Source organism: Xyrauchen texanus, chromosome 29 (assembly GCF_025860055.1).
Source record: "Xyrauchen texanus isolate HMW12.3.18 chromosome 29, RBS_HiC_50CHRs, whole genome shotgun sequence".
NCBI classification, from domain to species: Eukaryota; Metazoa; Chordata; class Actinopteri; order Cypriniformes; family Catostomidae; genus Xyrauchen; species Xyrauchen texanus.
Genome location: NC_068304.1, coordinates 7,419,008 through 7,707,365, shown reverse-complemented (window position 1 = coordinate 7,707,365; position 288,358 = coordinate 7,419,008). Strand labels below are relative to the sequence as shown.

General features: G+C 40.2%; 1 protein-coding gene and 1 long non-coding RNA gene across 6 annotated transcripts; both read right to left on the bottom strand.

The window, feature by feature from the left end:
- Positions 1-54,566: 54,566 nt before the first annotated feature.
- Positions 54,567-81,640, bottom strand: LOC127622844 (semaphorin-6D-like). Of its 5 annotated transcripts, none has more exons than XM_052096948.1 (19): positions 80,954-81,640; positions 71,579-71,747; positions 71,221-71,332; positions 71,063-71,123; positions 68,513-68,575; positions 68,322-68,423; positions 68,063-68,153; positions 67,746-67,865; positions 66,987-67,075; positions 64,471-64,688; positions 63,705-63,836; positions 63,340-63,495; positions 62,349-62,522; positions 61,841-61,981; positions 61,387-61,464; positions 61,171-61,229; positions 60,273-60,329; positions 59,610-59,780; positions 54,567-58,644 (listed from the first exon to the last, which is right to left on the bottom strand). In XM_052096948.1, exons 2-19 carry the CDS (start codon positions 71,712-71,714, stop codon positions 57,353-57,355), a joined length of 3,252 nt encoding a protein of 1,083 aa, XP_051952908.1. In that variant the 5' UTR covers positions 71,715-71,747; positions 80,954-81,640; the 3' UTR covers positions 54,567-57,352. The 5 variants fall into 5 exon arrangements, with proteins under 5 accessions (XP_051952908.1, XP_051952911.1, XP_051952909.1 ...); XM_052096951.1 differs by having other exon boundaries at positions 59,622-59,780; XM_052096949.1 differs by lacking the exon at positions 80,954-81,640 and adding an exon at positions 73,149-73,221.
- A 33,547-nt stretch (positions 81,641-115,187) lies between these two features.
- Positions 115,188-224,776, bottom strand: LOC127622866 (uncharacterized). The gene is made up of 3 exons (XR_007968017.1): positions 224,641-224,776; positions 177,538-177,591; positions 115,188-115,327 (listed from the first exon to the last, which is right to left on the bottom strand). It is a non-coding gene; the product is annotated as an uncharacterized LOC127622866 (long non-coding RNA).
- Between the last annotated feature and the right edge of the window lie 63,582 nt (positions 224,777-288,358).

The following is a 288,358-nucleotide window of genomic DNA, read 5'->3' as shown; positions in this document are numbered from 1 at the left end:
CTTTGATGATTAACGTCCCGAGTCATGGTCGACGAGCCAGCGTCCCGCATCATGGTCCACGAGCCAGCGTCCCACGTCGTGGTCCACGAGCCAGCGTCCCACGTCGTGGTCCACGAGCCAGCGTCCCACGTCATGGTCCACGAGCCAGAGTCCCGCTTCATGGTCGACGAGCCAGCGTCCCAGCCTGTCACGGCCAACAGCAACACCTGCCATGGACGATGAGCCTCGTCCGTCCCAGATCCTGCGCTGCCAACTTTGGCCTCCCGGAGGAGGAGGAGGAGAAAGGCCATGTATACGACCAAGGAGGTCGTTTCCAAATCTCTGCCATGTATACGACCACGGAGGTCGTTTCCATGTCTCTGCCCATGTATACGACCAAGGAGGTCGTTTCCAAGTCTCTGCCATGTATACGACCACGGAGGTCGTTTCCAAGTCTCTGCCCATGTATATGACCACGGAGGTTGTTTCCAAGTCTCTGCCCATGTATACAATCACGGAGGTCAATTCCAAGTCTCTGTCTATGCCCACGACCACAGAGGTCGCTCCCAAGACTCTGTTCACGTTCACAACCACTGAGGTCCTTTCCCAGTCATCTAGGACACTTAGTTTCAAGCCTCCCACAGCTCCGCCTTCCACGACTTGGCACCACGTCATGGCCGCCAAGCCCGAGATCCACGTCATTGCCGCCAAGCCCAAGATCCACGTCATTGCCCCCAAGCACGAGATCCACATCATGGCCACCAAGCCTGGCTGGAGTCACTCAGCACACTCTGGTTTCGAACTTGTGAATCCAGGGGTGGTAGTCAGCGTCAATACTTGCTGAGCTACCCAGGCCCCTAGAGCCACTAAAATTCTAAAATTGATATAATCATTTATAATGTAGAATAAATGTTTAAATCCATATTTTCTGACCAGTGGTATCTCACATAGGAATAGAAGTCTGTCTCCGTGATCTTTATGAAAGTACCTTCTCAGTTCAAGTAATTACAATTGACTGTGATTTGTCCATGCTGACCAGCAGTGACAACAGTACACTAACTGGTACTATGTGACAATGTCGTCTATAACGGTCTGTATAACAATTTACACCTGAATATTGATACTGACAAACTGTAACTGACATTGACTTAAATATACACAGTGAAGATCCTCATCCTGGATTACCCCAACACTGCACATTTAGCATTCATGAGGTATTAAAGACCTTCGTGTGTTCATCAGACAGTCAAGAAAAGTATGCAGTGTCGGGGGATCCTAGCAAGGTAAGCATGGCATTTTAATTTAGATTTAAAAAGACAAGTACATTTCATAATAAGGAAAGTGGGACAATTTCAGATGCATTGGTCAGAGGAGGGAACCCTTGAATGCAACATTGGCTTAATATTAGTTGTAAAATTCTTAACTGATTCACTTATGCTGTGCCATTCCTCCTCTGTAACATGAATATATGTAAATGTAATGTAAAAAGTGGTTTCCCCTATACCAGCAAATGGAGGTGAGAGTGTTTAATTCACAAATAATGCAAGATAAGGGCCACACCAACCCACATGCGTCTGTCTCCATCTGTATATGCATTACACTCATGGCAGGTCCTAATCATGTTATGTTCCAGCTTTTACTGGTCAGACTTATCTTTGGGTGCCTTCGCACTGCGACTCAACTATAAGCTTCAAGTTTGGATACTGGACACTGACAAACTCTTTGAATTCGGCAAGAACCCATTGCAGCATCTCAGGAAGGTTAGTGTTATGTCTTCATGTAGACAAGAAACACAAAAAGGATATTCCTTCAGGAATCTTTAATAAAATGCTCGGAACCAACAGGACAACTAAACATGCACATGTGCAGGCAGCATTCTCTCTCTCTTCTGTTCTCTTCACAACATAACTACCTGAGTGCCATCTAGTGGTATATTAATGTAAGAATATCACATTAAGTTCAGTCCCTGCTTTAATTTTCTTTACCAGGGTCTGACTGTAAATAGTTTTTTAAATAGTTCATTTTATAGTATTTCTTACTCCAATACTACAAAATCAATGTGAATGAAAATCAGGTTCCCATTGTGAAAACTCACCCCACTTGTTGTCAGAGGTGAGTAGTAACATGCTACATTTACTCCGTTACCTTTACTTGAGGTACTTTTTCTCTTACTCAAGTGAATTTCTAATGACATTTTTGTACTTTTACTTTGTTACAATAGGCAGTGTTCCTGTCATTATATTACTGGGTTTAATTTTAGTTAATGCTTAATTTATTGAGAGATTATTGAATGTTTAATGCTCTGACACAGACTGTCACTCAAGACGAGTCCATCACTGCTGCATCATCATGCTCTTCTAACTAACTTCTAACTCTGCACAGTAAAATAAATAATAGTTTTGTCATGTGGTGTAATAATTCAATAGATTTTCATTTTATTTTATGTACTTGTTATAATGTAAATTGTTGTGAATTAGCACCATGTTTGTTATTAAGTTGATGGTGTATTTATTATTTTTGTGATTTAACATTTCTATTGTTTAGCCCGTCATGTTCACTTGCTGTGTTAGATGTCCAATCAGTGCTCTGGCTCAAGGGTCACAAGAGTAAGAGGGAGAAGAGCGTGTGATCATCTGGTGTCGGAATGTTTCACAAATATAGCATGAAAAATGCTGTAGTGTGTTACAGTGGTGTCTGTAGTTAGTGTGTTGTCAAATTGAGAACTGAAACGGATCCAACATTGACGGAGACTGAATAGGGTCTAGCTTGCTCAGTTGGACTGTGTGTTCATCTAACGAGTCATCAGTACGAAGATTTGTGGTAGTTACAAAAGATCTACTCAGATGATATTTGCCTTGGGACCCAACATCGGACATTTGACGAGGTCGAGAATGTGCTGAACAAGGACATGGACTTGATGGCGGACTTCCTCAGTAGGTGTCGGCTCCAACCCAGTGCAACCAAATGGTATCCAGTGTCTTCCACCTCCACAATGCACAAGACAAACGGGAATTCAATATCTACCTCAAGGGCCAGTGGATCAAACATAAATCCGACGTACCTCGGTGTTACCATGTACTGATAATTAACATATCATTATCATCTGAAGAAGACAACAGCCAAAGTCAGCTCTCGGAATAATCTACTCACCAAACTGGCTGACACTCAAGACCACTGCACTTGCTCTGTGTTACTCAACAGCAGAGTACTGTGCTCCGGTCTGGTCCAGATCATACCACACCAAGCTAGTTAACATTCAGTTAAACACATCTATATGCACAATCACTGGAAACCTACCTCCTTCTCCACTATCGTGGCTGCCAGTTCTCAGCAACATATCACCACCACATCTCCGACAACAGGAGGCCACTGCCAAGCTGCTGACTAAATTCCAAGTGAATGACAAATTGCCACTCAACACGGACATCTCACTGCATCCAGCAGCCTGCCTGCCATCGAGAAACCTGTCTGGTTGAACCCGCCACCAGAGGATATGTCTAACTCAGCATGGAGTGATGAGTGGGCACCAACTGATGTTGTGAACCACGCCCTCGTAGCTGAGCCATCTGTCTGTCCTCCTGGCTTCGACCTTCCTCAACGACACTGGTCAATGCTGTACAGATTCTGGACGGGACAAGGTCGATGTGTTTTCAACCTTGTTCGGTGGGGTCAAGCCACCAACCCATACTGCAGCTGTGGGAAACCAGAAACCATGCAACACATTGTCAATGAGTGTCCGCTAACTCATTTTAACGGTGGACTCGAGGCTCTACACCTGGCTGAACAAGATGCTTTTCTATGACTGGCACACAATGAAAAAGCTAAGAAGAAGAAGAACTCAGGGCGCTCCCTTATATGGCTGTAAATGGAAAGGGTTAAAAGTGCTACACCTTCATTTATAGATCTGCCACGCTGCTGCTGCTGTGGGAAAAGTACAGAGAAAATACACACACATACAGAGTTTGCATGTGGACATGCTGCTGCACAATTAGACAAAATGCAAGACGTGCTGCATTGAGGATGTATGACATGCTGCTGCACAAATAGACATTACAAACTATCTCCCAACAAAGCAGGAAAGCTGCAGAAAATGCATAAAACAAAAACAAAACACAACCCCCAACCCAGCAGATCTATCGCCAAGACTTGTGTACTGCTGCTGCTCCAAAGAGTGTGTGCTAGCTTGGCGTAACGCAAATGAACTAAATCTCTATGTGTTTCTGCATTGCAGAATGGCTTAAAAGGCTAGTGACCTAATTTATAATGTGTACCTGAGCCAGGAAAGCCCAGAGCTTATTTAACTAGTGACTTGTGGACTTGGGTGGATTTATTCAATCTAATGACTCAAGATAGCAATGTGTAAGCCTTGCCTTGTTGAAGACACACTTCTATGTCATGGCCAAAAGCAGACTTACAGTACAAACTGAAGAAAAGCCCCAGCAAACCACTTGAGCAAATAGCATTTTTGGAGAAAAACACTTGCAGTGCACTGCAGAGAACCCTGCATATCTGCAAAACTGAGCCATTTAAAAGTTAGACAAAGGGTGGTTTCATTAGTTTTAAACTAACCAAACTCAGTTCAGTTAAACAGAACCAGAGTGGGAACCAGCTGCAAATGGCCTCAGTGCTTTTGGTGTTCACAATGTAAGTGGACTTAAAAGAGGAACCAGTTTATTTTTTGGTCCTCTTTGCATTGATGTGGGTCTCAAACCCTTTGTTGTTTTCACCACAACTCCGTAAGAACAGAGACCCCATGGGATAATTCTATCTCAAGTAAAATGTGCCCACCCGCATGTCTCTACGACATTCTGGTACAGAGATACTAGTGTTTAAATTTGATTGCTAGGGTGACCTCATCTGGTTGCTAGGAATTTACCAGGGTGACTGGTAAATTCTCAAAAGGCTCCTTGCTAGCCTCAAATGAGCCAACCAGGAAGTCTCTATGATGTGCAGTGATATGTGTTTTGTTGCTCAGTTTCGAGGGTGAGCTCATTTGGTTGCCAGGCAGTTGCCAGGGTCATACACAAAAGGCTCCTTGCTAGTCTGAGTCAAATGAGCAATTATGAAATTTGGCTAACAATAAATTAGCATACATATAATTGTGATTATGATGATAAATTGTCAATTTTCTTAAGGTGATGAGTGCTTAGTACACATTAACTTTAAGAAGTTATTTAATAATATTTAACTTGTAATCATACAATGAAATAAGTCTATATGATTCTCTTTATGGCTTTAAAAACTTAAAATATTGCACAGGGATAGAATAACATGAAAAATCATATTTTAAATGTTAAAATATTTCCATATTCTTAAAATAAGTGTTTCTTTTTGGTGATAAAAACATCTGCCAAATGCATAAATGTAAAATGCAATGTCTCGATTCAGTTCCATTTGCAGTTTGGAGATTCCACCAGCAGGTGGTAATTAAAAGACCCTGAAAATATAATGGAACATCAAATGATGTGCCAGACAATCACAGTTGTGGATGTTTTATGAATCAAAACTATCTAAAGCAGTGGTGTGTGGTGAACTTTTGAAATAAGCAGGGAGAATACCATCTCAGAGTTCGTTTTCATATGTGTAACATATTTTCCATTAATAACGTGAATAATTACTATTACAATTTGAAAACAAAATAAAAAATGTAACCTACTTAAAAGTGTTCTCATCAAAACAACCTCCACGTGCAGCAATGACAGCTTTGCAGATCCTTGGTATTCCAGCTGTCAGTTTGTCCAGTTACTCAGGTGACATTTCACCCCACACTTCCTGTAGCACTTGCATAGATGTGTCTGTCTTGTCGGGCACTTCTCATGCACCTTACAGTCTAGCTGATCCCACAAAAGCTCAATGGGGTTAAGATCTATAACACTCCTTTCCAATTATCTGCTGTCCAATGTCTGTGTTTCTTTGTCCACTTTAACCTTTTCTTTTTGTTTTTCTGTTTCAAAAGTGTCTTTGTCTTTGCAATTCTTCCCATAAGTCCTGCACATCTGTGTCTTCTCTTTACTGTTGTACATGAAACTGGTGTTGAGCGGGTAGAATTCAATGAAGCTGTCAGCTGAGGACATGTGAGGCGTCTATTTCTCAAACTAGAGACTCTGATGTACTTATCCTCTTGTTTAGTTGTACATCTGGCCTTCCACATCTCTTTCTGTCCTTGTTAGAGCCAGTTGTCTTTTGTCTTTGAAGACTGTAATGTACACATTTGTATAAAATCTTTTTACAATATACAATACAATGATAAATAGCACCTGTAGTAAGTTAAGCATCCCACTGGGAACCTACCACAAAATGTCATTTTGATAAATTATATAGATTTTTTTCCCCTGTGTAATACTATATACATATTATTAGTAAGTAATTAGAAAAAACATATAATTTATATAAATTTTTGTGAATAAAAAAATTAATACTGTATATGTATAATTATTAGACATATTGGGAAAAAATTATATGTAGTAAGTCATGCATTCCACTAGGAACCTACTACAAACTTTCAAATTTGAAAATGTAATTTTGGTGAACTTAAGTGATTGTTTTCTGAAATAACTGAACACATGCGGCTAAATACAGTGTACAGTATAAGCTAGCCAACACACGGGCAGCCTACTACAACTTTAGATTAAGAATGTGATAATGCTTTTATAAAATTGTTTTAAATAAACATTTTCATGTTAGAACCTGCAAGTCAATAAAATTTACATTTGGACCCCTTCAACATTTTAGCACAGTTTGTGTTACGTTTTAAACGGTCCCTAATGAGTAGGTGAATGTCCAAGGAATATCAACCTTGAAATTAACTTTACACCACTGCTCAAGTGGGTGTTCAACTTAATAAAGACGTTCTTTTTCGCTGGCAAATCATATGATGCATTTGTAACAATAGGATGCATTTACAATATTTCACTAGGTTGTGGGTAAATCTATTGAAAACACAACAACATTATCTCAACATGATTGTCTATGATTGGAAAATATTTGCCATGTTTTACCTATAATCTCCTCCGTGCTGGTCAATCATAGCTTTGAAAAAAGTAGACCCCTTTCGTCATTAATAATTCTCTGTCAAGAAAGCTGCACAAAGTTCTGATTTCTCTGTCATCAAATCCAAGTGAAACAGACATTTCCCACCCTGTCCTCCCTGAGAATTGCACCAGTGCTTGATCCACAATCTATATTAAATCTATACACCTTCAGAAGTGATGTGATATGTGTGGGTGAGAAACAGATCAATATTTATGTAAATAAAATATAATTTTTACTATAAATTATCCTCTCTGCCCAGTAGGTGGCGACACAAGAAGAATATGAAAGTAAATATTGATAGTAAAAATTGGCATAAATATTGACCTGTTTCTCACCCACACCTACCTTATCACTTTAGAATATATGGATTTAACCACTGGAGTTATGGATTACATTTGTGCTGCCTTTATCTCCTTTTTGGAGCTTTAAAATTTTGGCCACCATTCACTTGCATTGTATGGACCTACAGAGCTGAAATATTCTTCTAAAAATCTTTGTGTTCAGCAGAGGAAAGAAATTCATACACATCTGGTATGGCATGAGGGAAAGTAAATGATAAGATGGGTGAACTATTCCTTTAATGATGGACAATCTGACCTTTTCATGACATCAAGCCACTGAACTATGAAAACAAAAAAATACACTGCAATTCTCATATACAGTCAACAGATGGAAGTGTTGACCCACTAATAAAAAACTGTCCAAGCCCAGCATCACCCTTCTGTCCCATTTCCAATCCTAGTCTCATCCGGTATTGTGCATCAAATTAACCTTTTTTATTTTTATCTATATCTGATATCTGTATCATTTTAAGTGAGGATTACATTGCTATATAGTTATCATGTTGTGAAACCTTGTTACACTAAGGCTAATGTAAAAGGAATGCAAAGTCTATCACTGGATGACCTCCAGTAATTGCTTGTAATCTGATTCATATATGATTTTAAGTGCATTCTGTTCATTCTATACACTGCATATCAGGATATCCTGTAGGATTTAACAGTCAGCTCTTTGAAGCTTTGTGTGTATGTGTGAGAGATTCAAGTGTGCAGCGGAGCTGAAAAAGCACTGTGTGGTTTATGAGAGTGAGGGGCCTTCTAAGGGAATACAGGAATAGAGTGTCTCAGATTTCATCCTCTCCTTCCTTCACTGCCACACACTCCCCCCTCAAAACACTTCAGTGTGTGTGTGTGTGTGTGTGTGTGTGTGTGTGTGTGTGTGAATTCAGATTTTTTTTGTTTAATCTAAAGGCATTACTACATTATCCCCATACTTCCTTTGTAATTATTTATCCTCCTGAGACCTGAAAGTGTCTGCCGTGTGCATTTTCCATTTCCATTTTGTATTTGTAACTAATAGCACCTAACAAACAAGCAAAAAAATAGATTTTTTTAAACATTCTAGAGCAAATCGTTTTTGTAAAAATGAATATCCTTAAATGATGGACACCAGGAATATGTTGTGAAATGTTAAATAATACCAAGCTACAGAAAGTCAGATTTTTTATTTTATTCTTCAAATTGTTTATGATGTTTCCAGGTTTGTTGGTTATTCATGTTTTGAGACATTACAGACATGACAGCTGATTTTAAGCTGCTTTGGAACAATGTGTATTGGTAAAAGCACAAATAAAAAACTATACAATTCAAGCTTGATTTGACTTTTATGTTACAATATTTTTTCTCCTTACGCAACAACATCTCAATGTTCTCTCTTTGCACTGTCAAACAAGTAATAGCCAGTAATGACATTTCACAAATCAGAAATGATCATAATTAATTCTGATAAAACTAATGGCCAGCATCATCTAATCATGTTAAAATAAAATGATACATTATTAGTTCTGAATCTTTGTACTGATTACCATGTCTGCCAACAATACTCAAACATCATCTGCATCCTGAAACAAAACTTTTGATTGGATGTTAGGAGTGTATGACTTGGCAGGAAAGATATAGGATGCTCCTTTGCTCCAGTGTGCCATCTGTCTGCACTGGTGTCAGGACAGTTCAAAATGCACCTTATTTTCATCCTAACTCCACATGAAGCCTCTGAAAGCAACTATTTTTGTCTCAATGTAAAAATGCCAAAGGTGGGGGACTCGAGTTACATGACTTGACTCGAGTCTGACTCCAGTTGCAAATTTAAGGGCATGTGAGTTGCTTGACCAAATGAAGAACATTTCTTGACTTGGCTTTGACTTCAGAACCAGCGACTCGACAATGACTTGAATGTTTTTTATTATTATTATTTTCAATAACTTATTATAAACAGTAATGAAATATGTTTAAAAAATATTGCGACAATGTAAGCCCGCCCGCACCACTGATCTGCATCTGTGCAGTTAACGCTGCCCTCACAACGTGCCAAAATGACAGATGCTAGCCAGTTCCCAAAATAATCTCCTTTGGATATAAAGATTTAGAATTGGACCATGTGAATAAAAAAGTATGAAAATATGCAAAGCAAAAATATCCGATACAACCACTACAACCTCGAATTTCATCAGACATTTCATAAACCACAAGGAAAGTTAAGTAAATCAGTTCATTATCCAGAAAGATTCATATGTAAAATTACTGTTCAAATGTGTCAGGGTTTTCAGTAAATTAAAATGATTCACAATTAATCTCATGTTTCGTAGCGTGACAAGTTTGAAATGACCTGATATTGCCTCTAAATGTGTGTGTGCCTTTTCTAAACCTTCTCAACAATCAACAATATACCATAACCATTTGTTGGCAATTTAAAAACTTAACAGGCAGATTTGCAGTCACAACACTTTATTTAAAAAGTGACAAGTAGTATTAAATATACAGAATGACTCGTGAAGAAAACCAAGTGCTCTCATAGTGATTATGACTTCAAAAGACTTTAACTAAAGCCCTTAAATGCAATACCTTTATGACTATTTTATATAAATGTATCTCTGAAAGGAACTGACTGTCTTCAGAAAAGTTTTGATGGCATTTTCTTTTCATCTTACCTCAGTATAATGTCTAATAAAGTATTGTTTATAAGCACAGGGCTGCTTTTTGTACAGACGTTATCAGAGTAACAGCTATATTTCTGCTGCATAAGCGCCCCCTACTGTCAGAGAGCGAATTTGCATTTTCATTCAGCCCGTCTGCAGTTTTTGTTAGATTAATCTGAAAATCTGACACAGCATACACACAGTGTTATAAATTTTAACCAGTTCATTCTAAAAATCTGAACAATTTGGATAATAAGGTATCTAGAAGTATTCACAGTATTTTTAAATTCCCACGATAAAAATACTGTGCATGTTCATTAACGCAATTTACTAATATATATATATATATATATATATATATATATATATACAATAGTTAGTTCTGGTCCTCAAAACTGATTGGATGAGAGACGTTCCATGAGCACTGATGGTCTCACACCATCAGCACTCTGACGCTTCACTGTGTGTGTGTCACTCCGTTTGTGTTCGTGCCATTCTAAATTAAATTGTAAGAGCAGTGCAGATCTGTTAAGAGCTATGGTTTGTCTTTTATTTTTTTTTACATTACATATGTTATCCAGGAGGTGGTGGCAAAAGATAATTTTTGTGTGTAATATGAGCCAGTTAGGTGACGTGAAGTGAATCTTCATCAGCCGTTTACATACAACAGCTCTTCGTGATCACTTACTACACTTACTACTCTAGACTACCTAAGCTAGGAAATAGCTTTAAATAGCTTTAAATGAACAACTTTAGCATTATGGCTCATCACAGCTGATAGTCACAACAGACTGATTAATTACACAATGGTTGCTGTTTAAAATGGCAGAGGACATTGCTGTTTCTATAGTGATGGACTCTTGCACCAGCTACCTCGAAATAGGGAGAAATAGCCCCACTTGGATGCTATTTATCCACTGAGAAAGTTGACCTTCAGAAAGCTGACAGCATCGCTGCTCGAGTGTGGCAACAGTTGATTGCACACACTCCGTGTCTCTCTCTCTCTCTCTCTCTCACACACACACACACACATACATGCACGCCACACACACACACACACACACACACGTTGGTCTACCTATCATTATAAGGACTTTCCATAGACATAATGATTTTTATACTGTACAAACTATAGATTATATCCCCTAAACCTAACACAACCCCTAAACCCAACCCTCACAAAAAACTCTGCATTGTTACATTTTCAATAAAACATCATTTAATATGTTTTTTAAACTATTTAGTTTATGATGACACTAGAAATGTCCTCATAAACCACATTCATAGCATAGTACCCTTGTAATTACCAGTTTGTAACCAAAAAATGTGTCCTCATAAACCACATAAACATGTCCACACACACACAAACATCCATCCTTGTTTATCCAATAACTTGTTAGAAACAGCACAAGCCGTGATACTATTTCTGAAGTGACATTTTTTATCATTTGGTTTGAACCAGCAACATTTTTACAAATATACTTGTTCATTGAACTGTTGTATATAAGCAATATCACACTCGCAATCAGAAAAAGTGCGATATGGCCCTAAATCAGCACTGCTGTGATTACCTTCGGCACTCTGCCTGCTGCCTTGTGTCTGTGATCGAATCACAGCAGTGCTAATGTAGGGCCATATTGCCTAGCTATTTCCTAGCTTTAGTAGTAGTAATACATGCGATCACGAAGAGCTATTGTATGTAAATGGCTGAAGCGGCTTCACTTCATGTCATCTAACTGGCTCATATTATACTTAAAATGTAATATTTTGCTACCACCTCCTGGCTAACATATGTAATGTAAAAAAAGACAAACCATGGCTCTTAACAGATCTGCACTGCTCTTAAACTTTAGTTTAGAACTAGCACAAGCGGAGTGATACACACACAGTGAAGGGTCCGAGTGCTGCTGGTGACTTGACTTGAGACTTGATGGTCTCAAATAGTTTTACCGTTTATCCCATTATGTCAAATTTTCATCACATACTGTTCCACAGGTAGAATGAATGAGACATCAGGTGTTGATCGTCTTTTGAAATAAATGAATAAAGGCAACATCAGAGGTTTGCAGATAAATATGAATGGAGGTTTACATGGAGACATTACAAATTTGCATTTTCACTGTGACACCACGTCAGGGTCACATCCTGAGATGAGGAGACAGGGAGCAGTGACACACTTCAGGTCATATTTTTATTCTCTTTCTTTGGTGTGCAGTGTAAGTCATTTTTGGTGGCTTAAAATAAGCATAAACTTCTTCACAATACTTAATGGATTAAACACTCAATATAAACCGATGCAACACTGCACACCCGTTCTCTCTCCCCCTTCTCTGGCATGCTCCGCTGTTTTAAGGAGTCTCTCCGCTATCACTGTAATGAGAAACAGCTGTTAGACTCTTTATTATTGGCTCTTCAATACAACACACAGCAATTATTGATCCAATTACACTAAAATCTGGTATTGTTATCATTCTAGTTATTTACATTGGTGGTCAATGACAGCAGAACTCTGTAGCAACTTCCAGAAATGCAGGCGCTTTCTTACTTCCGATTGCAAAATAAGCTGGATAATATCTGAAGACTAATTATCATTTTATCCATTATCTCAGTTCTCCCACATTTTCTCAGTTTCTCAGTATTATTGATTATCATCAGTATTAGAAATAATTTAGTAAAAAAAATTATCATTTCCATTCAATTATTCTACTTTTGATTTTACATCATGTGTCTTATATACATTCTTACAGCCATGTGTTAAGTTATTATGCAAGTCTTACAAGTTCTTTGCATTACCTCATGGTAAACTTGGAACTTTCCATAGACACATGTGGGCTCAAATTAACGGGGGAGAGTGGAGTCTGCTTTAGACAAAGGAATCCTATGTTGTTGTTTTTTCCAATGGATGGGCTTAAGTACACCTTGTTTGAGTATGCTCTTCAGAGAAAGACTGCTTTTCAGAGAAAGATGAGAAAGTGGAAGAGAAAGTTGGGAAAGATAACAAAGACCTTCGTATAACATCATTATAATAAGACATTCCATGTTCTCTCCTTTGTCTGATAACTAAACAAACTAATAAATGTACTATTTCTTGGCTAAGTAACTTGTGTTTGGCTCCATGATTTCACAACAGGGAAAAATACATACATTTTATGTATTCATATTGCTTCTGAAGTCATGGATAAAACCACTGGAGTCATATGGATTACTTTTATGCTGCCTTTATGTCCTTTTTGGACCTTCTGAATTCTGGTCACCATTCATTTGCATTGGAACTATATACTAAATTAAAATCTAAGTGGCTGAGTAGTGTTGTTTAATAAGTTTGAGCTGTGGAGATAGTGACTGTACAGTTCCACATGCATATGTGTGACATAAAGAAGCCTTTATTTTTATTTTTTGTCACACATTCTACATTTTGAACATATGCAGTGAAATTCTTTTTTTTTTTTTTTTTTTCAGAGTGCAGGGTCAACCATGAAACAGCGCCCATGGAGCAGATAGGGTCAAGGGCCTTGCTCAGGGGCCCAACAATGGCATCTTGGCTGTGTTGGGGCTTGAAGCCTTGACCTTCTGGTCACTAACCCAGAGCCTCAACTGCTGAACCACCACTGTAGAGATTGTGTGTGTGTGTTTGCATGAGAAAAGGGCTGGAATGAGTGTTCCACCTTAGCAGACAGAGAGAGAGGCAGTAATTACCTCATCACCTGGGGTCGCTGTCCTTTCACACATACACGCACTCAACAGCCCTCCTTCATCCCTCCTTCAGCCCTTCCTCTATTATTCTCAGAGAAGGTAAGAGGTAGCAAAGACCACGGGAGGCCTATTTAAAAAAAAATACCCGCTCTGTAATTACTGTTATGAGAACAAAATTAACTCCCTATCTGCGACTTAAATGTATAAAAAATATTCTTCAAAACACAAAATACTCAGCATAAATTTTTGTAATTATGGGTATTAACTTCAGAATTTAAAGAGATAGTTCATCAAAATGATAATTCTCTCATCATTTACTCACCCTTGTGCTACCTCACACTCTTATGACTTTCTTCTGTGGAACACATATTTGTTGGAACATGATGTCCTTACAATGCAAGATTATGGGGTCCAACCCTTTCAAGTCTAAAAAAGGACATACATGCAGTATAAAGGTAGAGTAGAGAGTAGAGTGATACAGCCAATTAATGGAGGGGGATTATTAGGAGGCCTTGATTAATAAGAGCCAATGGGGTAAATTTGGCCAGGACACAGGGATTACACCTTTACACTTTTCAAGATGTGTCCTGAGTTTCTAAATTACCACAGAGAGTCAGGACCTCAGTTTAACATATCATCTGAAGGACAATACTTTTTTACAGTATAGTGTTCCCACCACTATACTGGGACATTAGGAAAAACATAGACTGCAGGGTGAGCACCCCCTGCTGGCCTCACTAACACCTCTTCCAGGAGCAACCTTAGTTTTCCCCAGGGTGTTTCTCAACCAGGTTCTGACCAGGCTAAACCCTGCTTATCTTCAGTGGGTAACCAGGCAAGAGCTGCATGGCAATATGGATGCTTGCAAGTGATTGTATTGGCCTTGCAGGTTAGGCTGTGGAGATTTTTTATTTTTTTTTGTACACGCTTCACTTCACTACCAGTCAGTTTTGCTTTAAAAATGCATTTATTTAAAAACATTATAAAAATAAAATTAAATAAATTATATTTCACATTATTATTATTATTACATTTTTAAACTAAACAAAAATGTAAATCTTATATAATCACCCAACCCCAATTATAAAAAATGTTGTCCTCTCCAACTTCTTCCACCTGCATTTTATTACAGTGACCTAAAATCATTCTAATCAGATGCACAGATATATGTCTAAACCTGCTGGGTATTACTGCCTGCCGCACCTCCACCAGTGCCTTCAGTTGTCCAGCTACTGGGTCATCAGCCGGGAGCCTATCATGGATGTTTTGCTTGATTAATCCCGGAGCTTCTTCTGGTTGTGGGGCAGCGGTCCCGGATGCCTCCCTGCCACCCCTTGCAGCTGGACACCAGATCCTTTCGATTACCTCTCGTTCTTGTTTCCCATCAAGACATCCTTCCTTCCCCGTCAATACATACCGCAGTACCATTCTACGATCCTTCTACGCACCTCTAGGATCTCTGCTAGCTTTCGCAGAACCCGATCATGCCACCAGGCTGATCTTAATAGAAAACTTAGCCATCTGGGGACTCTAGGTCAGCCCTTCCTAAAACTCTTTTGTTGAACCTTCCCATAATCTCATATACTGTTCCTCTTCCATCCATACTGTTTCTTCTTTCACTACCATCACTTTCTTCTCTTTTTCAGAGGCTGCTGACCACAATTTGGGAGCCACACCCCATCCAAGGCTTGCTCTTCCTGATTGTGTTCTTCCAATAATCTCTTCTTGATTCAGTCAAGAATGAATCCATTCTCGAGCCTGGGCTTTTCAAGCCCTCACTGACTGGTCTGTTGATTCCCTCAGTTCTAAGAACAGCCTGGTCTTCTCCTGCTTGTAACCCAGAGTGACGGACTTTAGTGGCAGTTGTAAGGCATTTCTTACAAACAATACTATGTCTGAAAGACAACACAGCAAGCCCAGCCACTTCCTGATGTAACTGTTGGTCTTGGTGTCCATCCTTACCACTGCCACTGCAGTGATCTCACACATTTGTAGTGGCCACATTAGGCAATGATACAATGTAAATTAGGAACGACAGACCTTGTGTTTGTCTGGAAGATCTTATCCAAGCCCTCTTTCAGCTGCTTCGGAACAACCATGCCATATGTTTGTCTGACAGATCTGCTGTGTATTCTCTCCCTAAACCTTGAATGGTCTGCTCTGCCAACACTGAGATTCTTTCCCCATCCACCTCAAACAATATCTGGTAGCTTCTAATCCCTTTTAGAATCCCCCTATAGACAGGCTCCGTGGATTTGTTGGCTTGATCTTCATCCTGGCCCATTCCAAAGCTCTTCCAGACCTTTTAAGGATCTGTTTGAACATGCAGCAGTCTGAAAAAACAAAAACATCTGGAGAAATATTAATTCAAATTATACAATGAATACTGTAAAAACCTGTAAAAATAAACATAATGATAATAATTGAAAATAAACCATTCTAAGAAAGTTTAATACAAATCTGTTTTTTGTTTGTTTTATGTTTGCTTCACCAGTGATTGTCAGGGACATTATTTAATGATCCCGGTGGTATTTACAAGTTGCAAATGAAGGAACTGATTTAGACTTTGCACTGAAAACAGCAGTGCTACTGAAACATTTTAGCGCAATGACCTATTCCTCAGGAAAATAGCAAACTGCGCTTTGCACCACTTCAGTTAAATACAGTACACCCACAGATAGGGCAAACACTCCCACCAAAAACTGCACTTAGAATTAGCACTTTTATGAAAAATTGGATAAGAAGTAGCACATGGTTGTTGCGGAGCATGTTGCGTTGCGACTAGCGCGCTCAAGAAAATAGAGCTCTTTGTGTTTAATGGAATGAGTGTAATAATTGTATGGTCTAACACACATCATGCAACCTTTAAAAAATCTTTGTTTCCATTCCACAGAAGAAAGAAAGTAATTCAAATTTGAGATGGCACATGGGTGAATAACTTATAAGAGAATTATCATTTATGGGTGCATCCATCCATCCATCCATCGTCAACCGCTTATCCTGTGTACAGGGTCGCGGGGGGCTGGAGCCTATCCCAGCTAACATTGGGCGACATTTATGGGTGCACTAAATAAAATTAGTAATTACCGTTACATTTTATAAGCAATTTCATTTCATTCATTCAGATCTAGTCAGTCTCATTGAGCCAAAATGTTTAGTTAAATTAGGTAAAATCAATGTACTATAGTATATTTAACTGAATTTTATTAGGTTTGTGAAACTCATTTCAATAATGTTTAATTGAACTAATTTTGGTCTTATGTTGGTCTATATAAATTTATTTTATTAATCCTTGGTATATGTCAGGTGAGCAATTGTATGGACAGTGATTCTGTTGCACTGTTTATTTCATAGCAACTGCTTAAAAGCAGTCCTAAAATCAAACATGTGAACATCCTTAACATAAGCCAAAGTGCCAATCTTCACCATGGTAACCCCCAAAACTCCAGCCTAACAGACACTCTTTTTATATATAAATTTAACAGAACATTAAACATCAACAAATATCCTCATATTCTCATCATGCTCATAAATGCATAAAATAATCCAATCCAGTCCACTATAAAGTATGCTGGGGAAAGGAAAGCTAAGCTTCAAAATGTATTCATGTAGTCCCAACCCAGTTTTACAAATTGAATTGGATAGAATGCAATGAAATCAATTTGTGACAATGTGTTATAGAATTATGTTACTTGTAGCATGTATTCTACTTTAGTAGAATACATGCTACTAAATAATTAATTACAAATATTAATATTAAATATTTTTCACCAAAATCATTAAATTATCCCAGATTTTAATGAGATCTGCTTTTGCTTTAGTCAACATGGCATGATAGCTTATAGCATTTGTACTTCTGTAGTAACCATTTGCTTAATTGGAGGTTCATTCAGTGCACATTGTTCACCAAAACTGCCTCCTGAGGCTCAGTTAGAAACATAAACATACTTTGAACAACCCCTTACTGCAGTTAGGGTGACTGAACCTCTAAAAGAGTGTTTTTAGAGGGGACACTCTGTGTTTAGTATTTCTGAGTGTGTGTCCATAGGAGGGTCTTTTGTCTCACAGAGTGTATTTAGCACACACACAGCAGGTCTATCAGCATATGAACGACACCACAGCCGAAGGTTACACATAACAGAATAGAAGTAAGCCACGAAACCACAGTGCACACACGATACACACATCCACATGAATGCATTCATACGTATGGCCACAAATCCAGCCACTCAGACACTTAAAGTGTTTACCTTGGACAACAGCCCGACTCAACAGTGCTGTTATTAGATGCACATTCACCGAATCCTCACATTAATGAGCTGTGACTGGTGCGCACCTCTATTGTGAGTGTGCTTTCAGAAGATGCATGTTAAACACTCACACTAAGTATGCTGTTATTTTCTCTTTCATCACAGACTGCAGTGTTTTGTTAGTGTGCTGTCAATTAAGAAAAGATGATGAGCTAGTGAATTCTCTTTTGTTTAAATGCACATTCAAGAAGAAGGATGAGGAGATTTTACATAAATGTGCTTTTTTATGTTTTTATTTTATATCTCATAATACCTCACTGCACCTAGAAATACTCAGCTTTACCTCGTTATACCTCACAACACTCTACCAAACCTCACCATACCTCACAATGCACCACTACACACTATGCATCACAATTCCTCATTCAGATTGATCTCATTGTGAATTCGGTGACAGCATGTCGAAAGTTCTTTACCTAAAATCAGTTTCTGCTTACCAAAATTTAAATTTAAATTGCTAACGACACCTAATATCCTCCATATCTCCGTACATGCACATACGTCATTATACCTCACAAAATAGCACCATACATAAATATTTCTCACAATATACATCCATACTTCACTTAACCTCACAATATCTCTCAACACCATACCTTACAATACTTTATCATATGTAACAAGACCTCACTATACCTCACAATAACCCACCATACCTCACATTACTTCACCATACCTCACTTTACTTCATACCACACAAAACCTCACATAATTTTACAACACTCAACAGCAGACCTCACAGTACTTTACAATGTGTCACAAAACCTCACTATGCCTCACAATATCTCACTAGACCTCTCAATATACCACCATATCTCACTTTACTTCACGATACCCCACAACACCTCACTTTACCTCACAATATCTCTCAATTCTCAATAACATAACTCACAATGCTTTACCATACATGACAATACCACAATATACCTCACTATACATCACAGCACTCCACCATTCCTCACTATACATTGCAATACCCCACCATACCTCACTTAACCTCACAATACCTCATGCCACCCAACACCATACAACAAAATTACAGTTTTTCTCAATTACTAAAACATTAAACCCTATTGTCTGAACCAAATGCTCAGTTGCCTGAACCCACTGATTGAATCAGTCACTCTTTTGGCAAAACCATAAGCACTTTTCACCTGTTTAGACACAACTTTAGACACAAGCGATGCACCTGTGCTGCATAATGGTGAGCACAGGTGACAAAAGTCAAACACAATTAAAGCACAGGTGTCACCACTTGAGCACAACAACTCAAAATTGATCACACTTTTGGCCAATGATGTGAGGGAACATATTCAGTAAGCCAGTTCAGAGAGCACTGGTTTGTGAGGCCCTACAATGGATAGAAATCTGAGAGGAAGAGTTCGTGTGAGAGGAGATCGAGGTGGTCAGCGAAGACAAAGAACAGTAATATCTGATGAAATCAGAGCTACTGTGATTGACCATGTTCTTGTCCATGGTATGAGCATGAGGGAGGCTGGACAAAGGGTACAACCAAACATCAGTAGATTCACTGTGTCCACCATAATCCGAAGATTTAGAGAAGAGAACAGGTAATTACCTTTTTTTGACATTATAGTATCGTATGTAAATGTTGACCGCAATTACTGTATGACATACTATATACTGTACCACAGTATACTGTAAGTAAATATGTTTCAGTACATCACTGTACCACTGTACTGTAGTATTGTAATGGAGGGTTGGTCTAACTGTTTGTAGGCCTAGTATTCCATGTATATTTTTTGTAACTCCATGTTCTCATTTTGTAGAATTGAAAGACTGCCACATGGGGGTGGGAGGACAGGTATGTTCTCCCCACACCAAGAGACCCTAATTGTTGATATGGTCCATGAGAATAATGCCATTAAACTGAGTGAAATTCAGCAGAAGATCATTGAGGACCATGTATATTTTGAGGGTATCAACAGTGTCAGCCTCTCTACTGTTGATCGTGTCCTCAAGCGCAACAGACTGCGCATGAAACAGCTATACAGAGTGCCCTTTGATCGCAACTCAGACAGAGTCAAAGAGCAAAGATTCCAGTATGTACAGGTTGGCATATATCCAGACACATTCAATGTTGATTACTCTAAGTAGTGATTTACTGAAGTGGCCTAAATCACTTTTTCCGTATCACTTACAAAACTATATCTATTTCTACCGAGGGTTTTTCAACTGGATGCAATGGAAAGACCCCATGAATACATCTACATGGATGAAGCTGGGTTTAATCTCACCAAAAGGAGAAGGAGATGCCGTAATGTGATTGGCCATCGGGCCATTGTTGGTGTTCCTGGGCAGCGTGGTGGCAATGTCACATTATGTGCTGCCATCAGCAATCATGGGGTTGTCCACTATCATGCCAACCTGGGGCCCTACAACACTCACCAGCTCCTCATTTCCCTCAATCACATGCAAGATGCTCTGTTAGGGCAGCAGGATGAGCATCCCATCTATGTTGTTGTTTGGGACAATGTGAGTTTTCACAGAGCCCTCCAGGTTAGAGAGTGGTTCAGTATGAACCAAGGTTTTATCAATCTTTGCCTTCCACCATACTCCCCTTTCCTAAACCCCATTGAGGAATTCTTCTCATGGCGGTGGAAGGTATATGAACACCAACCTTACACCAGGGTAAATCTCCTGCAAGCCATGGGACTTGCCTGTGGTGACATAGGTGTGGAGGCATGCCAAGCCTGGATACGGCATGCCAGGGGTTTTTCCCCCGTTGCCTGGCCAGACAAAATGTGGCCTGTGATGTGGATGAAGTCCTGTGGCCTGACCCAGTACGGAGACATGATGCTGTGGCTGAGTAATGCACTTATTTTTATATTTTTGTACTTTATTTTTACATGGGCTTACTGTACACAAGTGGCAAACGCATACGATTTCTGTTTGTTTTTACAAGTGCTACGTGTAAATGCACAAGATTTTTGTTTTGTCTTTTTGTACAAGTGCTAAATGCACAGGTTTTTTTTGTTTTGCAACATGCATTTAGCCTACAGTGAACAATAAACATTTATTTCTCCAGCTTCATGTCCTGAGCATTGTGTTTTTTCTATTTTTCTACGCAGTGTTTAGTGACTGTTCAGTAGCGTTTTTAATTTTGATTGACACGATTTAACAACATAGTTAAGTTTTGAGCACAGATTGAACTGTTTTGAGGTGAAAGTTTGGTTTTGCAAGAAGAGTCTGAGGGTTTGTGAATGTAGCTTGAAAATTGGGTTTTGTGTTCACAGTTTAGAGAAAAGGAGAGCAGCTTTCAAGAAATGTGTCTTAGCAATCGAGAAAAACTGTAATCAAAACACCATAAATCACAAAACTTCACAATACTTCATGTCACGATACCTTACTACACATTACAATACTCACCACACCTCACAATTCTCCACCATACCTCACAATATTTAACAATACTCAGCACCATACCTCACAACACTTTACCATACATCACAAGCCCTCACAGTACCTCTCAAGACCTCACTTAAATGTCCCTCACAATACAAACACTATTCCACCATTTCATGCAATTCCAGCCCGATCTCACATAAATTTCGGCAAGTATGAGACTTGGTATATACCGAAATTGGTATACGTTGACTGACTTTGAAAACACTGCCCCCAAAGGCTAAAGCAGTATGTTTTTAGAGCATATAAACAAGTGAAGAGTAATGCTTATTTTATTTAATCTACACCCCATCCAAAACCCAAATCTAACCCTAAACATTAGTAGAGATAAAAATCCAGCATCCTTATCATGCTTGTTATTGTTTATGCAAACGTGATTACTTGTTTTAAAGGGGATTGAACTGTGGTCTCCCAACACAACTCACTACCAGTCGTGCCAAGAGGGAAAGTAATTGTTGTTGAGCCTTTCCAAATATGGTAGATAGGGCATGTCAGTGAGTCGGCATACTGATCCTAGGGTACCGGAACTTTTGGAAACAGCATGCCAACTTCCCGTGTGATCATTTTGGCAATTCACATTACTATGGCATAAATTACCACAACAGCAGCACAACATCAAATGGCCATATGCAACATGAATGGAAAATGGCCTGACCTGTGTGTGTGTGTGTGTGTGTGTGTGTGTGTGTGTGTGTGTGTGTGTGTGTGTGTGTGTGTGTGTTTGCTTTGCAGGGTACCAGATCTCCTGCTGGAGCTTTGACCTTCCTCTGCTGACTCTACAGTGGGACTATCAGGGCAGGCAGTAGGTTCTGGAGGCCATGGCCATTGTATGTCTGTGTGTGCACTCTGGTTCTCATAACAATAAGTCCTCGGTAGGCACTGGCCTTACCATAGTTCTGCTGCTGCTTGTCATTGATCTGTAGCCTGTGTTCAGTTAGGTCCAGTTATGGAGAAGTCGACTATGTTGACTCTGTTGTGGCTATAATAGCTAAATGTGGACTTGCTGGCAACATACAGTATATACACTTGTAATCTGTTGTTTCATGCATTTTTAACACTTCTAGAAATTCAAGGTGCAAAATCATTAAAAAAAAAGTGCTTCTGAAACACTTAAAGTACTTCTGACATAAGCATTAGATCATGTTACTTTCCATCTATGACCATGTGAGTAAATGTGTCTCTCACCTTAAGTGTTTTCGATGTCTCATATATATATATATATATATATTAGTCATTAAATGTCCAGTGTCATACTGACAGCTATAGTGTTATGGCTATCAAGATTTATTATATTTTTTAATTAGGGCTGTCAATTGATTCAAATCGAATTATTTCATGGCATGCTGATTAATCATGATTAATCACAATTAAAAAAATATAAATATTTGCCTAGAAAGCCACCCTAATTCAATAGATAATGTGTATGTGTATGTGTATATACAGTAGATCAGAAAGTATTCAGACCTTTTCATTTTTTCACATTTTGTTATGTTGCAGCCTTATGATAAAATGCTATAAATTGTTTATTTTTCACATCAGTCTTCACTCCATACCTCATAATAAAGCAAAACCAGATTTTTTTTGGACATTTCTCTTACCAAGGCCCTTCTCCCCCGATTGCCCAGTTTGGCTGGGCAGCCAGCTTTAGGAAGAGTCCTGGTTGTTCCTAACTTCTTCCATTTAAGAATTATGAAGGCCATTGTGCTCTTGCAAACCTTATTTTTCTGTGCCTCAACACAATCCTGTCTCTGAGCTCTAGAGGCAGTTCCTTTGATCTCATGGCTTGGATTTTGCTCTGATATGCATTTTCAGCTGTGAGACCTTATATAGACAGGTGTATGCCTTACCAGATCATGTCCAATTAGTTGAATTTGCCACAGGTGGACTCCAAACAAAGTGTAGAAAGATCTCAAAGATAATACGGAGAAATGGGATGCACCTGAGCTAAATGCCAAGTGTCACAGCAAAGGGTCTGAATTCTTATGTCAATGTGCTATTTCAGTTTTTATTCTATTTAATAAACTTCTAAAGTTTTTGCTTTGTCATTATTGGGTATGGAGTGTAGACTGATGTGAAAAAATATATATATATAATTTAAAGAATTTTAGCATAAGGATGCAACATTAAATAAATTAAAAACAACTGTATATACACTGTATATATATATATATATATATATATATACATACATACATTAATAACAATTTTATCAATATCTGTTGAATTAGGGTGGCTTTCTAGGCAAATATTTATATGTGTGATTAATTGTGATTAATTTCATTCAAATTAATTGACAGCCCTAATTAAAAATATAAACAATTTTGAAATTCAAATTCATCACAGTGTTTAAAAATTATTAACATAGTAGCCATAACACTTAAACATTATAACTGTCAGTATGACACTGGACATGTTATGACCATATTCAGCCAGTAACTTTCACAAGATAGATGCCAGGATGCTAGAAAAGGACATGATATAACTATCCATAAAATTTGACCAAAGTTCAACCAACTAGAAAAAGTAGTTCCACTTCAAAATGAACAATTTAGACAACTTATCAAATAATAAACATTTTGGCCAACTTTAATTTGGGGTCTTCTATGTACTTTAAAATAAATTGGTTTGTTTTTACAAATGAGTGATGAGTGATGTGCAGTATTTAAGCTCCTATGTTTTTTTATTATAATTATTTCAATCGACCTTCTTTGATTCAAAGGTTTCTGGTTCTATGAAGTTGTGTGCGTGTGTGTTTGTGTCTGTTTGAGACTAAAGGCAGGGCAGCTCATATAAGTTTTTTATGTGCTGAAACAATAGTGTCCTTTGTGTAGAGAGAGAATGGGTTGTATTATACTGCAGTATAAGGTGTTTTATTTGTGTACGCATGTGTGTATTCATGTTTGTGGGTGTGTACAGTATATCGTTTGTGGCTTAGGAAATAGATACATAAATAGATACTTCTTTTCAGGTATATAAAAACTGCATGTACAGCAACACAAAGGCTCGTATCCCACTGTGTGAGGGATTTAACTTGTGACTTGATGGCTGTTGAACCCTCCCTCCCTGAAACCATGGCGACAACAATCAGATGCACCGTTGAGTCTAAGACAGCTGGAAACAACACAAACTCAAACAAATAGACATTTCTTCTTCCCTCTGTCTCTCTTTGTCTTTCTCTCTCTCTCCCTCTCTATCTGTCCCCAATGTATTTCCAGTATGCTGAGCTGAAGGTTACTGAGCTCCTCTGTGATCAAAGCATTGACTATTCAAACCACTGACCCTCTACCCCACTGATAACCAGAGCACCTGAGCACCGAGGGCCCCCTTACATCTCCTGTTGACTCTCAGTCTCCAGTTTCATGTTTCTCTCTCACACTTGCTCATATTATATTCACACATTTGAACAGTGTGAAGGAGTACACATCAAGTGAAGTGAAGGTGTTGCCCCTGCTGTCATAAAACATTATATTCGGCCAAACTTCACTGCAATAGACAGTGTTGAAAAATTTTAAAAGGTGAATTTTGAAGTAATTTCTGTGGCACTAGTGTCATCAAATAGCAATATAAACAAAGACAGCACATTCAAGAAGTTGGTCAGCCTGATCTCACAGTGAAATCAGAAAGAGTAGGTCAAAAAATATATATTTTATAAAGAAAATCGGTATATACAGACCGAAATTTAAAGCACTGACCCCAGTGGCCAAAGTAATATGTGTTGTAGGGCGTATAGACACGTGTGAGCTCCATTTGTGTCCAGGAGAGGTCGCCAAAAAGATAGTTGTGAAGCAAGTTTTTCAGCTTTTTTTATGCACTCTACCACCAAACCCTTACCTAACAATTAGTCGAGAAAAATATGTATGTTAGAGGGGAAAATGCAACCTCTGAATCCTTCTCATCACTGATTATGTGAATGTGATTACTTCTTGGTTTCAAGCCGGTATCCGAACCTGGATCTCTTATGCTGCTGACATGACATGCATCCGGTCAAGCCACAGGGGAAAGAAAGTAAACACACTGAAGCCGAAGCAAACATGTCTGGTAGGAGATGGCACTTGTCAGTGAGTCGGCATACTGTCGCCGATCCTAGGATACCGGATCTTTCGGAAAATAGCATTCCGACTTCTCATGTGATCATGTTGAATTGGTAGTGTATTGGACTGTATACAATGAATTAGAAGAATAGAAATATGGACTTACGTTATTTTTTGCATTAATTGCATCCTTGTTGAATGGCATATTTCTAGTGACATGCTCCTTTAATACACATGGAAAATGTCACTCAGGACATCTCATCCTATTCCTGTTGCTGACGGCATGCTGCACAAGTGTTTGTAGCCTGCTAACCTGCTTAGCATTGCTTATTCTTATTCTAATATGTTCATCATTTTATCCTTTGTCATTTTACCACGTGTTTCAGGTTTTCATTTGTGTGAATTTTACCTGTTGGTGCTGGTGCCAAGCTCAAGTCTGTGTTTGTAGCCTGCTAGCTTTTTAGCATCGCTTATCTATCTGTTTTCAGCTTTTAATCCTGAACATCTGCCATTTTTCAGCACGCATCGCGTTTCCCCGCATTATTCCTTTTTCTATATTTATCATGCGTTTTTCTTTTATTAAACTGCGTGCATTTTACAGCGCACACCTGTTTTCTCCTCTGTGTTACATGGATTATTGCATCGTTTTCAGAGCACCGCTTATCAAGAGCAACCATAACAACAAACAACTGCGAGAGGGATTCACATCGATCTCAAACCCTCACCACTCAGCAACAACAAACAACAACAAGCTAATGTTATGTCTTCCTGCATTGCATGTCACGTGTTTACAATAGCTTCTTTCATCAGCAGTGATGGATTCATATGTGATAAGGAATTAGTAAGGAATTAGTCAGGCTGACAGAGAAGATTAATAATGTTGAGACACCCATTTGAATGATAGTGGAGGTCAGCGAGAAAGAGAAGCCGGTAGAAACTGTTTCGGATGCATGCAGTATAGAGAGCAACACACACTTTGGTTCTGGCTGTAGAGCCCCCACAGCAGGGCATTTGGATGACTTCTCGGCGGCAAACTCGCTCAGCAAAGCGACACCACTCTCCCACTCCTGTTAGGGTTTTCAATCGATTCTCCCCACTCAGAGATGCACCCACTGATAATCATGTTGAAAGAGCCCTTGTTATTGGTGATTCTATTGTAAGGCACATGGAAATGGAGACTCCAGCCTCTATTGTTAAATGCATTACAGGTGCCAGAGCATCTGACATCAGATAAAATTTACAAGTGCTGGCTAATGCTAAATGTAGATTTTCTAAAATTGTTAATTGTCGGCACTAATGATGTCCGGCTTTGCCAGTCAGAAATCACTAGAGATAATGTTAAAGAGGTGTGTGAATTTGCAAAAACAATGTCAGACACTGTAATATGCTCTGGCCCCCTCCCTGCTCATCGTGGTGATGAGGTTTATAGTAGATTGGTGTTGCTGAATGGCTGGATGTCTGAGTGGTGTCTGGAGAATAGAATAGGATTTATAGACAATTATAAGATTTTTTGGGGTAGACCTGACCTGCTAAAGAGAGACGGACTAAATCTCTCCAGGGAAGGTGCCGCTCTCCTCTCTAGTAATTTGGCTCATAGTCTTAATAATTATATTACTGATTTACAGACACAGGTCATGGCTAGTATCGGCAGTGACCGTATCAGCGTTCCAGGTTAGGCTTGGATTGAGGTACTTTTTTTTTCAGTTTCTTTTTTTTTGCACAAGACGATTTTGCTTTAAACATTTTATTCACTTCTTAAAACATGAAAAGCTTTAACTTTAACAATATTTTCAGAGTTTGGGCATGAACTTTATTACCACCTGCTGGTGGAATCTCCATACTGCAAATGCTGGAACTGAGCTTGGATTTCGCACTGAAAATAAAGGTACTTCTGAAACATCTTAGCACAATGATGTATTTCTCAGGAAAGTAGCAAATTGTGCTTTGCACATCCTCACTAACATACAATACACCCATAGTTTGCACACACACACACACACACACACACACACAGATAGCTCAAACACTTACGCTTTGCCCTGACATGAAAACTACACTTAAAATTAGCGCTATCGCAAAAAAGTTGTAGTGCCAAGTCGTTGCGCGTTGTGCTGCACTTACCGCAGTCACGAAAATAGAGCCCTATGTCTAAAATCATCAACTTACTCAGCTTCTGTAATGCCTAGCTTGCAAATGTTTGTTCAACTGATGAAGGTTAATCAGTGTTCACAAACATGTTCAGGTTTACTTTATCTAATTCCTTTGCAATCGGATAATCATTTAATTCATTATAAATATTTACTATTCTCTTTGGATAAGAAGGAAAACAAGCATTGATAATCATTATCTGCACTCTAAAGCATTACAATTAGCATATTCTGAATAACAAACTAACCTACTGACCAAAATGCTCATTAGCATATTTATTTATTTATTTGTGTGTGTGTGTGTGTGTGTGTGTGTGTGTGTGTGTGTGTGTGTGTGTGTGTGTGTGTGTGTGTGTGTCTCTTAGATTCAGGGCTGTAGATGATATGCAGATTAATATTACAGGTTTTCAAACAGCATGTTAAATGTGCTATTATCATGCAGAAACGAAGTTGAGTGCAAATCAGATTTAACACCATCCTTTCCTGCTTATCTTTTTATAAAAAGCATGTCATAGTGTATTAAAGGGATAGTTCACCCAAAAATAAAACTTCTCTCATGATTTACCTACCCGGCTGGCATCCCAGATGTGCATGACTTTTTTCTTCTGCAGAGCAGAAATTGTGATTTTCACAATGCAAGTGAATGGGTGCCAAAATCCACATAAAGGGAGCAGAAAAGTAATCCATATGATTCCAGTGGTTAATTCCATGTGTGCAGACACAATATGGTTGGTGTGGGTGATAAACAGATCAATATTTAAGTCAGTTTTAATCATACATTCTCCTCTCTGCCCAGTAGGGGGTGATATGCATGAAGACTGTGAATCACCAAAATCAGAAGAAGGAGAAAGTGAAGAAAAAAGAACTTACACATTGATCTGTTTCTCACCCACACCTATCATATCACTTTAGAATAAAAGGATTTAAGCACCAGAGTCAACTTTAGTGCTTTTATGTTGCCCTTATGTGGATTTTGGAGCTACAAAATGTAGCCGTATGGACCCACAGATCTGAAATATTCTGCTAATATCTTTGTGTTCTGCTGAAGAAAGAGTCATACACATCTGGGATGGTAGAGATTGAGTTAATAATGAGAGAATGTTCATATTTGGGTGAACTATTCCTTTATCCTAAAAGTCACTTAACAGAGTTTTTTTGAGTTCTTACAATGTGGATTTTCGGAAGTGTGTTTTTTTATTATTTTTATTTTTTATTGCAGAGCTGCATTTTATCTGTAAATGTTGCTTATGTTAATGGAATTCATCACTGCACACACTGGCTAGGCCATGCAGAGACCTGTTAGACAGCTAGATCTCGGTGTCCTGCAGAGACTCTGAGAAAGAGTTTTCATCTCCAGCAGGCTTTTAATAAACCTTAGCCAGACCCCCTGCCCTAAGACACATATTACATACAGTTTAAAGTGCCCCTTCTGCACAGAGGAAATACCAGTCAGGAGAGAAAAAAGCTTGTCATGGGTGCTGATTAAAGAGTGGATACAGACAGACAGACAGACAGACAGTACATATTAGTTGGTCAAATACAACTTGTGACATAGTAGGCTCTTCTGTCACTTAATGACATGTCATTCTAACTACCCAATTGTATGATATGAGTTAAGTGATGTGTGTGGGGAAAAGGTTGACTCTGTGATTGAATTTGATGGCGTGCAGACTTGATCACAAACATGCAGACAGACTTTGATCAGTCTCGTTTGATGGATTATGGGCGAGGTTTCTCTGAACTGAACTGCAGTCAAAAGATGTGTTTTTATTGCTGTGTTTTTTGTGCGTGTTTGGATGGGAGTGGCGTGTTATGACAGGGATCAGGTGCGATCACTTGTGTTGTCTGATTGCTTTCTTGTGGTTGGGTTTTTCCATGTCCCCTCCTCACGACAGCATACACACGCACCAACACACACTCTGCCCTCGGGACAGGCCCAGATGAGTCTGTGCCACAATGACGTATGTCTCTAGAGCTCTTTGAACTATTTGAGTCTCTGTTAGAAGTGAAGAATAAGCAGTTTTACCAGCATACAGACACAAACACACCTCTTCAGCTAACTGCAAACACTGCAACAAATGATTTTCTTGTTTCCTAGTAATAATATCTTTACATCCTTAAAATGAGATACATTTACTTAAGCAAAATTACATTTGATATTAAGCTATTTTTTGTTTTTTTCAGAGAAAATGTTGTTAAAAAATGGCCGGTGAGGTAATAAGTTAATTTAGAGAGAATAAGTTTATTTCCTTATTCTGCTAGATTTCTCTTTAGACAAGTCATACTATCTTTTGTTATGATGGTTCCAAGTAAACAAAACCTAAGTAAGAAAATTACTTTTTTGCAGTGTATTCCACCAGCTCAGCTCTGTGTTAATGGGATTATGTATGTTGTTGAGCAAATAACTAAAAGTTGCAATGCCGCAAACTTGACATTACTCACATGACAGTAGCTCAGCTGTTTTCAGAAGTTGTTTTTCCAGTAACAAGATAGTTTTCCAAAGAGCAGCAGTGAAGTATGATAACATGCTAAATCACTGCCATTTGTTACTGCATTGCATGCCATTGTTTTGGGTATGTCATTGTAATTCATACACAACTTACAGTACAGTAGAACGAGTTAATAATCAAACACGCTTTTCAAGAATTTGTTCTCAGTCTTTTGTATTTTTCGTGGTGAAGTTGGTTCATTTTAGAGACTCGGTTTGTTCTAATGGTTCATTTTAATTAACTTTTTTTTAAAAAGAAACTAAAACGAGTTACTGATGGATAGAGTTCCTCCACAGAATTTTTTTAACTTCTAATATTTTGTTTAATGATGCTGTTGATGTTTTTGATTTATTATAATTTGATTTATTTGTTTTCAACTTTGATTTGTTGTATTTAGTGTAAATGTAAGCGTTCAGGTTTAATGCCTTCACCCTAATTGAGACTCTCATATTTTTTTGTGAGAGATAAATACCGCTTAGATTTCAAAAATAAGTTGCATCATCTTATATGAATGAAAAGATTTTGCTCCCAAAATTAATAAACAAAAAAAAGAGAAGTCCCATGGGAAGTCCTACCCAATGGGGATGAATCCCAACAAACATGGTGACAGGGCCTCTGCCCAAGGAAGACATAGTTTACCAACAGGGAAACATTTCAGAGGAAGATACAGTGAGGAAAATAAGTATTTGAACACCCTGCTATTTTGCAAGTTCTCCCACTTCGAAATCATGGAGGGGTCTGAAATTGTCATCGTAGGTGCATGTCCACTGTGAGAGACATAATCTAAAAAAAAAAATCCAGAAATCACAATGTATGATTTTTTAACTATTTATTTGTATGATACAGCTGCAAATAAGTATTTGAACACCTGAGAAGATCAATGTTAATATTTGGTACAGTAGCCTTTGTTTGCAATTACAGAGGTCAAACGTTTGCACACACTGCAGGAGGGATTTTGGCCCACTCCGCCACACAGATCTTCTCTAGATCAGTCAGGTTTCTGGGCTGTCGCTGAGAAACACGGAGTTTGAGCTCCTCCAAAGATTCTCTATTGGGTTTAGGTCTGGAGACTGGCTAGGCCACGCCAGAACCTTGATATGCTTCTTACAGAGCCACTCCTTGGTTATCCTGGCTGTGTGCTTCGGGTCATTGTCATGTTAGAAGACCCAGCCTCGACCCATCTTCAATGCTCTAACTGAGGGAAGGAGGTTGTTCCCCAAAATCTCGCAATACATGGCCCCGGTCATCCTCTCCTTAATACAGTGCAGTCAGCCCTGTCCCATGTGCAGAAAAACACCCACAAAGCATGATGCTACCACCCACATGCTTCACAGTAGGGATGGTGTTCTTGGGAAGGTACTCATCATTCTTCTTCCTCCAAACACGGTTAGTGGAATTATGACCAAAAGTTATATTTTGGTCTCATCTGACCACATGACTTTCTCCCATGACTCCTCTGGATCATCCAAATGGTCATTGGCAAACTTAAGACGGGCCTTGACATGTGCTGGTTTAAGCAGGGGAAACTTCCGTGCCATGCATGATTTCAAACCATGGCGTCTTAGTGTATTACCAACAGTAACCTTGGAAACGGTGGTCCCAGCTCTTTTCAGGTCATTGACCAGCTCCTCCCGTGTAGTTCTGGGCTGATTTCTCACCTTTCTTAGGATCATTGAGACCCCACAAGGTGAGATCTTGCATGGAGCCCCAGTCCGAGGGAGATTGACAGTCATGTTTAGCTTCTTCCATTTTCTAATGATTGCTCCAACAGTGGACCTTTTTTCACCAAGCTGCTTGGCAATTTCCCGTAGCCCTTTCCAGCCTTGTGGAGGTGTACAATTTTGTCTCTAGTGTCTTTGGACAGCTCTTTGGTCTTGGCCATGTTAGTAGTTGGATTCTTACTGATTGTATGGGGTGGACAGGTGTCTTTATGCAGCTAACGACCTCAAACAGGTGCATCTAATTTAGGATAATAAATGGAGTGGAGGTGGACATTTTAAAGGCAGACTAACAGGTCTTTGAGGGTCAGAATTCTAGCTGATATACAGGTGTTCAAATACTTATTTGCAGCTGTATCATACAAATAAATAGTTAAAAAAATCATACATTGTGATTTCTGGATTTTTTTTTTTAGATTATGTCTCTCACAGTGGACATGCACCTACGGTGACAATTTCAGACCCCTCCATGATTTCCAAGTGGGAGAACTTGCAAAATAGCAGGGTGTTCAAATACTTATTTTCCTCACTGTATATGTCACAAGGGGTTACCTACGGGGAACCAGCACATGCGGAGCACCTACCCCTGTACAGGGCTTAGATAGCACTTAGATGGGCTCTAGTTTCTCCATAAACTCGTCTGCCACAGGGCTAGGAGGAAGTTGTCCAGGGAACACATTTTGTGAACACTACTGGGAGTCAAGAGCACACGTCTTCAGCTCAGTGGAGGTGAAAGGCGCTATATGCAAGCGATACATCTGGCCGACTGTCCCAGAATTACCTGTTCGTTCCTGCTTAGACACGGGACAAAACTGGCTCAATCCGGAGATTGTAGAACCTTGTAAAGGTGTTGGGTGTTGCCCAGCCCACTGCTCTGCAAATGTCTTGTAGAGAGGCGCCATTGTTCAGGGCCCAGGAGGCCACCACACTCCTGGTAGAATGGGCTCATAGCCCTGCAGGAGGCAGCACGTGCTGAGCGTGGTATGCCATAGCTATGACATCAATGATCTACTGGACGATCCTCTGCTTGGAGACAGCGCTTCCTTTCCGCTGTCCGCCAAAGCAGACAAAGAGCTGCTCAGAGGCTTTTAAGCTCTGCGTGCGGTCCAAATAGATGCATAAAGCACGCACCAGACACGGCAACTTAAGGGCTGGGTCTGCCTCCTCCTCAGGGAGCGCTTGCAGGTTCACCACCTGATACCTGAATGGGGTCGTTGGAACCTTTGGCACATAGCCCGGGCGGGGTCTCAGGATCACAGTAGCCTGGACCGAACTCCAGGCACGTTTTGCAGACAGAGAATGCTTGCAGGTCACCTACCCTCTTGATGGGTGCCGTTTGCTTCTTCGGGGGGGCTCGACGCCAGGGCGGGGTAGCAACTTAGGAAATGCTGCTGAGCAAAAGGGAGGTAAGACAGAGGAGAAAGCAAGATAGCATATTTCATTGATACCAATGAGATGCTTCAGTTCAAGGGAAATTCAATTATTCAATAAAAAATCGTGTTGGCCTAACTTTTTCAGCATGTTTAGACAATGTTATGATTTGCCCACCACTTTGCTTGAAGATCTTGCAAATATGATGATTTTATCATTGTTGATGCATGCTCGATTATACACAAGGATTTTTATTTTTGCAAATGCCCACATGTGGGTTCTTTCGAAAAGGCAAAAATCTGTTCCAAAAAAGCTTGTAATGGGATCATACAAAAGTATTTTTTAAAGGATAATTTGCTCTTTAAAAACACCCTAGAGTCCAGCATCATTCAGCCAAAGTGGAGTCTTGTCTGTTTCACATCTACTAAAATGATTAAATGTCCTTTTTATGAAATTAGGTTATACTTTGAGTGCTTTTACTGAGTGTTTTGTCTATTTAAAAATTATTTTCTGTGGAAATAGTCCTTCCATTTAGTTTCCTATAGAAGACTGTGAAGTGTGCTTTAAGGAGCAGCCCAATGATAATGATCTTACCTTTTCACATGAAAAAGAGAAAGAAAATAATTTGTGCGGCACAGGGTAATTACTACTTTCTAATCACTGAGGAAAGACTTTGGACATTTGTCAAGACTGCAGCTGAATAAGACATAGTATACTTCATATGCCATTGCCTGAACCTTAGACTTAGGATAGACCTCACCAAAATTACCGGCCGATTGAACTGCGATCCACCTCACTGATCTCTGCCTGCATCATGTCGGTCTAATGATGGATTACATTCTTGAAATGGAATACATAGACTATCAATTAATTGCCAACAAAACCCTTCATCAGCCAACTAACAAGGACTATTGCATCTATGTGAACTTCTGCAGTTAATCCAGGATGGAGTTCAAAGACATTAGTCATTAATCTTACAGTTCATACAATATCTTTATTTAAACACTGGCCCTTAACAATTTTAAAAACACATTTTAAACTATGAATAGAAGTAATATTGGCATTATATTCATGATGTTAGCCAGAGGGGAACTGGCCCCCAGAGTGAGTCTGGTTTCTCCCAAAGTTATTTTTCTCCATTAACCAACATCTTATGGAGTTTTGTGTTCCTTGCCACAGTCGCCTTCGGCTTGCTCACTCGGGTTATAAATACAATTATTATTTAATTACTTATTTTGAAACAATTTTTATTTAATAAAATAATTTTTTTTTAAATCAAAAAATTTAAAAAAAAATTTTTTTAAATTTATTTAAAAAATAAATTTTTTTAATCAAACTACATAATGTATTTAATCAAACTACATAATGATGACTAAGACATTACAGTTTAATTTTTTTTTTCAGAGCATGATTTTCTGTAAAGCTGCTTTAAAACGATGCGAGTTGTGAAAGGTGTTTTACAATTAAAAATGACTTGACTTGCAGCTAGTTTGGTGGTTTGTGGGACGTTATGCTGTTGGTGGGAAGTGAGTTTTACCCTTCCAGTAGAATATATTATCTCAGTTTTAGTTGTCATGAAAATATTGTCAAATCCAATTTTAAACATCTTCATTTAGGCTTAATTTTCAAAAAGATAAATATTATTTTAGGGTAAAATATGACCTGATCATGTTCTTGACAGGTAAGTTTATAGTAATCTGCTGACCCTGATTAATTCCACTTGAGTTAGAGGGAGCGTGTGCTTGGTTCTCTTCTCCCTGCCTGTGTGTTTTCAAGTCGATATCATATCCCAGAGATCCCAGCTGCCCTGTATAACATTGTGAGTATGTTCAAACATACAGAAGCATCTGAGAGCAGTGAACACTCAGAAACGCGTGAATGCAGAGGATGTGAAAACGCGCTCAGAAGAGAGAGACCAGGGATGAGGGCTGCATATAAATGTGGCTTTCTAGAGCTGGGCCTCTATGGGAATTTGCCACAGCACTGTGTGAGTAATGGAGTGGCCACTGTGTGTCTGTGTGTGTGAGAGAGTGTGTTTTTTAAAGGGTGTGATTCCTCTAGAATGCCTGCTAAAAGCAAATGAAGGCCCACTAAAAGCAAATGAAGGCCCACTTGTGCTAACAAAAACAGGAGAGTGTTGCCTCACAAACAGCCATCTGATGTCTCAAATTAGGCCCATTCAAACCTCCTCATGTATGCATTTTGCTTTTAACCCTTATGTTCTGTTGAGAGTTGCTTCACTTCCTCGTTGTTTTGGGGTCACCATTACCCCAATGATTAAAGTGTGAAAATGATAATTATAATTAGGAAATAAGCCTTTTTTCCTGCTTAAATGTTCCTTTCCATTTATCCTGAGATTATTGAACTGATAAAAGAATAGCAATAAATGTATTATTAACTCTTACATTTACTGAAGTAGGAATGTGCATTTCAGAAAAGAAACTTATTACTGTACAGAAATATTTCTTAATTTACACAAAATAATGAAAAGTATATAGCTGTATATGTTCTATATATGTTATTGAACAAATATAAATATCCCTTTTTCATATAGACCCCAAACAGAACATAAGGTTTAATGGGGATCTTATCCATTGTATATATAAGATATTTGAGGTAGCTACATATATTCTCCAAGATTATTTTAAGATCTATACATTATATTGTGTTGTATTTGGGCTCCTTTTAATCTGGAGCATCTGCTGTTTTTATGTTCTGTTCATTCTGTTTATGTTTCATGAAGTTTTACAAGCGAGAACACGGCAAATGCATACATGTTTATTATAAACTCTGTGATTTCATGACTTTATACATAATATATATGGTCTGTAAGGGAAACAAAATGCTTGTATTCTACTTAAGACCTGTAGGATATGTATGATTGTTTTTTTTACAATATGTTCGACAGTATGGTAAACAGTAAATAATCATATTTCATCAGCAAATTAAAAACGACATGTTAAAAGTAAGTAAAAGAGCGCTGTTCACAAATGAGATGGAGGAACACTGTACAGTACAGTAGCTTGGTTGATTTTGGTTAAGATCTGTTATTTGTTTCTTTACTCACAATGGTGCATTTGTGTGCTTTTCCTGGATGTCTCAACTGATTGGAGAACGTGAGATTACCTCAGATCAATGGCAACTCGAATACATGACACGAGAGAACACTTGAACTCCACCCTCTCCTGAAGCATTGGATTATAGTTAAAAAGTACTTAAATATTGTTCTCCCTCTGTCACTCACTCGAATTTGTGTCGATTGTAGTGACACAAGGGGTCTGAACTTGAGAAAAGGCCAGTGTCAAATTGGCACAAGTCCCGCCCCAGACATACAGGTATAAAGGGGAGCGGGCAAGCATCTGTCAGACAGATTTTTTCTTTGGAGCCGAGCGGTTGTACAACAGCAAAACTGTGTTCACCACTGTTCAACTCACCTCTACTGGCGATAAGCACTGCTGTTGGATCTACGGCGCATTCCAGCAGCAGCAGTTCACGCCCCTGGGCACTTCGACAGTGCTTTCATTGCCTGAAAGAGTGTTTTTCCTCTAAAAGTGTTTGAGTTTCCACTCATAAAAGAGCAATACACAGCAAGTGTTGAACGTCCTTTTCAGGACGCGTCTTTTTCAAGATGCCCTTCCGCCTCTGGGTAGTTCCTGGATGCGGTCAATTTCTCTCCACTTCTGATGGTCATCAAAGCTGCCTCATCTGCCTGGGCTGCAATCACACGCAGGCAGCGTTTTATGAATGCTTCATGTTCTCAGTGTGAGAACATAGCCATGGCATCTTTGTGGTCGCGGCTTTCTTTTCTCACAAGAAAAAGCCACTTCAGCCGCCCCCACGTTGTTCCTTCTTCCCACGGGATTGAGGCTGGCGTTGAAGGTGATTCGGGGATGATGAACTTTACGGCCTCAAGTTGCATCTGTTCTCAAATTGGTGCTCTTCCAGATCGGACAGTGCTTTCATTCCTGAAGGAGAGGTTGGAGGGGAGGCTGTCCTCCTCCACCTTGAAGGTGTATGTTGCTGCTATCGCAGCCCACCACAACGCATTGGACAGCAAGTCCCTTGGTAAGAACGACTTGATTATCAGGTTCCTTAAGAGGTGCCAAAGGTTGAACCCTTCCCGGCCAAGCCTGTTCCCCTCCTGGGATCTCTCAGTGGTCCTCTCATGCCTTCAGAAACCCCCCTTCGAGCTGCTTGATTCAGTCGAGCTCAAAGCCCTCTCCTTGAAGACGGCCCACCTGATCACGCTTGCTTCCATCAAGAGGGTTGGAGGGTCTAAGACCGCGTCCAGGCTACATGCCCAAGGTTCCTACGACCCCCTTCAGGGTTTAGGTTGTGAACCTGCAAGCGAAGCTGCCCCGGGAGGAGGCAGACCCAGCCTCTTCTTTGCTGTGTCCGGTACGTGCTTTGCGTATCCATGTGGACCGCACACAGGGCCCTAGATTCTCTGAGCAGGTCTTTGTCTGCTTTGGTGGACAGCGGAAAGGGAACGCCATCTCCAAACAGAGGTTAGCTCATTGGGTTGTTGATGCTATACCCTAGCCTATCACACCCAGGTATTTTCCGCGGTACGGTCCCTCTGCTGGTAAGACCCGCATCTCCCTTGGGCGCTGTGTCTGTAGCAGCTCCTCCCTTGTCAGGCAGGATCTACCACCGCACCATATCCATGGGTGGCTTGACAACCCCTGTGCATATTAGCCACAAGTTACCTCCCCAGTCTGGGCAGGTTGTGGCCTCCCCAGGGCCTTTTCCCCCTGAAAGAATAGGAATGGGAAATGACGCCTTCCCCGATGCATCTATAGTGTTAAGACAGCTCCAGCCGCTTTTTAACTCTATGACGAGAAACATAGAGAGAGAAAAGGCATGGCTGGCCGGTTGGCTCCCATACAAGTCATGTCGCCTGTTCCCGTATGGGTCCTGGGAACATAAGAGCGGTATATGACAACTTTTTTTGGGGCCGTTGGGGTGGGTTACGTGCAGCCGACCCAGCTGCTTCTAGCACGCAGCAACTTGCTTGCACCTGGCTCGGCAGTCACGTAACACGGGTAGTGCATGGCGTTTTGAAGTGTTGACACAACGTCGAGTGAGTGACAGAAGGGGAATATCATGGTTACTGTTGTAACCTCCGTTCCCCGATGGAAGGAATGAGACGTCATGTTCCCCTTGCCACGTCACTATCTCTACCACTGTAATGCACCGTAACCTTATTCTCGGCTCCTCAGTGAAAACCTGTCTGACAGATGCTCGCCCGCTCCCCTTTATACCCATATGTCCGGGGGTGGGACATGCTAATTCTGTCTGCCAATTTGACATTGGCCTTTTCTCAAGTTCAGAGGTACGCAATGCTCTCAGAAGAGACCCCTTGTGTCACTACAATTGACACGTCTCGTTCCTTCCATCGGGGAACAGTTGTTACAACAGTAACCATGACAATTGTTTTGCACCAAAAGAGAACGTATAGCTTCAAACGACATTAATTTAACAGCTGGAGATATATCTATGACGTTTATGCTGATTGTCTGTGATTTTTGAAGCTTCAAAAGAGAAATCACCATTGACTTGCATTTTAAGGACCTACTGAGCCAATAATTTTTTTCTATTTTCTTCAAATGTGTATAAGTTAAACACACCTGGGATATCATGAGTGTAGCGAATCAGCTCTATATTCTTCCACCATTAGGAAGCGAATCAGCTCTATGAAATATTAATAATCAATCATAACTTGTTATAATCGATTATGAATATTTGGATCAGTTAATCGGGTTAACTTGATGTAGCTACATTAACATTACAACCAAATACTCGGCTCATCCCGTGAACACTCAATTTTGGTTATTAATTAATTAATTAATCGAAATGTACATTTCCGGGGCAAGGGAAATGTCTTTCTTACTAAGTATTAAGAGCAAGTAGTCAAAATCTATGATTAGTGACTTTAGATATGAGCTTGAGACACAGACAACTTTACATGTGACATGAACAAGACTTTATTAACTAGACTAAACATTTAAACTACTCTAACATACATATACATACATTCATACAGTTTACCAAGGGAAAGAGGGCTGAAGCAGAATACAGGAAGGCAAGAAGTTATAGCATTGTTTGAAGTTCAGCAGATCAACAGCCTGAGCAAACCATCATATTAGTTCTGACACGCCCTTTTAGAAAGGGGTTAAGGATACTTAATGTATCAAATAATGAGACTAAGTTTGATACTTGCATGTCCCATTTGAATTAAACTGTCCTGATGCAATTTGTTGAGGCTCCAGTTGATCTTTGATGATGTTGTCTTGATGAGAGAGAGAACCAGTGAGAGTCAGAGGATCTTGGTGAATGGGCAGTCGAGGCCGTAGCCTGGCACACGCTTGGGAGTCCTTGGGGCCTCCTAGTTTGGCATGATTCAGCGAGAGAGTGAGAGAGCACAAGGCTCAGAGAACCAGAAAGGCAGGAAGCCGGAGGAGCATAACAGAGCGAAGAGATAAGAGAGAGAAGCTAAGAAGAGTTGGTAAGATAAGAGGATGAGAGGAAGTGGGCGCAGCAATTTTATACCCTCGGAAACAGGTCCCACCTCTCATTGGCTCGACCAATGAGAAGGGTTTGGGTTCCAGGCGGAATTTGGTTTATTGCTCTTTGTTGTAAAATTGCCCATTGCATGTGCAAGAAAGAAAATAGGAAATATACTTTTAATACTAATATGTTGTTGTTATCGACATATCATGTACACAGTCATTTCGATCTTCAAAATACCAAGTTATAGAGACCAAATATGCCACACATATGATTTTGGTTAACCATAGTATGCAAAGTCTGAAACATTAACCCATTAGTTTGCAAGAAAACATAGATCAAGCACATTTAAGGGAAAATGTGAGATGGCACACTAGATATATGTCAATATTTATCACATGGATATATAGAATATATATATAGGATTAACAGGGTTCATTTCTCTTTCTCAGTAAGAGAATGAAGGGAGGGTCAGCACTTCTCTGAACATTCCTTTGGAGGTCGTAAAGGCCTCCATTACTCTGGGCAGGAGAATGATTCCTTTGTTCCGTCACGGCTCATTTGCATGTTTCTGGCTGGGTTTATGACGGTAAGAGATTTTGGGCTGAATGACTCAAAAGATGGCAAAACATAACGTAATATCATTCTACGAAGATCTTATATTCGAATTTAGCTAGGCCAAATCGTAAGGTTTAATTTGATACCAAGAAAAGTATATTTAGTACACTTAGAAAGGGAATATACACTGAGGCTATTAAATATGAGGCCTCAGAGTTTAAAACACACACGAAACAGTTCTAACGAGTTTGATATACCTCAGAAATACACAACATACAGGGATTACACGTATTTCATTAGCAATATGCAGTTCTGTGTTTAACTGGAAAACACACACACACACACACATTTTTACGCTCAAAGTTTCCCCTTCCTGTCCACATGATAAGCACGTGGTGAGCATGCGGATGTCACATGCGGTTCTCTGTCAATAGTTCATTGTCTCTTTGTCAATACATTTATTGTGCTTGTGGAGGCTGGTTGGCGCTATTTCAGTAATTAGGGGTTTTTAACAGTAAGTTCTTGTTTGTTCGGGAATCTGTTAAGGCACTGATCCTCCGCCATACCTTACAGTCCCCTTTTTCGCCAGGTGGTGTCCCTGTTGGAGACATCATCGGACGACAATCATCACAATGGCGGATGGCAGGTGAATCATGAGGGTTTTGTAGCAGGTGGTTGTTCCACGGTGGGTGATGTAGACAGTAGCCACATCCAGGTCTCTGCAGCAGGTGCAGAGGCAGCAGGTGCCTTGACAGTGTGTCACCTGTCATTATGAAGTCAGTTCGTTTGAGGCAGGTGCTTGTTTGTGGCTGCAGGGAGTGGTTATGGGCATTGTGTAGTGTGGAGAGAGTTTCAGACTGACCTAGTACTGGTAGCAAAAGGGCAGCAGGTGGCCGTTCAGCCCTTGGTTCGGCACCTAGTCACCAGGTGTCTGAAGTCTGCAGTGTTACTCTGCTCTGGCAGCAGTGCTGACTTGAGCTTGCCTGAGTGGTGTTGGGCAAGAGTCAGAGGTTTGTTCTTCCCAGTACTCCTCAGGGGAGTTCTGTTCCAGGAGCTCTTTGCTAGTGCTAGCAGCTCTTGTAACTCAGAAACAGGCGTTTCTAGCTGTCTTTGTGCAGCCTCTGTTTGGCACCTGTTTGAAAGGTGTACAGGAGGATGTTGTTGTAGACTGCTGTGGGACGTCCTGTGGTGTTTGCTGGGTGAGGCCTTGTGTTTGTTAAAGGCCTTCTGTGTCAGGTCACGCAGTTGTTGGATAGGCATTGTGTGGGGCAGGCCATAATGCCTAAATGGTGACTTACCATAGGATGGAGGTTTCGGAGGAAAAGGCTCTTGAAGCTGGTGTCCTCCTCCATCCCAGGTTTGTTGCTGAGCTCGAGTAAGCTCGTCTGAGTCTGTGGTAGTAAACATAGGGAGATTCATGCCGACCCTGTTTGGTGTCTAGGGCAGCGATCAGTCCGTTTTTAGACTCTAAGAATTCCCTTATGATGGCTTGTTTCAGCTGCTGGTAGTTAGACTGGATGTTTTCTGGCTGTCGAGCCAGAAAGCGTCGCAACTCTGGGCTGGATGTGATCCAGATCAGATGAAGTCTATCTTGATGGTTCACACTCATCAAAGACTGCAGGTGAAAGTCAATGTCTCGCAGGTAAGCGTGGACGTCGTGGTCTCCTGCAAGCTCTGGTGTAAATGCAGGGATATGTCTGGCCATTCGGTTGAGGTCTTTGAGTGTCGCTACACGTGTCGTTTCAAGATTCGTCTGAATCAATCCTTTTCCTTCCGCGGCTGCAGAAGCTTTAAGGAAACTGTCTGATGATGTGTTAAGCATAGGGGTTTGTCTCCCCCCTTTGTAAATCTGTGCTTGGCTGGGGGAGGTTTCTCTGCTGATTGCAAGTGGGGAGTGAGATGTCTCTCCTGCTGTGGTTCCTTTTGCAGCAGGTAAGAGTGTCTCAGTTCTCGTTGGACCATGTCAAGTTCATCTTTGGTGTTGTCCAGCTGCTGAGTCAGCACTTTAACTTCAGCTCTGGACACATTCAGTTGACCTTCACAGGCCATGATTCTGGCATCTTTGTCCAAGAGTTCAGAATTTGCTGTTTTTAACAGTGAATCTTTGTGAAAAAGTACCTTTTCCAGGTGCTCTCTAGCTGTCTTTTCCAACTGCTCTTGTTGTTTAGCAGCTGTCAGAGCCGTTTGAAGTCTGTGGATTACCTCCTGTGACTCCCTTCTGCCAGGGTCCTTGTGTCTGTCCTGAGCCTCCATCTCTAGCTGGTCTATGCGGTTTTTAGCATGTGTCAGCTCCGTTTGGGACTCAGTGATCTGGCGTTTGAGGTTGTTTACCTCCTGTTTCAAACCTGTGAGGTTGTGGGCCAGGACGATAACCTCAGTCAGATATTTGTGCTCATACCTCTGGTTTGAGTCGTCTGTCATTAGTTCTTTTCCCTCGTTTTCCAGTTGCTTTTTGTTCTGTTGCTGAAGGTCGTCAGCAGCCATGGATAAAAGGGTGTTCCTCAAAACACCTAGCCAGTCCTTTTGGCCTTCCATCTGGGCAGTTAGGCTGAGCATCTGCAACATTTTGGCACACTTCTGGTGAGAGTAAGGGCAAGAGACTAATGCAAGATCAAACAGAATTTGGAGCTAAAGGCAAAGTGAGACAGCAAGGTGTATAATGTACAGCTAGGTTTTGCTAGGTGTGGTTAACAATTGAAATGTGTTCCTGATTATTACTATCTTAGCTGCAAATAGCAGGATGCTCAGATTTGTGTGAATCTGAGTGGCTTTGCTAAAAGAACGTAAGCCTAGATTTAATAAATGACTTAAGATGTTTCTTTGGGTCAAATTATTTATCAGCACTTACTGATAGCATACAACAGGCTTGATCTTTGAACACATGAAGAGGAGAAAGAAAGAGGAAGAAAAGAGCTTTCCTATTAGATTGTGTCTATTAGTGGTGCTCAAAATTATGCCATAGAAATCGTCTAGATTACTTGTGTAGCTGGCTCATAAAATTTAAGCAACTTGTTGCAAATAAACACAAAATCGAGAAGAAAAGTATGTCTAGTTACTTTTGCAGTTTTATGGTGAAATAAAACCACACTAGACCAAGAGGGTTAAATGGGAAAATTAATAGCTGACTTCTATTATTAGTAAAAATAATAAAAAGACTTGAAGAAGTGATTAAAATAGCAGAATAACCTTGTATTGGGAATAATCAATAGCACTGATGATTAACAATTAGATTTGCTTTGGACATCATTCTATAGTTGGTCACAGCTGTTGCGTGTTCAAGACCACACAATGTGTTTGTCCCTCTATAAAGTTTAGTCAACGTGCCATTGAAAGTTCCCAATAACTATAAAAATTATTCTCTATCTAAACAGTTTACATGTAATTAAGTTTTTAGATTTAATTAACAAAGTAACTGCAAATTTAGCTGAACAGCGTTCAGTAAGGGATGCACCTGAAAGGTGCAGGTGAAGTTAGATGAGAAGAATTAAAGTTAAGGAAAGAGAAAGTGAGAATTCAGAAACCAGAAATGGGGTTAAAGGAAAATGGTTTAGATCACTTCACTCTGCATGCACACAAGCTGTAGATAAAGGCTTCATGTAAATTATGCTAGCAGCTAACTGTTGAAGCTATTAGTTAGCTTAGCCTAAGCTAAGGGGCTGCTAAGTTGGGTTAGCTTAGCCATCTAAGCTGGTTTGTTTACAAAATGGCGTCGGAAGGAAACACGTGCTATCTGGAGTGAGCACTTCCTGTGACAAGTCGTTGTCATGGGAACCAATGCACTTCAGAGTTTCAGTGAGTGAAACACAGGTTTGATCACCAGGAAGCTAAGCCTTTTAGATGCACAGATAAAGTTTAGATGAAGGACATCAATCTAACTATAATTTGTAAGGCCTTTATACTGTGAAAAGGGGAGCATCACCCAAATCTACATTTATATACACTGTACTGAGATTTCTTTCTCAGAAACAGGTTAAGCAATCAATTCTGGTACAGTTTACATGCCGCTGAGCTGAGATTCCTTCATCAAAACAGACTTACACTTTAATACTGAAATTAGGGTTTCTCCGCTAAAATCATATTACTCGTACACTGATACCTTTTGAAAATATGCTTAAATGTGTTAAGACTCTTTCAATTACAGTAGAGATGTCAATTCAAGCCATCACCTTATCCGCATCCAAACAAGCCAGCAACTAGTGAAGCAAATGCCGTTTCGCATGTCGTGTCCTATTCTGACTGGAATTATTCAATGCACACTTTTAAGTTGACAGTGGTTAAAGCTCATAACCTTTGTTTAATCATGCCCGCATTCTCCACCATTATGTAGCGAATCAGCTCTATATTCTTCCACCATTAGGAAGCGAATCAGCTCTATGAAATATTAATAATCAATCATAACTTGTTATAATCGATTATGAATATTTGGATCAGTTAATCGGGTTAACTTGATGTAGCTACATTAACATTACAACCAAATACTCGGCTCATCCCGTGAACACTCAATTTTGGTTATTAATTAATTAATTAATCGAAATGTACATTTCCGGGGCAAGGGAAATGTCTTTCTTACTAAGTATTAAGAGCAAGTAGTCAAAATCTATGATTAGTGACTTTAGATATGAGCTTGAGACACAGACAACTTTACATGTGACATGAACAAGACTTTATTAACTAGACTAAACATTTAAACTACTCTAACATACATATACATACATTCATACAGTTTACCAAGGGAAAGAGGGCTGAAGCAGAATACAGGAAGGCAAGAAGTTATAGCATTGTTTGAAGTTCAGCAGATCAACAGCCTGAGCAAACCATCATATTAGTTCTGACACGCCCTTTTTAGAAAGGGGTTAAGGATACTTAATGTATCAAATAATGAGACTAAGTTTGATACTTGCATGTCCCATTTGAATTAAACTGTCCTGATGCAATTTGTTGAGGCTCCAGTTGATCTTTGATGATGTTGTCTTGATGAGAGAGAGAACCAGTGAGAGTCAGAGGATCTTGGTGAATGGGCAGTCGAGGCCGTAGCCTGGCACACGCTTGGGAGTCCTTGGGGCCTCCTAGTTTGGCATGATTCAGCGAGAGAGTGAGAGAGCACAAGGCTCAGAGAACCAGAAAGGCAGGAAGCCGGAGGAGCATAACAGAGCGAAGAGATAAGAGAGAGAAGCTAAGAAGAGTTGGTAAGATAAGAGGATGAGAGGAAGTGGGCGCAGCAATTTTATACCCTCGGGAAACAGGTCCCACCTCTCATTGGCTCGACCAATGAGAAGGGTTTGGGTTCCAGGCGGGAATTTGGTTTATTGCTCTTTGTTGTAAAATTGCCCATTGCATGTGCAAGAAAGAAAATAGGAAATATACTTTTAATACTAATATGTTGTTGTTATCGACATATCATGTACACAGTCATTTCGATCTTCAAAATACCAAGTTATAGAGACCAAATATGCCACACATATGATTTTGGTTAACCATAGTATGCAAAGTCTGAAACATTAACCCATTAGTTTGCAAGAAAACATAGATCAAGCACATTTAAGGGAAAATGTGAGATGGCACACTAGATATATGTCAATATTTATCACATGGATATATAGAATATATATATAGGATTAACAGGGTTCATTTCTCTTTCTCAGTAAGAGAATGAAGGGAGGGTCAGCACTTCTCTGAACATTCCTTTGGAGGTCGTAAAGGCCTCCATTACTCTGGGCAGGAGAATGATTCCTTTGTTCCGTCCACGGCTCATTTGCATGTTTCTGGCTGGGTTTATGACGGTAAGAGATTTTGGGCTGAATGACTCAAAAGATGGCAAAACATAACGTAATATCATTCTACTGAAGATCTTATATTCGAATTTAGCTAGGCCAAATCGTAAGGTTTAATTTGATACCAAGAAAAGTATATTTAGTACACTTAGAAAGGGAATATACACTGAGGCTATTAAATATGAGGCCTCAGAGTTTAAAACACACACGAAACAGTTCTAACGAGTTTGATATACCTCAGAAATACACAACATACAGGGATTACACGTATTTCATTAGCAATATGCAGTTCTGTGTTTAACTGGAAAACACACACACACACACATTTTTACGTTCAAAGTTTCCCCCTTCCTGTCCACATGATAAGCACGTGGTGAGCATGCGGATGTCACATGCGGTTCTCTGTCAATAGTTCATTGTCTCTTTGTCAATACATTTATTGTGCTTGTGGAGGCTGGTTGGCGCTATTTCAGTAATTAGGGGGGTTTTTAACAGTAAGATCTTGTTTGTTCGGGAATCTGTTAAGGCACTGATCCTCCGCCATACCTTACATGAGTGTTTTCATAAATGAACTCATCTAAAAATATCAAGACACATCTGATTTCTCATTATGTGACCTCAATGAAATGCAACATTGATTGAAACGGGTGTTGATTGGTTTAGGTTTTTTAGTTTGGGGTCATATCAGTAGAACTGCATGTCCAAACACTCCACCCTGGATAAACTCCAGAATGACTGCATTTACCACAGAGGAATGTGGGATCACCAATTGCGTGTATTTACCTGTGCTGTTAGATAGTATTCAGAATCAAGAACCAGTTCTTATTCATAACATTTTTTTATTACAGTTTTTCTCGATTGCTTAAAACACATTTCTTGAAATGATGCCTCCTTTTCTCGAAACTCTAAACCATAACTTCTCACCCAATTCCCCAAACTTCCTATTTTCAGGTCAAAATGAAGCACTCCATTCAAAACCCTTCAATCTCGCTGAAAAACCAAACTTTGCCCTCAGACATGACACACAAGCCCTCAAAAACACACACTAGAACATAGTCTTACACACTGGTAATAAGTTATGTTGTTTGTGGTTATCCCTCTCAAAAAAACTTTTATATGAACAATGACACAAATATATATATTTGCAAATTTTTTTATTCCTTAATTTACTGTACAGTACAATACACCAAACAAAAAAATTCTGCCCCAGCATCCCGTCTTTGGTCTGGGACAGGCCAGAGAATCTCTTCAACATCACAAGCTATATTGGCCCCATCCAGGCAACGGGGGTAAACTCATCTTGCATGCCTGATCCACCCCTGGCACACATCAAATTACAAATGTCTTGACAGGTTTTTTGCATGGTCTGTAGGAGGTGAACATGGATGTGAGGTTCACAAGGACATGGTCAACTAGAGTTGCACAAATTTCATCCGAGACCACTTGTCTCCTTGCCCTTCCTCTTCCTTGTCATAATCGTCGTCCTCCACCTTCTCTCCGGTGTCCTCAACCTCTTCCTTCACGTCTCTCTCTGGATCCATTGTTCCAAAACTGAATGAACTGACTCGGGCACTTTTATCTATCTATTGAAGGTTCTGATTTGTGTGTGATAAATTTTGACTCTTAGTGTTTCCACCTGGGTAATTGTGTGCTAATTGTGCTCAAGCTGTGAGGCAATGAGGAATGAAGGGATTTGTGTGTAGAGTTTTGCAGTGACAGTTCAACAAATCTGACTCATGTGTCAAAATAGGGGAATAGTGTTTATAGTTTAGAAAAATGGGTGTGCTTTTTGATAAATTGCATTATGGTTTTGAAATTTTAGTTCAAAAGCCTGGTTATAGTGTTTAAGCAATCAAGAAAAACTGTAATAACTTAAGCTAGTAGGTTGAAAACATTTAAATGAAAAACAGCTCACATTTAAAGCTTTGAGATCCACACTGTTGCAACACTAAAAATGTTTTGTTCCCCATCATATCCCTGAGCTTTTCTGTGTGTGTTCAAAGTCTTAAATTTGAGGTGAAAATTATGATGAATGTCTAACTCACTGTGCATTTGTGTTCATGTTAAGCAGTGAGAAATGAGTTATGTGTGTCTATGTGTGTTCATCTGGAGTGTTTGGTCAAACCCCATTAACCAGTGCTTGGTCTGCAGGTGCAATGAGAACACCATGAATCAAAGCCTGTAAGCCTGGGGATTGTTTGTGTGTGTGTGTGTGTGTGCAATGGTAGTGCTTAGTGAAATATTCCCCCGCTGGATGGTGTAATTACAGTTCATGCAAACCTCCTTTACACAGAAAAGCTGTGATTTCTCAGTATTCAACCTATCATTTCATTTTCAGTCAGCTATGCACTTTTAAAACTTCTAACAACAGTTCCAAAAATCCAGCACTCTGAAATCAGCTGTGTGGCTGTGCATTAATTGTCAGGGTGGTTGACTTGACATCTAGCAACTGACTAGTCAGCTATCGATCTAATCATCTATTTTAAATTTTTGATTTAAATGACTTGACGAGTGTCGTTTTCATTCAACATGATCTCACGGGAAGTCAACGCGCTGCTACCGAATGTCTCCCATCAGACATTTTTGTATCAGTTCAAGTTTTACTTTTCCTGTGGTGCTACTGATAACATGTTCTGGTCATGTTGAAATCAGGAAGTAGTCATGTTCACATAAACAACGATGGGCGTTATTCAGAGGTTGGGCTTTTCCTCTAAGATTACATTTTTACTCCATTTTTACGCCGGTTAGGTTTATGGTTGGGATTTGGGGTAGAGTTAATATCCATTCTTAATGACTGTTTTTCAGAATTTACAACTAAAACAACACTCTTTTGGTGCCACTCTGTGGAGATTTCACCTGGAAACTGGTCAACAGCACTTACTATCTCTGCCACTAGGGGAAGTAGTTTTAATTTCAGTAAGCACAGACCAATTTCTGCTGAAGAAATTTAGATTTCCTGATGCAGAGTTGACAGATCATTATGTGGATTACATTTAGAGTATTTTAATGGAATATATACATGTAAAAAGCTCTTCGTTCGGGGCAATGGAGGAGTCAGGAGACAGCAAAGCAAGTTCAAGGTCAGGGTTTTTAATTTTCAGGTTTACACACCCACATACAATCGACGGTAACGTCGATACACACTAATTTACATGCACACTTTACAACTAAATGGAAAAGCACTCTCTCTCTCCCCGTCTTTGGACACTCGTCATGCCTTTTATGTCTCCCTCCACTTCACTATAACAAGAGACAGGTGTTAGGGTTAATTATGAACCAGGTGACAAGCCTTACCGCTCTCTCTTCCCGCAGACCGACACATGACCACGTCCCCATGCCACATGCCCCCACCACTGACTCAGGCCGGGGCAACATCCTGCCTGCATACCCCCATTTCTGGAGAGAAAGTCAGCCACAACCATCTGTACCCCCGGTCTGTGGATCACCTTGAATTTAAAGCACTGGAGAGCTAGATACCAACGGGTGATCCACGTGTTAGTATCCTTCATGCAGCGGAGCCACTGCAGATGGGTGTGATCGGAACAGAGGGTGAAGGCCCGCCCCAGCAGGTAGTAGCGGAGTGTCAGAACAGCACACTTAATCGCAAGACACTCCTTCTCGATGGTACTATATTTTGTCTCCCTGAAGGAGAGCTTGCGACTAATTAAAAGCACTGGCCGTTCCTCCCCTCCGACCTCCTGCGTGAGCACCGGGCCCAGCCCCCTGTCAGATGCATCAGTCTGCAAAATAAAGGGGAGAGAGAAATCAGGTGCATGTAAAAGTGTGTGACCCCCACACAGTGCGGATTTTAACATAAGGAAGGCCTGTTGGCACGACTCTGTCCACTGGACCGGATCGGGAGCACCCTTTTTAGTAAGGTCAGTCAGTGGGCTGGTGACATCAGAATAACTAGGCACAAACCTTCGGTAGTAGCCAGCCGGCCCCAAAAACGTCCTTAGCCCCTTTTTGGTCTTGGGCGCTGTGACCCAAGTGGAACCCCAGATACCTAACTTCCACCTGCCAATTTGCACACTTCTTCGGGTTGGCCATGAGTCCCGCCTGTCTCAGCGCTCTCAGGAAAGCCCTCAGATGTTGCATATGTCATCGCCAGTCATTACTGTAAATAATGATGTAATTTAGATATGTGGTGGCATACACCGAGTGCAGTCTGAGGATCTTGTCCGTAAGGCGCTGAAACGTGGTCGGGGCTCCAAACAAACCAAACGGAAGTGTCATAAATTGGTGTAATCCGATCGAGTAACTCCTCAATTCGCAGCATTGGATAAGTGTCAAATTTGGACACCGCGTTCACTTTCTGGTAGTCAACTCAGAAACGGACCGAGCCATCGCTCTTCGGTACCAGAACTACCGAGCTGGCCCAATCGCTGTGCGACTCTTGTATTACGCCCATTTCTGAACAATCTTTTTCTTGTGTTCAGGAAGACGATTGGGGCGGCTACGAACCACCACACCCGGGGTGGTTTCGATATGGTTTTCTATGAGGTTAGTGCGACCGGGCAGGGGAGAAAACACGTGTGCGAATTCCGCTTGCAGTCTGGCAACATCTGTCAGCTGCGACAGTGAGAGGTGGTCTCCGCAAGGGACCGGGGTAAATTAACTTGATTTGGGAAATACCTCCAGCCCAAGCTCTGCCCTCTCTGGAACTGCCGTCGCCAAGGCTACAGGTACCGCCTCCCTCCATGGTTTGAGGAGGTTGAGGTGGTAGGTTTGACGTGACCCTCTCCTATACATTTGCTTAATGTCATAATTGAGACCTCCAACTCGTTGTATTACCTCAAAGGGACCTTGCCACGTGGCGAGTAATTTGGAGCTCGAGGTGGGCAGCAATACAAGCACTTTATCTCCCTGTGCGAATTCCCGTGGTCGAGTGCCCCTGTCGCACAGTCGGCGTTGGCGTTCTTGTGCTTGGAGCATTTCTCCTGTGTTACGTGTCCCAAAGTGTGGAGTTTTGCTCTAAGGTCAAGAACGTATTGAATTCGATTTTTACTATTCGAAGGTCCTTCCTCCCAAGCTTCCTGTATGATGTCAAGAATGCAGTGTCTGGCACCCATACAGTAGCTCAATATGGGAAAAGCCAGTAGAGGCTTGCGGGACCTCTTGTACTGCAAACAACAGGGGTTCGAGCCACTTATCCCAGTTTTTAGCATCTTCATGTACTAACTTACGAATCATGTTTTTTAAAGTCTTAGAAAATCGTTCGACCAGTCCGTCAGTTTGTGGCTGATAAACGCTGGTGCGAATTGACTTAATGCCTAATAATTAATATAGTTTGCGAAGTGTAAGTGACATGAATGTTGTGCCTTGATCAGTGAGGATTTCCTTTGGAATAATTTTGAAGAGTGCCTCCGCAACACTACGTGCTGAGATGTTGCGTAGAGGCACTGCTTGTCGAAGGGGATCTCGATCAACGGTAGCGGGCGCAATGGCGCTTTTGAGGTGGCCGGTGGTTTCGCCAACTGACATTCCCGGCATGCTGCATACCACTTGCAAACGTCCCTGTGAATGCCCAGCCAAAAGAAAGGGGCCATTATACGTTTCAAAGACTTTTCGTGACCCAAATGGCCAGCCATTGGATTATAGTGAGCCACCTGGAGGAGTGTTTCCTGACAGCTCTTCGGTACTAATAGCTGAGTTGTAATCTCTTTGGTTTGAGTGTCCTGCATCACTTGATACAACCGTTCTTTGATAACAGAGTCAGGTCCGGGCTGGTCGACGCATGTGCGCTACGATTACTATGTGATACTAGACTTTCTCTGCAGGAGTTCAGACTCATTTAGTCTTTCAGACTCATTATAAATGCAGGTATCTCCTGACCACACACATGCTCTTGACGTGCACATTCATTGTTGTTGTTTCCACCTTTGTCTCCTGTTGTTCTCCAGCATGCACATCATCTTTTAGCTCTACTTTTTAAAAGCAACAGCTCAACTGTGAGTGCAGGGGCGAAAATTTCATAAAAATGTTGGGGGGGACAATAAACACAACAATTCTCAAGAGCAATTTTTGAAGGGGTTTTTTGTTGTTGCCCCATTTGCATTTATATTATTTTATTCCTTAAACAATTATTTTAAGAATATATCGTTATATTATTAACAATACACATATTTTAATGATATTTTAGGGGGACAACCCTCAGATGGGGGTCCTGACCCCCCTCCCCTACAAGGCTTGCGTACCATGCTGACGACAAATTTTCCATCAGTAGCCATGTACACAAACGCTAGCTTACGGGTAAAAAGTATATTTTGCGCTAAATCAACTAAAGCCTTAAAAGGACACTGCATCTACATACACTTCTGCAAACATTTTGGGATGGAATTCACAGACACATCCTTTTAGTTTAAATATTGGCCACCAACATTTATTACGTTTACTTACAGAAAGCAAGACTTGTATTACACATAAGTACATAACTAATATTGGCATTGTATTCATGTTGTTTAGCCATTGGGGAACAGGTGTCCCCAGTGAGCCTGGTTTTCAAGATTACTTTTCTCCATTAGCTACATCTTATGGAGTTTTGTGATCCTTGCCACATTTGCCTTTGGCTTACTCACTGGGTGCACAAAGACAAAATTTTAAGGTTTGCTTTTTAATCTCATCATAGATTATAACCGCACAATAAGGACTTCAATAGCATAAGCATTTTATTCACGCTGCATGAGTCTGTGTTTGTAGCTTGCTAGCTTGCTTAGCATTGCTTCTTCGCATTAAACGTTTTATCCTTTGCCATTTTACCACATGCTTCCGATTTTTCCCGCTTTTGTACTGTTTCAAATGTGAGTATTTTAATGAGTGTACCTGCTTCTCTATTTTTTCTTTTCTTTTTTCCACTTGTCTACATCTCGCATCTCGACTGTGTGCATTCGTTTTCTCCACCGTGTTTTACATGAATTACTGCATCAATCTAAAAAAAATCTGCTGATTAGGAACCACATCGATCCCAAACCCTCGCCGCTCAAGAACAACCATAACAGCAACAACAACAACAAACAATATCGGAATGGTAAAACCATCTCTAAGATCTTGCATCTATATTTTGTCCCCTTTAAAGCACCACAATCATCAAAGCAACCCTTTTGTAACTAATTCACTGCGTTCAACAATGAATTTCAGACTTCAAATGGCCAGTTGTGAGCAATGTTTCCATTATTATGCATACTGTGCTTTGTGAGGACTTTATAGTTTTGAGTAAGGTTATTTAGCCTATTTATTTGTTGAATATCTGTTATTCAACTTATTGAAGCGCTGCACTTAATATATATATACATGTGCAGTTATAACTGAGTTGGTTTTTGCGTAGTTGAGCTACTATATTCGTCTGTCTTTCCAAGTATAAATGACAATGCGTAATCGAACTTTTGAAAGAAAGACGTCAGCTGAGGAGGCGTTTAATACATGTTGCCTGTCTCTCTGAGTTTAAACAAAATTGCTGAAGCCAATCGTGGTCAAATTAACATTTATACAGTACATTGCTGGACAAAGTGGAGGTACAATATCATTATTTGTGTCTATTTGTCTGACTTTGCCAAAGTTGGACTAGTATGATGTTCATCATAGCGTTTATTTCTTGACATTTTTAAAAAGATGAATTATTGTTGTAGTGTGATTGAAATCCAAATTTGAAAGTGCATGTAAATGCACTGACAGTTTTGGAAATATGTATTCTACTGTGCATTGAGGTGTTTTTATTAATTATTGAATTTAGTTTCAGCATAGAAATAGTGTAGTACAGAAGAGAACTTCACAGCTTCACAGTTTATTATCAAAGAAATGTATGCCTCTCTCCTAAACATAACCATTCAAATTCTGTGGAAAATTCTTAAATATACCATTCTAGACGTGTCGGCCCTAAACTTTCAAAACATCAGCCACTATTGAAATTCTAGAGAAAGCTCTCATGTGCACAATCTCAGATACCTGATGCTATCAGGCTGTGTTTTAGAGCATGTGTGTGTGTGTGGCTGTGTTCTAAGCCAGTGGACCAGATGTTGAGCGCTCAGCTTACAAATGACTTTGGAGGCTTTCCCTGTGAGATGTGGACTGGCTCACTCTCCACCGAGATTTCAAAACAAGGGTCTAAAAATAAAGCATGTCTCTCATCAGTGAAGACAAAAAAAATTAAAAATTCAGCTCACAGGCTCTGAATGCAGAGTGGCCTGTCAGTAAACTCAGAATTCTCCTTCCGGCTTTCAAATATCATTGACTAATTATATGCATTACAGAAAATTTGAATTCAAACTTAGTTTCATGTTTAAATGATTAGTTCACAGAAAAAAATGAAACTTTTGCATTATTTACTCATCCTAATGTCGTTTCAAATCCAAATATTTTTTTCCTTCTTCTATGAAACACAAAATGAGATGTCAGAATGTCCATGCTGCTGTTATTAAATCATAATCTTCCTCTTCACTGGAGATGTCAAATCTCATTAATTCGTGTATTCAATTCAAATATGACTTCTTAGATGATTCACAGCAGGTTTGATGCCAAACACCAAAGGTTCTTTGGTGTCACATGACCAATCACGGCAGAGCGAAAGAAGATCAGACAACAGAAGCTCAGACATTTTGTCTAAAATGTCCTTTTGCATTTAGAGGAAGAAATAAAACATTACTGGGATCAATGGTCATGAGGGCAAGTTAATGATGATGACATTATAATATTTAGGAGTATTAGCCCTTTAGCCAGAGAACAATGTGTTACAAAATAAGATCCGGTAAAAATAAAACAAAATCATATTATCTGTGCAGCAATATTTTAATTCAACTATACATGCCGAGTTAAAAAAGTCAACAAAAATATTCTTAAACAATGAATGTAATTATTTACACTTTCACAGTACAGCTTTACAATATCTACACATTAAAATGTTCTGGGAAAAAAGCTGTATTCCACCTGCCAATGTTTGCACAGTAATAAAAATAAAAGGTAGACCAGTCTGGTTTCTTTGCGCAGAGTATTGACTTAACGGTAAAGGCGTTAAGTCAGATTGCAGATTCATATTGCAATATACAAGGCAGCTCAACACAGGACAATTTGAATCAGAGCACAGGATCAACTCTCTCTCCTTTAATAAAACTGATCTTTACCAGGCGATGACATATCAGTTGTCAATCAGCTGCTCAAATACAATCAGAACATGTAAACAAACATGAAACTTTGGGCTTGAACAGACAAGTTCCATCTTCTCCATATACTGAAATTCCCTCAAGTAATAAAAAACAAACTGCAAATCTCTAATCATAGATTAACCCCTTTAATAACAATTTGACCCCCATGAAATGTTGAGGAATAATGTGAGCTGAAATCCAGCTTGTAGTCATTTTAGAATCATAATACATTCATTACATGGCATCATAGCAAATGATCACTTCCCAAACAAACTTAAGAATAAACGGCAATGCAGAGGAGTAATTATAATAATCTTTGTTTCCATTCATTTTACCTCTGGAACTCACTTCTGTAAATGAACAGCGTTTATCTTGACATATCTTGATCTCCCCATCCAGAGCTGTAACCACCACAGAAATCAGGAGGATGAGCATTTGGGGAGCATTCTTAATTCTCCATTCATAAAATGTTACATTTGCTCTCTCCCAATATTGGATATTTGGTTAAATCCATACAAAAACAATTTGTTTGATAATGTCCAAAACCAAAACAAATGCTTGTGATTTCAATAAGGCACACAAATACACTGATCCAGGTAAACTTGCCTTGAAAATATCCACACTTAAATAGTTGTATACAATAAAGTTATCACTGGCATCACTCTGCAGGACACACTGGTACTGCAGTGATTGCACATTTATTCTTAGTATGGAATTGAGGCCTCTATTCTTTAAGTATGTGGACTATCAGAGTGAAGCGGTCTCTTTAGCCTTGAGCCTTGTGTGTATAACTGAGATTGGGTCGCCACAGAATATGTCTCCACAGACCACCCGTTCTGAGGATGGTTTACAGGGGGGAATGTGCTGTTTGACGTTCTTTTTTTATTTTATATATATGAAACACTTGTATCTTAAACCAGCCTACGGTGGTTTTCTGGATTAAATTGGCCATTTCCATTAGTTAGGCTGGTCTGGTTTTAATGTTTTAGAGGGGTTTTGGGCACTTGCCAGCTGGTTAGGCTGGGACACCAGCTTGGCCATGGTGGGAGACCATCTAAACCAACTGAAAATATGCTTGGCAAGACTTAAACCAGCTAAGACCAGACACAACCAACTTCCAGCTGGTATAAGATGGTCTTTTCAACAGGGTTGCCAAAGACATAAGAAGCAATCTCTATGAAATGGTGTGAACCGCAATATATTTTCAATAATTCAAAGGATAAAACAATTTAGCGAGACTTTTGACTTCACTGACCCAACAGCAATGTTTGGCATGTGGGAAAGGAGAGAGGTTGATCAATAATCTGCCTTATGCCATAGCTATAAGACAACTTTATGAGATAAGATGACTTGCTGTAATTTCCTAGATCTAAGAGTAATCAAATAGAACATTGTATGTTTTACCGAAATACATGATCCTGTGCTGAGCCTGTTGGTTTAAAAGCTTGACTCAGCCTGACACGGCAAATTGCTGCATGGAACATCACACTGGAGTCCATTAAACGTCATTATCATCTACACTTAGCAGCACACATGTTGAGGGCACTTTTCCCTTGTGAGTTTTAAAATCAGTTGTCCAGGTAGGTGCCTTGGACATTTCTTTTGCACACAGAAATTACTTAATTAATATCTGGACTTCTGAATCCAAACACATCTGATGTTAATGCACCTTAAATGGGGTTTAGGTTTATAACAGCAATGACTCTAGCTTGTTCTCAGTTTACAGAACAAACAAGGACAATTAAATGCATACTGGTTAGCCCAGAGACTAATCAAACACAGACACGCAATACATTTATTTTACTCTGTCTTTTAGAGAGATATCCAGGCACAAATATCATATTTCCCAAAGAGTCTGACAGATACAGCCATGTCTCCTGTGTTTCCACACCTCACATTGACTGGGAGAACAGTGCAAGGGGAGCATTCACTCCATGAATGCTGCAGCATCTATGCAGCTTCTTTATGCTGCACATCAGCTGTGACCTTAGGTGACCCTGCCACCTCGAAGATCAAAATGTCACATGTTGCTCAAACTGAGCTTAACAAAGATAATGTCTTTGAGGAATAGCAGAACTACCCGAAGCAGAAGCGCTGGCCTCCGATTATTTTCCTTTCAAAGGAAACAGAGACTGGCACAACATATCTGTTCAGGCCAAATTCTTTTACTCCCAATGTCCGTTCATGGAGTAAAATCCTGCTGAGTATCTCAGTAACTATACTTGTTCACTGCTCTCATTTGTGCAGTTTGTGGCGCAAAGCCGTTGGGTTTGGGGGGCATATCGGGCTTTAATGATGCTGTCCGTTTGATCGAGGTTCGGGGTAAAGATCCTTGACCACTGTAGCTATTCTGCCGGGATATGGAGGGCGTCATAGCCATCGGCACCCCGTGAGAGTCTAGTCTGGTGGGTGGGGAAGGGGTTGGCGGCATGTACCCACCTCTGTTCAAGCTGGGCTGTCGGGACACAATGGCCCCACTGGGTGAATGCAGCCCTTTGGGTGGTGAAGATATAGAGTGTCGCTGAGAAGAGCTACGGTGATACCGCTGTCTCTCCAGAGTTCCCATATGACCTGTAGGAGACGTTGGTGTAGTCGGCACATCCAGTCTCTTCGTTGGGCTATTCCTGGGTAAAGAGGAAGAGGGAGAGTACAAGGAGGCTTCTCGACTTGGGACTTTGGGTGGGACCTCTGTTGGGCTTACAATGGGTTCTAACATGAGGTGCTGGCGGGTCTTGGGCACCTCCACCATAATCCCATTAGGGTTGCTCTCATTCAGGTGCTTCAAGAGGTCGTTAAGTGTGTTCCTGGCATCTACAGTGCGCCGTTGGTCTTTATGGCCCAACTTGAAACCATGTTGATCACTAATGTGGATCTTTTTCACAGCTTGAGGTCCTTCAGGGGTAGTGAAGGTGGCTCTGTTCTCATGCGTGGCATTGGGCAGTACCACAGCACTGGGGATCTGGGGGTTGCTGATGGTGGAATGAGGAGGTGGACTGGAGGGAAGGTATTGAGGGCTTTTGGGTGTCCCATGTTTTCGGGAGCTGCTAAGCTTTCCATGAGCTCTCTCCAATTGGTTCTTTATTGGGTGAAGGCCTTTCTGTTGCAACACGGGTGTGGACTCGGGGGTAGGAAGTGCTGCTAGTTCTGGTGGTTGCCCAATCAGGAGCATTGTCTTGGTGTCTCCAGTGGTTGGGACCTCCCTCCCACTGCTTAGCAGGTTGGTGTAGAGTTTGGGGGAATCCATATTGGGTTGGTACGCTTTGACAGGACTGTCAAACAGACCATTGAGCTTGGAAAAGCTACCTGTGGAATCTGTGCAAGACTGAGCGGCCTCTGCATCTTTTTGGATCTTGTGTGGAGGGCGTTGGAAGGCATCCTTATAGCAGTAGACAACCATGCCTGCAATAAATGCACCCAGCAGGAATGCGGCAAACACACAGGTGATGAGGATGTTCATGTGTACCATCTGGTTAGATTCACCTGCTTGAATTTCCCACACACCTGCAAAACACACAACCCAAAGGAAATGGTAACATGCACTTGCACAGTTGGTCACTCAAGAACTGCCTCTCAAGATGTCCTTTCCCCCAAAGGTACAATTTACAGTGATAAAAAAGCGAACAAGTTATTTGCAGTATTTTACAAGCTTTTTAAAGAAATTGCAATTTCTCTGAAAAACGATGAATAGCTAATTAGCAATAATCTACATTGACCTGCGATTGTATTGGTACAGGAGGAAAATTAGTGGGGGAACATTTTATTGCATATGGTTTGCAGTATTAGGTGAGTTAGCATGTTGTGTTTTACATGAGATTTTCCCAAAGAGAATTACGCCCGCTGTTTTTGGCTAGTAACAAAGGTATGTTTTGTTAGTGTCCGCAGATATTTGAAAGAGCTAGTCGGTTAGTAATGTTGCTCGAGAGGTGCTTAAAAGTGTTGCTTAGTGGCAAGGCCTTTGGAATATGTCCTAAAACCCAAAAGAATGGGCAAAGAAAGACAAAGATGAAAGAAAGGTCAATATCAGAAGATGTCACTAATGCAATTCAGAAAGGTTGAACAAAAGATCTCATAGGAAATTAATTTAACCAAAATATACATAAAATAAAGGTGGAGAACAAATCATAAATCACATAAATGTATGAAAAAGAGTATGGAAAATAAGAAAAATATTTATACGCTGATAGAATCTGAGTATAGCTGCTTGTATCATCTCATTACGATTTATAAACACAAGGCATTGTGCTGACCTGAATGAGGTTTCCAAGCGCACATTCATTTCTCTAGAATTGGTATCTCTTCTTTGCTAATGGAGTGTGACTGCCTGCAGAATTGCATATCATGCAATTCTGTTGAAGAATGGGCTGCTAGCAGAGATGTACACACGCTCTCAGATAATTAGCAGTGCTAATAGCAGCTATTACCCAGATTTTCATGCAGCAGCACTGAGTGCTCAGTCAAGGCCTTACCCTCCAGCACACCTGGGAAAGGCTCAACAGAATGTGATGTGGCTGGATCATCGTGGAGTACAAATGTCCGCGAGCCAAAGAGTTGGGGACTCTGTGTGGGGATGGTTTGGTGTGATTGTATGAGTTCAGTAGTCGCGGACACAGTGACTGACGAGGACGGCAACTCCATGTCTGTAGCGACAAACAAACAGTTAAGAACGGGAGCCCATGATGGGTGCAGAGTAACGATCGGGGTTAGTGCATTTTGATAGGACTGACGCAAGTCAGTTTGAACGATTAATTCAACAAGAAGATTTGGACTCAGATGTTTTGGACCATTACAGGTTGTAACGGGGGAGTACAGAGTCTCAGGTAAGCAAAATTTTATCCCAAGAGGGGGGAAAGGATGAAGACTATCTCTAATAGAATCAGGAGACGACAAAACAGTCAAGGGAGATGATAAAGCGGTAGCAGCATGTTCCATGCGAGAAAGAAAGAATGGATGAAATAATAGGCAAGCTGGTGTAGGAGATCAGGTGCCTTTCCTAATTATTAAAATGATGATGATGGTGTTATGAAGAGCACAGGAACAAAGATAGGTGGCAGCAGTTGAAAAAGGAAGTGAGGGAGATTTGGAGAATGCTGAACTCAAGGAAGGAAATCAGTGCAGTATAGGAAACTAACCAGAGGTTGGGTCGCCATGTGATTTGAAATCTGGCGCTGATGTAGTGGCCAAAAATTCTAAAGGAATTAAAGGAAAAGGAAATCAGCATAAAATAATAAAAAATTATATTTGAAATTATATAAAAATAAAACCTAAAGTTGTGTTTATTAAGATAAAAAATATGTATAAAATAGTGTTTGTTTTCCTCTGGTTAAAGATGTATCAAGGAATTGTTTACCCAAAAATAGAAAATGTTGTATTTGCTCTACAGCATGTTTTTCCAAACTAATACGCTGTTAAACACAATTAAAGACACAAATAATGTTTACACAGATCTTTTTCATATAACAACAGTTCATAGTGACTATGCCTTTCGAGCTCCAAAAACGATAAAAAAAGAAAAGTAGTCCATAAGATTTGTGCTATATTCTGAAGAATTCTTAAGACATACGATTTTGTGTGGAAAAGACAATCACTGACAATCTGAACATATGGCTAGACATCAATTACTGTACATTAAAAGTCTTGAGACTAAATATCACTGACATCAAACCTGCCATATTTGATGGGGTCATGCAGGGTCACTATGAACAGCCATTATATGGGAAAAAGCTGTGTAAAAATTCTATACAGCATATAAATTTAGAAAAACATGGTGAATAAATAATAACTGTTTTGTGTGTGTGTGTGTGTGTGTGTGTGTGTGAGAGAACTATTTATCTTACAGTTGTGTTTCTGCAATGTTCAGACCTACGCAGTATGTATATGCTTGTGTGTTTAATTGTCAAGAGACATGGTATTAGTTTAATGTTTGTGTTATGCATGTTAATTTCTCAGCTGAGAGTGTGAGGGGATTACTGATGTCAGAACTGCTAGCTAATGCTGTTTCTGTAAAGGGGCACATTTCAATGAGCTCACCATGACAATCGCCAAGGTGTGCGGTGTTGCCGTATTCAACATCTTGTTCATAACTGGTTCTACAAAAGAGGAAGAGACAATGTGGTGAATGTAAGTTCATACCTGTTACATATCTACAGTCAACCGGAAACAGCAATCGTAACCGATTTTAGCTATGTAATGGACTTTTCCATGTTAGGGAAAGAATAAATCGGAGTATGTTTGCAAATTACTTACTGGACATCTGCGGGAATGCGCTCGCAGGCTCCCTCCGACATCCACCCACAGTATGGGTCTCTAGAAGCAATGCAAGACCTGCAACAGGAAGCAAAACAACACATTAACATACCAAACAAACCATCAGAAGAGCTGGTGTTCACTTTGAGCATCATTACTGAGAAACAACGGGTTCGTGGACAGAATGACATGGCAAAAAACTTTGTCTTGTTTTCCAATAAAATATCCAAGCACCCTCAAAACAAGCTAAATTAACTTAAGAGGCAAAATTGTGTAAGATAATAAGACTATTTCTAATCTTGTAATAGTCACTCAAAATATGTCTTAAGATCTGATGCAAGTGATCTTCTTTTAGGATGCTTAGAGATTTTACTGGAAAACAATACAAAACACTGATTATGAAAATGATTTGTTGGCATGTAAAGAGTGGTTTGGTATGAAGTTCAGCACTCACTTTTGACATGAACTGTGCCGTTCGCAGCGGCTGAGAGGTATTCTGACCACACAGCTGGAAAATGCCACATAGAGGGTGTGCGTGTCTTTATCCAGGTGGAAGGACAGAATTCGCCGATCATCCTCGTTGCCGGATAAACACCTGGAGGAAGCAGAACAGAGCGAGGGAGGCGGTGAAGAATAGATAATCACATGTTATCAGATCTATCTTTCAGTCAATGCTTTCTTCAGCAGTTCTAAAGAAAGAGGACGAAAAAAGCGCACGCTGCAGGTTAAATAGAGAGAAAGTGAAAGGCTTTCACATTCAACAGATGCAATCTCATCTCAAAGGATCCAAAACTTTCATTCAGGTCGCAAAATCACATCAAATTGTGACTGAATTGTAAGTAAATGGCAAAGATTGCTTCATGAAATGACTCTGATGTCTGCAAATAAGTTTCCAACTATTTAAAGACGTCGAGAATGAGAGTGAAGATCGAAAGTGAGATAATTACGGGATGAGATCATACTTGGCTTGGTTGAAGACATCTATCTCTTCAAGTAAAATGCTGTCATTCAAAGACAGCAGAGACGTCTTTGCCAGAACTTTCAGCACGATGCCAGCCTCGGAGCCGATGAAGACCACTGTGTAATTCTTATGAGGTCCTGCTGTGTTGTCCACTGCAAGTGCTGTTAGTCTGTACCTACAAATAGGAAGAAAAACAGAGAATGGGGCCGCATTTCTGTTACAAAGAGTTTTGTCTACTGAATTACAGCAGCTTAACTTGATCAGATACAGGACAAAACATGTGGAAACCCGACACATCCATCAAGACCAGGAGCAATTAAATTAGGGTGTGCCATTTGTTTCTGGTTTATAATGTAAAACCATCACTAACTCTATCTATCTATTGGAAATGTTATAATCGTTGATCAATGTTTTCTACAATACTTATTAAACAGAATCATCATGTCCATATTGTAACTGTCATTCTGGGACAAAGTCCACATGCCAAATTCATGGAAACTAATAACTGCTACAACAAATTTAGCTGTAAATTGTACATAAATCCATTCTTATATACATTGCCACATTGAACTGAACATAGGGACGCACCAATAATTAAATTATGGGTGATTCTGATAAGCCACTAAATATGTTCATATTATGGCCACTAATCCACTTTCTTTAAATAGATGAACTCACTAAAAACTACAATTGATAGTGCTATATGTTAGAAGTGAATTCCTTTTGAATCCTTAAAGAGAAAGCACTTTTCAAGCATATTTCTATGGATATTGCTTAAAGGGATAGTGATAGATTTAACCCTTTAAAGTAAGTGCTGGAGTACAGCAAAGTATTAACTTATCCTGAATAAGCGGACACAAGCATCTGCAATGAAATATTCAAATATCAGCTGATACCAATAAATAATAATAATATTAAAAATCACTAATATTGATGGTGTATTCAGCTTCTAAATTCTTTAAGAATAATGGCACTTTGCCTGGTGTTCGTACCTGACTCTTGTTTTGGTGAACCACGGTTCATCTCCGACGGAGGGGACAGAGGCGTCCATGAGTGGGTGGGACTTGATGAACTGTAGGGTCTCATCTGGAAACTCAATGGAGTTTTTGTAAGACTCCGCTGAGACGTGTCCCGCACAGCAGCCGGGTCTGAACACACGTACGCACACATACACACACATTCAGTTCCATTTGAGGAGTGGAGGGCAAAAAGCCATGGGCCACATGCCTGTAAATCTATACCAGCCTCCATATGGCCACTGCACACACAGGTTAAATATGCAGCATGTCCAATTATCACTTGTTAATTATTAATCTGAGAATGATTAGCCTGTCATGCTCTAGTGCCATGCACCAACCTGGGCTTGGGCAGCTTCTCCTCGGGAAATGGTGTCCACACGGAATCTGCCGTCTTTTGCTCTTTGAAGCGGCCTCGGAACACTTTCTCAATGTCTGCCATCGAGAAAGCACACACTGCAGATCCTGGAATACTGAATATACCAGAAAAAGCAGAGTTAGCCCCATTCATTGTTTTCACCATGCTAATAGTACATTTTAAAACTGGAAAAGGCTGTTTTGTTGGTCTGTTTGCAGAGTCTTAGAGGAGCTCTGGCACTTTTCGGCTGAACAAGCTGAAGATCATCTCGGCCACACTAGGAGACCAGCTAGACCAGATTGAACTGGTTTAGCCAGCTAGACTAGCTAAAATAGCTTGTCCATATTAGGATTAGATTACGAGTACAAGGTAAAGAGTTTTGGCCACATTGGGAGACTAGCTTAAGACCACCTAGACCATCTTAAAACCAGCTTATTCAGAATACTTGGTCATAATAGGAGACTAGCTAGATCAGATTAAACCAGCTTGGCCTAACTGGGAGACCAACTAATCCACCTTGGCCCCAATTAAAGACGAGTTAGACCAGATTAAACCAGCTTGGCCAGACTGGGAGACCAGCTAGTCCATCTGAACACCAGCTAGACCAGATTTAACTACCTTGGCCAGACTAAGAGACCAGATATGCCACTTTAAACCAGCTAAAACCAATTAGGCTGGTTTGAGATGTTTTTTTCAGCTCAAACCAACTATTCAGAATAGATCTGGGGAAACGGGTTGCAAAACTTTACCTGTTCAACTGGGTGGTGAAAACTCCCACCACAGAAGGCACCCCGTTAATGTTGATGATGTCAGTAATGGCTTGAAGAACGTCAAAGTAGAAAAACGATTCTCCAGGAACAGAGCAGTTCAGGCGCGCCTTAACAAAAGATGTCCAGTGTTTTTCCAGCACCCGCTGGGACCCTCCCATGTCATTTTTACAGATCCGAGCAACTCTGGAGTAAACTGCCTGCAGAGAGAGAAAAATATAGAGAAAACTCAGCGTCACTATCTAAATAATAGATCTCTTCCCCAGCAGTCCAGATGAATCTAAATATACGTAAGATACACTCTTTCTCTCAGATTGAACAAAGCTGCAGTGTGCTAGAGGGCTTGAATTAGTGTACTGTAACCAGTTTAATAATTCACTACTGTAAAACCTTCTCTCAATGCAGGGTTGACTGCAATATTAACTAAAGTTAAATATGTATTAGCCTGATGTTAGGGAAAAAGTCATTATATGGGCCAATTTAAAGCAAATCCCGAGGCAATGGATGATTTGTGCATCTCAAAATAAAAGCCTATGAATACTACATTTACATACAAATCACAGCCACATTTTAGCATATATGAGATCAAATCTGAAAGCCTTAAAGGGGTCATGATATGAGGAATACAATTTTCCTTGATCTTTTTACATGTGAGAGGTCATTGTACTACACAAATATACTTTAAGTTTCAGAACTCAAAACTTCTTCCTCACTGCAAAAAGAGCATTTGTTGAAACCAAGCTGCCAAAACGACTTGTTTTCTACTTCCTCCACATTGTGACATCACACTGTGGTAGATATTTGCATTTGACCGCCTCTACAACAACCACTACTGATCAATGGCCAGTAGCGGTGAGCAGTGAGAAAGCAAGAGGAGAGAGCAGGTCAGTTAAGAGCAGAGAGACAATAATAACAGTAGTCGTTTATGATCAAGTCTTAAAGGAGAAGCAGCACCGGCTTGCTGCGTTAAGTCCAAGGTATACTTCGACTTTGAGGCAAATGCTCAGCATCTTCTTACAGTCAAACGTGAACCTGTCCATGTATACTCCATATTACTGTGTGATACACAGGCGGTTGGCACATGTGCGCTACGACTGCTATGAGATACAGATTTCTCTTCAAGTATTTAGACCCATAAAGTTGTTGTTATATTCCTTCAGACTCAAGTGCTTCAGATAGCACTTTTCTAGGCACACAAAGCGCTTTACATAGTATAGGAAGACTCTCCAAAACCACCATCAGTGTGCAGCATCCACCTAGATGATGCAACATTAGCCATAGAGCGCCAGTACACTCACCACACACCAGCTATTGATGAAGAGTAGAGTACTACAGTGATGTAGCCAATTCTAGGATGGGGATTACTAGGAGGCCATGGTAGATAAGAGCCAATGGAGTAATTTGGCCAGGAGGAGGAATCTCCTGAAGTGCTCAAGCTTACTGGTAGTGAGATTTTCTTCACACGTTCTATAGGAGGATGCTCAGTGTTTGCGTCTGACTGAAGTATACTTTGGGCTTTATGTGCTGAGACATTCACAAAAAGTACATACCGCCATGCTTTTTGGACATGGTCCCATGTTAATAAAAATATTAAATAAAAAGGTTTTCTTTTGACTTTCACCCCCCTTAAAGTACATGAACACTTAATTTTATTTATTAAAAAAATATTCCACAAAAATAAGTTTGTTGGGTTTTAAGCAATTATTAGATATTCAGTCAAAATCAAGACAAAAAGCATTTGGATCCCAGAATGCACAGTGATGTGCTCGGTGGAAACATAAATCCAAGATGGTGGACAAAGCGAGAGAAATTTAGATTATAAATATACTTTCTTATAAATATAATATTTTCATTTACATTAAATTTATGCATTTGGCAGATGCTTTTATCCAAAGCGACTTACAGAGCCCTTGTTACAGGGACAATCCCCCCGGAGGATCCTGGAGTTAAGTGCATTGCTCAAGGACACAATGGTGGTGGCTGTGGGATCGAACCAGCGACCTTCTGATTAACACTTATGTGCTTTAGACCACTATGCCACCAATACTCCCAGAGTATTGGAATACTTATAATCCATTTAATATTGAAAAGTATTGATAAAAAAAACATTTATTTTATCCAAAATGTGTGTGTGCCATGCGTATTTAGGCTCATTACAGGATTGCGTAATTTCTCTTGCGTCACCTGTATTGAAATCAGTTGCGAGTCGAATTTCCCGTGTATGAGGAGCGCTATTTGAATGATGCAGGCATTCCAAATCGGTCTCTTATGAGGCTTCATTTCAGCAAGGATGCTACCATAGAAGACAGCTGCCTATGTAGGAAGGACACTTCCAAACACTTCTTGTGGCCACTGTATATCAGTACCAGGTATTACAGTCTGACACCATCAATGTGCCATGGTACTTCCATAATACGTTTTTGTAAGAAGTGTTTTTGTGATGTTAACTTCCCCTCTCTATTTTGTTGTGTTGTGTTATGCTATGGTGTGAGTCGTACCTTCCCCAGGTTGTTATGTTCTGCTGCAATTTCTCTGAAGAAAAAGTACACGTAATCCCCGTAATCCACAGCGTGGAGGAAATGTGGCTCTGAGAAAGAGAGGAAACGAAAGCATTAGTATCACCAGAGCTGACCCCAAGTTACTTTTTGATGCTTTTTTGTTGGCTGAGTAGAGTGGGCTGACTGTTGACCTAGATTGTGCTACGGGGAGCGGGATTTCACATCAACACCCACCATTTTATACTCTCTCACATCAACCCAGTGCTTCCATAAAACATAACTAGGGGTTATAGTTCAGATGTCTACTGGGTTCAGTGGGTTTAGCAATGCTAGCATGACAGTATATATTATGGACGTAAGAAATTCTGCTATCCTGTTTATGCCGTGATATATCTGTCATGTGATTTAAAGCCTTCGCTCCAATCCTAGCCACAGAGGAGTGCTTCCAGTGTAAATAGGTTTTGGTTGGATATAATGGCTATTTAACTATCCAATGTATGATATTAGTTTTACTGTTTTAAGCCTTCCACATAAAAAAGAATAACATTATGAAATGAGATGTATCCTTAGATGTAACTTTCAATTATAAAAAAAAAGGCATTACTATATGATCAAATATTTTTCGACTGAATTTCCAGCTAAAATGACTAATGATATTAAAGTGATATAAAAATACTCCAACTGTGCTAGAACATTTAGAAGGGATGCTGCCATCCCTACCGCTATGTACGCAAAGCAAATAAGCAAGTGCTGTTGTACCTTTTAACAACTTGGAGTCGTATTTGATGGTGCGGAGTGCAGAGCCGTCCCCCATGCTACGATAGATGACGGCATCGCTGGCCAGGAAGTCTGCCACAGTAGCAGAGTACAGCTTACCATCTATAACACAAATGCAAATATGAACTTAAAACACACTCATGTAACTCATGTAACATGCGTATTTGCATTTCAGCACACGTACACGAACACTAAAGTCCTATTCACACCAAGAACGAAACGAAAAAGCGAAACGAATTGCATACGAAGGGTCCAATCACAACAAGAGCAAAACGAAAAAGCACTCTGAACTCTCATACCTGCAAACAGGGCAACGTTCGTCTGCTTGGCGTCAAACGGGCAACGGGCCAACCCGCTGATTTCTTCCCCATCAAACTCCAGGTTGTCCAACTAAATAAAATACAGTTATAGAGAGAGAAACAAAAGAGACATTGAGTCTTTATCTTTAATGCATTGTAAAACTGCTCCGATTCACATTAACCAGTCACTTATTAAGAGCAAAACAATGGAGACAGACAGAGAGACCAACACGTAGCACTTATAAACAGGGTGACTAACCCTGTAGTAGCGGCACATGGGGTTAAAACCATTTGTTCCACAGATGAACACCAGATCGTCATTTCTCGGAACCAGGACTTTAATGAAGTTATGGCACTCGTCCTGTGAGGAACACGTACAGTGAGATTTATGGATGCTTCAGTACTGTAAACAGTGACAGTAGATTTATGTTGAAAAGGTGATGGACTCACTCTATGTTTTCCCTTCATGGCGCACGTCTCTCTGTCCGCCTGTCCCGACCGCCACGTCAGCTTCTGTGGCATCACAAAATCACTGTTAGACAGTTTCTCTCCCACAAACCCTTAAACATTAACATCAACATTTAGGCACGACTTGATATATTTTCAAGGACGAGTAAAAATCATATGATTAAAAATTCTATTATATTTAAAAACAATATATCTTTTGAGATGTCGTTTGATGTATTTTGAAATATATAAAAAAAAAAATTGCAAAAACATATATATGAAAAATTTATAGCTAATATATAATGTATTAAGAGAAAAAAATATATATATATATATATATATACTGTATATGTACAGTTGAAGTCAGTATTTTACATACACCTTAGTCAAATACATTTAAACTAAGTTTTTCACAATTCCTGACATTTCATCGTAGAAATCATTCCCTGTCTTAGGTCAGTTAGGATCACTACTTTATTATAAGAATGTGAAATGTCCGAATAACAGTAGAGAGAATGATTTATTTCAGCTTTTATTTCTTTCATCACATTCCCAGTGGTTCAGAAGTTTATATACACTTTGTTAATATTTGGTATCATTGCCTTTACATTTTTGACTTGGGTCTAACTTTTTGGGTAGCTTTTCACAAGCTTCTCTCAATAAGTTGCTGAAATGTTGGCCCATTCCTTCAGACAGAACTGGTGTAACTGAGTCAGGTTTGTAGGCTTGATTGCACATGCTTTTTCAGTTCTGCCCACAACTCCTCTATCAGACTGAGGTTAGGGCTTTGTGATGGCCACTACAATACATTGACTTTGTTGTCCTTAAGCCATTTTGCCAGGAGGTACTTTGGGGTCATTGTCCATTTGGAAGACCCATTTGTGACCAAGCTTTAAAAATGTCTGATGTCTTGATATTTTGCTTCAATGTATCCACATAATTTTCCTTCTTCATGATGTCATCTATTTTGTGAAGTGCACCAATCCCTCCAGCAGCAAAGCACCCCCACAACATGATGCTGCAACCCACCCGCTTCATGGTTGGGATGGTGTTCTACGGCTTGCAGGCCTCACTCTTTTTCATCCAAACATAACAATGGTCATTATGTCCAAAAAGTTATATTTTTATTTCATCCAAAAAGTAAGATCTTTGTCCCATGTGCACTTGCAAACTGTAGTCTGTCTTTTTTATGGCGGTTTTGGGTGTAATTTTGGCCCTGGGTGCCGAAATTATGGCTTGACATAACACAAACCTGCATCTCGACCAAATGGGAGATGAAGATTTCCAAGTTTCCAAGTTAGAAGTGCGACATAAAGTGTCATTCCGTTACATGTTCCCCAGTTGAAAGTTGGAAATTTTGACTCTGATTTGAACGGAACGCTTCATGAATAATCACAGCAACAACAATACAGAGCATCGTGGCTTTCACCCAGGAGCGAACATTTGGGGAGACACACAAAGATCCCCCATTTAGCCTCAACAGACTGTAGGGGCAAGTGCTGTTAGCGAGCACCTATGAAGGCTGGAACGGTACACGAGGGGGTGGGTGGTATCTCCTGTTAAGCCGACTTCTATTTGAAAATGTACGGTTCAGACAGTCACTAAAAAAACTGGTGCGAGCTTACTAAGATTACTACGGTAACCTGAAGGAAGAACAGACAGACGCGGGTCGAGCACATTCTTTCAGAGTTTAGCGAATCTTCACATAATGACAAAATATGATGCATTATATTTTGATTATGCAATATTTTGTACATCTTGTAACAGATTATTTTATAGCAGCCTATAATAATGAATAGATGATGGAACGACAAAACACAATGCAGCAGCCAAAGACGTTTATCAGGCATATTATTATATATACAGTTATGTACATGTCATTGCCCCTCAATTAGTCGGAATACTCGAGTAGACAAAATTACCAAATTGCCATCCCTAGTTTATACTTGTGTACTATTGTTTGTACATATGTATGTGGTACCTTCAGGCATTTGTAAACTGCTCCCAAGGATAAGGTCTTGGCTGATATCTTTTGATTTTCCCATGATGTCAAGCAAAGATGCACTTTAAAGTTTAAAGGTGGGTCTTAAAATACTGTAGATCCACAGGTTCCTCTCCAAATGACTCCAATTATCCGACCAGAAGCTAATTGGTTAATTGCCTAAAGGCTTGACATAATTTTCTGGAATTTTCCAAGCTTAAAGGCACAGTTCACTTAGTGTGTAAACTTCTTATTTATTTGTTTATTTTTTGCCATATGAGTGTCCACACTAAAATTGGTAATGCTATTGAAAACTACAAATATCACAGCCAATCAAAATACATATGATATTAAACATAAAGCTATGTTGAGCGATATTTTGGACTAATGAGAATTTGCTGTGGACGGAGCCACCTAGCAACTGTTGCCATGTTTGTGGCTAGTTAGGGCAGAAACACTCATTAACATGAAAGAGATAGGATGTATCGCTTGATGCTTTATTGCATCACACCTGGTTACGACATGTCATTCTACAGAGTGCTTTAGTCATAAAGTGATTTGTGTTAACTCACCCTGTACGGGATAATCTCGTTCCTGTAAGACTCTCTCAGACTCACTAAATAAACCTGGTCCCTGCAAGAGAGAAAAACAGTTTAGACTACACTAACACCTGCACAATTCTCCTAAATCCTACCCTAACCACACTGCACACACTTCAGTGCTGACTTACCTGCCCGCAATGAACAACGTATCATGTATCTGTGTCATGAGCTGAAAGTCCAGTCTGTGCTGAGATTCGTTGCCGGAGGGACGTCCTCTGAACACCGGGTACTGCCGAGCATCTGCAGAACAATCAGATGCACCATTATTCAGTTTTGGTGTCAGCAGAGATCGATGTTGGTATTGATCGCCTATGGCAACTGCATGTTAATTAGTTGAATATGGAATACAAAACATTAAAATGTAACGCTTTACAAGTCATACACTATAGAAAAGTGTTTAGATGTCATAAGATAGCATTGTGTAAGGGACAGGGCGAAAAGTGTTTATGAACTGATAATCAATTGTACATGTCTGCTGGCTCTTACAGTTTGTGTCCACGATGTCCAGCGGGATGTTGTCCTCAGGAAAGCTCACAGCCTCCAGGTGGGTACCTGCCAGCAGCAGCAGTAGCAGCAGGTCAATCGACAGTTCTCTCCACCCCATCGCTGGCACAGAGGACATACACCTCCTGTACTGCACTGATGTAGATGTTACCTGAAACACACACATACGGACATCAACATATATTTCAGGCACTTTTATAACTAATTCCTCGTGCAGGACCTCTGTCGGGAGTTCAGTGTTTATATACAGGTTCACTCTCAACCGATCATTCAGTGTGTGTGTGCATTTGGCAGCCAATACCCATGATTGAAAATCTGTCCCTGACTGGAAGGTCAAAAAACAGACAGAGGGGATAGAGATCGAGCGCTTGTGAATCCAGGAAGGCGGAAACACACATTGAGCTGCTGGCATACCCACCATTATACACTTTCATATGTTTGCACTGTATTCATGGATGCAATCTATGTGTCATTAACTCTTATGAAAAGTTGAGATTGACTTTACTGGTTTTATGCTTGGTGTTCAAGAGGGCCCAGTAATAATAGTAATAATATAATAATAGACATTTGAAAATAACCTCTTATTTTTCTTCAAATTTCCTAAATATATTAATCTGACCATATCAAAACCCAGTTTTCTTATGTCTTTAATGCTTTAACCAATTATAAAGCTAGTATACAAGTAAAGTTATCCATTACAGTAGTGTTTTACTTTTCTGTTTGGGAAAAGTAGGCTAATCTACACGCTGTGTGCTCTTAAACGTTGACAAAATGAACCTTTAGCACATATAAGTATGTTTTTTTGAGCTACTAAAATGGGCTTATCAAAATAAGATATCAAATCAAAACTGAAATAACAATTTTTGATTGTTGGCTTTAAATCCATGTGTGTTAGCTTTAAGGCTAATCTATATGCTAGTGTGCTCCCAAAAGTTTAACAGATATAACCATTAAAAATGTACAGCCTTTCTCTTTTAGGAAAACTGACCTTAAATATTAATGACATCATCTTGTCCACATGGGGGTAAACATATTTTGTCCAATTAAATGCTATATAAATTTTGGATGACCCTCCCCTTAAGGCTAGCTAGTTCTAAAAAACAGTAACAAGAAGCAAATCATGGTTCATGGCAGTGACGTAACATTAAGCCTATTCACTAATTAAAATCAGGTGGGTCAAACCCTTTGATGTGTCCAGCCCCTACTTCCTGTTTCGACAGGAAATATGTCAACAGAGAAAGAAACCTGCGCCCGTCATGCCATTTCATGGGGTCTTTAAATGTGTGTTTGGGTTGAGTAATTGAGTTCGACTGTGTTTGCTGTGCCTGGAAAACAGGAAGTCTGAAAGTATAACAGAGGGAAATATTTTCCAGAGGTCTGCGTGCTATGGTTGGGGCCGTGTCCTGGAGAGACAATCATCTGTGCGTATTAATGAGCTATGTAAAGTCAAATATTTATAAAGATACAAATTATTCATGCCAGCAAAGCCTGAACGGATATAAACAATTTACATGGAGACAACAAACATCTTGGCAGAGAGAGAGAGACAGACCTGAAACACTTCCTGAATGCTTTCTCACCACAGCTTGCACAAATACAGTATTGACATTTATGCAATTAGCGGCTTGGCACACCTGCTCCCACACTGTAAAATGCATATGCTGCATTGATCAGTTCTCAGTTGATTAGTTTAATGGGAAGTGGCTTGAGGAAGTTCTCCAACTGAAATGTCCACAGTCCTGAGACCAAGCGAGATGCTCTGCTGCTGCTTCCATAGACCCCATTATACAATTTGTCTGCAAGGAAACCTGGGCTGTCCTGCTTTACCATGATGTGATCAACAGTGGTGGCTCTTTCTCAAGCAATCTAATGAAAAGAGTGTAGATGAGAGAAGACAAAAGGAGAAAAGAATAAATGAGATGAGAGTAGAGTAGAACAGTCGAGATGAGATGGAGAGACAAGATGAGAATAGAGCAAATGTGAAGAGACAGGAAGAGAAGATATGAGAAAAGAATAGAGGTGACATGACGAGAAGATGAGACAAACAGAGGCAAGAGTAGAACAGATGAGATGGAAAAAGGGGAAGAGAACAGACAACATGAGGAGAGACAAGTTAGATAAGACCAGAAGAGACTAGAATAGAGGAGACAATACGAGGAGATGAGAAAATAAGAATATATCAAACAGGAGAAAAGACATGATAAGACACAAAGAGACAAATTGAGACTACAACATTTGAAACACATCAAGAGAGATGAGATGAGACAAGACAAGAAAGTGATATGGTGAGACTAAATGAGACAAAGGTAAATCAGAAAAGATTAGAAAACAAGAGGAGAGATAAGGTGAGACAAGACCAGAAGGAGAATAATTCGACAAGGAGATAAGAGTAGAAGAGATGAAATGAGAAAAGAGGAGAATGTAAAAGATGAGAAAAGTAAAGTCGAAATGAGATAAGAGAAGTAGAGACAAAATGAGACTAGAATAGACAGGACAAGCAGAGAGACAACATGAGATTAGACGAGGAGAACAGAAAAGACGAGAAGAGATGAGATTAGATAAAACAACAATAGAAGACATGAGAAAACAACAGGCAAGACGGAATAAGATGCTATGAGGAAAGAAGCAGGTGAGGTGAGGCAAGATAAAAAGAGAGACTAGACGAGAAAATAAGACAATGGAACAGATGAGAAAAGAATGAGAGACTAGATGAGATAAGACAAGAAGAGGCAAAATGAGAACAGACAAGACCAGACGAGAGACAACGTGAGATGAGAAAGGGGGAATCGAACAAACGAGGAGAGAAGCCGAGACAAGATGAGATAAGACTAGAACAGAAGAAATGAGACTAAAACAGACAAGACGAGATAAGACACAATGAGAAGGTGAGACAAGATAAAAAGATAGGCTGGATGAGACAAGTAGAGAAGAGTAGAAGAGACGAGATGTAAAAAGAGAATAGACCAGGTGAAAAAGAGGCAAAAAGAGATAATAATAAGACGAGACGACATTGACCACGTATACAAGTACTTAAGAAAATGGTTTATGCCAATGTTTTTGCAGAAAGTGCCATTCTGAAAAGTTGTTTAGCTTATGATGCTTAAGGGATTCATAGAAAGCGGTGTAACACACCTGGGTTTCTTCAAGAGAATGTGCTTAATGTGGTCATGTAAACATTTAAGCAGCGGTGTTACAGTTTTTTAAGGAGTGCACATGTGCATGACATGAACAGACAGGATAATAAATGTCAAAGGATAGAGTTCAGCAACAAGTCGACACAGTGGAAAGAATTAAACATTTCTGGGAGTAAAGTGGGAAAAGCACAAACACAATAAACTTTACGCATTTATAAACACCAATGTAAAATATCGACCATCCTCACATTTGTGTATATGCGCTTGTCCCGGAGTTTGACTTAAGAGGAAAACCCCACTATTGCAGAGCAATTCCGCTGTAGGTTATGATGTAAAGTTAAGGAAACAAGCAACTCTGGAATATCTTAAAATAAAGCGAAGCAATGAGAATAAAATAGCGAAGTCTTGCTCGGATGCCATGTTTGTTATTTACACAAGCGTTGTGGGGAAATTACATTGCTGTGAAGAAAGCTGCTTACTTACCACGCGAAAGTATTCGGCAGTAAAGAGTACGCTGCTTATACAGTGTATTTAAACGGGAAAGCCCCTTTCTTGCAATATGCAACTTTCTGGGGTCCATGTAAACGTAGTCACAATAAGAAGAGAACAGGAGAGGAGAGAATAGGTGACACAAGGTTGTCTATTTCCTTGTGCGCTTGAGATATTAAAAGCTTTTATGTTTGGACACTTCATGGAAGAGAAAGGGTCCAAAATATGCCGATCATAATACACTTCCAAATGAATTTATTTTCAAAAGAGCATCCTTGATCCATGCATGACTGCACACATCAGCAGAATGGCTTTATCGGAGGAGCCGGGAAACACAGTATGGATTAAGCAGTGTGTACAACAGGAGCCCCGGTTTAATACGGCACTGAGAGTCTAATCACAGCTTCACAGAGCCATATCATGTCCTCCGCCTCAATATTATCCAAGAAATAAAGAGGGATATTTCCAACACCCTGGAATAATTTCATTGTCACTGACAGAAATTCCTCTCAAGCTTTATTCATAATTAACAGAAACACCACAGGGAGCTACACACACGCTACAGTACCACAATAATTGCGGCATCCAGAAAAAAAGGCCAGGATTGGGCAACGAGAGCAGAGAGAAACCTAATGCAAAACAGAAACAAAGGACATACAAAGGTCAGCCGTCTTGAATTACTTTTCAATATACGGCGAGCGCAACATGTTTTCTATTGAATGCCTTGGGTTTGGTTTTCCATTCTTGCCCTCCGGTGTATGAGTCCGGACAGGCCCTGCAAGGAGAGAGAGCGGCTAGTCACGCAACATGTTAGTGTTTAGCTGCTCCCAGCTACTCTCATAACAGCCTCGCAATCACGCACTGGCTGATGTTTTTGGCTGCGTTTCCCGGGCTGGAGTTAGAGAGAGGCTGGAATATTGGCAAGCTGCTTGAATTGGCAGGTTGTTCCAGTCAGATTGCCTGCAGGAGCAGATCCACCCTGCACCCACCCGCAAGCACTTGGGAGTCCAGCTGCAGGAAATGTGACAATAAGGGCCAAAAGAAGAAAGCTGATCATGACGTTGAGGGACTTGCTGTGGTTTTAGTTAATGTTAGGAAATAAACACTGCCCGTGGACTTGTTCAATGACGAGATCTGCTCGGTTAGTTTTATGCATCCCGATGCAGGGGAGAATTATGTCACATAACTGTTAGGTTGTACTGTATTTCAATCCGCAAGTTCACTGCAGTTTAACACAAAGCCTGCAGATCTGCCTGAGGCCTGATACCAAGAAAGCGGGTGAATGAGTGAGAGAATAAAAGCTGTAAAATGATAGATGATTTATGATCAGTCCCAAACGGAATCTGTGGACCTTTTCGACATTTTCTGTGTTTAATTTTTTGGGGGATGGACAATTTGTGGAATGTATTTAAACACTTTTTTCAACTAAGTTGAGAGTACTATCTTAGTGGCTGCTGTAAGCACTAATAACTTAGCGAAAGGATTTAATTAATAAATATACAATTGGTAGAAGATGTGTACAATTTTATTAAATCTGCACGTATTCGTATGGGCCTGGTTATGATCTTGAAAATGGCTAAATATTGATTTCTCAACTGTTTGACATGTGGTCTCAACTACCTTAATCGGTGAAAAATTTGTTTGAAATCTTCCAGAAATTTGTCGGAAATCTGTGTGTGCAGATTCTGTATTGGCCTGGTTATGATCTTAAAAATGGACTAATATGGATTTCTCAGCAGTTTTGATATTTGGATGATATTTGGCCATTTTGATCAGCCAATAACTTTGCCAAAGTATAATTGGCTGCTCCATCCACGAAATTGGGCCTAACAACTTGCAAAGTCAAAACGATACTTTTTAAAACATCTCCTTTAACAAATAACAAATACATTCACAAGACACACATATTTAATAGTATTCAAAAAAGTAGACTCCATAGTAACGGCTCTCGACATATTTCATGTCGCACATACAGTAATAACCTGTGGTTCGGTGAGCAAGTGAGTCATCAAAGCCATTTCAGTGAGGAAGTGAATTGATTCAGTCCATGGCTCATGTGAGCGATTCAGTCTTATTCGATCTTTTAAACTGATTCATTCAAAATAACTGCACCAATAGAGTGATTCATTTTGTGAAATAAGCTACACATTTTGCTGTATGTTAATTTTTTCATGCAGTCAGCGATGTCAATGCAACATAATTTTCTGTTGACTCTTTATGGTGAAATGATATATGTATATCAGCCATTATATTGTATCAGTCACCATGCGCTCTCTATATAAGCATTTGCCATTAAAAATATAAATAAATTGGTTAACTACTAATTCCAATTTGTGCGGTTTGAGTCTGAGCAGAGACTAACGCTGAGATTACAACTCTCCCACACCAGAGGATTGAAATCATAAAGTTGTTTACAGCAGGAATACAGCTGAGAAGTCACAACTTGTTGCTCCAAATTACCACCCCACCTGTGCAACTCAACTCCCCGCCCCCACTCTCCCAAATCCCTTTCTTGCAGGTGTGTGTGAAGGGAACAATAGACAGAATCAGGGTCCATGCAGTCCGGAGCACTGCAGAGACCTCCATGCTTTAAAGGTTAAATCAGTTACTCAAGCCTGACCGAGGCTGAACAGAAGACAGAAGCACTGCCATGGGCTTAGTGGGCACAATGTGGCCAGCTGTTGCAACTGGCTTTATTCGTACACCTACAAACACTAACTAAACTAAACTACTGAAGCTGCTTCACAGTGAAGTTTAAGAAGAGGTTGATGTTATCAGGCTCTCTCTGAAAGAAGGTTGACAGGTTCAACAGAGATAAAGAGGAGAAGATGTGAGGGGTGGCGGCACAGACTGTTGCGGTCTGTGTTTATAATATTTCACAGAGATAGTCACCAGATCACTGAATGATGACTTTAAACTCATAATTCAGTGACACATGTCCATGAAACACAAATGAACAAAAACATGCATTAAGAGAAATGCAGGAGTGTTTTAACAGGGTGAGAAGTAACATCATCAGTTTGACGGATTAGAAATTAACTACAGGGGTTACATCACATATAAGAAAGTAACATTTGTGGTTTATTCGTTTACTTGCGATAATATCAATGAATAATGGATTCGTAAAAAAAGGACCCACAAAATTGGGCCAGTGTATAGGTTTGCCATAATTGTAAAACACACAGTTGCTGGGTTTCCATCCAAAACGTTTCGTATTTTAAGCGCATTTCTAAAAATTAGACTTGAGAAAATACGAATTGTTGCACTTTTCCATCCACTCCGTAAAAACATTTATCACGAGGGAGCCGCTTCGTCATGATGGAGCAGCTGTATGACTTCTACCTGCTTTGGGGACAGTTTTATTTGCGAGATTGAAGTATCTCATTTTATTAAATGCATCCACGAGACACCACAGAATAAGTGTAATATTTGATATAACGTTAGCTGAAATAGCTGCAATGCCCACACACCGCCAGTCTCTGCATACCTGGGAGCGACCGCTCTCAAAACTGTTCTGGCGGATTGTGAGGACCCACTTTATCGACCAGCTGTGTGTTAAACACTTCCGAATGACAAGTACTATGTTCAAAGAATTGTGAGCCAAGGTTGGAACTTTCGGTGGGCTAGTCACATCAAGCTATCGCACACTCATAACACATGCATGAATGGTCAAATCACATCATTGTGGGGCCTAGGTAGCTCAGCGAGTATTGGCGCTGACTCCGGGGTGTTGTGAGTGACTCCATCCAGGTCTCCTAAGCAACCATATTGGCCCGGATTCACATGGGGTAACCTCCTTGTGGTCGCGATTAGTGGTTCTCGCTCTCAATGGGGCACGTGTTAAGTTGTGCATGGGTCGCGGAGAGAAGCATGAGCCTCCACATGCTGCGAGTCTCCGCGGTGTCATGCACAACAAGCCACATGATAAGATGTGTGGATTGGCGGTCTCAGACGCGGAGACAACAGAGACTTGTCCACCACCACCCGGATTGAGGTGAGTAACCACGCCACCACGAGGACCTACAAAGTAGTGGGAATTGGGCATCCAAATTGGGAGAAAGGGGGATAAAAAAAAAAAAAAACATTGTTGTCGTCATTTTACTAATAAACTGTTTCCATCATCTTAATGCACATTTTAGCTACTGCAAAACTCTAGAAAATTCACCTCATCGAAGTGCATTACATTGAGAATTTAGAACGTTTATTCGCATATCAAGCCTTTCCATTAAGGATTTCAAATGCGCAATATCAAAATGTGCATAAAAATAGTTGGATGGAAACCCATCTAATGCTTGATGTTTTTAGCTTTGTTATCTTCTGTTTTATGCATTTGCATAACTAAAATGGGGTGTGGGTGTTGTAGTTTTTGGAAGAAGTAAATTTGTCAGCAATACACATACAAGATTATGTATCCATGAACAAAATGTAAAGAGTTGTCAATGTTTCTATAAGTTTTAAAACCTTTGTACTTAACACCAGTTTACACTGTTCATGGATAGTTGATTCATATGGGATTATCATATCAAAGTTTGAGTAGCAAAGCGGGAAAAAAAACTGTTAGCCTACGGAAATGCATTACACATTCAATATGGCGTAAATTTGGGCACAAATATAACACTCGTCGTTCTCCCCTGCTTCTGATGGACTCAATATTCTGACACAAGTAACATTCCTCATTTACAGTACAACGAACAATAAGTGACAGTGCTAAAAAGAGCCAAATGCCTCAAAAGTCTGGGCTATATGTGGGCTGTCAATCAATAACCAACCTCATTCCGCTTTGCTGCATGTGTATGTTTATCACAGCGCGAAAGTCTTTCAACAATTTCTCTCCTTGCGCTTCAGAGCGGAGGGAGGAAAACCGGACCTAAACGCTTTCTTTGTACGGGCCATGCGAATCAATGCATTCACGCTGGATCCGTGGCGAATCTCTTGAGTTGGCAGTAAATGCATAAAGACAACAGAGAGCCGTGAGAGGCGCAGGAGTGTTGGGTCGGTAATGGGCTCTGCTGGGAAATTGATTCTGTTAATGCATGACCGCAGGCTTCAAAACCAACAACACAAACTCCCTCCCTCTCCGGACGGACTCTACAACCCTTTAAATTGTTTAAAACATGAATATAATCATTATTAGGCAACTGATATCTATTAGCAATATTGTTGCACGCATAAAAGACCGTATCAGTTTTAACGACATGCAACTTCTTGCATGGAAGGCAAAGGTTAATTCAATGAATTTATGGCACTAAATCTTTTTACGCCAGTACCTACTTTAATTGCTCACCATTATGGGACAGACAGATGTGCATTATGCCGAATAAATCAAACGAATTGATTTAATCTGTCCCATCTGTCTCGTTTATAACATTAAAATACACAAACTATACTATTGGGATATGGAATAGCCTACGTAAATCAGATTCCAGCTTTGTTTTTGATTATTCTACAGCATTTCCATATAGCCTATTTGTATAAACCTTGTATTTTTAGATTTTTTTTTTAATCTGATACAGACAAAATAAATAAAATACAGGCAATATATAAAACATTGTTTTGCACCTTTTTTGCACATTTAGAAGACGATGTGACAGTTCCACGCTTCTTTTTTTTCTTCTTCATTAATTTCCTACATACTATCAGTCACCTCAATCAAACGGACACCAGTAGTTATGAATTAACAGTGTGACATCACATTTCCATACAAGAGTGATAGAAGGGAAACCAGAAAACATACCTGAAATTTCCCCAAACGAGCATGTAGACTAAGATGCTCTCAGCTCCGCGTTATATTCCAATATAGTGTTTCACGCTATTAAATCCAGTGGAGATTAGACAGCACGTGTGCAGCCCGGTCCATCAACCCAGAAGATCCCCATGTGTTTGTGTTATCCGAACCACGCAAAACAATTCCGGGAGCCAGCGGGACTCGTCCAGCTTGTCCTTGCAGGCTCTGGATGGGCTTTGTGATCTTCAAAAGCGCACCGATCAAATAGCACCAAGACCCTCCTCCCTCTCCTCTACTACTACTACTACCACCATCCCCCAGTCATTCACTTCACCAAGACCAAACCAAATAAAACCAGTAAATAATTAGCTCACGAGTTCTCAGAATGAAGAACTTGCGCGCGACGTACAGTATAAACGCTCAATCCAAATCGGCGTGAACGGGCAACAGGGCGAATAAAAATAGCTCCGTTTCTATTTTTGCGCTGCACCTAGAACACTTCTGATGTTTGGGGAATTTTTTTCTCGTCGATTCTTTATCACTCTGCAATTTGTACAGGCTCGGACACTCCTAACGATGCATTTCCGCCGCAAAAATCATCTCACCTCATCCGAAATTCTCTTTACGCTATTTGACTGTGTGTGAAGCTTAAAGTGTCTCTCGCACTGTCTATCTATGCCGAGCGGGGGAAAACAAACTAATGCACGGCAAAGGGTGTAACTCGACCCATCCGAAGTCTATACATCAGCAGAACCAACCACAGCACAGATCCCTCCCAATCCCACCCCCTCTCCCTAGTAGAAGTGTTTTTTGGCTGCTCTCCCTTGCTCGTCTGTTTTTTTCCCTCTAGCCAGAGCAAGAGTGTGTGTGTGTGTGTGTGTGTGTGTGTGTGTATGTGTGAGCGTGTATTTATCACTTTGTGGGGACCAAATGTCCCCATAAGGATAGTAAAACCCGAAATTTTTGACCTTGTGGGGACATTTTGTCGGTCCCCATGAGGAAAACAGCTTATAAATCATACTAAATTATGTTTTTTGAAAATGTAAAAATGCAGAAAGTTTTCAGTGAGGGTTAGGTTTAGGGGTAGGGTTAGGTTTAGGGGATAGAATATAAAGTTTGTACAGTATAAAAACCATTATGTCTATGGAAAGTCCCCATAAAACATGGAAACACAACATATGTGTGTGTGTGTGTGTGTGTGTGTGTGTGTGTGTGTGTGTGTGTGTGTGTGTGTGTGTGTGTGTGTGTATAGAAATAAACATCCACAATGTATATGAACGCTTCTGCAATGTAAACGCTTTTTACAATGCCATTAAAGCTTGTTGAATCTTGAATCATTTGTGTGTAAGAGAGACGGGGCCCTCACATCTTGGTGACCCTGAAGGCCCAAGTAAGCTGCTTGTTAAATCTTTTCCACAGAACTGTTTTGGGAGGGAGGGCAGAAAACCACACTCCTCGGAACTGGAACTTTAGAAGGAAATCTTGACTTTTTGCTTGAGGTGAAAGAGGAAGAGTGGAAAGACTATATTTTGACACAGTGCACGGCATTCACTTTTTTGTTTTAATTATGGTAGCTGTGAATTGAAAACGTTCACTACGTTGGAAATGGGAAACCAACTTCAGATGTTCTGAATAGGGCACAGTATAAACGGTCTAATGCATGCATTTGAAATAGAATGCATTATGCAATGATAAACATTTCAAATGGTTGGATACATTGTTGTCACATGCACTCATCGCCTTGCATGTTTAATTCAGCAAGTGGTGTCCAGTATCATCTTGGAAATAGAATCAGTTATTTAAGATTTTTTGTCCATGTCTTAACTTTTAACAGTTCATTCACATAAAAGTCAAGAAAAAGACTTAAAAATGTGCAGCTGATATTACTTCCAGTTTATTTGTCACTAGAAATATGCCCTTTTGATATTTACTATTTAATATATAACTTTCACAAAAATAAATAAAACAAATCTATTTATTAATTTCATTTTGACAAAGATTACTCTATTCAGTTTAATGTAAATTTGTTATGAAATTAAAATGTGTAAATCGTATAAATTTGAATAAAATATTTGTGTGGGATACAGTATTCAGTATTGCATGCAGTGTGCTCTGTATACTGCACACTGTGCCCATTGTAGTAGGTCATCTGGGTATTCTATGCATGAAGAAAATGTGCATATTGTTGAAGATTTTTAGCTCTGTAGGTCCACAGAATGCAAGTGAATGGTGGCCAAAACATTTAAGCTCCTAAAAGTAGATAGAGTCAGCATAAATGCAATCCATAAGACTCCAGTTGGATAAACCATGTCTTCTGGAGTGATCCAATAGGTTTTGTGAGAACAGACCAAAAAATAACAAAATTTCCAGCAATCAGCAGTCTCCATGGCCATCGTGATTTCTAGCTCAGTTACACTTAAAGAACCATCTAGTGCTCTGCATAGGCTATGTGTCAAGCACTAGGAAGTGTAATGAAGCTTGAATGGTCTGTTCTCACCCAAAGGCGATTGGATCGCTCCAGAAAACATGGATTTAACAACTGGAGTCGTATGGATTACTTTTTACACAGCCTTTATGTGGTTTTTGGTCACCATTCACTTGCATTGATTAGACCAATTGCTAAAACATTCTTTTAAAAATCTTCATTTGTGTTCTGCAGAAGAAAGAAAGTCATACACATCTGGGATGGCATAAGGGGGAGGAAATAATGAGAGAATTTCCATTTTTGGGTGAACTATTCCTTTAAACTCAGCTTTGATCAAAGGTTTTAAAGTTAATTGTTGCATCTATACCTCTACATAAATGAAAATCTAATATATGGTATGAATATATTTCAAACTTGTTTGTTGATCATTTAAACATTAACATAAGCTGCTGTGCGAATTGGTTACAGATTCACTTTTCGCTGTATTGTGTATGGGTGTGAACATTAGCACGTTGTAACTGATAGTGAAACAAAGAGAACATGGGAGAGCGTTCTAGAGGATTTGGCAGCTGTGTAGCTCTGAGATTCCACAGTCAACAGCATTTAGTCACGTGGTTTTTAGAAGTGCATAAACGTTGCTGTGTAATGCTCAAGAGTGCATCTAAACGTCAATGTTATCTCTGATCTCAGCAGTCGATAACTCCAAGTTCACTGAAATCTGAGCAGATTTAATGATCAGACATTAAATGCACTTATAACTTCATAGAAATGGCACTGAATGCCAACGTATCTGCATGCAGCTGGACATTCTCAGAATATAATTTTTTACCAATGGCTAATAGGTTTAGAATTTGTTCTACTGACCCAGTTGAGTTTGCCATTTATAAACTCATCAGCATCAGGTGATATTACAAGAGTGGAATGGAGAGAACATGTAGATGAAATTGGAAAGTGAAAGAAAATGTTGAAAAACCTATAAAATAGGTGGTGAGCAGTCATTGCAACCAACATTGAAACATTTATGAATGTTTATAACTAAAATCTTTATGTTGTAAAGTCATGTTAAAGACTTGATAGGTGTCAATGACCTCTTCCTCAGGGGTGCACACACCCTCACAATTACATACATGCATAAACACACACTCACACGCATGTGTGACACACACCCCTCTATTAACAACCACAATACTGTTCGTTAACATTTAAATATCCAGCAGGAAGGCCGAACGACTTCTAAACTGCCTGCTACTGCTCTGCCATTGTTAATTGAAGCCAGTGCCCTGGGGCCTCTGATCCTCCTTTTCCACCTAAAGGATGCTAATTCTCAAGCCGGCCCCAACACTCAGCTGGTGCTCGGCCCTGCAAACTGAAAATGGCTCTTCAGAAAACCAGATGGAGTTTACAAGAAAAGAATATTTGAGAACATATTTAAATATCCAAAGAAATGTGTTGATATAGATAGATAGTGGGAGTGGTGGTAGCGTAGTGGGCTAAAGCACTAAACTGTTAATCAGAAGGTTGCTGGTTCGATCCCCACAGCCACCACCATTGTGTCCTTGAGCAAGGCACTTAACTCCAGGTTCCTCCAGGGGGGATTGTCCCTGTAATAAATGCACTGTAAGTCGCTTTGGATAAAAGTGTCTGCCAAATGCATAAATGTAAATATAGATAGATGAACAGTGCTTGAATGTGTGACAGTGACGCTCAAATATGACAGTTTGTTCAATTTTGAAATCGAGCGCAACAGTGCCCAACCACATTTTCAGCCATCTTGCTTCCTGAAGTATTCTTCCACTAATTTTTCCCCCATAGGGATTTCAGAAAATCCTTCATAAAAGAGTGAACCAAACCAGCCAGCTGCGAGGTGAATCACACCATAAAAAAAACTTTTTGAAAATTGGTCAAAAAGACAAAAGGTAGAATACTGTGTCCTTAACATCTTTAGGGAATGAATGTCTAGGTTACGTATGTAACCTCAGTTCCCCGATGGAGGGAACGAGACGTTGTGTCAGAGAACGACACTAGGGGTCTCTCTTGAGCACCGATATTCACCTCTGTACTATGAAAAAAGGCCAATGAGAGTTGGCAGCCAGTATTTGCATGTCCCGCCCCCGGACATACGGGTATTTAAGCGGCGCAAATACGGGAGTTCATTCAGGATTTTTCTGAGGAGCCGGAAATGGTCCGGCCACAACAGGGGCTCGGCTTAGCGACGTGGCAAGGGGGACACAACGTCTCGTTCCCTCCATCGGGGAACTGAGGTTACATACGTAACCTAGACGTTCCCCTTCTGTCGCTCTCTTACGTTGTGTCAGAGAACGACACTAGGGGTCCACTTAAAAGCGCCATGCGCTGAGCCGTGTATGTGATCCGCTGATACAGGAGCGAGCAGGTATTCCTACGTGCAGAACGACCAACTGTATCAGGCCGCACGTACCCTTCCCCAATGCCCCATTTAAGCCATCAGGATTCCTTATCGTTACCCGAGGAGGAACAAGGTGACGACCGCCAACATGGGAACGGGCCAGCCTGGCTGGGCCTCTTTCTCTCTATGTTTCTCGCACAGAGCAACTACGGCCGGGGCCCTTACACGCATTGAGGGAAGGGGGTCTTAGCCCTTGGTAGGGCGGGGAAGACCCTCGTGGAGGCCACACCTACCCGGAGGGGAGGCAAATTTGAGTGGCACATACATCGCATGGCCTATACCTAGGCCTTATGCTGGAACAGTAGTGCGGTGGTAGCACCAGCCTCAGAGAGGGGAGCACACAGCACGGCACCTGAGGTAGCTGTGACTGCCTAAGGGAAACACGGCCAATTCACGTGAGGGGACAGAACCGTGGTTTTACACACAGGGGAGTCCGAGCAGGAGGCCTTACCTGTGGGGCCCCTATACCAGTACAGGGTAGCTAGCGGTACCCGCAGTGGTTTGGGTCGGCGAGTCCCTCCAAGAGAACTGCGACCCGCAAGGGCTAGGGAGGAGCCAACCAGTGTCCCAAGCCTGGGATCTCCTGTGAAGAAGGCGCACTGTTTCCCTGGTTAGGGGAAGGGCGCTGGGTGCAAGCGATCCACCCGGTCAGATCGTCGGCGTGCCACCGAAGTTCTCACGGGCTCGGTACCTGAGAGAACACGGGACCGAAACTGACTCAACCTCGGAGATTGTAGAATCTCGCAAAAGTGTTAGGTGTTGCCCAGCCCGCAGCTCTACAAATGTCTGCTAGGGCAGTGCCCCTAGCCAGTGCCCATGAGGACGCTAACACTCCTGGTGGAGTGGGCTCGGACCCGCAAAGGGGGGCACGGCCTGGGTGTGATAAGCCAGGGAAATGGCATCGACAACCCAGTGGGCGAGTCTCTGCTTGGAGACAGCGTTCCCTTTCTGCTGTCCCCCAAAGCAGACGAAGAGCTGCTCAGAGCGTCTGGTGCTCTGTGTGCGGTCCAGGTAAATACGTAAGGCACATACCGGACATAGCAGTGAGAGGGCTGGGTCTGCCTCCTCCCGGGGCAGCGCTTGCAGGTTCACCACCTGATCCCTGAAGGGTGTGGTAGGAACCTTGGGCACGTAGCCCGGTCGCGGTCTTAGGATCACGAAAGTGTCTGCCGGACCGAACTCCAGGCAGGCGTCGCTAACAGAGAACGCATGCAGGTCCCCAACCCTCTTGATGGAGGTGAGCGCGATCAGCAGGGCAGTCTTGAGAGAGAGGGCCCTGAGTCCAACTGAGTCAAGCGGCTCGAAGGGGGGTCTCCGGAGTCCCATCAGGACGACCGAGAGATCCCAGGAGGGAAATAGGTTAGGCCGGGAGGGAATCATCCTCCGGGCACCTTTTAGGAACCTGATGATTAAGTCGTGCTTGCCAAGAGACTTGCCGTCTACCGTGTCATGGTGGGCCGCGATAGCAGCAACATACCCCTTGAGGGTGGAGGGGGACAGCCTCCTCTCCAGCCTCTCCTGAAGAAACACGAGCACTGACCTAACTGCGACTTCTGCGGGTCTTCGGCTCGGGAAGAACACCAGTTCATGAACAGACGCCACTTCAGGGCGTAAAGATGCCTGGTCGAAGGGGCTCTGGCTTGGTTAATAGTGTCTATGACGGCTAAAGGTAGGCCGGCTAGACCCTCCGCGTCCGGTCCAGGGACCAGGCGTGGAGTTTCCAGAGGTCTGGGCGCGGGTGCCAGAGCGTGCCCGTCCCTGAGAAAGAAGGTCCTTCCTCAGGGAATTCGCCAGGGAGGGGCTGTCATAAGGAGCGTGAGATCCGAAAACCACGTCCGGTTGGGCCAGTAGGGGGCCACCAGAGTGACTTGCTCCTTGTCCTCCCTGACCTTGCATAGCACCTGTGCAAGAAGGCTCACTGGGGAAAAGCGTGCTTGCGCAGCCCCATGGGCCAGCTGTGTGCCAGAGCATCTGTCCCCAGGGGAGCCTCTGTGAGGGCATACCAGAGCGGACAGTGGGAGGTTTCCTGGGAGGCAAACAGGTCTACCTGGGCCTTGCCGAACCTGTCCCAAATCAGCTGGACCGATTGGGGTGGAGCCTCCACTCTCCGCCAGGCAAGGTTTGTCTTGACAGCGCGTCCGCTATCACATTGAGGTTGCCGGGGATGTGAGTGGCGCGCAGCGACTCCAGTCGCTGCTGACTCCAAAGGAGGAGACGACGGGCGAGCTGTGACATGTGGGGGGGGAGCGTACTCTGCCTTGGCGGTTTATGTAAGCCACCACCGTGGTGCTGTCTGTCCTGACCAGGACATGTTTGCCACGAATCATCGGAAGAAATTTCTTCAGGGCAAGACGAACGGCCAGCAGCTCTAGGCAGTTGATGTGCCAGCGCAGCGGGCCTTGGTTCCACCGGCCTGTGGCTGCGCACCCGTTGCACACGGCGCCCCAACCCAATTTGGAGGCGTCGGTTGTAACCAGAACGCGACGGGACACCTGCTGCAAGGGTACCCCTGCCCAAAGAAAGCAGAGGTCTGTCCAGAGTTTGAAGGTTTGGAGGCAGGCAGTGGTAATTTCCACGCCGTGCGTGCCGTGGCGCCATGCTCATCTCGGGACTCGAGTCTGGAGCCAATGCTGAAGTGGTCTCATATGCATCAACCCTAGTGGCGCGACTGCCGCGGAGGATGCCATATGCCCCAGGAGCTGTTGGAAACGTTTCAACGGGACCACGGTGCCTGGCTTGAAGGAAGCGAGGCATTCCAGCACTGACTGAGCTCCAAACCGAGAAAAGAGATGCTCTGGACTGGGGTGAGCTTGCTCTTCTCCCAGTTGACCTGAAGCCCCAAGCGGCGGAGGTGCTCGAGCACCTGGTCTCTGTGTGCGCATAGTAATTCCTGCGAGGGGGCCAGAATGAGCCAATCGTCGAGGTAATTGAGTACGCGTATGCCCGCTCCTCGTAGCGGGGCAAGAGCCGCCTCTGCGACCTTCGTGAAGACGCGAGGGGACAGAGACAGGCCGAAGGGGAGGACCTTGTACTGATACGCCTGGCCGTCGAATGTGAACCGTAGAAAGGGTCGGTGTCGAGGGCGAATTGAGATGTGAAAGTACGCGTCCTTCAGGTCTACCGCTGCGAACCAATCTAGATGCCGAACGCCAGATAGGATTTGTTTCTGGGTGAGCATTTTGAACGGGAGTTTGGACAGGGTCCGATTGAAAACTTGCAGGTCCAAGATCGGTCGTATGCCACCGCCTTTCTTGGGTACAACGAAGTAAGGGCTGTAGAAACCCTTCTTCGTTTCAGTTGGAGGGACAGGCTCTATCGCGTCCTTGATTAGAAGGGAGGCGATTTCCTCGCGCAGGGAGAGGGCATGTTCGGCGTGCACTGCGGAGGAACGAACGCCCAGGAAGGGGGGCGGAGACCTGGCAAACTGAATTGCGTAACCGAGTCGAATGGTCCGGTGCAGCCAGCGTGACGAGCTGGGCAGAGAAAGCCATGCCTCTGCGCTCTGTGCTAGGGGCACCAAGGGGACAAGTATTTTGGACGTACCTGGCGGGGCTTCGCAGCGGTGCGGAACAGGTAACGCAGCGTCGGGAAGCTCTGTGGCGTCCCGAGGCTCTGGTGCTGAGAATAAGCTCAAAGCACTTACCTTGTTCCGCGCACCCGGCAGGGGGCGGGTTCGTGACAGAGGAGGAGGTCTGATGTCGGCGTCCTCTGGACTCGTCTGAACCGGCCGGCCGGGGAACAGTCGTGGGGCTGAGGGCGGAGCACCGCATCCTGGGCGCGGGACTGTTGAGGCCTGAAACAAAAGTGCCGTGAGAACGGCATTTGCGGGCCATGTGACCCAGAGGTAAAGGAAATAGCTCTTTTATTGAGAATTTGGGTACCGCAGCCCCGTCAGGGGTGCGGCAAATGAAAAAACACAAGATTCTCCTCCCGGCCCTCCACCGGGGACGGAGCGGTCTCACCATCTCCGGAGCTAACTTCTCGTCCTCTGGGTCCGCTGTCTCAGGGACGTTTGGGAGCCTTCCGGGTCCTCGACGGGGTCCGTGAGGCAGGGGCGTACGCTTCCTGCGGTTTGCTCGACGCTGGGGCTGAGAGCTGGGCCCAGGTTGGGGCGGAGCAGAAGGTCTTCTGGCCGCAGGAGGACGCCCTCGGCGAGCAGATGGGGCCTGGGCCGTGGCGGCAGGCTTGCGGCACGGCATGATGTGAGAAATGGCCTCCGTCTGCCTCTTCACCAGGGAGAACTGCTGGGCAAAGTCCTCCACGGTGTCGCCGAAGAGGCCGAACTGGGAGACAGGGGCGTTGAGGAAGCGAGTCTTGTCGGCTTCACGCATCTCAACCAAGTCCAGCCATTGCTGACGTTCCTGGACCACCAGAGTGGCCATCGCCTGCCCGAGTGCCCGCTGTGACCTTCGTCGCTCTCAGGGCGAGGTCGGTCGCTGAGCGCAGTTCCTGCAGCGTGTCGGGATCAGGGCCACCCCGTGCATGTTGCGGAGTGCCTTGGCTTGATGGACCTGCAGGAGAGCCATGGCATGCAGGGCGGAAGCGGCGTGTCCGGTAGCGCTGTAGGCCTCGCGGTGAGCGAGGATGTTGCTCTACAGGACCGGGAAGGGAGTACAGGGCGCCCCGCCAGGTGGTAGTGCTTCCGGGCATAGATGGATCGCAACAGCTCTATCCACCTGGGGATCTCCGTGTACCCGTGGCGCGCCCGCCGTCGAGGGTGGCGAGGGCGGATGAGCAGGTGGCACGACGAGTGGAGAGGGGTGCTCTCCACGAAGACGTCAGCTCATCATGCACCTCCGGAAGAAAGGTACTGGGGGCGAGGCTGTGAGCGGCGCCCCACGCCCAAAAACCAATCGTCTAGCCGTGATGGCTGCGGGGAGGATGGAGGGTTCCAATCCAGGCCCACGCTACTGGCTGCCCGGGAAAGCATATCGGACATCTGCGCGTCGGCCTCCTGCTGGGTGTGCAAGCCTGAAGGCGGCAGCCCAGAGGAGCCCTCAGCGTCAGAGCCCATGCCCTCCGATGTCGCGGCGAACTCATCTGCTTCCATCGCCTGAGGGTAGGCAGACTGGCTGTGAGGCGAGTCGCCGCCACCTCGAGCGACTTTCCCAGACACACGAGACAACGCCTGTGGCCGTCGGAAGCGGAGAGTACTCTACCGCATCCAGGAACAACACAGGGGCGGAAGGGCATCTTTAAAAAGACGCGTCCTTAAAAGGACGTTCACGCCGCTGTGTTTTTGCTCTTTTAGAGAAATTACTCTTTTAGAAGGAAATAACTCTTTTATGAAAGAAAGACTCGTGAGAGATCTTTCTTATTTCTGCAACTGTCGATGCGCTCAGGGGCAGGAAGTGCACAGCCGTGCAACCAGGAGAAAGCCGCTGTTGTGCGCCGCAGAATCCAACAGCATGCAGCAGAGGATAGCAGGAACTCGGTGTGTAGTCACGCAGCAAACTGCAAACACGACCATCGGCTCGAAGAAATTTTCTGAATGAACTCCCGTATTTGCGCCGCTTAAATACCCGTATGTCCGGGGCGGACATGCAAATACTGGCTGCCAACTCTCATTGGCCTTTTTTCATAGTACAGAGGTGAATATCGGCGCTCAAGAGAGACCCCTAGTGTCGTTCTCTGACACAACGTAAGAGAGCGACAGAAGGGGAACTACAGTTATCAAACTAAAAATGATGGTTAAATAAAAAACGATTGATTTAAAGTTTTCGATTTTAAGTGTAGAAACACTACATTCACATATTTGCGAAACTGATTCGATTGTGTCTTTCACAGTGCGTCGCCGCAGAGCTCTTTTGCTGCACTTTCTTTTCGCATTTAAACACGATTTCTTAAAAATTAAGTTGAAATAACACAGATGTCTTCAACAGGAGCGTATACAATAACATCGATTAACAACCACCGACCTCACCGTATGTCGATCTTTAAAGGTTTATATGTTGCAAAATTAATTTATGGAATATTTTTACTTCCAAAATCAGATTTTGTGACTTTCAATTGTAAATGTTTTCAATGTAAAAATTATTATTATTATTTTTTGAACATTGCGTCTTGCCTTAAAAGTGTTTGAGTGCCCTGGGGCCTCGTAGAACCATAATGTGTCCTTGGCCGTTTTATGCTGCAGTTTCAGTATGTGTGTGTGTGTGTGTGTGTGTGTGTGATTGACTGCACAGGGGCAGAGGTGAGCACTCCCAGCTTTTTGAGTGTTCTGCGGATGGGTGTGGGGTGAAGGGTCGGCTTGTAGACCACTGCAGCCCATCTTCTCTCACTGTTCAGGCCTGCTTTAGAAGCGGCCGGCCCCCATAGATGGCACAGAGAGACACACACACAGACAGAAAGAGACAGGGCTGTGGACAAATGTAGCTCAGACCTGCAGCATGCCACAGACACGCACTTAATCAGGCAGTGTGTGCGTGTGTGTGTGGGTCTGGAGTCTTTGAATCCGTCTGCTTGACACCCAGACTGCATAACTCGTCCTGTCATAATGTCACGGTCCATATCTGTGCCATAGTGTTTAGATAATTCATTCGGACGGTTTCATATATTCAAGGGAAACATCCATCAGTCTGTAAATTAAATAATCTATATACCGGTAAGTAAAATCAGTGTAATTCTTTGAAAGAAAAGGACACAGCAAAAAAGAAAAGAAAATACAATAAAAAAAAATCATTTTTGTCATGTTCTCCAGTAAACATATTTAAACATAAAATTGACTCTAGATTGAAAACTGTGCATAAACCTAAACATAAACATTCTTGTTTTTACAGTAATCTTAAATGTCACAGTGACCCACGGCATACCTTACGCCATATTTTATCATGGGAAATGCTTTTTTTTTTGTCAGAACCTGTTAGTGAAATCGTGTGCACAGAGGGTGTGTTATTTGTGTTGAAGATTATGATTCAGTGATTTAATGTTGATCGTTCAGAGAGAGTGAGAGGCTTTACCAGGCTCAGACAAGCCCGGCCCCTCCTGCTACTCCAACCAACTGCTCTGGCACGTAACCCTTTAAAACATTTCACACAGCTGAACATAATAAACAAGCCATAATTACACTCCTGCACAGACAACGAGATCTTCTTTTTTTCTCTGGACAGTTATTTCCAAGAGAGTCTGTAGTAAAGCGTAACATCAAAAACAATTATATTATTTAATTTAAGTATACAGTACATGTAAAGTTAGGATGTTTCTTTATTGTCTGGACCATATTTAGAGACTAGAAAATTAAGTGATTACACTAATGTTAATAATAACAGCATGAAGAGATTTAGTAGAAAAATGGGTTGATAAAGACAGACAGACAGACAGACAGACAGATAGACAGATAGATAGATAGACAGACAGACAGACAGACAGACAGACAGTTAGATAGATAGATGGACGGACGGAAGGAGAGTCAGATAGATAGATAGACAGAGAGACAGACAGACAGACAGACAGACAGACGAGGATAGACAGACAGATAGATAGACAGACAGACAGACAGATATATAGACAGACAGACAGACAATCAGACAGACAATGATAGATAGATAGATAGACATAGACAGACAGTCAGACAGACAATGATAGATAGATAGATAGACAGACAGACAGACAGACAGATAGACAGACAGACAGATAGATAGACAGATAGATAGACAATGATAGATAGATAGATAGACAGACAGACAGACAGACAGACAGACAGACGAGGATAGACAGACAGATAGATAGACAGACAGACAGATATATAGACAGACAGACAGACAATCAGACAGACAATGATAGATAGATAGATAGATAGATAGACAGACAGACAGACAGACAGACAGACAGATAGACAGACAGACAGATAGATAGACAGACAGATAGATAGACAGACAGATAGATAGACAAACAGACAGACAGATAGACAGACAGACAGATAGACAGACAGATAGATAGACAGCCAGATAGACAGACAGACAGATAGACAGATAGATAGACAGACAGACAGACAGATAGATAGACAGACAGATAGATAGACAAACAGACAGACAGATAGACAGACAGACAGATAGATAGACAGACAGATAGACAGACAGATAGACAGTCAGATAGATAGATTTACAGTATATCAGACACATTTATTAGACATTTAAAATGAGACTTTACTGTATTATGTTGTAGACAGATACATACTTGCACACATACTATCATCCCAGAGGAGTAATTTTGTAAAGTGAGTAAGGATGTGCAAAACGACATCATTTCAAAATCGACTAGTCGATGGTTTGTCGACTAGTCGGTATATAATAAAGCCCTGAATAATTAAGCAGGAGTCATTTTCACAAGACACAAATCAGAAGCGTTTCTTAATAATAGGCTGTAGACACTAAGCACATAGACTAGATAGACTAGATAGACTCAGATAGACAGATTTATTTAAAAAAAGATTCTTCATTACATAAATTATAATGTATGTGAATATAAATGAAGTAAAAACACTAGAACTAATAATAACACACAAAATGCCCAAAACAGCGTGTGGTCGACATGATAGCATATGAGGGAAAAAACTGAGCACAAAACAAAAAATAAAGCACTAATAATATAGCCGTAACATCAGGAATGGAATAGTACATTTACACAGACGTGAAATAATGTAATGTTATTTAATGAGCCAGAAATGTATCCTACCTCTATTTAATAAATTAATTTCAACGGCTAAACTCTTCTAATTTCAGCTACAGAGTATTTAAACTACACTTAAAAAATCTAAATATAGAACTAAAAATGACAAATCAAATATATCAAAAAGCAACTTTTATTAGAACAATCAAAAAATGCAATTAAAAAAAGGTGTCATACCTTACTCTTGGACAATGGGCCGAACGTCATTGTTTCAAAATACCACGATAAGAAATGAATAGACCAATAAATGAGCAAATCAATAAATCTGTCAATGCATTTAAAATACATACAGAACTAATCAGGGCATCGCATTTTAAACATAGGCCTCACCACGTTTAACCGCTGAGAGATAAAAAAAATATATTTATGAGAGAGAGAACCCCCCACAATTGTAATAGAATTTGTGATTAGAAACTTAAAATTTGTATTTTTTGGTTTACAAATTACTAGTCGTCGACATCACTAATTGACTAGTCAGTTGATTCAGTAGTCATCCTTAAACCTGAGTGTCTCAAAAGGAGTCCTGGTGTTGGTACCAGGATAAATATTAAGACTCTTGACCAATAAAAACAGTGACCATTCTAAAGAATGACAGTGTTGTTATTATGATTAGACATTGATAAAAAGTTTCATGGTTCTAGGTCAGTGAGCTGTAACTGCGGTCAAGCACCTTTTTAGAGAGTCCTGTCCCTGAAGACACGACCCTGCAGAAGAACTCCAAACAAACATGTTTAATGTCAAACATTAAAACCGTTTGTTTCTTTAGTATCTACTATGACTATTTTTGAAATATAATTCCCCTCAGAGCTTGTGTTTACATCCAAACAGGAAACAGCAGACAGGATGTGGTTGAGGTTTAAGTCCATGGCACAAGAACTGGAGATTTTTGTTGACGTTTGCATTATTTATGAATATATCGCATAGACTCGCATAGACATAATCATATTCATAGTCGCCACCGTAGGTGATTTCCAGAAGGATATGTCAGCGTCCGTGCGAACCAATAGATTGAAGAGAGGAAATGACACCTGCTCATTATTTATTGACTCGTTGCCATGAAATTTCTATGCAAAATCATTTAAATTTTTTTTAGAGATTCTGGGATCTCATTTTCCTGGAAAATGTAATATATTCTCTGTCATTCTGTCTGTCTTTTATCTTTAAGGTAAGGTTTTCCCTGCTCACCTCTGCTGCTCTTATCTGGTCTTGATAACTGTTGACTTGTATATTCAGACTTTTGATTTGCGGCATAAAGTTTGGTCCGTATTGCAGCTTGATCTGGCCAAGAACTGCCCATTTAGACAAGAAGAGATCACCTGATTGACGTGTTAAGTGACTAACCACAGTGTGTTTCGTTTTATGTGCCATTATCGGAAATGGATTATACCACAATAATAAACTGCGTAGAAAACATGAATTCAAATAATGGCCACAGCAAGTCCCAACAAGTCTTCTCGGCACCAGTCGATGCAGCTAAAATGAGTTGTTTTGGTGTGTGAGTGAGAAAGTGCATGTGTATGCATCTCATACATATGTAATCTGTAATGTGTGTGCGTGTAGCGTAGCTGAAATAGGCCAGTCTCTTTTATATTTAGGCCTCACATACAGCATCATGTCAGCTTTGCAACAAAGCAATTAAACAAATCCCATAGTAGAAAAGTTTTAAAAGGGTAATTCATTTAAAAATGAAAATGATGTTATCATTTCTGTTACAAATCTCTATTGACATTGTCCTGGTTAACACGTAACAAGAAGTTTAGCACAATGTCCTAGCTGCTCTTTCACATTCAGTGAAGGGTGGATGGTGACCACGGCTGTCAAGCCACAAAAAGTACAAAAAAGCACCACAAAAACATAGAAGTTGTCTAAAAACACGTGCACTCATTTCCAAGTCTTCTGACGGCAAATAATAGCTTTGTCTGAGGAAAAGACTACAATGATTGCAGTTATCCCTACAAAATGTTCCATAGCCACAGCGCTCAAATCTTGCACATATTCAAAACAAGTGTCGCGATTGGTCACAAAACATGCAAAAACCAATGACATTTGACCTTTGACATTTGATCTTTGACATTGAACCTGGCATGACACCTCTTAAGGTGCCAGATTTAAATATGAAATCTGATTTAGGGCCATGAATGAACATAAAATACTGCATAGTTCATATCCTTAAGAATATTTCATGTATGCGTTTTACATATATTGCCATATATCAGATGTCTTCAAATGTGCGTGCGTGACTAAGATTTGAGAGTGCAGACAGAAAGGAAGATTTTTAGCAAAAAAAAAGAAAAGAAAAAGACTACAGTTACTATACAAGAATTGCCCCATAGACCATTAAAAACACGCAAGTACAAAATTATTTTCTGTGGTAATCGACAACATGTCCGATGTTGTTCAAAAAGCTTAAAGGAATATTCCAGGTTCAGTACAAGTTAAGCTTTATCAACAGCATTTGTGGCATAATATTGATTACCAAAAAAATTATTTTGCCCCTCCTTTTCTTTAAACACCCCCATAAATCTGGGTTACATTGAGGCACTTACAATGGAAGTGAATGGGTGCCAATCCGTAAACATTAAAATACTCACTGTTTTAAAAGTTTAGCCACAAGCCGTGAACAATACGCATGTAAACATGATTTTAGTGTGATAAACCAAATTTTACAACTATGTTGCCATGACGATGTTATGTCAACAAACCCTAAAACCCTAAAATGACTATAAACTTCACAGCCAAATAATACATACATTTTAACAGAATTAATGCAAGTGCTTTAGTATAAAGTGTAAAATTAGTATAAAATTGTAAGCTTCACATTTCTACCTTTAAGCCCTCCAAAAATTGGCCCCATTCACCTTCATTGTTAGTGCCTCACTGTAACCTCGAGTTTGGCTTTTTTGTTTTTAAAGAAAAGGAGGTACTAGTTCAAATGATTTGTTTGTGGAAATCAACATTATGCCACAAATACTGTCGATTGAGCTTAACTTGTGTATTGATTCACAGAATTTAAATTTAGGTCTTTTTCTCATACAAAGCTATCATATGGCATCAGAAGACTTGGGATATAGGGCACCAGTCATATGGACTTTATTTATGCTGCTTTTGTGGTGCTTTTTTGTCCTTTTCTTGTCACCATATCTTGTGTTTTTTATGAAAGTCATACCGGTTTGGAACAACATAAGGGTGAGAAAATAATGACAGAATAAACTATACTTTAAGGACTGAAAATTGGATGGAGTGCTGCGGGGGTCTTTCTGATAGACTCATCAGAGTGTGTGTACATCCCCTGCAGGGCTGGGACAGTAACATATGTCTCACATTTGCTGTGTGTGAGCGAGATTAGACCTTTGTTTTAGTGGCCTGTTTGGAAACGATGAGCTATAAAGCCTTATTGGAGAGAATTGCCTCTAAATGACTGAATAAATCTCTGTTAGGCAGAAGTGTGCGGATAGCTCGGACTTCATGTACTATGTAATAGGATTTTAGAAACCAGTTTCCTGCAGGGTCATAAATTACTTTGTGTGCGTATATGTGAGAAAGAGAGAGGCTAGAGCATATTGTAATACAGTCTTCATATTGTTGCTGGTTATGAACATTTTCAGAGGTTAATATTAGGTCTAACACTTCGGGCTTGCTCCGGGCACAATGCAGTGGGCAAATATGTTTTTTTTTTTTTTTTTAATTTTAAGGTAGCAACATCATAATTACTTCATATCTTCTGAAGCCATAAGGAAGTTTTATTATATTAGACGGAAACTAAAGTCACATTCACTGAAAAATCAAGTCTTGAAAGTCTGGCCTTACAGTCATGGTCATGATTTGCTTTTATTAAATGGAAAAAAGCAGCAAATTTCCCGCTAAACATCTCTTTTTGGTTCGCACAGACAGTCATACAGGTTTGGAACAACATGCGGATGAATAAATGGTGACAGAATTAACATTTTTGGGTGAACTATTCCTTTAAGGAAACATTCTCTGAGGTAAATGAGCTCATAATAGTGTCTCTCTGTCTCCTCAATGGCAGCGTCTTGCATGTTAAAGGCGGCACAGCTCGGAGACGTGCTCTTTTGTCTTGACTGCTTTTGTAAATGAGGTAATGTTAGAGTGGGGATTTGTGAGGGGATTTGGGGCGGTCTGGGCGGTGGGATGCCTGTGAGGGCAGAGCTGAAGGGAAGTGATGAATATTAAACTCCCGAATGAATAAAAGGATGAAAATATGAGACAGGAAGATGTTCCAGGGGTCATTTTATCTCCCGCAGCATCGGCATGGGCTCTCATCTCTCTCTTTTCCACACTTATGCTTCCTCACAGAGACAACAAAAGGAGAAAGACATCAAATCTTCTGTTTGCATAGTTTCATTTGCTCAGGAAATGTACAGCTCCTATGAACTCTTGAGTGTTTTGGTACATTGTATACTGCTTTGATACATGTTAAAATACACAGGGAAGTATAGCAATTATATTTAATCACTATATGTGTATACATGAGACATAGTGTGATAAATTTGCTTACTGACATTGTATGTGAAAATTTGTACTCTGTAACTTACGATTTAATGTGTCTACTAACAGTGCCCAAAAGTAAACGTGCATGCATCACAGGAGATTTATGTCAATTTCGTCATTTCTTTTCTGAAAGTCATGAAAATTCCCTCCACATTGAAGTTTCCAGCACATCTCAAAATCAATTATGTTTAATAGAATTCTGTGCTGGAAATTACGCCGATTCAAATTACATTTTTCACGTTTTTTTTTATTTTTATATATATAAATAGCTCTAGCTCCGTCTTGCTGTGGACCTCGTGGTGGTGCGGTTACTCACCTCAATCCGGGTGGTGGTTGACAAGTCTCAGTCGCCTCAATTTCTGAGACCGTCAATCCGCGCATCTTATCACGTGACTCGTTGTGCATGACACCGCGGACACTCACAGCATGTGGAGGCTCATGCTACTCTCCGCCATCCACGCGCAACTCACAGCATGCCCCATTGAGTGCGAGAACCCCTAATTGCGACCACAAGGAGGTTACCCCACGTGACTCTACCCTCCTTAGCAACCGGGCCAATTTGGTTGCTTAGGAAACCTGGCTGGAGTCACTCAGCACTCCCTGGATTTGAACTCGCGACTCCAGGGGTGGTTGTCAACAGCAATACTCGCTGAGCTACCCAGGCCCCCACTACCTTGAACTTTCTTTGTTTTCTTCAAACATCCCATGTCCCAAGCATGCTGACACTTTTCACAACTTGTTTAACAAGTACACTAACTTTTGAACAAAGCTGTAATACACTGAACACCTTAATTAGTTGACTCTACTCTTTTAACTTTTTCTAACTTTTAACAGTTAACTAAATTGAGTAATGGTGTCTCCGAAACTTAACTTGATGTTTATATAGAATGAACTTGACTATTAATGGTAAATAGGTGCAAGAGGACTTAAAGGAATAGTTCACCCCAAAATGAAAATGCTCTCATCATTTACTCTCAGGCCATCTCAGATGTGTATGACTTTCTTTCTTCTGCAGAACACATTTGAAGAAAATGAGAAAAATATCTTATATCTCAGCATGTCCACACAATGCAAGTGGATAGTGATCTGAGTTTTGATTTTTCAATTTTGGGTGAACCAACCCTTTAACCCAGAATTGCTATTTAAAAGTAGTTGTTTCAATGTAATAGTTTTAATTGAATGGTTTCAATTTTCATGTGAACTTCATATAACAGAAAGAAAAAAGGGGTTGAAATCTGTTAGTTTAAATAAACATCAACTGTTGGGACACGTAAATGCCCGAAGTTGAAGAAACACCCAGGTGACAAATGACAAGAACTTCATCTGCCTAAAAAAAGCCCAATGATTTAGACAAATTAACATCTCAAATAATGCACATTTTAAGGAAGAATTGATGTTTATGCTTTAGAAAAATACAAGCTGCAACATTTGTGCCCTTAAACCCTCCTGAATGTCTTGCCCAGTTGGTTTCCATTCATTAGTAGTATTATTTTTAAACTAAGGGACAAATCGAAATACATTTCTGCTTAATGGATACTATTCCATAATTGTGGTCAATAATGCCTGACTTGCATTGAACCCAAAATATTCCTTTACCTGTCTGTGTGTGTGTGTGGGGTGGGGGGGGTTGTGAAAGTGTGTGGTGTTTCTGTTCTCGTGTCTGTGGCATGACTGACTGAAGCAACGGGACAAAGAGAGTCAGATTGTTTTCTGGGAGAGAGACTATAACGTCTGTCTGTGTCTGTGTGTGTGTGTGTGTGTGTGTGTGTGTGTGTGTGTGTGTGTGTGTGTGTGTGTGTGTGTGTGTGTGTGTGTGTTATACAGCTGTAAGCTGATGGGGACACATTCACTACTCTGACCTCATTAGCCCCTGTATGATTAACTTTTAAATTTCAGCTCTACAGACACACACAAATGGCCACACGCACACACACAATGGAATGAAAAGCTGTTTGTAAATCAAGCTTATAATTTGCTGCTATTTTTGGGCTCCGTTCTGAATGTTTGCCAACTTTCATCTGGGTTTTGGATTGAAAGAAAGAGAAAGAAAGAGGCCATGATAATACTTGCGTGTGCTATCATGCTATAGGGTTGCGGAAACGGCTATGGTTACAGCGAGAATGACAGTTATAGATATGTTAGCATTTGCTATTGTGTCGCAATTGACACTTTTTGCCAAAAAGCACCTTTTAGCTACTGGCTCAGATTCTACACCGCTAGGTTATCTATTGTGTGTGTGTGTGTGTGTGTGTGTGTGTGTGTGTGTGCGAGAAAGAGAGACAGGATTATCTAAAGACCAGAGTATACTTTGGTGTACTGGTATACAAAGTATAATTCACTTGACTAGATGCATACACAGTTGGTTGGTGCATGTGCTCTACGACTGCTATGAGATACTGGAGTATTTCCGTTCAAGAGTTTAGACCCATAGAGATGTCTTTATATTCCTTAAGACTCGAGTTACACAATTACAGTATCTTCTGACCTGCTCTCACACAAGCTCTTGACATGCACATCCACGGTTGTTGTTTTTACCTTCATCTCCTGATGTTAAGCAGCGATTACATCTTCATTACATTACATTAGTGCAAATAATTCCAGGCGCATACACATTCTGTGCTTTCAGAGGACACCCGGTTACAAAAATCGGGCTGCCCGCGTTCAGTGCTCAAGCACTCTGCTGAGGACGAAATTTGCCTAATGAATCTTGTACAAACACCTAGCGTTCGAGTCCGACCAATGTATACTTTGGGCTTTTGGATTATTATCCGCCTTTTCCTTTGTCCCATGATGCTTAGCGCGAAATGTGGGTGTCACTTCTGTAATCAAGTAAACACAGCTGTTGTTGCGGCATACGTCCATTCATTCTTTCATTACGGTGTTGGTTTCATTATAACAATCACTATACCAGTGTGTTACTGAATGATAATAAACTGCAAAAAAAGTCACAAAGACAAAGAAAACACGAACAAATCCAGTGTGCTCTTTCTCCCAGACGCAGTTGGAATTTAATCTTCGCACAAACTAAACATCTCACGCAAAATGATCCATTGTTTAAGTGGAGTAGCCTACCTCTGTTAGTTCAGCTTCAGATGTGTGTGTGTGTGTGTGTGTGTGTGTTATCTTGTCACCCTACATGTAAATGTCAGCCAGACACACTGAGAAAGAGCCATGAAGTTCTTGTCCTTGGGTATGTTATCGCTTTTTCAAGTTGTTCAATTATACTGTAATGTCCTTTAAAATCCACACGTAAGTTTAAACTTTGGTGGGCCGTGGGTGATTGACAGGTGAGAGGTGGTGCTTCACATCTGTCCTGGATGCATCAGGACGGCGTTTAAATGAGATGTGGCCACATGCTTTTTGGACTACTTCTATGTGTGTATTTTGTAAACCAATCACAAAACGTTTTGCACCCCATGTACAACTGTATAGTGCACTGACCATTTGTGATTGGATCATCCAAAACATGTCTTAATACCAGCTGTAAACAGGGTCTAAACTGACAACAGCCGGAGTTGGCGAGCGCTATAGAACGGCATCAGGCGGAAGTCGCACCCACATTCCTTTCCCCAGTAAGACCCACTGGAAAAAGGTGGATAAAACTCTTTCAAGTAGGGGAGCAGCTGAAGTTAACAAATTTTGTTTAGTTATACATTGACACTTTGATTTATAAGTACAGTTTAACTGAAGTCAGCATTGATTACACACTCAATGCACACTTTTTTCCTCATTTCTTTGCAGTAGCACTAAAAAAAACCTTCCAATGTTTGTAAGTAAGTGAAAGAGAGAGTGAGAACCTAAAACTCCATTTAAAAAAATCTATAATTCTGGCTAACTAGCTGCAAACTAGCCAAAAATTTGCCGCTAATTAGTTTCACATGCCAATGGGCTTGTGATTCGCCGTAAATGTTTGCTAGAAGTTTGCAGCTCTTCACCGGTAGCGGTGAACCTGCAGCAAACCTTTGGCAACAATGGACAATTTGCCTCAAGTTTTCCACAAAGCTCATTTGCATGTGGAAATAATCATTTGAAAATTTGCCATTAACTCTCGATTTTTGTAAGGCTATCACTAAGCCAATGCATTTATTTATTTCTACCAAAATCATTTGAACGCACATTTTATCGTAATTACAACGTCTGAAGTCATAAGAACGTACTTCCAAGAAGGACTTGAACGTAGTATTACCTTGCGTCTTTACCAAGCTACAACGGTAAATAGCTACCGTTATTACAAACAGTCAGTTATACTCACATTGATGGCACAAAAAGAATGCAATTGGGAGCCGAATACTACAATGTGAAAAGGGTGAATTTAACTCAGATCGGAATTGAACTCAGGTTCAGACCAAGCAATCAAACCAAGTGTAATGGCATAACTCCACCTAACAGCAAGGGCAGTGCGTCTTTCACACGCACACACACTTATGTGTAATCTGAAGGAGCTGCAGGTGCATGTGTTAGTTTGAGAGGTATTTTGTGACTGAATGCACAATATTGAAAGAAGTCTGTGAAAAGTCCTTCAACAAAATTCAACAGATAGACCTCAAATCACAAGGACTGAACAAGGACTGCTGTCTATTAACAGCACAATACCTCTTTGCCTTCTCTTCAAATGAGAATGAGCAATCTGTCTTTCACACAAACCCATGTACATCTTGTTATCATCATAATTTTTGTTTTCCTTTTTTATTAAAGCAATCTCCAGGGAACAGAATATCATAGAGAGTTGGAGGTGAGCTCCTAGTAAGCATTGGGAGCTCTGATTCATTTTAGCTAAACGCATAATTCAAACTATTTGTTACATTTAACTGATTATGTCAAATATTGTTCATCGTTCCAACATTTTTTTTCCCAAGAATATTGTCAAGAACCAAATTTAATGTTGCCAATATTAATAATTGTGTTCCTATTTCACAGTTTTACTCCTAAACAAAGACAGTTTGCGATCTACCAAAGCTTGTTGAATTCAACCTTGTCTAATAGAATGAACGCTGCTATAACTTAATTTTTGCAAACTGACTTTACATGCAGAATTCTACATTTCTTTACAGTTTCCTGGTGAAATGAACACTAGAGGCGCTACAACAACTGTGCGTTTTATTCACTTTCCCACAAACCATGAGTACAATGGCTGATTATGACTTATAACCGCTAGTTTTTCGCACTATTACTCAAACACTACTATGTTATGATCTAAATACTTATACTATAATGCATCATTTGAAAAACTATACATTTTAACGGTTATATTACATACTCATTTACACACTTAGCTGATAAAGGGGTGGACTTTGGACTCTGACACGCAGATGGAGACTAGTTAAGCACACAAGCTGGCACATGAGATGAAAGTATCATAGAAGCAACACAAGATGATGCGGTTTCTATCATCGGTTAGGTTTAGGTGTTTGTTTAGGGAAATTATATCTGTATTTCACCTCTAATTTTTCTTTTGGATCACTAATGTTTAGGTTTAGGTTAGGCTGGTCAATTTGACTCATTAAAACATCCTTCTAACATTCACCTTAAAAACCTTGCCTCATTACGAAACCATTTCACTCGCTTTTAGCGCCCCCACTGGACATTTCACTGTTGAAACTGCAGCCAAAGGTGTAATAAGGCACATCATTTTGTTTTGGAAATATTTTGCCATGGTTACGTAACCTTCATCGGTACACTATCCTAGTGACGGTCCAGAACAATCTAGCAAACAGTGAGCAATGCCATTTCAACCACTTATAACATGCTAGAAACCTCTCTGTAGAATGCTCCACTCTTAAATGTTGTGCTGAGTTTGGCACACCAATCATATTCATATTGTTTTATTCCTATCTTTTTCAATGATTGTTTTATATTACTGTTATTGTGTGCTTCTCTGTTTTTCATGTAGAATTATTTGGCAATATCTTATGATTTCGCCATCTCATACGAATTCTAATGTGTTGTCACGTGACTACTGTATGTTGACGCAAATATAGTATGTATATATGTGACAGTATTTGTCATAAAAGTATGGCACAAATCTGAGTTTATGTTTGGATATGTGAAGTTAACATAATCTATTCAGATTACACAAAGTTTCTGTTTCTAGTAGATCAGATGCATGTGTACTTTATGTATGTATGTGTGTGTGTGGATTATGATCTCTGTACATCACACTCTGTCAGTGCCTAATGCACACTGACACCCACACATCCATACTGATCTCTCTATCAGCGCCAGAGACAAAGAGCATTGTGGGTTTTTCTCGAGACAGTTGAGGCTCTATTGTAGGTTTAAATCGACATTGTTCGGACCCCTGAGAGTTTTTTAACCCCCACACAAAGTGGCCCTCATTAGCATACGAATGGGAGGGTGGCAGGGTCTCTTTATGGACTGTTTGCACAGAGCCCAGCCCCCCGTTTCCTAACACTGGGCTGCTGGCACTCATATGGCTCTGTATGGGAATGTGCCCCACTACCATTCATAAAATCACACAGCGTTTACTCCCTCAGCAGCACAACTGACTCTTTTTCTCTGTGTGTGTAGGAGGAGAAGGTTAAATATGTTTTGTTTCATTAGAGGTCAGAGTGTAACACAAAAGGGCTTCACTTTTGCTATCTGGTTGCTAGGTGAACAGACCCGAGGCTAGAAATAGTTATCTGCTAGGTTAACCTGTAACAACTCCATATTTAGCAAGTTCATACACATGTATATATATATAAAAAAGACTTGGAATATGCTTCTAGTGAAAACACACATCCACACCCCTATTCACACACAGAGCTTCATTGTCCCGCTATAAGGGAGTAGAAATGGGGTTGAAAATCTTACACCATACTGCTATGTTATAGTTCAAAACCTAGTGAGCTGCCACCTAGACCGCATATTCAGGCATTATAGCATACTCCCAACAAAGTCAGTACCAGAACGTACACTGCAATATTATAAGGCCTTCTAAGATACCTCGTTTTGGACAAAATCTAACACACAGATGTTGAGCGGGGGTGTATTAGAGCGGGGGTGTAATTTTGTTGTCCGTTCTGTATAACGCGGCAGCGCATTTTAGCTTAGATCTTTCTAGATTGCAGACGGAGTTGAGAGAAATTACACTGGACATTGTTAGTAGACACACTTTAAAAAAATGTGACGGTGTGTAAAATGTTTTAGCAAATTTAACAAGTGTTTTATCAGAGCTAAATATCCGAAGTTGAAGAAACACCACGCTATATTGCTCTAAATACAGTGACGCATTGATCAATCTAATTGATAATGAACATATTTGAAAAGCATTTAAAAATGCTTATTAGAGTATTGTATCATTAGCTTAGTAACATACTAACACCAAACAAATCAACTGTGAGTTGAGTCTCCATTTGTTTTTGTGTGAGGAGCACTATTTGTGTTTCAAATCAGTCACTTATGAGGTTTAATTTCAGGTATGATGCTGCCCAAGGCTGGACTGGAAATCTGGCATACGGGGCATTTTCCCTGTGGGCTGAAGCACTTTGGTCAAGGATGGACTGGCCATCGTGAGAACCGAGCGGGCTGATGGGTCGGCCACGAAAGGGGCAGAATGGGGCGCGATAAGCTAAAATGAGCCACCGCGTTATACAGAACGGACAACAAAACAGTGCCGTGATATGCAGAAAAGGCCCGCGACCCCTAATACACCCCCGCTCAACATTTTTTGGCTCAACCCCCCCACCCCCCCCTTTTGGACCAGTTATTATGTAAAATCCCAGGCCGATTTCTCTTCCCAGTCCAGCCCTGATGCTGCCTCAGGTGATCCCTATGTAGGCAGTAGAAAACAAGGCACCATCCTAGGTTTTGAAACAGACCTTATGAGTTGAAAAGCATCTTCAATAAAGGTTTTCTTGTATTCCAACAGGAACTATATGATGTCTGATTGTACACAGACTCATAAAGGCATTAGTCATTCAGCAGACTTTCAGTATGACTGTAAAAGTATCTCCTGGAGGGATTACGGGATGCAGTGCCAATAATGAAACCGTTCCAGTAACTTGCCTGTTGAATTACACCCTTTCTAAAATCTGAAAATGTGAAATGTAGATTAGTAACCCAGATCTTTAAGCACTCGTAATTGTCAAGAATCTGATGTCAATAAAACCTCTCAAGTTCTCAAGGTTTATTTAATGAGTGTAGTTTTGGAATTGTATGGTTTTTATTTGCTCGTTTATATTGCTTATGTTGTTTTGTTGCAAATATTTGTTTTGCGTGATGTCATCATTAGGGTTTCCCTTTTGGTCAAGTTGGACCATGTTAACACTATCTCAGTTCCTTTTGTGCATGTGCAACTAAAGTACAGTTTTATTTACAGTTCATTTAATGATTGACCTTGAATCAGTTCTATTGTTCATTTTTTTCAGCTGTGCTGAATGACCAATTAATTTAATTAAAATTGTTGGAATAAAACAATATTTAAATTAAGAGTTAAGACTTTAAGTTTATTCTAAATGAACACCAAGTGAACTTATTTACACACATTTATGAGACACCATTACTCAGTTCAATTGAGGGAAGAAGTTTACTCAATCAACTGAGTATAGATAAATTATAGGGATATGTTCAGCAACAAATCAATGTCTTCCATGTGTTTTGAGTTATTAAACCATCATACCAAATTTGCGTGTCTACTAAGAAACTTAAATATCATAAGCGTTTTCCCTGAAAATGACAACAAAGCATATCTTTTTGTGAACTGCTGTGCATCACCATCAAGAAATACACAAAAAAGATGACTTTGACTAAAAGTAATTACAGGTTTGAATTACCTCCTGATGTCATTAGTTACTTTTACTCTTAATTAATTCAACACCTTTCTATCCTTGTTAAATGAGATTACCGAACTAAACAAGCCGCATGCCTCCTCTCTGTCAATCGGTCATAATAAGACACTGATCCTCTCTCGTTCATGAATTGAATGAGGAAATGGGGTGTATTTGTTCAGTGGCTCAAACCAATTATATGCTCCTTCACAGCTGACACTGCAAAGCTATTGGCTCGTGCTACAGTCAGTCTTTACGGGTGGGAAATGTCACCAAAGCACCTCATGATTCAAACAAGAACAGTGATGGCTGCAGCTGTTTAAAACACGTACATGCTGATTGCAAAGTCACAGATTTTTAGGGGAGCTGAGATTAATTTCAGGGGGGTTGAAGTATATATACTATATATATTATGTGTTATTGTGAGTTATTTATAACATGAATGTGTCTTAAAGTAATTTTAACCACAATTTTACTCATAAAATCATACATAATTACATAATAAGTTCACGATGCAACCTATGGCTCAAATTGTTTTAGGACTACAACCTGAACAGCTCTATAAAGGTACTGTGTGTTTTTTGTTTTACTTCAAATCCACATCTAGAGGAAGAGTGACATTTACATACTGACACAGCATGGTGAAGCTGATTTTGTCAAGTAAAGCCTGTATATACATCAGCTTTAACACTGAACAGATGGAGTCGGCAAATAAAGACTCCACCTTCACCTCCCACCCCAAGCCTGCTGAGGACAGGCCCATACATTCGTCCATCGTCTCCCAGAGAAAAGCTGTCAGCTCCTTGAGGTAAATCATTGTGGGTTATCTGTTATCGTAAAGTTAGAGTGCTCCTGCAGTGCTAGTGTGAGTGCGAGTGTGGTACTCAACAAATGACCTTCAGCTCTATGTCCAGGATCAACACATGGGACATAATTCAGCCTTTAAAGGAATGTCCTGGGTTCAATACAAGTCAATCCATAGCAGAGTAGCTGAGTAACACTATTGGCAGCAGTAATTAAATATGGCAGCTTTATGAAAAGAAGTCCAACCATTATTGTTAAACGAGCCAGTCACCTTTTTCACAGAGTAACCTTTCATTAAGAATACACACAAACAGTGTTTTTAGAGGGATCTATTTAAAAAAATGTATCTAAAAATGTATTATAATTACCATAATAATATTTTATATTAAATTATTTTAGTTTTTTCCCTACCGTCCACGGCAGATTTACTTGTAGATATTTGTCACCAACCGGGCTGGCGCCGGTCAAATTGATACCCTAGACAGAGTTCTGCGATTGTCGAAGGGGGTGGGGTGGTGGGATTAGGGTGCGAAACAGTTATCTGACGTGGTGTGTAACGGGAGTGTAATGGGAGCCAGCTGGAACGTTATAGCTGTGTGGTTTGTGTAAACCTTACTCCTCTGGACTCGAGAGGTGCACTAGCAACTGGCGCTAGGGGCTGTAGCCTTTAGCCTCCTCGTTAGCGCACTTGCCTCCCATGCCGGTTGACGCCGGTTAGAATCCCGCTCGGAGCAGGTCGAGCAAACCGGTTACACAGAGCTGTCGTGAGTGCTATCGGGTCCTTAACATATAACGTGCGGAGGAGGGCAGCCAGTCAATTTTCTGGTGCCCCCCCCCAGGGTATGATAGTGCCCCCCATAGACTTGGTGCCCTATGCAGACTACATGTAGGAAGCCGCGGCCTTAATCACAAACATAATTCCTGTGGGTTTATTTTTCTCAATGTAAAAAGCCATTTCTCTGTATTATTGCATATATAATGCTAAAGTGATAGAATGTACTAGTAGTACAGTCATGACAGGAGTTGAAAATATATTGGATAAAAGTTCCAACTCGTAATAATCCCTACGGCATGGCAAAATCTTAAGATATTGTATGACATTTAAAAAAAAATTAGGATACAAATTTTAGACCGACCAATCAACAAACGAAATTTCAAATCGATTCAGTACAGTCAACAAATATTAGCTAGAGTCTTACCCAACACTTTAGTTTAGGGTTTGGGTTAGGGTTTAAACAGAGACTATTTAGCAGAGATGGGCCACTTCTATTAAAATCAGAAAGATTTTGAGAAATTTTAAAGGCCAACGGTCATCGGATGTAGAAAGGAAGCCCCACCCCACAGTTAAAAGAGCCAATCACCTTTTAGAGACAGACATCACCTGTCAATCAACTCGAGAACGCATATGCACATTAGCTATACAAGCCAGGAAAATTTTGTTTTTAGCGTGATCTGAGGTCGTTTTCATTTATTTCATAAATTTTTCTCAATAGGAGTCAAAGTTGTATGTTTTTGTTCAAGCCAACTCATAATACTTCTTATGATTTCGCCATCTCGTACTATTATTATGACTTGTCATGAGACCATGTTGGGTGCTTCTTCCAGTGTAGATAATTTTATTGATTGCCTGTATGGGAGGGATGTCATTTTGTGACACTGCAGCATGCTGAACATATGTGGTTACTGGAACTGTGACTTTTGCATTAAAAAATAAACTGAGATAATAGACAGATACTTGCATTGAACCCGGAGCATTCTGGCATCTTGTTCACACAAAACGCTCTCTCTCTCTCTTCCTCTCTCTTTATCGCCCAGGCTGGGTTTGAGTCACAGCCAGTCTGGCATTGCTCATATCCTTTTTTAAACCCCCACTGAGAGTTGTTCGGTACACATGTATGGGCAGCCCGGACTGAGCGTCTCTGTCTTCCCTCTCTAGAGTCCAATATAATCCCATCCGCTCCATCCATGGTGTGTTGTCAGGCCTGCTAATAAGGTGAGCGCCGCAGCTCTACAGGGCCGGCAGCAACGTGAATGCAGGTATTAACAAGTGGTTCGACAACGGGTGGATAGTGTTTCTCCATTAGCTTAAAGCCGTCCAGAGCATCTGCTCTGTTTGTTTGGAGAAAAAGGAGCCAGGCAGAGCGCAAGGGCCAAAAAAAGGGGAATTATCCTGCAAACAGAGCAAGGTGAAAAACACATACGCACAGCTGCAGTAGGTTTTCATGCACCATTATGTTTCCGCTTGGCTGTACTAGAGAAGCCCTGACCCTGAGAGGAGGCTTTGTCTGTTAAAAATAAGCAGTGATGGCATTTTGATTCTTACAGGGGCTGTGCGAGAGCACTAACGCCCTACTTAGAGCAACAGTTGAAGAGTTCATGGTTTCTGTTCACCACAAGCAGTTGCATACTTGTTTTAATTTTGGAGTCCACCTTTTATTGTTTGAATATTTCACGGCCTTTACATGAGATTACAGCGCAGTCTGTATTTTAAGTAGGCTGTTGTCTTTATATAACATTCCTTATATAATGTTGAGGTTTAATAGTCTTTTTATATGTGGATGTAAGTGTGGCTGTCTTGTATGTATGTGAGAGCGACGGATTTTGAGCTTCACATTTGGGATCATAGCGTTAGATAATCACTAAGTTGTGGTGCCGGCTTAATGGTTAAGAGCTTGACCTATTCACACTGAGGTTACAAGTTCAATCCTAACAAAAGCTGACCTAGGGACGGGATGTTATGGAGATGGCAATAATGGTCTATTACCATTGTAGTGGTCGCAAACTTTTCAACCAGTTTTCAGGCTAGAGCCTCATGCACATAAGTGTTCAAAAAAAGCTGTGCAAAATGTCTGTCGGTGACTGTTAACAGACCAACCAAATGAACTTCATGCTAAGCTATTGACCTCACCAACATTCTTCATTGCCTCTGGAAATAAAGAATAGTTTGGGACATTGCAGATGCTGTTGGTGGACAGTTTGAGCTTTTGTTTAGCTTGCTAGAAGTTATTGAAGAAGGAGAACTATCTTCTCCGGCAGTCAACACTATAGTAAAATCACAAATGTTTTAATAGTGATTGTTTATTTAAAGGAATAGTTCACTTATATCAGTTTCCTGGTTAAATGAACACAAGAGGGCACAACAACAATGACTTTTATTCACTTTCACGTAAATAACAAACACTCACGTTTCGCTCTGTTCCTCACAAAATGATAACTTATGCCATCTAAACACTTTTACTATAGCGCATGACTTGTAAGGCTTCTTCAAATGTGATCAAATTGCGTGGTAGCTCAACCGGTAGAGCCCGGACTGCAGTTATTCAAAGCTGTTATTACTGTGAGTGATCTTAAGATTTTATCTGTTAGACTATGTATGTGTGAAATGGATGTACTTTGACAGTAGTTATTATATCTCCTCGGTCTTAAAGTGTGTAGGCATGCTTAAGGGAAAATCTGATTAAGAAATGTCCAGGTTACATTTCACCCCAATTCTAATTCTCATTGCTATAATGTGAACAACAACAAAAAACAAAAGAACAAATAAATAAAAAAAAATGTTTAAACTGTAATGTAAAAAGAAAAAATCGAATTTGCATTACTGTAATGTGAAAAACTCTTATTCTATTTACTGCCATGAGAAAAAAAAAAATCTGATTCTAATTTCTGCAATGGGAGAAAAGAAATATCATTTTATTAGTGTTATGGGATGAAATGCTTATCCTTTTACTGAAATGTGAAAAAAATCTCATTCTTATTATTTTAATGTGAAAAACAAAACTAATTTGTGTTACTTTAATGGGATAAAATGTTCATTATTATTACTGTATTTGTGAAAATTAAAATGATAATACTGTTATTGGAAAAATGCTCATTCTCATTTCTGTAATGTGGGGGAAAAAAAATCTAATTTCCATAACTTTAATGGGAAAAATTCAAATTGTATTTAAATAAATAAAATGTGTTTACATAACTGTATTGTGAAAAAAAATCTTAAAAATGAAAGGAACAAGCCAAATGACAGTTTTATTTAAAAATGTATTTTCAAAACATAATTCTTGGGGTGAAATATGACCCTGACCCTCATGGCTATATAGTACGTGCCCATGCACAGTATTACATTACATTCAAATGAATACAGTGTGTGTGTGTGTGTGTGCGCGGCACAGTAAAACCTGAGATCACCTACATTGTAGTGCTCAGCCAGCAGTCCCCACGAGGGAAATGGCTTAGTAAACATACTAAACAATGTTATTTAAAAAAAAAATTTAAATGTAAAAATGAAAAAAGTTTTTGTGAGGGTTAGGTTTAGGGGTATGGTTAGGGTTAGAGGATAGAAATTATCGTTAGTGCTGTATAAAATCCATAAAATGCATGGATGTCAATGGAGAGTCCCCACAATTATATAAAACAAGTGTGCGTGTGTGTGTGTGTGTGTGTGTTACGTAAGATCAGATGGGACAGCTCCGCTCCAGTTTTTAATTGATTCAGTCATTTTTCAAGAAACATTTATCATTGCATTCAGCACAGGCTGACAGGAAATATGATTTCAGTCAAGATGATTATATAATGTTAATGAAAGCCTTACAGGTGGATAGAAAAAAACGCCTGTTATACGACAAGAATATTTTTAAAGCTATTGAATTTAGATACCAAAGGAAGATGAATAGATCTTCTCATCTGTTAAAGCATGAACAACAGGTCTCTTTGATATAAAACGTCTGTCTGGTCTGGTCTGGTCACTCCTATCAGAATAAATATTACTGCAGCCAGATACTTTAGCAAGCAGACATATTGTGCTCTCATCTGGACAAAGAACCATAGGTCCTTTATTCTCTCCCTCTCCCTCTCTCTCTCAATGACAGTTTTATAACAGTATTGCCAAAGCATTACAAAGTTAGTTCTATATAGATTTTAAATAATTAAATAAAAGGTTGTAATAGAACAATAGTTTAAAATAATAGTGAAAAAAATGCTCTTTCTCTCTCTCTCTCTCTCTCTCTCTCTCTCTCTCTCTCTTTGTGGTAAATAAGATCTGGCACCTGTGTCAGTATTGATCATTCAGTCATAATTCAGTTTGAAAGATGAATGATGATTAATGTTGTCTGGAGGCCTGGGGCACACTAGCCACAATATCTAATATATAATAGTACATATTTACAGTGGCTGTTGTATTATTTTTGCTCACACATCTCAGATTTGACATTGGGGACTGAGTATGTGTGTGTGTGTGTGTGTGTGTGTGTGTGTGTGTGTGTGTGTGTGTGTGTGTGACAGTGGCTATATATCATGGGGCAGAGGAAACATTATAAACCTTATGAGTTTGGCTCATGAATATTAATTAGTTGACGTAGCACTAACCGATTTGTCTTTTTATGCGTTAACAAATTCCGTTCCAAACATGTGCTGTTTTTATTTATTTATTTATTGTCCTGATGATAAATGATAAATTATAACACAAATCGATATATCATTATTTTTTTTCATTTTTTTTTTTTCATTCTGCTCCAAAAAGGATCTAAAACACCATAAACGTCTCTATATTCCAAGTTGTCCGAAGCCATACGATAGCTTTGGTTGTTATTCACGGATTTTGCCGTGACGTGTTGGTGTGCCATTTCTGGATATGTACACGATTGCATCTGAGACTTCAAAGCTTCTGCATAGGGGAATCATTATTGAATAACGACTTCATTTTCAGTCTATTCCTTACAAAAAGCAATCATTTGACTTCAGAAGACATGGAATATAGTGCGTAAAATTGTATTGACAACTTTAATGGTGTTTTAATGGGACTTTCTGTCCTTTGTAGATGTCTTTCCATCATTTTAATCCCATTTTAGCTTTTTTGTTTTTAAATGTAAAAAAAATACCATATTATATCTTTTTTAACGATACTATGAAATTGTATTTATAACAATGATACGAGCTGTGAAGAGTAGAATTCCACATTCCTCAAGTGCTACTGTGTTAAAGGTACTATGATAAAGAGGGTTGTGAATAAATACTGAAGGAACTGTCATTTTAAATAAACCTTTTTTTAAAACATATTGATTAGTATCCCAAAAGTGTGGGGGTTGAACTAAGAAACCTCTAAAAGTAGAATGGTTGCTACGCTGTGAGAAATAATGTGTGTTTGAGGCATTAGTCTTTTAAAGAGTGTGTATGTACTGGATGTGTGTTGGTAATTGAGAGCTGTGGTTGTTAATTAGAAAAGTAGAGGACATGCCTCATCTGACCCAGCTGTGCTGTTTCACTGTCAGTCGTTTAGTCGTTTAGCCTGGCCTGGGCGGCACAGCAAGCAGGACACATTACGGGGTGTTAGGGGAGATAGCGAGAGCAGACAGAAGTATAAATCATGCTAGCAGTTAGTATGGGATGAGGTTCTCCTCTTGGGGGGAACTGAGAGAGGAGCAGGGCAGGGGAATCATGAGGTTTGTCCTCACGTCCCAGTAGCTTTCAGGCTAATAAATGGATTAAAGTCTACTTTCAGTGAAAGACAAAAAGGGAATTCTGCTGTTCCAAGAGAAAGAGAGAAAGTGAGAGCTGGCTTGAATGACGATGGTTTGGCTGTGAAAGCAGGCCAGCACTACAGGGAGAAACTGTGTGGGCTCCTGGTGAGTTCTGAAGCGATTGGAGCGCTTAGTGCGTTTGATGAGACGTTAGTGCTGTATTGTGGTGCTTATGAAACAGAATGGAAATGAGATTTATGAATCAGTACTCACCGGAAAGGCAGGCAACACTCTGTTGCACTCTGAAATGCCTCTATTTGTCACTCTGTTGAGTACCTGTAAATGAAAGAACAGACATCACTTTCAGTGTTGCACAATTGTTTCTATTAGCTATTGTAGAGGTTGAGGAACTTTCTGAACAAGAGATTTCATAGTGAATTTTGTAAAAGTTTAACTAGCTTTAAATGAAGATACGCCACTTTTATAGACCTCATAAAAAGGCCTAATGAGCTCACCAAACCTAGTCTCATGATAATGACTTGAATGGCAAAATCGTAAGTAATCATACGAGTTGGCTCATACAAAACCGTACGACGTTTAGTTCAAAAGAGAAACATTTACTAACCAACAAACAATGCTATTACCGTTTTTGCTAAGTTTAACACCAACAGCAAACCTAACCAAAAACTCTAACCCTTTACCCAAACCCTAACCATGATTTTAATAGGAAAATATGCAAAACTTTACCTGAATGTTCCTTTTGTTAATGGTTTATAAATGGGTTAATTATTGTGTAATAAATCATTTACAAATGCATTTTGAATATTTCATATGTAGTTATAACAACATGCATAAAAAGGGTGACTTCATGCAATATCTGCCAAATAATAAGCCATTTTCACATCACATGTCATAAATGCTTAATAACACTCATTCAGCATTAATAGCCTATGAAAATGTACCTTAATGTAAAGTTGACTCATATTCAGCATTTAATTAAACCTTTACTATATGGTATATACTGTGAATGAGCATGACGACCTAAAAGTGTTTTATAGAGGACTTTAGATAACTAGGACTAGGTAAGTTGGGACTGCACTCAGAGAAGCAACATTCTTTTAACATCAACTTGACAAGAAAAGTGACAACACAAGCGTTTCAAAACATTACATTAATGAATAGAAACATAAATCAAACTGTATCAAAATTACATAATCCCTCCTTTTAATGTCACTGTAATATTCAATTTTTTATTTATTGTTAAATACATTATAAATGATTGCATTTTATGATTTTGATTAACATAAATATGAATAATTGCATTTATTAAATATTAATAACATGTTACTGATTTATTTGTATGTTGTATTAACTGTATATCAATTATTTATAATGCAATTTTTAACAAAGGGAACATTAATGTTAAGTGTTACAGGAAAGGAACTTTTGTGCAGGTTAAATCAAAACAAATAAAACATCTTGGTTGAGATGAGGAAAACATGTTATGTCAAAAAACCTAATATTTGTATTGCATAAATAAATAAAAACAGAACGAGCAACCATATTTGTTCACAAATGTTTTATTTCTTGAAAGAAATTGTTGGATAATATAAAAAAATATATATAGCCGTGTATTATATACACTGGCGGCCAAAAGTTTGGAATAATGTACAGATTTAGCTGTTTTGGAAGGAAATTGGTACTTTAATTCACCAAAGTGGCATTTAACTGATCACAAAGTATAGTCACGACATTACTCATGTAAAAACAGCACCATCACTATTTGAAAAAAGTCATTTTTTCAGACCCCATTTCCATCAGCCATCACTCAAACACCTTATCCTTGAGTAATCATGCTAAATTGATTATTTGACACTAGAAAATCACTTGCCATTATATCAAACTCTGCTGAAAGCTATTAGTTTCGTTAAATGAAGCTTAACATTGTCTTTGTGTCTGTTTTTGAGTTGCCACAGTATGCAATAGACTGGCAAGACTTACGGTCAAAATTTGGTAAAAAATGGCAAAAAAGAAACGGCTTTCTCTCATTGTTTTGAGGAATGAAGGCTATACAATGCTTTAAAATTGCCAAACAACTGAAGATTTCACACAAAGGTCTACACAACAGTCTTCAAAGACAAAGGACAACTGTCTCTAACAAGGACAGAAAGAGATGTGGAAGTCCAGATGTACAACTAAACAAGAGGATAAGTACATCTTAAAAAAAAAAAGTCTCTAGTTTGAGAAACAGACACCTCACATGTCCTCAGCTGACAGCTTCATTGAATTCTACCCGCTCAACACCAGTTTCATGTACAACAGTAAAGAGAAGACACAAGGGTGCAGGCCTTATGGGAAGAATTGCAAAGAAAAAGACACTTTTGAAACAGAAAAACCAAAAGAAATGGTTAAAGTGGACAAAGAAACACAGACATTAGACAACAGGATCTTAACCCCATTGAGCTTTTGTTGGATCAGTTAGACTGTAAGATGCGTGAGAAGTGCCCGACAAGACAGCTACATCTATGTCAAGTTCTACAGGAAGCTACAGGAAGTGGGTCTATATATATATATATATATATATGTCCTTGAATCTGACTGGACGAGAGACGTTCCATGAGCACTGACGGTGTGATACCATTAGCACTCGGACGCTTCACTGTGTGTGTATCACTCTGCTTGTGTTCATGCTGTTCTAAACTAAAGTGTAAGTGTAGTGCATCTGTGTTTTTTTTTTTATTACATATGTTAGCCAGCAGGTGGTGGCAAAAGATAATTTTTATGTGTAATATAATATGAGCCAGTTGGGAATCCATTAGTCATTGTTTACATAGAACAGTGCTCCATGATGCTCATATTACTAATATTACCGAAGCTAGGAAATAGCTTTAAACGGCTTTAAATGGACAACTTCAGGAATAAGGCTCATCACCCCTGAGAGACACAACAGACTGATTTATTACTGATTTTATAAATAATGCTTACATTTTATCAGAGTTTCCACATTGGATACACACTGTTTAAAATGGTGGAGGACATCGCTGTTTCTATAGTGAATGACTCCTGCGCACCGGCTACCGCGATATAGAAAGGTATACCCCCGCTTGGACGCTATTTTTCCACTGAGAAAGCTGACCTTCAGAGAGCTGTCATCATCTCTGATTGGGTGTGGCAACAGGTGATCACACACGCTCCATCTCTCTCTCTCTCTCTCTCTCTCGCTCTCTCTCACACACACACACACACACAAACACACACACAGACAAAAACATCCATCCATCCGTCTATCCTTGTTTAGCCATTTGTTTTGAACCAGCAACGGCAGATTCTGATTGGTTGCGTAAAAAAGTAGTTCCAAGCACAAATGCGTTTTTATGTACTTGTTCCTTGAACTGTTGTATATAAGCAATATCACATCCGCAATTGTGCTATATGGTCCTACATCAGCACTGCTGTAACTACCTGCGGACGAATCACAGCAGTGCTGATGTAGGGCCATATCGCACTCTTGCTCGTGTGATATTGCTTATATATATATATATATATATATATATATATATATATATATATATATATTTAAGCAATATATATTGCTAAAGAGTTTTTCTTTTTTTTAGGTGGCCTTAACTACTATGTACTTAACCATTTCATTACATTTGTAGTTACCCTTACCCTAAAACCTAACTCTAACCCCTAATCCTAACCCTACCCTTACTCCTAAACATACCCATACCTCAACCTCAGTAGCAGCAAATGTGCATATTTTGCAGAACAACATGTAGTTACACAGTAAATGCATAGTCTTGTATGCATGTAATGTTAGTACATAGTAGTTAAGGCCACCTAAAATAAAGCATGACCATATATATATATATATATATATATTCAACTTAATAATCTTTTAGTAAAGTTTTATTCATTTCATTTAGTTAAACATTACACATTACACAATTCAAATTGACAGAAATTTGTTAAGAAATTTGAAGGCGTAAATCTTAAAAATATGCCAAAAATATTTTTTGAGTGCAGGAGGCTCACTAAAATGTTATTCCTGTATTTTATCTATTTTAAATTCTGTTAGTTGTATAGGAATACGAATCATACTTTTCATACAGGCTAAGCCATACGATATATACCTATTTGGCCATTTCATACAAAATATTACGAGTTGTCATGAGACTATGCCGGTACACATATCTTTCCTCTATTCACATATTACAGATTACTGAAAGTTGAGGCACACTAGCATACTATAGAGTTTGTCTTCGTTTTCCTCACAGAACCATGAATGTGCTGTTTCTTGGAGGCTGGTGGTATTTTTAATTTATGGGAACTAGATGTTCTCATTCGCATAAACACCCCAGCAAACAAGATTAGTCATCAATATTTTTGGATCCATATTCACGGAAGAGAAAGTCTGTAAATTGAAATGCCTCTATCTGCTAAAAGCTTATTTAGTAAACTTTCAGGATTGCATCATATGCATGGCCTCAAAGCTAAACGGTATGGACTAAAAGCCACAAAACTCCAATGTTTATATCATGGGGCTTTTGCGGGGTCTAAAATTTTTACTTTGAAAAGTAAAACTAGCAATGTATGAAAGACAATGTCCCTCTCCATGCCACACAATCAAGATGCATTTTAGGAAGTCCGTGGGAGAGGTTCGGTATTGTCTCTCCAAGCTTTTGTGTAACTTGTTTAGCAGTACGTCTAGCTTGGAAAGGAGAGGGGGCAGTTGTGCTCCTGACCCTGTCAGACTGATCCTGAGATGGCCGCTCAGGGTCCCTCACCCACTCAAAGCGCTCTTTCAGCCCTGCTATGTGATCGGCCCTGGGGTCATGGGTAGAAAGACAAGCCCTGGGTGCCAAGTTTAGAGGGGAAAAATTTTGTTTTGTGAAGGATCTGAAGGAGCTTTACAACTTCCGAAGGTTTTCCTAACCACCCCAATAACCTCTTCCCATAATTCAGAGTTTTGTATGTTAATGTGTATCAAATGCTGTTGGAATACAATGAGGGGGCCCGGGTTCGGAAACAAGATGAGTATGGGCGGGAAACCGACACAGTGTTTTCAGTCTTAACCTGAATCTAATTCTCTGGTTAGGAGCGTCAGCTTTGATACTTTCACTTGGCTTAAACAGAAGACTTGAACTGACTCAAATGTGCCAAAAAGGAGATTTACCCGAGCTACGGGATATCTCAATCCAAATAAATCCATAGGCATTATCTTTGACCTTGTTGTTTTTCGTTTTTTAAACTCGTAAAATAGGTTTAGAAATAACTAGACAGTCAAAGTCATTTCATCATTCATCAGACATCAGGGATGCTTTGGCCTCAGAAATCCTAATCATTTTGGAATTGTTTATCACAACAAAACCCTTCACCAAAATAGCAGCATATACAGTTGAAGTCAGAAGTTTACATACACTTTGGTTGTAAGTAATAAAAAAAAAATGTTAACCACTCCACAGATTTCATATTAGAAAACTATGGTTTTGGCAAGTCGTTTAGGACATCTACTTTGTGTATGACGAGTCATTTTTTCAACAATTCTTTACAGACAGATTGTTTCAATTTTAATTGACTATATCACAATTACAGTGGGTCTGAAGTTTACATACACTTAAAAGTTAACTGTGCCTTTAAGCAGTTTGGGAAATTCCCAAAAAATTATGTCAAGCCTAATTTAACTTCTAATAGGCTAACTGGAGTCAATAGGAGTTGTACCTGTGGATATACTCTATGTTAAGGTCTACTTTCAAACTCAGTGCCTCTTTGCTTGACATCATGGGAAAATCAAAATAAATCAGCCAAGACCTCAGAAAACAAATTGTGGACTTCCACAAACACCTGAAGGTACCACGTTCATCAGTATAAACAATAGTACACAAGTATAAATACCATGGGACATGAGGAAGTAAAATGATGTGGATATATTGAAGCATTGTCTCAAGACATCAGCCAGGAAGTAAAAGCTTGGCCACAAATGGGTCTTCTAAATGGACAATGACCCCAAGTATACATCCAAAGTTGTAGCAAAATGGCTTAAGGACAAATAGTCAAGGTATTTGAGTGGCTATCACAAAGCCCTGATGTCAATCCGATAGAAAATGTGTGTGCAGAACTGAAAAAGCGTGTGCGAGCAAGGAGGTCTACAAACTTGACTCTTGAACTTGAGTTCAGTCTTGAGGAATGGGCCAAAATTCCAGCAACTTATTGTGAGAAGTTTACCCAAACATTTGACCCTAGATAAACAATTTAAAGGCGATGCTACCAAATACTAACAAAGTTTATGTAAACTTCTGAACCACTGCAAATGTGATGAAATAAATAAATGCTGAAATAAATAATGATCTGTACTATTATTCTGACATTTCACATTCTTAAAATAAAATAGTGATCCTAACTGACTTAAGATGGAATATTTTCTACAATTAAATGTCAGGAATAGTGAAAAACTGAGTTTAAATGTGTTTGTAAACTTCTGACTCAAACTGTAATTTCTCAGAGCTATAACCTTTAGAGATGTAGAATGCACATTGAAAAATGTTCCAATTTCTCCTACGAATGGAACTATTTGTCCGACCAATGGAAGTAGACAGTGTTCTGGAAATCAATTTGACAACATTCATTGTATCTGCAATTACATTTGGTGATGCTTGCTTCGCAGAAATTACAAACTTCACCTTAAAAGTCCCAGTCTGGATCTGGGTCTCGAAGGGTCTGGTCTTGGTCTGGGTCTTATTTCCTGGTCTTCTGCTTTCAATAGTAAAATAATTGTTATTGTATAAGACTGCAGTTCCTGAGTTTAGTTAAGATTTTGAAAACACATTTTAAAATGAATGATTTTTGCTGATAGAAAATATGTACAATCCATCTGCCACTATAGAGACCCACACTCATTTATCCCCCCCATCTCTCTCTCTTTCATTTGTCCATCTGTGTCTTTGGCTGGTACTGTATAATATGAGGGATGACCTGCTGTAAGCACACTGCCACATGAAGGACATCCCAACCTTCTCACATTTGCTGTCTCTCCCGTAAAGTGCCAGATTCTGCTTTTTAATTATTCATTACACAGCAATGCCCTGTGAATGCCACTGTGCTGTGTTCAGGTCAAGATGTGGATGGTTGCCATAGCACAGAGCTGAATTGTTCTAGTTCTAATGTTCACTACCATCTGGCTAGGTTTGGCACAGCAGTAAGTCAGGGAATGTTTTGATTTTTTATCACTATGTTTAGTGTGTGTCCTGGCGTGTCACACCCATATGTCCTTCTGTATTGACTCTAATGGGTGTAGCGCATGCACACAACTGCCTGCAGGCTCAGCCAGCTCTGCTAATATTCCTCTTACACAGGTCTTAGCTTGTTCGCTGAATTGATCGTGGGTGTTTGTGCATCAGCGTCATTTCATTTAAAAAAGTATACAGATGTGCTGGTTGTGATGTCACAAGTGGGGAATGCTTAGCTCATTAATTATTAATTAATGAATTATGCATGAATAATTTAACATCATCTTTTGGTGTATTGGTGTAATTTAACATCATCTATGTGGTGTATTGATCCAGAGAACAGGTCTGTAGTAGAGTGTTTGCTCATTTCAACATCATGAATATATATATATATATATATATATATATATATATATATAGTATATAAATCAAGTAAAGTCAGTATCTGGTGTGGCCACCAGCTGCATTAAGTACTGCAGTGCATCTCCTCCTCATGGACTGCACCAGATTTGCCAGTTCTTGCTGTGAGATGTTACCCTATTCTTCCTCCAAGGCACTTGCAAGTTCCCAAACATTTCTAGGTGAATGCCCTAGCCCTCACCTTCCTATCCAACAGGTCCCAGACGTGCTCAATGGGATTGAGATCCGGGCTCTTCGCTGGCCATGGCAGAACACTGACATTCTTGTCTTGCAGGAAATCATGCACAGAACGAGCAGTATGGCTGGTGTATGTATGGCATTTTTAGACTGGAGGGTCATGTCAGGATGAGCCTGCAGGAAGGGTACCACATGAGGGAGGAGGATGTCTTCTCTGAAATGCACAGCATTGAGATTGCCTGCAATAACAACAAGCTCAGTCAGATGATGCTGTAACCCACCACCCCAGACCATGATGGACCCTCCACATCCAAATCGATCCCACTCCAGAGTACAGGCCTCAGTGTAACGCTCATTCCTTTGACGATAAGCGTGAGTCCGACCATCACCCCTGGTGAGACAAATCTGTGACTTGTAAGTGAAGAGCACTTTTTGCTAGTCCTTTCTGGTCCAACAAAGGAGGGTTTGTGCCTATAGGCGACATTGCTGCCAGTGATATCTGGTAAGGATCTGCCTCAGTCCAGCTTCTCTCAGCCAATTGAGGACAATCTGAGCACTGATGCAGGGATTGTGTGTTCCTGGTGTAAATCAGGCAGTTGTTGTTGCCATCCTGTACCTGTCCAGCAGGTGTGATATTCGGATGAACCGATCCTGTGCAAGTGTTGTTAAACTTGGTCTGCCACAGCGAGGATGATCAGCTGTCCTTCCTGTCTCCCTGTATTGCTGTTTTAGGCATCTCACAGTACAGACATTGCATTTTATTGCCCTGGCCACATCTGCAGTTCTCATGCTTCCATGCAGCATGCCTAAGGCACGTTCACGCAGATGATCAGGGACTCTGGGCATCTTTATTTGGTGTTTTTCAGAGTCAGTAGAAAGGTCTCTTTAGTGTCCTAAGTTTGTATAACTGTGATCTTAAATGCCTATCGTCTGTAAGCTGTTAGTTTCTTAACGACCGTTCCACAGGTGCATGTTCATTAATTGTTTATGGTTCATTGAACAATCATTGAAAACATTGTTATAAACCCTTTACAATAACGATATATATAAACCATGTTAATTGTATCAAAACCATGGTAACAGCCAATAACATGTTTACTAGTATACTATAGTAAAATCATGGTAAAGTTTCATAGGAATTAAGCATTTCACTTAATATTTTATTTCCAAAAGGAAGGCAGCGTCTCTTTAATGATGTGTGGGGCTCAAGTGAATCAGGGAATAATTTTTTAACTAGTTAGTTTACATAAATCGTGCTAAAGAACTGACTCGCTGGAGTTCCCAATGCTAGATATAAGGGAATAGTTGTTTTTTGTCTTAAACAACCGATTCTCTTAAATTATTTGGTATTCCCAGCACTACACGAGAGAGTGTGAAGAGTGTCCATTGCTTCATTTGCAATAGAATGTGACAAATGTCTACTCCCCTGGCAATTAAATATAAACTCAGACATGTTGGTCTAGAAATAAAGTTTGCAGATTCAGATTTAATTCTAATCTGACAAAATATAAATTTTTAATTTAACCAAAATTGCAGTGGCACGTTAAGTAAATGTACTACAGCAGCAGGGACACATTTGTTTGCATTTTGTTATGTGATTTTACTGAAACAGATTGCAAGTGCGGAAAAGCCATAGACGAGTATGATAGTTAACGAATCTGTGAAATATGACAGTTCAGTCCATCTGACTCAAAAGAACGATTGCTTTACAAATCAGCCTGATAAAGTTCTTGAGTTCAATTTATGGACTTAATTTCATTCTGTTCCTCATATAGAGCAATCATTCAGAAGACTATATTGCACAAGTCATATGGACAACTTTTTTGGTGTGTTGTCATTTGGGGTCCTGACTGACACTGTCTCTCTGAACTGATGTATGAGTGGTCTTTATGTAAAAGTTGTGTGAGCGAAGATTCGTCCAATTATCACCAATTATTTTCCACCAAAAAACAACATCATTCAGGTTTGAAACAATATCAGGGTTAGTAAATCAGTAGTTAGTTTTGGGTGAACTATTTCTTGGTGGTGGGAACAAAATTAGCCATGGCAAAAAAGTGTTCCCACTGTAAATGATGCCTCTGTGTGTGTCTTTGCATCTCATCAGTCTCTCCTCTCTTAGGAAAGACAATATTTTAAAGCTTAACGTATCCTATGCTCTCTCTCTCTCTCTCTTTCTGTGAATGTCCTGTCCTATAGCTCTCCATGTTGACTTTGAGACAAGCCATTACTTTTGATAAGCAAATTTGTTCTCTGTGTGCAGAAACAGAGATGTGGTCGAGGTTCCTGTGGGTCGATGGGGGCCGGTGCTGTAGGGCCAGTGCAAACACTAATCTGCTTAATTTTAGCATCTCATCACGAGGTACTGTGTGTGTGTGTGTGTGTGTGTGTGTGTGTGTGTGTGTGTGTGTGTGTGTGTGTGTGTGTGTGTGTGTGTTTTGTATTAACTGTTCAGTGAAGGTCTTTCTGCAGTGCAGCTTTTGAAAAGCAATCTTGAACCATTCACAGACTGCCTGGTCTCAACTGCAAACAAAAATGGCTAAATTCTCCATTTCCAATCTGAAACACAACTTCTGGAAGTCAGGCAGTGTAAGTTTGTATCACAAGTCATGTTTATAAGTCATGCTTACAAGGTGCCAGGCAGCTACAGTACAATGAGTGCTTTTGTGTGTTCGTTTGTTTTTGAGGTTTGTGGGATTAAATATTTGAAAATGACTTTGAAAGAGGATTTATAACTTCTTACTACAGTACATTTCCAAACTAGGAGTAAAATATCATTAGGGTTGCTCTTGTATGGCTCAGGAAACTTAATGGAGTTGTCAGTCATGTTTAAATGAATTATCAACCTTATCAGAATCAGAATGAGCTTTTTGCCAAGTACAGTATGCTTACACACACAAGGAATATGTCATGGTGACAGAAGCTTCCAGTGCAAAGAGAATATATATATATATATATATATATATATATATATATATATATATATATATACACACAGTACAACATATACATACAAACATTTGAAATATACTGTACATATAAACATATACAAAAAAAAAAAAAAAAAAAAATTGCTGTTCTAACCTAATTTAATTATGACACACATTTCCACACGATTGAATGGATTTCTCTGAAATGTATCTGGGCTAATGAAATCAAGAGGAAATTTCATCTTGATCCAATGAAATTGCATTTTTGCCTGAAATTGAGACAGCTATTTACTCCAGTTGATTCAACTAATTTTAACTGCTTCAGTGAGATATAGCATAACATTATTGCTTTAGAGTTAAATGAACTATTTAATTTACTTCAAAACAAATTTTTATTAACACATTTTAAGGCAATACTTTGCCACCCAATTTACATGTGGCAAACTTTGCAAAAAAAAAATACACACACACACACATTATATATATATATATATATATATATAAATTCTATATATATATATGTATGTGTGTGTGTGTGTGTGTGTGTGTGTGTGTGTGTATAAAATAAAATTATAAAATGAAAGACTAAAAATAAACACACACACACACACACGCGTGTGTGTGTGTGTGTGTGTGTTTATTTTTAGTCTTTCATTTTATAATTTTATTTTATAAAATATAAATATAAATTATATATATATATATATATATATATATATATATATATATATATATATATATATTAGGGCTGTCGATTAAATGCGTTAATTCAGTGCGATTAATTTGACAAAAAATAATGCGTTAAAAAAATTAATGCCATTAATCGCAATGCACCCCTGAAACTAATATGGTAGATTCCTGAGAAATGCAAGCTTGTAGTACCACCTGTTTATTCCAGAGGGCAGTAAGTGAAACTTCAGCTGTGTGGCAATGCACAGTTTATATAGTGAAGAAAAACACACGAGCAGCAGAACAACACAAACATGTTGATGGAGTGCAAATACGAACTAAGGGATCTCAAGATGTGTTTAAAGATTGAGTATTAAACTATATTTAACTTGACACAGTGACCTAAACATTTTATGTTTATGATGCGACTCACCCGAGACACTCATAATAAATCTCCAACTGATTGACAAATTCACTTGTGAAATGGATTACTGTGAACTGTGTGTCAATGATTGACTTATGATCAATAATATGGTAGTAAACAATACATTGTATTCTAAAGCCGCTTTTTGTATTGTCTTATCAATGATTAACTGTTCTGCCACAAGAATGTAATGCATTTTAATTATCTGAATATTATTTATTTTTGTATTTATTTATTATATATATCTATATCTATATCTCTATCTCTCTCTCTCTCTCTCTCTCTCTCTCTCTCTCTATATATATATATATATAATTTTTTAATATTTAAAGATATTAAATATGTATCATTATTTCATCATTATATATTGGATTATATTTATATGAGGGGCTTTCTCAGCAAATATTTGTATATGCGATTAATCACGATTAATTAATTGGGACACCATGTAATTAATTTGATTAAAAATTTTAATAGATTGACAGCCCTAATATATATATATATATATATATATATATATATATATATATATATATATATATATAAGAACCTGACCAAAATTATGATCCATGCAATATATAATGATGCAGGTTCTGTGCCAGTCCCCAGTAGGCCATTCATATTTAGTGACTTATTGTAACCTATTCTTTAGGGTTTGTACCTTTTGTGAAAGTCTGTGTCCATCCAGGTTGAAAAACACTTTCTGGATTACCTTAAATGTATATTTGGCTTCTTTTGCACAGCTAAGGTCCAATGAATAAATTAGTCCAAACAACATTGCCGTTACAACGGCTTAACTCCTCAAACAGCTGAGAACTACAACCCCTTCGATCAAGACACAATGTCCACAGGCTCATCCATTGGTTCCTCATCTTCAAAAAACGTATCACAGAAAAGCTAGATTTATAATATGTATGTTGATTTAAAGGGAACAGACATTTCTGGTATAAAAATAAAATAAAATAATAATCCACACATTTGACATCAGAGCACAAAGAAAATTAATACCATGTACAAAAAATAATAAATCCTTATTATGTACCAACCTGGGAAATGGGTTGCATGATGTGTCTTATGGAACTTCACCCTTATTGCAAAACAACTTGACAGAATATTGGTCAAGTATTATAAGAAACTTCACTTCTAGTGAGATTTTTGTCATTCACAAAACTCAGCATTGATCTGGTAAAAAGAGAAAAAGGCAACAGATGTCAACAGTACACTGGGTATTTAAGTTTTGTATTAAGTAAGTAGACTAGACCATAATGACTATTGCATAACTTATAATGTTTTAACAATCTGTACCTTCTAGGTTGTGATGTTCCACATTCAAATCACTGGGAAAAAAAGTATAAATATCACTTACACGGTCAATTTACATTTGATCTCTATGTAATAAGACTGTTTCAATTATTAAGATAATTAAGAATTATTAAGGGTTTTAATTAAAATAAATGATGTGTACCCACCCATAGTACATCACATGAAAGTTTCTAATGTGTAGTTTTAGATATTGTAGTAATTAACTAATTATAATTTTTCTAATACTTCTTAAAAACATTATTCTTAAGCTTTTTAAGAGCATAATACAACTTACCATATGAGAAGTGTACTAAGCAAAGCACGGAACAGCTGTCCTTTATGTTCTCTTGCAACCTGCCAAAACAATCAAAGTAATCATCATGGGATTGTCTGGACATGAAACAGAGACAAAATATTGACCAAAATACTCTGCATTTTTCAACCATTAAAAAGAGACATATTTTGGTGGTTCTCCATGCTATTGCTATGTAATTTTAAATACCTTGACCTTTGCAAGAACCGAATGAAAATAGTGTAATTTAACGCTGCTGACAGGAGGGAAATGCGCAAATGAAAATACATTTGATATGTTAGAGTTCTGTTTTTAATAGTCAACTAGAAGGTGCAGTCACATCCGTAACTACAGTATAACTACACTTAAACCTGCCAGATACACACCCACCATGAGACATGTTAAGTGTTCTTTACCCTCAACAATATTGACCTGCTGAAAACAAACTATCCCAAAATAACTCTTACAAAGGCCGCTAGACACAAATTATTATAGCAGAAATGTTGAAATATATAAATAAAAGCACACATTTACCTCCATTTAATTTGTCATTTTTTATATGCTGCTGACCACGTGACTACTTAAAAAATGTCCATATTAAATGTAAAATAACTGCTTAAAGTTGATCACTATATTAGTCACTATAAAGACAAGGATGGTAAAAGATTTTTGACTCACCAATTCCAGAGTATTCCACCTGCTCTCTTGCTGGGTGAATTCCAATCGATAGTGATCATCTCAATGTCCTTCTCACTATTAGGGACATAGCTCTTGAAATGGGTACTTTGATATGAGCATGGAATTACAGTTTGAATGTACCCTTTAATAAAAGTCTTGTGAATGGGCCCTTTGTGAAAAATTTATTTTCTTACTTTTGTTTTGAATGATGCTTCTAGTGGCGTCCCCTTCCTGAAGTGCCCTTCAAAGGTGCAAAAATGGCGTTTGGATGAACGTCACTGTCTTGGGCGCAAATTGGAAAGGGAGTCCATCGGAGCATGCACAAAAGACATGATTGATTGAAACAACAGTTTCATTGAGTTATTTTAAATTCCTGTTAATTTAGTTCATATTGATTTAAAATAACTATATTCATCTCATAAATTAATTAGTTTTAATTGTTTCACAATACTTAATTTCTTTTTAGCAAACAACAGCCATGTCTCAGCTTTTTGAGTGCATACATGGACAGTGAAATAAGACAACATTTAGACAATATAACAATACATATATAGAGGAAACTACAGTAGGGTGATAATGTTGTTCAAATATGTTATTAAAAGATATACAGTTATGTGCAAGGTGACTTAATGTATTGTGCAGAAGGGGTAGGATATGTCAAATAAATATGAATGGAATATAAATATGAATGACTATCTGAATATACACATGATCGTATTGCCACAATTTGGTGGTTTTGGATACTGGGGGCAGTTTTAACTGTTCATAAGGTGAATGACCTGAGGGAAAAAAATTTTCTTGTGCCTGACTGTTCTGGTGCTTAGTGCTCTGTAGCACCGGCCAGAGGACAAAAGTTCAAAAAGGTAGTGTGCTGGGTGAGTGGAGTCTAAAGTGATTTTTCCATCCCTTTTCCTCACTCTGGAGGTATACAGTTCTTGGAAGGTGTGAGGTGAGAACCAATAAACCATTCAACTGTCCTTTGAAGTCTTCTGATGTCTGACTTGGAAGCTGAACCAAACCAGACAGTTATAGAAGTGCAGAGGACAGTCTCAATGACTGCTGAGTAGAACTTCATGGTTACTGTTGTAACCTCCATACCCCGAGGGAAGGAACGAGACGTTCCCCTTCTGTCACTCACTCGACGTTGTGTCGAATGAAGTGACACAAGGGATCCCATCTAAAAACGGCACGCACTGACCATATTACGTGAACTGTCGAGAGGTGCAAGCAGGCTACTGCGTACTAGAGGCAACTGTGTCGGCTCCAAGTAGCCCTCCCAAATGCCCCAAAAGAGATGTCACATACAGACCTTAGGTTCCCTGCACCCCTGATGAGGTGAACAGGTGCTACATAACTAGCATGGGAGCAAGCCTGCAGCCTTTTCTCTCACTATGTCTCTCACATAGAACCAGGCCCGGGTGGGCCAGTAAGGGGCCATCAGGATGACCTGTTCCTTGTCCTCCTTGATCTTGCACAGCACTGGTGCAAGAAGGCTCGCTGGGGGAAATGCGTACTTGTGCAGCCCCCGGGGCCAGCTGTGTGCCAGCTACAGCGAGAGGAGCTCCTGTCAGGGAGTACCAGAGTGGCCAGTGGGAGTTGTCTTGGGAGGCAAAGAGATCTATCTGTGCCTTACCGAATTGGTCCCATATCAGCTTGACCACCTGGGGGTGGAGCCTCTACTCTCCGCTGGGCGAAACCTGCCGCGACAGCGCGTCCGCCGTCATGTTGCGGTTCCAGGGATGTTGAAAGTGCTGTCGAAGCGCCCAGGGCCGTAGATGGCACAACGTGCTGAGAGAGAGAACAAGCCATAGATCCAACAGCACTGCTTATCACCAGTAGTAGAGGTGAGTGAAACAGTGGTGAACTCAGCTTGCTGTTGCACAACCGTTCGGCTCCGAAGAAAAATTGTAACTGGCACTCGCTGCCCCGCTTCCCTTTATACCCGTATGTCCGGGGCAGGGCATGCAAATTCTGTCTGCCAACTTGACATTGGCCTTTTCTCAGGTTCAGAGGAACGTATGACATCCCAGGAAGACCCCTTGCGTCACTTTATTCGACACAGCGTTGAGTGAGTGACAGAAGGGGAACTAGATCAGCAACACCTGTGGCAGGTTGAACATCCACAGCTTACAAGGAAGTACAACCTCTGCTGGGCCTTTTTTACAATTGAGTCAATGTGGGTCACCCACTTCAGGTCTTGTGAGATGGTAGTGCCCAGAATCCTGAATGACTCCACTGCTGCAACAGTGCTGTTTGGAATGTGAGTGGGGTCAATGCTGGGGTGTTCCTCCTAAAGTCCACAATCATCTCCACTGTTTTGAGCGTATTGAGCTCCAGGTTGTTTTGACACCACGAGTGAGCCAGCCGTTCAACAACCTTCTGTATGCAAACTCATGGTCTTCTGGGATGAGGCAGATGACTCTAGTGTTGTCTGCAAACTTCAGAAGCTTGACAGAGTGTTCCTTGGCAGTCCAGTCTTTTTTGTACAAGGAGAAGAGTAGTGGGGAGAGCACAAATCCCTGTGGGTCACCAGTGCTGGTTGTACATGTGCTGGAAGTAAATTTCCCCAGTCTCACTAACTGCTGTCTATATGTCAGAAAGCTTGTGATCCACTGACAGATAGAGGTGGGAACCTAGAGCTGGGTTAATTATTCCATAGGAGAGCGGGGATGACGGTGTTGAAAGCCGAACTGAATTCCACAAATAGGATCCTTTCATAAGTCCCTGGTCTGTGTAGATGTTGCAGTATGTAATGCAGTCCCATAATGTCTGCATCATCCACAGACCTGTTTGCTCGATAGGCAAACCGCAGGGGATCCAGAAAGTGTGCAGTGATGTCCTTCAGGTGGGCCAACACCAGTCTCTCAAATGACCACAGACATCAGAGCGACAGGTTGGTAGTCATTAAGTCCTGCAATCTTGGGTTTCTTCGGGAAAGGGATAATGGTGGAGCATTTGAAGATGATGTGAACTTCACAGTGCTCCAGTGATAAGTTGAAGATCTGTGTGAAGATGGGGGCCTGCTGGTTAGCACATACTTTTAGACAAGTGGGTGAAACACATTCTGGGCCCTGTGCTTTTCTTGTTTTCTCTTTCCAGAAGACCCGGCACACATCCTCTTCACAGATTTTATGTGCAGGTTGAATAGCAGGAGGGGGGTTGCAGGAGGTGTTGGTTTTTGTGTGAAGTGAAGTCAGAGCGGGTGTGGGGTGTGAGACTGGATTTTTCAAATCTACAGTATAACACATTCAAGTCATCAGCCAGTTGTTGATTCCCTACTGTGTTGGGGAATGGTATCCTGCAGTCTTAAAGTGTTCTCTTAACATTTGTGAGGATAAATAGAAATAGACACAAATAAGATGATTGTTCACATATGGTTAGTGGGCGTTCATGGAGAACACGTCCCTATGTTAAAAATAAATAAATAAATGCAGTACAACAAATGAAACAGAATGCAGGTGTCTTGAGATGTTTTTTTTATAAAGTAAAAGTTCTTTCACACTTGGCACGGCATCTTAAAAACACTGGGCTCATGGCATGGGATGCTGAAAAGCATGATGCATAATAACAGTCAAAGGTGTCTGTTTAGTGCATGCTCACCTAGACAAAAAACTATTCCAAAACTGCTCAGACAGATGCAAAGCCACTTAGAGATTAGGTCTGTCAATTTAACATGTTAATTTAGTGCGATTGATTATACAAAAAATGCATAAAAAAAATGGAACGCATGTAATCATGCCCACTGACATGTACGTAAATTTCAAAATAAAAATACACATTTTCCTACCATATGAGCAATTCACGCTTGAAGTACAGTAGGTCTGTTTTTACGAGCATCATCAATAGGTGGCAGCAGGCCTCAGCAAACCTCACAAGCAGCACAGCTACAGATTGAGAACCGCTCACTCACAAGCATAACATAATACAGGTATTTTGAGATGCAGTTTTTAAAATTTCAACTACATTTAAATTGACACAGCATTGTAAAAATGTGGCTTTTATGATCCTGAATACCAGTGAGACACCCCCAATCCTGTCCGCCTGAGGCACGCACATCTACATAGAGCTACAATTAAAGAATTGTGCAGATGGAACGCAAGAACGCGTCCTGTGAGAACTAGACACATTAAAGAAATCAGTGCAAAACAGATTGCTGTCAACTACAGTCAATAGTTCAATGATATGAGAATAAAAAAATATATTGAGTTCTTAAGCCACTTTTTGTATCGTCTAATTAATAATCTGTCACAATAATGCGATTTATTTCAAACTGAATTTCAATCCATATATTTCATTTTTATAGGCCCTATGTATGTGTTTATAAATATTTTAATTATTATGCATTATTTATATGAATTATCTTTATTGCAGGGCCTTATCAGCAAATAATGATGTATGTGATTAAATGCGACTACTACGATTAATAATCCGCATTCCATGTAATTAATTCTAATAACATTTTGAATTGATTGACAGCCCTAATATGCAGTATATATACTGTTTTATTACAATAGTCTAAAGTCTTGCGAGACTAGTTGAACAGTGCAATGTGAATCTTTCTGTGCCCTCCAGCTGGCTGTTTATCATTGTCTGTTCTCGAAATGGCTAGAAAAGGAGGTGATGGGGAAGAGAAGTGTGTGTGTGTGTGTGTGTGTGTGTGTGTGTGTGTGTGTGTGTGTGTGTAAAGAGAGAGAGAGAGAGAGAGAGAGAGAGAGAACTGGGTTAATTTCTGACTCTTATGTTGCCGCTGTGTTCCCCTGACACCTTTGTGCTAATTTAGGTTATATTAGTGCATTCCATGCTAATGACTTCAGTCTGCACACAGTAGCAGTAAACATTTACTCTCATCCACTGCCCAATGCTGTTATCTCATCCTTGTGTTTGTGTGTAAACACAAAATCTTCTCAATGCTTATTAAAGCTTGCCATAGATTTTTATCAGATGTAATATATAATCTGGTCTGTATTACCAGATATAGATACACACTGACAAACATACATTAAAGACAACAAGAAAATTGACATTATTTACTTTCTTTATGCATTCTTTGAACAATTCAATAATTTATCTGAAATTACTTTTCTGCTGATGTCACTAGTGCTACATTTATGTGTTAGGATGATTGTAATTAAACACTGAGCACACACGAACTGCACCACAATATCATAATTACCATTTGGAAATTCTGGATTACCTTTAAGCCTGAGTTTGGTGTGCATCAATTAAAGAATGTTGAAGAATATGAGGTGATTGGCTTGTGCAAAAACTACATTACCGTACAGCATGATAATGGTTTAATACACAGATAAAGCATCAGTCACAATCCGTGTGTTTGCACAACATTATCTTGCAGAATGTGATAAAAAAGCAATTTTTTGCATCCACTTTTTTCCGACCCCTTTTGCATAAATCTCTAAAACGTACACAACATCATAATAACCTTCCAAACTCACAAGTAGGAGGTTTCCTCCAATTTGGTACCTCAAGGATCCATTTCTACTTGATCTAACCCATAGAAATGACTTTTGCTGGTGTGGAATAATAAATTGTCATTTTCTTTTTAAATTGAATAAAACAAGATCATTTACTAAACGTTATCACATAAAGCACATATTATAGGTTTAACTGACAAAAAACTTTACTGGGCCTGCAATCAAATTATCAACACAAACTCAAACATCTTACATCAAATACTTTCAAGACCAAATAATCTAAACCATACCATCCACATTCATTTTATAGCTTTATTATCTTACTGTATGTCAATAACTGACTTAGCTGTGTTTCATTTTAAAACTGATACTTGAAAGACAACTGAAAACTCCATTAAATCTCATGAGCTGTGACATCTGAGCAATACACCATTTTTTTTTTTGGTTTTCTATGTGTTTCATGTTTGATGAAGTCTTACATATAGGCTGTTTGGAATAAAATATTTAAATATATAGGAAAAAATCCTCTGGCTTTCACATTTGCATGTGTTTCTGAGTGTGTTTGTGGGTTGCGTGTGTCTGCTTGCTTGTTAATGTTTGTAAATCTGTGTGAGAGTTCTTATGTGTGTGTATCTGACTCATCATTGTCGTGCTTTATGCAGTTCAGTGCAGAATCGCATCATTATTCTGGAGAAAGGCACAATGCTCTATTCATTTGGACAAAAACACAGCTCCAGAGTTGCACTCTTAATTTAACACTACTGTGGCTTCTCTCAGAGACAGACATCAGATTACACAGGCACTGCAAATACAACCTCATCAACAGGAAACACGGCGACCTCTGTTATGACACACTATAAAGACACTAGCGCTGTCTGATGGAGCAATAGGTGCTGCAGTTGACTTTATTCACATGGAAATAAGGAGAGTTGTTTTCGGTTAAAATTGTTTGTGTGATGAGTTGTTTAAGGGACAGTTCACCCAAAAATTGAAATTCTTTTCATTTACTCATGTTTTTCCAAATCCATGTGACTTTCTATTATGGAACGCAGAAGCAAATGCTTTAAGATGTTCACGCTTTGCGTACATTTGATGCGATTGGGAATGGAATCTTTCAGGCTCCAAAATATATTTTACAGCTCCGCTGTAGCTTTCATATCTTATTTTCATAAAACTTGTCAAAAAATTTGCAGGTCCTATTTTACTCCAAAATCAAAAGAAAGTATTACTTTATAGTCAGTTGATCATTTATATATCATTGTTCATACATTATTTATGTATTAATTGGCTTCATACAAAAAGTATATTATCTGTTTATATCCACTAAAGCAAACGTGACATTATTGTTTAATCACTTCATTTACAAAATAAGCAGTTTGATATTGGCTTTTCATTTCACAATTAGTCAGGGTTTTATTATGAACTTTATTAAGCATAAAATGCTTTAATAGTAAATGATCATAAGACAGATATAAACACATTAATTAAGAATTAATATATGTCCATTGCATGTGATAATGTATAAATAATTTATTTAACAATTTATAAATAATGAATTATAAATAATGCTTTACAAATACTTTATTCAGTGCAGTTATTATAAATTGCTCCCAGAAATTGTATTTTGCATATAGAAAATGAAGCCTATTATTATGGCCATTGAGGTTTTGTTTTATTTACATTGTGATATATACTGTATTCCCCCTACAAATCTATTTACCACTACCATTTACCATTTACCACTACCATTTACCATTTACCACTACCATTTACCATTTACCATTTGCCACTACCATTTACCATTTACCATTTACCACTACCATTTACCATTTACCACTACCATTTACCATTTACCATTTACCACTACCATTTACCATTTACCATTTACCACTACCATTTACCATTTACCATTTGCCACTACCATTTACCATTTACCATTTACCACTACCATTTACCATTTACCACTACCATTTACCATTTACCATTTACCACTACCATTTACCATTTACCATTTACCATTACCATTTACCACTACCATTTACCATTTACCATTTACCACTACCATTTACCATTTACCATTTACCATTTACCACTACCATTTACCATTTACCATTTACCACTACCATTTACCATTTACCATTTACCATTTACCATTTACCACTACCATTTACCATTTACCATTTACCATTTACCACTACCATTTACCATTTACCATTTACCACTACCATTTACCATTTACCATTTGCCACTACCATTTACCATTTACCATTTACCACTACCATTTACCATTTACCACTACCATTTACCATTTACCATTTACCACTACCATTTACCATTTACCATTTACCATTTACCACTACCATTTACCATTTACCACTACCATTTACCATTTACCATTTACTACTACCATTTACCATTTACCATTTGCCACTACCATTTACCATTTACCACTACCATTTACCATTTACCACTACCATTTACCATTTACCATTTACCACTACCATTTACCATTTACCATTTACCACTACCATTTACCATTTACCATTTACCATTTACCACTACCATTTACCATTTACCACTACCATTTACCATTTACCATTTACCATTTACCACTACCATTTACCATTTACCACTACCATTTACCATTTACCATTTACCATTTACCACTACCATTTACCATTTACCACTACCATTTACCATTTACCATTTGCCACTACCATTTACCATTTACCACTACCATTTACCATTTACCACTACCATTTACCATTTGCCACTACCATTTACCATTTACCATTTACCACTACCATTTACCATTTACCATTTACCATTTACCACTACCATTTACCATTTACCATTTACCATTTACCATTTACCATTTACCATTTACCACTACCATTTACCATTTACCACTACCATTTACCATTTACCATTTGCCACTACCATTTACCATTTACCTACTTACCATTTACCATTTACCATTTACCACTACCATTTACCATTTACCATTTACCATTTACCATTTACCATTTACCACTACCATTTACCATTTACCATTTACCACTACCATTTACCATTTACCATTTACCACTACCATTTACCATTTACCACTACCATTTACCATTTACCATTTACCACTACCATTTACCATTTACCATTTACCATTTACCATTTACCATTTACCACTACCATTTACCATTTACCATTTACCACTACCATTTACCATTTACCATTTACCACTACCATTTACCATTTACCACTACCATTTACCATTTACCATTTACCACTACCATTTACCATTTACCATTTACCATCTACCATTTACCATTTACCATTTACCACTACCATTTACCATTTACCATTTACCACTACCATTTACCATTTACCATTTACCACTACCATTTACCATTTACCACTACCATTTACCATTTACCATTTACCACTACCATTTACCATTTACCATCTACCATTTACCATTTACCATTTACCATTTACCATTTACCATCTACCATTTACCATTTACCACTACCATTTACCATTTACCATTTGCCACTACCATTTACCATTTACCATTTACCACTACCATTTACCATTTACCACTACCATTTACCATTTACCATTTGCCACTACCATTTACCATTTACCATTTACCATTTACCATTTACCATTTACCATTTACCATTTACCACTACCATTTACCATTTACCATTCTACCATTTACCATTTACCATTTACCACTACCATTTACCATTTTACCATTTACCACTACCATTTACCATTTACCATTTACCACTTACCATTTACCATTTACCACTACCATTTACCATTTACCATTTACCACTACCATTTACCATTTACCATTTACCATTTACCATTACCATACCATTTACCATTTACCACTACCATTTACCATTTACCACTACCATTTACCATTTACCATTTACCACTACCATTTACCATTTACCATTTACCACTACCATTTACCATTTACCACTACCATTTACCATTTACCACTACCATTTACCATTTACCATTTACCATTTACCACTACCATTTACCATTTACCATTTGCCACTACCATTTACCATTTACCATTTACCACTACCATTTACCATTTACCACTACCATTTACCATTTACCACTACCATTTACCATTTACCATTTACCATTTACCATTTACCATTTACCATTTACCATTTACCACTACCATTTACCATTTACCACTACCATTTACCATTTACCACTACCATTTACCATTTACCATTTGCCACTACCATTTACCATTTACCATTTACCACTACCATTTACCATTTACCACTACCATTTACCATTTACCATTTGCCACTACCATTTACCATTTACCACTACCATTTACCATTTACCACTACCATTTACCATTTACCATTTGCCATTTACCATTTACCATTTACCACTACCATTTACCATTTACCACTACCATTTACCATTTACCATTTACCACTACCATTTACCATTTACCACTACCATTTACCATTTACCACTACCATTTACCATTTGCCACTACCATTTACCATTTACCATTTACCACTACCATTTACCATTTACCACTACCATTTACCATTTACCATTTACCACTACCATTTACCATTTACCATTTACCACTACCATTTACCATTTACCACTACCATTTACCATTTACCATTTGCCACTACCATTTACCATTTACCATTTACCACTACCATTTACCATTTACCACTACCATTTACCATTTACCACTACCATTTACCATTTACCATTTACCACTACCATTTACCATTTACCATTTGCCACTACCATTTACCATTTACCATTTGCCACTACCATTTACCATTTACCATTTACCACTACCATTTACCATTTACCACTACCATTTACCATTTACCATTTACCATTTGCCACTACCATTTACCATTTGCCACTACCATTTACCATTTACCATTTACCACTACCATTTACCATTTACCACTACCATTTACCATTTACCACTACCATTTACCATTTACCATTTACCACTACCATTTACCATTTACCATTTACCACTACCATTTACCATTTACCACTACCATTTACCATTTACCATTTACCATTTGCCACTACCATTTACCATTTACCATTTGCCACTACCATTTACCATTTACCATTTGCCACTACCATTTACCATTTACCATTTACCACTACCATTTACCATTTACCATTTACCACTACCATTTACCATTTACCATTTACCACTACCATTTACCATTTACCATTTGCCACTACCATTTACCATTTGCCACTACCATTTACCATTTACCATTTACCACTACCATTTACCACTACCATTTACCATTTACCATTTACCACTACCATTTACCATTTACCATTTACCATTTGCCACTACCATTTACCATTTACCATTTGCCACTACCATTTACCATTTACCATTTACCATTTACCACTACCATTTACCATTTACCATTTACCATTTGCCACTACCATTTACCATTTACCATTTGCCACTACCATTTACCATTTACCATTTGCCACTACCATTTACCATTTACCATTTGCCACTACCATTTACCATTTACCAAGGTCATTATTATCTTCTCATTACTGCAATGTGAATAAAATGATACTTAAAATATAAAGTATTTAAACAACTTCATACAAGTTCCTTTCATTTTAATTGATTTAAAATAAAATAATTTTTAGATCTTTTAAATTATTATTTTAATTGATTTCTGTTTATATATTTATTAGGACTGTTATGTTAATGAGAATCATTATTGAAAAACAATTGGGAACAGTAAAGGAAAACATCCAGACACTTTATGGTAATGAGAACTTGGGGATAAATGATGCTTAAGTGTACCGCAACTAATGTCACATTGCCAAAAAATATTAATGATCATTCGTTTTCTTAATTTAAAATATTATTTCACATTTTCTTGTATTGATTTGGGGTTAAATATGACCATGACCATGACAGGTTTTGTGAAAATCACTCCCATTCAGACATGTCCCTGCCATCTGAGTAAGTCAATTTTAATAAATTTGTAATAATATAAAATAATAATAATACAATTATATTAATATTATAATATAAATAATACACATCATTTGAAAATATGTTATCTATCTGAAAGGGCCTTAGAAACACAAGCAGAACAGAGTTCTGACCCTATCGCTTGTACATCTTTTCACATGTAAATTGTCCTATTGAACTGTAAGTGAAAATGTACGTAATTGTTTTTTAAGTTTTATAAGGCCCAATGATGCTGCATGTGCTGTAACTGATTGTGACATGATGGTGTAAACATACGGCAGTGTGAACAAAACCTGAGAACTGTGGCGGAGGGGAAGATTTTCAGCAAATAACTACTTGAAATCAGTCTGTTTCACATACAGAGCTATCACATGACTTTAGAAGACTGGGAATATAATACATGGAGTCATATTGATGGCACTTTTATGGTGCTTTAATGCCATTTCTGGAGTTCAACAATGTCCGTCCATATTATTTTCATTGTTTGGAAAAGAGTTGCGAACATTCTTCCAAACGTCTAATTTTGTGTTCTATAATAGTGAGTCATGTGTTTGAAACAACGCGAGGGTGAGTTAATGATGAAAGAATGTTCTGAAGTATCCATTTACGTTTCCTTCTGATTAAAGCACTTGCTAGTCATCAGCAAATCAAAGCATTGTGGCTTTTTACCCCGCATGCCCTCAGTGCTGCATCAGCACATTTGCAAGTGGGAATCTCAACCCTGAGTGAATCTCATGCGAGCTGTGAGTGTAGGTGGAGCTTTCACTATGTGTTGATCCATGAGGGGCATGTAGTGTGAGGTGAGAGAGAGTGAGGCAGAGATCTCTTATATGACTCAGTAGGAGTTTTGAACAGGCACTTACATGCCATATGTTCACGCAGGAAATCGCCATCTCTGTGAAATACACTTAGCATGCAATGCTCTTCGAATGATGTCATTAAATGCACATTATTTCCATCATAACAGATGCTGCCACTACCGACAGCATATGCTGCATTCATTATGAATTACATATTCAGAATTGATCCCGTTTCCGATCACTCTTGTCCTCCGATTGGCAAAGTCAACACCTTTAGCCAGCTGCTTCCTTTTACAATATGTTAAAAGGAGTTGTTCATTCTTTTTATCAGGTAGATAATAGACCGTTTTTTTACATCACGTCAGCAGGGGTCTCAGTTAGAACAGGATCCATTACATTCAAAGGACGATGGCATCTAGAAATGGTAGGCAGGTGCAGGCACCGCATGATAGGGTAAAACAGAGCTAAATGCACACCTTAATGAAAATATGTTGTTTACTGATTATAAAAGTGATTTGTTTTGCATTCAGTCCAAAGTCAGAAAGCTTTCTTTCTGAATAATGTCTAAAAGCTTGCAAAACATTACAAAATCAAGCTACACAGAGAGGAATTAGTTGTAGCCAAAAAGTTCATTCCTGACATGCAATCAGTTTTCCAATTGCTGGATGCACTCATGTTTTCATCTGCAAGACAGGTACATCAGGTTGCACTTACCATGCCAGTCACTAGCCGCACACGTGAGTGATCTTTCAGTTCATTGAGACGCCTCCACACACCGTTACGCAGTACTATGGGCCAAACTCGTCTGAACAACTTAGCAATTATCTCAATTAAAAAGGAATGTGGTTGACATAATTGATGAAGATGCTGTTCTTAACTGATTTGCAAATCTTCATGCAAGATGTTACTCTCTATTCCCTCAAGGAGATCAAAAACAAGTGTTCTTTTTACTTTACTGGTTCTCACGAAGTACTCGGGCAGAGGTTTTGAGTTTGATATAATATATTAATGAATATAACATAAAACATTATATATAACATTTCTTATTATATATCTATATTGTAAATATATCTATATTTATATTGATATAATAAACATATATTGTAAATAATAACCATATAAATCATCATACTCAACACCCACAGTTATACGTACTGATACTCTGTTTTAAATGACAGAACTGAATTTTCATTGTCTGTACGGTTTATCATTTAATAGCATTTGTTCCTTCATTAATTGAAAAAGATGATTTCAAAATGATTGATTTTTTTTCCCCCTATCATAAGAAACACTTGTTAATATTTAGTTTGGTTGGTAGATTTTGTATTGAACTTGAAGAGACAATAAAATTGTGTAAAGTAGATCACATGTATGACTTATGATTCATTGTTTGAGACCTCGAGTAACTGTTATCCTTAACTGTTATCAAGTAACCTTGATGATTAGTGCCTCACTTATGATGGACATCAGTATTTTCTTAATAAAAGCCTAGACCAGCCTAAACTGGTTTGCTGGTTTTAGCTGGTCTCCCAGATAGACCAGTTGAAAAGTGATCAAAACACCTCTAAACCAGCCAACAGACCAGTCTTGGAGACTAGCTAAAACTAGCTTAACACTGTTTTTTCAGCAGTGTTAAGTTTGCTCAAAAATGTAAATGCTGTCATTATTTACTCACCCTCATGTCATTCTGTATGACTTTCTTCTGTGGACAAACGGAGATATCCATATCGAATTGTATCTAAAAAATGGATTCAATGAAAGAGAAGAGTGACTGAGACTAACATGCATCTCTTCCTAACATTTCCTTTTGTGTTCCATGAAAGAAAGTCACATAGGTTTGGAACATCATGAGGGTGAGAAAATTATGATAGAATTTACATTTTTGTGTGACCTTCCTTTAACAGGCCTTTAGAAATACATTATTATTATTATTATTATTATTATTGGCTAATTAATAATGGTTAAATGTCCTAATACTGATATTCTCTGTTATCAAATATAACTGTATTTACAAGGGGGTTCAGCATTTAGCTGGACTGGAAACTCGTTCACAGTATACCTTTTATGTCTAAAATGGACCATGGGCTCAGCCCCTGATCTTGGCAGACTCTCGTCATGCCCCTGCCTAAGTCCTCTACAAAAACACTTTTCAGGTCTTCATGCTCATTCACAGCATACAGTATTTCATATAACAAGGCCTGCTTACATTAAACCATACAGAACTTTATGTACAGGTTTCATGTTGGCAACTCATTAATACATGCTTTACAGGTATCCAATTCACATACAGGTTCATTTTCATAGGTTACTACATATGTTGAATAAGTGTTATTAAGCATTTATAACATGTAAGGTAAAATTGCTCATTATTTGGTATATGCATGAAAGTCAAAATTGTTATGCATGTTGTTATAACCACATATTAATGATTTTTTATGCATCTGTTAATTAATTATAAGTAAATAAAGTTTGAAGAATAAAGTAAAATAAAGTCTGGTGAACTGCAAAACTGATTTCCCTGCTAAATCAAAGACATCTTAAAGCAGCCTAAATGTAGTTTGCTGGTCTTAGCTGGTCTCCAGCTAGACCATTTAAAACCAGCTATGCCATTTGTATTGGTCTCTCTTTGTAAGCTGGTCTTTTCAGGGACTTGACAGAGAAAAGGACAGAGTGTGTTGATAGACTCACAGTGCAGTGGGAATAGCAGGAGCTAAAGATCAGATCAAATAAAAACAAATGCTAATGTAAATCTGTCAGACGCTTAGATCCATTAGACTTTTAAATCCGTCAGAGGTCAGTGACAGGCTCAGGTGGGAAGCAGTATGTCTGAATAAACACATTTTAGACAGGTTGCACTCCAGCCTGGAGGCCATATGGCTGCGAGTCTATTTACCCACAATCCTTTCCACTGTCAACATGCTTAGTGCTCAGCTCACCTGCTCAACAGCAGGTACTTTATAAGTGTGTCATGCTGGGGGAGGGTCACACATGCTGAGTGTTTGTGTATGTTCCTGAACTGGCCGTGTAATTTTCCTTGATATGGCAGATTTGACTGTTGGATAAACTAGAAATGGGTCAGAATGGTCAACTAGTGAACTATTCTGTTGCTGGACAACTAGATCATTGTGACCCATTTGTGAGGTTGTCTAGTTTGAGAGTTTTCTCATTTTTTTATTAAATGTGTTCATGTTGACTGATCTTAACTGAACGGGAAACAGTTGTCAGCCTCAATGTAGGTGGAGCTCCAGGTTACACCTAATGATGATGCTGACCAATGGCAGTGAGAATGTGTTTAGCAGCTGGTAAAAAGTTTCTAGAAAGTTTGACCTAGCAATTTGTTATGAAAAATAACGAATCAAAGATAAAAACACTTTGTTTTTGGCCAGATTTTGTTTTAAATGACATCACACATGTTCATTTTGTATGAAGGGTGCAGGGGCCTTAAATTTCTTTCTCGTAGGTATTGCGTTTTTTAAATAATCCATTGTAAATCACGGTTGTCACAGCAATACACATGCAAACGAACGTCTTTGGCTATTACATCATGACTGAGGCTGTTTTTTTAGCATCTTGCGCCATGAGTGTTGCTCATAAGACAGACTGTCAAGACTGACTAAACCCAACAAACTTTAGTCAGTATGTTTCAAGCAGGCTTTGGTTCAGTTTTACAAGTATAACTTCTTGTCACTTCAGGTTTCAGATTGTAACTAATGAAAAGATTATTATTATTAGGGCTGTAAATGAGAAAAATGTTAATTAAATTAATTACATGATGTGTATGATGTGAAAAGTCCCCAAATTAAGGTAATTTAGAACATAATAATTGAAATAATTATAAATATAATACATACTATAATTGTGGCACATTTAGAAAATACAAAAAGTGTCTAAGTCTATAGTGTGTTTTATTTCCTTATTACAGATGTGCATATTTTGGGGTGTCTAACTGGTTGTGTGGCGACTCACTAGCTTACAGCACCTGTATTTATAAGCGCTGTTTTTACGACTATGTACCAAGTTAAACGTCATTTTAAACTTTGAAAAACACGTGTTAAGATCTATGTAATCTGTTGTGCTCGGTCCAGCTGCATTTAAACCCCCCCGCGAAAGGTCCAGAATTTAAGTCTTTTTTTTTTTTTTTGTATTCTTTAATATCGTCCTTTACAGGAGTTACATGCGCAGCAACTGACGTTATACACTCAAAAGCAAAATCTGTAAGCGCGAACAAATTAGTTTAACGTTCAACATTCGTTGGACATTCGGGTTCGCAGATGTAAGGGACCGTCTGAAAACTCCACTCACTACGCTAAAACGTAGGAGATGCCCACTCATTCATTCAATTCACGTGCAAGTTAAACATGGAAAAAGAAAACTGTAAAATACATTTTCACATTCAGAATGTTCTTTTAACTTCCCAGAGGACAGACAGACATACTACAGGTGATATTATTACAGTATGATCAATGTAAATACAGTAATCAATTATTTGATTGAAAAAAATCACTAAAATTACCAAAATTATATTTTCTAATTTTAAAGGCTGTAGTTTTTAAACTGTACTTATATAATTGATAATACTGTAATAATCTCACCTTTAGTATGTCTGTCTGTCCTCTGGGAAGGAATTTTTTATGTATAACTTGCACGTGAATTGAATAAATGAGTGGACATCTCCTTTGTTTTAGTGTAGTGAGTGGAGTTTTCAGACGGTCCCTTACATCTGCAAAACCGAATGTCGAACGTCAAACATTACCGCGCTAAATCAGTGAGGCCAACGACATCCAGCGACATCCAGCATAGTGAATATGGGGTGAAAAGAGCAGGAGAGACGGAAGAGAAAGCAGGCAGCAGCGTCGTTGTCGCAGAATATTGAACATATATTCAAAAGACTACCAAACAGGGCACATTGTTATACTTGGTAAGCAATTTACAAAATTGTAAACATTTTCAGTGCATCAAAAAGCATGCTCATTAAGATACCAGCTGACAAGACAATCCAGCACAAATAGTGCATAAAAAGTCCACAAAAATTAAGTATTTGAACCTCATAATTAAATACAAAATGAGGGGAAAAACTGCAAAAAGTTCCACTTTTTGAAAAAAGAAACCCCCCTTCCACAAGGCTGGCTACAGGCCTGAAATATGTAGCTTTGCACTTTCCTACATAAAAACAAAAAAACCCAAGTCTTCCAGTTTGTTCTGGGTAACACTCGTATTTGTGTTTTTGTCTTTATTTGTGTGTGCTTTGTTGATCTCAGCTGTCTGTTTCATGTTTATGTGCAGAGTTGCAGGTGCAGCAGATTTCACCTGACTTACTGACCTCTGACCCCAATGACCTTGTGAATAAGGGCCCCATTCACAATGATGTTATTGTCCAAGTGTAGTTAAATCATTGGACTGTTAACATAATAGCTTGTTCTGCTGAGATTTTATCTCTGTTTCAAAATCATAGTGCACAATCTTGCAGTGTTGTGACAACATAGCAGCATCTTTACTAGAAATAAGTGGCTGTTTTGCAACACTACACCCTGATAGCACTCGTACATCACCCAGACATCTATTCAATGTTTACATCTGGAAGACACATTTTTAGGTTGTTTGCTCACCTGCACTACGTCTATAGGACATTTCCTCTCAGATGTCTTTGAGACGTTTATGATTTGAAATGTTTCAAAATCTTAAGATGTTTAGCAGATTTTAAAGGAATATTCCAGCTTCAATACAAAATAAGCCTATATGTTTTCCTATAAAATTAGCTAAACATTCTCAATACATGACTTATTTACTTGTCAAGCAAAATGGAATAAGATATTTTGTCTTGTTTTAAAAGAAATCTGACAAAATTAAATGAATTTTAGATTTAAACAAGAAAATAAAAAATATGCCAATGGGGTAAGAAATATAAACTTGTTTCCTGCCGATGGCGCCATAGGAGGCTCTAGAGAATTCATCCTCTGAATTAAGTTTATGGTCACACTTTATATTTGGTGTCCTTAACTACTATGTACTAATATTAAATACACACAAGAATATGCATTTACTGTGTAACCACATGTTGTTCTGCAAAATTCCCACATTAGCTGCTACTGAGGTTTAGGTACGGTTATGTTTATTTGTAATTGTTGGGTTAGGGTTAGGGGTTAGAGTTAGGTTTTGGGTTAAGGGTTGGGTTAGGGGTTAGAGTTAGGTTTTGGGGTAAGGGCTGGGTTAGGGGTTAGAGTTAGGTTTTGGGGTAAGGGTTGGGTTAGGGGTTAGAGTTAGGTTTTGGGGTAAGGGTTGGGTTAGGGGTTAGAGTTAGGTTTTGGGGTAAGGGTTGGGTTAGGGGTTAGAGTTAGGTTTTGGGGTAAGGGTTGGGTTAGGGGTTAGAGTTAGGTTTTGGGGTAAGAGCTGGGTTAGGGGTTAGAGTTAGGTTTTGGGGTAAGGGCTGGGTTAGGGGTTAGAGTTAGGTTTTGGGGTAAGGGTTGGGTTAGGGGTTAGAGTTAGGTTTTGGGTTAAGGGTTGGGTTAGGGGTTAGAGTTAGGTTTTGGGGTAAGGGCTGGGTTAGGGGTTAGAGTTAGGTTTTGGGGTAAGGGTTGGGTTAGGGGTTAGAGTTTAAATCTAAAAGTTAGGGGTTAAGCTGCGTACACACTGCCAGAGACTTTGTCGCTGCAAGTCGCCAGTGGCTGGCGGTGAAGTAGCTAGTGGGTGTTCCCACTACTGGTTGCCTAGTAACGTTTATAAATGACATTCACGGATGCCATTCCATTGCTGTTGAAAGCGAATCTCTTTTCTTGCCACTAAAAACAAACATTTTGGAGGGAAAAGACTAAATATAAATGGAATCAGTACATAAAATGCTTTACATCAAAGATGAATGATAAACAAGGTGTGCTGTTTGCCATAGCGGCTGTTTATCTGCGGCAAAAATGCAAATGCCGGTCTGTCTGGGTCCATAAAATACCCGCGATCTCAGATCCACCTTTCCACGCAGTATTTTTCTTAAAAATGTCCTTGTACGTGGGAAGAGACATATCATAGAGCACTGGAAAATTGCTAACAGCAAGAATTAGCCTTTCATCCATCTTTCCGTTACTGCAGGAGCTGAGAGAGAGAGAAAGGATCACGTGAGCTCTCCCGTCTTCTCTCCTATTAGCTGTCGCTTCCGTTAGTCGCTCCAAAGTTGAACTTTTCTCAACTTTGTCGCATCGCTGGACACGCCCACATCTAGCGCCAACGGTCGCGACAGCTCGTGTCGCCGGAAGTCGCTGTGCTCGCATTGAAAATGAATGGTATTGAGTCGCTGTCGCGCGCGATGTCGCTGGCAGTGTGTACGCACCTTTAGAGTTAACAGTGTAACTACAAATGTAATTCAATGCAAGTACTTTAAATGTAATTACAATGCAACAACATGCATGTACATAGTAAGTACATTGTATCAAATGGTTAAGTAAAAAGTAGCTAAGGCCACCTAATATAAAGTGGGTCAAAGTTTATTTTTCTTACCCCATTGTCAAAAAGCATCTTTTCTTGGTTTAAGCAAGCATGTATCTTTCTAGATTCAGTAAGTCAAGTACATAAATCCTGTTTTAATAATGTTTAGATAATTTTACAGGAAAACAAGACAAAAAAACTTGAAAATAATCTTTTGCAGTGTATTCCTTTCGAATTTATCCACCATACTGAAGGAATTTGTTTAACTTAAAATGCTGTCTAGGTTGGCAGCTCACCAGGTTTTGTAACAGAGCTTACGTATATCTTATAACCTTTCATTAAAGTCCACCTGTTCTATTTTTATAACTCTTTATCTAGTTGTGTATGTTATTAAAGGGTGGGTGTGTGTGTGTGTGTGTGTGTGCGTGCGTGCGTGCGTGCGTGCGTGTGTGTGTTAGTGCATGCGTGCGTGCGTGCATGTGTGTGTGCGCCAGAGTTTCCGCTAGAAAAAAATGGTGCCGGTCAGAGGTTTCGTTTTACGGACATTTTGATGATATGCCGGTCAAATATATCGCCTCTTAATTAGTCAAGTTGAGGAAAACTGGAGGCAGTCTATGTAACTTAAAAAATGACATAATCAGGCCGTATAGAATGCAACATATTATTATTAGCTTAACTTTCAAATAGACGAAAAAAAAACATGAACGTCCGATTGGCGTCAATCAACGCTAATTGTTTTTTACTGTGGTTTCACACACATTCACTTTTTGAAACATTGAGGCACGGATGTAACTAATACAAATAAATAAAACATCTCCAGTTAACTAGCAGATCATTCATTTAGTCCGTTATTAAATAAGAGATCTAGCGCTAAAATCTGTTGTTTTTGAAATCAAGCTGAGCCTCGTGTCCGCTGCTATCAGTTGCATGGACGACGCTACGCGCGAAGTTGCGCAATCTTCACTAGGACGCTGCGTTTCAATCTATCGCCGTTGCGGAGACTCTCTATTAATTCGGTGAAATCACAAAATAAAATGCACACAAACGTGTCCCTGCTTGATATAGACTGTAACCATGCACTGATGAAAATAGGCTATTCAGTTTTGATGATAGAGAAAAAAACTGCACGAATGCGCGGATTAGAAGCACTGATCTATCTATAATGAGATGTTCCTGATTCACCATCGTCTGGCCTCTGAAAAAGCTTTTAAAGCTAGTCTGCCTGGGCCTGGCCATATTTGAAACGCCTCACTCAATCGCTCGTTGTTTAGGTCTATATTGCAGCCGTTTTAGGCGCGCGCTTTATTTGAAATGCAGCATGCGATGTTGTTTCATAACTTTCAAACGATAGAGCCTGTTCCTTTATAACATAGCAAGAGATCGGTGTATTTTTGCTTTATACATTTTAGGCTTATTCTCAAATTCAGATTGTGTTAGGGGGACGGGATTATTAGGCAATTTTAATCGGACAATTTGACCGGAGAGATTTAATTTTGTCGGACATTTAATTTTTTTACCGGCCAATGTCCGGTAATTACCGGACAACGGAAACCCTGGTGTGCGCGCATGTGCATATTAGTGTTTTTCCTTTGACAAGTATAAGGCAGGGTATTGGGCTCTCTATCGCTCTCTCTCTCTCTCTTGTGTGTGTCCACAAATAGACAAAGGAGTGAGTGTTTTTAACAACTGTGTGTCTCTGAACAGTAAAACAAGCAACAAATGTATCTTTGCAAAATAATGAAAATCATTTTGACAGCATTTTCGATAGACTTAACTTAATCGCTAACTAGATGCTCCTGTCCAAAGGTGTTTGTGGGCGGATTAACTGGAACCAGAGGCACTAAATTAATTTCATCCATCAGAACAGGTGTGTTTTCCATGACGCAGTCTTGTAGTCAGTACCTGTCTCTATCTGTGACCAGGTCTCTGAAACATTAATTGAATCATGCTGTTTCTGTTGATTCTCTCCGGATCTGGCTCCAGACATCAGCATAATTGGAAATTTGTATTTGTCTCACATTTTAGCAATCAGAATCAGTTATCTGAAATTAATAAAAGTTGTTTATAGATGCTGAATCCTAACAAGGCTTTCAAACATGATGTTCCAGGACGGCTTTGAATCGTTTAACTGCGGGAGTGTATGAATAGTTTGAGAAATTGTTAAGAAACACAGATGATGGGTTAAGCTGATATAATTGCTTATTCTATATCGCTATCTACGTTTAATTAAACAGATGTATTCTACTCAGAATCTCTAAATTAATGTGCTACAAAAGTGACACCCCTTGAGTCTACAGTAAATTAACTTCTCTATTACATAAAGGGTAAAGTCTCATGTAGATAATGGTGATGGCTGGAAATTGGGTTTGGCTATGAAGCACATTAACATTCTACTTACTATTCCTGTAGTATATAGAATATTTACTGTGCACTGTAAGCACATTTTCTGTAATTGAAAACCCTAAATCACAAAAGTGGTGCAACTGTTAATCAGTTTTACCAATCGGTGTGTGTTGAAAGGTAACTCAATCTCTTTCTGTCCCTGAATTCACTGTTAACTGCCACGGAAACTTTATTGTTTGAATTTCGTATTGTCATTTGGTGCTCTTGTGTCTCCACTAGTATCCTCTGCCAAATCCCTTCTAAATCTTGTTTTTAGAGTCTTTCTGGACACTTTTCACCTCTGTAAGTTGTAGGTCAGTGTCTGAAATGGATCTGTAAAACTCAGTGGCTGCAGTCTCATAAGCTCAGCAGGAGTGAAGAGTTGAGCCAAGCCAAGCGCTGTCACCAATCTGCAACTTCCAAAACAGCTCAGAGGAGATATTTAATACCCCTGTTATGAACAGAAGGCAGCGAAGGCAGACGAGGAGACTGGATCTAAACGCAGGCTTACTTTATTGGAACAGAAAAACACAAAGGAAAACCCTCAATGGGGAAATAAACACAACACTGAGAATACGGGCAGGGAAAACATACCAGGCTAACAACGTTCAACGATAGACAGAGACTGAACAAACAGACAGGGTTTAAACACATAAACGTGGGACAAGGGGGCCAATGAACAAACAGAAAACCAACAAGATAACGAGGGAATAAACAGAAACCAATGGTGAACTAATGAGGACAGGTGAAAACAATGACAGAGAACACGAACGCTAACAAGGAGACTATGGAGTTAAACAAGGGACAAAAGTGAAAACTAAGGAGTAAAACAAGGGACAAAATGGTAAACAAAGGGGCAAAGGTAAAACAAGACAAGGTCATACATAACATAGCCCCCCTCAAAGGATCGGATCCCAGACGATCAACAGTAACATAAAACAAAAAAAAAAAAAATGTCCATTGACTTGGGGGGGAGCTTGTGGTGGGCAGACAGACCAAGGGGGCAACGAAGGGCAGACAGGCAGTCCGGGGGGCAACGAGGGGCAGATAGACAGTCCAGGGGGCACAATGGGCAGGCAGGAAGTCCAAGGGGGTACAAAGGGCAGGCAGGAAGTCCAAGGGGGCACAGAGGGCAGGCAGGAAGTCCAAGGGGGCACAGAGGGCAGGTAGGAAGTCCAAGGGGGCACAGAGGGCAGGCAGGTAGTCCAGGGGGCACACAGGGCAGGCAGGAAGTCCAAGGGGGCACAGAGGGCTAGGCAGGAAGTCCAATGGGGCACAGAGGGCAGGCAGGAAGTCCAGGGGCACAAAGGGCAAGGACAGGTTCAGGTGGTCTGGGAGCTGGCCACCAGGCAAGGATAGGTTTAGGAGGCCTGGGAAGAGGCCACAGGACAGGGACCGGGTCAGGAGGCCTGGGAGGAGGCCACAGGTCAGGAACGGGTCAGGGGCCCTGGGAGGAGGCCCCAGGTCAGGAACAGGGTCAGGGGCCCTGGGAGGAGGCACCAGGACAGGGGCCGGGTCAGGAGGCCTGGGAGGAGGCCACAGGTCAGGAACAGGGTCAGGGGCCCTGGGAGGAGGCCACAGGACAGGGGCCGGGTCAGGAGGCCTGGGAGGAGGCCACAGGACAGGGGCCGGGTCAGGAGGCCTGGGAGGAGGCCCTAGATGCGGTGACCTGGAAGGCTCTGGCGGCGGGGCCGATGGAGGTGGCGCCATAGGAGGCTCTAGAGGCGGAGGCCTGGAAGGCTCTGAGGACGGAGCTGAGGAAGGCTCAGGAGGCGGAGCCGAGGAAGGCTCAGGAGGCGGGGCCGAGGAAGCTTTGGGGGCGGAGACCTGGAAGGCTCTGGAGTCTCTGGGGCCTGAGCCGTAGGAGGCTCTGGAGGCGGAGCCGTAGGAGGCTCAGGAGGCTCTGGGGGCGGAGCCGTAGGAGGTTCTGGAGGTGGAACCGTAGGAGGCTCGGGAGGCGGAGCCGTAGGAGACTCAGGAGGCGGAGCCGTGGGAAGTTCTGGAGGCTCAGGAGGTGGAGCCGTGGGAGGCTCAGGAGGCAGAGCCGTGGGAGGCTCAGCTGAGGGAGGCTCTGGAGGCGGAGCCCTGGGAATCTCGGGAGGAGGAGCCCTGGCAGACTCGAGAGACTTGAGAGGAGCCCTGGGAGGCGGAGCCCTAGGAGGCTTGGGAGGAGGAGCCCTGGGTGGCTCGGGAGGCTTGAGAGGCGGAGCCCTGGAAGGCTCGAGAGGCTTGAGAGGCGGAGCCCTGGAAGGCGGAGCCCTAGGAGGCTTGGGAGGAGGAGCCCTGGGTGGCTCGGGAGACTTGAGAGGCGGAGCCCTGGAAGGCTTGAGAGGCTTGAGAGGTGGAGCCCTGGAAGGCTCGAGAGGCTTGAGAGGCGGAGCCCTGGAAGGCTCAAGAGGCTTGAGGGGCGGAGCCCTGGGAGGCTTGAGAGGCGGAGCCCTGGGAGGCTCGAGAGGTGAAGCTCTGGAAAGCTCGGAAGGCGGAGCTCTGGAAAGCTTGGAAGGCGGAGCTCTGGAAAGCTCGGAAGGCGGAGCTCTAGAAAGCTCGGGAGGCTCGGAAGGCGGAGCTCTTGGAAGCTCGGGGGACTCGAGGGGCGCAGGCTTTAGGACGGTCACGGCTACTGGTGCTGGCTCAGGGACGGTCGAGGCTACAGGCGCTGGCTCAGGGACGGTCGAGGCTACAGGCGCTGGCTCAGGGACGGTCGAGGCTACAGGCGCTGGCTCAGGGACGGTCGAGGCTACAGGCGCAGGCTCAGGGACGGTCGAGGCTACAGGCGCTGGCTCAGGGACGGTCGAGGCTACAGGCACTGGCTCACTAACCTTCGAGGCGACAGGCTCTGGCTGGATGACCGTGGTATGCGCTGGCTTGGGTTCGCTGACCGTGGCTGACGAGGGCTCTGGCTCGCTGACCGTAGCTGACGAGGGCTCTGGCTCGCAGACCGGGGCAGGCGAGGGCTCTGGCTCGCAGACCGTAGCTGACGAGGGCTCTGGCTCGCAGACCGGGGCAGGCTCTGGCTCGCAGACTGTAGCTGACGAGGGCTCTGGCTCGCAGACCGTGGCAGGCATGGGCTCTGGCTCGCTGACCGTGGCAGGCGTGGGCTCTGGCTCGCTGACTGTGGCAGGCGTGGGCTCTGGCTCGCTGACCATGGCAGGTGGAGACTGGGAAGCAGAAGCCTTTCCTCTTCTCCTCCTCCGCCGGGCGGACGAAGCTGGCAACGCTGGCTCGTTGGCCGTGGCAGGCACGGAAAGCCCAGAGGCGGAAACTGGGATTGAGGGAGGTGGTTCCCCGGCAGCGAGTTCTCTCAAGACTAGACACACATATTCCCTCCACGTGAGGTCTCCGGAGTTCGGCAATTCCCTCAGCTGGTATGTTGGTAGCCCGAGCTGTTAGATGGTCTTCAGGGACTTGTCGTCGAAGCCGGTGTGGATGGCAACAGCGGAAAAGAAGTGGGAGTACTCGCGGATGGTCAAATCCGCCTGGGTCAGTTCTGTAAGGTAAGCAGCTAGATCCATATTTTGGCGGTCTATCGTTCTGTTATGAACAGAAGGCAGCGAAGGCAGATGAGGAGACTGGATCTAAGGAGGAGGCCTACTTTATTGGAACAGAAAAACACAAAGGAAAACCCTCAATGGGGAAATAAACACAACACTGAGAATACGGGCAGGGAAAACATACCAGGCTAACAACGTTCAACTATTGACAGAGACTGAACAAACAGACAGGGTTTAAATACATAAACGTGGGACAAGGGGGCCAATGAACAAACAGAACACCAACAAGATAACGAGGGAATAAACTGACCAATGGTGAACTAATGAGGACAGGTGAAAACAATGACAGAGAACACGAACGCTAACAAGGAGACTATGGAGTTGAACAAGGGACAAAAGTGAAAACTAAGGAGTAAAACAAGGGACAAAATGGTAAACAAAGGGGCAAAGGTAAAACAAGACAAGGTCATACATAACAAACCCAGCCAAACCCCTTTGCTCTAACCCTCTCTTTTCCTCTACTCTGCCTTGGATTTAAAGAAAACAAATTTACTCTATTACATGGTACATGAACCTTTAAACACAAACCTAGGCAACATAGTCTCATGATAAATTGTAATAATTTAGACTTTTTTTTGTACGACTTTGTATGAAAAAGTACTAGTTGTGTTCTCTTATAAGGCTTTTCCACTGCACGGTACAACTTGACTCAACTCGACTCTGCTCGCTATTTTGGGGTTTTCCACTGTAGCTAGTACCTGGTACCTAATACTTTTTTTAGTACCACCTTGGTCGAGGTTCCAAGCGAGCCGTGCCGATACTAAATGTGACATCAAAATCCAGCAGATCACTGATTGGTCAGGGAGAATCGTCACTACCAACGTCACTTGATTTCCAACACGTGACATCAACCCGCTAGTTTTAAAGTTAGCAACAGCGCTAACAGTGTCATTTATTCATGCGACTTTCAAATTGTATAAAAAGAAATGTCTGTGCACAAAACCATGCCGTGGTCAATAAACGAGGTGCAGATGGTCCACTTGTTAGTGATGCGAAACAAAAAAGTCTCTCAGGAAGTGTATCAGCTGTTGGCCGTACATGGCTACCACCAGACCTACCAACAGTGTAGGGAATTTTTTTTTAAAGTGATTACAGAACCATCAAGGAAAAGTGGAAGTTGTTCGACCAAAGGGATGCTATCTAAATTGTTGAGCAATGGGAGGGAGAGTGCCCTGGACTGGCATTGATCCACTATGGAGGATGTATGTTTTGTTATGTTAACTCTATACTCTGCTTGAAAGCTTCACTTCATTTTAGTTGACCAGCTACTGGAAGCTTGCTTCTAAAACAACCAGGCCAATTTAACTGTTACACTTGTGTAAAATCACCATGCAACAACTGCTTTATGCAGCACAAAGAGCTAGTAGCTAACAGCTAGTGGTCGTGTTATTGTTTTTGTCAGTTTGTGTTGTGTTTAACATGATGTCACGGCAGTAGAGGTGGTGCAACTATGACTATCAGCCTATAATCACACAACCATAACGTGCAGTGTAAAAGTGCCAATAGAAACCAACTAATGTTTGGTCAACATCCAATTACAAACTGAATTTCAAATTCATACAATGCAGGCATCAAATTTGATCTAGCCTCCTCTCTAACCCATTTTTTAAAGAAAGGAAACATGTGTGAACAAATATAGTGACTCATTCCATACTATTTATGCAATATGCAGTGCTATGAAAAAGTATTTGCCCCATCCTGATTCTGTTTTTGTGTGTATCTCATATTAAATTGTTTCAAAAATAAAATAAAAATCTAACATACAACAAAGGCAATCAGAGTAAACACAAAATACAGTTGTAATAATGTTATGTATTTACTAACTGGGCTTATGTGAAAAGGTTGTTTCCCCCTTAGTTACTAAATCCCCAAATCTATGAAACTGCAATAAGGTCTCACCCAGTGGCACACTATGCCAAGGTCGAAAGAAATTCCAGAAATTATGAGGAAAAAGGTGATTGAAATACATCAGACTGGGAAGGGTTACAAAGCTATTTCAAAGCCTCCAAAGAACCACAGTGAGGAACATTATCTCCAATTGGAGAAAACTTGGCACAGTAGTGAACCTTCCCAGACGTGGCCGACCTTCCAAAATTCCTCCAAGAGCACAGCAACGTCTCATCCAGGAAGTCACAAAAAAATGACAACATCCAAGGAACTGCAGGGCTCTCTCACATCAATAAAGGTCACTATTCATAACTCCACTATCAGCCAAAATGGCATCCATGGAAGAGTGGCGAAAACCACTGCTAACCCAGAAGAACATTAAGGTTCATCTGAATTTTGCCAAACAAACCTTGATGATCCTCAAACCTTTTGGGAGAATGTTTTTGGACAGATGCATCGAAATTGGAACAATTTGGAACACAGGGGTCCATTACATCTGGTGTAAATCGAACATAGAATTCCACAAAAAGGACATCATACCCATGGTCAAGCATGGTGGTAGTATGATGGTGTGGGGTTACTTCGCTACTTCAGGGCCAAGGCAACTTGGAATAATTGAGGAAAACATGAATTCTGCTCTCTAACAGAAAATCCTAAAGGAGAATGTCCGGTCATCAGTCTGTGAGTTGAAGCTCAAGCGCAACTGGAATATGCAGCAAGACAATGATCCAAAGCATATGAGTAAGTCCACCTCTGAATGACTAAAAAAAAGCAAAATTATAGTTTTGGAGTGGCCCAGTCAAAGTCCTGACTTGAACCCAATTGAGATGCTATGGCAGGACATTAAACATGCAGTTCATGCTCGAAAACCCTCCAATGTGGCTGAACTAAAGCAGTTCCGCAAAGAAGAGTGGGCCAAAATTGCACCACAAGGTTGTGCAAGACTGATCTCTAGTTTTCTGAAGCATTTGGTTGCAGTTGTTGCTGCTAAACGAGGTACAACCAGCTATTAAGTTTAAAGGGCAGTTCGTTTTTCATATAGGTGAAATAGGTGTAGGATAACTTTTTTAACATCAATAATATATATATATATATATATATATATATATATATATATATGTATATATTATTGATGTTAAAAAAGTTTGGGTAAGGGGTTAGTCTTTAAGGTTGGTTTTAGGTTTGGTCAATCTTCTTAACAAAAAATCATAATAACATTGTTCTTTGGTTCTTTTAGCTTTCTCTACAGGAGTCAAATTCTCACATCTCTGTATGCAAACTTGTACAATTTATAACTATTTTGCCATCTCGTACTATTATCTTGACGTCTCATGAAAGCTGTTTTTTTAATATGTCAAAATTATTTTTAGTAACACAAATACGTCTTTCTTTCTTATGCAGTTTTAATGAACATCACAGGTCTTGTCAACACAATGGTAGTGGATTCCCCCCTGTTATTCCCCCCTTCTCTCCCTATAGTTTTTTAACCTCTCTACTGTCCTCTCAATAAAATTGGCAAGAGCCCCAAAATAAAAAGGAATGTGTACTTGACTTGGCCAATTAACCAGTAAGAAGCGTGGGAAACATTACTCTTCTAAAACATACCACATAAAATATACTACTTTTCTAGAAGAACTGGTAACAGTGAAAATGTAATTGAAAAGTACATTTGCATTTCCTTTATGAAAAAGCAGTGCTGGCAAAGCAGTAAAAGAATAGTGTTATGAATAGCTGCATCAGAGCTGCTGTGCCGTTATCTTGACACTCAGCATGTGTCTTGCTTTCTGTCAGCTAAGACTCAACACAGTCAATGGTTAACTGATAAGACTACATTAATGATCCATTTGTTAATGGTTTATGAAAGGGTTCATTAATGACTAATAATTAATTTACAAATGTATTATAAATCATTCATATGTGCTTATAACAACTTGAAAAAGGGTGACTTTCATGCAACCCTTGCCAAGTAGTGAACCATTTTTACATGTTATAAATGCTTATTAACACTTATTTAGCATTAGTAACCTATGTAAATGTACCAGTATGTAAAGTGGACATATACTGTATAAAACAATTATTATGAAGTTGCCAAAGTTACAAACACATATACATGAAGTTCAGTCCCATGGCTATCAGGCTTTATTATATGATATCTGCTGTGAATGAACATGAAGATCTGAAAAGTATTTATGCAGAGGACTTTAGGTAACTAGGACTAGGTATGTTGGGACAGCACGCGGAGTAACACCTTTCTTTTAACATCAACGTGACAATGAAAGTGACAACACAAGTGAGTCAAGACTTTGCAGTAATGAATTTACCTAAACACAAAGTGGCATAATCCCTCTTTTTAATCCCACTGTGATAGTCTAATTTTGCTAAATTGTGATATACATCATAAATTAGGGCATTTTGTGTTTTTGATTATTATAAGAATAAATATTAAGCATTTATAAGATGTATACACTATTTGGCTAGTATTGCATAAAACTTGCCCTTTTCAAAGATGTTGAATACATCTGATATGGGTTTCAGAATGAGGTGTGCCAAAATGGCTCGATAGTGCCACCTACAAGATTTCAACATTGCATGCCTCACACTATGTTTCATCTATACGAAACTCAGTACACATGTGTAACATGCCAATACCAACAAATAAGTCTCTTGGACCCATGCCCTAAACTCAACAGGAAGTCAGCCATTTAGATATTTCTCTGTAATTGTTTCTCAGTTTTTGCCATTTCTAGGCCTCGTACTTTAACAAACTCCTCCTAGAGATTTCATCGGACCATATTCAGTCAGTCTAATCTAAAGGCCTTGGTAATGCTAAACTGGGAGCTTTTGAGATTTCACAGCATGGCCATGGCGGTCTAACAATATTCAATGTTTCGCCATGAAACAGGAAGTTGTTATAACTCATACAATGTCCAGTCTGCACCAAACATCACATGTTAATAATAGTCCCTGCCTGAATACACATACATGCCAATATTAAGTTATAGTCATAGCACCACCTACTGGCAACAGGAAGTGACATGTTTTGATGTATAGTTATAAAAGTCGTATTTGTTGTGAAGTAATAAGTGTCTTACCTCAGGAAAAATTTACTTTCCAGTCAGATGCAGCTGAAGTAGGCCTAATAAACTGCCTGAGAAAAATGCTTTGTCTTGTTTAAATATCTGTTGAGATATAAGATTCTATCAGGCTAAATGTCAGTATCATTTTTCTGATGTTATTTCCGTATCTTTGATCAAATTTGTTTTGAAATAAAAAGCCTTTACCTCCTTAACTCTCTTGTCCTCTCAAAATTACATACAAATACATGACCTGAAGAATGAAATACATTATAACATAAAAAATGATACAAAAACTGAATGCCATTCCCCTGGCACAGCAGCCCCAATGTGCACCAGGGTGTGAGGGCTCATTCATCGCTGCTTGCAGCTTTACATTTTATTGGTTTTATTCCTTGGATCTTACATAAATTATCTTCTAGATTCTTTTCATTTTACAGCATTGTGTATACTCTATAGTGCTGTATAAATACATTTGAATTGGACTGTGGAGAGCGGAGGAGGGACGGGGCCGGACTGGAATGATGCCCGCCTGGTCCCCAATCAGCCTGATGGGGTGCGCGAGGGGAAAAGGCTGCCGGTTTGACTGGAGGTTTGACTCCAGTCCGCCCGGGGAGGAGTGGCTGTCGTCTGCCTGAGTGTGTGGAGGAGTGATCGGGGACCACTCGATGGCGCATCAGAGAAGCGGTGAGTGAGCTGCCTCTCTCTGTCTCTCTCTGTTGCTCCGTGTTGGCCTTTTCCCTCACATATTTTTTTTGTTGTTGTTTTCCCCTCCTGTCTCCTCCCAGGTCGAGGAAGGTGGGGATGACCAGCCGGCAGACAGGACACAAGGCACCCTCCGCAGGGAAAAGGGGGGTGTACGTCATGCCGGGGGCTCCCTTGCCTGAGGCAATGGCGGGTGGTGTGTTGAGCAGAGGGGGCGGGCCGGGCTGGAATGACGCACACCCGGCCCCCAGTCAGCCTGATGGTGTGCACGAGGGATAAAGGCGGCCGGTGACGACAGTTCGACAGAGAATTACAGGCAGCTGCCCTGTATGTTTTTGTGTGTGACTTTTTATTTCATTAAATATTATTTATATTGTTAAGCCGGTTCTTGGCTCCTCCTTGCCCATCTCAACCCCCTTACAAACGAAAAATAAAGTTTGAATATAATCTGTAAATTAAGCTATTCCACAACGAGAGTGCTTCTATATTTACTTATTTTGTATTTTTGCATTATAATTCCCTCATACATTCGGATCTACATCACCTGAAGCTGTTTGGAAAGTTTAGAGTGCATCTGGAATGTCAGCTGTGTAATTCTTCCTCTCCTCATTCAGGCGCGAACTGCAGTGCTGCTCTCACTTGTCATCATTAGATTTTAATGTGATCTCTTGTTACGTTAAATGAAATCAAACGACTATTCGACAACGAATATTTTTTTATTGTCGAAAACATTGACTAATCATTTCAGCCCTATTCCTGACAGACTGATTCATGTGAGCTCTGTCTGTTTATCTGTGTCTGATCAACTCTTCAGACCTTTGCCATCCACCACAATTTCAAACATATTACTCTCATACAGTATATAAACCAGAAACATTATGTACAGAAAACCGCTCCCTCTCTCTTCACCTGACCGCAGCACTCATAAAAGCAGTGAGCAGCTCTGTGATTAAAAAGAGCCTGAGATGATTCAGCACTGGATAAAAGCTTTTGTTGTTTATAGGAGGAGGTTCCAGAGAGAGTGATGGAGGGGTGGGGTTTTGTTTCAGTTTGTGTCTAACTGGGGCTTATTGCAAAGGCCTCCATCATCCGTCACCATAGCCAAAACACGCTCTCGACTGTGTGCTCTTCTAACAGAAACACTGATACAATTAGCCGTCCCATAATGCCCGTCAATGACACGATACAGGATGTTTGTAATTACAGCCGAAGGGTGTTAGGCAGGTGTTACAATGGGTGGAGAGAGGAGGAGGAGGGGAGAGAGAGAGAGAGAGAGAGAGAGAGCGAGAGAGGGAGGGGATATGGGGTGGGGTGAAAGGGATCATATAATGAAAAATAAAATTTTCTAGGGATGTCCCGACAGGGGCATGGTAAGGATTTTTGGTCTTCTTGACAATCTTGTTGCAACCCATACAACATTTAATTTTTTCTCAATCGCTTTGGCTAAATTCTCTAAACTGTTTTATGGGACATCTTAACTCTACTGCAGGTCTGCAAAATGTAGTATCTCACCAAAACATTTAATTCATGCTTCAAAGCATACAGTGGTTATTGTGTCAGTAAATTGGCCAATGCCACCAAAATGAAAGTTTTTTGTCATCGTGTGAGCCGCACTGGTCAAAACGTTTAGATGCTTTTTCACCATGGCAGTCAACCCTGGAAATGTTGGTTATATATAAATTTCATTTTTGCTCTACTTTTTTGGACACTGACTGCTTACTGTACTATACAAGTTATACAGTTTTGTCTGGCTGAATGCTATTGTGTATCATACTGATATACATGTGTTACATGTAAACTGAAATTTTACATTTGCATGGCTATTTCACATTTCTTACATGTAAAGTCATTTATAGTGAACAGTAAATTGTCACAAAATGACATCCATGCAAAAATATGTACAAAAAAAATAAAAATTTAAAAATTTAAAAAAATAAAACCTGCTGTAGTCAGAAAAATCAATTGTACCTCCTCACAGTACGTAACACTACAAGTTCCGATCTTCTTGGTGGACATCCTGTCACTCATGTTGGTCTGGCCAGAGTTTTAGCAGACATCACAAACATTCCATGTCATAGATATATATGGAATATACATGCATGTCTGACAGATTTTGATAACTGAATGGATCATTTAGCATGTGATGGCTCACACTATGAAAGAATGTTTAGAAGTTGTGAAGAGTATGACAATTTCACTGAGAATCAACTCATCATTTGTGATCACCAAGGCATGTGCATTTAGTTATTGTGCAAATTGTAGACAGTTGTACTTACTCTTTTGAACACATGTGCCAAAACATGTGCAGTTTGCTTAAATAAGTAAGAAATACAAATCTGGTGTGAACAAGAAACTAAATGTTCAGAGATTTGAACTTATTGTTTTAAAAAAAATTATTCTCATTCGAGAATTGAGCCAAAGCGATTGAGGAAAAACTGTATTATTAGTTTTATATTTTTTTTTTATTAAAGGTTATCGTTATTAATAAATACTAACATAAGCATGATTGCACATTCAATAAGAGACCCTATAAAACTAATATGAGTTCATTAAATTAAATTTATGCATTTAATTCAACTATATTTGATCCGACAGTAATCCTGCTTTCTACTCATTTGAAATGATAATAGATTAGCCAATCATAACAGAGCTTGTTACTTAAGTCTTAAAGAGACAGTTACAAAAACAGCTTGTTTTTCTAATACTCAGAGAGAGATTGGAAACTGGTAAAGAAAAACTAAAGGCATAGGCTATAGCGATTGATAATATATACAGTACACAATGTGTAAATAGAACCATCTTCTTTGCACTAAGTGCAAATGGTGTTAGATGCTATTTTCACCGCTAATGAAATACTTACAGAATAGTGGCAGCATGTATATTGTGTTTATTTAGAGTTCCACAGACACCCTACACCAACCCTAATCTTAACTTACCAAATATAACCATGGTTTTTTGTAGTAAAATCGTAATAATAGCAAAATTACTATATTAACACTATATTACTATAGTAACTATCCTGTATAGTATAGTATCCCTGACTGTTACCATGATTAAATAACTGAGGAAATCAATCTTTAAATTAATTTGTATTTACTATTATAAGTAGCAATAAAGGGAATTTTAAGAGTGAAGACACGAAACAGGACACCATAGTCGTCCGCACGAAAAAGCACATCCACACTGTTGTTCCACCCCGCACCACTGCAGCAACAATAGGGTGCAGTTTTCCTTCAATTTCCATTCTTTCACCAGAGTTTTGGAGTTGAAATAGCCACGCTGTGTGGCAGGTGCAATTTACACCTAGTGCAAATAGTCACTTTAAAAACTGAAATACTTGGTGCAAATATGACATCTTTAAAGGTAATTTTTAGTTGATGTTGTCTTGGACTCATCCTATAGTTTACAGTCAGCCATGATTACTTGAGTTCATGAGTGAAAGAGTCCAATAACAGGGCGGTTACTAAGATTTAGCGTAATGGCAGCCCCCATGAGGGGACCCTCTCCATATAGACTAAAACAGCGTTTATACCTTTTCTAATATCACTCCTATGTCTTCATCCCATGTGAGTGGTCAAAACTGTATACATATATTTCAAGATAACAATTAATTTATTTTGGAGTAAAACTTTAAATTAGGAATATATTACTGAGTGCACCTTTAAAACTCACAATTATGCTGCTTTAGTTAGGTCTGCAGGAACCAGAAACCAGAAACATTGATCGTGGTCTATAACTCTGCAATAAATCGAATGGCATCTATGCTAATATTATTGTATTTGTTTCCCTGTCTCAGCCTCTGGACTCCTGTCCTGAGGTCACTAGAACCGGCTGGATCCAGCTCCATTCCTGCTTCGTGTCGCTGAGTGGTGATAACTAAATGCAGTCGGTGCCAGCCAAACATCACTTCAGTATATTACGATGGACTTCAGAGGATGAACTGATGCCAACATCCAACCATAAGATATGGGATACTTCATATGCCACTGCCTGAACCTTGGACTTATGTTAGACCTCTCCAAAATTACCAGCCAATTGAACTGTGACGTACCTCACTGACCTCTGCCTGCATCACCTCGGTCTAATGATGGACTACACTCTTGAAATGGAATACATAGACTATCAATTGCCAACAAAACACTTCATCAGCAAACAAACAAAGGACAATTGCATCTATGTGAACTACTGCAGTTAATCTAGGATGGACTTCAAAGACATTAGTCATTAATCTTACAGTTCATACAATATCTTTGTTTAAACACTGACCCTTAATACTTGCTTAGGTTAATAATTTTAAACCATGAGTTGCACTATAAATAAGTAATATTGGCATTATATTCATGATGTTAGCCAGAGGGGAACTGGCCCTCACAGTGAGTCTGGTTTCTCACAAGGTTATTTTTCTCCATTAACCAACATCTTATGGAGTTTTGAGTTCCTTGCCACAGTCGCCTTCAGCTTGCTCACTCGGGTTATAAATACAATTATTATTTAATTACTTATTTTTAAACACAATTCACAATCGTATTGAATCAAACTACACAATGATGAATCTAAGATATTATAGATATTACAGTTTCATTTTCTGCTAATGCCTGATTTTCTGAAAAGCCGCTTTGAAGTGATGTGTGTTGTGAAAGGCGCTATACAAATAAAAATGACTTGACTTAAAGAAGCAAATGGTAAGTCCCATGTATGTATGAACCTGCTTTCACATTGGTGTGTGTGTGTGTGTGTGTGTGTGTGGTATAGTGATTAGTGGTTGGGTATGTGCTCGAGTTCAGTTCAAAGGCTGAAGTTTATCTCATTTATCCTTGCTGTCAGTATGAGCTGATCAAAGCTGAGTAAGACACACAGTTCACTGATTCTGTCACTCTCCGTTAATACATGTTTGATCAACACTGACACACCTCTCGTTTTAAACGCATCTAAACATGTTGAATAACAGAAGGTGTGTCAATCCACTCTTGTCCTTTGTCATAATTCAAATGAAGGTATGGCATCACTAAACCCACACACACAACACACACTCACACACACCTGCGTCAGAGTGAGACACCACTTTTGCTTTATATTATTCACGTTGGTAGATGACTCATTCGTTGTGCACACACACATACACGTAACATATATGTGTGCATTCAGCAGTGTTGTGGAACATTTTGAGGTAAAGATAAACTCTTCTCTCTGCCCTTTGAAACTGCACTGAAACATTCACCTCACCTTAATAGCTGCTCATGCCCCACAGACAAAACAACACCACGGGAAGTAATGTTTCAAAAATAAAACTTAATATAAGTACACCACATTTACTACGGGAATGGTTAAAAAAGAAGTTCAGACTTTTGGTTCTTGCTTTTAAAAAATACATTTAAAGGTTCCTCCAGCAAGTTTTGTTAATCTAAAGGTCAAAACACTCTATGCAAATACTTAAAGATGCTTTTAGCTATGCAAGCTCAAGTTTGTACGTTATTGCGTTCGTAAATGCGCCCAACTGTTATACATAACACATCGCTGCCATAAGTGGTGCCTTAGCAGACATTAGTCTAAACTGTCCCTTTCTGTTGTGAGTTACTCTTTCAAGAGAACTACTGTCATGGCAGAGCAACAGTTTGAAGAGTATATTGCTGAACAAGTAAGTTAAAATTTATATATTTATTGCAACTTACCATAAAATCAGCACATCTAGTTTAATGGACTTTTGAAGGTCTATCGCCCCATTGAGTAATGAGATTTCTTACCACCAAAATAACACAGGAAGTCCCTCTCTATGCAAGTCTACTTAGCGAAGATCTTTGGAACGCATACCGGCAAGCTACTTTCTATGCATACAATCGAAAACAGTTTGTCGAGATTACGATCAAAGAACATTTTTCATATCAGCAGTAAAATCTGACAACACTGATATCATAAGCTACATTTTTCAGGCTGGTCAAGCTAATATAAACTCGATGTATAGGGTGGTATAATTTCTCACATTTATTTTAATACAAGGGCTCCATCTCGTGCAATGCGGTCTCTGAGCATGTTCATCTGGGCCGCTTGTTGGCAATGAGGTGGCCAAGTGCTCCTCAACATAAACAGCTCACAAAGACTACATGGAAAAGCGTTTGCAACCTATTGTAATTCTATAATTGGAAGTCATTTCAAGTGAAACAGGGTATTCAATGAGACAAAAAAAAGGTCGGAACTTGGTTTTATTTATTAAGAGTTGGTTGGATTTTGAAAAGTGGCCCTTAAATATGAGCATGGAGCCAGGTTGATGGAGGGGAAGGTGTGAAAAAATAAATCCTTGGCGATGTCAGTTGAAAAGAAAGATGTTTCAGAGATGGTGTAAGTTATTACATTTTGATTGAAGATTACCTAGAAAAACATTTGTTTTCTTTGGCATAATTGTTTACTACTTTTCCCATTAAGATCAAGTATCAAGAAAGTAAATAGTGTCAATTGTGATTTCACATGTGATTTAAAGTCTTATCTTAGAAGTGATTAACTCATAGAATACTCTGTTTATTACTCAAATTCTTAATAATAATTACTAAAATTGGAACAAAGAAATGATGTGACTGTGGCGACATTCTTGCAAAATGATATTAAGTGGTTAATTACATGTATCACGCCAGTTCTGCGGAGAAATGTCCACTGTGTGGCACTAAAATGTAACATTTTGTAACCCGCACACACACACACAAGATGAGACAGTCACAATGTATATCAAAACTGCGTTTATTTGCAGGCAAACAAAAGTACAGCATGGAAAATCCAGAGGGAGAATGGTCAGGGTAGCGTAGGGTCAAAAGCCGGGGAATCAAAGAGAGTAAAGGGGGCAAATCCGGGAGAGTAGTCGAGGGGAGCGAGGGTCAAAGCCGGGGTAAACAGGATCGAGAGGCGGGTAAACTTACAAAGGGAGTAGTCAGGGGTACTAGGGGAACGAGGAGCTGGCAGGCTAAGGGGCTAATCAAGAGGAGTTCAAGAGGGAATCAAAACTAGATGAGACTAGCGGGGGCAAAGACACGGGAAACTAAATACAATAACCAACACGAGTGAGACGAAAGGGTTGTGAAATATATAGGGCCGAGTGCAGGTGTAAACAATGATAGGTGATGAGACGAGTGCAGGTGAAACTAATGTGCAGGAGTGCAGATGACGCGAGTGCAGGTGGTCATAATGTTCTGGGGGATTGGAAACGCGTGAGAATCTCGAGGAAGGGAGATAACCTACGAGCATGTGAGCGAGTAGGAGCAAAGTAGGCGTGAGGGCTCGAGCGAGCAAAAAGAGCGTGAAAAGCTCGAGGGGGCGGAGCGAGGGAGTGAGTGTGTGTGCGACGAAGCGGGGATGGGGCAGAGGAGCGGGGTTTGTGACACATTTTCTCACAAACAGATGCGGGTTTTCAGGTTAATGCTCTATCGAGTTTTAAATCAGTGAAACCCTCCCTGGCCGAAACCTAACCAATAAAAGCAAACGTGAAATGCACATTATTTGTTGTGCTTCTTTGACACTTCGACATGTCAATCCACATGTTTTAATGTCATAAGATAGCATTATGTGAGGAACCGTGTAAAAACTGTTTTTAAAATGAAAATCTGCTGTTTGTTTTTGTAGCGCCTCTAGTGTTCATTTCACCATGAAACTGCAATGAAAAAATCAAACAGTAGCATTATTCTAAGAGACCAGTTTGCATAAAAAACAAATTTGTCAATTGAAATGAACTCTAAACATCAGATGTCCTCTCCCACTAAGATCAGACAATTCCTCTGCCATGCTAAAGGAGTATGATTTGATTAAGATTAATTCATTGCAATTCCTTTATTAACCAGTGTTTTCACTTTTATTTACTTGTAGTTTTGCATTTATTTTCCCTTAATTAAATTATTTCAGTTTACATTTTTTTTTTTTTTTTTACATCTTTTAGTAAACAATAACAACCCAGTGTGCATGCAAGTATATATAGTCACCTAATAGATCTCCTGCTGCTGAAATGATGCCAGTTTGCCAAATAGTCACAAACCCTGAATATTATTCTGAGGGCCGTTTAGCACTCAGAACAGCAGTGAGGGCCTGTCTGCAATCACAGCTAGGAAATTCCCCCTGACCCCTGATCACCTCAACACACTCACTGTTCACTCACCCACAGGGCTCTCTGTGGGGCTGCGGTCAAGCTAAACTACATTAATTTTAATGGCCAAGTGGCATAATGTGAGTTCACTAAAGGTCTCAGACAGTGGGGTGGAATTTATGGTCGTAAAATTGAGCAAGTTTTCAAAATGTGTCCTAGAGAACCTTGAACATTCGTGTCAGGTTTTATGATGCTCAGATTACGGAATAAAAGAACATGATAACGTCTTTTGTTGTTTTGCCGTTTTTGGATTTGTACGTTTATTGTTTGTTTTCTCTTCATGTTTAATGTGAATCTTGAGGTGAGCGATAAATCGAGGTCTGATGCGGAGTTGATTAGGATCTTTGTTTTGCAGATGGTTCGTGAACAAACATACTGAAAGATTTATCTCACTGTTTTTTTCTGAATGTTTCCTTGGCCAATCAACTGCTTGCTGCTGATCTTTTTACCGAGCTCTTACCTGGAGGAAGTTCCATAAAATGTACTTGAGGTAGTTGTACTTTATGGATTCAAGAGGTCAGATCCAGTTCAACTTCTGTTGATTCACTTAAAACTAAAGTGTGCAACTTTATTAGTGATAAAATACTTCCTCCTGTCCCTGCTTCATGTGCAGAAACAACTATAACTAAGCCTATAAATAGGCTAATTTTCTCTGAAACACTATCTTTGTGCCACTATAAAAATTCCTCTATTTTGAGCGACCCATCCAGCTCCTCTCAACAACATTGCCCAATTCTGTAAGTTGGGGACAGGGCTATCTTTTTGTTCGATCAACGGGGGCAGGGCATATTCAGAAGGCTGTTTGAAAACAGTGGCTACGTTTACATGCACCCTCTTAATGAGATTACAATGCGACTAAACTGTTAATAAGTAATAATATAATCGCAGTAAGATATGTGGAGTACTTCTACTTTCAACTCATTCAACTCAAAATCTTGAGTCTAACTCAGCTTGATCTAATGAACATTACATCACCATGACAACATTTTTGCAAAACACAATTATGTGTTTCATTACACGTTTGGCTGCAGTTTTCCAGTGAAATGTCATGCGGGAGGCGCCAAAATTGAGTGTTGAGTGTCAGACAAGGTTTTTAAGGTGAATATTAGACTAGATTCGTTTTAATGAGTAAAACATACGGTACCTCCCTAACCTATAACTTTAACCTAAACCTAACAAATATTGTTCTAAAAGTAAATGAGAGGTAAACAAAATAGACATCTTTGCCCTAAACTAACACCTAAACCTAACCAATAGTGTTGTAAAAGCAAATGCGACATGAAAAGCAAATTTTCTTAAGCAAACACGTAATTTTGTGTCACATATATTACGCTATGGTCTCATATATCAGCTTGCGTGCTTGGCTGGGCTCGAACCACAGTTTTTCGAATATAGTTGTGTCTGTAATACAAGCATAACATTTTTTTGATACAGTTACAAAAATATGAAAAACATATGCAGTATAGTAAAGTGTTTCGGTATCATAACAAAGCAGTGTGTGTGTGTAATAGATCAGAAATTAAGTGTGTATAAAGTCATAACAAGCAGTTGTACTCACGATTTGTGTAAAAGTTGTTGTGCCTCAATTGCTCATTTAACGGCGACAAAACAGAGAACACGGCACGTAAAAGTCAGTTTGCAAAAATGTAGTTATAGTAATGTTTATTTTATGAGAGTAGGTTGGTCTAATTCGTGAACCACACAAACCAGCTTAAGCAATTGCAAAATGCACTAGTAATGTCAATTTGAATTGAGTAATTTTTTTTCTTCACAAATATGCAAATGAGCCTTACTACAAAATGTGCCTTTAATTAACGTTGCACTACTACCACTGCCCCAGGGCAAAATTACTTTTTTTGTACTTTTTCAAATGATCATAACAACAGTAATTCATCAAATGATGGAGAAGAGCATTATGTTTTCGCATCACCTGAATTCCATTATTGCTTTAGTGAATCGGGTGCTAAAACAACACAAACAGTGTGTGCAAATTAAGAACACTATCTGCGGCCGCAAGTGAATTCTTCTCTGAGATTTGTTATTCGTGGTATTCCAAACCCAACGGCTCTTTCAACCTCTGTAACTCTGATGACACATGGCTCCCTTCTCACCTGCTGCATGGTACTCAACCAAACTTGAGAACCTGCCAAGAAGCGTCGCCCACCCATCGAGAACTGTCCAAACTCACAAGCTCAAGCAAACTGCTTAAAAAGCCATCTGAGCTGCATACCAGTTCATACGCAATATTCAATTCTGAACACTGTAATCTGTCCTGACCTGTCATGTTCGATTAGATCTCGCAGCACTGACGGAAGTATAAGACAAGCTCTCAGCTCACAGAATTTCATCAGCACACAGTTTGAGCCAAAAAGGTGAATGCAGTGCAGTCCTCTGTGACTGCAAATGAGGTCTAATATACCTGGATAGAGCTATACGTTAGCGTTTCCATTCATCTCAAAGTCAGTTTCTCGGCTAGTGCATGCAGTCCTGGAAAAGTATACGACCTGCATACTGCATCATTGCTTATGGACACTCAGTTCCAATTACCTTTGTTCAGCCAATCACCTTAAAGCTATCTGACTGATTAATCTGTATGAGAAGGTAAAACTAAAGGTGCCATTATACCTTGAGCCATATCAAAGTAAGAACAAGTGTCATGTCATTTCGAACAAAATATGGCCAAAATAAGGTGTTTTTGAGTTTGTTGTGGTGGTTTGAAACATATTAACAGCAGAAACTTTAAGGAAAACGTCTTACTCCTCCACAGGTGCGACCCGGTGCTCGACCTACTTTGCCAGCAACATCTTGCCACCCTTGAGAGGAACCAGACTTAGCTTGGGGAGCCTAGTATCCTCTGGCATGGCACATGTTACAATAAATATGCATATTCCAAATATCATCTAGTTGCATTGAATAAGTGTGGTGGGGTGCGCAAGAGACAGATAAAGTGGGTGTGGCATCAAGCCTCAGAGAGGCATCTATTAAAAATAATACTAAACATAAAATGTCCATAAAAGGAGAAAATAAAGTGTCCAGGGGGAATGGTGATCAAAACAAGGGGGAATCTAGCATCTTCATGGTGAATCAAGAGTCCGTGAAGGGTGGGGAAGTGTCCAAGGAATGGCCCAAGCATAAATGGGGTCCAATGGCCGCATTTGCTCCCCTCCTTGGTTGCGGCACGTGGGGTGGAGGCATCCTTCACAGCCTGTCTTCCCTTGTCTGCGGCAGGTGAGAGTGGAAGGCAGGCCAGCATCTACCCGTTGGCAGCGAAGCATGCTGTTCTCCCCGGTGACACGTGTAAATCGCACTGGAGGTCCGAGTAGCGGGTCCGGTGACGCATCTGATTCGGCCGAACCCTTCCCACTCTGGTCCTAGGCGTGCAAGGATGCAAGTGTGTGAACACATGGAGATTTGAAGCCAGCTCCCCGAGAAGAGGTGTGCTCTGTGTTTTAAAGGCAGCGGTAATGAAGCATTATTCACATAAGATGTGCTTCATCCACCACTGTCAGAACAAGGCTTATTAACAATGCACCTCTTCTTGCTCTCCAGCCCAACTCCCGTCAAGAGCCTGACTGAAGGACGGCCTTAAGAGGGACGGGTCGTTCCACCACAACAAGTTATATAGGTCATGTGAATGTTGACGAGTCAATACAGCCCAGTCCTCTGTAATACAGCAGTTGCAGTAAATGTTAAAAATAGCTATGCTGGTCACCATCTCCACTGCTTCAGTGAATTTTAGGACCTTAAAGTGCCTAGCAAGTTTACAGCTGTATGGCAGGTCTGATTCAATTTACAGTATCTGTGCCCAGAGGGCTCTAATGATGCCATCATCTATGCAGCCAGAGATGGCACATGAAATGTAAAATCTGAGCAAGAGGGTGGGCAGTGGACATCTGTTTTCAACAGGACTGACTGAAGATAAAACCCAACCAAGCGTCAAACCTGCTGACTGCAATTTACAATGACACTCTCACTTTCAAGCTCACTAGATTGCTGAGGCGGTTCAAGAGGTTTGTTGATGGCCGATAAATGTTTGCTGTAATTGCTGATTTGTGATGAGTATCACCACCCAGTGAAGTGTCTCAAATGGGTCTGTGATTGCAACTGACGTTCTGGAGCATTTGACATGCTGTAAATATGAAGCCGTTATGACTTTGCAGCTGTTCGTGCAGTATTTAGTGTTGTTCTGTAGTTGACTGGCTGTTCTGACAGTTCTCATCAGGGTTTACAGACAGCAGGCTTTGTCTTCAGGACGTTTAGAATGTGCATGGTGCTGTCGGCTAATGTGTTGTAATAGTATTTAAACAGCTTGTGTCTAATTTCAATGTAGATTAGTCTTAGTCTCAACATGGCTAAGGTACCAGATTAATACAACAAGTACTGTTGAGGATGATATAATAACTGAAATTGAAAAGTTCAGAAATCATCAGATCTCCAGAGTTTGGTTTGAGGCACTTTAATTATTTTCTATGTTAAAATACTTTCTCATAGCCGCCCAGTTTAATACTCAGAGTCAACTATAATTAAGCCATTCGTTTGTTGTTATCCCTGAAAAGGGTAAATGATGTGCCTCTATGGTGCTTTCAAATTCTGATCTGTTTGTTTGAATGGCTCAATACAGCAACATTAATTAAACCAATGATGTCAGATTAAGGAAGGAAAATCTGTTTGAACAACCAATAGATGGAGATAATATTCGGAAAGTCGGTTGCAAAACAATGCTTATTTTGCAGTTCCGTGACACTACTGTCGCAGAAATGACACAGCTTTAACTAGGTATCTACAAGCAGAACTTTACATTCTGCTTTGTTTTCTGAGTTATATCTATGACATAGTCTGTATTTATTTCTGAAAATCTGATTAGAATCTACACACATACATCGTTCGTAGAGACTACTACTCATTTTAAATTGAATGTAAGAACAAAATAAACTACTGTTGGTTGTTTAACATGTTGGTCAGATGGTCTCTTTCTGTTTATGCAGGCAGTTCTTGGTCAGAATAAGCTTTTGCTGTGGATCAGAGGATTTGATGTCAGATTTTACTTTCATTTGGTTGAAGTGAAAGCTGTTTTCTGAACGAAGGTGCACAACAAGGATCAACACCATAGTTGAAAACTGAGTCTAGGGTAAAGTTTATGTGGTTTCACAATTGGTATGACGCAATTCAACCAAATCTGAGGAAGTGAAGTGCTATTGAAGATGTATAATTTGCCTAATAATAGTGTACTGCAATTCTCATTGCTGCTTGTCTCTGCAGAAACTGCCTTTCGTGAGCTGTTAGCAATCTTAGCATCTATTGAAATGCATCTACGCCATTATGTGCGTGTTCTGTTTTGGTAGTAAAACCATACAGACAAAAACATGCTTAAGAACATGATGCAAGCAATGCTTTCCAATTGTGGTGTTTTGTCCTCCTTGAGTAAACAGATGTCACTGAGACTTATGTTGGCAATGCAAACGTTCTGCATTTCTGAGACAAATAATACAAAGTGAAAAGAAAATCCTGCCGAGGGAGGGGGTGTTATTGATCTTGAGTACAACCAAGCAACTGAACCAAGTGTGAAACACCCAGTGCTTGTCCAGTATACAATTCTAACAGTCTTTTCTTTGACACGCTAAGTCTCAGACTTGGAAAACAACATGAATCCACATTTGATTCACGTGTATGATTTTAATTTGCAATTAACCATTCAGATTTAAGACACAGGGGTTTTGACTAGCTTCTAGAATGACCATACTCTGGACAACTCACTGGGTTACTGGAGGGGAAAGAGAGACACAGAGAGGTTGATGAGTTTTCAATGAATCATTAATGTTTAACAAGTCTATTTTTGTGGGTGAAAATCTGGTGACCCATCTGGGGTAGGCCTGTTCCTCATTACAAATACACTGAAAATCACTGCAGAATGAAACCATTTCATAAGGCTTTGACCCAGAGGAAATCCTGGTTTGAGCAGCAGTTTAATTAAGTTCATCATAAGTGCTCAAGAAGATATATTGAAACTGCAGTTTGCCAAGTTACAATCTTCTTATAGTGTAGTTATGTTAAAGAGTTATCTATTCCGCTAGTAAACACAGACCCAAAAACAGAAGTGTGTAGAGTAGCCAAAAACTGTACTCAAGTAAAAGTACAATTACTTTAAAAAATAATTACTCAAGTAGATGTAAAAGTACTAAGACATATAATTAGGATTAAGGTAAGAATGTATCCAATCAAAAGAGGACTCAATTAGTGAGTAACACGTTACTTTCACAAATGACATAATAGATGTTAACCTCCCCTATAGTCCATTAAATAATACACACTGAACATGTAGTACAGCATTATTATTATTATTAATAATGTAAATTCTGTCATCATTCACCATCATGTTGTTCCAAACCTATATTACTCTCTTCCATGCAACACAAAGTAGATATTAGATAGAATGTTTGCCTGAGTCACTATTTACTTTCAGTGAATGTTTTTTTTCTCTCCATATTATGAAAGTGAATGGTGACTGAGACTGTTAGTTGCTAACTTTCTATCTAACATATATTGTGTTCCATATATTACAAATTGTCACACTGGTTTGGAAAAACATGAGGGTAGCTAAATGATGACAGAATAAAAAATTATGGCTGAACTATCAGTTAAAAGGGATTGTTCACCCCAAAATTTAAATTCTCTCATCATTTACTCACCCTCATGCTATCCCAGATGTGTATGACTTCCTTTCTTCTGCAGATCAGAAATTAAGATTTTAGAAGAATATTTCAGCTCTGTAGGCCAACATTTTGATACTCCAAAATGCACATAAAGGCAGCATAAAAGTAATCCATAAGACTCCAGTCGTTAAATCCATGTCTTCAGAACTGATATCATAGGTATGAGTGAGAAACTGATCAATATTAGTCATTTTTTGCTAGACATTCTTCTCCTTGCCCAGCAGGGGGTGATATACAGAGAAGAATGTGACCATAACACAAGAAGAAGAATGTGAAAGTGATCTGTTTCTCATCCACACATTCTCATATCACATCACTTCTGAATATATTGATTTAACCACTAGAGTCTTATGGATTAATTTTATGCTGACTTGTGGGATTTTGTTTAGCTTTAAAATGTTGCCACACATTCACTTGCATTGTATGGACCTACAGAAATTAGTAATTTTTCTAAAAATCTTCATTTGAGTTCAGCAGATGAAAGAAGGTCATACACATAAGAGGTTGCATAAGTAAATAATCAGAATTAAATTTTTGGTGTGAACTAACCCTTTAAGGGCTCTTGTCAGGTCTGGATGAATTTGTAAATGAGAGGAGAGGTTTGGAAACATTTCTAGTAATTATTACAGTGAAAAAGTGAAAATGCCCCACAAGGACATAATATATAATGCTGAAATATAAACCAAAGCAAGATCATACTTTATTAATGCCTTCTTTCGCTATTTCATAGCTTTTAAAGTCCTGCGTGGATTCTTATTTCAATGTAGTTACAGTTTTCAGTGTTGAAAGAATTTAGATCATAATTTCTGTACAGCAGTACTGTTGCTCTCTAAACACAGAGTACGTAGCCTATTGAGTAGGGCACCAACCTCGGTCTTGAAACACTCGCCGTGTCTGAAGCTGCCCCCTATCAACTATACCGTGCACTATTTCCAGTGTCTGATATTTTGAAGAAGTGACTGAATTCTGAGTGAGTCACTTGTTCCTTACTTTTGTTCACTCATTATTATCCACCATGCACTCTAATTTTATGTGTGCATTTGATGTACACTCAACGATGGTTAATTGTCCACAATCCACAATGGGGAAGCTGTACGAGCTAGGAGTTTACTGCTTCCTTCACTCATGCAATTTTTTATTTCATGCTGAATGTATTAAATTATTTTTTGACAAATCATTACTTGATTAAAATAACATAATAACATACAGAGAGACAAAACATACAGATACATTTTAAAATATACTCTTTATTTGATCAAATGTGTTTACTCTTTATATTAACAAACAGTATATATTAAAAATTACTAACAGAATGAATATTTATTGTGTTAATATATTTTTTAATAAGAATAACAAGTCCCATGTGTTTTAAAAGTTCATATGTGATGCTGTTTCTGTGACAGCCCCACAGCTCCGAAACTTTGTGTATACATCAGTGTCCCAATTCACTCACTCATTTTGTTCACTCACTGCTGAGATATAGTGCACTAACTGCCATTCATTATATAGGAAATAGTGAATGAGTGAACATTTTCAGACACAGCCACTCTCTTCGCCATAAGATTGCCTCATGCCCCTCGCTGTGCACGTGCAGAAATGTTGTCTGTTTGTGCTGCAGTTGTCAATTGCGAGAACAGCAGAGCAAAGGCATTTATTTACACTTAACTTGGATGTTTACATGGATTTATAGTTAACCTGCCTGAAGTAGCATCAATAGTTTCCAGTACCCCCATGACGGCGCAAGTTAAATGCGTAAATACTGCTCATGACACGTGGGATGCGGAACAAAGCACACTGATATATTGCTGCACTGATTTAAAAATGTACACTTAAAAACTGATGTCATAAGAGACTCATAATTTAATTGAGTGAGAGTAAGAAGTACCCACTTTTAAACCTACTCTAAAAGAAATATTTCCCCCAAAAAGTTACTCGAGTAAATGTAACATGTTACGACCCACCTCTGCCCAACACATTGACTGATCTTGGTGGCCGTTTTACAAAATGACATTATGCGGTTCATTACGTGTATTATGGCAGTTCCGTTGTATCACCTCTAGTGTTCATTTCACCAGGAAACTGATGCTGTACCTACAACAGTAATTTAGCAAAAATGGAGGTATAGTAACTTGACTCCGAGACCAGGTGTCTGGTTCCCAAGCATTTTGTGCTGATAAGCAACATGGTGGTCCACTATTTAGACCATCACCAAACCAGCACTAACTATGAAAACCAGCTTAGATCAACATGGAAATTCACGATGCAGCTGTTTTAGCGGCAGCTGTGTTTCAGATGATTTATTCCAAGCTTGGTCTTACCTTTATAAACAGCAGCAGACGGAGGCTCATCTCATTCAGAATTTTCCACAGGTCCTGTACAGGAAAAAGACAAAAACTGGATGTAACAACTTCAGATACTATGATAATAATTGTAATTTCATGGCAGACAAATGCCAGCATCCTCCGCCCCATCCTGCAGCCCTGACAAATACCAAAAAGCAAGTGAGGTGTAGATTTTTTATTTTATATATTCATTTATCTTCCTCCACAAGAAAATATTCCAAAAGACTAATCTTTCTCAGAGCATGTGATTCTTTTTAATCTGCATGCGTGGATGAAGAGGTTCTGTGGAGTTGCTGTACTCTTAACGATTAATGAACCCAATTTGCAAAACTGACCTTTTGCGGTCAGTGCGGAGCGTAAAGCTTAATGCCTTCAGCTCAAGAGCCACCTGCAGATAAGACCCGCAGACAGAAAAGCACAGAATGAACTAACTTCAAAAATTCAACTCCTCTGATCAGTTCTAAGACATTTCAGAGGAAGGAAAGGAGTGGATTGATAAATTTAAACTGGCCTACACTAACACATATACACATCCTGCCGTTCAGATATTTAGCCTTCATTCTCTGTACCCGCAACTCTGCCTACATTTACACTAAAAATATGTTTAAACCACACAGAGAATGTGTCTCTAAATGCGAACAGCTTAGTCACATAACTCGCTTTCTCTGAACAGAAAAGGAATAAGATATTCTGATACTGCTTTGTAAGCATCATTCAAAACTATTTTAAAAGGACAGTTCACCCAGAACTGAAAATTCAGTTTTTATTTATTCAGCCTCACGTCGTACCAAACCGCTATGAATTTCTCCCTTTCGTGGAACACACGGATTTCAGTGAATAATGTGAATTCAGTAAATCTTCAAGTCTTTTCCCTCACACAAAGCAATAGTATGGCTTTAGAAATATGGCAATACATCAATAACATCAAACCTAATTGGTTCTTGCGTATCTCTTTACCAAACGCCATCAATCATGACACAAGAACCAATGAGGTTTCATGTTACTGATGTGTAGCCATAATGGATTTGTGCTCTGATTAAAGGAGTTACCGGTAATCAATGATTTTATTTGATTTGAGAGTGAATAACAAGTTTTCGGTCTGTTTATCGTATGCTTTCAGAAGGCTTGAAATATGTTGCATAAATCGCATGGATTAATTTGGTTGCTTTTTAATTCAGATTTAAAGTGAGAATCTATCAACTGCCATTGTTTTGAAATCAGAGAATGGAACATCCTTTAAAATGTCTCTTTTTGTGTTACACAGAAGAAAGAAAGTCATACAGGTTTGGAACAACTTAAGATGAGTATGTCTGAATTAGCATTTTTGGCTGAATTATCCCTTTAAATAAGACCTAAAGGCTGGTTTGCATTGAGCACAAAAGTGTTGTGGTGTTTATCTCATCAGTCGGCTTTAGAGAGAAGGCCTCATGCTGTGCTGTAAAGTCAAAGCCATAATTTAAGGTTAGCAGCGTAGCAAAATAACTAATCTGAGAAAGACGTCTTCTCTCAAACTGGCAGCGGGATTGATTACCGCTCTGTGTGTATGACATTTGTGTGTATGATACAGCACATTGAGAATGCATCAGTTTAGTTTAGTAGTGACTCCGTTATCAATATAATATTTTTGCCTGAGGCCTTTTGGTATCCATTACTGCTCTCTGATATTTCTGTGTATTGTTTTTTTAACCATAGTCTACGTCAACCTACTACAAAGCAGAATGTTTTTCTATATTTGTAGGAACTTTCCATTGACTTCTATTGCTTTTACACTTAGCTAATCTCTATTTCTAATTTATATTTCCAACCTAATCAGCATATTACAAAATAGTTTTCCACACAAATTCAGACCAGATATGCCGAATTCCGGACAAACGCCACCATTTGGTGAATGTTCATGCCCTGAAAATCTGCCACACTGTGCCTTTGTCTTTTGTTCTCTGACCTGCAAGATACTAGAGGTCAACCGATATATCAGTTTTGCTGAATAATCTGTACCGATAGCTATGTCTGTGCCCTTCATAGTAAAGCCCATAGTATACTTTGGTTTTACCGCAAACACTTAACGTCTTCATGGCCTTTCAAATTATACTTTATTTCAATGGCCGCATAAACAGGTGGTTGGCAAATGCACTCTACAACTGCTGTGAGATATTGGATTGTTTCCTTTCAGGAGTTTAGACCTTTAAATATGTCTTTATATTTCTTGAGACTCCAGTAACAGAAATGCTGGTATCTCCTGACCTCCTCACACACACATTCTTGACATGCACAGCCACATTTGTTGTTTCAGCCTTCGTCTACATATTTACTGGTGATTACATGTTCTAGTGCTGCTTTGTGACAGCAACAGCTCAATTGTGAGTGTTGCCACCTGGTGAACTGATTAGTGAATTAGTAACTAATTAGACTGGTTAGTGAAAATAATTACAGCGCATGCGCATATGGCGTGTTCACAGTACAGAGAGTACGTGTTTTTTTAAATCGGGCCGCACATGTTAAGTGCTCGAGCACTCTGCTGATGACAAAATTTGCAACCAGGTATCATAGTGAAAATGTGACTTTATTCACATTTTTGCAAAACTTGTTATATGTGTATGGGATCAAAATCCTGCCAAATGTATTGCAGTCATGGATCCAAAAATAATAAGCGTGAATAAAAAAAATATTAGCGCAGATACAAATATATCTGTCAATTTTGCTCTAGTAAGTCATTTAAGCAGTAACTCACCTGGTAGGGTGATGGACTTGGAGTTGGAGGACTGCTGATCAAGTCCAGACCTGCCCTCAAGCTGATATGTGACATAACAGAATCATAGAAGCAACACGAAATTACGTGGTTGCTTCAGAAAATGTGATTTTTCATTTCACTTCTGCATTTTAAAACTCTAATGTTTAAGTTTAGGCATTGATTTGGTAAGGATCCTTTTTAAACTTCTCATTTATATTTTAAAATTCACCTTAAAAAGGCACCTTAAAAACGCAACTGAATACGACACAATTTTATTTGCTTTTGGTGCCCCCAACTGGACATTTTACTGAAAACCTGTAGCCAAATATGATATACAGCAAGTACATTTTTAATTACAAAAATTATGTAATGTTAACGTGCATTTCATGAGACCAGGCTGGAAATTCTCTATGCAGATGCCTACCGAAGTAAACTTTGGGCTTAAAAAAGGCTAAGAACATTTTCTTAGAAAGAAAACACATTCAATAAATCAAAAAAAAAAAAAAAAAACAATCAATCTGTCATCTGCTTTTTTCACCACCTTAGTAAGCGTTATTGGCAATGCAATATTTATTAACCTATACGAGATACAACAATGAAGTTATTGAAAGTACAGTATGCAGCTTTTCTCTCAGTACTCTTAGTGTTATGTTTAGGGTTTGGCTTAGTGGTATATTACAGTAATGTGTAGTGAACTTGAAAGGTGCGCATGCATTCATCTGTAGTTCCTGTTGGCTGTTCCTCACAAGATCAGAGCTTTAGGCTTAACTAAATCTGAATGTTGCGAAACGCAGCATATGACTCTCACTAAGGCAAACGTCACTATTACTATTACACAGAGATAGGGATTTGAATAATCCCCTAACAACACCCTAATGACTTTCCTGAACACCCTAGCAACTACTTATCAACATGATTATAACCATTCAGAATACCAAAGCTACACTTGTAGTAATGCTCTGGCAACCACCCCGAACACCCCAGCATTGTGATAGCAAGTTTTGCAAGGGTAAGCACCACTTACATCTTTTTAAATTTAAAAATCTAGTTATTATTTTGCATTCTAATGTTGTTACATAAACCTCTCCTGATGTTTCAACTTCATGAGACCATGTACCTGAGGTTATTAGTGAGAGTTGGTTATGTGTCTGATTTCACATGTCTGGTTTGTCTCAGCATGCATTTGGGACTCATTCCAAATTCAGATCCAGCTAGAAAATATCTGTAGTGGTACAATTTGTTCATGGTTTTGATTATTGCAACTGATGTGTCATACAAAAAAACACTACAAACATCAAAGTACCTTGGTTCTATTCGAAGTACTTTTTGGAATGATGAAAATATGATACATGAATACGTTAACCATAGGGAACCATGGCATACCATCAATGTACCATGCTTGATGCATCATTAAAATCTTGAGTTCAGGCAGTAGCACTGGCTCAACCAATAGTTTGGAGCAGGACTGTTTTGAAGACCAATGGAATACATAGATAGGTAGTTATGACTCTAGTGACTCTATACAATGCTAAAGGCTATATTGTTTAGCATTTCTCATATAAACATCTTTTAATCTTTCAAAAATACACATAATCACACACACACACACACACACACAACAACAACAACAACTGCCATTGGCCACTAAGTGGCGGTGACGTCACCACGACGCTTGTGCCAGGCTATGTGCACGTTAAGGCCACGTGAAGTGTCGAACACCCGCTGGCAGGAGGTCACGGGACAGATCCAACAGGTGACATGGGTCGACTGACTGAGATGACTGGCTGATGCACCACCTGTACCCCTTACTGTGCCAAACTTGCTGTGATTTAGCCACCCGGCACTCTGCTCGTTGTTGTGAGCGTTGCTCCTCTGCCCTCCGTTGTTGTTGGAGGGTGACTGCCTCAAACTGGCCAGTAGCGTCCTTCACAAGCCTCCTCCAAAGAGGCCGATCTTGACATCGCTGATACCAGTCATCGGCAAGTCCACTCAGCTCCACATCCACCTGTACCACACCCGTGCCGCGCCCGCTTAGCCCCCTCTATCTGGCCGAACAAAAACTGTTTAGGCATACGCTGGCTGGGCATGCGGGCTACATAACCCAGCCAACGCAACCTTGCCTGCCGGAGGAGCTCACCGATGGTGATGAAAGGAGAGAATCGTGCGTCTGTCCATTCAGGTTTTGCACTGAGGAGCCGAGAGTAAGGTTCGGCCATAACAGTGGCTCGGTTCAGCGTCGTGGCCAGGGGGACACAACATCTCGTTCATCATCAGGAAACGGAGGTTACAACAGTAACCTAGACGTTCCCCGTATGTCGCTCACTTCAACGTTGTGTCAAGTGAAGCGACACTAGGTATCCCTATTCAATCTCGCCATGCGCTGAACTGTGTATGTGCGCTGCTGATGCAGGTGTGGGCAGGCAGTTGCATGCCAAAGCAACAGGCTGCGTCAGACTGCACGTACCCTACCCCAACGCCCCATAAAATCATCATAAACTTTTTAGGTTCCCGGCACCGCGAAGGGTGAACAAAGTGACGTGCCAAGCATGGGAGCATGCCGCGCCAGCCACACCTTTTCTCTCTCTATGTTTCTTGCATAGAGTTAAAGTGGCTGGGGCCATCTTAACGCTATCCCATGCATCGGGGAAGGTGTTCTTTTCCAACTCCTATTCTTTCAGGGGGGAAAGACCCTGCGGAGAACACCCCCTGCCTAGGCTGTGGGGAGGTAAATAGTGGCAAAATACATCACATGGGTTTTCAGGCCACATGTGGGAATGGCACGGTTGTATATCCTATCCTACGACTGAGCATGCTCGTTGGTGAGGCGCGCTGTCATTGAGACTGAGTCTAACTCTATACCAAGAAAAGAGATGCTCTGAACCGGGTTGAGCTTGCTCTTTTCCCAGTTGACCTGAAGCCCTAGACGGCTGAGGTGCCTGAGCACCTGGTCCCTTTTGGCACATTGTAACTCTCGAGAGTGTGCTAGGATTAGCCAGTCGTCGAGGTAATTGAGTATTCCGAAAGGGAGGACTTTGAACTGATACGCCTGGCCATCGAATGCGGACTGTAGGAAGGGTCAGTGTCGAGGCAAGATAGAGACGTGGAAGTACACGTCTTTCAGGTCTACTGCTGCGAACCAATCTTGATGCTGGACTCAAGTTAGAATGTGTCTTTGCTTTAGAATTTTGAATGGGAGTTTGTGTAAGGCCACATGGGTCATCTGTCTCAGGAAAGCCTGGGAGCCTTCTGGGTCCTTGAGGACCTTTGGGAGATATATCTGTTTCTTCACCACTGAGAATTGCTGGGCAAAGTCATCAATGATGTCATTGAATGGCTAGCCGTGAAGGTGGTCAGGAGGATGGAGATTTCCAGTCCAGCCCGGGCAAGCATGTCGGCCATCTGGGCGTCAGCCTCCATCACCAGCCGGCTCGTCCTCAATCCCGTGGGAAGAAGGAGCGACGCGGGGGGAGGCTGGAGTAGCACTCCTCCTTAAGAAGGAAAGCCGCGACCACAACGTTGCCATGGTGAGGTTCTTGCAGTGAAAACACGAACCATCCACAAACGCCACCTCAGTGTGATCGCTACCCAGCCACACGAGGCAGTGCCTCTTACCGTCATGAGAAGAGAGAACTCGACCGTATCCAGGAACTACACACGGGCTGAAGGGCATCTTTATAAAGACCCGTCCTGAAAAGGACATTCAATGCCAGCCGTGTATTTGCTCTTTTAGAGAAAATAAACCCTTTCATAAATATTCTCTTTTAGCAGCGCTGTTGAAGCGCCCAGGGGTAAAGCTGCACTGCCGTGCAGAGAAGGAGAAAGCCGCTGTTATGCGCCATAGGATCCAACAGTGTAAGCTCTGCAGAGGTGAGTGGAACAGTAAGTGATCTCAGCTCGCTGATCACACAACCGCTCGGCTCCGAAGAAGAAATCTGAATGGACAGACGCATGATTCCCTCCTTTTATATCCGTATGTCAGGGGGAGGGACATGCAAATTCTGTCTGCCAATTTCTCATTGGCCTTTTCTCAAGTTCAGAGGTAACCGAGGCCTTCAAAGAAGTCCCCTAGTGTCGCTTTACTTGACACAACGTCGAAGTGAGCGACAGACGGGGACTGTTTTTCTGTTAAGCTGTAGAGGCCCCAAGCAGAAGTTCCTCGATGACTTAATATCCAACCTTTCACTCATAACATTGAGAAACATTTTTAAACCCTTATTATTGTGTATCGTATCATAAGAAAGTGTTTCACCACTGTTCAAAATGTTCCTTAGATCGCATAATTTATATGGATAATTGTTTCCCAACTTTATAGACTAAATAATGAATTAAATAAATCTCTTCAGTAATTAAAACACTTCACACATTTAAGTGTATTTTTATTACCAACTATTTAAATTGTAACAGCAATGGAATACAGTAACTACAGTATATGTAAGACTGTTACATGTATATTCCCAACTCTGAATGGTACATGATAGAGTACTATGGTATTGCCATCTGATTTCATTACGGTACCACCATAATACTTTTCCTAAGGCAGAGTGAACTAATTCTGAAAACCCACATTTCCTCTCAGTAATGCCTCCTACCACGCAATAAGTGTTGTTGCGTGGCAACTGAAAGGGGGGAAAATTGAACAAAAGCATGCACATCCAGTGGCAAAATAGCTCAATGTGGGTGCCCGACCAAATTGGTATCAGAAAAAGAGAGAAAAGTCAGCACACCACAGCTCCAAAATTAGAAACATTTATTTTAATGTTCTCACCTAAGGTGATGCCTCTTTAACTGAAAGGGTGAACAAATTCAGCAGATGAGTTTTCTGGCTAATCATGAGGATGTGCAGAATAACTTCAGAAACCTCAAATGATTTGAACAATCTGCTCTAGAGGAAAGGTGAGGATTAGAGAGGTCTGGTCTAAATTCTGCATGTATGTTCAGGTCATGATGTCTTCAGTGTTTTTGATATGTCTTTTGTGTCGGCCATTTGGGAGAGTGATGTCATTCTCTGCTGCACAAAACTCTGAAAAGCCTCCTGTAATTTGGGTTGAGCTGGGCCGGGTTTGTCCCTGGACAGGCTCTTCTGCTGTACTGTTTGTCCTCCGCTGCGGTTCAGAGCCGATTTCACAGTTTTCCTTTTGAGCGCTAATGAAAAGAGGGCAGATTCCTTCCTGCCCACTAAACTCTCACACCAAACCGCGCGACAATCCTGGGAAAATCCAAACCTTTTGGCATCCTAACAACCGCACTGGACTGGACTTGAAAACATACACACACAGAGCTGGCCGATACAGCACAAAAATATGGATTTATATTTCATATATATAAATTTATGGACCTAAAAAAATATTTTAAGCCTATTTTTAAGATTCATGCATTTCATTTTCCATCAAATTCAATTGAATAATCATTTATATATGTACAATATATACAGTACTATATATATATTCTTAATTGAATAAAATATTTAAATATATTTAAAAATATTTTTTGTGTTTTGATAATATTTATAATAATAATAATAATTGATAATATTGAGATATATAAAAATGGCCAAATATATATCAAATGTTTCTTAAGGAAATATGTATTTATTTATGTATATAAATAAATACATATATAATATAACATACAAATATTTTATTTGTTTATAAGATTTTAAAAAATTCAAAAACTATATAAAGTATATATTAGGAAAACATAATTTTTGATATAGTAATATATAGAATAATAATTATATTTAAATACTTTAAATATATTTATATAATTCTATTTTGAATATATTTTCATAATTAGTAATGATTAATAATTATAAATATTAATAATTATTTATCAAATATTCATAAATCACCCAAAGTATATAGAATATATATTAGGTAAATATGATTTTTTTAATATATAATAAATATATGAAATACAGTTATCTAAATATATTTTCTTATATATATATTATTTTTTATTTGTATTTTTTTTAAAAGATATGGTAAAATTACTAAATATAGGTATATATTTATTTATAGATTCTTATTTAAACTATAATACATACATATATTTAAATAAATAAAAAGTATTTATACATATACTTTTAATATATTTATTGATTTTCCAAGTATATTTAAACATTTAAAAATAAACCTACATAAAAATTGTCAGATCTATTTAAAATAAAATATATATCAATAATAATAAAAAGAGTTGTTTAATCCCAATGTTTTGATTGTTTTTCTTGCCTGTTGTACATTTTAAATCTATTTTATTTGAAATTGAAATTTTGAACAAAGTGTATTTTCTATTTGGAAAATATATTCCCAGCAACATTGCTGTTTAAAACATACAGTGCAGTATATTTAAAGTGTATTTACATTTGTTTTGGCCTTATGTTAGATGAGGGATGGTTTGTAAGTGTGTCCGTTGCCCTGCACAGTCTATGTTTGCTTTCTGCGGTTAGATGTATACAACCATTGTTCTATGAGGCCTGACCCCAGCAGATGATTGAGAAGATAGAGAACTTTCTTTTCTGTTCAAAGACAAGTGGACTCATTGGCACAGGCTGACGTCCTGCTGGCACTGGCCCACGAGAGACAGGAGAGGGCATCTGTGCCAGGCTCTTTCACTCACTGTGCCAGCTAAAGCAAGTACCAGCAACAAACTGTCCTCTGAGGTATGTTATGTGCTGAACACTGGACATCAAACTATTCATAATCGCATATGGGCTACAGTAAGTTTACGAAAGCATGGTCTATGATGCCGAGTGAATCCAAACACAACAGACGCATGGCATGTTGCTCATGGGATAGTTTGGCTCAAATCAGAGGGGTCTTCTCTCAATTGGAGGGCAATCTGATGAAAGGACACAGCTGTGACCTTCTGCTAGACCCTGGCATCATTTCTGAGCTCTTAAGGCATAATATGCTAAGGACAAAAATGTGAGAGTAAGGATCTTGAGATACTTCCATATCATAAATGTGGCACACATGCCAGACATCAGTCATTTCCCCATTTATAGAACTTTATCAGAAGCTTGTATTGTATAGCCCTGTTAAAAAGACCAGCTTAGACCAACATGAATTTACATTCTGGTTCAGGCTGGTTTATGCTGGTTAGTGCTTGTTTGGTGCTGGTCTACTTGGTGGAGCGACATAGCCATAAAATGTTGATCAACCATCACAGCCTTTTGAAAAAGCTGATTGACCAATGAAGTCTCTATTTGCTCTCCAAGTAAACTCATTGCTTTCTAGGAGAAAGAAGTGAAATATTGAGAAGATCTCAGTTGTGATTTTTCTTTTCTCCTGGTCCTCATGTGCCTGGAGAGTCCAAACTTGACTCTTTTACATGCAAGTCATCAGACCAGCGATTGTCTATCTTTCTCCAACACATTCTGTCTCTCTCTTTCTTTCTCTCTCTCTCAGTGTCTCTCGCTCTCTCTCCGTGTTTGATTTGGTTCCAGCTCTGTTCTGAATAAAGGCTTAGAGAACTCTGTTTCCCACAAGCAAACAAAAGCAGTGATGGGCAGATTGAAGCGGCTCTGAGAGGGAGGAGAACAGAGCGCCGAAGAAAAGCTCTCAGTCTGTAGGAACTAATCAGACTCTCGTTTAGCAAATGCAGGCATTCCTGTTGATGAAAAGAGAGATGATGTAAGGCGGGACGGGGTCGGACTGAACTCTTACAACTGCAGAACAACAGCAAGCCGACTCCATTATCCACAATACGGCCTCATTAACCAGCGCCCCATACACACAGCCTGCACACACTCACCCCTCAACACACACATAGCTCACAACTGTAACAATCTTTATGAAACAGCTCTCTGGAATTTTTTATTCTGATTGGTCAGTCACGGAATTCTGAGGTCATTTGACCCCAGAATGCCACCTATATTTAAATAAATAGTATTTATACAAATACTTTTAATATGTTTATTGATTTATTGAAAACAAGAAGTCAATTTTCAACATTGCTTTTAGGTTTCAATATCTTATATAGTTTTATATATTATTTATTAGTTATTATAATATATAGTTTATTGTATCAATAAACACTTTCATTTTTTATCACATATTTAAAACATTTTAAATGAGGAAAGAAATTACTGAGTGCACCTTTAAAGACAGCTGGAACCAGCACAACAGAATGCAAGTATATTGAGACGAGTTTTTCAAACAACATTTAACTTGACACAGCATTGTAAAAACACAGAGCTCATGACTAGAGACACTGAAAACTAGTGAATCACGATGCAACAAAAGTGAAACGCTACAAAATCATCCATATAATGCATGTGTACATAAACCAACAATTAAAAAAGCACAGATTCAAGCTGGGCAATAATAGCGTTATGTTCAATGACATAGAAATAAAACAATTATTTTGACTTTTAAGCCACTTTTTGTGTTGTAGTAAGCTTAAATTATCTTCTGTCACAATATACTGTATATGATGTAATTTATTTGAATTATCTGAATTATATCATTTATTATACAATATATTCAATTATAATAATTATTATTTTAATTATTACATTATAAATACTTTTATTTGGAGGCCATTCTAAGTAAATATTCACTTGTATGATTAATTGCAATTAATTAATTTGATAAAAAAACAAAACATTTAATCGATTGAAAGCTCTAGTAATATTATAAGAGCTATGGTAGTCACTCTTAAAATGTAAATGTGTAATTTCTGAACAAATAGTGGCACCAAAAAGAATTACAAAAATTAAGACTGTTTTCAAATAGGTTTCCCAAGCACTCCTCCTATTTCCCATTTTTTTTTTGGACAAACAGGTAGTCCAGTCCCAAACTCACGCCATTGGCTGAGCCAGAAGTCGACATTTTGGACTGCTCAAATAGATGTTTTCTCAAACTATAGTTTCTGAAATCTGTTTGAAAACAATACATTTTTCAAATTCCATTTAGTATTGCTAGTGGCACAGAAATTACACACTTCAGCTTTAATCTTTTTGTACCAGCACATAAAGCCCCAAAGCTAAATGAATGCATTATTTAAAGCCAGGCTGTTAGTGTGTAAGATGTGAAGAGCTCTTGGGGATTGGATTGTAGTTGTTGACTGTAGTTGGTAATTTATCTGCACTGGGATGTTATGTACCAAGAAAGTGATTATTCAGGCTACAGCAGTCGCTCCCTTTTCTCACACTGCTCACGTTGCAACATGATCACTCCGGATGTTGGCATGTTGTATCCAAGAGTTCCAGTACTCTAGGATCAGCCACATTATGCTTACTCACATACAGTACAAGCAACATCTCCCATCAGACCTTTATGCATTGGCTCCAGCATGTTCACCTTCCCCTGTGGCGCAACCGGAAGCAATGTGGGAGACCGCTTGCCCATACGCCCAATGACACTTACAGCTTTGGCCACTGGGAGCAGAGTTTCACATTTTGGCAAGTACAGAACGATTTCAGCTAAAGAAAAGTCAACATACTCTTTCTGATTTAATTGTGAGATCAATCTGCACGTCTACCCTGTTACTGAGTGAACAGGGCTCATAGAAACAGGGGCGTAAAAACTATTATAACTGAACTTTGTTGCTGTCTTCCATTCAACTCTGAAAGTCGGAATTTCCAACATTCTACTTGGAAAAGTGAAACAGAACGTAAACCGAAGTCAGACATCCAACGTGGAAATCCACAAAACTCTAAATTCACCAAAATACAAGTGTATGATGACCATACAGATGCACATAAACAATCATAAACATTCACTCTTAAGCAAATAAAATAAGTTAAAGTTCTTTGTAAACAATGCTTGATCAGAGTCCAACTTAAAACTATGAGTTTAAGACCAAGAAGAAGCCTTTGCTATCCAGTTTCAATTAGCCAAGATGATAAGGTTTTATAATATGTCTACACACTTCTCAGATCGTTCTTTCACCCCTGTCCATAACTTCTACTTATTTGGATTGAGAAACACAGACTTCAAGCACAGAGCTGGATAAAGTCATTTTCCTGCTTAAAAGATATTTGAGCTGCACTGGTCCATTAGCAAGATCAGAACCAAACCAGCACTAACCAGCGTAAACCAGACTGTTCTATGCTGGTATTTTTGGTAGGAACAAACACTATATGAAACACACTCCATGGGATATTTGTGGATGTCTAAAGCTATCACTGAAGTATATTCAGCTCAGAATTTATTATTTTGTCTTTGTTCATTTAAAAGTTAACAACTTTGAAGCTTTCTTATTATTTTTGAAGGTTTAAAGAGCATTCTTTTAATATCGATTCAGAGGTTTAACCAAATAAAAAAGTGCCTTTAAAGTACCAGGCACAATCATTTCCACATCATTTGGTGCCATTTAAAAATAATGTCGACATTTGGTTGGTATTAACTGGATATGGAGACGGCCTGCGACTGTTTTTTTTTTTTCACTTTGTACAAATCTTTCCTGAAATGTTGTTTGAAATAAAAGATTAGTGCCACCAAATTGCTTTCCACACACATTCTTCAGAGAAACTTCCCGAAATGAGCTGGAGCTTGGTCTAAGCGATTCATTTACCAGCAAAAAATACTGTGTACTTCAGTTGATTTATTTAGCAATCAAAAGGTCATTTTTATATTGGGTCTTAGCAAACATAAAGATCGATCAAATTCATGGTACAGATTCTCAGTATGGGCTAAGAAGGATGTTCTGCTGGTTGGGGACAGATTTTGGATGCATTTGGATGGTCCTTTGATTTGACTGATGAAATATTCACACAAACTAAATGCTTCAGAGTATTTCAAGGCCAGCAGCAAAGTACTGAAGAAAGAAAACATTGGCCATCCAAGATGATGCACTGGCTCACTTGACACATGTACATATATACAACATGAAGATTGACGCAATACTTTGGAATTATACTGCAGCAAATGGGCTGAATTGCAAGGGAAGTGGCCAGCATCCATTTTTGGTAGGTTTGTCGATTTACTTAATAAATGTAAATTAATTATCTATTCAGAATGATACTTCAATCAAATTTTTATCACATTATTATTTTTATTTATAATTACTCACTCAAAATGAACGTTTCATTGACAGCAATACTTAAAACAAATTATTTTTATACATATTTCTGATCGAATAGTTTAATATTGTGCTAATTTATATATATATATATATATACACACACACAATTTACTTTTACTTTTTTTGGATTAAAGGAATATTCTGGGTTTAATACAAGTTAAGCTCAATTGACAGCATTTGTGTCAATGTTCCCTCCTTTTTTTAAAAGATCAAAAGCAAAAATCGAGGTTACAGTAAGCTCTTACAATGGAAGTGAATGGGGCCAATTATTTGAGGGTTTAAAGACAGAAACTTGTATCTTATCATATAAAAAAAAGCACTTACATTTATTCTTCTGTTAAAACTCTTTTAATTAAATTAAATTATTCAAGCTGTAAAGTAGTTTAAATTGTAATTTTTTGTACAGTCATTTTAGAGATTTACGTTTTGTTGACATTATTGTCATGCCAAAATTGGATATAACTTTACACAGAAAATGTTTATAAGGGATTTTATCACACTAAAATCATGTTTACATGGATATTGTTAATGTCTTGTGCCTATATACTTTTGAAAACGTGAGTATTTTAACATAAAAGAATTGGCCCCATTCACTTCCATTGTAAATTCTCACTGTAACCAAGACTTCTGCTTTTGTAAAGAAAAGGAGGGGCAAGTAAAAAAATGTTCACACTTCTACCCCTCCCCAATCAACATCTCCACCCCGACCCCAAACAAATAACCCTGTAGTCTCACATGGTACACGCACAAAAAAAGTAAAATAAATAAATAAATAATAAAAAAAGTCTGAGGCTAAACAAACACGAGTGCCCAACACGTCACATAAAAAACTCTGAACCTTCAACCAAAATTCCTGGATCTTAGCACACACCCAAAAAACAGGGCTGTGTTCCATCCTCCGATTGACAACGCCAGCAGATCGGTGTGTCTTTAAGACCAATCCTATACAATCTAGAGGGGGTCCAACTGAATCTATGTAAAATCTTGAATTGCACATGACACACCCTTGCAGCTCTAGATACAGACTTGATGTTCTTTAGAATCCTAGCCCACACTCCTTCCTCCAATACCAAATAAAAATCTTTCTCCCATAATCTCTTGAGAGAAGTTAAAGCTCCATCCCCCAGACTCTGAAATAGCAGGGAGTAATACACTGATGCCTCATGATCTTTTCTAAAAGCAGTAATCACCACTCCCAAAGTGTCTACCACTTTAGGGGGGTGTATGCTACTCCCAAATATAGTACAGAGCAAGTGGTGCAACTGTAAATACATAAAAACAGAGATCTGGGAATCCCAAAATTTTAACCAAATTATCAAAGGACCTCAACACTCCACTCTCATATAGGAGACAGAGCATAGAAAGCCCCCTCAAAATCCACTCTGACCAGCAGAAGGGGGACTTATTAATACATCAGTTTGGGTTCAGCCATATGCTTGAGGCAACATTTAAATAAATGTCTGAATTAAACACTCTAGACACTTTTGTGCGTACCAAGTGCAAATGCGAGATAACGGGGTGTATGATAACTTCACCAGTTAGTTTGACAGAGAGGCTTTGTAATGACGAAATAGGGGAAAGAACTTCCTGTTCAATACAAAACCAGGGAGGGGCTCTCTCATGTGGAAGCAACCAATGAGCCAAATGTCTAAGACTGAATGCATAATAATAAAACAAAATCTTGGGTAGGCCTAACCCACCTTTGTCAATCAGCCTATGTAATTTGTTGAAATTCAAACTGGGAAGTTTACCATTCCAAATAAAGGTATTCGCTATGCTATCAAATTGCTTGAAATAAGAGAGGGGGACATCTATAGGGAGAGTCTGTAGTAGGTAGTTGGAATTTGGGAATACAATGCATTTTAATAACAATATGAATGAATGAATGAATGTTACATTTATATAGCTCTTTTCTGACACTACTCTCAAAGTGCTTTACACAATGAACAGGGGACTCTCCTCAATCACCACCAGTGTGCAGCATCCACTTGGATGATGTGATGGCAGCCATAGTGCACCAGTAAGAAATTTGGGCAGTATTGATCGGTGCCTGTCTCCATCAGCGGAACTTCGAGCTTGCTCGATTTCCAGCTTATGACCTGTTATGTTGAGCAGACTCAGGAAGAGCTCGCCTAGGAATTTCACCATATCTCGGCCTTCTTCATTTTCAGGACTTCCAACAATGTGGACATTGTTTCATTGGCTATGATTCTCAAGGTCGTTCAACTTTTCCAAAACACGTTTCAAGTCCGCATTGTTCGCTAGCGGGTGAGCAGCTAATTCCCTCTACGATGACTCCAGATAATCAATCCATTTCTCAATGTCCGACACTCTTGTAACCACCTCTGAGAATTTTGCCTCCATGGCAGTGATCAATCGACGTATTTCTGCAAGATCTTCCAAGTCAGCTGTGACCTTTGCCAGCATTGCCGACATGCTCGTCAGTTGACTCTGAATCTCTCCCACCGCACTGTCCAAACTGAGTCCCCATTCTGCATCCCTGTCTGGGGCATCAGCTTGAGCACATAAGTGTCTTTTAATTTTGAATTCTTTGACATATTGTCTTCATAGAACGGTTATTGATCAAGGTGTATAAAATCTCACCAGTTTATGACATAAAAAGTATTAAAAACTAGCAAAGTACGCAGAGCCCACCGTTCACACATCCAACCCTCGCATGGCGCCACGTGACTCCCGAAGTCTGAGTTTGTAATATTGTGATTCATATCGTAGCTGGAAAGTTTTATGGCTTTGGTTCTTTATTTAGCAACTTTTTTAAATCCCTATGGAGAAAATGAATAGGAAAAAGTGGGCATGAAGGGATGGGCATTGTTCTCAGTATGGTTGATTCAGTGACTGATGTTTGTATTTGTAAAATACAATCACAATGCTTGTGGGCAGGGCTTGCACATTCGCAGTTAGTATTGCAGATAGCCGATGTCTTATTGTCCCTAAGTGGAACGTGTTGTTAATATCTCCCGCTGTTCTGAGGAGCCACTGTATCATTACAGCCCATATGCTACCAGCACTTCCAGGCAGTGTGACATGCATTATACATGTGGATTAATACAGCGCGGCCCCACCCTGCCAACCAGCTTTGATCTCAACTCTGGATTTCCAGAAATAGACAATAATGACTCATTTATTCAGCTGCTTTGAGGCATCTTAACTTAATTATGTGTGTGTGTGCATATGCGTGTGTGTGTGTGCGTGCGTGCGTGTGAGTGAGTGTGTAAAAAAGCACACATGCTTTCCATTTGTATGTGTTTCTGATTGATGTCATATGCAGGAATAACCCCCGCATAACATCTCATTTTCTGTTCCATGGAAGAAAGAGCACATGAATTTTGAATGTCATGAGGGTGAGTAAATAGTGAAAAATCTGATCTCCCAGTCTGGCCTGTTAGCTTGTTTTTGCTTTGCAATTCTGAGAGACCAGCATAAACTAGCTAAGACCAGAAAATCAGCTGAGACTGGTTCAAGCTTTGTAGAGTGTCATCCTTTTATTATGTGTTTTAGAATGTTGTTGTTGTTTGTGTGTGTGTGTGTGTGTGTGTGTGTGTGTGTGTGTGTGTAGGTTTGGGTGGTTTACAAGTAACTTTTATTTAGGTTACAAACTGGTAATTACAAGGGTATTATGCTATATATGTGGTTTATGAGGACATTTCAAGTGACTCCATAATTCAAATTACTTAAAAAAACATACTAATCAGTGTTTTATTGAAAATGTAAAAATGCAGAAAGTTTTTTGTGAGGGTTAGGTTTAGGGGTGGGGGTTTGGGGATAGAATCTATAGTTCGTACAGTATACAAATCATGATGTCTATGGAGAGTCCTCATAAGGATAGCTGCACCAACGTACGAGTATGTGTGTGTGTGTGTGTGTGTGTGTGTGTGTGTGTGTCTTGCTCTCATTTCCAGAATCTGATGTGGAGAGGAGATTAGCATCTAACAGGCTAATCAGTACAAAATTAGTGGATTGGAAGATGAAAATAACCAGATGTGTGTGTGTGTGTGTGTGAATGTTTGTCAGGGCTTGCTTGCTGATGATGATAAAGATTATGAAAATGTCTGAAAATTATTTGTTAACATATTTGCATGCTGTAAAAAAAATGCAGTTTAAATCAGCTTATGGTGGTTAGCTGGTCTCTCAGCCTCCCTTAAAGACTGGTCGGTTTTGATAGATTTAGAAGGGTTCTAGGCACTTGTTATGCTGGGAGAGATAAATGCTCTTCTTCAGTGAACAGAAACTGTCTGGAAAAAAAAGACAGTGTGCCTAGTATAATATTTCATGTGTTAAAGGTACTTGAGATAGACTGAACCAGCCTGGGGAGAGGAACAGAAGGACTTTCCGTTTATTAAAACCATATTATTGCCTCAGAAGATAGAAAAACAGTCTATCCCTCTATGCATTCAGTCCCTGTTGATATCAGAGTTTTGATAAATTCCATCTTGCTCTTTCTGCTCCTCCAGGAAGATTTATAGAGATATTAATAATTTATGTTTATATTAACCTCCATATTATTGGTTTGTCTCATATCAGACAGAAGCGAGCCAGCAGAATGTAAACTACAGTGTTTATCAATCCACTGATGTACGTGTATAGACATTGTCACCATACACAGTCTCAAACATAACAAACATCCTCTTAATCAATGCAAACCTAGTGGAGAAAATTAGTGTGATTTTCATTTAATTGTTTATTGAATAGTTTTGTTGATTCTTGTCCTTTAGACAGAAATCGACTATCAAGTAATTAAATAACTTCTCCATCACAGCAATCCATCATAATCAGAGATTCATTAAACATGGATGTTTACCCTATGTTAAAAAGCATCTCAATTTGATTTATTGATCAAATTACTTTAGAATACTTTGTAAAGCTGTAGCTCTATTAATCTGAGCAAGTGGTAGGAACCATTGCCCTCAATTTTAGAAATAATTAAAAATTAACTTTCTCACTGAAACATTGAATGGCCAATAATGTCTTATGTACCAGCAAAAAAAAAAAAACTGGATGGGACAGACATTCAGGATTTCCTTCATAGAGTCATGTATGTGACAACAATAATCTAATGTCATATTATACATCAGGGGTGCTCATCACTGGTCGATCAAGATAACAGGTCAAAAGTGAACGAGGATAGAGAGAGAAAAGACTCAAATAACAAATATATTAAAGATAGACTCCAAGAGGTGTTCATTTCCTTGCTACATTTGTTCTCTGTGATCGCTCGTGGTAAAGCGCCTAAACTGACAAAATACAAATACACTTCGAAATTCCGCCAAAAATGCCAACCCGCCAAATGTGGGTAAAAATAGGCCGTGGAGGGTAACACTTTCACTCTTACTAGCCACATTGGATTAAAAATTCTGTCAATGTCAGGCAACTCTGAGCTGCTGCTGAAAGAAAATGTAATGGTATTCATGCCTCTCAACCTACACATGCATCTGTGTGGGGCGAATGAAGTGTGCTTTCACGTGAACCATCGCAGCATACACCAGCGCGCTCCAGAGATAAGATCACCAGAGCTCTGAAACAGCGCAAAACGAAACTAGCGTGATTCAGTTGCACTTTACTCGATATTGTGGCAGCCATTGGAAAACACAAAACGTATGTGACCCATTTTAATTCTACAGAGAACATTCTAGTATAAATAATTATATTTTAGACAGGCCTAACATTATAAACAGCACTGACGAGGTAAACAGGAGACATACATAATCGTTTTTTAAAATAAACATCATCATCCTTAAATATATTTATTCCAATGCAGTAACTCTAACTGGTAACTTGTATAGATTCATGTTAAATCTATTAGAGCAAATGTATTAGACTTTATTTCTATTTAGCTTCAACTGTGAAAGTTGTAGATAAAGGTTTCTATATGTGTTTAGGCTATTAGCTTTTTCATGACAAACACTACAGTTTAGTTTTTAGCAAAGTCTATCAACATTAACCTAACCACAGTAATGTGAAGCCACCTATGGTCTTACCTAATGGCCAGAACAATTTGAAGGGGTTGAAATTATTAACATTTGTTCCTCCTGTTATATCCTGTTTCTGTTCTATCTGGCATTTGCCTTTGGATATTTTATAGGTTACTTAAACCATTAGGCCAGTGTGTCCTGCGAGAAACTCACATAATTCTTGTTTAATAAAATGCATGCAGTTACACTCTCCAGTCACCTTTATAACATTTTGCGAGGTGGGGGATTTTCAAGTAAACTCAACAAAAAAGAAACGTCCCTTTTTCAGGATACTGTATTTTAAAGATAATTTTGTAAAGAGCCAAATAACTTTAAAGATCTTTATTGTAAAGGGTTTAAACAATGTTTTTCATGCTTCAAGATTCAATGAACCATAAACAATTCATGAACATGCACCTGTGGAACGGTCGTTAAGACACTAATAGCTTACAGACGGTAGGCAATTAAGATTACAGATATAAAATCTTAGAACATTAAAGAGACCTTTCTATTGACTCTGAAAAACACCAAAAGACAGATGCCCAGAGTCCCTGATCATCTGCGTGAACGTGCCTTAGGCATGCTGCATGGAGGCATGAGGACTGCAGATGTGGCCAGGGCAATAAATTGCAATGTCTGTACTGTGAGATGCCTAAGACGGCACTACAGGGAGACAGGAAGGACAGCTGATCATCCTTGTAGTGGCATACTGCGGGGCAGGTACAGGATGGCAACAACACCTGCCCGAATTACACCAGGAACGCACAATCCCTCCATCAATGTTCAGATTGTCCACAACAGGCTGAGAGAGTCTGGACTGAGGGCTTGTAGGCCTGTTGTAAGGCAGGTCCTTACCAGACATCACCGGCAACAATGTCACCTATGGGCACAAACCCACCTTCCCTGGAACAGACAGGACTGGCAAAAAGTGCTCTTCAATGACGAGTCATGGTTTTGTCTCACCAGGGGTGATGGACGGATTCACGTTTATCATTGAAGGAATGAGCTTTACATCAAGGCCTGTACTCTGGGGCAGTATCGATTTGGAGGTGGAGGGTCTGTCATGGTCTGAGGCAGTGTGTCACAACATCATCTGACTGAGCTTGTTGTCATTGCAGGCAATCTCAACGTTGTGCGTTTCAGGGAAGACATCCTCCTCCCTAATGTGGTACCCGTCCTGCAGGCTCAACCTGACCCTCCAGCATGACAATGCCACCACCCATACTGCTCGTTCTGTGCATGATTTCCTGCACGACAAGAATGTGAAGGCCATGGCCAACGAAGAGCCCGGATCTCAATCCCATTGAGCACATTCCCCCCAGAAATGTCCAAGAACTTGGTGGAAGTGTGGGGTAACCTCTCACAGCAAGAACTGGCAAGTCTGGTGCAGTCCATGAGGAGGAGATGCACTGAAGTACTTAATGCAGCTGGTGGCCACACCAGATACTGACTGTTACATTTGATTTTGATTAACCAAAAAGAGCCCAAATATACAATGGTATCACCATGTTTTTTGGACCCAGATTATGGTTTCCTAAAGCACCAATGACAGTCAGGGAATGGAAGGAGTGGTTGTAATGTTTTAGAAAGCATCATTCATCCTATATGTTTGGTGCCACTACTAGTCCAAAATCACACACATTACCTTTAAACACTCTGTCTTCATGAATATTGGAATATATGTGTTGATCTTGAAAAGGAAATGTATTTTCCAGGTGGTTTCATCTCACTGTGTGTAGTGTGTATTTAGCTGTACATATAGTCCTGCAGTAGATTATGTGGTCAGTCAGCCTTAATGGCTTGTGACAGGCAGTTAGGTTGAACATAACTGTGGGAGTGAAGCTCTCTCTCTCTCTCTCTCTCTCTCTCTCTCTCACACACACACACACACACACACACACACAAACACACACACAGTCTGGCCTCTGTATCCACCTGGCAATTTGAGTTCTATGTAGTTGATTAGATGTACTTACTGTACTAATGAAATTATAGCTGCTGTCATCTCCTCTGGATGACAGGACACACTGCAGTGTGTGTGTTGTCGGTCAGTTTGTGCATCAGCATTAGTCCAGGTCATAAGGATTTGCTGCAAACATAGTAATTACCCTGAATTAAAGTCAAAAGTCACTGAAATTTGTACCACACCTGACAGACCTATGGGTGTTTTAGTTTACATCCGTCCCTCAGCCAGATGAACAGTCCTAATTCAGGAGGGCGTGAGAGGTTACCAGACAGTCTAGTGTCTGCTGACACAAAGTTGCGTCATACATTCAAAATGTTTCAATTAAATCAGCTAAGAAACTACAGACAGTTTTGGATAAGACAGGTCACTAGTACACTTATGAAAGTCCCACCTTATGTACAGTTAAAAGAGCCAATCACCTTTTTGATAGCGGCATCGCCTGTCAGGATCAGCATGTATACAATACGATGTCATTTTACTATAAAATCCAAGATATTGACAAATGTCCTGTTGCTTGCTGTGGTCGAGTCTGGTTAGGACATGGTGTAATTAATCCAAGAGAGAAAACAATACAAGAAGTTCTTTCAATTCAATAATAATTTATTTAAAAATAATCAAACAAATACATACGAAACACAAATGGTGACCTACAAATGCCCAACACCTCTGTAATCCCCTTGTGAACAGAATGCAAATAGGTTTGACACAAACATACGCCTAATCTCTCTCTCACACACAAAGTGCAATAGCAGCTGTTAGTTATGGATTTAGTAGTAGTATGTTGTTGTGCGTGCATGTGAAGTCTGACCCCGGAGACATGTTCAATCATGTTGATCTGATCTGACCTGATCTGGTCTCTCAGTATTATGACTGCCTCCTCTGAGAAACCAACACAAGCAGCAGGATACAAATTCAAAAGACTGAGGAACAAATAAAAAAGTTCAATATTTAAAATGTAAAATATAATTTCAGAATGTTCCTGCAGAAATATGGCATAACCTTTCCTTAACCGAGCAGCTTGTGTTCCCGGTAGAAATGTGTGTAAATCCTTTATACATGAATTCATTTATTTAATGTGGTGAAAGTATTGGAGAGGATAACCAAAGGCATGTATTCAAGTTAGTCCTGTTGGGTGTGGAATTGTGTGGGTATGTTTGCCTTTGGCTCTGAGACGCCAAAACTGTCCATACCAGGAGACCAAATTCCGACCCAGCACCCTCTCACTGGATACACCCAAAGGCACTTACACCCACCAGTCTTTAAATAGACCGGAGCAAAAGACATGCATTCATTTTCTCAGGATGTAAGTTTACTAACATGGTTACTTGGGCAAATGGGTCAAACAATTTTTCTGATATGAATATTTATATAAAAATACAATATCCCTGTTTGAGATGAGTAATCTAGAGTAGGTCAATCTTGAGTTGTGCCTTGAGGCTTTGTTTTTAACATCAGATATTTCACCAGTTTTAAGGGCTTTGCTCCATTAATGAGGTACTAGTATAGATAAATTACTTGACTTGGATGAGCCATGCAATTAGAGCCATGCAATTAGTTTTGTGAGAACTGGTGCAAAGGTAAATAGGCCGGGGTCCAGGCACTGATGATACCTGTTGAACCCCAGTGATAAGGGTGTGGTGTGAAAGAGCTACCCTTTCTTGTTGTCTCGGTATGACCGGTAGTAAGGAAGTAGTAAGCAGTTGTTTAGCAGACACTTTTATCAAAATTAACTTACAATACACTCATTACCCATGGAGAAACCTGGAGCTCTAGGGCACAACAGTGCTAGCTCACAGATCACTCATTGTGGGCTTCAAAACAGTAAGGACTGATAAGATAGGCTGAAAGTCTGTACAGTTTAAGAAAGGGCTGAAGTAGGTGGTAGACCTTCAGTAGGCCATCAGCAGCATTCAAGACAGTAACAATGTATTTCATTAACAGTTATTCTAGCAGATACTGACAGTCACTGTAGAGAACTGACCAAAGCCATGAAATGCTAAAATGTCCAGGAGTTAAGTCAAGATGCATCTTTGTTTTGGATTATATTGAGGAAATGTATCAATGATTAATGACTACAAGACATTTATTGTAGCTGTGAAATAAATATATGTGGAGCTTATATGTGGAGTTGGGGAACACAGTGAGCAAGTAAGAGCTTACTTTTCATGTTGTTGAGATAGGAATGGGCAATTACTACAAATTGGTCAACAAAGGAGAGCTGGTCATCCTGTATAACACCAGGCTATTTAACACATGTGGAGGCAATGCATGTGTAACCTTTAACTAAAAAAGAGATTTAGTGGCAAAGGTCTTGACTTGTAGGAGAAAAAATGAATCTTGATCTTGTGGTGTTGGTCTAGGTCTTGGAGGTTCTGGTCTTGACTGCAACTCTGGAACAAATGCTCTAATGCTGTGCTGCTGCATTGAATCTAATAACTGGTTAAGACCAGTGGTTACTCAATGTTCGGTGAAAACTGCTGTATTTTATTTGTTCCTAACATTCCTAATGTTAATGAATCAAATGCAAAGAGATTCTGTGGCACTGCACAAAGTTTTGTAAACTTTGCAAGCATCTCAAACCTCTTGTTGCTCCAATGATCCCTGTGTTTCTCCCTGCCGTACCGACTCCCGTCTTATATCAATCTAACTGCAAACCTGTGGGAGGCCAAAGAGGTGATGATGAAGAAGTAGGCCTTAACCTGTTTATGCAGAGGCAGACTTGTGCTGATGTATTCATCTCTATTACATAATACAGACGAGGAAGCAGAAAACCAGTGGTTAGGAATATTGATTTCAATAAAGACTTTTTTAGACAAATGAATAAGTTTTGAGTTCTGGAACTTACAGTAAGTTTTTATAGTACTATGAAGTCTTTTATGTCAAAAAAATCAAGGAAAATTTCTCGATTCATGACCCCTTTAATCGTTTCTTAAGAGAGTCACTGTCCATGTGACAGTGCTGAAATATGACTGTACAGTGCTACTCATCATTGTAACTCCATTATAGGTGTGTGTAACTTTACAATAATTAGTAATTTACCTCGCTAATATTTAAAACATTTCTTAAATATTTGACCTAATTAACTACATATTTACATATTGTTTTACAATAATTTTGTGCAGAACAATCTATTTATTTTACACAATCTGCTTCTATAATCAGGTGTGCATGGGTAAGATTTCATTTTCACACATTTCTCTTGATAGGAAAGCTTCCAGGATTAGTGTATGATCCTGCTATTTACAAGAATTCATTGAATATTACAAGGTTCACAGTGTTATCAAGCAAGGCAAAATAAGGAGACATATAAAAGATGCGCTATAGGCGATGCTGCATGTGCTACTTCAGTTACGATGCTTTTGGGAAATGGGCCGCAAACTAAGATAAATCGTAAGATGGATTCTAAAATCTACTTAGGCTTACAATGCTTTTGGGAAACGAGGCCCTAGTTAGTCCACTTGAGCCTTCTCCCATTCCACCACTCATTCTCATTACTTCCAGGGCTGGGAAAGTGGAAAGGGTTGGTTTTTAAGAACCTTCTATGTTTCTATTTTATGACGAGTTTAGAATCTCATCCTTAATTGCAATGTAAACAATATGGCAGCATGCATATAGTGGTCATAATTAATCAGTATAAACATCTAAAAACCACATTACATATTTAATAGTACATCATCTGTCCTCCAGTGCATCTGCTGTGAAGTTTACAGTGAATTATAATTATTTGTTTTAATTATAGCCGGCATTAAAATCTCATGCAGGGGATCAGTTAGTTCAGGAGAAAGTCATGAACATAATGGTTAAAAACAGCGAAGTCAAATAAAAAAGTACCAACTGAGGGTCAACACAATTATTATCCTCATGCAACCACCCTTCCCACTACTTTTCCATACTCTTTTCCACTCTTGCTCAGTTTGAGTTGTATGCATGTAGGTCTCTCAGCCGCATAGTACGGCCCAAAACGTACATTACTAATGTTAATAAAAAGGTTTCTGTCTTCGCAAGCTCAACTTCATACATTGTTACATTCTGAAATGTCTCAGACAACAATTCATAAGACAATGCAAGTATGTGTTGCATTCTTAGCATTGCCACATAATATAGCAGACATAGTAAAGGTGCGGTCACATTTACCATTGCGCAGTGAAATTCAACATTCAGTGGAAAAGCTACAAGTTGTCTGTGATCACCAGATTTTTTAATTGGAGTTTTCTCCTAAGCCCACAAGAGGGCACAGCAAATAAATATATGCCAACATTGCCAACACCCATATAAGTCTTTGTCAGTGCTTGAAAATCATCTAAATTTCAAATATGAAGTTTTGACAAATGTTAGAATTTAAAATTTTTATTTGACAGCCTTATTGTCTGTTGTAAATATTCAGTGTAGCTAAGTATGAAGCACTGCCTACACAGAAGTTTTTGAGTAATATGAAGTTGCTTGGTTTGGCAATTGAATTCATGCATCAAAGTTCACCAAACTTTAATCCCACACAGAATTCCCTTTCACAGACAACTGGAGGTAACTATCACCCCATTGAGTAATGAGGTTTGTTACTGTCACAGTAACACATGAACACATGCTAAGTATGTACAACTGCATCGCTTGAATGTGTTGGCCAAGCATTCAAGTCTAAACATACTCACGTCAAGTATATTTGTGGCCTATTGCTGCAAGATTCGGATTTCTAAGGTGGACTCTTCCTCTGTGGCATATTTATTCTTCAAAAACAAATTATGCAATAGCACTTATAGCTAATGGAGGAGTTCAGACCATTGTGGGGAGCCAACCTTTTCTGCTTTTCAGATGTTTCAATCCCTCACCCCGTAGAGGAGATGTTTATAAGCCAGAAAACTAGAGAATCCCAAACACACACTTTGCTCTTGCAGACAATGGTCGATGCCCCTAAAAGGCAAATATCTAGTTAGCTGGGTAAACACACTCCATCTTAGACAGAGATAGGTTTGCGCTCCGCCCCATTTGGGGATCACACGGAGAAATTGAAGGGGATTGGCTGGGAATTTCAGCGGTTGGATTTAATTGGCTGGGTTGATTCGCTTATAGTGTGCACAAGGTTACTTGTCACATGTCTTTTTACAGTACCTATTTTACCATTTATTCATTTGAAATGTTTCTCTCTGTCAGGCCGCTGGTGATGCTGGTCTCTGGGTTTTAATCTGTCTCTCTGAGCTCAGCGTGATCTCTCAGGAGATTAATTAGCTGATAATCAGACAGTACAAGTGTTCCTCCACACCGACACTAATTAACATTATGCTTAATTAAAGCTTTGCTTTTTGTGTTGTTGAAACCTGCTTTGTTCTTTATGTTGTATAAAATAGTTTATGTCATGCTGCTATTGCTGCGGGTGAATGTAATCGCTCCATCTCTCTCTCTCTCTTTCCCTTTTCTCCATCTAAAGTGAAATATTGTCTGATTGTTGTGTATACATGTATGTACAGTATTGTTATACATATATATCATGTTACGCCGTCTAAACCTGCCAAGGTAAATTTTGTGAGCATGTTTTCAGAGTGAGGGGTAATGTTCTTTATATGGGGGGAAGTATTGCTTTCAGATGGTACACTGTGGCTCAGTTAATCAAATTCCCCACTGAGTTTCATTTGAATAATTTCTTTCTCACTGGGGACGTTTGCCCATATCCAATATTTTTGTTTACATCTAATAAAATAGCAAGCATGAGCAATGTTCACTGACATATAAATGACAAACTGCTCAGCTCACGTTGAAATTATTAAATAAAATGTCTGATCCTGCAGCCACAAATGATTGTTAGTAGAGCATCCTCTATTGCACACAGCTACAATGTATTGATGTTGTTTTGGTTGGCAAAGAGTTAAAGCTGCTGTGTGGGATTTTTCAATGTTAAAATACCTTCTCTTATCCCAGTTTAATGTTCAATTTTAGTCAAAAATAAGTCATAAAAATTTTGAATTCCTGAAGAGTGTAAACACGGTTGCACTTTCAAAACATTGCTCTAGACATAGGGGTGGGTGATGTACCGGTGGACACGCTAAAATGGTTGAAATTTTACAACTCTATCGCAGTTACACAAAATTTCCATTCTATTTACGTATATGTACATGGTACATATGCTGTCGGAGAAATGGAGGAGAAAGGCGGAGAGGCTGCTGGTTCCTCAAATCCCAGTGAGAGTGCATGCCAAATGATTAAGCAGCGTCATTCAGATTGAATCATGAGCCGATTCAGACCACTTTCCTATAACGTTTTTTACCCATTAATTGTAAATAATTGACTCAAATGAGCGATTCATTTGTTAACGGACATCTTTAGTTCTGATTCAAGGCATGATGTAGCAGTGTAGCTTTTGTCAATGCTACGCTGCTACCTTAGGTTTTTGAAAACACACTCCAAAGCGGATCAATTTGAAAACGCCGTTTTCGTGTTGTAGTGTGGACTGTGAAAACGGATGCTTTGGAAAACGATGACTTTTAGCTAACTTGACCTTGCCTGCAAAGTAACTGTCATAAACAATATTAATCTGTAATTATTCAGCAAGGTAAACTACAATAACACATGAAATGAATTCTAGACAATGTTCAAGATAATGCAAAAAGACCAATGCAATAGTGAATTGGTTATGTTACACTATTGTAATATAATAATAACGGTTATATAGTTTATATTATATAAATATAAATATATATTCTGTTATTATAAAACAATTGTGCATCGATATATCAAAATGACAGTTGTGATGGAGTCAACATATTTATAATGTACAGTCTATTTTATAAACAGCTACTGTCATCATCCACCAAATTTAGCTAACAGGTATTGATAAAGCTGGCTAGCTAGCTAATGCCGACATAGACTATCATATCAATGCAAAGAAAAGTGATTACTTCAAACTAAAGTCTTGCATAGTTAGATCTATATCCACACTTATTCTTACACTTATATTGACAGGGTTTTAGCCCTGTTCCAGCACTGGAGATTCAAATATAATATACATTCACAAAGTTTGTAGTAAAACAATCATAACTGTGTAATTTTAATTATGCTACCTCATCTGTCAGCATGATGCTGGTGAATCACGTTCAGTCTCTTTGTACGTTATGTAATTGTTTTGGCCGATGCTCACATCCCTATGAGCACGAGCAACAGTACTAGTACTACATGCTTGGCCAAAATATGAGAGGTGTAATGGGAAACATTTTTGAAGTTTATTGCTTAATTTATATATATTTTTCTTTTTTCTTTTTTCTTTTTTTTTGCGATTACTTCTACGTATTGGGATTGCAATACCACCAGTTTTTTTTATTTTCATTGTACCTGGTTTATCTACTGTGGCCATCTTTGTGTCATGGTGCACAACAAATATTGGTTATACATTTCCTCAATATCTCAGCTCAGGATGGACCTAGCTCCTTGGAACAAAAAAAATATATTTCCAGAGCACATTACAAGGTACATGTACATATAAATACATTTAAATTTAGGACCCCCTTGAAAATGAGATGTTACATCTCAAGGGGCTATCCTTTCAATAAATTCACAAATTAAATTAAATTAAATATTTTGCACAATCTTGTTCCTTAGACTTAGAACTTAAGTCCTAATGTAATGATCAAGATCGCTGAAAGTTCCACTTTTAGGGTTGATTCTTAATGGGAAGGGTTCGAGTCTCAGTCCTACAATTTTCAGGGGGTACCTAGGTAAGTATAGTGTGCATGCAGAACATTTAAAGTTTGAGACTTCTCTCTTTTTTTATGGGGATAAGAAAGTGCCATTTGTAACATTTCCCCTCATTTTCGGGTTGAATATCTCTGGTGGGGGACACAGTTTCACAGAAATAAGCCCGCTATAGTAGCATTCTGCTTTAACAACTTTTTATTTGGGATTCCACTGGTTACAGAGTTAGGGCTAGTAGAAATCTGGGGAAAAACCTACTTTATGCATTTTTAGAAATGAACGTGTAATATAAGCATTACAAAAAATTTAAATGAAGAGTATTTTACATTAATAATGTTTATGATTGACATACCAAAAGTTTGAGCTACATGTTTGATTAGAAGCTGTGAGATTTGCTTACTCAGTCTCTCGGAAATGTTGTAGGAGTATCCGGTGGCAGTGGTCAACTCAGCTGGTGGCAGTTTTCTGACAACATTGTTCATGGGAACCAACGCTTTCTCCTCTGTTGATAACTTGAATGATGTTCTTGTTCCAAGTAGGTGGAAGAATTTTACAAAACATCACAGTTTTCCATGCTGATTTCCTCCACTGGTCATTATAGACACAAGCGACACAGTCATTATTCCATAGGATCAGTGGGACGGATTTCATAACTGCATGTTCTTCAAACTCTTGCGATTCAGATGTAAAGAAGCACCTGATATTACTCTCTGATACCGCATCAAAACTGTGAAATTTTCTTGTACCCGGAATTCTCTCACATTTATCGAACGTGTCCTTGAGTTTTAGTTTGAGTTCACTCACTTTTGACGTAGATGTGTGTAACCTCCTTATTTTTCTCATTGCAAAAGAGGAACATACTGCATGTTAAGGGGTGAGATGCTTCACTGTTGCCAATATTAAATGTAGAAACATTTTAGACCTCATTGACAAAAGCTATTGTGTGTAAATCATAAACATAATTACTGTAAAATACTGTTCATTTCTAAAAATGCGTGAATAAAGTAGGCTTTTTTCATCAGTTTTTGTTTTAAGGAGCTAGGATCCTCCAGAGCCGAGATATTGAGATTTTTTTAAACATCTGTATAACCCAGATGTGTTGTGCGCCATGACACAAAGATGTCCGCCGTGTTAAAATCAAGTAAAATAAAACAAAAATTACAAAAACTATTGGTTTTGCAATACCAATACACAGAGGTAAAAAAAGAATGTTGGGCCACTTAAGATGGATTAACCTAAACATTAATACATTTTTGCAATTCAGTTTGGTGTCGCTTTTGCATCAATGGCGCAATATCACCTTGCTGGAGATGTAGTCATGGAGAAGTCAGTTTTTATTAATGTTTCTTTCTGTGATTTTTCCACCATCATGTGTTTATTTAAAGTTACAAAGGTAATGTCAGGGTCCAACGGGGCTAAAGGGATAAAAAGCACTTTCCTAAACACCTGTTTGTCACAATGCACTGCAAAATGTTCTTGATCTATGAGATCATCTCGGGTTACTTAACTGTAACACCTGTTTCCTGATAAAAGCGGAACGAGATGCTGCGCTGATTTAGCGTTTTTGGGAACGAGTGACCAGCTGTGAATATGTGTGCAACACGTCAATGAAATTGACTAGAATGTCAGGTCTTTGTCTGAAGAGCAGTCCTGGGGCATCCTCAGTGCGGCAATGAAGTGCAGCATCTCGTTCCGCTTTTATCAGGGAACAGGGGTTACAGTTAAATAACCTGAGACGTTCCCTATCAAAAAGCTACACTTTGATGCTGCGCTGATTTAGCGCTTTGGGATGCGGATGTGGATGTCCGGACCCCTTACGGTTATGTAGTTGTGCTCACAAGAGCACGAGAGTTCTCAGACATGAGCTTGTGATGTAGACTCAAGGACATAAGAGCCCGGAGTGGCATGAACATCCAAACTATAGAATATTATGAATGTATGCGGAGAGGACACCTCTGGCCAAAGCTTTAGAGGAGGCGACCCCTCTGGTAGAGTGAGCCCTGATACCTACTGGCGAAGCTTGACCATGCGCCTTGTAGGCCAGGGCAATAGCATCCCTCACCCAATGTGACAGTGTTTGCTTGGTGGCGGCAACGAATAGTTGCCCTGACTTACGCCACTGGCTAGTGCGGTAGACATAAGTCTGAAGGGCACGGACTGGACACGGACTGGAGTGGCAGGGCATGTGCCTGCTGATAATTTTTCCTGCAGAAAGTCCAGAACTGAAGCAATCTGGCAGTTAACTGGATCTGCATTATGTGCACTGCACCATCTTCCAACTGAACCAGCACTTAGAATGGTCTCGATACCTTCAGAAGAAAGCCCAGTGTCCCTCATTTGGTACCCTTCAGGGGCCAAACATGAAGGCTCCACAGCTCGGGCCAGAGATAAAATATTGTCCCCTGTACCTGGGACAGAATGTCCCTCCTGTCCGGAATCGTCCAAGGCGAGCTGTCAAGGAGAGACATTATCTCCTAGATCCATACCCTGTTCGGCTGATCAGTAAGAGGCAGGACCCTTGCTGGCGAACTCTGGCCAAGACTCCCGGGAGCAGAGAAACTGGAGGAAACGCATACAGGCGCATTCTGGGCCATGTATGTGCCATCGCGTCCAGACCCAAGTAGAGGGGACATTGCGCTGTCTGTTGGGAGGTGAAGAGGTCCACTTCTGCTCTGTAAAATCTCAACCAGATTTGTTCCACTACCTCGGGGTGGAGTTTCCACTCCCCCATCAGTATTTCCCATCTGGACTGTAAATCTGCATAACTTGAATGATGTTCAAGGCATCCAGAGATATAAGCTATTCTGATTAACAGGAGCTTGCCCTAGGCACAAAGGAGAATCTGCCATGCCAGTCTGTTCAGCTGGCGTGAACGTAGACCTCCTTGATGGTTTATGTAAGAGGCTACCGCTGTGTTGTCCACCCGCACCAAGACATGGCAGCCTCTGGAGGAAGTATTTCAGGGCCAGAAATACAGCCGTGAACTCGAGACAGTTGATGTAACAATCAAGCTGATGACCCTCCCATTCCACTTGAGCTGGACGACCACTTAACCGCACCCCAGCCTGTCAGGGAGTTGTCGTTAGCATCCTGCGACAGCAAGACGCACTTAGAGTGGGAGCCAAAGTGAGGAACTGGGGTCTGAACCTTGGATGAAATCCCCTGGCTTTGAGCCACAACTGAAACAGTCTCATGTGCAAAAGGCCCAAGGGGATAACCGAGGATGCAGTTGCCATGAGACCTAGGAATGGACTCGATTCGAGCGGGAGACAATTTTACCCGCATTGTGATCGAATTCCATACGATCCCCAGATAGGTCGTTTTCTGAGTGGGAGAGAGGGCGTTTTTCTTGGCAATGAGCCTCAACACCAGAGAAACCGGATGAGCTAGGACGATATCCCTGAGCTGTAATGTCAGTTCTTGTGACTCTGCTAGTATCAGCCAGTCGTCTATGTAATTCAGAATGCAGATGCCCCAGAGTCGCAAAGGATCCAGTGCTGTATCCATACAGTCCGTGAATGTGCAGAGTGATAAGGCTAGACCGAATGGAAGAACCCGATATTGGAAAGCTTCACCCCATGAGATCCATGAGATCGATTGGATCCAACCAATCGCAATGCTGGATTTGAGACACTACCATCTTGACGGTTAGCATCTTGAACTTGAATGCCCTCTGAGTGATTCAAGCCTCGAAGGTCTAAAATCGGACACAACTCTCCATCCTTCTTGGGGAACAGGAAGTTATATAGCTTTTTGACCAAGAGATTTGCAGTTCTTCCCACAGTAGACATGCTTGTTCCGGTTTCATGGTATTGGGAACCACGGCGTTGAAACGCGGAGGACGGCGAACAAATTTAATTCTGTAGCCTTTTTCTACTGTTCTTAGGGCCCTCATAGAAACAGTCCAGTGTGGAAACTACTGCCAGGTTCTCTGAGATGGGTTTTGCCCTTTTTTTATTCTGACACTTCCTGTTGAGGGGATGTCGAGTATCCCGCATCCTGGGCTATGGCAGGAATCAACGGAACACTCAACATTTCACTGGAAACTGCTAACTCCCGAAACGCCAGAGGCAGCGGGAATGAAGCAGTTTCGTGGGGGGAATCGGGAGGGTATAGGTGGATGTTTTACACAACCCGTCCCAAGGGGGGGGGTCTACACCCACGGCTGGGCGCAAGACCATCAGGGCTTTCTCTTCTTAAAGATGATGGTCCTGAGGTCTTGCATTGGGGGCTGCTGAGGGCGACGAGCCGGTCCCCAGTCTCTGCGAGGGGGAACGCGATTCGCCACGCTCTGTTTTTTAGCCTCCCTTCTAGAAGGACCAGGGCAGGGCTGGGTGGCTGGCGGCCCCTCCCCCTGAGTACGGCGAGGGAGGAATTGCCCGAAGGCTTCCTCGTGGCTTTTCGCCTCCTGGAAACCGGGGCATCGAGGAGGAACACTCTGTCCCTGTCTTTGATGCCCAAAAGGTTTAGCCATAAGTGTCTTTTTGTGCTGACCAAAGCAGACATACACCTGCCAATGGCACGAGCCTTCTGTTTGTTTGCCTGGAGAGACAGATCTGAGGCACAGGAAGCTCGGTGAAAGCCTCTTCATCGACCGTACTGCCCGCACTCAAGTCTTTCAGCACGTCAGCCTGGTACGTCTGCAACACTGCCATAGTGTGCAGGGCAGCACCAGCCTGACCTGCTGCCTGATAAGCTTTTCCCACAAGAGTGGAGGTGGTCATGCACAGCTTTGTGTGGAGAGTGGATCTCTTAAGAGATGATGCCGAGCCAGGTGACAGATAACCTTCTCTGTTATTATTTATTTTCACCAAAATGATGTTGCGCTATCAATATTCAATAAAAAGAGATACAATTTGTTTACCTTGATACATTTTGTGACCAGAAACAAATTTCCTTAAGGGGGTCCTTAGGGCCCCATTGTACCCTAATGAAAATGGTAAATCCACTATGCACTATAGCATAAGGAGACAAACCAGTCATTGAAAAACGAATCCGAAAACAAAACACTCAAGATGCCAGCTTTTGGAAAGGAATGCTTGACTATGATAATGAATTATAAGCTTGTCAAAAGTTTGGACAATTTTAGTGTGTCATCATTTTAGGAAGGAACTTACATGACTAGAAAATAGCAGCCAAGGGATGTTTCCGAGATGGATGCTGAGTGAACTGAATTGATTCAAAAATGTTTTTGGCTCTATTCCTTTTACAGATTTATGTTTCAGACAGCGGGAAGAAATGCACCTGATGTGTCAAATAACGGTACCTCATCACTGTTGTCTTCAAATGCAAAGAGTGGCTTTAGCGAGAGTGGTTTCTTCAGGTCCAGGAAACGTACTACCATGACCCTCGTTCTGCTGGCCCATGAGATGCTTAGTCACTAGAAATAGCCACCAGCCACACATTTCAAACCAGGAAAGGCAAGCGTGCGCCCATCCACCCCCTTCTCTGCACAGCTTAACCTTTATTGATCAATGCCGTGTTTCAGTGTAATCACAGTCCAATTAGACACTTTATTTGGACCTTTTGTGTGACTTTCCGATGCCGTGTACTGTATGTCTTCATCTACATAGATCGATAAGGGGAAAATACTAAAATACAAAAGGTGGACTCGACCTGAAACGCCCACACAACTAACCAGCTGTCTAATGTCTCCACATAAAATCTTAGGCTAAGAGAGGTCAAATTCACAACGCTGTCCTTTTCTGCATATCGCGGCACTGTTTTGTGGTCCGTACTGCATTACGCGGCGGCTCATTTTTGCTTATCGCGGCCCATTCGGCACATTTCGCAGCCGACCCACTGGCCCGCTCGGTTCTCCTGATGGCCAGTCCACCCCTGATCGGCCCCAAAGTGCATCGGTCCACCGGAAAAATACCCGGTATGCCAGATTACCAGTCCAGGCCCAAATTGTGATGGCTAGACGACTGGGTCAGAGCATCTCCAAAAGGCAAGTCTTGTGGGGTGTTCCCAGTATGCAGTAGTACCTACCAAAGTGGTCCAAGGACAACTGGTGAATCAGCGACAGGGTCATGGGCACCCAAGGCTCACTGATATGCATGGGGAGCGAAGGCTAGCCCATCTGGTCTGATCCCACAAAAGAGCAACTGTAGCACAAATTGCTGAAAATTGTAATGCTGGCCATGATAGAAAGGTGTCAGAACACACAGTGCATCGCAGCTTGTTGCATATGGGGCTGCGCAGCTGCAGACCGATCAGACTGCCCGTGCTTACCTTTGTCCACCACCAAAAGCAGTGTCAGAACTGGACCATGGAGCAATGGAAGAAGGTGGTCTGGACTGATGAATCACATTTTATTTTAGATCATGTGGACGTCTTGGTGCGTGTGCGTCATTTACCTGGGGAAGAGATGGCAGCAGGATGCACCATGGGAAGAAGGCAGTCCGGTGGAGGCAGTTTGATGCTCTGGGCAACGTTCTGCTGAGAAACCATGGGTCCTATCATTCATGTGGATGTTACTTTGACACTTACCACCTAATGAAGGATTGTTGCAGACCACGTACACCCCTCCATGGCAACGGTATTCCAATGGCAGTGGCCTCTTTCAGCAGGATAATGCTCCCATGTCACACTGCAAAACATTTTCAGGAGTGGTTTGAGGAACACGACAAAGAGTTTAAGGTTTTGACTTGGCCTTAAATTCCCCAGATTGTAATCCGATTGAGCATCCATGGGATGTGCTAGACCAACAAGTCTTATCCATGGAGGCCCCACCTCACAACTTATAGGACTTGAAGGATCTGCTGCTAACATCTTGGTGCCAAATACCACAGGACACCTTCAGAGGCCTTGTGGAGTCCATGCCTCGATGAAATTCAGTGAACGTTTCAGTCAATGTGAAGAGATATGGCAGCTTTCTGGTTCTTCATTCTCCGTACAGTAAATCTGCTCCTGTGTTTATTATGCCTGAGACATGTCATGTGTAATGAATAAGCATGCACTGTTAACAATCAGTTTCTGTACAAGGATGTGCAGTCGAGTTGTGCTTGCACCTCTTGAACATGTATACATTTACAATGTAAATGGTAAAAAATATTAGTGAAGTTTTGTACATTGTACAAAAGTGTCTGGGTTTGTTCCGGCAGGCAGCAGATGTCTTAACCCCTAAGGAACAACTCAGGACACCTTTCTCATATTGGTTGAAGTTTTGAGAAGTAAACAAAAACAAATACTGCATTATTTGCGTAATACATTTTTTAATGCGTTAAACAAAAAATATTAAATCACAAAAATTCAAAAATTTAATTTCCCAGCCATGATATTTATATAATTATGAATATCTGATAACCAAAACAATAACCAATAACTTAATATTCATTGTGGCTGAAAATCCACAAATTTCATTTTTGGCATTTTAACCCTTTAAACAAGAGCTACAAATAGTCACATATTATTTATACATGGTTTAAAATATCATCAGTAAATGTAATATTGTAGCAATATTAATATTTAGAGTTTCCTAGCTATCGACCAATAAAATATCAGCCACCAATATATTGTGTATCCCTACATATGTAAAATGCTGATTTTCTGAAAATGTTTGCGTTCAATATGCATCAGATGGTCAGTGGACGGAATGTGATGTCTGTGGGTGTATAGTCTTAGGCTAAGACTATCTCATGCCTCCCAAAACGACCAGGCGTGCATGATGGCTGGACTCATGGACAAATGCTGAGGTGCACATCGTAGTGAAATCTTTATTTATTTATAGCAATTTGCAGAAGTGACTTGCAGTGCATGAAACTATACATTTTATCAGTCCATGCATCCCCTGGTAATCAAACTTGTGACCTTGGTATCGGTAGCTCCATGCTCTATAAATTGAGCTATAGGAACACATTAATCACCAACTCGTGGATATACAGTATATGGATTCATCATCATGTCACTGGTTTGTCCAAATGGCGTTGTCCTTTATTAAAACGCCATCTTACTCCTCTAGCTAAAACCATTTAAATCAGTTGCATTGAGGACACCAGTCACATATTGGACCTGCTATCAGGTCTGTTCTAGAGGTACAGAGGAACACTCAAAAGCCATGGCATCTGTACACAAGCCCATGAGAGCTGAACAAACGTTCCAATCACAGAACTGGCGGGATGAAGAGGTTCTGATTGATGTAGGGCCATAACATTGAGTAGCGCTAATCACAGCGGCCTGCACATGAGAGAGTGCAGTTCTCCACTTCAACCCCATTCAGAGAACCAGATCTTACAACCCTTCCATATGCCTGCAGAATACATCCAAACTGGATCGATGGATCATTAATGAGATTGGGTTAGAAGCAGAGATGGATGTGGGAGAGAGAGAGAGAGAGAGAGAGAGAGAGAGAGAGAGAGAGAGAGAAAGAAACATAAATCGAGGTCTAAAATGTGCTTAGGTAAACAGTGTGATTGAAAGGCTGGTTAATCAGAAACCATCTGCATGAATTAATAGCACAGCAGTAAAAGCAAAAAGAATCACGCTGCATGCTAGAGATGAGGACAAGCACGTATCATCTAAGGGGTCAGAGTTTGGCTAATTAGTATGGTCCGTTTAGCCTCTCCCTTACAAAAAAACTAAACTTGATTTAAATTTGCCACAAGTTTGCAGCTCGTTATTTTCAACTGCAAATGAGCTTGTGATTCGAAATGTCTTCAGCGCTAGTGGTGAACCTCTGGTCAACTTTTGTCAACAATAGACAATTTGCCGTAAGTTTACCGCAAAGCTCATTTGCATGTGAAAATTATCTGTTGTGAATTTGCCATGATCTCTCGGTTTTTGTTAGGGCTACAGGTAGTTGTTGTTGTCATAAAGAATCCCCCCCCATTTCATCCTGATCCCCTTCATTAGTAGTTTTTATTGCTTGATCAGAAGTGGCTGTTACTAATTCCTGTTGCAGCTGATGGCTTAAATAATGATGGTAAATACAGTATTACCATACCCTTTTACTACATAGCTCGATATTCAACCTTTTAAAATAAATACCAGAAGTACTTGTGCTGAACAGGTTAGCTTAGAAGGACATCTGAACTGTAGGTAATGTCATCTTTAGCTAACATGATATTAATTCATGTATTTTCAACATTACAACAACATAAAATCTTCAAGCAATAGTGTAGGATATACTGTCTTTGAACTCAATTCTTTATGATACCACAACTACACCAACAGAATAAATGTTTTTGCAAGCAACAGAAAAAATCTACTACTATATTAGAGTAGCCTTTACAAAAATTAAGAGTTCTGGCAAACTTGTGGCAAGTTTATGAATGGGTGATTGGGACACAGTGTAAAGCGCTTTGGTAACCTCTAAGGTTAAAAAAAAGTGCTATGTAAGTGCAGACCATTTACCATTACCATTACCATTTTCACTTGCCAAAAAGACAGGAAGCTTTTTTCGCACAAATGCAACAAAATGATGAGAAAAAGCACACATTAATTGTGTAATTATCTATTTTATCATTCTTGTGCAGCCACATATAATGATGGGAAATGTAGTTTTGTTGTAGACACCTGTCACATCATAAACCAACTAAATGAGACTTATTTTCTGGCAAGCTTTACAGTCAAAATCCACAAGTAAATTGTATAATCTATAATCACGATTCTGTAATCTACATACCCCAATTAGAAATGTCCAGGCTCAAAGAACACCTTTCCAAAAATCTGCTGCAAATTTGCCACTGATTATTTTCACATGCAAATTAGCTTTTCATTTGCTGCAAATGTTTGCCAGCTGCAGCAAACCTTTGGCAACAATGGACAATTTGTCAATGGACACAGTTTTCTGCAAAGCTCATTTGCATGTGAAAATAATCAATGACAAATTTGTGCAAGGTTGTGGCAAATTTGCCATAAACATTAGATTTTTGTAAGGGCAGTTCAAAGTTTTACACTGGTCATTACATCTTTGTGATGGATTTCATGTGCGCTGAACTCGTAAATACGATCATCCCAACATGACTTGAAAGTACCATTAATAGTATTATATTATGGTAGACAGCGCCATACAATAAAATTGTGGTTGGTTGCTTAAAATGTTGGCCAGACAGTCTCCTCCTCTCTAAGTTGCTGGTTCTTAGCCAGAATAAGCTGCAATATGGACCAGACTTTCTGCAGATAGCCAAAACTCTGGCTCTGCAAACAAGGATTTATGCAATGGATTTGTTACCTTGTTTTTGAAACATCCCTGTACCTCGGGGTGGGTTGGCATGGGCTCAGTTTGGATGTGGGTAAGGAGATGTTGGTGAGACTGTTTCTTGTTTAGGTAGGTAATATTTGGCCAGAATAAGCTGCCAAGTGGACCAGACTTTATGCTGATAGTCAAAAGTCTGGCTCTGTGAGAGCAGGTTTGATTCAATAGTTCTGATATCTTATATACTAGAATGTCCTACACCTCAGGGCTGGTTTCAAGAAGAGGGGGAGGGGGGGGGGTGAGCTCAGTCTGGGGGTGTGTGAGATGCTTGGCAGTTGAAGAGAGAGAGGGCACTTGCTCACGGCGGGTAGGTGAATCAACCAACCTCCGCCAAGTGAAACGTTACATAGAGAGGAAAAGAAAACATTAGAAAGTGTGAATCTTAAAGACATACACTCAAGTCCCACCGGACAAACAAAACTAACTGTGAAAGAGAGATGAAGATGATACGGCAGGGTGAAAGTGGCAGGAAACATACATTCTGTTCTGAAAAAGCATGTAGGCTCAAGAACTAACCGCAGAAAACCACAGATATGGCTGCGAGCGATTGCATATACGCTAATCACTCAGAACCGACAGTAACCACACTCTGAGTGGGTTAGGAACTTTAACCTGCTCCACACAAGTAAACAGCCATCTTGTTATACTTGTTGTGCATTTGCATTGTAGATGAATTCAAATTTTTGCATAAATGTACTTCCTCATCCAGGGACACTGCAAATATTACTATTTTGTTCCACAGTTCAATGCTTAAAGGAATAGTTCATCCAAAAATGAAAATTATGCTATTATTACTGTTTTGTATTGTTTTTCTCATCATGCAATTATTTTCCATAAAGCAGAATATAATGACAAACCTGGTTGCTGTAAAATGTATTTGTATAGAAAAGAGCTGTGTGAAAATACAATTACACACAGGTGTGCAATACTACACAGGGAAGAACCTGGAGAAGATGTGTATTTTCTACAGTTTTGCACTTTTTCAATAATAAAAGAATGTACAAGAAATAGAGCGCGTGAGATAGAAAGAGAGATAACGAGGGAACAAACATTGACTTCCTTTGAACATGTTCCTGCTTTATATTTCCCTCAGCTAGGGGAGTCTGGGGACCCGAGCCCACTCAGTCTCTGTTGGTACTGACATACCACTTTTAAATGGGCTACAATTGACCCAAATGAGTTGGAACCACTCTGAAATGGGTCAACAGAGCTACCCAGCTGCACTCAGCCCAGGTGGAAAGCTCACAATCACAACATCATGTTTTATTCATCAGATGTGAATGTGGTTGGGTGGGGTCTCCGCTCATGGGCAATATGGATGCCGCCTGCTCCAGCCAAGCCCTGGCAACAAAACAAGGACACACACACACACACACACACACGCATGATCTCATATGCCACTGAACTGGGGAAAATGAACCCAACAAGCCAAACAACAATGGAGACAGAGAACCTGTGAGAATCTCAGAGTTAGGAGAGATGCTAATGCTAACAGTTTTCAGCAGCTTTTCAAACCCTGACCAGACTGTAGAACCTCCATTATCATGACCGTTGGGCATAAGTCATATTCGTAATAGATAGTGTTGCATATAACTCTAACATGTTTTCGTTTGAAAACACATAGATTTGTATCTTTTTAGATTTTTTATGCCTCTCATTCACACTGGAACAGTGTTTTCCTCCACCATAAACCAGATTATTTTGAAAACTCTCTCTAGTACTCTCTCAAACAAAAATGTATTAGTGTGGGCGTGGCCACAAACTGTTGTCAATGGTGATTGTTTTTAGGAATAGTTCACCCCAAAATCAAAATTCTATCAATATTTACTCACTCTCATTTTGTTCCAAATCTGTGTGCTGTTATTTTCCATTAAACACAAAAGGAGACATTTGAAAAGATATTTATGCAGATTTTTGCCATACAAGGACAATTAAAAAGTAGACCATATGACTCGTGCAGTGCATTCCAAGTCTTCTGAAGACATAGCTTCCCTTAAAAAAAATCTAAAGTTATCGCAAATAATTTCTCACATGCAAATGAGCTTGCGATTCACAGCAAATGTTTGCCAGAAGCTTACAGCTCTTCACAGGTAGTGGCAACAATGGACAATTTACTGCAAGTTTGCTACAATGCTCATTTGCATGTGAGAATAATCATAGCAAATTTGCAGCTAACTTCCAGTTTTTGTAAGGATTTATGTTGGGAAAAGATGTACGTTTTTCCGTTCTGTTAAAGCTTTGAAATTTGTGCTTGTTTTGACGTCTTTGACAGCAATTATGTGTCGTCTTTGCAACCTGATCTTCTTCAAAATATTGAATCCTTGTTACACCTTCGCTAAATAAAAGGCAGATGCAGCGCATCTATATGAAACAGAACCCAGATGTCTCAAGTTGTATTTTAGAAAATATAAGATCTATCGGGAAGCCACGCAGGCTTGAGTGAAGTTTGAGATGCCATTTATTTGATAGATGTAAAACGGGAGGTGATGTCTCTCTCTTTGGCATAGGCCCCGTCCGGCGGTCCGAGGGAGTTGTACCCGGAACCATCATGTTCTGCCGGAGATAGGAGGCAGGGGCGAGGAGCCTACCCCCCTGCGGGACAGGGCTCAACTGGTGGTGGTGGGGAGGTGGAGGTTGCAGTGTTAGCACACCAAAACAGCAATGTGATAGCTTGTGAGCGGACTTATAAAGCATTGGCTTGCGTGCGATTGGCTAGGAGTTACCCAGCTAATGATGTGATGATGTACACCTGCTGGTCTTCCCGCTAGAACTACGCTCCACTTCCATTTATTTTTACTATATACATTTTCTAAAATATGTGGCAACCTTGTCTCATAAAATAAATGTTACTATAACTACATTTTTGCAAACTGACTATTAAGTGCAGAATTGTACATTTCACTGCAGAACCTGGTAAAATGAACACTACAACAATTATGTTTTATTCACCTTCACACCAAACATGACTACAATTACTGATTATGCTTTATAAACACTTCATTTTCACACTATTACTCACACACTGCCATGTTATGATATCAAAACACATTTAGTCTAACTCATCATTTGAAAATGTGCTTGTATTACAGAATCACCTACATTTACACGCTTATTCCAATGTGTTTAGCTTGTAAGGTTGCTCACCTCATAGAGTGTTGGACTTTGGAATCGGAAGACCACGGTTCGACACCAGTCAAGCACGCAAGTTGACACGTGAGACAAGAGTGTCATAGAAGCAACACAAGATGATGTAGTTGCCTCAGAAAATTTGCTTTTCATTTCTCATTTTGTTTTTGGACAATATTGGTTAGGTTTAGGTTAATGTTTTAGGTTAGGAATGTACGTTTTACACTTTAAAACCTCCATTTAATATTCACTTTTAAAACATTGTCTGATTACAACACTATTTCACTCTTGTTTGGCTGGGAAGCTGCAGTTAAATGTGTCATAAGGCACTTAATTGTTATGCAAAACTTTTGTCACAGTCATGCAATTTTCATGAGACCAGAATGGAAAAAACAGCGAGACGGTCAACAGTCAAATACTGTGTATGTCCGTTCAGCATGTTTACATTAGATAATACAATGCGGACACGAAACATGTTTAGTGTAAAGAGCCCCTAACTCTTATTTTCTGTGTGTCTGTAAGTGAAAGCATCTGCACAAAACAAGCTATATTAAAATAAAGCTGTATAATAAATAAATGAAAATATATATTTAGTATTACCAAAATACTAAATGATAATAACAATAATACTAATCCCATTACACTTAAAAAAAACTGACTCAAACCCAGCCCAAAACCCCCACGGTTTGTTGGCTCCCGACATGCTGGTTGTCGGGTTGCAGACCTCAAATATGTCGTAACCTGAACTTGATGCACTAGTTTGTTTAACTTGTTTGTATTTGTAAATAACAACCTGTATTTCAGTCTGTTTAACACAAATCTATTGTACGGCTTTAGAAGACTCTGAATATAGTATACTAGTTATATTTAATACTTGTATGGTTCTTTTATGGCTTTTTGTCCCTTGTTGGAGCTTGACAGCAATGGTCACAATGAACTGTTGTTGTAACAGATTATGCAGTAGGAATAATGTAGAAGAGTAAATAATGAAATCATTTTCACTTTTTGGGTGAACTATTCCTTTATATTAATTTTGTAAATGTATTACTGTTTTTATTCTACTTCTTGTGGAATGTATACGATTCATTGAACTGTTCTTCTATTTTCTGTGACTGCAATTAACACTTTTTGAATTGAACTGTGGGCATGGTTGGCGTGATCTGTCCAGGTCAGTGTGCCAAAATGCATCGCTGCAGCTAGAGTCTCAAACACACGCTGAGGCTTTATGAGTCTTATTAATTATTCATAATTTAGCATATTTCACACACACACACACACACACACACACACACACACACACACACACACACACACACACACACACACACACACATATATATGTTGGTGCAGCTATCATTATGAGGACTCTCCATAGATATAATGATTTGTATATTGTATGAAATATAGATTATATCCTCTAACCCTACCCCTAAACCTAACCCTCACAAAAAACTTAAAGCATTTTTACATTTTCAATACAACATTTTTAGTATGCTTTTTTAAGCATTTTGATTCATGGGGACACTAGACATGTCCTCATAAACCACATTTATATTATAATACCCTTGTAATTACCAGTTTGTAACCTAAAAAAAGTGTCCTCATAAACCACCTAAACCTACACACACACACACCTCATACATACACACATGCAGCCACAAGTCACAAAATAATTACTTCTGTACCATACAAAAAAAAGGAACAAAATAAGGAAACAACAAGAGAAAATGGGAATCAGGAGATGGAAGAGGACAAAGCGAGAGAGAGAGAGAGAGAGAGCGAGAGAGAGAGAGATTAAGTGCAACAGTGCCCTGCCCACTTAGTCAGCGTCGGGGTTCCGGAAGTGTTCTTCCCATATTTATGTTTCCATAGGCTTTTCATACAATCCAAAGAGTTATAATCTATGAATAAAACCAACCAGCTCCAAGGTGAATCACATCACAAACTTGGTCTTGAGGCAAAAAGGTATTTGAAAATCAGACAAAAAAACAAAGGTACAAGACTGTGTGCATACTGTCTTTCACAAGAGCAACAATCCCATGAAGCATGGAAATATATCAAACTATTGAGTTTATGTTGTTGATTATTAGTACAGTATAGAAACAATTAAGGATGTGCCCGAATACCTTATTTGGAAAGGCACGAATAATGACTTAAAAAGGAATAACAGATACATCCAAATAATATAAAACATATTCGTTTGACCGATTATCCAAGAGGCACAAGGATAAAGTGACATTTAAAATAAACATATACAAAATTACAAAGAATTTATGAATCTGTGCAGCCAAAACCTTATGAAAAAAAATGTGCACTTTGTGAATTCAGCTCAGATGAGCGTGGTGTCGATTCCATTTGTGATTTCTTGTTGGAGCTTGTGATCAGTAGACCACAATTATATACACATCAGCAATTAAATTAATTATCTTGTTAAGACTTTAGTCCAAAAAAAGATAAAATCCTCCATAAAGGTTTAAATGCTCCATAGAGTATTCATCTATTAGGAATAATCCTGCTTATGTAAAACCAAGAATCTGAAACATGCTCCATTTTTTTCCTTCTTCTTTAAACTGTGCTACCTCTGTTAAGCCGCTATATAAATTTGACATTATTATTATTATTTAACTAAATAATGGTGTCTTAGTATACACGGGACTTTCACCTGTTTGTAGGCTATACTGGTTTTACTTTCATCTGTTTTAATGTTTGAATTTGTATTTATTATTCACTGTAAAATGTGTGCTTGACATCATGCAGATATTAATATCAGAAATACCTGGAGAAACCAGTTAACAACATATTCCACAGTTAATGTAGCCTACAAATTCAGCTACATCTGGGAAAACAAATAAGAATAAAATAATATATTTTTTAAATAATAGTTGTATAATAATAATAATAATTATTATTATTATGTAAAGGCATATACAAGGCATATTTTAATAATAGAAACTGTAAATGTAAGAGTAATTTAATTTAGTTTTGACGTACTTCCGGGTTAAGCCCCGCCCACACCAGGTTTTATCTGAATACAGAGACAGATAATGGCTTCACTGCACACCCCTAGAAACAATATATTTTAGGTTTACTGCAAATTATTTCGATAATTTGAAAAATCTGAAGCTCAAAATCCACATAAGGTCAACAAAGAGTACTCTAGATGGCACTGGTGGTTAAATCCATGTCTTCAGAAATTATATGATATGTGTGGGTGAGAAACAGTTCAATATGTAAGTACATTTTTTATATAAATTCCCCTCCTTTCCCAGTAGGGGGCGATATGCAGAAAGTAAAACAAAATGGGAAAACAATGAGCTCAGTCAATCTCCACTTAATTTTCACTTTCTCATTTTTCTTCTTTTGTTTTTGGTGATTCACATTATTCATGCATATCGCCCCCTACTGGGCACAGAGGATCATTTATGATAAAAATGACTTAATATGTATCTGTTTCTCCCTCACACCTATCACATCGCGTCTGAAGATATGGATTGATTCATTGGAATCAATTACTTTTATGCTGTCTTTATGTGGAATTTTGTGCTTCAAAATTTTCACCTGCTTTGTATGGACCTATAGAGCTGAAATCATTTAAAAATCTTAATTTGTGTTCTAGAAGAAAGTAAGTCATACACACCTGGGATGCCAGGAGGGTGAGTAAATGATGAGAGAATTTTCATTTTGGAGTGAACTATAGTTTTAACAAGAGATTTAGTATACTTTAGAAGTGTAGGAGTTGATTTCGAAGAATACATTTTTAATTAAGGTTTTTTTTTCTTACCTTTTCTTGATGCATAAATCTATAGCAGAATAAAGTTTAAAACAAGTAAGAAAAAAAATCTGCAAATAGGCTAAGAAAAAGACACTTAATTCAAGAAATATCATTTGAAAGCAAGCCTTAATATCTTGTGCAATTTTGCTTCTCAAGTAAATTTATCTTGTATTATGGATGTTTTTTAACTGGAAAGCAAGACAAAATAATGTTTTTTTTTCTTTTTTCCTGGAAGCAGGCAGACTGTAGCTTATACTTGCAGATTTATTAAATTCTCAGGTGTGCATTCAACCCATCCTGTAAACACGTGCTTACATCACAGAAGAACAAAGCACCAAAAGCGCCTGTGAATATGAAACCTTTCGCTGAGCTTGCCGTTTCTCTGGATCTGGCAAACAGAGTCGCGTATAACTGTCACCATCCATAGTCCTCCCCCTTCCCGCCCTGAATCCAACACTGACCCAATAACCTTATGTATCTGTCATCATTCACCAAACACATGCACCAAAACACTTTTAAACAGCAGAGGGAAGACCAGGGAGAGAACAGACAGGTCTCAAGTCGCTGCATGACTCACAGATGCACAGCTGTAACAAATGCATCAAAAGATAGACTTACGTTCTGACAGATTTCTGCAGGACACACGTGCCAGGAAAGAGAGTGTGCTCCACACTCTGGACTGTCATACACTTAGACTTCGAGACAGCGGACCACATGCGCGTTGCTGTCTCTGTCGCGCGCAGCTGCGAGGCAGAGTGTGTGTGTGATGTAACTGAGCAGTGTGTGTGTGTGTGTGTGTGTGTGTGTGTGTGTGTGTAAGACACACACCCTTTCCTGTTAAACTCTTGGGAGTTTAGATCTACACACACACAGCAAAGCCAGACTGCAGCAGCGGTTCTGATAAAGCCGGGTTTTGGGAGAAGGTTCGGGAAGACAGCCAGAGGGAAAGTTGTGTGGTTGTGGATGATAAGACCGCTCAGCTGAGGCAGACAAAAGGAACAATGTGAGACTAATTGATCACTTGCTCCCTGTGCGCTTTATTTGTCCCTAGAATAACAGCCGCGCGTGACGGGAAATGAATTGATACAGTGCGGCGATATATCGAAGTGATTAGCCGACACAGACAATATGATTTCCTTTCTTGTTTTCCCCGGGTGACACATTATTCTCAGAATTCTTTTATATCAGTCTCGTGGCACAGCAGAAGAAGGTGTGGTAAACATGTTAAAAAGGAGTTGGCGGCAGCATGATTATGCCACTGTGGTGCTATTGTGAAGTTGTTGCCGTCTATATCAGAGAATTTTCCAGGTCCAGGTGTGTAATTAGCATAGACTTTACAACACAGAGGGGCAAATTCACTAAATAGTGCAGCACTTTTGCACATACCGTGGTATTTCAGCCAGTGTTGGGAAAGTATGAAACTGCAGCTTCCCAAGCTACAAGCTACTCAAAGCTTAAAGTTGTTAAACTTCAGTCACACTTTTAAATAAGTAGTTAGCTACACTGCAAGCCACTAACAAAAGTAGCTAAATATATTTAAGCTATTTAAAGAAGAAAATATTTGTAGATAAATAACAATCAGATGATATTATGTAATTTTGCGTTTTCTGGACAAAGGTGGATCACAACGGCTCTGTCTACCTAGGGGACCTCTGAGTACCTGTGGGCCACCCTGCTGTCGAGGGTAGTGAGAGCCGAAGATCGAGGAGGTCGGTTTCAGGCAGTGAAAGGTGCCCTCCATGAACTTGTGAGCTAATCATGCACCTCAGGGAAGAAAGGGACTGGGGGGAGGGTCATGGCTGTGAGCGGTGCCCGGACCCGAGGAACCAGTCTTCTAGCTGTGAGGGCTGCGGGGAGGACGGAGGGTTCCAGTCCAACCTCACACTCACGGCAGCCCGTTCAAGCATATCGGCCATCTGGGCGTCAACCTCAACTATCTGCGGCTAGAGTGGCGTTCCTCTTTAAGAAGGAAAGCCAAGACTGCAACGTTGTCATGGTTAAGTTCTCGCAGTGAGAACATAAACCATCCACAAATGCCGCCTTAGTGTGATCGCAGCCCAGACACATGAGGCAGCGTCTATAACCGTCAGAAGCGGAGAGAAATCGACAGCATCCAGGAACTACACAGGGGCGGAAGGGCATCTTTACAAAGACGCGTCCTGAAAAGGTGTGTCTTGGCAAGACACTATGTCATCAAAGCAAAAAAACGTATAAAATAAATTGCTACTGGACAAGGGCTGATTCTCTGTGCTTATTTCAGTTTATGGAGACAGACACTTTCAAAAAGTATTCAAACAGATGGTTCACAATTATTTAGTTTGGGAAACATTATTTCGTGAGGTTAACATTCAGAAAGTTTAAGCATGATTGCCATGTTAAATTATTTTAAGGGCTAATTGTGGGTTTAACTTTGTCCTTAAATCCAAACAAATCTATTAGAAAACATTCCCAATAGTTATTACTGTATTAGCTGATTACTTTTGCAGCAATCAGGTTATTAAATGTTAACATTATGAGTCATTTATGTATTAGGAGATGCATGCTAGGCTAGCTACTGCAGAATAAATATGACCTAAAGTTGCCACAAGCCTTAATCCTCTGCTAAGTGGTTTTTGTTTACTTTATTTTTTCCTATTGCATCTTCAGGCTCAGCGTCTTCACACAATACTACCACATAATAAACTTCAAGTACAAGGTAAAAACAGCATACAGGAGTGCCTACATACTCCATACACAGTGGAAATACAAGCAAAACTGGGGTGGATTGGGTCATATTTACCCTTATTTAAATTCACACTGGATTAGTATAACTTCAGGTTATTTTTAGGGATGTGCACAGTTACCATTTTTAACATTTGTTTAAACCTGAGGTTTCACAGACGGTTAATCTTTTTTTTTTTTTTTTTGCCAGGATTCAGGATGTGGTAATCAAGAACATTTACTGCAATGGAATTTTCTCAAACACTAATCAAAATAGCAGTTACAATGTGCACAGTAAGCTATAAGCCTAAATTGTACAATACATAGATCTTCAAATGATAAAATCTCACTTTAAAGTCAAACAAATATAATCAAATTGTCACTGGGCAAAATCCAATTGAAAGTGATCATCCCTGTGCCCTACTCACTCCAAAGGACAGTGCTCTTGATGCGGGCACTCTGAAGGGAGCATGGTAATACTGTATGAATGTACCCTTCGATAACAGCCTTGAAGTAGGGCCCTTTAGAAAAAAAACCTGCCGGAAAACTGGAACTGGTCAAGTTCTGGTAGGGTTGATGACCTCCATTGCACATGTAGAATAACTGGATACTGGTTTTGAACGGTTATCGAATGTCGGCTATCAGTGCACATCCCTTTTATTTTTACCTGCGTTTTATAAAAAATCAAAGATGCTGTTACCTCTTCCAGAAAAAGTCCAGAAAAATTACTGATATGATAGATTTGCATGGGATAGAAATGTTCCACATCCCCATATAAAATACATCAGAACAGGCCTTAATTCACTAACCACACGCATTCCAGTTTAAACAGCTGCTAAGTGTGCTGAAAAAAACTTTTTTGTTGAGCAACAAAGCCTTTCTATGTATGTAAATTCAGCTTATGGTGCAATTAATGTAGTGCTATTATCGCTCATAGAATGCAGGCAGTAAATGGTTGGTAACCATTATTTAAAAGAGATGTTTGTGTTCATATTCTATTGACCATGACAACCGTTATTCATCAAATGATGACTGAATAATGGAGAAAACTATTACAAACGGGCATGTCTCCAGAAAATGTAGTCAAGCGCACCGTCTGAATTTTAAAGAGATGATTCACTTCTGCATCACAATTGTGGAGTGATGCTGCACAGTCTCAGTAAAGATCCAGGTCCCAGCAAATATGTCAGATTGCAGTAGTTTGCTGCATCCTATAAAGGACTGACCCGCAAGATCAGGAATTGCACCAAGCAAATTCTGTTCAGCAGATTTTATTTGGCTTGCCTTCACCTTTACCTGATTTGCAAAATGTATTAAAAAAATCAGGTGCTAAAACAGCACAGACAGCAAGTGCAAATAAACAATGCTATAAGTGGGTAAAATTCATTCTTTGTGAATTCCTCCCAGTTAGACTTGAAAGCTCATTTCTAGAGTTTTTCTTATTGTCTTCAGGCTTTTCATATGCTGTGAAACACAATAAGTTCATGTTGGCAGTTTAGAGGCAATCAGACACTCAGTCGATACTTGTGGCACGGGTAGACGACCAGACCTAGAATGCAGACAGCCCTGAGGGTTTCAATCTCAGCTACATGCACACACGCACAAACACACACATGCAAACACACTCTTGCATGCTCACTATGACCCATCCCCCTTTATGCCTGCTGGCTCTTCCAAGCACACACAACTCCTCTGCAGGGGAAGATAAGCCATCCTGAAAGGTCAATAAAGGTCAGCGTGTGGCAGAATCCATTTGTGCAGTATGATATGGGTCAGAAGGAGACATTGGCCCATTTTCATGGCCTCAGGGTCGCGTTCATTGAATGCATTCCGCATGTATGTGAATCAGCTTCTGGTGGAAGCAAACATGGTTCTCATGGCGCAAGGCAATGAAAAAAGAGCAAGATGTGTCGCAACTGTCAAAGATGTCTGACTAGAGCTTGATGACAATAGAAAAACTATTTTAAAAACACTGTAGATGGACATAAGGATGTGTCCTGTGTAAACAGCCTCTTTGTCCTAACACGTAGTATACTCAAGTAAACGCAAATATTTCTAGCTACATTTCATAGCTAATTTTCACATGTTGCTGCGTTCCAATTCATGTGGGAAGTATGCATTGTATGCTAAGTGCAAATTGTCTTCTTCTATACTCAGTTTTTCTTTTTCAGGTCAACTGCTGTCATTGCGGAGCAACAGTTTGAAGAGAATCTTGATGACAGACCAAAAAATTCTTGCTGGTTATGCTAGATAAAAAACCTGAAAGGGACACCAGCACACCAGCATCCAAATCATAATATGTATATAGAAAACCAGAACTGGTTGTCACACGTTTTAGTCCAGTAAATATTTATTAGGGTAGGTTCATTTTTTAAAGTAAATTTCAGACTCCTTTGCACAAATATATCTTCTTCATTGCAATGCCAATAATAATAAATTATACATTAATTAAACATAAAACATTATATCATTTATTGAACACATGTTGACCTTTGACAAGTTGCCCCAGTAGCAGGGCATGTCACATTATATGGGACAAGTTGTCACAATGGAACTTGCCATTAAACCATTGGTGTGGGTTTCATGTGAATACTGGGGGGTGATGGGGGAATGTTCCCTCACCATCACAACCACCGAAACCAATTCTACGCCCCTCTTTAAATCTACACCTGCATTACAACAGAAAAAAATATATTTTTTCAGCAATCATTTTAAAAGCAATTATGAAGCACAAAATGATTCACTAAACAACCAAACTAAAAAGGTAACATACTAAAATATCAAAGCATTGTTTTGATGAACAAATATTGTAATAGATTGACAGTATAGTTGACCATTGCCTTAAAGGTACACTCAGTAATTCTAATCCAATACACATTTTGTCAAATTCTGAAACTATCTCCTCACAGTCTGCTAGCTGTCCGTTCCAGTATTTGTACACATCCCTGGCTCTGTAAATGGGACAGAAACAAAGTGAAACAGACTGATTCACACAACATTACTCCAGCAACAGGGGGTGGTTCTTGCGTGTGCACAGGATGGGGGGGTGGGGCAGAGCGTGAGGGAAATTCATTAGAAGAGCGATAGGTGGGTAACATACATTTTACTATGTTTCACAGAACCCCATATACGCTTTTGTTGTGATGTTATATTTAGTAGCAGGAGAGATGTGTGGAGCTGGTGTGTGTAAAACTGTCTCGCGTGCATGCATTTGGGGGGCGGAGCTTCGAAAGGAGTGAAGGGAGGGGTGTATTTGTTTTGGCAATTGAGTTTGAATATCAACAGTGTTTCCCAGGAATCACTGAGTGCACATTTAATGTATGCCATTGTGGTTTGAATATGTTCCCAAAAGTTATGGAAAAAAATTATGCTAGTGAAAATTGTACTTTTGAAGGCAGGATTCACATAAATTATTAAAATGTAAAAGGGGTTTTGAACTAGTTGTTTAAAACCAACATTCCAAACCTTTGCTATAGAAAACATACATGCACAATTGGACTTTTGACCCCAAATAGATTTGTTACTATGATATAGCCTTATACTCTATATATCTTTTCAACAGGGGTAACAAAAGAATGCACTCAATGGGACTGTGCTCTTGCAATGCGTTGGCTTAGCATTGTTTGGAATGTTTCTGGCCTTACACTCACCTCTCTTTCTTACACATACAAGTTTAAATTCTTAATGTGACTGCAATGTTAGATTGCATATGTGAAATGAATGGCTCAGCTACATGGGCATGGGCATGTTCCCACTGGACACATAAACTTCACCAGCATCAGGGTTGGACATTCACTGCACACACACACACAACACACACACACACACACACACACACACACACACACACACACACACATGTTGTGTTTCCATGTTTTATGGGGACTTTCCATAGACATAATGGTTTTTATACTGTACAAACTTTATATTCTATCCCCTAAACCTAACCCTACCCCTAAACCTAACCCTCACAGAAAACATTCTGCAATTTTACATTTTCAAAAAACATAATTTAGTATGATTTATAAGCTGTTTTCCTCATGGGGACTGACAAAATGTCCCCACAAGGTCAAAAATTTCGGGTTTTACTATCCTTATGGGGACATTTGGTACCCACAAAATGATAAATGCACGCTCACACACACACACACACACACACACACACACACACACACACACACACACACACACACACACACACATAGCCTGTATGAGATCGGTGCTGCATGATGCTGTCCCACATGACCGGACAACATTTACAGGACACGTGAAGTGCTGCAGGTTACGTGTGTTGACAGATAAGTGTGCTATATAGTACTTTAGGAGCTATATCAGTGACCTTTACAACCTTACAGAATCTGTTCAACAACTGGGCAAAGGCAAAGGGTTCAATTCCAGCAATGAGTGACCTACTAAATTTAAAGCTTCTTTCTATCACTGTCAGCAGATGAAACGTTATCCCTACACTATTGGAAAATGTGCCTTGTGTTGGCATGTCAGGTAAGCTTTTAAAAAGGGTTTAGGTTGAAGCTCAGATAAAGCATTTGACAATGCGCACAGATGAGAACTGAAACTTTTAGAAGGCAGTCTACCTTTTTGAACTCCCTTCAACATGATCACACAGGAAATAGACATGTTGTTGGGGATTGGGTTAGGGCATATAGACATAAGTCACAGTAGTGCCATCATTGATTTATAACAGGAATTAAATCAAGACTATGGGATGAACTTTCCATTTCTTCAATGCCAATTTATTCTTTTATAGTACGTACACTCTAAGAAGAATTGAATGAATTGTTGCTGCAAGGCTGTGTTCATGCTGCATGTTTAAGAGAGTGTAAATGAGGGCACTGGGGTAGCATAATGTTTATGGATCTGGGAAAATGCAAAGGGTTCAATCCCAACAATGAGTGACCTACTAAAGTTTAAGCTTCTGCCTATCAGTTGTCGGCAGCTGAAACATTATCCCTACACTGTTGGCAAGTGGGCATGGTGTTGGCATGTCAGGTATAAGCTTTTAAAAAGATTTCAGGTTCAAGCCCAGCTAAAGATTTTGGCTTTTGATTTTGGCAAGGCACACAAGATTTAGTGAATCCAGAAGTCTCAAACTGGGACACTTGAGGAGGAGGATGGGAGGTGTCTATCACATTATTATTATTTTTTAAATGACAGATTTCATGCATTCTATTAATTAGTATGATGCTGTGAAATTGCATGTATAGTAATGTTACAACTTGTCAGTGTTTGAAATTTCATGTCAGCTACACATTTAACACCAAATTTAAAAACTTTGAAAAGTGCAGTGTGTCTGTCTTAGCTGTCCAAATATGCCACTGTATAACACATTTGGCTGCCATTTTCTAGTGAAATGTCCAGCTGGGGGCACCAAAAGCTGGTAAAATAGTGTCCTATCCTGTTTTAAGGTGAATTTTAGATCCTGTTTCTCCTTAACCTAAAACTTTTGCTTGAACGTAACGTTTACAGACATCCTTACCTAATCAACACCTAAACCAGATATTAGTGTTTTAAAATGCAGAAGTGAAATGAAAAGCAGCCACGTCATTGTGACATTTCTATGACTATATCATTTCACATGTTAGCTGGTCTTGAACCGTGGGGAGTGGTGGTGGTGTAGTGGTCTAAGCACATAACTGGTAATCTGGTAATCAGAAGGATGCTGGTTCGAGCCCCACAGCCACCACCATTGTGTCCTTGAGCAAGGCACTTAACTCCAGGTTGCTCCAGGGGGATTGTCCCTGCAATAAGGGCTCTGTAAGTCACTTTGGATAAAAGTGTCTGCCAAATGCATAAATGTAAATGTAAATGAACTGCAGTCCTCTGACCCAAAGGCCAAAAATTTGTAGGTGGTTCCGTAATACAAGCATTAAAATGTATTGTTTTTCAAAAGACACGTTAGAGTAAAAGTGTGTCTATATCATAAAATAGCATGGTCTGAGTAATAGAGACAAAAATAAGTATTAATGAAGTCAAAATCAGCCATTTAAGTCATGATTTGAGTGAAAGTGAATAAAATTCACAGTTGTTGTAGCGCCTCTAGTGTTCATTTCACCTGGAAACTGCAGGGAATTGTACCTGGAGGCACCTATAACAAGTTTTGCAAAGTTTAGAGTCACATTTTCACTATGATACCAGGTTGACATTTTCACTGACAGCAAAACAATACTTTAAATTTGGTCACGCTAGTTTTGGCTAAATCACAATTAGCATACTTCCACTACACAATAGCAGTAAATTCGTACAGCACTGCTGACAGCATACTGTATGGACTTTTTAGGTGGTATGCAAGTAGGGTGGCGAACTGTCCCGTATAATCCTGGATGTCTCGTATTTTGACACCTATTGTTCATATTTAAGCAGGTGAAATGCTAGAGGTAGAGCCTGCTTTCCTGGGGCAGTAGGGTTGCCAAATGTTTGCCATGCAATAATGGGTCATTTTAGCATTTTGAGGATGGGTTTGTCCCTCTCGAGCATCTTACCACTAAAATACGGGAAAAAAGACATCTTGTCTTTATTTCGACCACAATACGGGATATCCCATCTAAAGTGGGCGGTAATAGTGTAATGTAAAATGGGGCAGGCAAATAGTGTGGAATTATGCGAATAAGGCAATATCTATAATATGATGAATTTACATAGGAGCCATGAGTGACTTAATTTAAATATAGCATTATTTCAGCATATTTTGGACTGTCTCATCCTGCTGTTTGATTTGAACGTTATGCTCATACAGATTCATAGAATACTTCTTATTATAAAACAGATGCTTGGAATGCATTTGTGAGGAAAAACATCCTCTGAATTGCTACAGGCTTTATGTTCACTGATGAATGTCGTACTCCGAACAGGATCTTTGCTGCTTTGCCGCTGTTCTCGGCCCATAAAAGCAAACCATTTGCTTGTTTTCCTCCTATTGCCTGCAAAACAACTAAAACAAGAAAATAGGAAATATTTTCCAATTAGGAGAGATACCAGAGGCTTTGCTGTCTATCATCTACAGTAGATACACCTCATGCTGAGTTTGCGTGTGTGTGTGTGTGTTTGTATGATTGTCAGAATATTTATTCAGATTCCTTAATGAATATGTAAATTAGCTAGGTCAAGAAGACATCAATGAATCCCCTCCCCCTTTTAGTTACCCTACACCACACAGGGAGTGGCTCTTCTTGCTAATACAGCCATCAAGTGTGTGTGTGTGTTTGTTAAATAAATGATTGTACTCTGATGACAGAGACAGTATTTACCATATGTGATGAATCCATTTTGGCATTTTGGCTCTTGGTCTGTGTTTTTTTTTTTTTGGCTGTCGGTGAAATATGAGAGCTGAAAATAATCTGAAAACAATAGATTCTATGACATTTTAAATGCATGCATTAAGTCTTTGTCTTTACCTGTAATATGCACACATACTAAAATCTTCATAGTCTTGAAGCTAACACTCTCTGGATCTGTTTCACAACCTAGTGAGATGCCTTGCTGTCTATTGCCTGCATAAGTCTTGTCCTTTTAGGGCAGAATCCTTACTAAAATGAAATGTTAAAAAAGATTGCCTTTAGCATATTGCTAAGCTAAAAACTCATTTTGATAAGCATAAAACATAGCACACAACAAATATTGGATAAAAGAGTAAATTTATGACTAGACTGAACTAGTTTGTGTATATATTGTACTGAAATATTTAGTCTATTTCTAATAAACATTTATCTTGCCATGTCCGCCATCTTGGATGGATTTTAATTTGTTTTAGTGAGCTGGTCACAATGCATATGGGGATTGCCTTCTCTTTGAAAGAAATCATGTGTTGCTGCTTTTGAATTTGGCTAAAAGTAAGTATCTAAAGGCCAAAGTATCCTCTGATTGTCCGCTTTGCGAACTGGAATGTGCACACTGGTATGCGTGACGCAACGTTTTGTCATCAGCACAATCTGTGCAGACGGTCCATGTGTGGCCCAGATTTTCTTAACACGTGGACAGTCCTCGCCTGTGCACATAATTGGCGCATGTCCCTGCCGTTGACTTAACTAAAAGAGTATCACAAAGCAGTCGTAGTGCCAGTGCATAGTACATGATTGCACAGGAAATCGACTTGTTTTTGGGTATTGGGCTATGGCATATGGTTTATAAAATATGCACTCCTGTTGACTGTATTACATTATTAACAACTAAAAATACAACTTGCATTTGGCACCACTCCATGGCCACACATTCAACAACACTTCCAGTTTTGGCCACTGGGGGCAGTGGTTTAAATATCAGTAAAGTCCGACCAATTTGAGCTATAGAATTTTCAACCTCAAGTTGCCAATTTAACAGTGTCATTAGTTTGCTCTATTTGCAACCCAAGCACACAGATAATGACTTAAAATGCTGCCTACATATAAGCTCACTAGGTTTTGGAACAGGGACAACAGAACTGCTCATTTTGAAGTCTTGAAATCCGGATTAGCAATCCCAGAGAATTAGCATTTTAAAGCATGTGTCCTCTTTGGAATTTCCAGTGGGTTTGTGGAACAGCAATTTGCAAATTTTTGAGTAAAAATAGTTGAGGAGGCTTTTACGTTTTGTTCTACAACATAAATTAGACACAGTCAAACCTCAAAGATGAATTTTGACACAACTGTGGGCTTTAAAAATGTGTTGCTAACAACGAGCTACATGAGGACTACAACAGTTGTCCCATAAATTACATGTCACTCATCACTGTGTAATCAAGTGGGACACTGTTTTAGTCTGTATGTACAACGGTTGCAATTACAACTTATAGTATGTTGTAGAACAAAATGTGAAAGTAATTATCTTTTTTATATATATAAAACCCTTTGAAATTCCCATGGGAACATGTAGTGAATTAGCTTTCCGTGTTGGCCTACAAATGAAAATCATTACTGAACAGCTCTATGCCTCAGTCCAGGAAGTCTAAACTGTGTGCATGCAGGTTTATCGTCCTCACGTCAGTAGTAGCTGTGATGGATTGATATTCCTGTGTGTATGCATCTTGTGCTATAAGCTTGTCTCTCAGAGGACAGAAAGGGTGTCTCTCTTGCATGAAGATGGAATGCTGTTTGGATTCAAACGTTCTCCTGCATTCATTCTGACGGTTTATTCTGCTGTTCTGAGCTCAAGGTGATTGTTTGTGCATGTGCTTCTCATGCTTATAGACGTCTTGATAATCAGACCCATGCTGTGAACCGGAATGACAGGGATAGAGTTTAGAATGAGCTAAATGTGGATGACCTGGTATCTGTCAGGGTTGGGAAAAATTCTGAAATTATGAATTTATAAAAACTTTTGAGTTGGAATTTGAGTTGAATTGGCCTCACCTCACAGGATGTTAAAATGGAATTCGAAATGGAATGAAATAAAGAGGAATTTATTCAAATGTACTTGAAACACACACACACACACACACACACACACACACACACACACACACACACACACACACACACACACACACACAGAGGAATTTTTGATTATTAATATCATCTCATGTTTCTGGAAATACTCAAATTCAAACTGCAACTCAGCATCTTACTTGACACCTGAGTTCAAACTCAATTCAGAAATTGGAATTTACAGTAAAAGGCATGAATGGCGCAATCATGACAAGTCGTAATAACAATACAAGATGGCAAGATATAAAAAAATGGTTGAGTTGGCTCGTACAAAAACGTTTAATCCCACAGAGAAAAAATAAATGAACCAATGAACGGTGTTGATGATCTGAATTGCATAAATAAATATTGAATCAATACCCAGATTTATTTGCAGTTTTTTTTTTTCTTAAAATATAAGTGTTGTATTGGAGGATAGCTATAATTTGAGGCCTGTATTGTATTAATTTTTTTATTGGTTGGTGTCTATGGAAATAAAAGTTATACCTTTCGATATCTTATGATTTCGGCATCATAAGCACATCATTTGCACAAAACTCTGTGTCGGTGTCTGCTGACAAAACCAATAATGTCTGATAACATCAGCTGTGATTATTCTTTTAATGATGTATACTGTTCAGGGAAACAAGCAGAATGAGCAATTGCTTGAAGGCCTTCATTATGATGTCATTTGTATTCATATTGATTGATTGTCATCTGTTGTAGGGGAAGTTGATACATTGATAAACGATAAAGCAGTCCTTTTAAAAGGCAAGATTGACATGACACACACCACGCAAATATACACACATATACACAAACATCTTCGTTTCATGCTGAACACGGCACACAGTTGGCTTTAAGGGTGTTTTCACACTTGCATCCTCTTTACTCAGATCTCTTTTATGTCCATTTAACAGTTACGGCCCTGACAGCTCATGTACATCACCCTGACATCTACTGATCTGTAGCATCAATAATGTAATTTTGTGGGTAGCTCAAGGAGTAAAGATGCGGACTTCCACCCCTGGTGTCGCGAGTTTGAATCCAGGGTGTGCTGAGTGACTCCAGCCAGGTCTCCTAAGCAACCAAATTGTGCCGGTTGCTAGGGAGGGTGGAGTCACTTGGGGTAACCTCCTCGTGGTCGCATTAATGTGGTTCTCGCTCTCGGTGGGGCACGTGGTGAGTTGTGTGTGGATGCCACAGAGAATAGCGTGAAGCCTCCACACCCGCTATGTCTCTGCAGTAACATGCTCAAAAAGCCACGTGATAAGATGTGCGGATTGACGGTCTCAGATGTGGAGGCAACTGAGATTCATCCTCCACTACCCGGATTGAGGCGAGTCACTACGGCACAACGAGGACTTAGAGTGCATTGGGATTTGGACATTCCAAATTGGGGAGAAAAGGGGAGGAAACATTTTTTAACGTAACATCTGAATGCATTGAATTATTATTATATATATATATATATATATAAAATTATACTGGATTTAAAGGCAAGATTCAACATTCAATCACTTCTATGAATGGGTTACTTCCATTCATAGAATACAATATACAGTATATTCCTGTAGTAATATCTTAACTTTCATGCGGCTTTCAAGGCATCTGGTTAAACCCTCGAATCTTCATTTGCACAGAACACTAAATTAAAACCTTTGAGTTCAATTCGTAAGCAGTTTACAATAGTTTAATTTGCTTCTCCATAGTAACAGAGCAAGCGGCTCTTCGCTTCTCTCCCGTGCTCGCATTGTCATTTCCTGCATACAGAAACATTTCAGGGCCAAATATGTTTGCCATTACACATATTGGAAAAGTGAGACTGGTGCGCTTTTTGCTCACATTGCACATTATTAGCAAACCAAACCAAAGGCTGCAATTGAACCATACTCAGACCACCACCTGAGATGGACTTGGCTCAGTTCGCTTTAAAGGAGACTGAGATCGTTTTGGAGTGTTCACATATTAGCCAAAACTCCCGCGAACCGCCCCCCATCAGACCCCTCAAATGAACCAAGTGTGAAAACACCCTAAAAGTGTGATCCTGTCCTGTTACCACCCACTAGCGGTCTTCAAGGGTCTACTTGGATCCGAAAACCCAAGGTCCGAACCGAGCCCTCTGCAAAGCGTTGCCTCGGACATGGATTGGGACTGATATTAGTAGCCTCGGTCTCAGGTAATTTTAAATAAATGTGCTTTTACCAAATGGACCAGATAAGACCCAAATTCTTTTAAAGTATGGCAACTTTCCATTAATCGTTTCAGGCATATAACAAAATGTTATTATTTAAAATAAATTATTTTATTCACAGCCAATCAAACAAAATTGTATTGAGCCATAGCAGACTGCTGATAACATGAAGAGGAATTTCCCGAGTTAAAATATGGCAGTTAACAGGACTCAATGGGTGACATGCAGTCTATGTAGCCAGTGCACTTCTCAATCAGGTGAGATAAATATGTGCAGAATATTTCTCTCACAGACATTTTCAGTCTGCCACTGCTGCTGTTGGTGTGCATGTAGGTGACTTTGCACAATGGAGTTATTGTTAATTGTAACCATGGCAACAGCCGCCCCTGAAACTGCGACGCAATACCGTATTGACTGCAAAAAGCGATTCCACTACGAGAGAAAGTGTGACAGTTTTGTCGCGTTCCAGGAGTAATAACCATACCCTCCTGGATACTGGTGTGTGCATGCCGTGCAGACGTCTCAGCCTTTTACATTGGGGTCTGGGTCGGAATTTTCTTTTTTCGTATTAATTTATGCGCGTTGGATTCGGGTAACAAGTGATTCGGGCCAGGTACAGATATTAGGACCCAAGAAGACATCTACCACCCACCATTCGATTTCACCACATTGCTTGAACATTGAGTCTCTGGAGTCTAAATATATTTAACATGACTCTCCCATAACATTTCCCAACGGTAAATGGGGTGAGCTTTGATAGGATCATTTAATAATAAGCTGAAAGACAGCAGGGAATAAAACATTTATTTGCCTTGATATCAGTAAAGCACTCTAATTTTCAAAGTCAAACTACCACACTGACAGTGTAACGTAGGAATTTAAAAACCTTAAAAATCGGGTGTCGGATCGGATGCGTCCAAAGGACAGTCAGAGGTCATATACAAATAAGGACTGCAAGAAGATTCCTTTTGTCTAGCTCATGTTGCAGCAAATGTGCAAAATATGCATTTTTGCATGATGATTCGAGTTACTGATTCAAAGAGACAGCAGATATAAGCTGTTATTCTGTGTCAGATTCATCCCTTCATGGCTGTATCAGCACATGTGAGGCAGGTGTTGTGCTACGGGCTGCAAAAATAAATAAATTACGGACAAAAAAAGACACAATAATGTTTTATTTAAAACATACTGAAAAAGATTTTAACAATGCATTAACACTGTTTTATTTATTCATTTCTTTATGTAACTTCATTTTTTAAATCAACAAAGAATTGATTGAAAAAAAATCTAGAGCTGCGTGATCTGAAAGAGCTGAACACCTGTAAAATGACTTTACAAATGGGTTACTTACCTCACTCAAACACATCCTAAATGTAGCTTGTGGGCTGTAAATAAATAAAACATAAATAAAAAAACATGGATAAAAACATGTATTTTGGGGTTTATCTGATGCCTGTTTGTTTATTTAAAAAAGAAAAACAAACTGCGGTCGATGGGGTCAAATTTTAATTAAGAAAAAAGAATAAAGAAAATACAAAAATGATACACGGAAATTAAATAAGATACAAAGAAATATGACAAAAGAAATACGGTAGAGGCTAATGTCAAAAGAAAACACAAATAAGGCATTAGTCTACCCCTGTGCTTCAACACGTTCTTTATACATGCTTATTTATTAAGCATTTTGTGTAAAATATTATATTTACCCAAAGAATTATGAACAAACCAAAGAAGAAGATAGGTAGAATTTTAAGACGAAAGTTCATCCATCCTTAATGTGAGTGTGTTAACCAATATAAGCACTTTTGCAAATGTACATCTTGGAATGAGTAAAAAAAAAAAAACAAACAAAAAAAACACAAGGGGTGTTGTGATGCTTTAAAGCTGTCGGTGATTTTTTGCAGCACAAATTCGACTGGAAGAATAAAAATAAATGGCTATTTTTATTTTCAGGTTGTTAGATCTGGAGCTCTGCCCATTCTACATCAGACATAGAGATAAAGTAGTGCAATAATTTATTTGAATAAATTAAATAAAAAGCTGTTTAAATAATGGGAAAAATAGACATGAGATAACACACTCTGTAAAAAGTCTGTCAATTTAAATGCACAATACAGAAATAAACATAACCACATAATGTAGAGGAGTCGGCACTGCTAATAACTTTTTCATGTACACATTAATGAGGAAAATTACTTTTCTCTGTTACAGATATAACAGTTGTAAAAGTGCACTTACTGTTCATGATGCGAGAAAAAACAGCCAAATGCTCTGAAACCTGCAGACTTTGACATCTGAGACAGCAGAATGGTATCAAAATGGCCGCAAATCCTAAAGGAAGTTGTCATTTTTCAATACCATAGGATGGTTTAAAAAATTTAATCACAATATGATCATATGCTCTTGTGTGTGACATGCTGAGCAGTGCAGCAATATTAGATGATGTTTATCATATTACAGTTCAAATCATTTTGCCTTGTGAAAGACGTATTTAATAGGTCCCGGTTTCCTTCTCTCCTCCTCCATGAAAAACATAGCCCAATGTCAAACCATACTTTCCTTTCAAGCCCTATGGATTTGTAAGATGAAAGTGCATGTGCATTTCTAATTGTCTTGGTCAGACTCAGTAACACTGGGCTGATGAACGCTTCCATTTTTTCTGTAGCACTTGACAATTGATTAAAGATGGCATTGCATGACTTGATGATGTTGAAATCTTCAGTTTTGTGGTAATTTCAAGCATTGCATAGCCTTCATTCCTCAAAACAATGATTGACAGATGAGTTTCTAGAGAAAGCTGTTTATTTTTTGCCATTTGTTTACCTAATATTGACCTTAAGACATGCCAGTCTATTGCATAATGTGGCAACTCAAAAACAAACACAAAGACAATGTTAAGCTTCATTTAATAAACCAAATATCTTTCAACTGTGTTTGATATAATGGCAAGTGATTTTCTAGTGTCAAATAATCAATTTAGCATGATTACTCAAGGATAAGGTGAAAAAATGACTTTTTTTCAAATAGTGATGGTGCATCAGTAATGTCCTGACTGTACTTTGTGATCCGCTGAAAGCCACTTTGGTGAATTAAAGTACCAATTTCCTTCCAAAACAGCAAAATCTGTACATTATTCCAAAATTCTTGCACCAACAATCATTCCACGGTCCAAATCACTGAGATCACATTTTCCCCCCAATCTGATGGTTGATGTGAACATTAAATGAAGCTCCTGACCTGTGTCTGCATGATTTTATACACTGCACTGCTGCCACATGATTGGCTGATTAGATAATCGCATGGATGATTGTTGGTGCCAGATGGGCTGGTTTGAGTATTTCTGTAACTGCTGATCTCCTGGGATTTTCACACACAACAGTCTCTAGAATTTACTGAGTACAATTATTCAAACATCTTTGAGAGAACCCAAAAATCTTACTGCATCATGTTGCGCTGAATTTGAAAGTTTTCTCAGCTATTCTTTTTTTACAGTGTGCATAAACTTTCAGACATAACATGTCAGTTTCCTGTGAGATAATGTTAGATAAAACAGCCAGTCAACGCTATCAATCGTGGGGAATGGATCCAAAGTCTTTGCTACGATGTGTGATGTACAGTCTGACATAATAATGCACACTGTGCCATGGCTTTTACACAAGATCATATCATACAGTCTGACTTGTAACATTCATAAAGGGCCATAAAAATCATACAGTGTGCACCGGATTTAACTAAGCAAGCTGAGGAATAAACTGACAAGAATATCAATTGTGCACTCCTACAGTGTCCTTGCCTTTGCAAATGTGTGCATTAATAGACATTAAATGGTTGAAAAGTACAATTAATTGAAAGTTACAACTTTTTTTTTTATACAGTTAAAAAATAAATAGGTTCCCATTCTAATGGCTTTATAAAGGGGTTTATTAATGACTAATAAGACATTTACAATTGCATTATAAACCATTTATATGCTATTACAACAACATTAATTCAAATGGAGACTTTCATGCAATACTTGCCAAATACTGCAATGAACTATTTAACATTTCATGTTATAAATGCTTTATAACACTTATTCAACATTAGTAATCTATGAAAATGTGCCCTATTGTAAAATGGACATACAAGAAGAGTGTATTAAGGAGCTGCAAACATTAGAAACCTGTACATAAAGTTCAGTATGGATTAATGCTCATCAGTCTTTAATATATGATATATGCTGTGAATGAACATGAATATCTGAAAAGTATATTTTCAGAGGATTTTAGGTAACTAGGACTAGGTAAATTGGGACAGCACTCAGAGTAACACCATTCTTTTGACATCAACGTGACAATGAAAGTGACAACACAAGTGAGTCAAGACATTACAGCAATGAATATAAACATAAAGTGACATAATCCGTCCTTTTAATCTCACTGTAATGGTGCATTTTTGCTGCATTGTGACATAAAATATGAATTAAGGCATTGTATGTTTGTGATTAACATAAATATAGTGTAGTTATTAAGCATTTATAACAGGTAAGTTCAAATGTTCACTATTTGGCAAGTACTGAAAGTTGCCACTTCTTTCATGTTGTTAGAACGACATATCATTGCTGTATAATGCAATTTTTAATTACTTGTCAGTCATTAATGAACCTCTTTTATAATTCCACATGAATGAAAAAGTTTTAATTTAATTTAATTTAATAGCTCCAGGTAGCTTTTTTATTTTTTATTTATTTATAGCTTGTAGTGTAGCTAACTTCCTTTTAAAAAGGATACTTCCATCCTGATTTGGGTGATTTGGGAAAAAAAAAAGAATAAAAAAAATCTGTGATAAAAGAACTAAAATATTTTTCAGTCCTTTGACATGATATATGATAATATGTATGTATTTGCTCTGAAATGGGATAAAAAGGTAAAAAACTAAAAAAAAATTCGCCAGATAATTTTGCCAGCAATTGCAACCAAGTAGATTCAAAATGTTTAATTCAGAGTTTTAATGTTCCCATTGCAAATTGTAGCTCAAGGCGCTTTAACTGTAAAAACATACTGGCACAGTCTTCAGGAAATGTAATTGCCAAATAAAAAAAACACATTAAATTCACTGGAAAATGTACAGGGTTGCTTAATTTTATATCTGCAACTAAATAATATTGAATATATTGTAAATATTTAATATGTTGCCCAGCCCTAATAGCTTGTGTCTTGGCAAGCTGTAAGTTCAAAGTGACCCAACAATAGCATTAATATACTTGTCGTTCTGTTTAATGTTGGTCTATTTGCAGGGTCTGTGCAGGATAACTCATAAAGTGGCATTTATCCATACATATGTTATTTCCAGGCAGCTAGTTGTGATGTCATTTAATTCTGATCAGACAAACAGAGGGGTTTTATTTATCTGCAGTGGACACCAATTACACTCAATGGATAAAATCTACAAAACACACATATCTGTGAATGATGAGTCTCTCCGCTTGAATGAATCATTTTAGATTAGCACAAATTAATTCTCAAATGACTGTTATGATGGAGCTGCTGAGCAGAAAAGACTGAAAAGACAGAGAGCCTAATGAGATGATAACCTGCTTGTGTGTGTGTGTGAGTGTGTGTGTGTGTGTGTGTGTGTGTGAGAGTGTTTTTAGGTCACAAACTAGTAATTACAAGGGTACTGTGCTATAAATGTGTTTTATGAGGCTCTAGTGTCCCCATAATTCAAATCGCTTTAAAAACATACATGTTTTATTGAAAATGTAAAAATGCAGAAAGTTTTTTGTGAGGGTTAGGTTTAGGGGGTAGGGTAAGGGAAAATAATCTATAGTTCGTACAGAATAAAAATGATTATGTCTATGGAGAGTCCTCATAATGATAGCTGCACCAACATGTGTGTGTGTTTGTGTGTGTGTGAGAGATAGAGAGAACGAGAGAGAGAGAGAGATGAAGACCATTATTTTGTTTCTGTTTTATTAGAACCAGATTAGTCTTATTATGTTTTAATGACTTTGGCTTTGAGCTTTGCATGTCACACTTTGCATTTAAGACACTATAAGTCAGGTTTAGGTTGAAGGTTTTGGGTAGGTAGGTCGGTTTTGTTCATTTAACCTTTTCCAGTTGGAGCATTCAAATTTGGGAACAATTATTCCCATGGTTCCTGTCTCAATATCATCGCCATCCAATCACCAATATTATTTCTGAAAACTGCCAGATACTCATGACAATATAAGCTAAAGGCACATATGATTGGTTAAGGGGTTAATGGGCGTGAATAAGATGACGTCATTTGCCTGGGCGGAGCCATAGAGGACGTCACAGGAGATTACCTCCAGTGTTGGATTTACTGCTTCAAATTGAAAACTGAGAAGATATTTCAAGGTAAGACAAGTTATTTAAAATGTGTTGTCAATATTGTCTATTGAAAGTCAAGTCAAAACGTTTTAGTTACGAAGCATTTATTTGTAGGAGTAATGCTAGTTTTTTTGGGGGAAAAAATGATGGCGTTCATTGGACAGGCAGTTAGCCTCTATTTTTAAGCACATTTCTGTGAAACTTGCTAAATAAACATTAGCTAGCAATACTATGTAAAGTTTTAGCTAAATATCAATAACTTTTTTAACAATTTTGTCACCTGTGGAAGATTGTCAAACCTTTTTAGTTACGAAGCATTTATTTGTAGTAGCGCTGCTAGCGAATTTTATTTTCTGGATAAAAACATGACCATCATTGGCGAGCCTCTTTTTATCTAAGCATTTTTTTTGGCAGTTTCTGTGAAACTTGCTAAATAAACATTAGCTTGCAATACTATGTACATCTTTAGCTAAATATCAATAACTTTTTTAGGCAATTTTGTCGCTTGTGAAAAATCCACCTGAAGTAATGTGAGGCAGAGAGCAGACGCTGTTCAGACTTGTTTTATTTTTTAACTGGCCTGCTAGTTAGATAAGTTATCTAGCTTGTTGATTTTTCCATGCAATAAAAAATGGTATATATCTTTCTATAATATAGCAGATAGCCTTATAAGCAAATAAATAACAAATAACTAAACTAATAAATAAACCTTCAGCTGCCAAGTTATGCTACTGAGAATTTGGGGGTAAAATGTGCTAAAGTGTCCGGAGTAAGAACTCCACACACTGCAGCTACTGCATTTTGATTGTGTGTAGCTTCCTTTTCACAAGGAAGGTGTGAGAGGGCTGTCTGCAGTTGGACATTCTGGTTGGTCTGCAAGCCTTTGGTGACTATTCAGTGTATGGATTTATGAAGAACACACTGCTGGCTACCAATTGTTGTACTTTTTTTCTGTTGTAGAGATGGATAGAGACTATGGCTCCCTGCTTAGCACCCTGAAGAGGAGGAGGCAGCTAACTGGTGATGAGCGTAGGTTCATAGCAAAGGAGGACAAGGCTCATCAGGGCATGAGCACACAGGAGGAAGATCTGCTGGACCAGGAACTACTGCAGGAACTCCCAGACCACGAGGATATGGAGGATGAGATGGAACCTGATCCCCAGTCAAGACCATCAACTAGGTATGCATGAATGTGTATGTATTGTTTATTTGTATTCCTCATATGACTGATATTCACAGTAACACTAACACTGTTACTCTTATTATTTTGTTATGGCTAGCCATTCTCACACAGGTTACAAGTCAGCTAGAAAGCATAAACGATTCCCTTACTCTGTTTCTTATCCCTCATACTCGGACATCAATTCACAGGCACCAAAACCCCTCCCATTTAAGCCCACCCATCCATTCGGTATTGGCTTAGGTAGCTTGTGTCAGGCTGTGCGGTCAACCTCCAATATGATGTTGTGAGAAATTGACTTTTTTATTCTATATTTTAGATATGCAGCTTTACTAACCGTAAGGGGTGGGAGCTCATACTTAACTCTCCATCATATTCTAGCTAACCAGGAGCTTGGATGGAGGTGACCCCCGATGAATTTTACAAATTTCTTAGGTTGATCATTTACATGGGGTTTTCAATTCACCCTGATTCCCATCGTCATTGGGAATCAAGTCACTTCAGGGTTCATGGATGAGGCAATTTATGTTGCATAACTGCTACAAAGCACTTTTAGCAGCGCTAAATGTTGTAGACCCTACCACAGAGGATAATCAGGATCGCCTTAGGAAGTTGCGTTATCTTATGGACCAACTCAAACAAAAATGCCAGCAGCTCTTTCAGCCTAACCAAAATCTTGCAATAGATGAAGGTATGGTCAAGTCTAAAGCTAGGTCAGGATTTAAACAATACATGAAGGGCAAGCCTACTCGGTGGGGTTTTAAATTATGGGTAATTGCAACACCGGACTCTGGGTATACTCTCGAATTGAATGTTTACATAGGTAGTCATGATGGGCGTGTCACTGACTTGGCCACCAAAGTAGTTGAACTGTTACTGCAGCCATTCAAAGACCAGGGCCACAATGTTTGGTTTAACAACATTTACACATCTACAGCTCTTATGGTTAAGTTGTTAGAAATGGGAACTAATGTCTGTGGGACATGCAAGGTGAATTGTAACCTGTTTCCTGCAGAATTTAAAGACATCAAAAGATGGGACCGCAAGACAGCTCGTGAGGATATGAGGTGGTGTAGGATTGAGAGGAATGTACTTGTAATTCAGTGGAAGGACACGCATGCAGTTACATACCTCTCCAATTTCCACAAAGCATATTGCTCCACCGAAATTACTAGGTTTGTAAAAAAATATGGCGACTGGACAAAAGAAGTAGCCCTCCAGCCCACTGTCATCAGCGATTATAACAAAAATATTTGGGGTGTAGACCAAATTATTGTAGATCCCTGCTTCCCTTTATACCCGTATCACCGGGGGCGGGACATGCAAGTTCTGTCTGCCAATTTCTCATTGGCCTTTTCTCAAGTTCAGAGGTACGCGTGGCTCCCAAGGAAGACCCCTTGTGTCACTTCATTCGACACAATGTCTTGTTCCCTCCCTCAGGGAATGGAGGTTACAACAGTAACCGTGACGTTTTGTGATGATATCGTTTGAACCCTAAGTTTCTTGTAATAAACAGTTATAACCAGCCTGGTCTCATGAAAATTACATGACTGTGGCAACATTTTTCAAAACAAAATTATGTGATTGGCTGCAGTTTTCCAGTGAAATGTTCTGTGTGGGGTGCCAAAAGCAAGTTAAACGGTGTCGCAATCAGACATTTTGTGAGTATTTGATGGAGGTTTTAATGCATAACACTTACCTCCCTAACCTAAAACTTAAACCTAAACCTAAGCAATAGTCATCAAAAATCAAATGAGAGGGGCACAAAATCACGTATCAACTTGCGTGGTTGAATGCTGTTGAACCGTGGCCTTCTAAGTCCAGAGTCCAACACTCTATGAGGTGAGCTACCACACAATCTAATCACAGTGGAATAAGCTTGTAAATGTAGGTGAGTCTGTAATACTAGCCTTAAAATGGGCCGTAAAAGTTTTCAATATCATAATATAGCAGTGTGAGAGTAATAGTGCAAAAAAAAAGTGTTTATAAAGTAATAATCAGCCGTTTTACTTGTGATTTGTGTGAAATTGAATAAAAATGCACAATTGTTGTAGAGCCTCTAGTGTTACATGTATCAGGAAACTTTGGAAAAACGTAGAATTCGTAACGTAAAAGTCAGTTTGTAAAAATGTAGTTCTAGTAACGTTCATTCTGTGAGACTTGGTTGGTAATAACAGTGTTTCAGTTTCACTCTTTTCACTGTTTTTCTTCAATTTTAGTTTGTCTTTGATCTTGTGTGTTTGTGGGACTCCAAACGTTTTGAGTATGTAATATCGGCTGTCTGTTGCCAGTGGCATGGGGCATTATGGGATTGAAATACTCGCTGACCTATGAAGAAAATCTCCATGCAGTCAGACAGCATGTGGAGAGTGTGTATGTGTCTGCAACTGGCATGCTAATAATGCATCAAGCTCTTACCCGGATCCTGTGACCTGGTTTTAAAGAAGTCCTGGTGTGAGAGGTTGCGTTTGTTCTCTGTGGTCTTGAGATGGAGCGAGGTGTCAGGGGCCCTGAGGCAGGGAATGGGGACAGAGGATGTTGATGGGATTCGTGTGGCGTGTAAGATTATTTTATTTGGAGGAAGAGAGAGCTTCATTCGGTTCACATGAAAACACAAGTTTTACTCTGTACCATTTTATATTCTGAAATAGGCTGCAAAGTCGAAGGTATAAACAAGGATATTTAATCTGTTGCTTCTCAACTGGTTGGATGCAGGTCTGTTCTGATATAAATGTGAACAGCAGGTAAAAATACAAAATAAAAACCCCAGTGCTAAACAAAAATAATACAGTGGAACTAAACATATAATCATGTAGGGTTGTATAGGATAACTAAACATGTAGGCTTATTAGCTTTTAAAGGGGAGGAGAAACCCCTTCCCATATCTTTGTTGTTGACATTTAAAGCCAGAAACATTGCAAATGCAGATGTAAATGATTGACTTATGCATTGCAAGTGTACAGTCCTGTTAAACCATCCTGATCTCATGAAAAATATGTGACTGTGGTGACATTTTTACTAATTGATATTATGTGGTCCATATTTTCATCACAGCAGTGAGTTAAGTGTTCTCCCAAACAGATGATTGTTTTTTAAGGTTAATAAAACCGGTTTTAAAATTAGTTTAAAAAAAATAAAATCTTCCTCCCCTAACCCTTAAACCTAAACCTAACCAATAGTGATATAAACAGCTAATCTAATAGCTGTTTTACACTACACGCAGCAGGACAGAAGAGGTGGATATTATTTTCCCTGCTATTTTTTTTCATCTACATGTTTGTAAATGAGTATATTTACATCGGAAGCAGAAGCAGTGTGTCAGTGCGAGGCAGAAGCAGCAGAGAAGCAGCAACAGAGCAGCGGGAGTTTTGGCGTCGAGTCTATTTTGCTGCGCTGCTCATGCTGAATTAAAGTGACAATGCATTGATGATGGGCATCATAAAATGAGTTGACACGAAAAAATAGATATTGTACAGATTAGGCATATTTTATAATGTAGTATTAAAGTATACTACAAGTCATGGCCTTAAACAAAATAAAACTGCCCTTTTATATACTATTATATAGAGAGCAGGCCTAAAGTGTTAACTGCCATACACGACTGTTCTGCCAAATGTAAACAAATGCACATGACAGCACTATAATCGGTAAATTCAGTCTTGCATTGAAAGACACTTTCATTAAAGAGCTCTACTATCTATAATTATTTAACAAAGGAAAAAAAAACGTGTGATGCTGTACCTGGCTGCTGGTGAAGATGGTGAGTTAACATACTCTTGGAAGTTTGTCCTTTTTGAAGAAAGTTTTCAATACTTTTTGGCAGTTGTTTTAACAAAGAGATATCGCTCTTTAGTGGTTGTGCATAATTACTTATTTCTTCCTATGTTATTAAGCTATATTTTTAAGTGTGATCGAGCCAAACTGAGTGATCAAACCGTCTTCCATTGTGCAAAACAATATTCAGGCTCAGAGTCCTCCCACTTCCACTAAAAATAAGCCGAGCTCATTGTGTTGTCACTACATGAAATAATTCAACAAGACTGTATTAGATTACGCAAGCATCATGTAAATACGATTTCACGACGATCACATTTGTAACTCTTATCAATTGCTCACGATCTTCTGCAATTTCTTCCAAAGAAACGCTGCTGATGTAAATTGTCGTGATGTACAGCTTCGGTTCTGCTCACGCGCTGCTTCGGCGAACTATGTAAAACAGGCGTAAGATAAAAACAATTGCTGAAGCAACCATGTCATTTCGTGGTGTTTCTATGACACTTCTTACTCACCAGGTCCAAAACTATGGTTTGGAAATTAGTGAGGCCCTCAACCAAACCCCCAAATCCCCCAACTTTTCCCCTGTGCATTCACATTCACAAAAGCACCGTAATGACGTCATCTTGTATTTCTGACGTTATTTGCACGCACGTTTCAATAGCAATAGTTACAATATCAAGAACAAAATCAACAACACCGATGGCGATCAGACCGGGATCGGAGCTACACTTATTTTTGTTTAAGGCGGTTTTATACGAACTATGGCTGCATCAGAAAACGTAGGCAGCTGCCCTATCAATTAATGGGTTAAACAACACAGTTTTTGGATGAATTGAACTCTCTGAACAGTTTAAAAGGCACATTATTTCATCCTACCTTCATCCATCCTTATTCAGCCTCCAAAGGCAGCATTTTCCAGTTTTCGGATGCAGCTTGTGTCTTCAGGTTACAGTTTAAAATGGACTTGTGAGCCACGCGTGAGGTGCCGCTGGAGGGATAGGAGAGACGAGGCGGTGAAAGCGCACTTTAACCACAGGGCATACGCTGAACTCATGTTAAAAATGCACTATAAACCTATTTACCAACACAATCTTTTACAATAAAGGCTGTACTGAAATACTCACTCATTGACTTAAAAAAGACGTCTTGATGCAAGTTAACCACACAGTGACAGGCACGCAATACTTGTAAACTAGATTTAATTACAGTTTAGTATGTAATAAAGTTCAATTACCGACTCTCGATAAACATCTGATTATTAATATCCATCATCCCAGAAAAAAGTTGATGTAGTAATCCATAAATCACATTATTTTCTGTATAGTCACAGAAGAAATGCTTGGTTACAGCCATGTGGCTCACGTTTCGACTCTTGTGCTCTTCAGAATCCGTATTCCTTTGCATCACAAGTACAATGCTCTATAAGCTGAGCTACAGCACAATTGATCACACTTGAAGAAGCTTGTAAAGTCATGCAATAAAATATTTTTTGTCATAAGATAGCATTGTGTGAGGAACAGAATGAAAGGGAATCAAATTTGTTGTTGTAGCGCCTCTAGTGTTCATTTAACCAGAAAAATTGTGTATTATGTACAACAAGATGTATGAAAATCATTTTGCAAAAATGTAGTTAGATTCTATGAGACCAGGTTGGGAGAGTATGTTTGTGGCAAAACGTAAAAGATACGTTCACGCAAATTTACTTGTCACTTGGTAAAATGGCTAATACTAATAAAATAATTGCAGCAGCATTAGTTTCATGTTTTAGGTTAGTAAATCACACTTCTGCTCTTGTTTATGCATTTTCAAAATTGACAATTTTCTTATTGAGCAATTTCATGATGTCAGTCATTTTTATATTGTTGGGCCTATACAGTACATGATAATTTCTTTAATTTCAGTATTTTATTTTAACATCATGTTTGTGATAGACAATTTTGGAAATGTGTTGGGTCATCAACTGACCCAATGTAAAATCTGGGTCCTGAAGGGAAATCAGATGAGATCCAACTTCATCTGGAAAGCTTGAATTTGCATTTTGCGTTCTGTGTGTAATTAAAATAAATGAAAGTTATACCATTATAAGATGCTAAAGCAAAAAAATTTTTAAAGATTATGAATTCATAACACTAATTAAGTAAATAGATGCAAATATATTTTATTCAAATATTGTATTATATACAGTACTGTGCAAAAGTCTTAAGCACATGTTTCACAAAAGCATTTGTCTAAAGATGGTTATTTATATCTTCAGCTTTAGTGTTTCAATAGGAAATATAAATGTTAGACTTCCAAACATTACTTTTTCAAATAGAAAAGATTAGAATTGAAGAACAGGGAGCCCTGCAACAGATGGCATAGCCCCCACTGAATACTGAGTCAGTCTGAGAAGAACTGTGGTGAATTCTCCAAGAAGATTGGAACATCCTATCTGCCAACAACCAAGAAAAACTGTGTCAAGGTGTAAGACAATTGGTGCTGTTTTAAAAGCAAAAGAGGTCACACCGAATATTGATTTAGCTTTTTTATGTTTAATGGTTTTATGTTTAATGGTTTGTATGACATTAAGTGATAAATGAAAACTATTTATGGCATTATTTTTCTCTAAACTGTATTACATCCTGTACAGCTAAAAACAACTTGATTTACAACTCGCTTTTTGGCGCCATCACTAAGCTTTCTGATGTTAATGTATACAGTAAGTGCATATAGATTTTAGCTTGGTTTCTGTTTAATGCATTACCTGAAACTAATTACTCATGCTGGATTCATGACATTGCAGCATGCATGTGATCCCCACTCTTCCCACACAGGCAGTCTGAGAGCGAGGAAATGCTCCACACTCAGTAAGAAAACGTCTAGGTTACAGATGTAACCTCCGTTCCCTGATGGAGGGAACAAGACGCTGTGTCGAAGAAATGACACTAGGGGTCTCTCTTGAGACCCTTTTGCATCTCTGATCTATGAGAAAAGGCCAATGAGAAATTGGCAAACAGAATGTGCATGTCCCGCCCCCGGACATACGGGTATAAAGGGAGGGAAATGCATCTGTTTCATTCAGGATTTTTCTGGGGAGCCGACAATGAGGTTCGGCCGCAACAGTGGCTCGGTTCAGCGACGTGGCCGGGAGGACACAACGTCTCGTTCCCTCCATCAGGAAACGGAGGTTACATCCATAACCTAGACGTTCCCTGTCTGACACTAGGGGTCCTATTAACATAACGCCATGCGCTGAGCCGAGTACTGCTGACACAGGAGGGGGCAGGTATTTTACATGCCAAAGCGACCAGCTGTGCCAGGCTGAAAGTACCCTTCTGGTTCTTTACACCTGACAGGGGGGAACAAGGTGACATACCAAGCATGGGAGCTGGCTGCGCCAGTCACGCCTTTTCTCTCTCTATGTTTCTTGCATAGAGTTAAAGTGGCTGGGGCCATCTTAGTGCTATCATACGCATTGGGGAAGGCGATCTTTCCCAGTTTTCCTATTCTTTAAGGGGGGACAGACCCTGCGGAGACCACACCTGCCCAGACTGGTGGAGGTAAAGAGTGGCGAAATACATCACATGGGCTTTAGGTCACATGAGGAATATGGCGCAGTGGTAGATCCTACCTCATTGGGAGGGAGGAGTTGCAACAAACACAGCGACCGGGGGTCCGTGAGGACTACCCAAGGGAGACGCAGGCTTTGGAGGTCAGTGAAGACGTCATCCTACAGGCCTTGGAAGGAAGCACAGGGCGACCCCGCCAGGTGGCGGCGTTCTCGGGGCACAGGTGGATCGCAACCGCTCTGTCCACCTGAGGGACCGCCGTGTACCTGTGGGCCACTCTGCTGTCGAGGGTAGTGAGAGCGGATGAGCAAGAGGCACGGTGACGGGTGGAGAAGGGTGTCCTTCACGAACTCGTCAGCTCATCATGCACTTCCGAGAAGAAAGGAACCGGGGGAACCAGCCACGAAGGCTGTGGGGAGGACGGAGGGTTCCAGTCCAGCCCCACGCTAATGAGGCCTGGGCAAGTATGTCGGACATCTGGGTGTCAGCCTCAGACTGGGCATGCTGGCCCAAAGGTGGCAGCCCAGACGAGTCATCCGCGTCAGTCGCCGGACCATTCTCTGATGCAGCGGCGAGCTCATCTGGCTCGGGGGGCTCAAGAGGAGAGCCTCGCTGTTGCCCCGAGCCCGGACGGAAGTCAGCGAGCGTGTCGGGGGGCGGGTGGTTCACGGGAACGTACCCGGCAAAACCGCATCCACTGCCATCTCCAAATCGCCTCCATCGGCAGCTGGGTCGTCCTCAATCCCGTGGGAAGGAGCAACTTCTGAGGAAGGAAAGCCGCAACCGCAACGTTGCCATGGTCATGTTCTCACAGTGAGAACATGAGCCATCAACAAACGCTGCCTCGGTGTGATCGCTGCCCAGACACACGAGACAGCGCCTGTGGCCGTCAAGAAAGGAGAGCACTCAACCGCATCCAGGAACTACACAGGGGCGGAAGGGCATCTTTATAAAGACATGTTCTTAAAAGGACATTCAACGCCGCTCTGTATTGCTCTTTTAGAGAAAATACTCTTTTAATGAAAATGTATCTTTTACTGCACTGTTGAAGCGCCCAGGGGCAAAGCTGCACTGCCGTGCAGAGAAGGAGAAAGGCACTGATATGCGCCATAGATCCAACAGCAATCGCTCAGAGATGGGAGGAACAGTGTGTGACTCGCAGCTCGCTGCATACACAACCAGTCGGCTCCGAAGAAAATTTCTGAATGAAACAGATGCATTTCCCTCCCTTTATACCCGTATGTTCGGGAGCGTGACATGCAAATTCTGTCTGCTAATTTCTCATTGGCCTTTTCTCATAGATCAGAGATGCAAAAGGCTCTCAAGAGAGACCCCTAGTGTCGCTTTTTCGACACAATATCGAAGTGAGCGACAGACGGGGAACTAGAGTTTTAGCTTTCTTAGAAAACAGCACATGTATCACAATAACTAATGACACGAGTGAGGAAACACAGCTGCAGCTACAAACAACAGACAAAGTAAGTTGGGGAGTGCAGAGAGCTCCAGCTGTGATACCCTGCCCCTGGATAAATGATAATGATCTCATAAAGCTCATCTGTGCTGATACAGAGATAGTGTTGTAATCACACTCTAACAAAGCACCAGAACAGAATTCAAACTGCCACTTTAATAACTGCATGTGTTTGGGGGTGAGACAAAGAGAGAGAATGGTAAAAAATTATAGAAATCTAGGAAGTTGGAGACTTAAGCAAAAGTCTCTGTTTGCTCTCAATGCTGTCTAGGGGGAACGATTTGTGATTGTCATTTCTCTTTCCAATGACTTTCTTCACAGGTTAGTGATGAAACATTGAGTGTGTTTTGTAGAATGTGTGTTGACGGGTTTGTCAGTGATATGCTAGCAGACTTAGATCAGCCTGAAGCAATCAGCCAGCTCAATATAACCACCCAGCCATCTGACAGCCATTACAACCTTAATTACAAAACATTACAACTTAATAACACATCTGCCCCTCACTGGGGCCTGTGTGTGTCTGATTATGTTATAGGGATACAGAGAGAATATATGAACATATAAACATTTGTGAGTGAATCAATGAGTATGTACGCATGAGTGTTAAATGCATATTGAACAGGAGGGGATCCAAAGTTATAACTCATGTAGTAATGTTCCTAAGTAAAGATGCAGTTTGTAATTTTATGAAGAGTTTACAAAATCTGTTACATTTTTAGTGTGACAGTAGCTCAGCTATCACAATAGTGTTGCTGTTCCAGTAGCAAACTTCATTTTTCAATGAATTTCCAATGAATCCAGAGATGCACTGAAGCATCACAAAACACTGCGATTGTCAGATTTACGTTCACTTCTGCGTTCAGGAAAAAGGTGGATAAGCTCACCTAAACCATCCTCCCTCGCTCATGGGAAAATCTAATTATTTAAAGGGGTCTAAACATGAAGAATCAAATTGTCCTTGATCTTTTGCCATACGAGAGGTCAATGTACTAAAAATGTACTGTAACTTTCAGAACTCAAACTTCTTTGTCAATGCAAAAAGAGCATCAGTTGAAACCAAACTGCCGAAATGACTCATTCTCTTCTTCCTCCACATTGAAACTGTGGTTCACACTGTGGTAGACATTTGCATCTAAACACCTCCACAACCAATGCCTACTTTACCAAATCACTTCCGTAGCCCCGCTCAGTAGTGGAGCAGTGCGATGGTGAATAGAGAGAGCAGGTCAATCAATAGCAAAGAGCCAATCAGAACAGTGGGTGTTTACTGTCGTCTCTTAAAGGAGAAGTAGCACACAGAGTTTTACAAACATATGACAGTTTTTTGTGCAAAAATCTTTACTAATATTATAAGTGAACCTAAAGAACGTCTCGGGTTATGACTATAACCCTTGTTCCCTGAGAAGGGAACGAGACACTGCGTCGTTGAAAACGACTCTTTGGGGAACGCTCCTTAGCGTGCGCCTCTGAATTATGAATTAAACTATTCCAATCTTGATTGGTGTTGCGTCATGACGTAACATGTGACGGCATAACCGGATGCATAAAAGTGACGCCAGCACACAAACACATTAGCCTAGCGATGAAGCAAGCCGCTCTCAGGCATTGAGGGGCGTGGCAGGACGACGCAGTGTCTCGTTCCCTTCTCAGGGAACAAGGGTTATAGTCATAACCCGAGACGTTCCCTTCCGAGGGAACTCGCACTGCGTCGTTGAAAACGACTCTTTGGGGAACGAATGCCCACTAGGCCACGTGCCGAAAAAGGCCTGCCCTAGAGCGAAACTGAACTCAGGCACTCAGCTAGGACGAGAGCACACGTGCGCCAGGCGTACTAGGGAGGTGCAGAAAACCTGATGAAAGTGTGTGGGGTAGCCCAACCGGCTGCCTCACAGATCTCCTGGAGGGGCACTCCCGATAAGAGAGCCCTAGAGGACGCCATGCCGTGCTGTGTTAGAAGGCACCTTAGGCACAAAGCCAGGTCTCGGGTGCAGAATGGCTTTAACTCCGCCAGGGGCAAACTCCAAGCAAGCTGGTGTTACTACCAGGGCTTGAAGATCTCCCACCTTCTTTAGAGAGGTAATAGCTAAGAGAAGAGCCATCTTGAACGTCAGGTCCTTGGGCGAGGCCGACTGAAGGGGTTCGAAGGGGGCCAGGGATAACCCTTCGAGAACCACCGCCAGGTCCCAGGCAGGAACCCTGGACCTGGTTGTCGGTCTCATCCTCCATGTACCACGGAGAAAACGAATGACCAGCTGGTGCCTCCCCAGAGGCCCAGCACTCAATGGTGCATGGAAAGCCGCAATGGCAGCCATGTACACCTTAAGTGTGGAAGGGGAGAGACCCACAGAGAAACGATCTTGAAGAAACTCCAGAACTGAAGCCACCGGGCAGTTAATTGGATCTACTTCATGTTCTCTACACCAAGTGGAGAACACATTCCACTTGAGGCCATATAATCTCCTAGTAGACGGAGCCCTAGAGTTAAGTATGGTTTCAACCACCCCGCTGATAGACCAGCATTTAGGTACTGAACCCCTCAGGGGCCAGACCCACAGTTTCCACAGCTCTGGACGAGGGTGGAAAACTGTGCCCCCTGCCTGAGACAACAGATCCCTCCTCAGAGGAATCTGCCATGGCGGAGCTATCAGGAGTGAGATTATGTCTGAGAACCATACTCGGGCGGCCACATCGGGGCAACCAGAAGTAGACTGATGTCCTCTTGGCGGACCCTTTCCAGGACTCCGGGAGCAGAGCGATCGGGGAAATGCTGTACAGGCAAAGCCTCGGCCAGGCCTGTACCATGGCATCCAACCCCAGTGGGGCTGGATGTGAGAGGAGAACCAAAATGGACAGTGGGGCGTCTCTCGAGACGCGAATAGATCCACTTCGATGGTCCAAATTTGTCCCATATCAACTTCACCACCTCTGGATGAAGTCTCCATTCCCGGGCCTCAGCCCCTGCCTCGACAGGATGTCTGCTCCCTGATTCTGAACCCCGGAACATACATGCTTTGATAGACAGTATTTTCCCTTGGGACCAAAGAAATTATCTGATCGCCGGTCTGCACAGAGGCGCGATCTGAGTCCCCCTTGTCGGTTCAGATAAGCTACCACTGATGTATTGTCCGAGCGTGCTAGGACATGGTAACCTTAGATGTCTGGAAGGAAGCTCCTCAGAGCCCTGAACACAGCCAACATCTCTAGACAGTTTATGTGCCAAGAATGATGATGGTCCTGCCACAGACCCCTGGCAAAGCGGCCGTCCAAGACCAGCGCCCCAGCCAGTGAGGGAGGCGTCTGTCGAAGCGGTTTCCGGCGACATGGCGCTCCCAACACTGGCCCTTGGGACAGGAACCAAGGTTTCTTCCATATTAGCAGAGAGCGAAGGCATCTGCGCGTTACTCTGATTATACTGAAATGGATTCCCCTTGGGGAAAAACCCCTTGGCTTTCAGCCACTACTGGAGGGGCCTCATGTGTAGAAGGCCCAAAGGTATAAAGTTGGATGCAGCTGCCATGAGGCCCAGCAGTCTTAGAAACTGCTTTACAGTGATGGCCTGGCCTAGCTTTAACCCGGACACCATCGCCAGAGCGGACTCGATACGTGCAGGAGACATGCGTGCCTGCATCGTAACCGAGTTCCACACAACACCCAGAAGCGTTGTGCACTGGGATGGTTGTAACACACTCTTTTTGTGTTGAGTCTCAACCCCAAACTTCAAATGTGGCCAAGGGCGACATCTCGATGCCGAACCGCCATTTCTCGATACTGGGTCAGAATGAGCCAATCGTCGATATAATTCAGTATCGCGGATGCCCTGAAGTCTCAGAGGAGCAGGAGCTGCATCCATACATCTGGTGAATGTGCGGGGAGAGAGTGCTAGGCGAGCGGAAGAACCCGATATTGGTAAGCTTCAGCCCCAGCGAACCTCAGGAACCTCCTGTGACATGGAAGGATGGATACATGAAAATAGGCGTCTTTTAGATCTATCGTGACAAACCAGTCCTTGGATCTGATCTGGCTCACGATGGCAGGAATAGTAAGCATTTTGAACCTGAACCTCCTCAAAGGCCGGTTCAAAACTCTGAGATCTAAAATCGGCCTCAACCCCCATCCTTTTTGGAACTATAAAGTACCGGCTGTAAAATCCGGACTCCCTGTCTGCATGAGGAACACGTTCTATGGCCTCCTTTAGCAGCAGAGATTGCACTTCTTGTTCCATCACCTGAGTCTGCTCGGAACCACTGTAGTCTGCACCACCCCAGAGAATTTGGGGGCGGTGCCCGAACTGCAGTCTGTACCCTGATTTTATTATATGCAGGACCCATGCAGATATGTTGGGAAGATGATTCCATGCCTCTACAAAATCTACTAAGGGAACCAGCCTCTCGAGGCTGGTCTCTGGTGTTTTTCGAGCACCGTTCTCGACTTCCTGAAGCGAGAGACCGGCAGGATTTAGTCGATACGGTTCTTGTGACCGCAATTGATGCTTGTTTTTTTTTTTTTTGACACGAACGGTGTGCGTTCGCTGGAAATTGATGTTGCCCGAGGCGTCAAAGACTGCGGGAACCGACACCGATTTCCTGAGGACTCCGCTGCGAGAGCAACCTCGGTTGCTCCGCAGCGAGAGGGTCAGCCCTCCGAGGTTCTACCACCTTGGTAGGACCTCCTTCCCGAAGCTTCTACTAAGGGAACCAGCCTCTCGAGGTGTTTCCCGAGCACTGTTCTCGACTTCCTGAAGCGAGAGACCGGCAGGATTTAGTCGATACGGTTCTTATGACCACAATGGATACGTTTTTTTTTTTTTTTGACACTGGAAATTGGAAAATTGGAAATTGATGCGGCCCGAAGCGTCAGAGACGGCGGGAAACCGACACCGATTCCCTGAGGACGCCGCTGCGAGAACAACCTCGGTTGCTCTGCAGCGGGGGGGAACTCTGTGGTGCGAGGAGCTGACTGATGGCTGGGGCTGATCTGCTTGCCCTACTCGATTTAGACTTACCTTACGGGGGAAGCATCAAGCAGAATAGATCTAACCTTTTCCTTTATCCCCGATAAATTCAGCCACAGATGCCTCTCTGTGGCCGCCATAGCTGCCATAGAGCGGCCAATAGCCATTGAGTGCAGGCAAGAACCAGCCCGACCTGCCGCCATGTAAGCCCTACTTATTAAAGCAGATGTATCCCTGCAGGGCTTACTAGGCAGCGCCGGGGTTTAGCCCATATCCGTGCACCCAAAACATCGTCTGTAATCACCACACTGGGGCTGGAGACACAGGACAAATCGCGGTTTACCCCACGATCTCGAGATATATATTTATATATTTTTTGTGGAGATCGGGAAAAAGCGGCAAACCCAGCGCTGAGGTTGTGATCTGTGCCGCAGGAAGCGCTCGTCTAATTTGTCTTTCAACTTGCGTTTCCTGCTCATTTTGTGGCCAGCTGATATCAAGTCTGGCCACGCACGCGTCACAACCTCAATCAGCTCCTCATAAGCTTGGCGAAATCTGGCGTGCTTGACTCACGGTCGATCCGCATCAATGCTGAGCATATCCACTTCCTCGGAAGCAGAGAGCTCAAGCATCGGGACCTGATCGTGGGCAGAAGAAGCGCAACGCGGGCTTCTGCACCACTCACAGTAGGCTCAGGATCCTCAAGCGAAGAATGAGAAAGTGCCGCAGCAGTCTCATTCTCATCTGCAAGATCCGCTCGCGAACCCCACGATCTCAACCGCCGGCTGCCTCAACAGATGCGGGACCAGATCCGTGGGGAACGCGAGCCTGACCGTGATCATCAAAGCACGCCAACCGGGGCGCAGCACTCTCATGGGTAGTGCTTCACAACTTTCACAGGCAGATCCCTCGAGAGCTGCCTGTGCGTGCTGCGCTCCCAAACAATTCACACATAAAGCGTGCGTGTCCCTACCCGTAATGAAACGAGGGCAGGGGTGCACGCACTTCATGAACTGTTGGGTGGCCATAATATTTTTAAATCAGACAAACAACACCAAATAAGACAAACAATACACATAGAGCTTGCTGAAGAGCAAAAGCTAATGTGTTTGTGTGCCGGCGTCACTTTTATGCTTCCGGTTATGCCGTCACATGTTACGTCATGACGCAACACCAATCAAGATTGGAATAGTTTCATTCATAATTCAGAGGCGCACGCTAAGGAGCGTTCCCCAAAGAGTCGTTTTCAACGACGCAGTGCGAGTTCCCTCGGAAGGGAACATAAAAAATGTAAATATTTTATGACCCCTTTAAGTTTTTATTTTATTATTAAGTAAATTAAGTACACACTCATGTTTAATTTAATGTTGCCACCCTGTTTTTCAACTCGATCATCATCTGATGGTTATCTAAAAATATTATTGTGGCAGGGTGGAGGGCAGGGCCGGGTCGTGATCCTACACACCCGGTCCCATATTAGGCTAATTATGCCTCTATAATTAAAGACTGACTGCAGGGATCGTGCGGGAGAGAGAGATCGTTTACGGACATGTCCGTCATGTGTTTGTTTGTGTCTTCTTTTAAGTTTATCATTAAACTATTATTTATATTGAAAAGCCGGTTCTCGCCTCCTCCTTTCCATTGATCCCGTTACACTGGTGCCGAAATCCGGGAAGGAGGAGGGATACGCCGTAGTAGAGTTCTCGTCACTACCGTCCACCCCAACGGAGCAGCCGCGGCCGTCTGCCGGGGGACGAGGAGCCCAGCAGGCTGAAAGAGGACGATGACCGCCGATCGTGAGGGGAGAAGGGGCTCCTAGCCGACCACCTGGAGTGGTCAGGGCCGCTGCCAGGGGCGCAGGAGTCGCCTACCGGCCGCTGAAACGCAGCGGGGTTTAAGACCGCCGACCGCAAGCGGGGAGGGGCTCACTGCCGACCGCCTGGAGCGAGAGAACCGCTGCCAGGGGCGGGGGAGACCCCTTCTGTTCCCCGCAAACGTGGCGGGGTGTTCCGTCTGCCAGGGGCTGGAGGACTGCGTCTGATCCGCCCGGAGAGGCACGGCTGTCGTCTGATAGAGGGTGGAGGAGTGGCCGAGGAACAAGCTGCGGCGTATCGGAGAACTGGCGAGTAAGAGTTTTTTTCTCTCTCTCCTCTCTCTCTCTCACTGTCGCTCTGCGTTGGCCTTTTCCCTCTTTTAAATTTTACAGTTTTTTGGGGGGGGTAGATGGGGATGACCTGCCGGCAGACTAGACATAAAGCACGCCCTCCCCCAGGGAAAGAGGGGGGTGGATGTTCGTCAGGCCGGGGGCTCCCAGCCTGAGAGAACGAGGGAGGAATGTGGCAGGGTGGAGGGCAGGGCCGGGTCGTGATCCTACACACCCGGTCCCGTATTAGGCTAATTATGCCTCCGTGAGGGTTAAAGGCTGATTGCAGGGGATCGTGCGGGAGAGAGAGATCGTTTATGGACATGTCCGTCATGTGTGTGTTTGTGTCTTCTTTTAAGTTTATCATTAAACTATTATTTATATTGAAAAGCCGGTTCTCGCCTCCTCCTTTCCATTGATCCCATACAATTATCTTCTTTAAATAGCTTCAACGTATATAGTAGCTTGTAGTGTAGCTTACTAATTTTTAAAGAGTAATCACTTTAAGTTTTCCTAAAGGTTTTGTGTCAGACTTACAATCACCAAAAGTTAACCATATGTGATTATGCTAGAGGAAGTAAATAAAGTGAGTAAGAAGATATGAGCATTTTAAGTGAGTAAATCAATCAGCATGTCTCTGTGTATTAATGTGTGTGATGAGGCGTGAGTGTTAAATGTGTATTGATCATGAGTGGATCCCGGCTCATAGTTTCAGCAGTAATGTTTGTGCTTTAAATAGCATTGTCCATTATCTCACGGCATCAAGACTCAGTATTTCATAAACATACCACATATGCATATGACTTCATATTGCGATCTCTGACTTTTGATTGCAGACTGTGATTGTAGACACACACTCACTGATTCACTGATTCACAAATGTTCATACCTTATCTTCATAGATTCGGTGGATTTACCAAAGCATTCTTTTTAAACAACTGATTCCATTTAGATTAAATGCAAGTCTTTTAAAATACAAGTGTAGCTACACATATATCATACCTGTCAACATTTGGGTACCAAAATCCAGGAGACTACTGAGCCTCGTGGTGATTGGCAGAGGCAGGCTAAATACATACAAATTGTGCCGTTTTGATATAATGTGCTGAGTAACGTCACACCCCACCATGTCCGGTATTAAAATCAGTGCGACACACATTGCAAAAGCCATATCGACAATTGCCATTGTCGATATGGCTTCGAAATATGAAATTAAAACAGACTGTTTTTCACAATAGATGTTTTTAAGAGGCTCAGATGCATCATTTGGTTTGAACCAGCAATGGTAGATTCTGATCCATCGAATAAGAAAGTAGTTCCATGCACAAATGCATTTTCTGTGACCGTACTCAGTTTTTCCTAATGTTTTAAAATGTACTTGTTCATTGAACTGTTTTATATAAGCAATTAAACACTCACAATCGTGCTATATGCCCCTAAATCAGCACTGCTGTGATTCGACCACAGGCAGAGTGCCATAGGTAATATAGTGCTGATGTAGAGCCATATTGCACTCTTTCTTGTGTGATATTGCAATATATATATAATATATATATATATATATATATATATATATATATATATACCTATTAGCCTTGTATCACATAATTAAACTGTTTAGTTGTTTTAAAATATTATGCCACATTGCTTTAGCCCTTTACACAACCATTTAGAAAAGCTACTACTATCCAAGCTGCCAATGACTCCACTACACTTTACAGAGGAAAAATTAAGAAATATTAAAATACAAAAACTTACCAGTTGTTCCTACATTACATGTATTAACACTAATGCAGATATACTAATATCTATCAAAGCAAAATTGGAAAACAGATAGAGACAGACCATTTTCAAAACTTCTGCACCTATCTGTGAAGACACACTTGAGATGCCAGCTCTGTTTTTGTGTGTTGTGAGTGTGTTGAGAGACCATGTGATCTCTCGCCAAGCTGATTTCTAAAACCTCAGCGCCTCTCTGCTCTTGATCATAAGCTCAAGCAGGTCACAAGGGACAAAAGCACTTTCAGGCTTCTTAAAAACTTCACTCTGGTCTGCTTGATCTTGCTTATATCTGTGCTTTATTACTCTATCATTGGGAAGTTTGAAACATATGAGATTATGAGCATTAAAAGGGTATTGTTTGTTTTTTTCTCCTCTGATCTGAAGAATACAGATTGAAATAGTCACCCATAGGTTTCTTGGTGGAATATTATGATTAAAGCTTTGGTGTGATGATTTTGATAGCATCATTGATAATTCTTTCTTGCTGCATTTGCATAATGGTGTGGGGGTTTCTCACACGAAACTAGAGAGCCGCAAAAAACACACAAGTGGTTTTGGAAATGAAAGAGTGTATAGAGACTTCTAAAGAATAATTAAGAATAATTAACCTAAAGACAAACAATCAGAACACGGAGGCCAAAAGTAACCTTCAAAGTAAAACATGAGAGAGATTATTGTAATTGCTTCATGGTGTTGTTTTGTGTTTAGGACAATGAATGATGTGATGTCTTGTGTGTGAGTATCTGTTTGTAATATCATGAGGAGGATTCTTGCGCTGTTTAAAACAGAAGGGGGTCTGTCAAGTTTTTGTTCTCTCAAAAAAACCCCCAGCTGTTTAAGATCTGATCTGAGAATATTTTTGAGTGTACTATAAAACACATGAATGCACAGCAGGTAAATAAATCTGTTTGTAATTTCACTTTGTGTTTGTAATACTTTATAACCTTGAACAACAAATCTAAGTAGTTACATTTTAATTCAGATACACGTTACATTAATGTTGCCTTTTTACAGGTATATAACAGGGTTTATTAAAGACTAGTAAGTCATTTACAAATGCATTATAAATCATTTATATGCAGTTATAGCAAAATATATTAAAAAGGCAACTGGTAACACTATACTAACTACATGGTATAAAGTATTTGTAAAGCATTAGTTATTGTTTTAGAAATGTACTAATTATTGTTCCTACACTGTTAATACATTAATAGGCTATATACAAATAGTATGTTTTCATTTATATTCATTGTAACAAATGATTTATTGTTGTTTAAGCACATGAATCATGTATTAAACATTAAACCGAAATACATTTGTTAATAATGGTTCACAAGTTTACGAAGAATGAACAAAACACTATCAAACTTTGATAATGTTCATCTTTGATAATGTTTTTTTCATCCTTAGTAAACAACTTGTGAACCATTATTAACAAATGTATTTCGGCTGATGCAATCCAGATGTAAACAAGTGTTTATGAGAACATTCAAGACAGTTAATAAAGATATTATATATACATTTAGATATGTAATGCATTGTATATTCATTTTTGCTTAATGTGTTTATTACTGTTTATTACTGTTTTAGTAACACCAATTAATGCTTAATAAAGGTCTTACTGACTAACTGCTACCTAATATAAAAGTATTTTGCGTGATATAATATAAAGTGAGAACTAAATATGCGTAATAAAACAACTAGTTAGACTAGTATAGTGGGATTAAAAAGAGGGATTATCTCATTTTGCTACAATTCGCTTTGTGTTAACATTTATTACTGCACTTACACACTTGTGTTTATTACATAGTAATAGATGATTATAACATATCTGCTAACATATACTTTAACATAATTCAATATCAAAGATTATGAGTAAAAATAGTTCCATAAAATAAATATTGACAACTAAAAAAAATAAAAAATAATAAAAAAAATGTTGACTACTTTACCCATTAGTTGTGTGTGCTATGCATTTTTAGGGCATAACATTTATATGTTAGACTCTATTTAAGTACATTTGCGAGTCAAGTCTCCTCTATGGTTTGCACAACGAATGCAATTTGTATGACTCATGCAGTTTCTTACTCTATAGTGGTCCAAACCGGTCACTTATGAGGCCCCAATTTCAGTGAGGATGCTGCCTTGGTAGCCAAGACTTTTTATGGATCATCTCTCTCTCTCTCTCTCTCTCTCTCTCTCTCTCTCTCTCTCGCTGTCTCTCCTTTTTCAAGAAGAATAAAGGAATACACAAAACCCACACTAAATGATTAACTTTTTGAAGTAAACATTTTTGGAATGCTTCACAGATGGTGAAGCAGTCTAACATTTAAACAGCCTTGGATTCTGACAACACAGATTATTTCTGTTTGCAGTGTGTAATTAGTGGCATGTTTCATGCCTGAATGTGGGTAGTAGTGAGTCACCCTGACAGAGGAGTGCCGAGAAATGGAAATGGCTATACACTAAACACAAGAAAGACCATGAGGAATGCACTCCATGGACTGGGGAAGGGCGACAGAAATGTACCCACAACACCAATAGCACCAGCTGTTGGTGGCAGTTGCCCCTCTGTGTCCAAGCACAGCTCCTCTGCCCCGCAGCGCTTTGACTGACAGCTGGGTCATAAATACCCATGGTCACATCACACTCCACTCTGCCCCAAATAATTACACATCACTCAAAAACTTAAAGCTAATGTTTGTAATTTTGTCGATATTAAAGTACTTTTTCCTGTTGATCAGCTCACACAGTGAATTTGGTGACAGGAGGTTCAAAGATCTTCAGCAGAATTCGGTCTGTGTTTACCATAATTCAAATCACTGTCTCCAGTGGCTGAAGTTGGAAGTGATGTACAATGCTGATCAGTTTTCAGTTTAAATGTTTTTGTATATTATGTAATACAGTCAACAGAAATGCATTGTTATTAACCATACACTCTTAACAAAACCCCAAACTCAAACCTAAAATTTTAAAAGTAAAATTTAGTTTTTGAGCAAAAACAACCTCAGAGTCACTCTCACCAAAGTTTATGTGAAATTCATTACATGAACATTATTTCCATGAGACCCAGAACCGGTGTCTTAAACATTGCTCACACGATGAACTCTTAGACTACATCCAAACTTTTTGTTGAAAACTTTTTTAAGTTAAGATTTAAGTTTAAAAAGTTTTAAGTGTCCTAACATCAACTTTTTCTAAATTATGCAGCCATGGAGATCGTTTTCGAAATATAAAATTTTTGGTTGAAGTGTGGATGAGAGGTGTAAATGTAGCTAAATTAACCTGTTGCATTACCCTATTTTCTGAGCTCAGGCCTGAATTGGACATACTCAATAGTAATGGCTGAATTGTATGTTTGTATTACAGTTATAATATAGCCTGTTTTGACAGAAGACACTTGTAAGTTTGTTGCCCTGATGTCAGAATTGATTAATGTTATAAAGAACGTCTTGGTTACCATCGTAACCATGAGGGAACGAGAAGTTGTGTCGATGTAGTTACACTAGGGGTCACTCTTGGGAGCCTCAAAAATCTCTGATCTTTGTTAAAAGGTCAATGAGAATTGGCAAGTGGAATTTGCATGCCACTCCCCCAGACATACGGGTATAAAAAGAGCTGGCTCGCAGCCACTCATTCAGGTTTTGTGCTGAGGAGCCAAGACAAGAGGGTCACAACATCTCGTTCCATCCATCAGAGAACGGAAGATACAACAGTAAACAAGATGTTCCTTATCGGTTACTCGCTCGATGTTGTGTCGATGTAGTGACACTAGGGGTGTTGTGTGGGTAAGTGAGGACCCAAAAGCGAATTAACAAAAGTCTTTTAATGTAGGTTCAAGTTGCCAATAATGAAAAACATAAATCTCTCCTTGAGAGAATAAAATTGAACATAAACAACCCGCAGAGTGGGCGATGCAAAAAACATAAAACTTATTAATACGCTGAGAGGCGAAACAATGTAGCAGCCGAGGGTAGCAGTGAGCGGCAACTGGCTGTAGGTCTCCCCCAGGGTTGACAAGGGTCGAGGAAGCAATAGTGGTAGTCCGCTTCTCTCGCAGCGCCAGGCGAGCTGGACAGAATACAAATAACGGGTGTTAGGAGTGAACAGGTAGTTATGTGAGGCGGATGCCTACAGGACAGGACTGGACAGCGACAAACCGGACAGAGCATGTATTCCTAGGAGAGAGAAACTCAAGTGAGAATTCGACAAAGGAAGCAGTGAAAACAGAGAAAGAAGTAGAGAAGACAATCAGAGGAAAATAGGAACAGGTGGGAAGAGAATTAGCGGAGTATTCAGGGAAGATAGGGAACAGCTGGAGAAGGAGAGAAGAGGGAAAGGAGAGGTAACGAAAGAGGGCAGCAGAGGGCGATAGAGTAAATAGAAAGAACAGGGACAAGACATACCATGACAAAACATAACACGACATAACAGTACCCCCCCCCTCAACGAGCGCCTCCAGGTGCTCCCGAGGAAGAACCCTGGCGGCTCCGGAGGAAATCATCGATGAGCGAGCGGTCCAGCACGTCCCGAGAGGGAACCCAACTTCTCTCCTCGGGACCGTATCCCTCCCAGTCAACCAGATACTGATGCCCACGACCCCGAGAACGCATATCCAGGATCCTGCGGACCCTGTAGATTGGAGCGCCCTCAACCAGAATAGGGGGAAACAGGACGAGTGGAAGAACGCACAGCGGGTTTAATGCAAGAGACATGGAAGACCGGGTGAATGCGTCGGAGGTGGCGGGGAAGAAGGAGTCGTACCGCAACGGGGCTGATGATTTGAGAGATACGGAACGGACCGATGAAGCGCGGGGTCAATTTACGAGAGGCGGATTTGAGGGGAAGGTTGAGAGTGGAGAGCCATACCTTCTGGCCGCGGCAATATCGAGGGCTCTTAGTTCTACGCTTGTTGGCAGCTCTCATGGTCTGATCTCTATAGCGGCAAAGGGCAGACCACACACCCCTCCAAGTGTGCTCGCAACGTTGGACAAAAGCTTGGGCGGACGGAACGCAGGAATTGGCGAGTTGGGACGAGAAGAGTGGGGGTTGGTACCCGAGGCTACACTGAAAGGGAGACAAACCGGACAAAGGCAACGAGTTGTGGGCGTACTCCGCCCAGGGGAGGTTCTCGGCCCAGGACGCGGGATTGCGGAACGAAAGACTGCGCAAAATGCGACCAACAGTCTGATTGGCCCGTTCAGCTTGACCGTTAGATTGAGAGTGAAAGCCGGACGAGAGACTGACGGAAGCACCAATCAAACGACAAAACTCCTTCCAAAACTGAGACGTGAATTGCGGACCTCTGTCGGAGACGATGTCGGATGGGAGGCCATGAATTCTGAAAATATTCTCGACGATGATTTGCGCCGTCTCCTTAGCAGAGGGAAGTTTGGCGAGGGGAATAAAATGAGCCGCCTTAGAAAACCGGTCGATGACCGCGAGAATAACGGTCTTACCCGCCGACGAAGGGAGCCCGGTAACAAAGTCTAAGGCGATGTGCGACCAAGGTCGAGTGGGGATGGGGAGCGGTCTGAGATGTCCAGAAGGAGGAGAGTTCCCAGACTTAGTCTGTGTGCAAACGGAGCAAGCAGCCATGAAACGACACGTCACGTTCCCGAGAGGGCCACCAAAAACGCTGGCGAATGGAAGCAAGCCTGCCCCGAACGCCGGGGTGACCAGCCAGCTTGGCTGAGTGGGCCCACTGAAGAACGGCCAGGCGAGTGGGGACAGGGACAAAAAGAAGGTGTTTGGGGCAGGTGCGTGGCGCGGGGGCGCGGGCGAGTGCTTGTTTAACCTGCCTCTTAATACCCCAGACAGCCGAGCCGAGGATGCGTCCCTCAGGGAGAATCCCCTCGGGATCCGCGGGGACTTCTGAGGAATTAAAGAGGCGCGATAACGCATCAGGCTTGGTGTTCTTGGAGCCAGGGCGGTAAGAAATATTAAATTCAAAACGGGCGAAAAACAGGGCCCAACAGGACTGACGGGCGTTAAGACGCTTGGCGGAACGAATATACTCAAGGTTTCTATGGTCGGTCCAAACGACAAACGGAACGGTAGCGCCCTCCAACCACTGGCGCCACTCGCCTAGAGCTAAGCGGATGGCGAGCAGCTCGCGGTCTCCCACATCATAGTTACGTTCAGACGGCGATAAGCGATGAGAAAAGTACGGGCAAGGGTGGACCTTGTCGTCAGTGGAGGAGCGCTGAGAAAGGATGGCTCCCACGCCTACCTCGGACGCGTCAACCTCGACGATGAACTGTCTAGAGACGTCGGGAGTAACGAGGATGGGCACGGACGTAAAACGGTTCTTGAGAAGATCAAAAGCCCTCTGGGCGGAAACAGACCATTCAAAACGCGTCTTGACAGACGTAAGGGCAGTCAGGGGGGAGGCCACTTGACTGAAATTACGGATGAAACGTCGATAGAAATTAGCGAAACCGAGAAAGCGCTGCAGCTCGACGCGTGATTTGGGTACGGGCCAATTAATAACCGCTTGGACCTTAGCGGGGTCCATTCTGATACCCTCTTCAGAAATGATAGAGCCGAGAAAAGTAACAGAGGAGGCATGAAAAGTACACTTCTCAGCCTTCACGTAAAGGCGGTTCTCTAACAGGCGCTGAAGAACGCGGCGAACATGCTGGACGTGAACTTGAAGTGACGGCGAAAAAATCAGGATATCGTCGAGGTAAACGAAAACAAAGATGTTCAACATATCTCTCAGGATGTCATTAATTAGCGCCTGAAAGACAGCCGGGGCGTTAACGAGGCCGAACGGGAGAACCCGATATTCAAAGTGTCCTAGCGGAGTGTTAAAAGCCGTTTTCCACTCGTCCCCCTCCCTAATGCGAACAAGATGGTAAGCGTTACGAAGGTCCAACTTAGTAAAAAACTTGGCTCCCTGCAGGATCTCGAAGGCCGATGACATAAGAGGAAGCGGATAACGATTCTTAACTGTTATGTCATTCAGCCCTCGATAATCAACGCAGGGGCGCAAGGATCTGTCCTTCTTCTGAACAAAAAAAAACCTGCTCCGGCGGGCGAGGAGGAGGGAACGATAGTACCGGCAGCGAGAGAAACAGATAAATAATCCTCTAGGGCCTTACGTTCAGGAGCCGACAGCTAGTAAAGGCTACCCCGAGGCGGAGTGGTACCCGGAAAAAGCTCAATCTTACAGTCATACGAATGGTGCGGCGGAAGAGAAGTGGCCCGGGACCGACAGAACACCGCCCGCAGATCGTGATACTCCCCCGGCACTCCCGTCAAATCACCAGGATCCTCCTGTGAAGAAGAGACAGAGGAAAGGGGGGAACAGCAGACATTAAACAATTCACATGACACGACACGTTCCAAGAAAGGATGGTATTCCTAGACCAATTAATAGTGGGGTTATGCAGAACTAGCCAGGGATGGCCTAAAACTATAGGGGTGAAAGGGGACTGAAAAATAAAAAAAGAAATAGTCTCGTTATGATTACCAGAAACAGCGAGAGTTAAAGGTAGCGTTTCACGCCGAACCTTGGGAAGGGGACTACCGTCTAAGGCAAACAGGCCCGTGGGCTCATCTAACCTCTTTAGAGGGATATCATGCTCTCGTGCCCAAGTCTCGTCCATAAAGCAGCCCTCGGCCCCAGAGTCAATCAAAGCGCTACAGGAGGCAGAAGCGCCGGGCCAACGGAGATGGACAGGTAGGGTAGTGCAAGACCTCGAAGGAGAGACCATAGTAGTAGCGCTCACCAGTAGCTCTCCCTTTACTGGTGAGCACTGGCTTTTACCGGGCAAGAGGAAACAAAGTGGACAGCAGAACTGCAGTAGAGACAGAGGCGCTTGATAATTCTTCGCTCCCTCTCCTTAGTGGATATGCGGATGCCCCCCAGCTGCATGGGCTCGGAAGCCATGGTGCCGGAGGAGGATGGTAGCACTGAGAAGGGGGAAATAGTGGTAAAAGCGAAGTCCTTTCCACGAGTCCGGTGAAGCAGGTCGAGCCTTCTCTCAATCCGGATGGCGAGCTCGATCACAGAGTCAACACTCGAGGGAACCTCTCAGGAGAGAATTTCATCCTTAACCTCCGCGCAGAGTCCCTCCAAAAAACGAGCGAGTAAGGCCGGCTCGTTCCAATCACAGGAGGCAGCAAGGGTGCGAAACTCAATGGAGTAATCGGTGACGGATCGCATACCCTGACGAAGTGAAGACAAGACCCGTGAAGCTTCCTCACCGAAAACAGAGCGGTCGAAGACCCTTATCATCTCCTCCTTAAAGTCCGAATAACGGTTGGTGCATTCAGCCTCCGCCTCCCAGATCGCTGTTCCCCACTCGCGAGCCCGTCCGGAGAGGAGAGATATCACATAGGCGATGCGTGCTCTGCACTGGGAGTAAGTAGAGGGCTGAAGAGAAAACACAACGTCACACTGAGTGAGGAACGCGCGGCATTCAGTAGGCTCACCAACGAAGCACGGGGGGTTATTAATCCTGGGTTCAGGTGAGCCGGAGGGTCGTGAAACGGTGGCTGAGTCGAGGCGAAGAAGGTGTATCTGCTTGGTGAGATCGGTGACCTGAACAGCCAGGGCTTCGACGGCATGATGCGCAGCAGAGAGCTCCTCTTCGTGTCTGCCCAACATAGCTCCCTGGAACTCGACAGCCGAGTGGAATGGATCAGGAGTCGCTGGGTACATCTTGGTCGAATTCTTCTGTTGTGTGGGTAAGTGAGGACCCAAAAGCGAATTAACAAAAGGAGTCTTTTAATGTAAGTTCAAGTTGCCAATAATGAAAAACATAAATCTCTCCTTGAAAGAATAAAAGTGAACATAAACAACCCGCAGATTGGGCGATGCAAAAAACATAAAACTTCTTAATACGCTGAGAGGCGAAACAATGTAGCAGCTGAGGGTAGCAGTGAGCGGCAACTGGCTGTAGGTCTCCCCCAGGGTTGACAAGGGTCGAGGAAGCAATAGTGGTAGTCCGCTTCTCTCGCAGCGCCAGGCGAGCTGGACAGAATACAAATAACGGGTGTTAGGAGTGAACAGGTAGTTATGTGAGGCGGATGCCTACAGGACAGGACTGGACAGCGACAAACCGGACAGAGCATGTATTCCTAGGAGAGAGAAACTCAAGTGAGAATTCGACAAAGGAAGCAGTGAAAACAGAGAAAGAAGTAGAGAAGACAATCAGAGGAAAACGGGAACAGGTGGGAAGAGAATTAGCGGAGTATTCAGGGAAGATAGGGAACAGCTGGAGAAGGAGAGAAGAGGGAAAGGAGAGGTAACGAAAGAGGGCAGCAGAGGGTGACAGAGTAAAGAGAAAGAACAGGGACAAGACATACCATGACAAAACATAACACGACATAACAAGGGGTCCCTATACAAAACGCCACAACAAGCTGAACTGTGCGACGTGGACTGCCGATGCAGGTGCAGCAAGCTGCTGCGTGTGTAAAAGCAAGTTCACCGGTCTGCACGTAGCCTCCCCCAACGCCCCGAAAGATGTCGTGTGTGGGGGGGAATACCAGAGGTAACAAGTGCCTGTGGAGCACCAACCCCAGTACAGGGCATGCTAGCACATGTACTGGGTCCGGCTAGGAATTTCTTTGTCGAATTCGCCAGTCAGAGGGCTAGGGAGGAAAAACATCCAGGGTCTACGGACTTGCATGGGAGAAAAGAGTGCACGTCTTTGCCTCACAGAAGGGAAAGGCGCTGTACACAAGTGATACACCTGGCCAGCTGTCTCATGCACTTACCTGTTCGTACCTGACCATACACGAGACAAGTGATCGTGTCTTCACCACTTAGGTCTTCTGCGTCCCGTCCAAGGGCTAGATATGGAGGTTCCAGAGATCTGGGCACAGGTGCTAGATGGTGCCCCATCCCTGAGAAAGAAGGCCCATCATCAGGGGAATTCGCCAGGGAGGTTCTGTCATGAAAAGCGTGATGTCCGAGAACCAGGTCTGGGTGGGCCAGTATGATGCCATGAGGATGATCTGTTCCTCATCCTCCCTGACCTTGCACAAGGTCTGTGCAAGTAGGCTCACTGGGGAACACATACTTGTGCAGCCCCCAGGGCCAGCTGTGTGCCAACACATCTGTTCCGAGGGGAGCCCCCATCAGGGAATACCAGAGCGGGGAGTGGAAGGATTCCCAGGTAGCAAACAGGTCTACTTCTGCCTTTCCGAATCAACGCCAAATCAGCTAGACCAGCTGTCTCCACTCTCCCCTGAGAGTCACCTGCCATGACAGTGCATCCACCGTGGCGTTGAGGTTGCCCGGGATGTGAGTGGCCCGCAGCGATCTCAGTCAGTGGAGACGGCGAGTGAGATGCAACGTGAGCGTAAGCACTTTGGCAGTTTATATACGCTACAGTCGTTGTGTTGTCCATCCGGACTAACACATGCTTGCCCTGGATCAACAGCAAAAGCCTCCACAGAGCGAGCATTACAGCCAGCAACTCGAGGTATTTGATATGTCAACACAGTCATGGTCCTGTCCAGGATCAGTCGGCTGTAGGCATCTAGCTTGGAGGCATCTGTCGTGACCACAACTTTCCTGGACACTTGCTGTAGGGGAACCCTTGTCCGCAGAAAAGCAAGTTCTGTTGAAGGGCTGAACAAGTGGCGGAGATCGGCGTGATGGCCACGCGATGGACTCGAGACTGAAACCAGTGCTGAAGCGGTCTCATATGCATCAACCTGAGTGGCATGACTGCCGCAGAGAATATGCCCCCAGGAGCCTCTGAAAGGGTTTCAGTGAAAACGCTGTTCTCCGCTTGAATGAATTCAGGCAGTTCAGCACCGCTAACTTGTGAGGCGTGCTATCATTGAGACTGAGTCTAACATCATGCCAAGAAATCCAACAGCATACAGTTCTTAAAGAGGTGAATGGACCGGGAGTGGAATTCAGCTCTCTGCGAATCAACCGCTCGGCTCTGAAGAAAAAATCTGAATGAGTGGTTGCGAGCTAGCTCCTTTTATACCCATATGTCTGGGGGAATGGTATGAAAATTCCACTCACCAAATCTCATGGGCCTTTTCTCAAAGATCATAGGTGTTTGGGGCTCCTAAGTGCAACCCCTAGTGTCACTACATTGACACAATGTCAAGTGAGTGACAGATAGGGAAAAACAGTTATAAAAGATCAAATTTAAAGGATTTGATCTGAAAATTATTTTCATAAAATTAGCAACTAGAGACACAATGTAGCTCAAACCACAAGTCTGATAATGTTATATTCCAAATCTGATTATGATAACTTTAAAACTCAAGAGTTGATGTAATCCTTATTTGTGCCTACTATGGCAAAGTTTAGCATGCCAGCATTAGCTTAGCTCCTTGAAAGCAGCATGTAAACAATACAAATTAAACATAACACACTGCATATATCTTAGTTTCAATTGCACATATGAAGGCACATTCAGCTGACATCTCACCATCACCAGAGAAGCAGTATGTTATGTAGGCCTACTGTGTTCACACTGCATGTAATGTTTTTACTTATTTAAAAAACAATACATAAATAAGTCCAAAATATCCCGCAATTCAAAACATGACCTTTTAATATGACTCCAATACATATCTTGTATACAAGTTATTATATATAATTATATATAATTGTATATAATTATCGTGTTGTGTAAGTTTGTGTACATTTGATATGTAAATTGTTTTGTGTAAGTATGTTTTTTATTGTAATTGGTATATGTCTCGTCACTGTCATGACTGCTATGTTGCTCGGAACTGCACACAAGAATTTCACCTACTGTTGCACTTGTGTACATGGTAGTGTGACAATAAAGTGATTTGATTTGATTTGATTTGATTTATTAACAGTAATTAATTAACAGTAATTAAACAATTCACAAAATCATACATAAAGATGAAAATACTTATACTTTCATTTAATTATTACTTGCATATACTTAATTTAAATTATATTTAAAAAGTGCTGTAGTCTACATGCATATTATTTGGAGTCCTCCACTGACTCAGTTTTACGGTATTAATGATTAATTGATCGTTAATTTCCATGACAATCCATTATGAAAATATCTGAAATGTGACATCACTAGTGTTTACGTGGCCTCAGTAGTTTATAGTGCATAATACTGCAATATAAAACTACTTTGAAAACATAAATGCACAATTTTTGCACATGCCACAGTGCATGCTTAAGTGAACTTCCATTTTTCAAACTTAAATTGATTGCACACAATAAAATTGTGACAAAAATGTTAAAGAATTGTGTTACACTAGCTTATTTTATTTAACTTAGTTCAACAAAAAGCAAGAAAGGCAATATTTGGGCCAGAAATATATGTAAATTGGACCAGAGTTTATGACTATATTAGTCCCTGAACTGGCTATATGAGTCTAGGTAGGTAGCTCACTATGTTTTGGCTCAGAGCTACTCTATTCCTTTTTCTGTTTGTGTACTCAGAGGTGATGCAGGCTGTCATTTCCTTTTGTCTCTGTGCAATGTAAATGTCATAATAACTGTGCCTTGTGCTGCTATCTCGGTGCCCAGGGCTGGTCACGCACATACTGTTGGACTGTCAGTATATTCTCCTGGTAAATTTGTGCTGAGACGTGACGTTAAGACTGTGATCGTGTGACATTGAGGTTCATCCAGAGCAGGTCACCTTAGCGACAGCGGAAATGAAAGGAGTTACGCTCGAGTTCTTTTATTTATCTGTCACAGACATAAACTAAAGCACAACACAGAAAGGACATAGGACACTACAGACTTTTTGCACACACACACACACACACACACACACACACACACACACACACACACACACACACACACACACACACACACACACACACACACACACACACACTCTCTCTCAGTCACATTCTTAAGGAATGTAATGGTCGAAAGCTACATTGTATTCACTCAACTTGTAGGGCATGGCATTAACAACACTAGGTCATGGGTCCAATTCCTCATTTAATGTATAGCTTAAATTCATTGTCAGTCTGTCATGAACTAAGGGACTTTCAAATGAAAAAATAAATAAATATATATATATATATTCTTGGTTGTGTTCATGGCATATTTTTAAAAAGTGGGGGGCACAGACGTGTTAGGTGTTGTGTCAAGAAATATCAGATCTCATAAATATTTGTTAGGTCATGAACAAATAATTTAAAATAATATTTTACTGCTATGATGAATAAATTGTCTACGTGTTATACTGATCCCAAACTGGTCTCATAAAATCATGTTACTATACCTACGTTTTTGTAAATTATATTACATATTTATTTAAAAGTAAAAAATAAATCTTTATTAAATCAAAATACAAACAGGGAACAAAAAACACTCACGGGGGAGGAAAACCAGCAAGATAAAACAGGAAAAAACATCAAAACAACAGATCAAAGAACTAACACAGACCAACTGACTCAACATGGCATACAAAACGATACAACAACACAAAAGGAAAGGGAGTACAATATATACAGACTGAACTCATGAGGAACAGGTGCAGATAATCAACATAACGAGGACTAGGTGAGAGGCCAGAGGAAACGAGGGGGCGGGGGAGTTGGGAGGACAAACGGGAAACAAACAGATTCAGCCACGTGCACATATACACAACAATCACACACAGACAGAAAACAGACATAGTGGGATCATGATGCCACCTTATAACTAAACACTTACTTTTACTATAACACTCTTAACACTTTTACTATAGTCCATGATTTGTGAGGTGATACATTATAATGTTTGCTTTACTTAATCAACTACATTTACAAACTTGTTTGGACACGAACATGATTAAACTGCGTGGTAGCTCAACTGATCACTTGTTGCCCTTGTGGTGCAAAGGACCGCAATATGAGTCCTGAAGAGCATATGAGATGACATGTGAGCCAAAAGTGTCATTAAAGCAGCACAAAATGACATGGTTGCTTAAGCAATTGTATTTTCGGCTCACATTTGCTTTAAAGACACTATCGGTTTGGTTTAGGGTAGGCCAGTTTGTTAATTTATCTCGTTAAACATTAACCTTAAGAAATCTGTTTGGGAGAACATTTTAACTCACTTTTAGTGCCATCTAGTGGACATTTCACTTTGGAACTCCTTGGAATAGGTGTAATGAACCACATAATGACATTTTGCAAAAATTCCATCACAGCAGTGGCATCACAGGGTTATTATTTAGTGTGGGGCACAAACAATCACTTAATCAATTATTTGACCAATCTTTTAACAGATAAAAAAGAAACAAGAAAAACATTTTAACCTTGTGCATCAGTTTTGACTTTACTCTTCGTCCCTCACATTCACGCTGTGTATGTGCGCTGTTTATCCCCTGGTATTAATATACATATTAGATGTGTATTAACTGGCACCATCATCATTTACACCTGGTATTGTGCATCACTTTTGTGTTTAGATTTTGAGTAGAGGATATCTGATTTTATGACTGCATACATCAATCATTACTTTAGTGTGTTAATGTATGATAATAAAGCGCAAACTACATAATAACAAAAAGAAAACACAAAAAAAACAGTGCATCATTTCAGCCAATTATGCATGCATTTAATAAGCGCAGGCATCACATTTAGAGCAGAATTGTCTGTTATTTTAGTGGAGTAACCATGTACCCTGAGCTTCACAGATGTGCTTCACATGTTACACTTTATGTTCACATCAGGTACTATGAAGTTCTGTGAACTTGTGCATGTGTATGCGCTTTAACTAGCAAAGTTTAAAAACTTAGTTTTAGCGCAGCGATTGATTGACAGGTAGAAGTTTCACACTAGAAATCATTGGTTTCACTCATTGGGACTCAAACATGGGGAGTCAAAAAATCTATCATAAAAGCCTATCTACTGTCATGTATGTGCCATTATAAAAGATGCTATGCCCCTCAATGCCCTAGTACTTATGAAATGAAAACAAGTATGACTGATAAAAATAGATAATGACAGATATTTTACAGAGAGTGATGAATAACGTCATGGTTACTGTTGTAACCTCCGTTCCCCCGAGAGAAGGAACGAGATGTTGTGACCATGACGTTACCCTTCTGTCACTCACTCGACGTTGTGTCAAATGAAGTGACACAAGGGGTCCAATATAAAAACACAACGCACTGACCGTGTTACATGAACTGCTGAGACAGGTGTAAGCAGGCTACTGTGCTAGAGGAAACTGTGTCGGCTGCAGGTAGCCCTCCCCAACGCCCCCAAAGAGGTGTCACATACAGATCTTAGGTTCCCCGCACCCCTGAGGGGGGAACAGGCGCTACATGACTAGCATGTGTGCAAGCCCGGCAGCCGTGCCTTTTCTCTCACTATGTCTCTCACATAGGACGTGAAATGGCTGGGGCTATCTTAACGCTATGAAATGCATCAGGTAAGGCGGTCTTTCCCGGTCCTATTCTTTCAGGGGGAAAAGACCCTGCGGAGGTCACATCCTGCCCAGTCTAGGGGGAGGTAACATGTTTCAAATACAGCACGAGGGTTGTGAAGCCATACGTGGGAGGTCCACCCTAATGAGGAGGGACTCTACAAGCACGGCGACCAGGTGGACAGAGCGGTAGCGATCCACTTGTGTCCCGAGGAACTGAGGAAGAGGTTCTATAGAGGCGTATTCGGAACTCGTCAGCGCTGGCCTACCGGGGCTGAGCAGTCGTGGGGCCAGAGGCGAGGGATCTGTGTCCGGGGAGCCGGGACTGTAGTGTTTTGGTGCTGGGGTGCTGTGAGAACGGCGCGCAGCGGCTGGATGAACCTGGGAGTGAGGAAATCGCTCTTTACTGAGAATGTGGGTGCCGCAGCCCGAAGGCGGTGTGGCAAATGAAACAAGGATTCTCCTCCCGGCCCTCCACCGGGGGATGGAGTGGTCTTGGTACCAGCTCCGGAGCGAATGTCTGACTGCCTGGCTCGCCCGTCTTAGGAGTGCTTAGGAGCTTTCCTGGTCCTGGAAGGTGTCCTGGAGACGGGGCGTATGCCGCCTGCGAGGTGCTCGACACTGGGGCTGAGAGCTGGGCCCGAGTTCAGGCGGAGCTACCTGTTGTTTAGCTGCAGGGGGACACCCTCGGCGAGCAGGCGGGGCACGTTGGTTTGGCAGCGCCGCGGCAAGATGTGCCATCTGCTTCTTCACCGTCGAAAACTGCTGGGCGAAGTCGTCAATGGTGTCACCGAAGAGGCCAAGCTGGGAGACGGGGGCGTTGACAAAGCGTGCCTTGTCAACGTCACGCATCTCGACCATGTTCAGCCAGAGGTGACGCTCCTGGACCACAAGGGTGGCCATCGGCCTTCCTGGCTCTGAGAGCGAGGTTGGTGGCAGAGCGCAGTTCCTGCAGCATGTCTGGGTTGGAACTACCCAGATGCAGATCTTTGTGTGCCTTGGCTTGGTGAACTTGCAGCAGAGCCATGGCATGCAGGGTGGAGGCGGCCTGTCCGGTGGCGCTGTAGACTTTCAAGGTCAGTGATGACGTCGTTCTACAGGCTCTGGAGGGGAGTACCGGGCGGTCCCACCAGGTGGCGACGTTCTCGGGACCCAAGTGGATCGCAACCACTCTGTCCACCTGGGGGACCTCCGTGTACCCTTGGGCCGCCCCGCCATCTATGAGCATAAGCTATGAGCGCCGCCCTGACCTGATCATCCGATCGAGTAGCCGTGAGGGGGGGACGGAGGTTTCCAGTCCAGCCTCACGCTCAAGGCGGCCCGGGAAAGCATAGAGGACATTTGCGCGAGCAGACTGGGCGAGCAGACCCGAAGGTGGCAGCCTAGACGAGTCATCAGCATCAAACACTGCTGTGACGCTGCCTGCGTGTGATTGCAGCCCAGGCACACGAGGCAGCTTTTATGACCATCAGAAGTGGATAGAAATCAACCGCATCCAGGAACTACACAGAGGCGGAAAGACATCTTTAACGCGTCCTGAAAAGGACGTTCAACGCCTGCTGTGTATTGCTCTTTTATGAGTGGGAACTCAAACTCTTTTAGAGGAAATAAACTCTTTTTAGGAGGAGAAACACTCTTTCAGGCGATGAAAGCGCTGTCGAAGCGGCCAGGGGCGTAGAGACTGCACAGCGTGCAGAGAGAGAGAACACCAGCTGGAAACATGCCATAGATCCAACAGCAGTGCTTATCGCCAGTAGAGGTGAGTGGAACAGTGGTGAACTCAGCTTGCTGTTGGTAAATGGTCTGCACTTATATAGCTAGTTGCACAACCGTTCGGCTCCAAAGAAAAATTCTGACTGGCACTCGCTGCCCTGTTTCCCTTTATACCAGTATGTCCGGGGCAGGGCATGCAAATTCTGTCTGCCAACTTGACACTGGCCTTTTCTCAGGTTCAGAGGTATGTTTGGCATCCCAGGAAGACCCCTTGTGTCACTTTGACATAACGTCGAGTGAGAAAAGGGGAAAGAAGATTTTGTTTGGGGCAACCTCTGAACATGATGCCACAAAAACATCCCTAATAATTTAATCTCAGCACAAAATACCACTAAGACTTGCACATCCACGTCAAAAAGCACAAGTGACTGTGAAAGTAAACCATAAATAGGCAAATCATCTAAGGGTGTGCATATTATCTTACTAACTCAAATGAACAGCATAACAAAACTAATCAAAATGACTGACTCACAATATTTAGCAGTCATTGATATCTAATACAAAGCAATGAATCAACAACAAAACACCTCAATGCAACAGCATACAACTTCTGTTCTTTTGTGAAACACAAAAGGATTATTTACAGCTGAATGAAAGAAAATTCGTTTTTGTCTTTCTTAAAGGTGGGGTATGTGATTTGCAAAACGGCCGGCAGATTTTGAAAATACACAACTCTAAGGTCCTACCTTCTCTCCTCCAACGCTGGCCCTGACTCCACCCATTCGAAAAACATGGACGCGCAATCATGCACGAGCGAAAACTCAGATGCGCAGTGTTCTAGACTCACTAGTCAAACAGTGCATTCACCTGTCAGACAATTTTTCAGAGCAAATTGTTGACACAGCAGGAGGAGGGGGTCGCATACCACTCTTGAAAGTTGTAGAGCTGATTTTCTCATAACTGTAAAAAAAAAAGAACATCGCCAGCCCTGGCGTCTGTACAGCGGTCTTCTATTCAAAACAGGATTCATAGAAATGTGGAACAACCCCACTAGCACTATAAAAGCTCTATTCTCCATACATAAATACAATCGCTTCCTGTTACTGGGTCACGAGCTTTGAGTATGCGCACGAACGGGACACGCAGCGCCAGGGTGGTGGGGGAGGGGGCATGGTACGACCGTTTGATTGACACATTTTCTGTCCAATGATTCTAGATGGTCTTGAAAATGATTGGCTGGAGTTTTTCGAGTCCTGCCCGTTCCACAGATGATTAAATTGCTTAATTTTCATTTCAGTGCTTCTAATTTACAGCCAGTAAGTGGGTTAGGAATAGGATTTCAAGTTATTTTGAAAAAATGGTCAAAAAAGAAAATCACATACCCCACCTTTAACTGAAAATCTCACTCCCTGACTTTCTCTGGTTTTCATAAATCCAGTCTCCCAATCAGACCTAAGAAGTGTTCAAGAAGTAAAAGTCGATGAAGGTGTTGCTTTAATTAGGTAAAATAGGTTTGAGATAAATGTGCTGTTATTTGTCTTGGGCAGGAGAAGTGTTCGATATCTCAGACTGTTAATTAAACCTGCTCAAAGGCTGCCTTATATTGCAGGAAACAACATTTCCACAAATAGGAGCAAGTCACTGGGCTTTAAATTTAGGTCTGTGTTTAGTCAATTGGCTTTGTTCTGCCACAGTCTGAGCTCTGAACACCAGTATTCAGTACAACTCAAAGGATATAATAGATCTGTCTGACAGATACAATATACTCAACCACCCCACTCGACCTCTTGTAAGTGTTTCTCTGTCATAATTCAGAGTGACTCAAATATATAAGAGAGGGAGACTGTAATTTAACAGAGCCATTTGAACTAACAATTTATTCTTCTTGGTGTGACCATCTCTGACTAGTATACACAATGTGGAGATATACACTCCTACCAGTTGTTTATATTTCACTGTATATTTTTATTTGTTGTTAAATACAGTACAGTTAAAACTGGCAGTTGTGGTTGCTAGAACTTTATCATAAAAAAAAAAAAACAGTGACAGCATTTCAGGCATTAGGGGATGCCTTTTTGGTGCCTGTTCACTTGACATCTCATAACCTCAAATACTTTATCAGTTTTTCTCAAACAGTTTCAACCTTTTTCAACACTTTCAGCCTTAAGTACCCCACAACACCATCAGTAAGGCTCAAGTGCACCTTCATCGACACAAAACCATGTGTCAAAAAGACAAAATATCATCTAACTTTATCATTAATATTGATAATTATTCATGAGTATTGGTTTAATCTATTCACATCCATATTAGGGCTGGGTATTGATAAAAATATTCTGATTGCAATTCACAAGCTCTCAATTCAATTCCAATTTCTATTCAACAATGATTAATCCAGTCATATATCAGTTATAAAATCAATTTTGTTCACATACCGTTCAAACGAAGATTGTGAAATCCAAAAATCAATATTTTGACCCTTCCCTTATGCCTGTTATTTTTTATTTATAGCCATACATTCATTTTTTGTTTGATTTTTAAATAGGTTTAACATAGAAAGCTTCCAATTATTTTTGCGTATCCCATGGGACCCGCTAATGTAACTCCTGGGCAGGGTTGGGGAGTAACAAAATACATGTAACGGGATTACGTATTTAAAAAACAAAATATAAGTAACTGTATTCCACTACAGTTACAATATACATTTTTGGTAATTAGAAAATACATTCAAAATTTTGATTACAGAAGAGATTACATTGTCATTTGTTTAATTTAATATTTAGTCCTTTCAGATAGAAAACATTTATACATATAAAATTATGCGATCCAAAGTGCATTTGAACAGCGGTGAAACACTTTCTTATGATGTGTTAAATTCATACGAGCAGACAGAGAAGTACATTTGAGGTAATAAACCTTGTGTAAATTGTCAGCTTTACGTTAAGTTAAAATGCTATTTCTAGCCATTTTACATGCACATTACCAGACACAATCATATTTTTTAATCAAGAAAATTCACGTTGGATCATAATTTCTTTTTTCTAGTAAGACCTTTGATATTAGAGCAAAAATCGTATTCTTGATAATAATTTTTGTATTGTTTTCCTATAAAAATATCTTAAAATCCTCAATTAGATCAATTAGATTCAACTTGTATTAGAAACAACACTGCATAAGATATTTAGGTTTTTATAGAATGTATTTATAACATGTGTATTTTGTCTTACTGTACTGGCAGAATTTTTATAATCAAAACAAGTGAAAAAATCTACCAGTGCTGAAGATGTAATCCAAAGTAATTAGAATACATTAAAGACCTTGAGTAATCTAATGAAATACATTACAAATGACATTTTACAGCATGTATTCTGTAATCTATAGTGGAATACATTTCAAAAGTAACCCTCCCAATGTCTTTAAGAGTTAAAATGACTAAAATTCCCTGACACGTGACATTTATGTCAGGTTATGCAAATGACATAAGTCCTCTCATCTGAACATGGAGTTCTTCTCTGCCTTCTGTGAGAGACCAAGGACATGCTGATTGGAGTCTGAATGTGCAAATTCCCAAATGCACTAGTCAGCTTTAAAGACAGAATATGTAAAAGTGATCGTGTGTTTGTGACCTGACAGTCTGTCAATACTATGAGTGTGTACACAGGTGAGAGGGAAGGTACTTTGAAAGCTAACGAGTCAAAGTATGTTCCTTACTTCTTTCTACCATGCTGGCCAAACACCTGTCATTTATTTGAATGGTAATGCTAATGTAATATATAGCTCTCTCAAGACCACTTAAACTTAAAACCATCTCTAGACAAACTTCTCCTTTTATGCATAGTTTACGAGCACAACATTTGCTTTTGTGTACTTTATGTCAAACAACGATTTCTACGTGGCTAATATTCAGCACAAGGTCTTTTACTGGATGTGTAATAAATTAATGAGACTTTATTACAGCCCTTCAGTAAATATTGATGGGATCTGACCCACATTATTATAATCACAAATGCAACATTGTACCTTTATGAGCCGCATGTTCCCTCATTTAAAATCAAACAACATATTACTCACAAGAATAATTATTCTGTTATTTTCAAACTTGAACAGACTTAATATTACCATACATCAAATGTGTTTAATGATTAGGCTGAATAATTTATGCATTGAGAGAGGCAAGTACATTACCCTGAAGACTATGAGAGACGCTGCACAGTATGTTATATACCCGCTTTCATTTCAGACTAATTCTGTGTGGAGAATGCAAACTTGTATTACATTTTAAACATGAAGACTTCATAACGTTTAGGTTACTTATGTAACCGTTCCCTGATGGAGGGAACGAGACGTTGTGTCGAAGAAGCGACACTAGGGGTCTCTCTTGAGCGCCGAATATACCTCTGATCTATGAAAAAAGTCCAATGAGAAGTTGTCGGATAGAATTTGCATGTCCCTCCCCCGGACATACGGGTATAAAGGCGGGGAAATGCATCTGTTTCATTCAGGATTTTAATGAGGAGCCGGAAATGGTCCAGCCACAACTGTGGCTTGGCTCAGCGACGTGGCCGGGAGGACACAACGTCTTGTTCCCTCCATCAGGGAATGGAGGTTACATACGTAACCTAGACGTTCCCCGTCTGTCGCTCACTTCGACGTGTGTCAAAGAAGCAACACTAGGGGTCCAATTTAAATCACGCCATGCGCCGAGTACTGCTGACACAGGAGAGGGCAGGTACTTGACGTGCCAAAATGACCAGCTGTATCAGACTGCATGTACCCTTCCCCAATGCCCCATAAAGTCATCAGAATCCTTATAGTTACTCTAGGCAGGGGAACAAGGTGACGCTTGCCAATCTGGGAATGGGCCGAGCCCAGCCGGGCCTCTTTTCTCTCTATGTTTCTCGCATAGAGCAAAACGGCTGGGGCCCTTACACACATCGTGGGAAGGGGGTCTTACCTAGTTTCATATTTTTAAAGGGACCGCAGTACCTGGCCTGAAGGCGGCAGGGCATCCCAGCACTGACTGTGTGCGCTCGTTGGTGAGGCATGCTGACATTGAGATTGAGTCTAACTCCATGCCGAGAAAATAGATGCTCTGAACTGGGGTGAGCTTGCTCTTTTCCCAGTTGACCTGAAGCCCTAAGTGGCTGAGGTGCCTGAGCACCTGGTCCCTGTGGGCGCATAGTAACTCTCAGGAGTGGGCCAGGATGAGCCAGTCGTCGAGGTAGTTGAGTATGCGGATGCATACTCGGAGCGGGCCAAGGGCTGCCTCTGCGAACTTCGTAAAGACGCGAGGGGACAGGGACATGCCGAAGGGGAGGACCTTGTACTGATACGCCTGGCCGTCGAACGCGAACGGTAGAAAGGGTCGATGTCGAGGCAATATTGAGAAGTGGAAGTACACGTCCTTCAGGTCTACCGCTGCAAACCAATCTAGATGCCGGACGCAAGTTAAGATGTATTTTTGCGTGAGCGTTTCGAACAGTAGTTATGTTTTTATACTTGATGTCTCTCATATTTCTGTGATCAATATTGTGATATAATGCAATGAACATCTTAATTACTGTAGAGCCATGAGTATGTTACAGTGATTTTACCACAGTTGAGGGCTGTTGTTTGGCACAAATTAAAGCAGCGGCAAAATCAATATGATCAAAGACCAACCTGGTCTCATAGAATCACATTAAATTACATTTCTATTTGTGGCAAGTTTGCAGTAAATTTGCCATGAACTCTTGATTTTTGTAAGGACATTTCTACGTTGCTCATTGAACATTTCACAAAAGATTCATAGAAGCACCATTAAATGAAGCGGCTGCTTCAACAAGTGTGTTTTTCATCTTACATTTGCTTTTTATGATGCTATCAGTTAAGTTAAGGTTTAGGGTTTAGGGTAGGGAGGTATGTTTTGTTCATCTAGAACTCTCTAGAGTATTAAACTAAAAACCTCATCTGTTAGCAGGAATATTTAACTCCCATTTAGTGCCACAGAGTGGACATTTTAACTCAGAACTAACACAATATGTAATATCATAATATAATATAATGCAATTTTGCAAAAATGTTAACACAGTCGCATAATTTCGCATAAAGTGATCAGGCTGTAAAAGAAACCAAAAACTAATAAAATTTAGTAGTATTAGTTATTCTACTTGTCAGTTCATTAGTAATATAGCAATAGTTTTTTGCTAAATCTGTAGGTTTGTTGTGTTTCCCAAAAGCATTGTAAGCTTAAGTTGATTGTAGAGATCATTGCCACAAATGGTTTCTATGATCTACTTAGGCTTATGATGCTTTTGGGAAACGCAGCCCTACACCACAGGCGTGTTGATTTTCAACTATAAACCTTTTAATACAGACCTACCGTGACTGAGCTCCAAGGTTGTTAATCAATGGTATGCTCCTGTAGAAACCATCAGTCAATGTTATTAAAACTTCTTTTTTTTTTTATCATGTTAATGATTCATTTTTTATATTATTTATTTATTTTTCTGCTGAAGAACTACCATAATAATTAAATTCCAAGGCTGAAAAGACCAGCATTGCAGGTCACCAGTATACAGCATGTTCGGTTTTGGTCTTCCAGCGTGGGATGCTGGTGACTGCATCAGGCTTTTAAACTGTCTTAACCAGCTTCATCAGAAAGACCATGCTGGTCAACCAGCTTCACCCTCTAGGTTTTGCTGATGAAAAGCAAGGCTATCCTGACCTACCAGATAGACCACCATCAAACAAGCATTAACCAGTATAAACCAGCCTAGAGCATAATGTAAATTGCATGCTGGTTAAGCTGGTCTTTTTAGCAGCAACCACTGTGTTTCTTTTGTTAATAGCTTTACTCATGTGAAGTACGCTTATTGGAGGGACGAGACGAGAGAGTGTGTATCTAGATAGAGATTCTTTTAATAATATAAAATAAATAAGATACAAAAGGAAGGTTATTAACCATGAAGATGACGCATCAAAACACTTCAACCTTGTTAGGGTGACAAGGACAAGAACTGACCCAGAACAACTGAAACAGAGGGTATATATACACATGATAATGATGAAAAGGAATTGGGAACAGGTGTGTGTAGTTAGAAGTCTGGGGAGGTGCTTCTGAGAAATGTAGTTTGTGGAGAGAGTGACAGTTAACATGTGGCTAAACTAATAGCGCCATACTTATGCTACCTTCTAAAATATAGCCTATCATATGTAACCTTCACAGATTAAACAGTCCCAGAATGCATAGTGACAAACTCAGTGAAAGAATGCATGGAAAAAATGGCAGACAAAGTCAAGATAATATAACTGTGTGTAATATAAATTAGATGTTATTTTATTTCATTCAATGCTGGAATGTTTTGAAAAAAAAAATAAAATAATTTAATGAGATAATTGAAAATAGACTATTTTACCAAATATTTGTGTGTGCTGTGTATTTGTATGCATATTAGACACTAATATTAGCACAGTATAGGGTTGTGCAGCACAGCCATTATTATTATCTGTATCTGTTACTATCGCAAAATGATCTGTATCTGTCTCTGTATTCGGATAGAACAGAATGTGGGCAGGGCTTAAACTGAAAGTGCGACACAACCAAAAACAACTGAAACACACATTTTTAAAATGTAGCTATATTACATGTATAGTTTCTATAAATAAATGATGCCTTGTTTATTATTCCTGTTCATAATAACAGCCTAATAAAAATAAGAATTATTATTATTACTATGAGAATTTTCATTATTATTGTGCTGTTATTATTTCATTATATTATTATTTTTTTCTTACTAAATGAAGCTGAATATGT

What these genes read in the sequence shown, in the direction of transcription:
- LOC127622844 (XM_052096948.1), bottom strand. Translation starts at nt 71,714, where the DNA reads ATGTCCTCTGTGCCAGCGATGGGGTGGAGAGAACTGTCGATTGACCTG. An exon ending in CCATGAAGGGAAAACATAGA is followed by an intron (nt 68,424 to 68,512) that starts GTGAGTCCATCA and finishes TGTTCCTCACAG; the next exon opens with GACGAGTGCCATAACTTCAT. An exon ending in CGCATTCCCGCAGATGTCCA is followed by an intron (nt 61,230 to 61,386) that starts GTAAGTAATTTG and finishes CCTCTTTTGTAG; the next exon opens with AACCAGTTATGAACAAGATG.